Genomic DNA, 257500 nt, shown 5'->3' with positions numbered 1-257500 from the left:
TGTGGCAGAGGTGGGCTGCTAAGGTGGAACGGTGACGTGTGCTCGCCCCTGTGGCCCTGAGTGCTAGTGAAGTCCAGCACAATTACACTACTGTACCTGGGCAGGTAGTGAAATCACACACAGGTGCGCCACAGGCTCACCCCCATGGCTTTAAGTGCTAACAGATTCCAGCACAATTAACGCTACTGCACCTGGGCAGGTAGTGAAATCACATGCAGGTGCATCACAGACTCGCCCCCATGGCTTTGAGTGCTAACAGAGTCCAGCACAATTAACACTACTGCACCTGGGCAGGTAGTGAAATAACACACAGGTGTGTCACAAGCTCACCCCCATGGCTTTGAGTGCTAACAGAGTCCAGCACAATTAACACTACTGCACCTGGGCAGGTAGTGAAATAACACACAGGTGTGTCACAAGCTCACCCCCATGGCTTTGAGTGCTAACAGAGTCCAGCACAATTAACACTACTGCACCTGGGCAGGTAGTGAAATCACACACAGGTGTGTCACAAGCTCACCCCCATGGCTTTGAGTGCTAACAGAGTCCAGCACAATTAACACTACTGCACCTGGGCAGGTAGTGAAATCACACAGGTGTGTCACAGGCTCGTCCCCCATGGCTTTGAGTGCTAACAGAGTCCAGCACAATTAACACTACTGCACCTGGGCATATAGTGAAATCACACGCAGGTGCGTCACCGATTCGCCCCCAGGGCTTTGAGTGGTAACAGAGTCCAGCACAATTATGCTACTGCACCTGGGCAGGTAGTGAAATTGCACATGGACACACAAGTGTGCCATGGGTTCGCCCCTGTAGCTCTGAGTGCTAGCGGAGTCCCATGACACATCTGTGTGTCTGCATGCAATTTTGCTACCTGCCCAGGTGCAGTGGTGTAATTGTGCTGGACTCCACTAGCACTCAGAGCCACGTCACCATTCCACCTTAAATTAAGTCCCACAGAGTTGGCCTTGTCTGGGTCCCAGCGACGAAACAATGCCGTCCGGCGGGACTCAGGGGAAGAGCCTTCTCTGTGGCTTCTCATGGCTTCTGCCCAGCATAGTCTCCCACATTAACTCACAGAAAACATTCAAAGAGTTCCAATGGCAGAGGTTTAGGATCAAAGAGAAAATCCTATCTCCCTCCCTCCCACCACTCCGGTGGGGGCCCCGGCCCTCTGGAATCAGCTCCCCCCTGAGATTAGGACTGCCCCCCACCCTCCTTGCCTTTCGCAAACTTTTGAAAACTCATCTATGTCACCAGGCATGGAGGAATTTATATATCCTTAGCTGTCTTTGACTTTATGGATGGTGTGTTTGGGTTGTATGACTGTTTTAATAGGGGTTTTTAAAAGACTGTTTTAACATTGGATTTGTATATGATGTTTTATTTGTTGTGAGCCGCTCCGAGTCCTCAGAGAGGGGCAGCATACAAATCTAATAAATTATTATTATTATTATAATTAACCCCTCTTAGCAGTAGCGACTGCGAAAGAGACCTCGGAGTCTTGGTGGACAACCAACTAAACATGAGCCAACAATGTGCAGCAGCAGCTAAAAAAGCCAACACAACTCTAAGCTGCATCAACAGGGGAATACACTCCAAGACCAGGGAAGTCTTAATACCACTCTACTACGCCCTGGTCCGACCACACCTGGAGTACTGTATTCCGTTCTGGTCACCGCACTTCAAAAGAGACATCAAAATTCTGGAGAAGGTGCAAAAAAGAGCAACCAAGATGATTAAGGGATTGGAAACCAAGACTTACAAAGAGAGACTGAGGGAACTGGGCATGGATAGCCTAGAGAAAAGGAGGGCCAGAGCGGACATGATAGTAGTCTACCAGTATACGAGGGGATGTCACAGAGAGGGGGGGATCACTTTATTCTTTAGGGCACCAGACCGCCGGACGAGGAACAATGGCTGGAAGCTGACCAAGGAGAGATTCAACATGGAGATAAGGAGGAACTTCCTGACGGTCAGAGCGATCAACCAATGGAACAACCTACCAGCGGACGTTGTGAACTCCAACACTCTGGACATTTTTAAGAGAAGATTGAACTGACACTTGACTGGTGTGCTATAGGGTTCCTGCTTGGGCAGGGGGTTGAACTCGATGGCCTTCATGGTCCCTTTCAACTCTAACAATAAGTAAGTAAGTAAGTAAGTAAGTAAGTAAGTAAGTAAGTAAGTAAGTAAGTAAGTAAGTACCGGTAAGTAAGTAAGTAAGTAAGTAAGTAAGTAAGTAAGTAAGTAAGTAAATATAATAATAATAATAATAATAATAATAATAATTATTATTATTATTATTATTATATTATTATTATTATTATTATTATTATATTATTATTATTATTATTATTATTATTATTATTATTATTATTATTATTATTATTATTATTATTATTATTAGCAGCCCACCTCTGGGGATGTGTGTGTGTGCGGGGGGGGGCAGAGTTAGTGTTAGAGAGATCACCCTGGAGAGACGATGCCAGCAACCGTCCGTCGGGACCTTCTTTTGGAGGCTGAGTCCAGCCGACTCAGCAGAAACCCAGGGAGACTTGGGGAAGAGAGGGAGCATGCCAGCCAACCCAGCTGGGAAGAAGGGAAGAGGAACAGCTTGGGAAGCGTTCAACCTGGATCTAATGTTCCAAGTCAGGAACGTTCGTCATCTCTCCTGGGCAGCCAAAGGGCAGCCAAAGGCTGGAATGCAACCCGCCTCCCACCCACCCCAATACAGCAGAGGTGGCAGTTGTAGGACAACAGATGTGGGTCCCTATACTTGGCCTCAGTGCCAACAATCACATCCTTCCAATGTGAGGCTGCTTTGGCTTAGGCACAGGAGTTCATTTGGAGAGGAGTGGGGAGGGGGCGGCCGGAAGGAACATGGAATGAATGTAGCACAGCAGCTAAATGGTGTCGGAAGTGCCAAAATGGTTCCTCTCCAATAGGGGAAGAAAGAAAGAAAGAAAGAAAGAAAGAAAGAAAGAAAGAAAGAAAGAAAGAAAGAAAGAAAGAAAGAAAGAAAGAAAAGAAAGAAAGAAAGACAAAAGAAAGAAAGAAAGATAAAGGAAAGAAGGAGGGTGGGAGGGAGACAGGAGGGAAGGAAGAAAGATAGAAAGAAATAAAAGAAAGAAAGATAAAGGAAAGAAGGAAGGAAGGAGGGAGGGAGAGAGGAAGGAAGGAAGATAGCTTGAAAGAAAGAAAGAAAGAAGGGAGGAAGGAGGGAAGGAAGGAAGGAAAGAAAGAGAAGGAAGGAAAGAAAGAAAGAAAGAAAGAAAGATCGATGGATAGATAGATAGATAGATAGATAGATAGATAGATAGAAAGATAGATAGATAGATAGATAGATAGATAGATAGATAGATAGATAGATAGATAGATAGATAAAGGAAAGAAGGGGGAGGGAGACAGGAAAGAAGGAAGGAAGATAGAAAAATAAATGAAAGTAAGAAAGAAAGAAAGATAAAGGAAAGAAGGAAGGAAGGAGGGAGAGAGGAAGGAAGGAAGATAGCTAGAAAGAAAGAAAGAAAAAAAGAAGAGAGGAAGGAGGGAAGGAAGGAATGGGGGTAGGAGGGAGGAAGGAGCAGGGGAGGGAGGGAGGAATGGAGGGGGGAAGAAGGAAAGAGGAAGGAAAGAAAGAAGGAAGGAAGGAAAGAACGAAGGAAAGAAAGAAAAGGAAGGAAAGAAAGAAAGAAAGAGAAGAAGGAAGGAAGGAAGGAAGGAAGGAAGGAAGGAAGGAGTAGTGGGAGGGAGGGAGAGTGGATTTTCTCTTTGATCCTAAACCTCTGCCATTGGAACTCCTTGAATGTTTTCTTTGAGCTAACACGGGAGACTATGCTGGGCAGAAGCCATGAGCAGGAGCTTGCACTAGAAGACCTCCAAGCTCCCTTTCCACTCTGTTATTCTGTTACCTGGACCCCTGATTCCATGTTCTTGTGCATAAAAGGCGAATGTCCTATCTTAGCCTCTCCATGTGCCTCTCGCAGCTTTTAGGCAGCACTGCCGTCCGTGCCCACCCACGGGGAAGGCGCCCAAGCCCAGGAGCTCTATACAGCCAGACAGAAATCCATCCCTATAGTTGGAACGAACCAGTTGTTGTTGGCCAGGATGGCCCTCCGTGTTTATTATGGGAAGGTAGCTGCAGTGGATTAGGAAATGATGCGAAGTGGTTGGGGCAGAGAGAGAAGAGGAGGTTCGGTGGGAAGGAAGGAAGGTGGGATGTTTTTCTTGTACTTTTTAACCATAACCAGCCGCTTAAAAAAAAAACAAACCCAAAACCCTGCTACTGTTTTGCGTGGCAGAAAACCAACATCTGGTGTTGCAGTCTTAGGGGGCTCTTGGGACCGTTTAAAAAAAGAGGTTTGACTGCCACAACTGGCTCTTAGCCACACGCTGTTTCCCTCCTGCTTAAAAGGCTGAGTCTTTCTTGGGCAGTGGGGAAAAGCGAGACCTAATGGGGGGGGGGAAGGCTTCTATCCATTTTAGAGATGTGCAAACTCCCGTTCGCAGTCCTCAAAGACAAAACGGATCTGGGTTTAGGGACACCAAGGAAAGGAAACGATGCCTCTCTCGTCAACTTGTATTTTCTTGCTCCTAGCCAGAGATAATCCATTGCATTATCTGCAGAGGTACGGCTTGTGATTGTTCCAGGCTTCCTGCAGGGGTGAAATCTGGCAGGTTCTGACAGGTTCTGGAGAACCAGTAGCAGAAATTTTGAGTTCTACAGAGGAATCACTGAATCTGTCATCTGCACCTCTATATTGCCTAAGGTTTTGCCTATTTGCGGATGACTCTAAAGTGTGCAATGGGGTTGATATTCCTGGAGGCGTCTGTAATATGGTAAATGATTTAGCTTTACTAGATCCATAGTAACTGAATTTAAACATGCCTGGGATAAACATATATCCATCCTAAGATAAAAATACAGAAAATAGTATAAGGGCAGACTAGATGGACCAGGAGGTCTTTTTCTGCCGTCAGTGTTCTATGTTTCTATGTTTCTATAACTGTCTGGTTTGGTTCTGCAACCCAACAAGACCGACGCAGACTTCAGAGAAGAATCAGAACTGCAGAAAAATCAATTGCTGTCCACCTGCCTTCCATTCAGGACCGTATACTGCATGAGCAGTGATGGGCTCCTACGGGAACGGTCAGGAATGCAGTTCCTGTAGCAAAATTTGGAGCTCCACCCCAGAGCACCCAATTTGCACTGAAAGATGTTGAAACAAAATGCATAAGCCATGCCCACAGTGTGGTAGTAAAAATTTTGGTAGCCCATCACTGTGCACGAGTCAAAAAGAGGGCTGTGAAAATATTTACTGACCCCTCGCATCCTAGACTGTTTCAACTCCTACCCTCAAAACGTCGCTACAGAGCACTGCACACCAGGACAATTAGACACAAGAACAGTTTTTTCCTGAACGCCAAACAAATAATTCCCTCAACAGTGTCAAATTATTTATCAAGCCTGCACTACTATTACTACTAGTTTTTTCGCTACTGCACTGGAAGTTTTTAAGCAGATGTTGGATAACCATCTGTCTGAAGTAGTGTAGGTTTTTCTGCCCAAGCAGGGGTTGGACTAGAAGACCTCTAAGGTCCCTTCCAACTCTGTTTATTATTATTATTATTATTATTATTATTATTATTATTATTATTATTATTATTATTATTATGTCAGTACAACACAGCAAACGAGATCACTATGCTGGATTTCGTATTTCATCACCAGTCGGGCGCTTCCCAAGCTCCTAGGACTGCGTGATGTAGCGGTGAATTATGTTTGCCGATCCCAGTAAAGCGGCCTTTTGCAATTGACAGATGGAGATTTTGTCAATTCCGATGGTTTTCAAATGTCCGCTGAGATCCTTTGGCACTGCGCCCAGCGTGCCAAGTACCACTGGGAACACTTTCAATGACTTATGCCAGAGTCGTTGCAGCTCGATTTTTAGATCTTCGTATTTCACTAATTTCTCTAGATGCTTCTCCTCAATTCTGCTGTTCCCTGGGATTGCGATGTCGATGATCCATACTTTCTTTTTCTCCACAATCAGGATGTCTGGTGTGTTATGCTTCAGAATTCGGTCAGTCTGAAGTCGGAAGTCCCACAGTAGTTTTGCTTGCTCATTTTCAACCACTTTTTCTGGCTTATGATCCCACCAGTTCTTTGCCACTGGTAAATGGTATTCCGGCACAAGTTCCAGTGGATCATCTGTGCCACAGCATCATGTCTATGCTTGTAGTCAGTCTGTGTGATCTTTTTGCAGCAGTTGAGTATGTGATCGATTGTTTCATCTGTTTCTTTACAGAGTCTACACTTTTACAGAGTCTGCACTTTTACAGAGTCTGCACTGCATTATTATTATTATTATTATCATCATCATCATCATCATCATCATCATCATCATTATTATGTTTCTTAGCTGCTTTGGGCCTCCTGGTTTGATCACTTCTGCTATGAAAATTAATAAAAGAGGGTCTTGTGTCCAGAAGGGGGCTGCTTTTTCCTCTTGCTCACCAGCTGATTTCTTCAAGCAGAGGCAGAAATGAAATCAAAAGCAAAACTTACATTTCTCTTTGCAGTCCTAACATCAGCTTTGGGCGTAGCAAAATTGTTTGCTCTGGACCCCTCGCATTTTCCTCTCCTTCCTCCCTTTTCATAGCTGGGAAGAGCTCTCGGTTGCCCAGACAATGGACGACGAGGAGGCTGCATTCAGACATGATTTACAGCCTTTTCTCCTGCAGTCTTACGCAGGGCCCATCTGTTAACCGAGATAGTGCTGCTGCTTTCTTCGCCACGGCTACATTTATCTTTCCAGAGCCCTACCTGTGAGAAATGCCGCTTTGGCGAGCAGCCCGATCAAAGTTAAACCGGGGCATTTATTTGTATCTGCTTTCACAGTTGCCAAAGGAATTTGTATCCCCTCCGGAGCCATAAAACTGAAATATCGTCCTTTGAGAGACTTTCTTGTGTACTCTGCTTTTGTCTGTGGATTTCGGCTACAGAACTTGTAAAACACAGTGGAGGGATGGAGGCTAGCTCCAGGTGTCGTTAGAAACAATGAACGGCGCCACCAATCATTCTCCAGAATTGCACTCACAAAAAGGCTGTGACTCTACGCCACATGATTTGCAAATGTGTCCTCTGAATAACAGCGTAGCAGAGATGGAAGGGACCTTGGAGGTCTTCTAGTCCCACCCCATACTGAAGCAGGAAATCCTATACCTTTTCAGATAAATGGCTCTCTAGTTTCTTCTTAAAAACCTCCATTGATTGATCGATTGATTGATTTTGTGATATTTATATGCCACCCAATTCCAGGAGATCGATCTATTTGTTTGTTTGTTTCTTGGTCAAACATGTACAAGATAGCAAGTATAAGTATAAACATAAACATAAGCAATATACAGGGGGTGGACAAAAAAATGGAATCCAGATTTGTGAAGCTCCCTTCTGTTCTGTCGAGCTCTCTGGTAGAATCCTCCCAAAAATGCACAGATACAATTTCAGACACACACACGTTTGAAAATTCAAAACAATGTTCTTTATACCGAAAATGCAAATAAACAGAGCACTCTTTTTGTATAGCAAAGAGCACTTGTCTCCAAACAAACTGGTAATTTGTACAAGTCCCTTATCAGTTCTGTGATACTTAGCTTGCAGCTGTGAGGCAATTCACAGTCCTTCTTTCACAAAGTGAAACACACTTTGCTCTGGGTTAGTTTCAAAGCGGGGAAAAATCAGCACACAAAAGGTCAAAGTCAGCAAAGCAGTCATGAAACACAACGATCAGATAATCCTCCACAATGGCCAAACCCACAGGCTCTCTCACACATCTTCCACTTTCGACCAGACCTGTGCTTGGCTGAGGACGTTTTCCCTTCTCTTTCAAAAGCAGTCATGACTTTTGAGACATGACCTCTTGAAATGCCAAACATTCGGGCACTTTCTGTAACACTAGCGCCTGACTTTCGAGCACCAACAATTTGGCCTCTTTGAAAGTCTGAGAGGTCTGCCCTTTCTAAAAGGTTATAACCAATTTCCTTAAATTTCTATTTTAAAAAAGATAGTTTAACAAAACATATCAAATAACAGAATTTTTTTTTAAAGAAAACATTAAAATATGTCAAGTTTCGATTGATTTGAACATGTTCAAACATGAGGCCAAAAAGTCAGGTGTTTCCAGTTTTATGTCCACCCCCTTTAAGTACAAATAAATGAGGACAATAGAACAGTAGGACAGGGATGGTAGGCACGAGGGTGCGCTTATGCACGCTTCTTACAGACCTCTTAGGAATGGGGTGAGGATGACCCATAATTATGGGTGATGAAGCACCCATAATGTCTGGAGGCAAGCTGTTCCACTGATTAATTGTTCTCAACTTTCAGGAAATTTCTCCTTAGTTCTAGGTTGGATCTCTCCTTGATTAATTTGCATCCATTGCTTCCTATTTATTTGTTTGTTTGTTTGTTTGTTTGTTTGTTTGTATGCCGCCCCTCTCCGCAGACTCGGGGCGGCTCTTGTCCTGCCCCTAGGAGCTTTGGAAAATAGTTTGACCTCCCCCTCCCCCTCTTCTTGTAGAAGCCTCCTGAGTATTAGAAACCTGTTATCATGTCATCCCTAGTCCTTCTTTTCATTAAACTAAACATACCCAGTTTCTGCAATTGTTCTTCATACGTTTTAGCCTCCAGGCTCCTAAACATATTTGTTGCTCTTTTCTGCACTCTGTCTAGAGCAGTGTTTCCCAACCTTGGCAACGTGAAGATATCTGGACTTCAACTCCCAGAATTCCCCAGCCAGCAAATGCTGGCTGGGGAATTCTGGGAGTTGAAGTCCAGATATCTTCACGTTGCCAAGGTTGGGAAACATTGCTCTAGAGTCTCAACATTATTTTTATATATATTGTGGCAACCAAAACTGGTTGCATTATGAGTTCATATTCTGGATTGCAATGGACAATATATAGGGCCAGTTTTGGTTACACAAAAGATGTTAAGACTCTAGAAAGAGTGCAGAGAAGAGCAACAAAGATGATTAGGAGACTGGAGACTAAAACACAGTGATGGGCTTCTAGGGGTACGGTCAGGTACGCAGAACCGATAGAAAAAAAATTATTTTCTTTTTCTTTTTTTCCCTTCTGGGCTCTGGGTCTGTTTTTCCTATCGCAGTAAATGAGGTTGACTGTGTATAATTTTAGAAGAGTTGTGTATGTGTGTCCATACACATACAGTTTATATAGTAGATAATGTATATTTTTGTGTGCCTGTGTGTAATACGTATGTAGACATATGGCATATATACATAGAATTAAATAGTATATTTTGGAGGTTCAATAATAGTAAATAGAGAGGGAAATTGCATCTCTTTGAGGCAAGGAGAGGCCAGGCACCCTAACCCAAACCCTGGATGTGAGTGACATCAAGTTGGCCACCTTTAAGCCAATCACATGACCTTTAAGGTACCCCGTCACATGATCATCAAGCCACTCCCACCTAGTCACATGGGTGGCAAGCCACACCCACAAAATAAGCCATACCCACAGTATGGTATTAAAAAAAATGGCAGCCCTTTACTGGAGCGAGATATCCATCCTGCAAGGAAGTACAGTTTCCCCTCGATTTTCACGGGTTCGAACTTCGCGAATAGCCTATACCACGGTTTTTCAAAAAATATTAATTAAAAAATACTTCGCGGTTTTTTTTTCTATACCACGTTTTTCCCCGCCCGATGACGTCATACATCATCACCAAACAAATAATTTTTGCAAATAAATAACAAAAAAAATAATTCTTGTTAATAAATAATTATGTTTATAAATATCAGGATCACTAAGTGTCTTATTCAATGGTGAGTACCAGTAATAATGGTGAATAAATGGTTGTGGGAAATGGCAATTTAGGGGTTTAAAGTGTTAAGGGAAGGTTTGTGATACTGTCCATAGCCAAAAATGGTTTATTTACTTCCGCATCTCTACTTTGCGGAAATTCGACTTTCGCGGGCGGTCTTGGAACGCATCCCCCGCAAAAATCGAGGAAACACTGTATGCATAAAAAGTTATCATTTATCATTTTTTGGGGGGATGGAGCAGGATTTTGCAGCCCTTCACTTGTGCACATATGAGCAATGGAGCAGAGCTGGGACGACAGCTTACATCATGGCTATAGAGATCTTGGGTCTATTTTTCTTTTATACATTCAATGATTTCTGCAGTGTATGTAAATGTGGATCTTATTCATATGCAAGTCACCCTGCCTAACTTCCTTTTCCTACGCAAACTTCACAAATGTGTGTTCTTTTTTTAATGCGGTTCCATTTTAAGCCATTGAGTCCAGCAAAGCCTGGCAGATGGCAGTGGATTCTGCTGATTTCATATAGAAGGAAGACAGGAAGGAAGCAATTCATGACAAAGTTGTTTGTTTTGGGGCTGTGACGGTCATTTCCTATTAACTCTTCTATTTACACAATCAAACCACAAGAATTTTCCAGGATGGTCAATTTGGGAATTGCAGCTTATCAGAGGGAGGAAACCAAGATTTCTAAGCAATTTCTAAGCAACTAAAGCTTCTATTCTGGAGCTTTGGAACATACAAATCTAATAAATTATTATTATTATTATTATTATTATTATTATTATTATTATATTTTTACAATCCGACCAATCAGGCATTTAAAGTGGGCGTGTCCCTCTGACCTTCCTGCCAATCAGCTTAAAGCAGTGATTTTCAACCTTTTTTGAGCCGCGGCACATTTTTTACATTTACAAAATCCTGGGGCACACCACCAACCAAAATGACACAAATCTAATAAATAAATAAATAATAAATAAATACATACATACATACATACATACATACATACATACATACATACATAAATAACCCCCTCATATATACAATCCCATGTAACATCCCCTTATAAATACAGTCAATCATCAATCATCCCTCCTGAAATTTATACCACTGTCTCATTTCTGGGTACTTCTCCTGTCTTTCCCCCTTTTCTCTCTCGTGTTTCTCATTTCTCTCTCTTCCTCCCTTTTTCCCTCATTCCTTCTCCCTCTCACTTCTCCTCTTTTTCCATCCCTGTCTCTCTCCCCCCCTTATGTGTGTGTATGTATACACACTCCAACCATTTCCAAAACCAGTTGAGGGCTGGGGTTTTTTTCTCTTTTATCCTTTTCAAAAACAGGTGTGGGCTGGGGGGGGTTTCTTATTATTTGGGTGCTTTTTACCATATGCTTCAAGAATCACCTCTCTCTCTCTTTTGTTTCACTCTCCTCTCATTCTCTGCCTCAATCATTTTCTCATTTCTCCTTTTTTCTCCCCTTTTTGTTCTCATTTCTCTCACTCTCCTTTCCTCTCCCTATCTGTCTTGCTTTCTCTCTCTCTTGCTATCTTTTTCTCTCTCTTGTTCTCTTATTTTCTCTCTCTCTCTTGTTCTTTCTCTCTCTCATGCTTTCTCTCTCTTGTTCTTTCTCTCTCTGTTGCTCTCTCTCTCTTATTTTCTCTCTCTCTCTCTCTTTCCTTTCTCTCATTCCCTCTTTCTCTCTATCCTTTCTATCTCTCACTCTTTCCTTCTCTCCCTCCCTTTCTCTCTCTTTCCATTCCCTCTTTCTCTCTATCCTTTCTATCTCTCACTCTTTCCTTCTCCCCCTCTCTTTCTCTCTCTTTCCTTTCTCTCATTCCCTTTCTCTCTATCCTTTCTATCTCTCACTTTTTCTTTCTCTCCCTTCCTTTCTCTCTCTTTCCTTTCTCTCATTCCATCTTTGTCTCCTGGGGCTGACTGCGCCTGCCCTGCACCCCCCACCGCGGAGGGAAAGCATTTGGCATCGGCACCGCCAACCCCCCCCCCTCCACAAGCAGCAAAAGCCTCTGCGACTGAGCCGGAAGGCAAACGGCGCACCCCACCGCTTAGGCTTTTGCTGCTCCTGGGGGGGGGGAGGATTTTCTCCTCCCCGCCCCCCCGGCAGCCAAACGTCGCTGGTGCAGGAAAGCAGCGTGTTAAAAGGCGCGCTGCTTTCACGGAAAACAAACCCGGCTTTCCTGGCAACGGAGGATGACAAGCAGGATGAAGCGGGGTGGAGCAACGCGAGGCTCAAGCAGGCAGCTTCCGCGCGTTTCTTTCAGCGGAAGAGGAGGAGAGGGAGCGGATCGGGCGGGCGGGGGCTGCGCCTTCTACTGCCGGCGCCTCCCCGCCCCCGCCCCCCCCCCAGGCAGGCAGGGGAATGGGGACTGCGCGCCCATGGAAAAGGGCACGCAGGGGGGGTATTTTGGGGTGCGCGGGTAGCGGCGGCGGCGGGCAATAGCCGGGGGGCGGCTTCTGCAAGTGGGAGCTCCAGGGCTGAAGCCTCAGCCCTGGAGCTCCCACTTGCAGGAGCCACCTCGCGGCACACCTGGCCATGTCTCGCGGCACACTGGTGTGCCGCGGCACACCGGTTGAAAAACACTGGCTTAAAGCTCTGTTGGGAGAATTGGCGCTAGACTTATGGTTGGGAGTCACCACATCATGATGAACTTTATTAAGAGGTGGCACCATTAGAAAGGTTGAGAAGCAGCTTCAGAGAGGCATTGAGACCACCTGGAGGTTTGTCTGTGCAAACAGGTTGTCTTGTGCAGGAGATTACAGCTCCCACTCGCCCTCTACCCTTCCATATAAACCAGGGGTGGGCTACTGCCCGAAGGGAGGGGGACACAGTGGGATGGCGAAAATGGAGCTCCACCCCAGAGCACCCAATTTGCACTGAAAGATGTTGAAACAAAATGCATAAGCCCCGATGCCCACAGCGTAGTAGTAAAATGTTTGGTAGCCCTTCACTGATATAAATGCATCAGTCAACTAAATTATAAAACGGTGCATTAAGCCGAACATTTTTAAAACACCATAAAGATTTCTGAGAATAAGGGAGAAAAAATGGGGGAAGAGCATATTTTTTTAAAAAATGTCTTTCGAAGGATGTGTTTCAATACACTCTTCTTTGTTTTAGCTACTAACATTTTAGGGATAAACAAAACATTTTTTCTACATGCACCCCACTCATCCCCTGGTAGAAATTAGAAACCCGAGCAATACAAGCAGAAAAAAAATAGGATTGTAGAAGAGGAGGGTTGCCTTTCTTTCTTTTTTTTACACTAAGATCCATGCCGACCCTCTGAAACTGGGGGCTATTCTGTTGTTGACGATGGAAAAGATGGAAACATAGAAACATAGAAACATAGAAGACTGACGGCAGAAAAAGACCTCATGGTCCATCTAGTCTGCCCTTATACTATTTCCTGTATTTTATCTTACAATGGATATATGTTTATCCCAGGCATGTTTAAATTCAGTTACTGTGGATTTACCAACCACGTCTGCTGGAAGTTTGTTCCAAGGATCTACTACTCTTTCAGTAAAATAATATTTTCTCATGTTGCCTTTGATCTTTCCCCAACTAACTTCAGATTGTGTCCCCTTGTTCTTGTGTTCAGTTTTCTATTAAAAACACTTCCCTCCTGGACCTTCTTTAACCCTTTAACATATTTAAATGTTTCGATCATGTCCCCCTTTTCCTTCTGTCCTCCAGACTATACAGATTGAGTTCATTCAGTCTTTCCTGATACGATTTATGCTTAAGACCTTCCACCATTCTTGTAGCCCGTCTTTGGACCCGTTCAATTTTGTCAATATCTTTTTGTAGGTGAGGTCTCCAGAACTGAACACAGTATTCCAAATGGGGTCTCACCAGCATTCTATATAAGGGGATCAAAATCTCCCTCTTCCTGCTTGTGATAGCTCTAGCTATGCAGCCAAGCATCCTACTTGCTTTTCCTACCGCCCGACCACACTGCTCACCCATTTTGAGACTGTCAGAAATCACTACCCGTAAATCCTTCTCTTCTGAAGTTTTTGCTAACACAAAACTGCCAATGCAATACAGATGGAAAATATTGTTTCAAATCCCTTTCCACCACCAGCCCGCTTCGATTTCAGCTGCCGGGCAAGTGGTGATGGTGTAAACTCTCTGTGTTGTAGTATTGCTGTTTTTCCACTGGTTTAAGAGGTAGGAAAGAAGTCAGACAGCGGAGGGGAGAGAAGGCGGTTACTTTCCTGTGGTTTCTAATTATTTCTCAGACTCCTGTCAATTTTTAGTACCGCAAGGGCTTTGACATGAGCTGGGGAAGCAGACCGCAGTGAGCCAAAAGAGAGAGAGAGAGAGAAAGAAAGAAAGGGAGAAAGGGTTACTTCACTTCCTCTCCATTTGCCAAGCTTCAATAGTTGGGTAAATAATTTATTGATGACAAGGATTTACATGATTCTTTAGTTCTTCCTTTTAGAAAAAAACCAATTGCTACCAACCTGCATTTCATTGAGGACCTGTATACTGCACGAGTTAAAAAGAGGGCTATGAAAATATTTACTGACCCCTCACATCCTGGACACAAACTGTTTCAACTCCTTCCCTTAAAACGCCGCTACAGAGCCCTGCACACCAAGACAATTAGAGACAAGAACAGTTTTTCCCCGAATGCCATTACTCTGCTAAACAAATAATTCCTTCAACACTGTCAAACTTTTTACTGAGTCTGCATTTCTATGTCTACTAGTTTTTTTCTCATCATTCCTATCATCCTTTTCCTCCTACTTAGGACTGTATAAGTGTCACTTGTTGCTTGTATCCTAAGATTTTTATTAACATTGATTGTTTCTTCATTGCTTATTTGACCCCTATGACAATCATTAAGTGTTGTACCACGTGATTCTTGACAAATTTATATTTTCTTTTATGTACACTGAGAGCATCTGCCCCAAAGACAAATTCCTTGTGTGTCCAATCACACTTGACCAATAAAGAATTCTATTCTATTCTATTCTATTCTACGATCGATAGATAGATAGATAGATAGATAGATAGATAGACAGATGATATAGATAGATAGATAGATAGATAGATAGATAGATGATAGATAGATAGATAGATAGATAGATGATATAGATAGATAGATAGATAGATGATAGATAGATAGATAGATAGATGATATAGATAGATAGATAGATAGATAGATGTTAGATAGATAGATAGATAGATAGATAGATAGATAGATATGCCTATTCACTTATGAAAGAGAGAGAAAAGACAGATAGATAGATAGATAGATAGATAGATAGATAGATAGATAGATAGATAGATAGATAGGTAAGTAGGTAGATAGATAGATAGAGAGAGAGAGAGATGATAGATAGATAGATAGATAGATGATATAGATAGATAGATAGATAGATAGATAGATATGCTTTTATTCACTTATGAAAGAGAGAGAAAAGATAGATAGATAGATAGATAGATAGATAGATAGATAGATAGATAGATAGATAGATAGATAGGTAAGTAGGTAGGTAGATAGATAGAGAGAGAGAGAGAGAGATGATAGATAGATAGATAGATAGATAGATAGATAGATGATAGATAGATAGATAGATAGATAGATAGATACATATGCCTTTATTCACTTATGAAAGAGAGAGAAAAGACAGACAGATAGATAGATAGATAGATAGATAGATAGATAGATAGATAGATAGATAGGTAGGTAGGTAAGTAGGTAGGTAGGTAGGTAGAGAGAGAGAGAGAGAGATGATAGATAGATAGATGATAGATAGATAGATAGATAGATAGAGATAGATAGATAGATGATAGATAGATAGATAGATAGATAGATAGATAGATAGATAGATAGATAGATAGATAGATAGATAGATAGATAGATCACTGCAGCAGGGATTGGCAATGTTTGCTCCTCCAGGCCACCAATAACATCAAGTCTCCTGTTTGAAACTGCTAGATCCCCTTTGTCCAAGATGTTTGGAACTCAGCCATAAAGTCTTATTAAGATAAGGAAAGCATGAGAACTGTAGTGGAGGGGGTTGGGAACCTTAAATGGCAGGTGTTATATTTCTCTTCCACCAACTGTGATTTCTCCTCTCTCCCCCGCACACCCACCCCACTCTCATATCCTTGACTTCCACTTCTTTTGAGCATTCCTCGTCTTGAGCAAACAGTTTGCCTGGTGATGCTCGGCGCAGGTTGTTTCATTAAAAAAGCTTATTCGGAGTTAGAGGATGTTTTAATTCTAGTTGAATGGACGCCCTTTTCCATCTGTCATGGAGATTAGACTGAGAACATTCCAGCACCATTAGTCACCCGATTGTTGACATTCTGTGGTCAACACACACATTGGCTCAGCCCATCACGGTTGGAGGGATCAGGGCCATGACCACATTACCAGGCAGAAGAATGAATGCCATCTCAACTCGAAGGCTTTTATTGGCTTTTTTCCCTTTTTCCAGCTTGGTTTTTCCTATCCAGTGGTACCTCTACTTAAGAACTGACCAGGTTCTTAAGTAGAAAAGTTTGTAAGTAGAAGCAATTTTTCCCATAGGAATCAATGTAAAAGCAAAAAATGCGTGCAAACCCATTAGGAAAGAAATAAAATCTCGGAATTCGGGTGGGAGGAGGAGGAGGAAGAAGAAAGTGTTGGTTATGACCTATAAAGCCCTTCATGGCATCGGACCAGAATACCTCCGGGACCGCCTTCTGCCACACGAATCCCAGCGGCCAGTTAGGTCCCACAGAGTTGGCCTTCTCTGGGTCCCGTCAACTAAACAATGTCATCTGGCGGGACCCAGGGGAAGAGCCTTCTCTGTGGCGGCCCCGACCCTCTGGAACCAGCTCCCCCCAGAGATCAGAATTGCCCCCACCCTCCTAGCCTTTTGTAAGCTCCTTAAAACCCACCTCTGTCGTCAGGCATGGGGGAATTGAGATATTCCTACCCCCCAGGTCTATACAATTTATGCATGGTATGTTTGTGGGTATATTTGGTTTTTAATAAGGGTTTTTTAGTTATTTTAAAATATTAGATTTGTTATATGCTGTTTTATTATTGTTGTTAGCCACTCCGAGTCTGCGGAGAGGGGCAGCATACAAATCTAATAAATAAATAAATAAATAAATAAATAAAATAAATAAGAGGAGGAGGACAGTCAGTACCCAAGGAAGAAGGTGAGGTGAGAGGAATCAAAAAAATCCAAAAATTTATGGCTTAAAAAAAATAGGGATTTTGAGGCAGCAAGGAGGCTGCCTCCCATACACTGCACCAGAGAGAGAAAAACCCAGGGGGAACGACATTCTACTAGTTTTTCTCATCATTCCTATCACCCACTTCCTCCCATGTTGACTGTATGACTGTAACTTGTTGCTTATATCCTAAGATTTTTATTAATATTGCTTCTTCGTTGCTTATTTGACCCCTATGACAATCGTTAAGTGTCATACCACATGATTCTTGACAAATGTATATTTTATTTAATGTATGCTGAGAGCATATTTATTTTATTATTTATTACTTAGATTTGTATGCCGCCCCTCTCCGAAGACAAATGCACCAAGACAAATTCCTTGTGTGTCCTATCACACTTGGCCAATAAAATACTATTCTATTCTATTCTATTCTTTGTGCCGCTCTCAAATTTCCTGGGAATTTTTTCCGGGCTCGGGTTCTTAAGTAGAAAATGCTTCTTAAGAAGAGGCAAAAAAATCTTGAACACCCAGTTCTTATCTAGAAAAGTTCTTAAGTAGAGGCGTTCTTAAGTAGAGGTAGCACTATACTTTCTTACTCCTCCCCTTCCCAAAGATCCACTTGACTGTTTCTTGATGTGCTGGGTTCGTCTTTCCGATATCTCTCAATACACGACTGTGCTTCAATTAATGCACCCCATCATTGGCACATTGGGAGCGAGGTAGTGATGGGCTCCTACCTGTACAGTCAGGTACGCAGAACCAGTAGTGAATTTTGAATTTTTTATTTTTTTTTCCCCTTCTGGGCTCAGGGTATGTTTTTCCTATCCGAGTAAATGAGGTTGAATATGTATAATTTTAAAAGAGCTGTGCGTGCGTATGTGTGTATATGTACATGCATACAGTTTATATAGTAGTTAATGTATATTTTTGTGTGCCTGTGTGTTTTATATATGTACACATATGGCATATATACATAGAATTAAAGAGTATATTTTGGATGTTCAGTAATAGTAAGTAGATAGGGAAATTGTATCTCTTGGAGGCGAAGAGAGGCCAGGCACTCTAACCCAAACCCTTGATGTGAGTGACATCAAATTGGCCACCTTTAAACTAGTCACATGACTTTTAAGCCACCCCTCAGTCACATGGTTGTCAAGCCACTCCCACTTGGTCACATGGCTGGCAAGCCACACCCACAAAATAAAAGAAAACCCACAGTGTGGTATTCAATTTTTTTGCAGCCCTTCACTGGAGCGAGGTATCCATCCTGCAAGGGAGTATGCATAAAAAGTGATCATTTATCATTTTTTGGGTGATGTAGCAGCATTTTCTTAATATAATATATTGACCAATGGTTATAAAGTAGTACACCCAGGGGTGTGACGTAGATATTTTCAGCCAGGTTAAATTAGTCCAGACCACAAATTAAATACGTCTGGTGAAACCATCTACAATTATAGTGCAAAAGGACCTAGATAATTAATGCCTTGCTCAAAATTGTATCCTCAAGGGAAAACACACTCTCACAGTGTTCCAAAAAGTACATATCCCACTGTACCCTGTGTCAAAATGATAAAGTAAAAAGAGGCTAACTTTCTCAGCAGCTACTTGGTCTGCTTCTTGTATTATCTCTATTCTATTGTTCTTGGGGCACTAAAGGCTTCCCAGATCCTGGTTTGACTGATGTGGTGGGTTGGAATGTTTATAAATATGCCAACTACTCCATAAAGATATTTATTACCTTTGAAATATCAGCGTCCTTGTGTTTGCTTTCCCAAACTTTCCTTGGTGGGTTGTTTTCACTCTATCGGATGTGGACCTTGATACGAGAAAAGAAATAAGGTACAGGATTGCAGGATTACAGGATTAAGGGGAGTACCTAAGTGCACTGGTGTGCCTTTTGTCCCCTGTCCAATTGTCTTTCCTTTCTTTCACCTATCATATATATTTTCTTTCTTTCATATATCTTCTCCTCTAAGTTCACTTTACCCTTATATAGAAACATAGAAGTCTGACGGCAGAAAAAGACCCCATGGTCCATCTAGTCTGCCCTTATACTATTTTCTGTATTTTATCTTAGGATGGATATATGTTTATCCCAGGCATGTTTAAATTCAGTTACTGTGGATTTATCTACCACGTCTGCTGGAAGTTTGTTCCAAGGATCTACTACTCTTTCAGTAAAATAATATTTTCTCATGTTGCTTTTGATCTTTCCCCCAACTATTGTTGTATATATGTAGTATATTACTACATGTCTATTTTTCTTCCTATGCATTTGTGTATTGGATAAATAAATAAATAAATAAATAAATAAATAAATAAATAAATAAATAAATAAATAAATAAATAAATAAATAAATAAATAAATAAATAAATAAATAAATAAATAAATAAATAAATAAATAATAAATAAATTGCATAAGCAACAGAAAAAGGAGAAAGAGTGCAGGGAAATGGAAGAATGGAGCAAACCAGTTCACACTACAGATGGAAGGGACTTGTCAGTATATAAGGGTTCATGAATTGGGCTAGACATAGTAACAGGTCAGCCAATGGGGACTGTTTGATGACCAAGATGGCTTGGAGCCTGGGCGTGGCTTAAGTTCACTGATTTGAGTGTGTGTGTGTGTGTGTGCGTGTGTGTGTGTGTGTATTCCTTATATATATATAATATTTACATATAAATATTTATATATAAATATTCCATATTTACAGCAGCACGAAGCTTAAAACTTCAGCCTGATGATGGTGAATGTGATTTCACTGAAACGTCGCATAGACACTCAAAATATTACACGAGGCAAAACCCGAACTCAGAACAATCTACATATATAAGTTAGTCTGCCTCTGTATTATATGGCTTGGACTTGTATACTGCACGAGTCAAACAGAGGGTTGTGAAAATATTTACAGATCCCTCGCAACCTGGACATAAACTGTTTCAACTCCTACCCTCAAAACATCACTACAGAGCACTGCACACCAAGACAACTAGACCCAAGGAGAGTTGAGATGAGACTGGTAATCCAGGAAGTGACTGCTGCCAATCAGCTGGAGCTGTGCAGGCATCTTCATTTCCGCCGGTGGAACTGTGTCCCACCCCGTCCTGCCTGCCGTCCACCCCTGATTGCATCCCCAAACAGCTCCTCTATGGTGAGCTGTCTACAGGAAAGCAATCGCATGGGGGACAAAGGAAGCCATACAAAGGCACACCGAAAGCCTCCTTCAAGTCCCTCGGTATCGACACCACCTCCTGGGAAACCCTGGCACAAGATCGACCAAGATGGCGCATGCGGATCCACCAAGGCTGCCAGACCTCTGAGGCCAGAAGAACATTCATAGCAGGAGAGAAGCGAGCAAAGCTAGAGCGACAATGGTGCCCAACATGTGGCAGCACATTTCATGCCTGTATAGGTCCTGCCAGCCATCTATCGGCACATCACGTACAGCCCACAACCCATTGGATGTCATGGTCCTCTTCAAACACGAGGGATGAACATCATAAATAATTGAAAGTCATTTACTTGTTGCAACAGATATGTTGCAAGCTCTGACTGGACCGTCCTTCCTACAAGTATCAGCCATATTTATGTGACATTTGAAGAGTGCTATCATCTTCATGTCTTCTTCTGAAGGCTAAATATTTCCAGTAACTTTCTTTTTTCTTTCATAGGGTTGAGTTTCCTAATTCCCTAATTATCCTGGAGAACTTTCCATGAATCTGTTTTGATTCCCAGAAGCAAACATACATTTCAAGACAGATGAAAACAAAATAGAATCATGCAGAAAGGTGATGCCCCAGGATTGGAAAACCATGGTTTTTGACAGATAAGATGCACAGCCACATTGTTGGATGCCTCATATTCAGTTTGCAATCAGCTACTGTTTCAAGATCATCTCCCCAAAACTGTAAATGCTCCAACACTGGAAGTTTTAAAGAAGATACTGGATAACCATTTGTCTGAAGTAGTGTAGGGTTTCCTGCCTAAGCAGGGGGTTGGACTAGAAGACCTCCAAGGTCCCTTCCAACTCTGTTATGCTGTTTTGTTCTGTTCTGTTATGCATTATGGCACATCCACAAGTGCCCATACCTATAATTCAATGCCTGGAGAGGGCAAAAACAGCTTCCACTGCCCCCTGGAGGCTGGAAATGGCCTGTTTCCCAACTTCTTGTGGGCCCAGTAGGCTCGTGTTTTGCCCTCCCCAGGCTCCAAGGGCTTCCCTGGAAACAGGGGAAGGTAAAAACGCCCTCCCCCTTCCCCCAGAGACTCTCTGGAAGCCAACCCCCCCCCCCCCCCCAAGCCTCTGTGCAATCCAAAAAGCAGCTGGCTGGCACACACATGCACGTTGGAGCTGAGCTAGGGCAACGGCTCATGTGCCAGCAGATATGGCTATGAATGCTAGCTGTGGCAGCCGTGCCATAGGTTTGCCATCACTGTCTCCTACATGTCTCCTATACACAATCAAAGTCTCAATGGCATACATCAGGGTAGTTAACACTACTGCTCAGTAGACTTTGAGCTTTGTAGGGAGGCTTATTTCATGGTGGTCCCACACATTGGTCAGTAGTCTGTCATATTTGGCAATCTCATAGTTCACAACTGAATCATTGAGTGTAGGTCTGTCTCAAACAAATGGTCCACTTCTGGTTATGCCTAGCCATAGTCTCCTCTGATGACAAAATTGAACGGGTCCAAAGACGGGCTACAAGAATGGTGGAAGGTCTTAAGCATAAAACGTATCAGGAAAGACTTCATGAACTCAATCTGTATAGTCTGGAGGACAGAAGGAAAAGGGGGGACATGATCGAAACATTTAAATATGTTAAAGGGTTAAATAAGGTCCAGGAGGGAAGTGTTTTTCATAGGAAAGTGAACCCAAGAACAAGGGGGCAAAATCTGAAGTTAGTTGGGGGAAAGATCAGAAGCAACATGAGAAAATATTATTTTACTGAAAGAGTAGTAGATCCTTGGAACAAACTTCCAACAGATGTAGTTGGTAAATCCACAGTAACTGAATTTAAACATGCCTGGGATAAACATAGATCCATTGTAAGATGAAATACAGGAAATAGTATAAGGGCAGACTAGATGGACCATGAGGTCTTTTTCTGATGTCAGTCTTCTATGTTTCTATGTTTCTATGACCTGGTAACCACTTCCTACAACCATTTCCTTCAACCATCCCCTTTAACTATTTCTTACAATGACCTCTGTCAAGCATTTCCTACTGCTACTTCCTACAACTTCCCGTGTAGGAAGTTAATTTAATTTATTTATTTATTCGATTTTTATGCCGTCCTTCTCCTTAGACTCAGGGCGGCTTAAAACATGTTAGCAAATAGCACTTTTTTAACAGAGCAAGGCTATTGCCCCCACAATCCGGGTCCTCATTTCACCCACCTCGGAAGGATGGAAGGCTGAGTCAACCTTGAGCCGGTGATGAGATTTGAACCGCTGACCTGCAGATCTTCAGTCAGCTTCAGTGGCCTGCAGTACAGCACTCTACCTGCTGCGCCACCCCGGCTCAGCTCCTTAGACTCCTTAGCCAACATTTACGGGAAGAGTTCTAATAAATTAAATGAGTTTCCTAAGAATTTTATCCATCACAATGAACGGCTACTTATTCTGGATTCCAGGATTGTAACTCCGGGGCTGTTTTGGAATTCTTCAGCTTGGAGGATATCTTTAGCCATCACAAAAATACTTCCTGCATTTTCCTGCGGCCTGGGTGCAGATTGTAATTTAGGTGTGTTAGTATTTATGCAGCCCAGGAGCAAAGCTATTTAAAGCTCTTCCAAATATGAACTGCTCTTTAGCAGAGACAAACATAACCCAGGGAAAGGTGCAGCCTTTGGAATGGCTCTCTACCTCTGGTCTGTTTTTGAGGGTGAAGGTGGTCCAGGATGGGTGAAAATAGAAGAAAGGTCAAATACCGGGCAGAGGTCAAAAGGGCTCCTGTTTCATTAGGAAGCATCAGTGCAGGATTTATTTATTTATTTTATTTATTCATTCATTTGTCCAATACACAAATACATAGGAAGAAATAGACCATATATATAAGGGTAAAAGTGAACTTAGAGGAGAGGATATATGAAAGGAAGAGAATATATATGATAGGTGAAAGAAAGGAAAGACAATTGGACAGGGAATGAAAGGCACACCAGTGCACTTATGTACGCCCCTTACTGGCCTCTTAGGAACCTGGAGAGGTCAATCGTGGAGAGTCTAAGGGAGAAATGTTGGGGGTTAGGGGTTGACACAATTGAGTCCGGCAATGAGTTCCATGCTTCGATAACTCGATTGTTGAAATCATATTTTTTACAGTCAAGTTTGGAGTGGTTCGTATTAAGTTTGAATCTGTTGCGTGCTCTTGTGTTGTTGCGGTTGAAGCTGAAGTAGTCATTGACCGGTAGGACATTGCAGCATATGATCTTGTGGGCAATACTCAAATCGTGTTTTAGGCGTCGTAGTTCTAGGCTTTCTAGGCCCAGGATTGTTAGTCTGTTTTCGTAGGATATTCTGTCTCGAGTGGAGGAGTGAAGGGCTCTTCTGGGGAAATATCTTTGGACATTATTTATTTCCTTACAACAAGGCGCCCATAATTCTGGTTCAGCCTTTTACTCATGTAGCAATAAATATAGTGGTACCTCTACTTATGAACTTAATTCATTCCGTGACCAGGTTCTTAATTAGAAAATTTTGTAAGAAGAAGCCATTTTTCCTATAGGAATCAATGCAAAAGCAAATACTGTGTGCAATTGCGGAAACCACAGGGAGGGTGGAGGCCCTGTTTCCTCCCAGGAGATTCCTAGAGAGGCCCCACGGAGGCTTCTTCATGCCTTTTCTGGCCCTGTTTCCTCCCAGGAGATTCCTAGAGAGGCCCCACGGAGGCTTCTTCATGCCTTTTCTGGCCCTGTTTCCTCCCAGAAGATTCCTAGAGAGGCCCCACGGAGGCTTTTCCATGCCTTTTCTGGCCCTGTTTCCTCCCAGAAGATTCCTAGAGAGGCCCCACGGAGGCTTCTTCATGCCTTTTCTGGCCCTGTTTTCTCCCAGAAGATTCCTAGAGAGGCCCCACGGAGGCTTTTCCATGCCTTTTCTGGCCCTGTTTCCTCCCAGAAGATTCCTAGAGAGGCCCCACGGAGGCTTTTCCATGCCTTTTCTGGCCCTGTTTCCTCCCAGAAGATTCCTAGAGAGGCCCCACGGAGGCTTTTCCATGCCTTTTCTGGCCCTGTTTCCTCCCAGAAGATTCCTAGAGAGGCCCCACGGAGGCTTCTTCATGCCTTTTCTGGCCCTGTTTTCTCCCAGAAGATTCCTAGAGAGGCCCCACGGAGGCTTTTCCATGCCTTTTCTGGCCCTGTTTCCTCCCAGAAGATTCCTAGAGAGGCCCCACGGAGGCTTCTCCATGCCTTTTCTGGCCCTGTTTCCTCCCAGGAGATTCCTAGAAAGGCCCCACAGAGGCTTCTCCATGCCTTTTCCGGCCCTGTTTCCTCCCAGACGATTCCTAGAGAGGCCCCACAGAGGCTTCTCCATGCCTTTTCTGGCCCTGTTTCCTCCCAGGAGATTCCTAGAGAGGCCACACGGAGGCTTGTCCATGCCTTTTCTGGCCCTGTTTTCTCCCAGAAGATTCCTAGAGAGGTCCCACAGAGGCTTCTCCATGCCTTTTCTGGCCCTGTTTCCTCCCAGGAGATTCCTAGACAGGCCACACGGAGGCTTGTCCATGCCTTTTCTGGCCCTGTTTTCTCCCAGAAGATTCCTAGAGAGGTCCCACAGAGGCTTCTCCATGCCTTTTCTGGCCCTGTTTCCTCCCAGGAGATTCCTAGAGAGGCCCCACGGAGGCTTCTCCATGCCTTTTCTGGCCCTGTTTCCTCCCAGGAGATTCCTAGACAGGCCACACGGAGGCTTGTCCATGCCTTTTCTGGCCCTGTTTTCTCCCAGAAGATTCCTAGAGAGGTCCCACAGAGGCTTCTCCATGCCTTTTCTGGCCCTGTTTCCTCCCAGGAGATTCCTAGAGAGGCCCCACGGAGGCTTCTTCCCGCCTTTTCCAGTTACAGTTTCAGAGGCTCTGGTTTGTAAGTGGAAAATGGTTCTTGAGAAGGGGCCAAAAACTCTTGGACACCCGGTTCTTATCTAGAAAAGTTCATAAGTAGAGGTTTCTTAGGAAGAGGTACAGAACAAATGGTGATTAGGAAAATACTAGAATGCACAAAAATGAATAAAATCACACTAGAATTGCAGAATAAACAGGAGAATGAATACTATACAGTATGGGGGAAATTCTACAAATGGATAGAGGAGAAAATGGAAAAAAACAACAACCCTAAGTGAAGTAAAAAGGGAAAATGTAGAAACAGAAATGTAAAAACAACCTTATTTTAAATATGTACAGTGTTCCCTCAATTTTCGCGGGTTCGAACTTTGCGAATAGCCTACACCACGGTTTTTCAAAAAATATTAATTAAAAAATACTTTGCGGTCTTTTTCCTATACCACAGTTTTTCCCATCTCATGATGTCATACGTCATCACCAAACTAATAATTTTTGCAAATAAATAACAAAAATAATAATTATTGTTAATAAATAATTATGTTTATAAATATCAGGATCACTAAGTGTCTTATTCAATGGTGAGTACCAGTAATAATGATGAGTAAATGGTTGTTAAGGGAATGGGAAATGGTAATTTAGGGGTTTAAAGTGTTAAGGGAAGGCTTGTGATACTGTCCATTGCGAAAAATAGTGTATTTACTTCCGCATCTCTACTTCGCGGAAATTCGACTTTCGCGGGCGGTCTCGGAATGCATCCCCCGCGGAAATCGAGGGAACACTGTAAATGCTTTTGTAATTCTGTGTATTGTCTATTTTCTGTCTTCATTTTCTGTCTATGTTTTCTTTCAAAAAATCCAATAAAATGTTTAATTTTTTTAAAATTCTAAAATGTTATAAGCTGCCCTTAGTCCACGGAGAGGGGCGGCATATAAGTCCAATTAATAAATAAATAATAAACAAATAAATCACGGAGCTCTCCAGATTATAGGTCAAATCCATAAAATTCCTGATTATTTTTGGGCTGACTTCCTTAGGCACTCTAAAATGGGCGCAGGAGGAAGAGGGTCTCAGGGGCACCTACCAGAGTTTCCAGCTGGCATTGAAGAAGCACACAGGCTAACCTTTTTCTAGCCGAAGAGACAGGATGCTTGGTTAAGCTCAAACTGCTGGATCCAAGCCAAGGAAACATCTGGCCAAATTAGAATCAATCATAAAGAACAACCCAGTCTGGATGGATCCCAAAGCTGAACGGGGGAGGAAGGAGGAGGAGGAGGAGGAGGGAAGGAATAGAGAGAGAGAGGGAGGTGGAGAGAAAGAACTGTCTCATCCCAAGGCTCTACGGGGTCAGAAAGGCCCAAAATATAATTCTTGCTGTCATGGGGAATGTGTGTTTTGCAGGCACAGATGGAGTTTACCTGCAGCCAACAAAACTCCTTGGATTGAGAGAGGCAAAGGGGGCTTCCATAGATGGTCATCAAGCGAGCGCACTCATAGTCATCGCCGGCTTTGTTAATGCAGGAGAAAGAACTTTTCTTCGAAAGAATTGAGCTGTGTGCGCAGCTCTGCTTTCCCGGTGCTCGTGCATGCACACCTGAGTGAGATTTTGCTTCTGCGCATGGGCGGAAGCAAAAATAAATAAAACCCCTGAAATCTGCATGCACAGATGCAAAATCTCGCTTGGACACGAACGGACGCACGCGGGGAATCTCGGAGCTCTGTGGAAAGCGCACCACTAGTGGCCATAAGTGGAATTTACCCCTGCTTAAGATATGAACAATTTCCCTGAAATACGGATTATTTGTGTCGGGCTTGTTGGGTTGAACAGAATAGAATGGAATGGAATGGAATGGAATGGAATGGAATAGAATAGAATAGAACAGAATAGAATAGAATAGAATAGAATTCTTTATTGGCCAAGTGTGATTGGACACACAAGGAATTTGTCTTGGTGCAAATGCTCTCAGTGTACATAAAAGAAAATCATGTGATGCAACACTTAATGATTGTCATAGGGGTCAAATAAGCAATGAAGGAACAATCAATATGAATAAAAATCTTAGCATACAAGCAACAAGTTACAGTTCATACAGTCCTAAGTGGGAGGAAAAGGACGATAGGAATGATGAGAAAAATACTAGTAGAAACAGAAGTGCAGATTTAGTACAAAGTCTGACAGTGCTGAGGGAATGATTTATTTAATTTATTTAATTGTGATCCATTTACAAGTGTGTTCAGGTACCGCTAGCTGATTTAGTTTGGTTAAGAGAATGTCCGGTATGATGGTGTTGAATGCTGAACTGAAGTCTACAAAGAGGACCCTAGCGTAGGTCATTGGAGATTCAAGATGTTGTAGAATGTAGTGTAGAGCCATATTAACAGCATCATCTGTCAATCTAAGGTATGCAAATTGCAGGGGGTCTAACAGTGGATCTATGATGGTTTTCAAATGGGACATCACTAGTCTTTCAAAGGTTTTCATAACTACAGATGTTAGAGCAACTGGTCTGTAGTCATTCAGTTCCTTGATGGAGGGCTTCTTTGGCACTGGGTTGATAGTAGAGCGTTTGAAGCAGAAGGAACATAGCACAACTATGTTGTGGAACATATGTGCCAGATTTCAAGAACATATGTGCCAAATTTCAGAGGGTCATATGTGCCAAATTTCAGGTTTATAGCCTTTACAGTTCAAGAGATTTCGTGATTGCGGCTTGAGTGGTTTTTGCTTGGATGGATGGATGGATGGATGGATGGGTGGGTGGATGGATGGAGGGATGGAGGGATGGATAGGTAGATAGGTAGGTAAAATATAGATAGATAGATAGATAGATAGATAGATAGATAGATAGATAGATAGATAGATAGATAGGAAGGATAGGATAGGTAGGTAGGTAGGTAGGTAGGTAGGTAGGTAGATAGATAGATAGATAGATAGATAGATAGATAGATAGATAGATAGATAGATAGATAGATAGATAGATAGATAAAAACATTATTTCTTGTCTCCTAGGTTTTGTTCATCATTAAAAAAATCAACCCCCTCCAATTTAGTCCTTTAAATCTCCAATGTTGTAAAGGTGGTGAATGCAAATGCCATGGTCCACATCCTACAGGATTACTAGTCCTAGTGTAGCCAGGTTTTGAACTATTGACCTAGATTAGCTGAGAGTTATTTTAATCTCTGGGAGTAAATAAATATCTCCGGAAGATCCAGGGCTGACAAGGAAGGTTTTGAATGACTCAAAAGCTGGCTCTACTAAATGGGGAAACATCATAGGCTTTGTCAATAAATTAATGTAAGTGTCCTAGCGGTACACAATGTGCCTGGGTGGATTAATGAGCGTTTGTCTTCATCCACACTCTGGCAATGATATGTGATTCAACTCTTCCTCTGCCAAATTGAATTCCTATAATTTGTGCGTTCATGTGTGAACCCATTTAATTCCATTTATCACAGAAGTGGAAATAGCGCTTTATATTGCACTAGTAGTGAGGCCAGACTTGGAATGCTATGTACTGTTTCGGTCACCAAGCTACATGCAAGATGCTGAGATCCCAGACAGGGTGCAACAAAGAAGTCTGGAAGCTACATGGTATGATGAATGGTTGAAGGAACTGGGTATGTCTAGCCCAGGAGTGTCTTTTTTTAAAAAAATATTTTTTTAAATTAATTTTTAACAATTTTTATATCACACAACATAAAACAGTGCATAGTGAAATTGTGCCCACCACCCCAACACACATACATTCCCCACCACCAAATTGGGGGTGTTTCTTGTATAGTCCACTTAACCCAAGAGCAATATATCTGTTTACATATTATAGAGTGATTCCAATTTATTTCTTGTAGCTTGGTCTCGGATTCTGCTCGTCATATATTGTCTTACCTTGTCCCACCGTCCCATCAGTTGTCCCAACTCAGTTTCATTATCCGAATTTATCCTTTTATCCATCATTTCAAATTGAATATGGTCCACCATGTACCTATACCAATTTTGCATTGTCCATTTTGTCGCATCCTTCCAACCCAAAACTATTACTGCCTGAGCGCTTTCTATTGCTGCTTTTTTTATTTCTCTAAATTCTCCCATCGCATTGCTTTTTACTAATAATATATTGTTAAAACGTGATATCCCGCAGACATGGAAGCTTTCAGAAATTGTTACCATTCAGAAGATTGGTCGAGATTTAAGAGAGCCTGGGTCTTACCGTCCGATCAGTTTGGCAAATCAGGATTATAAAATATTTATGAAAATATTGGCAAATAGATTAGAAAATATTTTACCAAAAATAATTGAAGAGGATCAATATGGATTCGTGAAGGGAAGGAAAATAAGCGAACCAATTAGAAATGTAATGAATGCGATGCACCATGCTACTGCTACTAAAAGGAAATTGGGAATTTTGAAATTAGATGTTTATAAAGCGTTCGATAAAGTTAACCATAGTTATTTATATAAATTATGTAATGAACTAAATATGGGGGGGGGGATTTTGTGAAACTATAAAAGAGATTTATAAAGGAAATGAAGCATATATAAGAGTGAATGGACAAAGAACGCAGAGTATTAAAATAGCCCAGGGATGTCAAACTCAAGATGTGAGGGCTAGATCCAGCCCATGGGGTGCTTAGATCTGCCCTGCAGGGCCACTGTGGCAACAGCAAAGGACATGCCTCCCATGGCGAGGTCTGTTTTTGCTGGTAGAGGGTTGCAGGAGTCTTTCACAGCCAAAAAACAGAGCTCAATAGGGCTGCACACAGAGGTGGCTCTGAGTGGTAGCGGAGTCTGGCGCAATTATGCTGCTGCACCTGTGCAGGTAGCAAAAGCGCACACAGATGCAAAAAAAATGTGCCGAAATACGGGCACAACTGCGTCTCCATGCGCGATTTTGCTACCTGCACAGGTGCAGTAGCATAACTGTGCCAGACTCTGCAACCACTCAGGACCACGGGGGGTGAGCACAGGTCACTGTTCCACCTAAGCAGCCCACCCCTGGCTGCACATGGTCTTTCTGAGCTGCATTTTCAGTGGCAGAGAGTTACATAGAGCTTTAAAAAGTACAGTGATACCTCGTCTTACAAATGCCTCGTCATACAAACTTTTCGAAATACAAACCCGGGGTTTAAGATTTTTTTGCCTGTTCTTACAAACTATTTTCACCTTGCAAACCCACCGCCGCCACTGGGATGGCCCGCCTCCGGACTTCTGTTGCCAGCGAAGCACCCATTTTCATTTTATTTCATTTCATTTATTGGATTTATATGCCGCCCCTCTCCGAAAACTCGGGGCGGCTAACAACAGTCATAAACAATATACAGTAAAAATCCAATACTAAAAACTAACTTAAAACCCCCTAATGTATAAAACCAACATACGTACAAACATACCATACATACAGTTGTATCAGCCTAGGGGGAGAAGAGGTCTTAATTCCCCCATGCCTGGCGGCAGAGGTGGGTTTTGAGTAGCTTACGAAAGGCAAGGAGGGTAGGGGCAATTCTAATCTCTGGGGGGAGTTGGTTCCAGAGGGCCGGGGCCGCCACAGAGAAGGCTCTTCTCCTGGGTCCCGCCAAGTGGCATTGTTTCGTTGACGGGACCCGGAGAAGACCCACTCTGTGGGACCTAACTGGCCGCTGGGATTCGTGCGGCAGAAGGCGGTTCCTGAGATAATCTGGTCCGGTGCCATGAAGGGCTTTATAGGTCATAACCAACACTTTGAATTCTGACCGGAAACTGATCGGCAACCAATGCAGACTGCGGAGTGTTGGTGTAACATGGGCATATTTGGGAAAGCCCATGATTGCTCTCGCAGCTGCATTCTGCACGATCTGAAGTTTCCGAACACTTTTCAAAGGTAGCCCCATGTAGAGAGCGTTACAGTAGTCGAGCCTCGAGGTGATAAGGGCATGAGTGACTGTGAGCAGTGACTCCCGGTCCAAATAGGGTCGCAACTGATGCACCAGGCGAACCTGGGCAAACGCCCCCCTCGCCACAGCTGAAAGATGTTTCTCTAATGTGAGCTGTGGATCGAGGAGGACGCCCAAGTTGCGAACCCTCTCTGAGGGGGTCAATGTTTCTCCCCCCAGGGTGATGGACGGACAGATGGAATTGTCCTTGGGAGGCAAGACCCACAGCCACTCCGTCTTGTCTGGATTGAGTTTGAGTTTGTTGACACCCATCCAGGCCCCAACAGCCTCCAGGCACCGGCACATCACTTCCGCTGCTTCGTTGACTGGACATGGGGTGGAGATGTATAACTGGGTATCATCGGCATATTGATGATACCTCACCCCATGCCCTTGGATGATCTCACCCAGCGGTTTCATGTAGATGTTAAATAGCAGGGGGGAGAGGACCGACCCCTGAGGCACCCCACAAGGGAGAAACCTAGAGGTCGACCTCTGACCCCCCACTAACACCGACTGCGACCGACCGGAGAGGTAGGAGGAGAACCACTGGAGAACAGTGCCTCCCACTCCCAACCCCTCCAGCCGGCGCAGAAGGATACCATGGTCGATGGTATCGAAAGCCGCTGAGAGGTCAAGAAGCACCAGGACAGAGGACAAGCCCCTGTCCCGGGCCCGCCAGAGATCATCCATCAACGCGACCAAAGCAGTTTCCGTGCTGTATCCGGGCCTGAAACCCGACTGCTGGGGACCTAGATAATCGGCTTCTTCCAAGGACCGCTGGAGCTGGAGTGCCACCACCTTCTCGACAACCTTCCCCATGAAGGGAAGGTTGGAGACTGGACGGTAGTTATTGAGTACGGCTGGGTCCAGGGAGGGCTTCTTGAGGAGGGGGCGCACGAGCGCTTCTTTATAGAGTGTTGGAAAGACTCCCCTCCCCAAGGAAGCGTTGGTAATCTCCTGGGCCCAGCTCCGTGTCACCTCTCGGCTGGCCGAAACCAACCAAGAGGGACACGGATCCAGTGAACAGGTGGCAGAACTCACAGCTCCAATGGCCTTGTCCACTTCATCAGGTGTCACCAAGTCAAACTCCTCCCAGACAGATGGACAAAGACGTTTAGCCCCAGTCACCTCGACTGACTCGTTGTCAGTCGACTCTGTTTTACAATTGGAGTCGAGATCGGCCCGGATCCGAGCGATTTTATCAGCGAAAAACGTGTTAAAGTCCTCGGCACTACTCTGTAAGGGCTCCCCAACTCCCCCCTGATTAAGAAGGGAGCGGGTCACCCTAAACAGAGCGGCCGGGCGGGATTCCGCTGATGCAATCAAGGCGGAATGATACGCGCATCTTGCCGCCTTGAGCGCCACTTTGTAAGTCTTAATAAAGGCTCTTACAAGTGTTCGATCGGATTCGGACTTACTCTTCCTCCATCGCTTCTCTAGACGTCTCTTCTGGCGCTTCAACTCCCGGAGCTCCTCGTTGAACCATGGAGCTCTACGGGGTCTAGCGCCACGGAGAGGTCGCAACGGCGCAATACGGTCAAGGGCCTCTGCTGCCGCCTTGTTCCAGGCCTCAGCCAGAGACTCTGCCGGACTGCGGACGAGTGTATCTGGAAGAACCCCAAGCGCCTTCTGAAAGCCTTCTGGATCCATCAGGCGTCTGGGGCGGAACATCTTAATTGGTTCCGCGTCCCTGCGGGGGAGGATTGGAGCCAGGAAGTCAAGCCGCAGTAGAAAATGGTCTGACCATGACAAAGGCAACACTTCTAAGCCCCTTAGTCTCAGACCATTACTCAGTTGCTCAGAGAGGAATACCATGTCGGGTGAGTGCCCCCCCTCATGAGTCGGACCCTGAACTACTTGGGTCAGGTCCATGGCTGTCATGGTGGCCATGAACTCCTGTGCCAATCCAGAGGATTCGCCGAGCGACGGCAGGTTGAGGTCTCCCAAGACAATAAGTCTAGGGAACCCCACCGCCAGCCCGGCTACCTCCTCGAGCAGCACAGGCAGGGCTTGTGCCACGCAGCTGGGAGGCAGGTACGTGAGAAACAAGCCCACCTGAACCCCTAAGTCCAACTTCACCAGGAGGGACTCACAACCCGCAATCTCCGGAGCAACGAGTCTACGCAGGCAGAGGCTCTCCCTGGCTATAATAGCCACTCCTCCCCCCCTTCCCCGGGGTCGAGGTTGATGCCATATCTGAAACCCGGCTGGGCAAATTTCAGAGAGAGGAACTCCTCCCTCTGGGCCCAGCCAGGTTTCAGTTACACATGCCAGGTCGGCCTCCTCATCCAGGATCAAATCCCGGATGAGGAGAGCTTTATTTACCACCGACCTGGCATTGAGTAGCAGCAACCTGAGCCCAGGGCCAGATTTTGCACTGCTGTGATTCTCCTGAGGCTCCCCTCCATGGGAAATCCCACCTCTGGACTTCTGTGTTTTTGTGATGCTGCAGGGGAATCCCAGCAGCGCAAAAATGGGCGCTTCGCTGGCAACGGAAGTCCGGAGGTGGGGTTTCCCAGCAAGGGGAGCCTCAGTGAAATCGCAGCATTGCAAAAACACAGAGGTCCAGAGGTGGGAAACCCCACCTCAGGACTTCCATTGCCAGTGAAGCGCTCATTTTTGCGATGCTGGGATTCCCCTGCTGGGATTCCCCTGCAGCATCGCAAAAACACAGAAGTCCAGAAGTGGTGCTTCCCATGGAGGGGAGCCTCAAGGGAATCCCAGCAGTGCAAAAACGGACACTTCGGCTGGCAAAAGGGGTGAATTTTGGGCTTGCACGCATTAATCGTTTTTCCATTGATTCCTATGGGAAACATTGTTTCGTCTTACAAACTTTTCACCTTAAGAACCTTGTCCTGGAACCAATTAAGTTTGTAAGACAAGGTATCACTGTATAGGAGATGAATGATTTCTCCAAAACCTTTCCCACTCCTGGGAACATTCAAGAACATTTAAGGAGTGTCTATAAGGAGGTGTTCCACTAATTCTCCCTTCATTTCTTCTCAGTCAATTTGGGCTGCTCCAGGTTCATCTCTTTTTTAAAAAAAATCTTTTTTCCTGCATTATAGTTAAAATCCAAAAAAGTCTTTGAGTGACAAATAATATCCCGTCTTAAAACATTCTACTATGCTCAGAGAGATGACAGGTGTGTAACATACAGTATTATTATGTTGTCTCATATACCACTCCTTATTGCATATATATAGAGACACACCTCTGGCCTCCTCCACGTTTAGTCTAAAGGCCAATTTAGACATGATCTTTCATAGCTTTGCCGAGCAGTAAAGGGAGCTCAGAGGCCAGCTGGGAGTGTAGAAAGTTTTCAGTTGGATGGGAATCCTGTAGGTGAGACGTTGCTTCATTTGAAACTCCGATGCACCTGTTAAAGAAATGATGAGAATGATGATAAACAAGATCTGTGTTAATTTGCTTGCGGGTTTCTGGATCTTTCCCATGATCTCTGGAACAATGAACCCTTTGTTCTTGGATTCTTATGGATCCAAAATAAAGGTTTGCCATCACTGCTCCTAGGTTGGCATAGCTGGGTCTCTCCTTGACACCGTTTTAGGAGAACGAGGCAGGACATAAAGTAGGTGGTGAGAGCGCCAATACTTGACACTTTCAAAAGGAGATGGACTTCCGTTTGTCCAAAATGGTGTAGGCAGTGATGGGCTACCAAAATCTTTACTACCACACTGTGGGCGTGGCTTAGGCATTTTGTTTCAACATCTTTCAGTGCAAATTGGGTGCTCCAAATTTTGCTATCGGAACTGCGTTCCTGGCCATTCCCATAGGAGCCCACCACTGGGTGTAGGGACTCCTGCTTGGATGGCGGGTTGGCCTACAACAGTGATGGTGAACCATTTTTTTCCCTCGGGTGCCGAAAGGGCATGGACAAGCAATACCGTGCAGGCATGAGTGCCCACACCCAGGAGTGCCCACTCCCCAAACCCCCAACACTTTACCCTTGGATTATCCACGGTTGACCTATCCAGATTCCTAAGAGGTCAGTAAGGGGCGAGTACAAGTGCACTAGAGCAGTGTTTCCCAACCTTGGCAACTTGAAGATATCTGGACTTCAACTCCCAGAATGGCTGGGGAATTCTGGGAGTTGAAGTCCAAATATCTTCAAGTTGCCAAGGTTGGGAAACACTGCACTAGAGTGCCTTCCGTCCCCTGTCCTATTGCTCTCCTGTATCTCCTATACCTTTCTTCTATTCCTATATCTCTACTTCTATTCTTTCATTGATGTGTTCTATTCCTATAACTTCTATTCTTTCTTTCTTAGATATATTTTACTTTGAGTATCTCCTCTATAACAGAGGTCTTCAAACTTGGCAATTTAAAGACTTGTGGACTTCAACTCCCAGAATTCTCCAGCCAGTATGGCTGGCTAGAGAATTCTGGGAGTTGAAGTCCACAAGTCTTAAAATTGCCAAGTTTGGGGACCCCTGCTCTATAACCTTCATTATGTATTTTACTATGTGTATACCCACTAGAACCCTCATTGTGCATTGGACAAAATCAAGCAATCAATAAAAATAAAAATAAATAAATGTGCGGTATTGCCTGTCCATGCTCTTTCGGCACCAGAGGAAAAAAAGGTTCACAATCACTGCTCAGCTCCACAATGCATGTGTGTATTGGCCAGCTGATTTTTGGGTTGCACAGAAGTCTGGGAGGGCATTTCTCGCCTCCAGAGAGCCTCTGGGGGGTGGGGGAGGGCGTTTTTTACACTCCCTCCGCTCCAGGGAAGATTAGACTAGATTAGATTAGATTTATTCGATTTGTATGCCGCCCCTCTCCGGAGACTCAGAGCGGCTCACAACACAAAACATGGTACAAATCCAACAATAAAAAAGCAATTTAAAACCCTACGTATAAAAAACAATCATACATCTCAGACAAACTTTGCGTAAAATGGGAAACGGCCCGGGGGAGTCAATTTCTCCATGCCTGACGGCAGAGGTGGGTTTTGAAGAGTTTGCGAAAGGCAAGGAGGGTGGGGGCAATCCTAATCTCTGGGGGGAGTTGATTCCAGAGGGTCGGGGCCGCCACAGAGAAGGCTCTTCCCCTGGGTCCCACCAGATGGCATTGTTTCGTCGACGGGACCCGGAGAAGGCCAGCTCTGTGGGACCTAACCGGTCACTGAGATTCGTGCAGCAGAAGGCGGTCCCGGAGATATTCTGGCCTGGAAGCCTTTGGAGCCTGAGGAGGGCAAAATATGAGACTACTGGGCCCACCAGAAGTTGGGAAACAGACTGTTTCCTGCTTCCAAAGGGCCTCTAGGGGGTGTGAGAAGCTGTTTTCACCCTCCCCAGGCACTGAGTTTGTTGTGGTTCAGCATGAGGCTGCTCAGGGACCAGCTGCGTCTCTGCTGGCTCCATGCCCGGAGGAGGCTGACAGCGAAGAGGAGGGGGCTGAGCAGTCGGACGGGGGAGAGTACAGTCAGGAATGTGACGAGGAAGAACAGCATAAGAGCCCCAGGGGGGGGCTCTCCCCAGCCAGTAGCTTGGAGTCATTAGGTGACGAAGCACAAGCTGTCATTGACATGCGACAGAGACATTTAGATCAAAGGAAGGAGCAATTGAAGAAATATTATCAGCAGTGAATTAGGAACAGCAGGGCTTGGGTGTGGTCCTCATTAGCAGGGAAGGGTTTATAAGGCAGGCAAGCTCTTGAAGCCATGTGGAGTGTTATCAGTTTGGAGTTGCGGTAACCTGCATTGTTTCTCTGCGTCTTTGTTCCTGGCTTGTGGCCCAGCAGTCTGGAAGACCCGTGGGAGGTGTAGGTCTGCTATCTACAGCCTTGTCTTGGCAGCAAGAATCCTATATTGCTGCATGGACAATTACCTTCGTGTATATATTTGGAGTTCCAGTGTTTTCCTGCTTTGTAAGGACATTTTCTGGTAGCTTTGTTTCTCTTGAACTTTATAAACTGCATTTAGATTTTACCGGTGTGTCTGGCTTATCTTTTTGGGTTGGTCATAGCTTCCGGAGTGACCCAGACAGAACAGAGTTATGGGTGTGGGCACTCGCACATGCGTGCTCTTTTTTGGCACCAGAGGGAAAAAAAGGTTCACCATCACTGCCTAGGAGTATAGAAGGAGTTCCTGTGAATTTTACTCCACTAATTGTTGCTGACTATAGGGGGCAGTGCTCATCTTTTTCAAGAGAGACAAAGTGCTATCTAAAGACATTCTAGGGTGATGTCACGGACCACGGAAGTGGTACCTATTTATCTGCTCACATTTGCCTGCTTCCGAACTGCTTCATTGGCAGGAACTGGGGCGAGGGTGGGAGCTCACCCAATTGTGTGGCGCTTGGGTCTCGAACCTGGGCTGCCGGCTTTCCAGCTGACCAAGCCACACTAAAACGCAGCTCATTCCAATATTGCAGAAAAGCGACGTTTCCAAGGCGCTTGCAATATGCGGCTCAAGCCAGGGAAAATTAATTGATCACGGCAAAGGAAGTCGCAAAGGTTATAAGCAGAACACAATTACTCCATTACCGCCGTGGCCCATTCAGAATACCTTAATTCCTCAGTAGCCTTCTCGGAGGAGGCTCAAATTAGTTTAAGGCTACTGCACGGATATTATTTTCCTTGAAGGAGTGCCCAATTTTGAACGCCAGACAGGAAGCAAAGAGTCCTCCAAGGCCCAAACCTATTTAGCACATTTGGGGAAGAGGAGAAAGAAGGGGAAATAAATCAGTTTAATGCTAGCAAAATGTTGATTGCAAGAGGTCCTCCAGTGATTGTAGAATTGACACACTCAGACACTTTGGAGACTTTCTGGCTGATATGGACATGTGGCAAGCAGAACAGCAGTTCTGAAAGGGATTAATAAGTAACTTGTGAGTAGCTGCACTCCATGTTTGCAGGCGAGGACTTCAAAGGACACATAGGAGTCGAGATGAAGAAGGGAATAAATTTCTGGCTTCGCGTCAAACTTTCCAGAGCCGCTTTTGAAACCCACTCTCCAAATAGCAATGGCAGTCATTCCTAGAGCCTGATGGGGCTCTCCCCAGCCAATTCCCACCCACAACTTGTGTTGTCTATGAAAGGTTGTTTTTTGCTCATTTGTAATCCTGAATTGTAAGGGACTCGATGGCTCAGTGGCTAAGATGCTGAGTTGGTCGATCAAAACGGCAGTTTGAATCCCTAGTAGTGATGGGCAAACCCAACGGTGTTCGGGTTCAGCAGGTTCGGAGGAACTTTACGCAAAATTTGGCCGAACCCGAACCGAACCCGAACCTGAACAGGGAATCCCACCAAGAGATTCTGGGAGCAGAGCTTTAACGTCACGTATACTGGCAGGTTGCTAAGGACGCCAAGGTGATCACTTCCTGGATTCCATGGAATCCAGGAAGTGATCACCTTGGCATCCTTAGCAACCTGCCAGTGACGTCAAAGCTCCAAACGCCGAACGCGACCCCGAACTTTGCCCGAAGTTTCAAAAAATTTCGGGTTCGTGTTCGGCATACCGAACAGTGCAAAATTCGGTACGGACCCGAATTGTGTGGGTTCGGTTCGCCCATCACTAATCCCTAGCACTCAGTGAAGGGCTACCAAAATTTTTACTGCCAGACTGTGGGCGTGGCTTATTTGGCGGGTGTGGCTTGATGGCCATTTGACCAGGTGGGAGTGGTTTGACAATTATGCGACTTGACCAATGATTTTCCAAGAACCTCAAAACAATACCTATATCAATGGGCTCAAAACAAGCAGGTCATTAAAGTCACCCACATCTTAGAAGCGAGCAGCTATAGAACAGTAGAATGACAGAACCATCTCACTTAGAATTTTGAAAGCACATTTGGAGCATTGTCATAAAGATGCCTTCATGATTACAATGGCCACTCACAAAATAATCACCTACACAAAGGCAACAATCTAAAGGGTTCCTTGCTACTTTCACAGCCTAAGTGAACATCCCAAAATGCTCCATTCCAATCAAAGTTTGTGGCAAAACATTAGGTTTCAAGCATTCTTTTTTTTCATTTTCTAGAGCAGGGGTCCCCATACTTGACAGCTTTAAGACTTGTGAATTTCAACTCCCAGAATTATAATACTCTGGACATTTTTAAGAGAAGATTGAACTGCCCCTTGGCTGGTGTGCTATAGGGTTCTTGCTTGGGCAGGGGGTTGAACATGATGGCCTTCATGGTCCCTTTGAACTCTTACAATATTTATTTATCTATTTATCTATTTATCTATTTATCTATTTATCTATTTATCTATTTATCTATTTATCTATTTATCTATTTATCTATCTATCTATCTATCTATCTATCAATTTATCTATTTATTTATCTATTTATCTATTTATCTATCTATCTATCTATCTATCATCTATCTATCTATCTATCTATCTATCTATTTATTTATTTATTTATTTATTTATTGGATTTGTATGCCGCCCCTCTCCAGAGACTCGGGGCGGCTAACAGCGACAATAAAACAGTGTACAATAGTAATTTGGTATTGATGATTAAAAATCAATTAATATAAAAACCAAACATACATACATACATACCATGCATAGAATTGTAAAGGCCTAGGGGGAAAGAGGATCTCAATTCCCCCATGCCTGACAACAAAGGTGGGTCTTAAGGAGTTTACGAAAGGCAAGGAGGGTGGGGGCAGTTCTAATCTCTGGGGGGAGTTGGTTCCAGAGGGCTTGGGCCGCCACAGAGAAGGCTCTTCCCCTGGGTCCCGCCAGGCGACATTGCTTAGTTGACGGGACCCGGAGAAGATCCACTCTGTGGGACCTTATAAAAATAAATAAATAAATAAATCCTCCAGCCAGCTATGAAGACCTCTGTTGTAGAGAATACTATAGCCATTCGGAAAGGAGGGGGAGGCAGAAACCCAGATCACATAGAATTAATTCCACACCTTATTTCCTTATGTACTTTTTCTATTCCTCTATCTCTTCTTCTCTTCTTTCATTGATATGTTCTATTCCTATATCTTCTCTTCTCTTCTTTCTTAGATATATTTTACTATGAGTATCTCCTCTATAACCTTCATCGTGTGTCTTACTATGTGTATACCCACTAAAACCCTCATTGTGTATTGGACAAAATAAATAAATAAAATAAATAAAAAATAAACTGTTAAAAAGAAAAAAAGCAGCAGAGGTCCAATCACATGGTGGTAGCTGCCACCACGATTTATTTACTGCTTCCATCCTGCTGTGGAAATCCCTGACCTTGCAGTAGAAAACCAGAATATAACTAGCCAAACTAATTTTAAAACGATGGTAGCAGGCAATATTTTACGGAAGGATTTGATGCCTGGATGAAAAGGGAGCCAGCTTTCCACGTAGAGGAACAGATGAAAAATTACATGAGTGCTGAAAGATTTTATTAGCTTTATCTAACTGCTCTATCTTAGTACCACTTAACTATTTGTTTAAGCGGCTATAAACAGCAGCCAATCAGTCTGTCCTTGGGCTGCTTCTATGACTGAAACAGCCTGCTATTCGGATCTGCTATGTACCGTTTAATTAACAGGAGAAATTTTTACATTTTTTGCATTACAACCTACGAGGGTCGCCCAGAAAGTAATGCACCACATTTTTTCCCCTCAACAATTATTTATTGAACACAATGAAACTTACACACAAGAAAAAAGATGCTTCTTCTATACTCTCTATTTTTCCACATTATCTCCATCCCGTATTATGACTTTCCTCCAGCAAGACACAAGGGCGTGTATGCCTTGTCGGTGCCACTCCTTGTTCTGGTCACGAAGCCATTTCTGCACTGTGTGAATCACCTCTAATGGCCTCACCCTCTGTGCCCAGCGACTAACCGTACTTCTGTCGACTGCAGATTCTCCATAAACATACACAATCATTTGTGAATGTTCCCAATAGTTTCTTTCTCTGCAGTGAGAAATTCAATGATGAGACGCTGCTTGTAACATACGCATCATCTACAGACCCCATTTGAAAACACTGCTGCAGCTACGTTATCTGTCTGAAGAAACACAAAATTTACACACTCACTCCTGACAATTCAAATAATGTATGGCTAAAATTTCACATTTGTACCATTACTGTAGGCTGAGAGAAAAAATGTGGTGCATTACCTTCTGGGCGACCCTCGTATATGTTCTGTCTGGGTGCCCCCAGACTTCAACACCAACTGAAAAAAGCAGCCAGACATGCTGGTAAAAAGCAAAGTCACTTTATATTTTTGAAAACAAACACAGAGAACAAAAACTGTTCTTACAAACTGGAATGCTATGAGGCTTCACAGAAGAATCACGACGGCCAGACAATACAACAGGCTTCTTGCTGGCACACACACCACTGTAGATAATAAAACCCACGCCTCCCCCACGTTTTCAGCCTTCGAGGCCACAAACCAGAATCAGAGACGCCAAGGATCGAAGCAAGGTCACAGGACTCCCAAAAGATAACTCTCCACAATACAGGAAGGGCGGGCCTGCCTTTTCAACCTTTCTGAGGAGAACCACACCCAAACCCAGCTGTTGCCTATTAGGGATGGAAATACCTGGCTAATTGTCCCCTTCGTTGGGAGGCCCTTCTCTGCCTCATATCAATGATGGCTTGTGCGTTCTCATCTAAGGATTCCAGGCTACTCGCTGGGGAGAGCTCCCCCCTGGGGGTCTCAGGCTGTTCTCCCTCCTCTTCATCCTGGCATTCCTCTTCCCCATCTGCCTGGTCCTCCTCCTCCTCCTGTTCCTCGTCCTCCCCCTCTGAGCATGGAGCCGGCAGAGTTCCAGCCATTCCCTGAGGAGCCTCAGACTGAATCACAACAGTATATTTGTTTGTTCTTGATCTCATCATCAACTGCTTTAAATGATGAAGGTGGAAGATCGTTACAGAGAAATCTAATCTAGAACCAAGGAGAAATTTTTAGACAGTGAGATGTGGAATAGCTCACCTGGAGAAGATGTGGGGATCAGTGGAAATTTTGAAGAAGAGGTTAGACAGCCTCTGTACCTCTGTCTGGAATGGCATAGGGCAAGGGTACCAAACTCAATTAACAATGACAATAACAATCATTAAGTGTTGTACCATGTGATGCTTGGAAAATGTGTCTTTTTCTTTTATGTACACTGAGAGCATCTGCACCAAAGACAAATTCCTTGTGTGTCCAATCACACTTGGCCAATAAAGAATTCTATTCTATTCTATTCTATTCTATTCTATTCTATTATTTATTTATTTATTTATTTATTTATTTATTTATTTATTTATTTATTTATTTATTTATTTTGTGCAATACACAATGAGGGTTTTAGTGGGTATATATCTATATACACATAGTAAAATACATGATGAAGGTTATAGAGGAGATACTCATAGTAAAATATATCTAAGAAATAATAGAAAAGAAAGTACTATAGTAATAGAACATATCAATGAAAGAATAGAAGAAGAGATATAGGAATAGAAGAAATGTATAGGAGATATAGGAGAGCAATAGGACAGGGGACGGAAGGCACTCTAGTGCACTTGTACTCGCCCCTTACTGACCTCTTAGGAATCTGGATAGGTCAACCGTAGATAATCTAAGGGTAAAGTGTTGGGGGTTTGGGGATGACACTATGGAGTCCGGTAATGAGTCGCACGCTTCGACAACTCGATTACTGAAGTCATATTTTTTTACAGTCAAGTTTGGAGCGGTTAATATTAAGTTTAAATCTGTTGTGTGCTCTTGTGTTGTTGTGGTTGAAGCTGAAGTAGTCGCCGACAGGCAGGACGTTGCAGCATATGATCTTGTGGGCTATTCTATTCTATTCTATTCTATTCTACTCTACTCTATTCTATTTCATTAAGGGCTACATCTGGGCTATAGTTGACTGGGGGGGCCAGGTGGCCTTGGCTGACTGGGTGGGTGTGGCTGACTGGGTGGGTGTGGCTGACTGGGTGGGTGTGGCTGACTGGGTGGGTGTGGCCAGCTTGGGGCTCTTAAGTGTTATGGAATCTGCTGCATAGCCCTTGAGTTACCAAGGATGCACAGAGGAAACGTGGAGGTGGCAGATATCCAGCTGATAGCCCAGAGATACAATTAGTAATTCAGATAACCTGATACATTACGTAGTATTATTACAAAGTACAGTAAATATTATTTACTTGGGCAAATAGCTTAGTCAAGAACAATCCTAGCCACACACAATTACATCAGCCAATACTCTCAATACATCTATGATATTATAAGCCTCTCTCGATGCATATACAGTGATACCTTGTCTTACAAACTTAATTGGTTCCGTGACGAGGTTCTTAAGGTGAAAAGTTTGTAAGACAAAACAATGTTTCCCATAGGAATCAATGGAAAAGCGATTCATGCGTGCAATCCCAAAATTCACCCCTTTTGCCAGCCGAAGCACCCGTTTTTGCGCTGCTGGGATTCCCCTGAGGCTCCCCTCCATGGGAAACCCCACCACTGGACTTCTGTGTTTTTGCAATGCTGCAGGGGAGTCCCAGCATCGCAAAAACGAGCGCTTCGCTGGCAACGGAGGTCCAGAGGTGGGGTTTCCCAGCGAAGGGAGCATCAGTGAAATCGCAGCATCGCAAAAACACCAAAGTCCTCGAAACCCCACCTCTGGACCTCTGTGTTTTTGTGATGCTGCGATTTCAGTAAGGCTCCCCTCACTGGGAAACCCCACCTCCGGACTTCTGTTGCCAGCGAAGCACCCGTTTCTGTGCTGCTGGGATTCCCCTGAGGCTCCCCTCCATGGGAAACCCCACCTCCAGACTTCCGTTGCCAGCGAAGTGCCCGTTTTGCGCTGCTGGGATTCACCTGCTGGGATTCCCCTGCAGCATTACAAAAACACGGAAGTCCAGAGGTGGGGTTTCCCATGGAGGGGAGCCTCAGGGGAATCCCAGCAGTGCAAAAACAGGTGCTTCGCTGGCAACGGAGGTCTGGAGGCGGGGCATCCCAGCGGTGGCGGTGGGTTTGTAAGGTGAAAATAGTTTGTAAGAAGAGGCAAAAAAATCTTAAACCCCGGGTTTGTATCTTGAAAAGTTTGTATGATGAGGCGTTTGTAAGACGAGGTATCACTGTACAATACTATAAGCCTTACTTTACAAAATGCATTAAGAACATCATTTGATCACGCAGTTCTATGGCATAGTCACACAGACAAACCAGAAACAGCAGAAAATAATTGTGAGATGTTTTAACCCCTGAATTCTGGAGAACGTATCAAGTGCCTCAAGCAGACAAGGAAATGAAAAACAGCAAAGTTCTCCATCTCTGCCAGCTTCTTAATTCTCGGAGGCCGAGTCAGGACAGAAGCTGAGCAACAGATGCTTCTCTTTTGAGCCAATTGCATAATTGAAGCAGGCACAAAATTCATTTCACGGCCGAAATGTAAATTGGTTGCAACCCAGGGGGGAAATGCTACCGGTACCGGTATTGTATTTTGCAAGCTGCCCCCAGTCTTAGGAGAAGGGCAGCATACAAATCTAATTAACAACAACAACAACAACAACAACAACCGCCTTCTGCTGCACGAATCCCAGCGACCAGTTAGGTCCCACAGAGTGGATCTTCTCCAGGTCCCGTCAACGAAGCAATGTCGCCTGGCGGGACCCAGGGGAAGAGCCTTCTCTGTGGCGGCCCTCTGGAACCAACTCCCCCCAGAGATTAGAATTGCCCCCACCCTCCTCGCCTTTCGTAAACAACTTAGAACCCACCTCTGCTGCCAGGCATGGGGGAATTGAGATCCTCTTTCCCTCTAGGCCTTTACAATTCTATGCATGGTATGTATATATGTATGTTTGGTTTTTATATTAATAGATTTTTAATCATTTCTAATACCAAATTACTATTGTACACTGTTTTATTGTCGCTGTTTGCCGCCCCGAGTCTCCGGAGAGGGGCGGCATACAAATCCAATAAGTAAGTAAGTAAGTAAGTAAGTAAGTAAGTAAGTAAGTAAGTAAGTAAGTAAGTAAGTAAGTAAATAATAATAATAATAATAATAATAATAATAATAATAATAATAATCTTCCCAGCTCTTACCTTGCAGGCTCTTTTATTGTTACTCTCCGCAAAGAATGATGTTCAAGCCCTAAGTCTTTGCAGAGTTTTTTTCATTGCTCTAACTTGCTCTGAATAAGTTTCTTTCCAGCCCTAATTAGGTGCTAACAATGTCCCCAGCTCTTACCAGCTTGCAAGCTCTTTCATTGTTACTCTCTGCAAATAATGTTTTCCAAAACCTGTCTTTGTAGGGTTTTTTCCCATTGCTTTACTTGTTCCGAATGTTTCTTTCCAACCCTAACCAGATACTAACAATGTTCCCAGCTCTTACTGGCTTGCAAGCTCTTTCATTGTTACTCTCTGCGAAGAATGTTTTCCAAGCCCTAAGTCTTTGCAGGGTTTTTTCCATTGTTCTACTTGCTCCAAATGTTTCTTTCCAGGTGCTAATGATGTTCCCAGCTCTTACTGGCTTGCAAGCTCTTTCATTGCTACTCTCTCCAAATAAAGTTTTTTTTAAAGCTCTAACCAGTGGATAAATAAATGTGTTGGTTAAGGAAGCTAGTCAGATGAATACCTGGTAAGCAGATTCTTTTCCCCATTTGGCTCCCCAAAAACTGTTGTGGTTAGCTCTGGCCCAGCTCCTGCCCCAAGGAATGTGCAGGTGGATGTGGGGGAAACATCCACATGCCGCAGGCCTGTTTTGCTCCCGATGGAATCTGCCAACGAAGCCTCCTCTGACCAAGGAAGTGTGAGTGACAGGGAAGAGGGGAGTTTGGCAGACAGCCCAGGAGGTAATCAATCATCTGTATTATCCCTGGATTCTGAACAAGAATCACTTTACACATCCATGCATGTGTAAAGTGTTGCATAGGAGACAACAACTGGAGGATTATTACAAGAGAAAATGAGGCCACCTGTGGTTGGGTGGGGCTGCTGTAATTAGTGCTACAGATAAAAGTGCAACCTGGTGTTTTAGCCTCATGGCAGTTTATCTGATTCATTGTTTCATCAAGATCGTGGTTTTTGTGCTGTTCAAGATTGTGTGTAGACTCTCTGGACTTTAGAATTGGACTCAATTTCCCAGTTATTGGGTGAGCAATTGGATTGCATTTAACCTGTGCCTTGTGTGTACCAGAAAATCCCTTTGACATTTAAAAAGGGAGCTGTTTCTGTTTTTCTCTTTATAAAAACTTTTGGGTTTTCCTTTTATTGTGTGCTGTGTCTTCCTGGACTAATTACCCTGTAATTACGGGTGGTTGAAACACACCGGCAGAACAAAAACTAAGGCACATATTATACTCTGGTGCATCTTATACTCTGAAAAATACGGTAGGTAAAATACGGTAGGTAATGCTAAAACGTTTGGGCCTTGGTCCCAGTAATAACAAAGAGTAGCTACTAAATTAGAAATTTACCTGAATTCAAAAGAAGATTACCGATGTTAATAATAACTACCTTTGAAAAGTGTTCGGAAACTTCAGATCGTGGAGAATGCAGCTGCGAGAGCAGTCATGGGCTTCCCCAGGTATGCCCATGTTACACCAACACTCCGCAGTCTGCATTGGTTGCCGATCAATTTCCGGTCACAATTCAAAGTGTTGGTTATGACCTTTAAAGCCCTTCATGGCACTGGACCAGAATATCTCCGAGACCGCCTTCTGCCGCACGAATCCCAGCGACCGATTAGGTCCCACAGAGTGGGCCTTCTCCGGGTCCCGTCAACTAAACAATGTCGGTTGGCGGGCCCCAGGGGAAGAGCCTTCTCTGTGGCGGCCCCGACTCTCTGGAACCAGCTCCCCCCAGAGATTAGAACTGCCCCACCCTCCTTGCCTTTCGTAAACTCCTTAAAACCCACCTTTGTCATCAGGCATGGGGGAACTGAGACATCTCCCCCAGACCTATTCAATTCAATTTATGTATGGTATGCTTGTATGTATGTTTGCTTAAATAATGGGGTTTTTTAATATTTTAAATTGTAAATTATTAGATTTGTCATGAACTGTTTTATCGTGTTGTGAGCCGCCCCGAGTCTACGGAAAGGGACGGCATACAAATCTAATAAATAATAATAATAATAATAATAATAATAATAATAATAATAATAATAATAAATGTAGATGCAGTATTAAAGATTAGTGGTTTATGTGAGAAGCTGGGAGCTAGGGAAGACTGACTTCTTGCCAGCCTGAGCTTACATCACACTTCAAACTATTCCAGAAACTGGGAACTATAAATCAACAATGGCAGGAAATAAATGGGAGCAGGGTCAATCAGAGGTGGTTTTCACCCAAGGAAAAAAAGGTTCGCCATCACAAGGTAATAAGGCAAAAGTCATCACACAACTGTCTTGCTAAGCAGTGGAAATTTAGGGCTCAATTGTGAGTCAAGAACTGCCTGTTTTTTAATGTTTTCTCCAAAAATCCTGCAGTGTCAAAAGTTTATTTATTTATTTATTCATTCATTCATTCATTCATTCATTCATTCATTCATTCATTCATTTATTTATTGCATTTGTATGCCACCCCTCTCCGGAGACTCGGGGCGGCTAACAGCAACAACAAAACAGTGTACAATAGTAATTTGGTATTAGAAATGATTAAATATCCATTAATATAAAAACCAAACATACATACATACATACATACATACCATGCATAGAATTGTAAAGGCCTAGGGGGAAAGAGGATCTCAATTCCCCCACGCCTGGTGGCAGAGGTGGGTTTTAAGTTGTTTACGAAAGGCAAGGAGGGTAGAGGCAATTCTAATCTCTGGGGGGAGTTGGTTCCAGAGGGCCGGGGCCGCCACAGAGAAGGCTCTTCCCCTGGGTCCCGCCAGGCGACATTGCTTAGTTGACGGGACCCAGAGAAGATCCACTCTGTGGGACCTAATTGGTTGCTGGGATTCGTGCAGCAGAAGGCGGTCCCTGAGGTAATCTGGTCTGGTGCCATGAAGGGCTTTATAGGTCATAACCAACACTTTGAATTGTGACCGGAAACTGATCGGCAACCAATGCAGACTGCAGAGTGTTGGTGTTACCTGGGCATATTTGTGAAAGCCCATGATTGCTCTCGCAGCTGCATTCTGCACGATCTGAAGTTTCCGAACACTTTTCAAAGGTAGCCCCATGTAGAGAGCATTACAGTAGTCGAACCTCAAGGTGATGAGGACATGAGCGACTGTGAGCAGTGACTCCCAGTCCAAGTAGGGTCGCAACTGGTGCACAAGGCGAACCTGGGCGAACGTCCCCCTCGCCACAACTGAAAGATGTTTCTCTAATGTGAGCTGTGGATCGAGGAGGACGCCCAAGTTTTAGTTGCTGAGAAAATTCCTGTTTTCTCAACCCGAACAATTTGTTGCTGTTTTCTTTAAAAGATATAGCAAACCAGCAGCCTGAATAAAGAGTTAAGAAAATAGGACAAGAGAGACCGATGGATAAAAGCCATGGACCAGCCTTGCGTGTCTTGCTCAACTTTACCGGTTGGTCAACACCGGCCCACTCACATCCTCTGGCTCTTCCTCCAAAAGTTCCAGAAGAGCGCATGATGCTTATGCAAGATGCTTCCAAACCAGAAGAAGCCAGAGAATCATAAATCATAAACGTAAACATAAGCTAAGGCCAGCTTTGATAGATACTCAAGTGGGCTCTTGGCAGCCTTCGGTGCTGGGCATCACACTGACAACAAACCACAGAGACATGGAGCAAAGCCAATGGTCAGTTTATAGCTTAGCCTGTGTTTGCATGGCTTGGTTCACTTGATGTGCTCAGTGTTCTGGTGCCTGGAGCATGCTGACCCATTGAATAGCCTCACTGGTTCTGTTCATGGAGCATGTGAAGCTAAAATGTGGTGGGATTGTTGGTAAGCATAGTGAGTGCCTGGTTGAAAGGGTCCTCGGTCTTCTTCAGATTGGGACATTCTATCCCTGTTGTGGAAAACATCACCCTTCCGTTCTGTGCCTTTGTTTATTCCCTGAATATTTCTCCTCTGCTTCTTTTCCCATAACTGCTCTCCATTACATCATTCTCCTCCCTTTTCAAAGCCCTGGCATTTGTCTGGGTTTTTTATTGTCATGTTCAATTGCTGATGCCTCCAGACTGGACAGCCTCCTCGGGGGCAGATGGGTCTTGACAATTCACTCTAGCCAAATCACCATGGACAACTCACCACAGCCAATTCACCACAATTTACTATCTAAATCTACTATGGCCAATTCACTATGGCCAACTCACCATGGTCAACTCACCATGGCCAACTCATTGCAGGGCAACTCACCATGGTCAACCCACCATGGCCAACTCACCATGGCCAACTCACCACAGTCAATTCACCACAGCCAACTCACCATGGCCAACTCATTGCAGGACAACTTACCACAGTCAACCCATCCTGGCCAACTCACCATGGCCAACTCACCACAGCCAACTCACCATGGCCAACTCATTTCAGGACAACTCACCATGGCCAACTCACTATGGCCAATTCATCATGGTCAACTCACTACAGTCAACTCACCATGGCCAACTCATTGCAGGACAACTCACCATGGCCAACGCACTATGGCCAACTCATCATGGTCAACTCACTACAGTCAACCTACCATGGCCGATACACTATGGCCAACTCACCACAGCCAACTCACCACAGTCAATTCACCACAGCCAACTCACCATGGCCAACTCACCATGGGACAACTCACTGCGAGCAAGAGTTACATTGAGATCAAACAAACTGTGCAATAAAGCCACAAAACAAAAGATGCAAAAGGAGGGACGGAATCAAAGGTGAATGACAAAAATAAAAATATTTCAAAATTTATTTTAAATAACTAAATTGAATTGTTAAAATTGTCTCGCGGGTCAGTTATCGCCGTGGAGGGTTGGCAGAGATGATTTGTCCCATTCTATGGGCAGCCTCTAAGGATCCCACTGTTGTGTTTGGGCTTGGGCCAGCCGTTGCTCCCACAGATGGAAGAGATGCGGCACAAAGTGAGTGCGAAAGCCTGGCTGACAGCCAGGAAGACGTGGCAGACAGCCAGGAGGATGAGGCCACTGGTTCACAGGACTCAGCAGACAGCCCAGGGGATTTGGCATGCAGTCCCTCAGACAGTCTTTCGTCCTTGGATGCCTCTGCTGAACAATTCATAGACATGCGTAGCAGAAGAGCGATGCAAAGGAGGGATCAATTGAAGGATTATTACAAGTCATTAGAGGAGCACCTGGGCTGGGTGTGGTTCTTATACTGAGGGCTGGGTGTGATTCCCTTAATGAGGGCTAAAGGTATAAAAGGGAACAGAGGCACAAAGCAACCTGTGGCTGTTTATCTGTGTTATTTTGTGGTTCCTGCTCTGAAGTTTCTGTTCTGTGCCTTTGGAGTTTTCAACCCAGCTTTTTCAGACACGTGGGAGGTGAAACCTCTGGGACTTGCTGTTTGCTCCAAAGATTCAAAGGACTCCTGAAACGTCTTTGCTCATTCCAGGTTGTCTTTGTTTGTTTTTTCCTGTGTTTTGTATGCGGCTGAAGTAAGCCTTGCACTATCATTGTTTTTGGACACTAAGAACTGTTTTGAGTAAGCCTTTTTTGTTTATTTAATACAAGTTTGCTGATTAGAAGAGCAGGTGTGTGTTTGATCTCTTTTCCTTGGACTATTACGCATTGCCTGAGCCAGTCAGGCAGAACACCCACTAGAAGCCGAAGCCTCAAATAAGTATGGGAGACTCCACAGCAAAAGAAATACATCCACCTGTTCTAAGTGAGCTGCTAAAGCCCAAGAACAACAGTATGTTCCAATGCCACCCAATTCCAAGCATCCATTTCTGATGTACAATACTGTGTTCAGTTCTGGAGACCTCACCTACAAAAAGATATTGACAAAATTGAACGGGTCCAAAGACGGGCTACAAGAATGGTGGAAGGTCTTAAGCATAAAACGTATCAGGAAAGACTTCATGAACTCAATCTGTATAGTCTGGAGGACAGAAGGAAAAGGGGGGACATGATCGAAACATTTAAATATATTAAAGGGTTAAATAAGGTTCAGGAGGGAAGTGTTTTTAATAGGAAAGTGAACACAAGAACAAGGGGACACAATCTGAAGTTAGTTGGGGGAAAGATCAAAAGCAACGTGAGAAAATATTATTTTACTGAAAGAGTAGTAGATCCTTGGAACAAACTTCCAGCAGACGTGGTAGATAAATCCACAGTAACTGAATTTAAACATGCCTGGGATAAACATATATCCATCCTAAGATAAAATACAGAAAATAGTATAAGGGCAGACTAGATGGACCATGAGGTCTTTTTCTGCCGTCAGACTTCTATGTTTCTATGTTTCTATGTCCCTTGCCGTCCCCATCTGCAGCCGGCATTCCACTTTTTTCATTTCCTTCCCAAGGGATGGACCCAGTAAATCTGGGAGTTTTCCCCAAGGGACACAGCTGAGTACATGTGAAGATCGCTTTCAAAGTGAACTCCAGTATGAAGGGCATTTGCCCTATAAATCTGTCGACAAAAGCTTCCTGAAAATCCTGCCTGGCCTTCTCTTCCCTCTGTTCTTTTGCAAAGACTCCGTCTGCTCCCGCAACAGTGGCAGTCTTCAATCCCAGCTCAGGAAATCGCCCAGCCCATGTTCCTCAACTCTTACTCAACGCACTTGAACTACAAGTTGAAGGGGGCGGAGGTGTCATTTTTCTCCTGAAATCTCACTCACTGTGTGTATTTTTTTTAAAAAAAACTGATGCACCTTTCCTCCTGGCACGATTGGCAAGGGTTTCATTTTTTCCCAGTCCCTCCCAGTCTAAATTAGAGGATTGCTCCAGTTGCGATGCTTGGAAAGGGATTGGCTTGATTATCATGAAACGGGTGAATCTACATCCTCTTAGAAGGCAACGCCTCGCCTACGCCCGAGTCACAATTTCCAGAAGAAATTGCAGCAATGGGAACTCTGTTGCTTCACTGGGTTGGAGAGGAGGAGTAAATTGCTGGTCATCTGGAACCAGGTCAACTGGAAAAGTGAAATTTAACCACACGCAGCTGCAACAGGCATACTCAGTTGTAAATAATAGCTAAGGTAGCCCATAAATTAAACTTTCAATTGGGAACAACAATTAACTTGTTCTATAATATTAAAAGCAAGATAGCTGCCTTTTGCAATTGACCGATGGTGATTTTATTTTATTTTATTTTATTTTATTTTATTTTATTTATTTTATTTATTTTATTTATTTTATTTATTTTATTTATTTTATTTATTTTATTTATTTTATTTATTTTATTTATTTTATTTATTTTATTTATTTTATTTATTTTATTTATTTTATTTATTTTATTTATTTTATTTATTTTATTTATTTTATTTATTTTATTTATTTTATTTATTTTATTTATTTTATTTATTTTATTTATTTTATTTATTTTATTTATTTTATTTATTTTATTTACTTTATTTATTTTATTTACTTTATTTACTTTATTTATTTTTTTATTGAGAGAGCAGTAGATGCTTGGAACAAACTTCCAGCAGACATGGTTGGTAAATCCACAGGAACTGAATTCAAACATGCCGTAAGGGGCGTAAATAAGTGCACTGGTGTGCCTTTCGTCCCCTGTCCAATTATCTTTCCTTTCTTTCACCTATCTTATATATTCTCTTCCTTTCATATATCCTCTCCTCTAAGTTCACTTTCACCCTCTTTTATATTACCACATGTCTATTTTTCTTCCAATGTATTTGTGTATTGGATGAATGAATGAATGAATAAATAAATAAATATTCATCCTAAGATAAAATACAGGAAATAGTATAAGGGCAGACTAGATGGACCAGGAGGTCTTTTTCTGCCGTCAATCTTCTATGTTTCTATTTATTTTATTCATTTTATTTATTCTATTTATTTGTTTTGTCAAGAACGTATTGCTGGTATACAAAGATATAATAATATTTCTATACATGGTACTAGTAAAAGAGAAACCACAGGACAGGGGACGGAAGGCATGCTGGTGCACTTATGCACACCCCTTACTGACTTCTTAGGAATTTGGAGAGGTCAACAGTGGAGAGTCTAAGGGTAAACTTTTTGGGGTAGGTGATGATATCACAGAGTCCGGTAGTGAGTTCCATGCATCAACTAGTCGTATTTCCTGCAGTCGAGTTTGGAGCGGTTTACTTTAAGTTTGTATCTATTGTGTGCTCATGTGTTGTTGTGGTTGAAGCTGAAGTAGTCATTGACAGGAAGGACGTTGTAGCTGAGGATTTTATGGGCTATGCTTAGGTCAACGTAGTTCTAAGCTTTCTAAACCTAGGATTGTAAGTCTAGTTGCTTAGTGTATTCAGTTGTGAGTGGAGGAGTGGAGGGCTGTTCTAGTAAAGTATCTCTGGACATTTTCTAGAGTGTTTATGTCCGAAATGCGGTGTGGGTTCCAGACAGATGAGCTGTATTCAAGGATTTCTCCAGGGAAAATCCCCAGGCATTGCTGATTTTATTATTATTATTAATTATTATTATTTATTAGATTTGTATGCAGCCCCTTTCCGTAGACTCGGGGCGGCTCACAACATAATAAAACAATTCATAACAAATCTAATAATTTACATTTTAAAATTTAAAGTAGTTAAGAAAACCCCATTTTTAAGCAGACATACATACAAACATACCATACATAAATTATATAGGCCCGGGGGAGATATCTCAGTTCCCCCATGCCTGACGACAAAGGTGGGTTTTGAGGAGTTTACGAAAGGCAAGGAGGGTAGGGGCAGTTCTAATCTCTGGGGGGAGCTGGTTCCAGAGAGTTGGGGCCGCCACAGAAAAGGCTCTTCCCCTGGGGCCCGCCAACTGACATTGTTTAGTTGACGGGACCCGGAGAAGGCCAACTCTGTGGGACCTAATCTGTCACTGGGATTCATGCAGCAGAAGGCGGTCTCGGAGATATTCTGGTCCGATGCCATGATTTAAATGTCTGTTGATTGGGCAGATTTGCAACTAACTAACTTTTGACAGTCTCAGAATGGGTGAACAGTGCAGTCAGGCGGTAGGGAAAGCAAATAGGATGCTTGGCTGCATAGCTAGAGGTATAACAAGCAGGAAGAGGGAGATTATGATCCCGCTATATAGAATGCTGGTGAGACCACATTTGGAGTACTGTGTTCAGTTCTGGAGACCTCACCTACAAAAAGATATTGACAAAATTGAACGGGTCCAAAAACGGGCTACAAGAATGGTGGAAGGTCTTAAGCATAAAACGTATCAGGGAAGATTTAATGAACTCAATCTGTATAGTCTGGAGGACAGAAGGAAAAGGGGGGACATGATCGAAACATTTAAATATATTAAAGGGTTAAATAAGGTCCAGGAGGGAAGTGTTTTTAATAGGAAAGTGAACACAAGAACAAGGGGACACAATCTGAAGTTAGTTGGGGGAAAGATCAAAAGCAACATGAGAAAATATTATTTTACTGAAAGAGTAGTAGATCCTTGGAACAAACTTCCAGCAGATGTGGTAGATAAATCCACAGTAACTGAATTTAAACATGCCTGGGATAAACATATATCCATCCTAAGATAAAATACAGAAAATAGTATAAGGGCAGACAAGATGGACCATGAGGTCTTTTTCTGCCATCAGACTTCTATGTTTCTATGTTTCTATTGGTAGTTGAAAAATCATGCATCTGGTGGCATCTTGCCTGGCTAGCACATTTTATTCACAGGCAGAAGCTGTTGAGTGATGTGGGAGCTCACTTCTTCGGATGCAGGGCTGTCGAACAGCTCCCACATTTTAAAACAACCTGGGCTACCGGACTCCTTCCCTGTTATTGGGTTTTTTTGTGTGCTAGCCCAGTTTAACATACGTCTCCTACAAGCTCTTGATAGTGGAAGAGGTTTAATGTAGGAGAACCTGTTGAGCAGCTTCTCCTTTGCAAAACTTCTCTGTTGACATCAGAGCTGGGGGCCGGGTGAGCGAGGAGAGGGATTTGTGGCAGGCAAGAAATCCACCATAGGTTCCCCCCCCCCTCCTGCCCCTTCAGTGCCTCTTTTCAACACACATCTAAATAACTTGTATTTTTATTATTATTTTGTAAACCGCCCTGAGTCCTTCGGGATTGGGCGGCATAGAAGTCGAGTAGATAGATAGATAGATAGATAGATAGATAGATAGATAGATAGATAGATAGATAGATAGATAGATAGATAGATAGATAGGCAGGCAGGCAGGCAGGCAGGCAGGCAGGCAGGCAGGCAGGCAGGCAGGCAGGCAGGCAGGCAGGCAGGCAGGCAGGCAGGCAGGCAGGCAGGCAGGCAGGCAGGCAGGCAGGCAGACAGATAGATACGGTAGATAGATAGATAGATAGATAGATAGATAGATAGATAGATAGATAGATAGATAGATAGATAGATAGATAGATAGGTAGGTAGGTAGGTAGGTAGGTAGGTAGGTAGGTAGGTAGGTAGGTAGGCAGGCGGGCAGGCAGGTAGGTAGGTGGAGAGAGAGAGATGATAGATGATAGATAGATTGATAGGTAGGTAGGTAGGTAGGTAGGTAGGGGGAGGGAGGAAGGGAGGGGGTAGAGAGAGAGATGATAGATAGGTAGGTAGGTAGGTAGGTAGGTAGGTGGGGGGAGGGAGGAAGGGAGGGGGAGAGAGAGAGATGATAGATGATAGATAGATACCGATAGATAGATAGATAGATAGATAGATAGATAGATAGATAGATAGATAGATAGATAGATAGATAGATAGATAGATAGATAGATTGGTAGGTAGGTAGGTAGGTAGGTAGGTAGGTGGAGATAGATAGAGAGAGTAGGTAGGTAGGTAGGTAGGTAAGTAAGTAAGTAAGTAAGTAAGTAAGTAAGTAAGTAAGTAAGTAAGTAAATGAATAAATAAACTGTGATTAATCACACATTTAGTATGCATTTAGGGGTGTATGGCGTGTTCAGGGAGGGGCAGCACCTCTGGTGTAGGAGCATGGATTATTTCAAGAGAGGTGGAGAGGGGCGATCTGCTGCTTGGGTAACAGTCTATCCTCCACACTAACCTACCCAGGCTCCATGCTCTGAGGAATCCAGAGCATGATACAGTGGCACCTCTACTTATGAACTTAATTCTTTCCATGGCCAGTTTCTTAAATAGAAAAGTTTGTAAGAAGAAGCAATTTTCCCCTTAGGTATCAATGTAAAAGCAAATAATGTGTGCGACTGGGGAAACCACAGGGAGGGTGGAGGCCCTGTTTCCTCCCAGGAGATTCCTAGAGAGGCCCCACAGAGGCTTCTCCCTGCCTTTTACAGCCCTGTTTCCTCCCAGGAGATTCCTAGAAAGGCCCCACGGCGGCTTCTCCCTGCCTTTTCCGGTTACAGTTTCGGAGGCTCGGGTTTGTAAGTGGAAAATGGTTCTTGAGAAGAGGCAAAAAAATCTTGAACACCCGGTTCTTATCTAGAAAAGTTCGTAAGTAGAGGCGTTCATAGGTAGAGCTACCACTGTACTATGGTCTTTTGAGACTGAAGGATGCTAATGCAATGAAAAAAAAGTATGCATTTAGTTTCCAGATCTATTTTTTTAGAAGTATAAATGGAAATAGAGTGTCCTTGCCAACCTGTATTGATTACAACTCCGTGACTTTCTGCAATCCTGCATGAGCTTTGTTCGCAACCACAGTGTGACCCTGAAATGCTCAATCCAACCTTTTAAAAAAAAATAGGTGTTTGGCAAACCCCATTGGCTGGCTGTGTCATTGCAAGCAGCCCGATTGTTGTGCGTCTGTTGCACACACCTGCTTCATTCCCATTGCCAGCAGTCCCCGCAATTGTGTGATCTCCCCAAGGACGCATGGAGTGGGCCAAGGAAAGTCCTCAGAAAGGGCTGAGCCCCTGCCTTCTAGAGGACACAGCTGTATTCCAAGGATCACAGCTGCTTTCTTCACATCGCTTGCTCGGGAAAGAGGCCCCTCTAAGTGCACAAAACCTATGTTGCTAAATAAGACCGCCTTCTGCTGCACGAATCCCAGTGACCGGTTAGGTCCCACAGAGTTGGCCTTCTCTGGGTCCCGTCAACTAAACAATGTCGTTTGGCAGGACCCAGGAAAAGAGCCTTCTCTGTGGCGGCCCCGACCCTCTGTAACCAGCTCCCCCCCCCCGGAGATCAGAACTGCCCCCACCCTCCTTGCCTTTCGTAAAGTTCTTAAGACCCATCTCTGCCGTCAGGCATGGGAAAACTGAGACATCTCCCCTGGGCCTATACAGTTTATACATGGTATGTTTGTGTGTATGCTTGCTTTTAATAATGAGGGTTTTAGTGTTTTTTAAATTATTAGATTTGTTCTTACATTGTCTTTGTTATTGTTGTGAGCCGCCCCGAGTCTACGGAGAGGGGCGGCATACAAATCTAATAGATAGATAGATAGATAGATAGATAGATAGATAGATAGATAGATAGGTAGGTAGGTAGGTAGGTAGGTAGGTAGATTAGATAGATAGATTAGATAGATAGATAGATAGATAGATAGATAGATAGATAGATAGGTAGGTAGGTAGGTAGGTAGGTAGGTAGGTAGGTAGGTAGGTAGATTAGATAGATAGATAGATTAGGTAGGTAGGTAGGTAGGTAGGTAGGTAGGTAGGTAGATAGATAGATAGATAGATAGATAGATAGATAGATAGATAGATAGATAGATAGATAGATAGATAGATAGATAGGTAGATTAGATAGATAGATAGATAGATAGATAGATAGATAGATAGATAGATAGATTGATTTGATAGATAGATTGATAGATAGATAGATAGATAGATAGATAGATAGATAGATAGATAGATAGATAGATAGATAGATAGATAGGTAGATTAGATAGATAGATAGATAGATAGATAGATAGATAGATAGATAGATAGATAGATAGATAGATAGATAGATAGATAGATATGATAGATAGATAGATAGATAGATAGATAGATAGATAGATAGATAGATAGATAGATAGATAGATAGATAGATAGATAGAGATAGACAGAGATAGACATAGATAGACAGAGATAGATAGATAGATAGATAGATAGATAGATAGATAGATAGATAGATAGACAGAGATAGACATAGATAGACAGAGATAGATAGATAGATAGATAGATAGATAGATAGATAGATAGATAGATAGATAGATAGATAGATAGATAGATAGATATAAAATAAGACACCCTGCAGGGGTGGCCAGTAGGCAGGACAGAGTGGAACACAGTTCTACCAGTGGAAATGAAGCTGCATACACAGCTCCAGCTGATCGGTGGCAGTCACTTCCTGGATTACTGGTCTTGGATTGGCTCTCCTTTTCCCCCCCCTGCTGCTGCTGCTCCTTGCTTTTTTCCTCTTTCCTCCTTCCTGGCCTCGGACGAGCTTCCCTCTCTCCTGCCCGGCTCCCCTCCAGCCTCACGCGGCTACCTCCCACCTGAGATGCAAGCAGAAGGCGTGGGTGGAAGCACCGCTGGCAGCATCACCCCAGCGAGTGACACTGGTAAGGTTGTAAGTCGAGGACTTAACAGTTCACTTTTTAAAAAAATAAAATTTTTATTGGTTTATTTACTAAATTAACAACAAACAAAAAATACATTAAAAAAAGACATGCCCATCACCAATAAAAACCCCACCACCATTTAGGGGGTTATGTTATTTACAATAAGTTTCAATTCCTTCCTTAGCTCCTGTTTACATTTCTTTACATACAAAAAGTGATTGGAATTTATTTTTCACATTGTCGTCATGAATTCTACTTAAGATATAATTGTTCACCTTATTCCATCGTGCCATCAGCTTCTCCAATTTATTTTCGTCAAAGTTATTTAATCTTATTTCCATAATTTCGAATTGAATGTGGTCCACCATGTACCAGTACCAATTCTGGATTGTCCATTTATTGCTATCCTTCCACCCTAATACCACTACTGCTTGAGCGCTTTCCAAAGCTGCTGTTTTGATTTCTTTAAATTCTCGTAATTCCCCATATTTAACTAGTATTGCTAGTTCTTTTGTAATTATCCAATTAATGTTTAGCATATTATTTATTTCATTCTGAACTTCCTTCCAAGATTTTTGAACTTCGACTTAACAGTTCACTTGAACTATGATGATCGTTCAAGCCACTTCCATCTGATCACATGGCCGGCAAGCCACTCCTACCCAGTCACATGACCATTAGCCACACCCACAAAATAAGCCACACCCACAGTGTGGCAGTAAAAATTTTGGCTGCCCAAATTACTGCTGGGTATCTCCATTTCCAGTATGGAGCCGGGGTGGCGCAGCCGGTAGAGTGCTGTACTGCAGGCCACTGAAGCTGACTGTAGATCTACAGGTCAGCGGTTCAAATCTCATCACCGGCTCAAGGTTGACTCAGCCTTCCATCCTTCCGAGGTGGGTAAAATGAGGACCTCAGATCGTGGGGGCAATAGGCTGGCTCTGTTAAAAAGTGCTGTTGCTAACGTGTTGTAAGCCGCCCTGAGTCTAAGGAGAAGGGCGGCATAAAAATAGAATAAATAAATAAAAATAAATAAATTTCCGCTACCCCACTATAGTGTGGCCTGTGTTGGGTGCAACCCACTACTGGTTCTACCTGATGAACTAAAATAGCCAGGATGTTAATAGTTCCGTAGAAATGCAGAGGTATGATTCACTTTGGCTAGGAAGGAAACAGGTTTGTCACCTGTTGCACCTCCTCCAGCCGGTCCAACCAGGAAGCCTGCCGAAATTCCATAGAACCGAGAAGCCTCCATCTGCTCATCCCAACTCTCCGGAGTAAAAGGCCATCGTCCAGTTGTTTGCATTGTTGACTTGTGGTTTTTCCACTATAAATACCCATGTGTGTTTAGCAAAGAGAAGAAAAGAAAAGAATTTAAGAAAACAAACAGGCCAAAATAGCTCACTCTCCTACTAGCGGGAGAGAAATCATAGCCCCTGGGCGAAAAACCTGTAATTAAAGTCTTTCTCCTATGAAAGGAATAACCAGTTGAACTCCAAAATGGCAGCATACCGAAAAGGCTATTATCAGCTTCTCTCACGTAATGGAATATTTTTTTGCGGCAGCAGAAAAGAAGAAATGATTCAAATTACGTGAATTCTAGAGAACAGGACTTTTTCCTCAATTAGGATTACGTTGCCTCTGGAGGCCCTTTAAACCACCTTAGGCAAGACCACAAGATCATATGCTGCAACGTCCTACCAGTCAATGACTACTTCAGCTTCAACAACAACAACACAAGAGCACGCAACAGATTCAAACTTAATACGAACCGCGCCAAACTTGACTGTAAAAAATATGATTTCAACAATTGAGTTGTCGAAGCGTGGAACTCATTACCGGACTCAATTGTGTCAACCCCTAACGCCCAACATTTCTCCCTTAGACTCTCCACGATTGACCTCTCCAGGTTTCTAAGAGGCCAGTAAGGGGCGTACATAAGTGCACTGGTGTGCCTTTCGTCCCCTGTCCTTTCTTTCACCTATCTTATATATTCTCTTCCTTTCATATATCCTCTCCTCTAAGTTCACTTTTACCCTCTTTTATATTATCACATGTCTATTTTTCTTCCTATGTATTTGTGTATTGGACACATGAATAAATGAAATGGAAAATACATCCGGATTCAACATTTCTAGTTCTCCATCCTCAAGGTATCTCCCCTGCCAGATAAGTATGTTACCTACAGATGTCACTTCTCACCAGTGAAGGGCTGCAAAAAATTTTACTCACACACTGTAGGCGTGGCTTATATAGTGGGTTTGGGGGGGGGGGATTCCCAAAACTGCAAACGAAACGAGTGCAAAAAAGGAAAATGGATGAATATACGCTTGAAAAAGTAGATAAAAGGGTTTAAAATTTAAAAAACCCTTCCTCTTCATCTCTTTGGATTAAGGTAGACAAGCTATCTTTCCATTTAGAGAGAATGGAAGTTTGCTGCCTCCTCTTTGAAATTGCTGATGTGTCACTGGATCGTTGCCTGATATATATATAGATATAAATTGTAATGGTATTTATTATTTGTATCCCTTTTCCATTAATGTTTCTGGCAGCATGCCTGGAAGAAGGAATGAATGAGCGATACCAGCCAAATCATTTCTGAGTTCATTGATTTCAGCCGAGCTAAATGGAGTTCAGTCCAAGCACTTTGGCTTCTGTAGATCACAGATGAGGTTACCAAGGATTTTCCTTGGCAGGCTGCAGCCCCCAGTGCAGGTTAAAAATCAAATATTTTACACAACATGCGTAAGAGACTCACTCCGAAACCTTGCACCTGGTATTTGCACAGCACGTTAACCTTGGTCACCTCGTAGGCTAGTTTACACTAGTGTGCTGTGTGAAATGAGAAAATGGGTTAATTCGATCACCAAACATCCCACAGAGTGGGCCTTCTCCGGGTCCCGTCAACAAAACAATGTCAGTTGGCGGGGCCCAGAGGAAAAGCCTTCTCTGTGGCGGCCCCGGCCTTCTGGAACCAACTCCCCCCGGAGATTAGAATTGCCCCACCCTCCTTGCCTTTCGTAAGCTCCTTAAAATCCACCTCTGCCGTCAGGCATGGGGGAACTGAGATATTCTTTCCCCCTAGGCCTTTACAATTTATGCATGTTATGTTTGTTTGTAGGGATGTTTGGTTTTTACAATAAGGGTTTTTAGTTGTTTTAGTATTGGATTTATATGATGTTTTTTATTACTGTTGTTAGCCGCCCCGAGTCTACGGAGAGGGGCGGCATACAAATCCAATAAACAAACAAACAAACAAACAAATAAATAAATAAGTCAATAATTAAACAAACAAACAAACAAACAGACTGAACCCAAAAGTGTTTTAGAACATATTTATTCCAAACCTCAGTGCTATTTAATGCTGGCTAACTTATTCAAGATTGGAAAGCTACAAATGGGATGAAACTCTAAATGGATCTTCTTCTTCTTTTAATTTATTTTTTAACACAAAAACATAACACAACATACAAACAAACATATATAGTTAGGAAACTTAATTCCTGTCATTGTACATCGGTTCATCTATCTAATATCTAATATCAATATTTATATATTAATGTGATTGTATTTAATTATGTGCTCTTCTATAAATGCATTTGTTTTCTGTTTCTTTTTATTTTGTTTATTGACATCTATATACAGCTATTATTTATTTTTATTTATTTTATTTATTTATTGGATTTGTATGCCACCCCTCTCTGTAGACTCGAGTCTACGGAGAGGGGCGGCATACAAATCTAATAAATAACAATAACAATAACAATAACAACAATAAATACAGGAAATAGTATAAGGGCAGACTAGATGGACCATGAGGTCTTTTTCTGCCATCAATCTTCTATGTTTCTATGTTTCGAAAATGGCCACAAGTCTATGTTTCTAAACAGACTGTGAATTTCAATTTGGAATGATTATTTATTTGTTTGTTTGATTGATTAATTAATTAGAAAAAGAATAATTTTATATACAAATATGAATTACATACAAAGATGTACACACAGCTTTAAAAACAAGTGAGATGACCTTGCTCTCTCTTTACTTAAGTGTTTTCACTTATACATTTCTTAATTTGGTTATGACCTTTAAAGCCCTGCATGGCACTGGACCAGAATATCTCCGAGACCGCCTTCTGCCGCACGAATCCCAGCGACCGATTAGGTCCCACAGAGTTGGTCTTCTCCGGGTCCCGTCAACTAAACAATGTCGGTTGGCGGGCCCCAGGGGAAGAGCCTTCTCTGTGGCCGCCCCGACTCTCTGGAACCAACTCCCCCCAGAGATTAGGACTGCCCCTACTCTCCCTGCCTTCCGTAAACTCCTTAAAACCCACCTTTGCCGTCAGGCATGGGGGAACTGAAACACCTCCCCCGGGCATGTACAATTTATGCGTGGTATGTTTGTGTGTGTGGTTGTTAGTAAAATGGGGTTCTTTTAAATTTTTTAAATTTATTTGGATTTGTCATGAAGTGTTGTATCTTGCTGTGAGCCGCCCCGAGTCTGCGGAGAGGGGCGGCATACAAATCTAAATAATAAAATAATAAAATAAATAAATTGTTTGCAGATTTTCATATCGATATCATATATGCTTTTACAGTTTAGCTCTATTTCTTGTGGCAGTAATAATAATAATAATGAGTTAAGTTGATAATAAGTGTTCAGTTCTGGAGACCTCATCTACAAAAAGATATTGACAAAATTGAACGGGTCCAAAGATGGGCTACAAGAATGGTGGAAGGTCTTAAGCATAAAACGTATCAGGAAAGACTTAATGAACTCAATCTGTATAGTCTGGAGGACAGAAGGAAAAGGGGGGACATGATCGAAACATTTAAATATATTAAAGGGTTAAATAAGGTCCAGGAGGGAAGTGTTTTTAATAGGAAAGTGAACACAAGAACAAGGGGACACAATCTGAAGTTAGTTGGGGGAAAGATCAAAAGCAACATGAGAAAATATTATTTTACTGAAAGAGTAGTAGATCCTTGGAACAAACTTCCAGCAGATGTGGTAGATAAATCCACAGTAACTGAATTTAAACATGCCTGGGATAAGCATATATCCATCCTAAGATAAAATACAGAAAATAGTATAAGGGCAGACTAGATGGACCAGGAGGTCTTTTTCTGCCGTCAGACTTCTATGTTTCTATGTTTCTATAAAAACTTAATTATTAATAACAAATAAAAACCATTCTAGATCGAAATAACGTAGCTTACTGATCCTTGAAGCAACTATCATTTAGCTCCACCTTACCTATCTATATTCTAGCATATTTTTTTTTTTAAATTCTTCTTTGTTCCCATAAGGTCTCCTCAATGTCATATATTTAAATTATTTATTTTCCTTCTTGATCGTTTCTGCAACCAATTGTACCCTTTGTCCCAAATTTTGTAGAAAATCGAGTCTTCTTTCTCTTTTATCTGCATCTAATCTATCTAATCTATTCATTTCATAATAGAATGATTATTTTTTAAATTCAGTTTGTTCAGACTCACGTAGCCATCTCATTTCTCTACCAATATATTTCCTTCTGGGGAAAAAAATACTTAAGATTTTGCAATACAATAAGAGTACAGTGTTCCCTTGATTTTCGCAGGTTCGAACTTCGCAAAAAGTCTATACCACTGTTTTTCAAAAATATTAATTAAAAAATACTTTGGGTTTTTTCCCCCTATACCACGGTTTTTCCTGCCCGATGACGTCATATGTCATCGCCAAACTTTCGTCCGCCTTTAATAATTTTTTTAAAAAGAAACTTTAATAAATAAACATGGTGAGTAATAACCTTAATGGTTGTTAAGGGAATGGGAAATTGTAATTTAGGGGTTTAAAGTGTTAAGGGAAGGCTTGTGACACTGTTCATAGCCAAAAATAGTGTATTTACTTCCGCATCTCTACTTCGCGGAAATTCAATTTTCGCGGGCGGTCTCGGAACCCATCCCCCGCAAAAATCGAGGGAACAATGTACTGTAGAAATGCCAAAATGGAAAACAAAAATAAGAAAAATGGGGAAAAGATGGGAAATAAGAAAAAAAAAGAGAAAAACAAAGAAAGGGGGGAAAGGGGGGCTGTTGATTTATCTGTTGACAGAGCAATTGCCATTTTAATACTTTCCTCTCCCTTTTTAATCCTCCTTAATTTCCGCTGCCTATACATTTTCGGATTAAGGAAGGAAGGTTGCAAAACTTGGCTTCCTTAAAAAAAAAAAAAAAAAGTCGGACCGATGTATAAGAAGTTAAGAGAGCTTGCAACGTGCTTGCATCAAAGCTGGTTCTTGCCACAATTAATTACCCCAGTGAATCAATGAGAGGCCAGAAGTCAGATTCATCTCAAGCAGAAAGTACACTGCAGTGAATAATTATCCCCAAGGATGTCACAGAGCTTGTATCTCCGTGATCACAGCTAACCTCAGAGCAAATTAAATGGATTCCTAGGGTGCTCAGCACAGCTGTGGGCTGGAGGGAGATTAGCTCAGCCCCCTGAATTCCTGCTTACAGGAATGAGGCTATACCACCATCCTATATATGTGTGTTGTATGTATGTGTACTTCTCTCTCTGTGTGTGTGTATATATATATATAGTATAGAAAACCAGGCAGTTTAACAAATACCGTGTAAAATCTGCCCAGCCACATATATTGGACAAACTAACAGGAGAGTAAATGCACGTGTTGCAGAACATAAGAATGCATTAAGGAAAAAAGAAAAAACCTCCTCCTTTTTCCAACACTTCAAAACTACAGGACATGAAATTGATTTTGACAGTACTAAATTAATTTCCAAAACAGAACACTACAGCAAAAGAATAATCATGGAAGCCATCGAGATAGAAAAACATCCCCAAAATATGAACAAGCGGGATGATACCTCCCGCCTACCAGACATCTGGAAGCCAGCCCTCAAACATAACTCAGCCATAAAAACTGAAACTAGACTCAGAACACATATTGCAAAACAATCAAGTAGCCTGCAAGCTCCAACTACTCAGGATATCACGCCTAATCTACAACCATTAACTAATCAGCATAATTCAGCTACATCAACGACCCCAGGTGTTACCCCACTGACTCACCAGGAAGTTTCTACACAGCAGGCAATTGCTGAGCGATCAAACTACACCCAGCCACCAGTATTTATAGAAGGAAGGCAGCTCAGGTCTCGCAGTGTTCGCCTTAGAACAAGGACAGAAACACCAGCCTGAAGATGACGAGTGGGACCTCGAAATATTTTCATTGAATATTTCATTTGCACAACTATTCCATTTGCACAACAGCATGTGAAATTGACTGTCAATCAGTGTTGCTTCCTAAGTGGACAGTTTGATTTCACAGAAGTTTGAGTTACTTAAGAGTTATATTCTGTGGTTTAAGTGTTCCCGTTTCTTCCCGTGTAGGTTTCAGAGATTTCTGGCGACGTTTCAACGAGGTCCCACTCACCATCTTCAGGCTGGTGCTTTTGTCCTTACGCTAGGATGAACACGAATATATATTAAGGTCTTGGGTATACCAGATGATTCAACAGAATCATAGATAGATAGATAGATAGATAGATAGATAGATAGATAGATAGATAGATAGATAGATAGATAGATAGATAGATACTCCATATTGTCATCCACAAACCCACAACACTTTACCCTTAGATTATCTACGGTTGACCTATCCAGATTCCTAAGAGGTCAGTAAGGGGCGAGTACAAGTGCACTAGAGTGCCTTCCGTCCCCTGTCCTATTGCTCTCCTATATCTCCTATACCTTTCTTCTATTCCTATATCTCTTCTTCTGTTCTTTCATTGATATGTTCTATTACTTTTCTATTCTTTCTTAGATACATTTTACTATGAGTATCTCCTCTATAACCTTCATCATGTATTTTGCTATGTATATATACATATATATACCCACTAAAACCCTCATTATGTATTGGACAAAATAAATGAATGAATGAATGAATGAATAGATAAATAAATAAATAAATAAATAAATAGATAGATAGATAAATAGATAGATAGATAAATAAATAGATAAATAAATAGATAAATAAATAAATAAAAAATATAGATAGAGATAGATTAGAGATAGAGATAGAGATAGATAGATATAGATATAGATTAGATATAGATATAGATATAGATATAGATATAGATATAGATATAGATATAGATATAGATATAGATATAGATATAGATATAGATATAGATATAGATATAGATATAGATATAGATATAGATATAGATATAGATATAGATAGATATAGATAGATATAGATAGATATAGAGACAGAGACAGACACAGAGACATATACAGGGGGTGGACAAAAAAATGGAAACACCTTGAAAAATAATCAAAATATCTTTTAATATGGTGTTGGTCCAACTTTTGCGGCAAATACAGCCTCAATTCTCCATAAGCAATAGTCTCCATAAGCTATGCATATGGAGACACACACAGAGAGATGGGTTGCTGCCGGTTCGGACCAGTTCTTTAGACCAGTAGTGGAAATTAACCACCACTCGCCAAACCGGCAGTGATGACCAGTGGTCCATGCTCTAAAAACCAAATTAGAAATAGAATAGAATAGAATAACAAAGTTGGAAAGGACCTTGGAGGTCTTCTAGTTCAACCCCTTGCTCAGGCAAGAAACCTTCAGACAAAGGGTTATCCAATCTCTTCTTTAAAAGTTCCACTGTTGGAGCATTTACAATATCTGGAGGCAAGTTATTCCTCTGATTAGTTGTTCTAACTGCAGTGATTCATTTAATTGTTGCAAGAAAGGGGATTATAAAATGGAGCAGAACTCACTCAAGACGTGCCTTACTTAGCAACAGAAATTTTGAGCTTCATTGTGGTTGTAAATCAAGACTACCTGCATTTTGTTTTCTCCTTGCAATGATTTGGGACAATGGGTGCCCAGGAACATCAGGAGCAAAAAAACTCAACATACGCTTATTCTTTAAGCCTGCAAAATGTATTTTAAGTAGGCATCACTAGCAAGAGCCAAGACCAACCACTTATATTGATCAACTCTTGCTTGCTTTTTCTCTCCTTTCTCTGCCCAAATGTGAATAAAGTCATTGCTGGAAATCTTTTAATAGAAGCAATCAATTGTATTGACCAAGGGAGAAAAATAATGTATGACGAATTGCCAGACTGGACACACCCAAGGACGATGAAAATATTTATGGACCCCACACATCCTGGATATAAACTGTTTCAACTCCTACCCTCAAAATGTCACTATAGAGCACCGCACACCAAGACAACTAGACACAATAATAATAATTTATAATAATCATTTAATAGATTTGTATGCCGCCCTTCTCCGAAGACTCGGGGCAGCTCAAGAACAGAATGCCATCACTCTGCTAAACAAATAATTCCCTCACCACTGTCAAACTATTCACTAAGGTTGCATTACTATTACTACAGGTTTTTTCTCAGTGTTCCTATCACTCATCTCTCCCACTTATGACTGTATGACTGTAACTTGTTGCTTGTGTCCTTATGATTTATATTAATATTGATTGTTTCCTAATTGCTTATTAGTACTTTACAACGATCATTAAGTGTTGTACCTCATGATTCTTGACACATGTATATTTTCTTTTATGTACACTTAGAGCATATGAACCAATGACAAATTCCTTGTGTGGCCAATGACACTTGGCCGATAAAGAGTTCTGTTCTGTTCTGTTCTACTCTACTCCATTCCATTCTTGGCAAATATATCTTTTCTTTTAAGTACACCAAGAACATATGCACCAATGACAAATTCCTTGTATTTCAATTGACATTTGGCCAATAAAGAATTCAATTCAGTTCTATTCTGTTCTGTTCTGTTCTATTCAATAAAGAATTCAATTCAGTTCTATTCTGTTCTATTCTATTCTTTTCTATTCTATTTTATTCCATTCTATTCCATTCTATTCAATTCAATATTCTATTCCATAAAGAATTCAATTCAGTTCTATTCTGTTCTGTTCTATTCTATTCTATTCCATTCTATTCAATAAAGAATTCAATTCAGTTCTATTCTGTTCCATTCTATTCTTTTCTATTCTGTTCTGTTCTATTCTATTTTATTCCATTCTATTCAATTCAATATTCTATTCAAAAAAGAATTCAATTCAGTTCTATTCTGTTCTGTTCTATTCTATTCTATTCCATTCTATTCAATAAAGAATTCAATTCAGTTCTATTCTGTTCTATTCTATTTTATTCCATTCTATTCTATTCAATATTCTATTCAACAAAGAATTCAATTCAGTTCTATTCTGTTCTATTCTATTCTATTCAATAAAGAATTCAATTCAGTTCTATTCTGTTCTATCCTATTCTATTCTATCCTATTCTATTCTATTCTTGGCAAATGTCTCTGTTCTTTTAGGTACACTGAGAGCATATGCACCGAAGACAAATTCCTTGTGTCCAATCACCCTTTTAAAATTTATTTATTTATTTATTCATTCGTTCATTTATTCATTTATTTATTCATTTATTCATTTATTTATTTTGTCCAATACACAATGTGTGTTTTAGTGGGTATATATCTATATACACATAGTAAAATACATGATGAAGGTTATAGAGGAAACACTCATAGTAAAATATATCTAAGAAATAATAGAAAAGAAGATATAGGAATAGAACGTATCAAAGAAAGAATAGAAGAAGAGATATAGAGATATATTGGCCAATAAAGAATTCCACTCTATTCAAGAACTTTGGACGAGTCGTGATGCCTATTTAAGAATCATGGTTCGTGTCTTCTCCCTCTGTCATCCTCCCCCCAAATCTGAAGGAGCTGATGTTTTTCCAAAAGTATGAAGACACCTAAGGATCTCAGACGTGGAAGCCTGGAAAACGAAGACATGAATCAAGTTCACCGCACTCTGGGTCGGCGTGCTAAATCAACCCCCTGTCCTGAGCCGAGATGCCTTCTTGATGAACGCAGGGATGGATAATGAACATTTGAGGCTGCCTTTGGAAGAAGAAAAACAACAGTATAATAAGTGGCTCCCTTCCCGGGCACTTCAGACTAGAGAAAAACATTAAGTGTTGCTCCAGTTGCAAACACCACTGTGCAACTGTCTGGCCTGATTGTTGTCTGCAGACAATAAACCGTCACGTGACCTTCCTTAATGAGCTCCTTGGTATGTGACAATTGCAGGCTTGTCATTCTCCTTCAAGCAGGCAGCTCATCCCCTGCGCAGCCCAGCTGATATCTGCTCTCTTGGAAAACAGTTTGCTTTATTTGCTCAGAAACCAACTCTTTATTCTTTCCCTTTCAAGCCTGTAAAATTCACCTAGAATTTTATTTATTTATTACATTTGCATGCTACCCATTTCCCTATAAGGCGTCTCTGGACAATTAGAAACATAGAAACATAGAAGATTGATGGCAGAAAAAGACCTCCTGGTCCATCTAGTCTGCCCTTATACTATTTCCTATACTATTTTATCTTAGGATGGATCTATGTCTATCCCAAGCATGTTTAAATTCAGTTACTGTGGATTTATTATTTATTTATTTATTTATTTATTTATTTATTTATTTATTTATTTATTTATTTATTTATTTAGTTAGTTAGTTAGTTAGTTAGTTAGTTAGTTAGTTAGTTAGTTAGTTAGTTAGTCCAATACACAATGAGAGTTTTAGTGGGTGTATATCTATATACACATAGAAAAATACATGATGAAGGTTATAGAGGAGATACTCATAGTAAAATATATCTAAGAAATAATAGAAAAGAAGGTATAGGAATAGAACATATCAATGAAAGAATAGAAGAAGAGATACAGGAATAGAAGAAAGGTATAGGAGATATAGGAGAGCAATAGGACAGGGGACGGAAGGCACTCTAGTGCACTTGTACTCGCCCCTTACTGACCTCTTAGGAATCTGGATAGGTCAACTGTAGATAATCTAAGGGTAAAGTGTTGGGGGTTTGGGGATGACACTATGGAGTCCGGTAATGAGTTCCACGCTTCGACAACTCGGTTACTGAAGTCACATTTTTTACAGTCAAGTTTGGAGCGGTTAATATTAAGTTTAAATCTGTTGTGTGCTCTTGTGTTGTTGTGGTTGAAGCTGAAGCTGAAGTAGTCACTGACAGGCAGGACATTGCAGCATATACTTAGATCATGTTTAAGGCGTCTTAGTTCTAGGCTTTCTAGGCTCAGGATTGAAAGTCTAGTCTCGTATTCTGTTTCCACGTCTGCTGGAAGTTTGTTCCAAGAATCTATTACTCTTTCAGTAAAATAATATTTTCTCAGGTTGCTTCTGATCTTTCCTGCAACTAACCTCAGATTGTATCCCTTTATCTTGTGTTCACTTTCCTATTAAATACACTTCCCTCCTGAACTTTATTTAACCCTTTAACATATTTAAATGTTTCAATCATGTCGCCCTTTCCCTTCTGTCCTCCAGACTATACAGATTGAGTTCATTAAGTCTTTCCTGATAAAGTTTTATGCTTAAGACTTTCCACCATTTTTGTAGCCCGCCTTTGGACCTGTTCAATTTTATCCATATCTTTTTGTAGGTGAGGTCTCCAGAACTGGACACTATTATTCCAAATGGGGTCTCACCAACGCTCTATACAACCAAGTCATAATCTCCCTCTTCCTGCTTGTTATACCTCTAGCTATGCAGCCAAGCATTCTACTCGCTTTCCCTACCGCCTGACCGCAATGTTCGCCCATTTTGAGACTGCCAGACATCACTACCCCTAAATCCTTCTCTTCTGGAGTTTTTGCTAACACAGAAGTGCCAATACAATACTCAGATTGAGGATTCCTTTTCCCCAAGTGCATTATTTTACATTTGGAAACATTAAACTGCAGTTTCCATTGCTTTGACCACTTATCTAGTAAAGCTAAATCATTTGCCATATTAGAGATATCTCCAGGAATGTCAACCCTATTGCACACTTTAGGGTCATCGGCAAATAGGCAAACCTTCCCCACCAAACCTTTCCCTATGTCACTCACAAACATATTAAAAAGAATAGGACCCAGGACAGACCCTTGTGGCACACCACTTGTAACCAGTCTCTGCTTAGAATACTCACCATTAACAACAACCCTCTGATGTCTATGCTTCAGCCAGCTGCAAATCCACTGAACTAGGGATTAAGTCCAATCTTCACTAATTTATCTATCAGCTCTTTATGTGGAACCGTATCAAAGGCTTTGCTGAAGTATAGTATATACAGAACCTTTCAACTTGGTAAAGAAAACAGTTCATTGGAAATAAACAATAAAACAATGGGTTCCAAAATAATATTTTAATGAGATTCATTTGTCTTAGCTTTGCATAATCCATAATATTTGGGTGTGCCTCTGGGCCAATCTATTTTTTAAGTCCATACTTATTTTGAATTAATATTTCCTCCGGATAGCAGCAACTGTAGGAAATCCCGATACTGTGTTTTGTCTAAGCAGGCAATCTGCTGTTGTGTGTGCAAAATTTGTGACGCAGAGGCATCTGTGAGGGATCAAACAAGTGACAGCTGAGACTCTGTGATCAAAGACCTGAAACTTTGACATATGTTGCAGGCAATGCACATTGAAAGGGGTGCGTTGCTTTGATTATGTTGTCACAGTTGTCATCTTCACTTTTTTTACACAAACACACAAAAAACAACAACTGTGGGTGTCCCTAATACTAGAAACATAGAAGACTGACGGCAGAAAAAGACCTCATGATCCATCTAGTCTGCCCTTATACTATTTTCTGTATTTTATCTTAGGATGGATATATGTTTATCCCAGGCATGTTTAAATTCAGTGACTGTGGATTTATCAACCACGTCTGCTGGAAGTTTGTTCTAAGGATCTACTACTTTTTCAGTAAAATAATATTTTCTCATGTTGCTTTTGATCTTTCTCCCCAACTAACTTCAGATTGTGTCCCCTTGTCCTTGTGTTCACTTTCCTATTAAAAACACTTCCCTCCTGAGCCTTATTTAACCCTTTAACATATTTAAATGTTTCCATCATGTCCCCCCTTTTCCTTCTGTCCTCCAGACTATACAGATTGAGTTCATGAAGTCTTTCCTGATACGTTTTATGCTTAAGACCTTCCACCATTCTTGTAGCCCGTCTTGTAAGTCGAGGATTTAACAGTTCACTTGAATGTTGATGATTGTTCAAGCCACTCCCACTTGGTCACATGCCCAGCAAGCCACTCCTACCAATCACATGGCCATTAAGCCACACCCATGAAATAAGCCACACCCACAGTGTGGCAGTAAAATTTTTGGCTGCCCATTACTGAGCATGTGCAATAGTTTGAGTGTGTGCACTTTCAGCACCGGAGGGAAAAAAGCTTTGCACTCACTGCTATAGTATATGATAAGAAATAGACCTGTAATAATACTGATGATTGCTCTGTTCTATAGGAAAAATGCTCATGGAACTTAGTTGCACATTCCTTATGCAACCTGAGACAAAAGTAACAGCATTGGTCTCTTAAACTGGGGTTTCTTTTTAAACTTAACTTAAATATCAGATTTTTTTATATTGTTTTATTACTGTTGTTAGCCTCCCCGAGTCTGCGGAGAGGGGCGGCATACAAATTTGATTAATAAATAAATAAATAAATAAATAAATAAATAAATAAATAAATATCAAGCCTTCTGCCACACGAATCCCAGCGACCAGTTAGGTCCCACAGAGTTGGCCTTCTCCGGGTTCTGCCGACTAAACAATGTTGTCTGGCGGGACTCAGGGGAAGAGCCTTCTCTGTGGTGGCGCCGACCCTCTGGAACCAGCTCCCCCCGGAGATTAGAATTGCCCCCACCCTCCTTGCCTTTCGTAAACTTCTTAAAACCCACCTTGGTCGTCAGGCATGGGGGAATTGAGACATCTCCCCCCGGGCCTATACAATTTATGCATGGTATGTTGTGTGTATGTTTTTGTTTTTAATAAGGGTTTTTTTTAGTGATTTTTAAATTATTAGATTTGTTGCATATTGTTTTATTGTTGTTGTGAGCCGCTCTGAGTCTACGGAGATGGGCGGCATACAAATCTAATAAATAGATAGATGAGAGAGAGAGAGAGAGAGAGAGAGAGAGTTGTGGTTAGCTCTGGCTGATGAAGGCTCCCCTGACCAAGAAGACATGAGTGACAGGGAGGAGGAGAGTGGGGCAGACAGCTCAGAAGGAGATCAATTATCTAACTCCTCCTTGGATTCAGAACAAGAGTTAATGATACAGCCACGCATGAGGAGAGCGATGCATAGGCAACAACAACTGAGAGATTATTATCAAAGAAAATGAGGCCACCTGTGGTTGGGTGGGGCTGTGGTCATTAGTGAGGCTGCTATAAATAGCAGCCTGTGGGTTTGGCCATTGTGGAGGATTATCTGATCGTTGTATTTCGTGACTGCTTTAATGACTTTGACTTTTTGTGTGCTGATTTTTCCCCGCTTTGAAACTAAACCAGAGCAAAGTGTGTTTCACTTTGTGAAAGGAGAAGGACTGTGACTTGCCTCACAGCTGCAAGCTAAGTATCACAGAACTGATAAGGGACTTGTACAAATTACCAGTTTGTTTGGAGACCAGTGCTCTTTGCTATACCAAAAGAGGGCTTAGGTTAAGTGACTTTTCATTATAAAGAACGTATGTGTGTCTGAAATTTGTACCTGTGAATTTTTGGGAGGAGTCTACCAGAGAGCCTAACAGAACAGACAGACAGACAGACAGACAGACAGACAGATAAATAAATAAGGGGCAGAGCTGTTGCGTGTAAGTTTTTCCCTTCCGACATGTGCTTTCCCTGCACAACGGTGGTTTTTCAACCCCTTCGCAACTGAGCACAACTTGACAAATGATAATAGCACTCAGAAGAAAATGAGAACTTGGAGGCCACAGGCAGGCGTTAAAACGACTGACTCCTGCAGTGCTTTGAGAGCTGCCTGTTCTCCATACAAGTCTTCGGAAAACACATTTCCCAATTCTCGGCTGCTGAAGCGCACATAGACAATTAGTCCCCACTGGAAACTACATAATCACATGAAAAGTCAATTTCCCCCTTCTATTTTCCTAGGTATGAATGCCTGCTCTTCTGTGAACTGGCAGGAGAGCAGATAAAGCACATTTCATTGGCGGAAGGACAGAAGCAGAACCGGTGAATGAGAGAAAGCAGAAATAAATCTTGTTGTTTTCTTGCAAACTTTTCATTACCCCAAAATAGATAACATCATCATCATCACGATATGTGCTTATTATTATTCCAGCCAGTTAGAAGTGAACAACTACTGTATTTTTCAGAGTATAAGATGTCCCTTTTTCATCCCTAAAAGAGGCTGATAATTTGGGTGGGTCTTATACTCTGAATGTAGCTTTTTTTCAGCCCTAACTAGCTGCTACCGATCTTCCCAGCTCTTACTTTGCAGGCTCTCTCATTGTTTCTCTCTGCGAAGAATGTTTTCCAAGCCCTAAGTGTTTGCAGGGTTTTTTTCATTGCTCTAACTTGCTCCGAATAAGTTTCTTTCCAGGTGCTAACGATATTACCAGCTCTTACCGGCTTGCAAGCTCTTTCATTGTTACTCTCTGCGAAAAATGTTTTTCAAGCCCTGTTTTTGTAGAGGGTTTTTTTCATTCTCTACTTGCTCTGAGTGGTTTTTTCCCCAGCCCTAACCAGGTGCTAATGATGTTCCCAGCCCTTACTTGCTTGCAAGCTCTTTCATTGTTACTCTCTGCGAAAAATGTTTTCCAAGCCCTGTTTTTCTAGGTTTGTTTTTAATTCTCTACTTGTTCTGAGTGGTTTTTTTTTCAGCCCTAACCAGGTGCTAAAAATGTTCCCAGCTCTTACCGGCTTGCAAGCTCTTTCACTGTTACTCTCTGCAAAGAATATTTTCCAAACCCTGTCTTTGTAGGTTTTTTTCCCCATTGCTTTACTTGTTCCGAATGTTTCTTTCCAACCCTAACCAGGTACTAACAATGTTCCCAGCTCTTACCGGCTTGCAAGCTCTTTCATTGTTACACTCTGCGAAGAATGTTTTCCAAGCCCTAAGTCTTTGCAGGGTTTTTTCCATTGTTTTACTTGCTCCAAATGTTTCTTTCCAGGTGCTAATGATGTTCCCAGCTCTTACTGGTTTGCAAGCTCTTTCATTGCTACTCTCTCCAAATAAAGTTGTTTTTAAGCCCTAACCAGTGGATAAATAAATGTGTTGGTTAAGGAAGCTAGTCAGATGAATACCTGGTAAGCAGATTCTTTTCCCTATTTGGCTCCCCAAAAACTGTTGTGGTTAGCTCTGGCCCAGCTCCAGCCCCAAGGAATGTGCAGGTGGATATGGGGGAAACATCCACATGCCGCAGGCCTGTTTTGCTCCCAATGGAATCTGCCGACGAAGCCTCCTCTGACCAAGGAAGCATGAGTGACAGGGAAGAGGGGAGTTTGGCAGACAGCCCAGGAGGAGATCAATCATCTGTATCATCCTTGGATTCTGAACAAAAACTAATGACACATCCACGCATGCGTAGAGTGATGCATAGGAGACAACAACTGAAGGATTATTACAAGAGAAAATGAGGCCACCTGTGGTTGGGTGGGGCTGCTGTAATTAGTGCTACAGATAAAAGTGCAGCCTGGTGTTTTAACCTCATGGCAGTTTATCTGATTCATTGTTTCATCAAGATCGTGGTTTTTGTGCTGTTCAAGATTTTGGGTGGACTCTCTGGACTTTAGAATTGGACTCAAGCCCTAAGACTTTGTAAGGCAGTGATGGTAAAACTTTTTTGGTTTGCGTGTGCTTGCTAGCCTGTGTACACATGGCCGCACCCCTTTCCTCCCCACCATGTATGTGCACCCCCCCTGCTGCCCCTGCACATGTGCACAACCCCTTCTCCTATCCCTGCGCCTACTCATGGGCCTCACCGAAGCTTTGGACGGTGAAAAAAAATCAATTCTGCCCAAACAGTGTTTGATCCAACTATAAAAATGGCCTAGTTGAAACCAACATAGGACCTGTGGTCTAAATGCAAGCAGTGTGTCTTTTTTCAGCAAACCCAGAATGTTTTTTCTACACCAGCCCTGCTAAACAAATAGGAATTGAGCATGACTCTGTTGGGCCCCTATGATTTCCACTTCCTCCTTCCCTCTCAGCCAAGGGTCTATCTTCAAAATGCACAAAAAGGGATGAGAAATATGTCAGTTTTTCCCTCCCCACCTTCATTTTGGGGACCACCAATCACGGTTATTTTCCTAGCATTTCTGGGCCAAAGAAAAGACAAGCCAGTCAAAATTATTCTCCCTACCTGAAGACTCTAGAAGCCTCTTGGCTTTTGTCCCTGCCAAAACTACAGATGAGCTAAACCACAGGTCTAGTTTAAGCAAGAATCCTGAACTCTTAGGGGTGGAAGACTCTTATATTATTGGTTTTACTCTTGCAACCTTCTCTTAAAGTGTTATTTGCTTTCATCTACTTGCTCCTCCATCCTGAACAAGTGGGTTGAGCAGTATTTCTTTGACTTGTTAAGCAATTGCCCTTCTGCAGCATGGAAAAATTTGTTTGTTTGTTTGATTGATTGATTGATTGATTGATTGATCTCTATGCCCCCCTTTCCCTCAAACTCAGGGCGGCTCACCACAGTAAAATACAAAACATCATTATTATTATTATTATTATTATTATTATTATTATTATTATTATTATTATTATTATTATTACGCCAGTACAACACAGCAAACAAGATCACTATGTTGGATTTCGTATTTCATCACCAGTCGGGCGCTTTCCAAGCACCTAGGACTGTGTGATGTAGCGGCGAATTATGTTTGCCGATCCCAGTAAAGCGGCCTTTTGCAATTGACAGATGGAGATTTTGTCAATTCCAATGGATTTCAAATGTCCGCTGAGATCCTTTGGTACTGCGCCCAGCGTGCCAAATACCATTGGGACCACTTTCACTGGCTTATGCCAGAGTCGTTGCAGCTCGGTTTTTAGATCTTCATATTTCACTAATTTCCCTAGCTGCTTCTCCTCAATTCTGCTGTCTCCTGGGATTGCGATGTCGATGATCCATACTTTCTTTTTCTCCACGATCACAATGTCTGGTGTGTTATGCTTCAGAATTTGGTCAGTCGGAAGTCGGAAGTCCCACAGTAGTTTTATTTGCTCATTTTCGACCACTTTTTCAGGCTTACCAGTTCTTTGCCACTGGGAAATGGTAGTTCCGGCACAAGTTCCAGTGGATCATCTGTGCCACAGCATCGTGTCTATGCTTGTAGTCAGTCTGTGCGATCTTTTTGCAGCAGCTGAGTATGTGATCGATTGTTTCATCTGTTTCTTTACAGAGTCTGCACTTTGGATCCTCTGTTGATTTTTCAATTCTGGCTTTGACAGCATTTGTTCTAATGGCCTGTTATTGTGCCGCCAATATTAGTCCTTCTGTCTCCTTTTTGAGTGTTGTAAGCCATGACCAGTCTTTTCTTTATCCACTTTGCCTTCAATCTTCTCCAAGAACTGTCCATGCAATGCTTTGTTCCGCCAACTGTCCATACGACATTGAGTTACATTTTTTCTGTACTGGTCCTTAGTTTGCTTCACCTTGAGAAGCTTCCTATTGTTGACCTCCATCAACGCTGACTCTTTGCTCCCCTTCACGTAGTCAGCTAATGCATGCTTCTCTTCTTCTACTGTCTGCTTCACCTGCAAAAGTCCTCTGCCGCCTATTTTCCTTGGTAAATACAGCCTGTCAATGTCACTGCGGGGATGTAGTTCATGATGGATCATCATCATCATCATCATCATCATCATCATCATCATTATTATTATTATTATTATTATTATTATTATTATTATTATTTAGATTTGTATGCTGCCCCTCTCTGTAAACTCGGGGCGGCTCACAGCAATAGTAAAAAAACAATATACAATAGAAAATCTAATAATTAAAATATATAAAAAACCCTTATTTAAAACAATACATCCACACAAACATACCATGCATAAACTATATGTGATGTAGAAATCTAAGTCTAAAATACCCCAATTTCTTTAAAAACCCAATCACATTCATCAGCTGGGGCTAGATGTTAATTTAGTGGCCCCAAAAGATTGGTCTTTAAGATCTTGCGAAAGGAGGCGAAGGCGGGGGCAGTACGAATCTCTGGAGGGAGTTGATTCCAGAGGGCTGGGGCCACCACAAAGAAGGCTCTTTCCCTAGGTCACACCAGGCGAAGAGGGTTTATTTTGGGGGCACTGCGCATGTGCATGCATGTGAACTGTGCATGTGCCACATGGCTTGCCCACACGGCATAAGCAGAAGCGAACTGGCAGCGAAATTAGAACTCAATCCCTGATTACATTCTTTGACAGGACAACCAATTCTCCCCTGAAAGGAACATCTCATATTTGAACGACCTCCAAGCAAATGATTAGCAAAACAATTAAATCTTGCATTTGCCCCCGTAGGGCTGCAGGATTCATTGAACAGTAGACAGGCAGAGGAAACCAAACTACACATGGATCCTTACTGTTTAAAGAGAAGGGTTTTAAGAATCAGCTTTCCATAGCCAGCACATCTGATTTACAACTATTGATTTTACATTCTAAATGGAAGAAAGGAACCACGGTGCAGCATGCCAGCAAAAAGCTGCAGTCTTGGCTCAGCAACCCCTTTTAACCATCTACCTCCTCTACCCAATTACTGGCCAAGTGTGATAGATATCAGCTAAGGAATTCCTAAGGGGAAACTATTTTTGGATAAGAGGACAGGACATTTCTGCTGCTTTTTCTCTCTGTTGTGTTTTAATAGCGGTGCAGCCAAACAGAAGATTCAAGTCATTCCATCCGAAGGACAGGAAAAGTTAGGGTTTTCAATAGGCCTTGAAATGAAAACCAAGTTTGACATTGATTATCTCAGCGACCGGTTAGGTCCCACAGAGTGGATCTTCTCTGGGTCCCGTCAACTAAACAATGTCGCTTGGCGGGATCCAGGGGAAGAGCCTTCTCTGTGGCGGCCCCGGCCCTCTGGAACCAACTCCCCCCGAAGATTAGAATTGCCCCTACCCTCATTGCCTTTTGTAAGCTACTTAAAACCTACCTCTGCTGTCAGGCATGGGGGAATTGAGATCCTCTTTCCCCCTAGGCCTTTACAATTCTATGTATGGTATGTATGTATGTATGTTTGGGTTTTTTAATATATTAATGAGTTTTTTAATCGTTTTTAGTATTAGATTACTATTGTACACTGTTTTATTGCTGCTGTTAGCTGCCCCGAGTCTCCGGAGAGGGGCGGCATACAAATCAAATAAATAGATAGATAGATAGATAGATAGATAGATAGATAGATAGATAGATAGATAGATACATTAATAAATTAATTGACTGGACTTACAAAGCGTAAGCCATCGTGTGGGTTTGACAGTAGGAAACTAAGCATAGTTTATTTTATTTTTATTTTATTTATTTATTTGTTTGTTTTGTCAAGTACGTATTGGTGGCATACAAAGATATCCTATTTATATACATGATACAGTGGAACCCCGACATAAGAGCTGCTCTACTTAAGAGCAACTCGAGATAAGAGCTGGGAGGGGAGAGATATTTTTGTTCTACTTACAAGCCCAAATTCGAGATACAAGCGCCAAGGAGCTGTCTCCTGAAGCCAAACGCTAACTTCCGCGTTCGGCTTCAGGAGACAGCTGCGAAGCGGCGCGCGTGTTTTAAAAGGTTGCAGCCGGCCTGGGGGGCTCGGGGGGGTGCTTGCAGCTTTCTTTCTTGCTCTTTTTCTTTCTCTCTTTTACCTTCCCTTCTATTTCTTCTTTTCTTTCTCCTTCCCACCTTCTTCCCTCCCTCCCTCCCTTCACTCATTCCTCTCTTACTCTCCCCTTTCATAAGTTTCCTTGCTTCCTTCCTCTGTTCCTGTCCCTTCCCCCTTTCTTTCTTTCTTTCTTTCTTTCTTTCTTTCTTTCTTGCTCTTTTTCTTTCTCTTTTACCTTCCCTTCCTCTATTTCTTCTTTTCTTTCTCCTTCCCACCTTCTTCCCTCCCTCCCTCCCTTCACTCATTCCTCTCTTACTCTCCCCTTTCATAAGTTTCCTTGCTTCCTTCCTCTGTTCCTGTCCCTTCCCTCTTTCCTTCCTTCCCACCCTCCGTCCATTCATTCACCCATTCCTCTCTTGATCGCTTAAAGCCGGTCCCTGGTGCAAAAAGGGTTGGGGACCTCTGTCCTACAGGATTGGGTGGCAGAGAAGTTGAACATATGTAAATTTAAAAGTTTAAGAAAGTTTACAAGTTAAGTGAAAGAAACTTCATTATTCATTTATATGTACATGTACATTTCTTCATTAAAAACATGTCTTTCTGCATAATTTAGACTAACTTTGTGAGTTTTTTGAGGGCTGGAACCAATTAAAATTATTTACATTAATTCCTATGGGGAAAAGTCGTTCGAGATAAGAGCTGCTCGACTTAAGAGCCCAGGTCCGGAACGAATTAAACTCGTATCTCGAGGTACCACTGTACTAGTAAAAGAGAAATGTTAGAATAGAAGGTTGCGTATAGGCTGAATTTACAAAAGATGATTGGAAAGAGCCTCGGTGGTACAATGGTTAGAGTGCAGTACTGCAAACTACTTCTGCTGATCACTGTCTGCCAGCAGTTTGGCAGTTCGATTCTCACCAGGCTCAAGGTTGACTCAGCCTTCCAGCCTTCCAAGGTTGATAAAATGAGGACCCAGATTGTTGAGGGCAATATGCCGACTCTCTGTAAACCGCCCAGAGTGGGCTGTAAAACAGTATGAAGCGGTATATTAAGTCTAAATGCTATTGCTAATGGCTTTGTCTATCCATCCTCAATAGCAGTGATTCTCAAGAGATCCAAGATCTGCCTTATTTGTCTGTCTTCTATGCCGCCCAAGCCCGAAGGATTCGGGGCAGCTTACAACAAAATATAAAAATACAGTTAACAATAAAAAGAAGCCCAATATAAATTAAAACAATAACCCTAGTAAAAACTCACAACTCAGCAATCCAACCGACATAACATACCATTCAATACAATTTGGCCATGAAAGATGTACAATACAAATACAAATACAAATAATACAAATACAAATACAAATACAAATACAAATAAAATACAAATACAAATAATACAAATACTAATACAAATACAAATACAATACAAATAATACAGATACAAATGAAATACAAATACAAATACAAATAATACAAATATTAATACAAATACAAATACAAATAATACAAATACAAATAAAATACAAATACAAATAATACAAATACTAATACAAATACAAATACAAATACAAATAATACAAATACAAATACAAATAAAATACAAATACAAATACTACAAATATTAATACAAATACAAATACAATACAAATAATACAGATACAAATAAAATACAAATACAAATACGCAATGCAGGTTGGTGGGACCATGGGGGAGGGCCTTCTCTGTGGCTGCCACGGCTCTACGGAACCAACTTCCCCCTGATATCTTTACTGCTCCCACCTTGCTGGCCTTTCACAAGGCCACGAAGACCTGGCTTTGCTGGCAGGCCTGGGGGCCATAAATTTATATTTTCGATGGCCAATTGTATGAATGGTGTGTATGTATATGAGTGTGACCGTCATTTCTTATAATAACTTTTTTAAAGGGGTTTTAGTTTGTTAATGTTTCATCCTTAGATAATGTTTGACTTCTTTTACTGTTTTGTATCTATTTATTGTATTCATACTGTTGTTGCAAGCCGCCCTGAGTCCTTCGGGATTGGGTGGCATAGAAGTTGAATGAATGAATGAATGAATGAATGAATGAATGAATGAGTGAGTGAATAAAAATAAACAAACATAAATAAATACAAATACAAATCAATCAATCAATGGCCCCCGGGCCTGCCAGCAAAGCCAGGTCTTCATAGGCTTTCGGAAGGCCAACAGGGTGGGAGAAGTATGGACATCGGAAGAGAGTTGGCTCCATAGAGCCGGGGCAGCTACAGAGAAGGCCCTCCCTCACAGCTCTGCCAACCTGAATTGCTTACTTGGCGGGGCGCAGAAAAGGCCAACCCTGTGCGACCTTATTGGTTTCTGGGAGGTATATGGCAGGAGACGGTACCTTAAGCAGTCTGGCCCTAAGCCATGTAAGGCTTTGTAGGTAATAACCAACACCTTGAATTGTGGCAGGAGACTAATCGGTCGCTAGTGTTTGTTTGTTCCCATGCAGTCATTTTCTTTGGTGAAAACTTCACCCTAAATTTCGGGCAGGTGTTTAGCTTAGCAGGCAAAAGGCCATGATCTCTTGCCTGAGGTGCCCCTAGATTTCAGTGCAACCGAACAAAAACAACAATTAAAGGAGGGTTTTCCTGTTTCTTCCTTCCTTCCTTCCTTCCTTCCTGGTTTTTTTTTCTTTTCCTTTCATTCCCTGGAGGGCATTTTGAAGAACAGAAGATGTCAGGAGCACCTGCAACTTTGCAAGCTTCTTAAACTCTTTCGGGTGGAATTTTTTTTAAAAAAAGAAAATGAGACCCAGTTTTGTGTGCTTATAACACAATTTAATCAGCTTGGTTGAGGTGCGTGTACTTAGGAATTCTGATTAAACTATGTCTATGTGCATATAAAGAACACCACTGAAACTGAATATGTTTTATATGTTGTTTAAGTTTATATGTTCACCTGTCTGTTTTTTGTTTGTTTATTTGTTCTTTTTTTCTCCTTTTCTTCTATTTTTATATATATAAATATATATATACCGGTATATCTCCAGGACCGTCTTCTGCTGCACGAATCCCAGCAACCAGTTAGGTCCCACAGAGTTGGCCTTCTCCGGGTCCCGTCGACTAAACAATGTCGTTTGGCGGGACCCAGGGGAAGAGCCTTCTCTGTGGCGGCCCCGGCCCTCTGGAACCAACTCCCCCCAGATATCAGAGTTGCCCCCACCCTCCTAGCCTTTCGTAATCTCCTTAAAACCCACCTCTGTTGTCAGGCATTGAGATTTTTCCTTCCCACTACGCTTATAAAATTTATGCATGGTATGTCTGTATGTATGATTGGTTTCTTAAATTGGGGTTTTTAACATTATTTTTAATATTAGATTTGTACATATTGTCTTTTTACTGTTGTTAGCCGCCCCGAGTCTACAGAGAGGGGCGGCATACAAATCTGATAAATAAATAAATAAACAAATAAACAAACAAACAAACAAACAAACAAACAAATAAATAAATAAAAATGACACAGGCTAAGGCCTGCCGAGTGCTCCTAGGGGCTGGGGGGCAAGCAAGATTGCCATTTTTGCAAAAATTGGGGTGCTTGTGCCTTTCCCCAGCCCCTAGGAGCACTCTGCAGGCTGGGCCATTTTTCACAAAAATGTGATGCGGGGGTGGGGCTTCGGGAGGCCAAAAATGGCTGCATTCAGTGTATAAGACATGCTGACATTTCAGTCCTCTTTTTTGGGAGGGGTGTGCGTCTTATACTCCGAAAAATATGGTAGATGTAATTGATAGATGGGAGATTGCTGACTCCTGCATGATGCAATCTACATTTTGATTGGTTGCTGTAGGTTAGATGGGTGATTGCTGACTCCTGCGTGAGGTAATCTATGCTTTGATTGGTTGCTGTAGGTGTAAAGGGGGAGGTTCTCTTTTTCCTGCCATTTTCTTCCATGCGCTCTGATTTACCTCATGATGTTCCCATCTTGTCTGCTGTAAACATAGAAGTTAAACATATTTATATAAAAATTACAAGTTCGTGTCAGCCTCTCCGACTTCATTTGGACACCTGTGAAATTCCCTGACATTCCAAGCTTATTAGTCTATGTTCTATGTTGTTCTAGAACATGTTGTCTAGGCCAGTGTTTCCCAACCTTGGCAACTTGGAGATATTTGGACTTCAACTCCCAGAATCCCCCAGCCAGCGAATGCTGGCTGGGGAATTCTGGGAGTTGAAGTCCAGATATCTCCAAGATGCCAAGGTTGGGAAACACTGGCCTAGACAACAAGTTTGAGTCTGTCATTGGCTCCTCTAGAAATATCTGGTTCGGTTCTGGAACCCAACAAAATAGACTTCAGAGGAGAATCAGAACTGCAGGAAAAAACAACCACTGCCAACCTGCCTTCCATCAATGACCTAAATACTGCAAAAAGTCAAAAAGAGGGCCGTGAAAATATTTACAGACACCTTGCATCCTGGACACAAACTTCTTCAATTCCTACCCTCCAAACGACACTGCACACCAACACAACTGGACACAAGAACAGGTTTTTTTCCTGAATGCCATCACTCTGCTAAACAAATATTTCCCAAGTAAGTCTGCACTAACTATTAATCTTCTCATTGTTCCCATGACTATCTCCTCTCACAAATGACCGTATAACTATAATTTCGTTGCTGGTATCCTTACAATTTATATTGACTACTTCCTAAAATGATTTGATTGCTAATTTGTACCCTATGGCAATCATTATGTGTTCTACCTTACGATTCTTGACAAATGTTATCTTTTCTTTTATGTACACTGAGAGCATATGCACCAAAGACAAATTCCTTGTGTATCCAATCACACTTGGCCAATAAAGAATTCTATTCTATTCTATTCTATTCGCATTAGGGTAAATGTAGCTAGTTGTGGCTGTTTCAAGTTAACCCTGTTAAACCAGTTCATCCCCATTACTATGCCAGTTTGCTAAACCATGCATTGCCGAATAGGCCATAATTATTTCAGGTGCCACAACATTACCCCAAACCAAAGAAAGCAAAGATTTTGTGGGTTGAGTAAACCAAGCTGTCTCTTGGTGAATCTTTATCTTCCTTCCTTCCTTATCGTCCTTCCTTCCTATCTTCCTTTCTTCTGCGGGCAAGCATGGGATAACCAGTGTATCCCCCCCCCTCTGACCACTGAGAGTTATGTATGGTTATGACTGTGCAGTATCAATTGCTTTTAAGGTAATGTGTTTTAGTTTTTAATTATTAGATTTATTTCTGTATTGTTCCATTGTTGTTGTGAGCCACCTCGAGTCTAATTAATAATAATAATAATAATAATAATAATAATAATAATAATAATAATAATAATAATAATGTAATAATAATAATAATATCATCATCATTATCTTCCTTGCTTGTGTTCCTTCCTTCCTTCCTTCCTTCCTTCCTTCCTTCCTTCCTTCCTTCCTTCCTGCCTGCCTGCCTGCCTGCCTGCCTGCCTGCCTGCCTGCCTGCCTGCCTTCCTATCTCCCTTCCTTCCTATCTTCGTTCCTTATCTTCCTTCTTTCTTTCCTTCTTTCCTTCCTTCCCTCCCTTCCTTCCTGTTGACTCCATCCTTCCGAGGTGGGTCAAATGAGGACCCAAATTGTTGGGGGCAAGAGGCTGACCCTGCAAACCACTTGTGCAGTAAAAGCACTCGGAAGCGGTATACAAGTCTAAATGCTGTTGCTATTCAAGGCACAAGAGACTCTCCCTCTCCCCATCACCCGCCCTCCCCCTACTCCTTCCTATCTTCCTTCTTTCCTTCACATTCCTTCCTTCCTTGGGGGCTGAAAGGAACCGCGGTTGACATAACACAATCCATCCCGGGTCCATCCCATCCACCTCGAGGGGCCAAGGCAGAAGCGTCGCAAAGCTGGAAGCCCTCGCGGGTGTGTGTCTGGTTTCTCCCGCCTCCCTCCGCCACGACCCCCAGCAGCCTCTCCATCCCCCGGGCCGGCCTCGTTAGCGCAGCCCGGCTCCGGCTCGGTTCGGCCGGACTCCCCCCTTCGGCCCGAAGCAGCAGCAGCGCCGGAGCTGGCCGAGACCCCGAGCGGGGAGGAGCTGGAGGGCGGACGGGGCGGGGCGGGCTGGGAGGGACTCCCTCCCTCCTTCCCTCCCCCGGCTCTCTCGCTCTCTCTCTCCGCCCGCCGGACTGGGGCGCCGCGGCCGAGCGAACGAGTCGCCTCCTCCGAGCACCGGCCGGGAAACAGCAGCAGCCGTCGCCGCGCGGGCTCTCTCTCGCTCTCTCTGTCCGCCGGGCCGAGCAGAGCCCTTCCGGAGCGCCCCGCCGCCGCCTCGCTTCTCCCGCCGCCACCTGCCCGCCTTTCTCCGGTCCCGGCCGCCCACCGGGGAAGGCGGAGTTGCAACTCCGACTCCCGCCGCCTTCCCGGCGATGGAGCCCGGACTCTGAACCCAGGAGGACGCCGAGGAGGAGGAGGACGAGGAGCGCGCGTGGCTCGCCTATTGTTTCCCAGCGGAGTTGGGTTTTTTTTCCTCGCGGGGAGGGGGAAACACCTTGGAGTAGGAGACCGGCGGGGGGGCGACGACTTTCTTCCATACCCCCCTCTTGAAAGGTTCGCCTGCGCCCGCGAGGGGCCACCGCTTTCCACCCGTCCGAACGGTAAGTCGGCCGTGAGAAAAAAAAAAGTTTTACCAAACTTTTTGCATTTTCCCACGGGGGGGTTCTCGTTTTCTGCAGGCGCCGCCGTTGCTTCTCGGCCTTCGGAAGCGACCCGGGAGTCCCGATCCGCGTTTCGCGGGCGGGTGGGGAGTTATTTTCTTCCCGGGGGGGGGGATGCAATCGAGGAGGTGGGGGGAGAGTGCGAATTTGGCAAAGTTCCCGCTGGTTCTTCTTCTTCTTCCAGCCGGAACCCTGGAGGGGGGGGCAGGTTTCTCCATCGCCCCCGGCGTCGGGCGCCCGGCAGTGCAACGGGCTTAAAACCACGGAGCCTCCTTGCTCGGAACCTCGGCCCGCTTCCTCCGGCCGCTCTTCCCGGAGGTGCGAGAGGGGGAAGGGGGTTGGAGGTGGAAGCGGGGGGGGCTGGAAAGAGACCCCCGGTGGGCCGCCGAGGGGCGCTTTTTACCGGCTGCGGATGTGTGGCGTGGGTAGGGGCCGCAGAAGGAAAAAAGGCGGCGGTGGCTTTTTTGCAGAGGTTTTTCTGGAGTCGGGTGCGTGTGTGTGTGGACGACGGCGTGGGGTGTTTGGGGACCGCGATCCCGTTTTGGTGCAGCCGCTCGTGTCCCCGCGCACGTACGGGAACAAGCGGGCGTCCGGGGGCTCCGCGCGCTCACCGACGCGCGTGGGTTTCTTGTATATTTTTTGCAAGCCAGGATCGGTGGCTTTCCTAAGCTGGAGAGAGGCTGGGTTTTCCTTTCTTCCAAAACTAGCGGTGGAAATCTCTGAAAGGAAGGGGGGCTGTTGGTGTGTGTGTGTGTGTTCCTCTCAGGTAGATACTCTTTCAAGGGGCCCTTAACTCATATCTGTCTTCAAATCTATCTCAGACGCCGCTTCGGGTTTAAAGGCAATCGTTTTGGAGCTACCTACCATGCCTTAGCGATTGGGCTTTAAGCTTTCTTCATTCCTATCTCCCATCTCCTCCCACTTAGGACTGTATGACTGTAACTTGTTGCTTGTATCCTTAAGATTTTTATTAACGTTGATTGTTTCCCCATTGCTTATTTGTACCCTATGACAATCATTAAGTGTTGTACCTCATGATTCTTGTATCTTTTCTTTTCTATACACTGAGAGCATCTGCACCAGGAAAAATTCCTTGTGTGTCCAATCACACTTGGCCAATAAAGAATTCTATTCTATTCTATTCAATTCTATCCTATTCTATTATTGGCAAATGTCTCTTTTCTTTTAAGTACACTGAGAGCATATGCACCAAAGATAAATTCCTTGTGTGTCCAATCATACTTGGCCAATAAAGAATTCTATCCTATCCTATCCTATCCTATCCTATCCTATTCTATTCTATTCTATTCTTGGCAAATGTCTCTTTTTTTTTAAGTACACTGAGAGCATATGCACCAAACACAAATTCCTTGTGTGTCCAATCATACCTGGCCAATAAAGAATTCTATCCTATCCTATCCTATTCTATTCTTGGCAAATGTCTCTTTTCTTTTAAGTACACTGAGAGCATATGCACCAAAGATAAATTCTTTGTGTGTGCAATCACACTTGGCCAATAAAGAATTCTATTCTATTCTATTCTATTCCTCCCTTTTCCTTGACTGGTAGGTATCCCTTTGCTCCCCCCCCCAACTCCTCTTCCAAAATTTGCATTGTTGGGGGCTCCTTGGGGTTAACTCAGAAAATGGTCTTGTTTTGTTTTGGATGGATTTTCGTGGTGTGCCAAGCGCATGGAGGGAACTATCCTTGCTCCACAGTCCACTGCAGAAAATACTTCAGCAACAGAGTGATCAGTGCCTGGAATGCTCTACCTGACTCTGTGGTTTCTTCCCCAAACTCCAAAATCTTTAATTTTAGACTGTCTACAGTCGACCTCTCCCATTTCTAAGAGATCTGTTAGGGGCGTACATAAGAGCACTATTGTGCCTACTGTCCCAGTCCGACTATCCTATTGTCCCCTGTTATGTTTACTTTTTACTTATGTTATGTTTATACATAACATACTACTATACTATACATCATAGTTCCCTCTAAGCTGAGCAGTGAGCAATCGCTCACTTAAAAATCATCAACTCAGAGTTTTCCAAACCTGCCCAGAAGCCGAGAGGGAAAGAGTGAGAGGGAAGGAGAGAGAGAGGAAGAGAGGAAGAAAGAGAAACAGATAGAAAAAAGAGAGGAAGGAAAAGAGAAAGAAAAAGAATGGGAGTAAGGAAGAGAGAAAGAAAATCAAAATCTAGTTTGAAACTAGCTCAACTATTTAAGTGGCATTTTGATATTGATAGAGTTGCCCTATTATGAGCTCACTGTTATAGACACACAGTACAGTATTTTATTTTGGGGTTTTTGTTTGTTTGTTTGTTTGTTTGTTTGTTTGTTCGTTCGTTCGTTCGTTCGTTCGTTCGTTCGTTCATTCATTCATTCATTCATTCATTCATTTATTTATTTATTTATTTATTTATTTATTTATTTATTTATTTATTTATTTATTTATTTCTGTGCCGCCCAGTCCTGAAGGGACTGCCGCTCAGACACTATACTTTTCCGCCCACCCCCCAAAAAAATTAGAGGGAACACTGCGATACATGTTTGACAAATCAATCCGATCCAGGTCCCATTGGGATTGGGCGGCATAGACATTGAATTAATAAAATAATAACCAATCAATCAATCAATCAATCAATCCTTTGATTTGGTACCCTCCCTGGATTGCACCACCCTCGAATTTTTAACTACTGGCATGGATTATGTAGCCCAGCAGAGCTAGAGAGTTTAAGTGAGCAAAGGCTGTGCTGTCTATGGAGATTCTCAAGAATCCAAGTCATGGTTGTCTAGATAGAAGTTGCTTTTTTATTTTATTTTATTTTTTAACCAAAAGGTAATAGACTTCCTTGTTTCTTTTCCTTTGAAAATGGTTTGCTTCTCCTCAATTCTCAATTTGTAAGAAGCTTTGTGAAGAAAGTTCAGTTGTCTTTGTTTCGGGGGGTAAAAAAACATCTTTGGAAAATGGCTGGTACTGTATAAGTAGGGATGTATTTTGGTGCGTTGATAAAAGCTAGGTAGTTTGAGATCTCTTGCAGGTAGTCCTCAACTTACAACCACTCATTTAGTGGTTGTTCAAAGTTACAACAGTACTGAAAACCAATGATGACTGTTTTTCACCTTTAGAAACAGAAACGTAGAAGATTGACGGCAGAAAAAGACCTCACGGTCCATCTAGTCTGCCCTTATACTCTTTCCTATATTTTATCTTAGGATGGATATATGTTTATCCCAGGCATGTTTACATTCAGTTACTGTGGATTTACCAACCACGTCTGCTGGAAGTTTGTTCCAAGGATCTACTACTCTTTCAGTAAAATAATATTTTCTCACATTGCTTCAGATCTTTCCCTCAACTAACCTCAGATTGCCCCCCCCTTGTTCTTGTGTTCACTTTCCTATTAAAAACACTTCTATCCTAAACCTTATTTAACCCTTTAAAATATTTAAATTTTTCGATCATGTCCCCCGTTTCCCCTTCTGTCCTCCAGACTATACAGATTGAGTTCATGAAGTCTTTCCTGATATGTTGGATGCTTAAGACCTTTCACCATTTTTGTAGCCCATCTTTGGACCCGTTCAGTTTTATCCATATCTTTTTGTAGGTGAGGTCTCCAGAACTGAGCGCAGTATTATTCCAAATGTGGCCTCACTAGCGCTCTATACAGCAGGATCACAATCTCCCTCTTCCTGCTTGTTATACCTCTAGCTATGCAGCCAAGCATTCTACTCGCTTTCCCTACCAACTGATTGCACCGTTCACCCATTTTGAGATTGTCTTTGTTAGTATTGACCCAAACAAACGGATTTCAGGCCATATTGGCCACCTGTTAAAAGTTTAAAAAATCTTTTTGATGAGGTGGCAAGAATTTGGAGGATGGACTGTTTACAAGGATTGTTTACAAGGAAGCGGTGTAGTTTATGTGTAAATTGGCTCAAAAGGGGCCTCCCTATGTTGGTTTTCCTCCGGGGTGGTTGAATATCAAGTCTGTTTTTCCTTCACTTTTGGATGGTTTTTAGAAAGGACTAGTGAGCTGCATTGGCTGGTTGGCACTGGTCTTGGAGCAGAGTCCTGTGACATCATTAAGAGTGGACCATGATAGACATAGACATAGAAGATTGACGGCAGAAAAAGACCTCTTGGTCCATCTAGTTTGCCCTTATACTATTTCCTGTATTTTATCTTAGGATGGATATATGTTTAACCTAGGCATGTTTAAATTCAGTTACTGTGGATTTATCAACCACGTCTGCTGGAAGTTTGTTAGCACCTGGTTAGGGCTGGAAAGAAACATTTGGAGCAAGTTAGACCAATGGGGGGGAAACCTGCAAAGGATTAGGGCTTGGAAAACATTCTTCACAGAGAATAACAATGAAAGATCTTGGGTACATCCTGGTTAGGGCTGGAAAGAAATATCTGGAGCAAGTAAAGCAATGGAAAAAAAACCCTACAAAGACAGGGTTTGGAATACATTCTTGGCAGAGAGTAACAATGAAAGAGCTTGCAAGCCCCTAAAAGCTGGAAACATCATTAGCACCTGGTTAGGGCTGATAAGAAACTTACTCAGAGCAAGTTAGAGTAATGAAACAAACCCTGCAAAGACTTAGGGCTTGGGAAACATTCTTGATAGAGAGAAACAATGAAAGACCCTGCAAGGTAAGAGCTGGGAAGATCATTAGCAACTAGTTTATTTATTTATTTATTTATTTATTTATTTATTTATTTATTTATTTATTTATTTATTTATTTATTTAATTTATTGGATTTGTATGCCGCCCTCTCCGGAGACTCGGGGCGGCTAACAGCAATAATAAGACAGTGTACAATAATAATCCAATACTAAAAACGATTAAAAACCCATTAATATAAAAACCAAACATACATACAGACATACCATGCATAAAATTGTAAAGGCCTAGTGGGGAAGAGGGTCTCAATTCCCCCATGCCTGGCAGCAGAGGTGGGTTTTAAGTAGCTTATGAAAGGCAAGGAGGGTGGGGTAATTCTAATCTCTGGGGGGAGTTGGTTCCAGAGGGCCGGGGCCGCCACAGAGAAGGCTCTTCTCCTGGGTCCCACCAAGCGGCATTATTTAGTCGACGGGACCCGGAGAAGACCCACTCTGTGGGACCTAACTGGTCGCTGGGATTCGTGCAGCAGAAGGCGGTCCCTGAGATAATCTGGTCTGGTGCCATGAAGGGCTTTATAGGTCATAACCAACACTTTGAATTGTGACCGGAAACTGATCGGCAACCAATGCAGACTGCAGAGTGTTGGAGTAACATGGGCATATTTGGGAAAGCCCCTGATTGCTCTCGCAGCTGCATTCTGCACGATCTGAAGTTTCCGAACACTTTTCAAAGGTAGCCCCATGTAGAGAGCATTACAGTAGTCGAGCCTCGAGGTGATGAGGGCATGAGTAACTGTGAGCAGAGACTCCCGGTCCAAATAGGGCCGCAACTGGTGCACGAGACGAACCTGGGCGAACACCCCCCTCGCCACAGTTAGGGCTGGGGGGGAGGAGAAAGCTATACTCAGAGTATAAGACACAGTTTAATTATCAGCCTCTTTAAAAACCAGTAATTATTATTATTTTTTTAAAAAGGAGAGGAGATAAGCCATGGGCCTCCAGAGCAAGGACCTTTTAGCCCAGGAGTCTCCAAACTTGGCAACTTTAACAATCATGGACTTCAACTTCCAGAATTCCAGCTGGAGAATTCTGGGAGTTTAAAGTCCACAGGTCTTAAAATTGCCAGAGTTTGAAGACCTCTGTTTTAGACAGATGGTTAGACCTGCTGGCATGTTGCCTCCTTGCTCCAAGGTTTGCAAGATAAGGGAAAGGTTACTGGGTGTTCTCATGGGTGTGTGCCTTCACTCTGAGATTAGGCACATCTCTGTGTTGTGCAAAATGCAGGTGCACATGAGTGGTTTTTTAGTTCACCAAGGTCGTTGCAGTATAGCCATAAACCTACGTAGAGGTTACGCTTTGGAACAGAGTCCTGCAGGTGTTTTTATCTTGTCTTACGTTCCATCGCTGCCTCTTCGTGATTAATTGCCAGCTCTGAAATGGGAATCTTAATATTCCCATTTATAAGCATGCAAATATTTATAAAACACACGCCTAAAGGCAGTGTTTCCCACCCTTGGCAGCTTGAAGATATTTGGACTTCAACTCCCAGAATTCCCCAGCCAGCGTTCGCTGGCTGGGGTATTCTGGGAATTGAAGTCCAAATATCTTCAAGTTGCCAAGGGTGGGAAACACTGCCTTAAGGGATAGACAGGGCTATTTAGAATCAACTTTGAAGCAAATTGTTTCTCCCTTTGATACTTTGGGGGGAAGTTAATCTCTCGCATTCCTCCAGCTTCCATTTCACTTTGGTGTGTGCAGTAGCTAGTAGGCAACAGTAACAGAGCCCACAAAAGATATTTTTAAGGACTGGAATCTCTTTTAAGTACTTGATTCCAAATAAAAGCCCCTCTCCCCATCATTAATTGAAAGGACACCTTCAAAAAGTACTGTAACTGTTTTTTCAATAAATAAATAAATAGAAACCGTGGTAGTGTACCTTAAGATAAGAGGATTTTCCATCTAGGATATTTTGAAAGACTTAATTATGCGCAACTTCAATAATGTTCTGATTTTGGATTATGGCTGTATGGTGGTTAATATGTTAGCTGCAGGACAGAATGCACATTTCTCAGGCTGGGTTAGAACTGTATATGATGTTAAATTATAATAGTAGAAACATAGCAGGAAAAGACTTCATGGTCCACAGTTTTTCCCCTATCAGTTTTGTGGATGTGGCTTGGTGGGTGTGGCTTATGGGGGAGTCATGTGACTGAGTGGGCATGGCCTAATTGACATCACTCACCGCAAAGTGCGGTTGCACCAAGCCACGCCCACAGAACCCACAGAAAAGTTTGGCCAAGTCTTCTAATGTTCGACCTGATGGATTCTCGCCTCCTTCTCATGCGGGTATGAGCCGAAGAAGGAGTGAGTGGGAGGGGTGGAGCGAGTCAGTAGTGCCATTTACCAGTTCTCCGAACTGTGCGTAATCACCACCACCGGTTCTATAGAACCTATCCAAAACGGCTGAATTTCATCCCTGGTTCCCCGAAACCATGGGTCCTCTAACTTGGCAACTTTAAGACTTGTGGGCTTCACAATTTGTGCACAAATCTTAAAGCTGCCAAGTTTGAAGACACTTTAGGAAGGAAGGAAGGAAGGAAGGAAGGAAGGAAGGAAGAAAAAAGGAAGGAAGGAAAGAGAAGGAAAGAAAGAAAGAAAAAAGAAAGGGAAGGGGAAAAAAGGAAGGAAGGAAGGAAGGAAGAAAAAAGGAAGGGAAGAAAGGAAGGAAGGAAGGAGAAGGAAAGAAAGAAAGAAAAAAGAAAGGGAAGAAAGAAAAAAGGAAGGAAGGAAGAAAAAAGGAAGGGAAGAAAGAAAAAAAGGAAGGAAGGAAGGAGAAGGAAAGAAAGAAAGAAAAAAGAAAGGGAAGAAAGAAAAAAGGAAGGAAGGAAGGAGAAGGAAAGAAAGAAAGAAAAAAGGAAGGGAGGAAAGAAGGAAGGAAGAAAAAAGGAAGGGAAGAAAGAAAAAAGGAAGGAAGGAAGGAGAAGGAAAGAAAGAAAGAAAAAAGAAAGGGAAGAAAGAAAAAAGGAAGGAAGGAAGAAAAAAGGAAGGGAAGAAAGAAAAAAGGAAGGAAGAAAAAAGGAAGGGAAGAAAGAAAAAAGGAAGGAAGGAAGGAGGGAGAAGGAAAGAAAGAAGGAAGGAAGGAAGGGAAAAGGGATGGGAAGAAAGAAAAAGGAAGGAAGGAAGGAAGGAAAGAAAGAGAAATCTGGAAGAATTAAGACTGATTGAGTGTTGTTGGTTTGCTAAACAGTGAGATGTAGATCCCATTTTCCGTTCTGATCTTGTGTGGAACAATAAAAGGCCCATAAGAAGCTTTTCTGCTACATGGCATCTTCTAACTGATTCCTTTCTCTCCGAGGCTGTTTTATGTCCTTGGAGAAGGGATTTCAGTTGATGAATTCAACAGGCCTTTTCTTGTTTAAAAATTCAAGTGCCTACTTTTGAAGTTAGAACGAATGGGGACCTTCCACATAAACACCCAGGAAAGGTTGAGCTGTCATCTTTTAAGGTGCTTAAGTGATAATTTGGTGTTCTTAGCAAGGAAAGTAAGTATGGATATACCTGTATTGCATTTTCTTATGACATTTCAGGCCTGTTTCCGTGTCTTGTGCGCACTGGTAATCTGCTATACAGTGCTTTTTTGTGTAGCCAGATGAAATTCTGAGAGAACTCAAAGGTTTCCTTGTTTTATTAGCATGCAGCAGTCCAATAAAAAGTATACATTTTTTAAATTTTATTTTCTGGAAGTCAGAGCTAGCCTGCCTGCCTGCCTTCTTTCCTTCCTTCCTTCCTTCCTTCTTTCCTTCCTTCCTTCCTCTTTCCCTCCTTCCCTCCCTCCTTTTCTTTCTTTCTTTCCTCCCTCCCTTCTTTCTTCTTCTTCTTCTTTCCTTCCCTCCCCTTTCCTTCCTTCCATCCATTTTTCTTTCTTCCTTCCTTCCTTCTTTCCTTCCTTCCTTCCTTCCTTCTTTTCTTCCCCACTTCCTTCCTTCTTTCCTTCCTTCCTTCCTTCTTTCCTTCCTTCCTTCTTTCCTTCCTTCCATCCATCCTTCCTTCTTTCTTTCCTTCCTTCCTCTTTCCATCCTTCCCTCCCTCCTTTTCTTTCTTTCTTTCTTTCCTCCCTCCCTTCTTCTTCTTCTTTCCTTCCCTCCCCTTTCCTTCCTTCCATCCATTTTTCTTCCTTCCTTCCTTCCTTCCGTCCTTCCTTCCTTCTTTCCTTCCTTCCTTCCTTCTTTTCTTCCCCACTTCCTTCCTTCCTTCCTTCTATCTTTCCTCCCATCCTTTCTTACTTGTTTACTTATTTACTTAGATTATTTTTGCTTTCCTAACTGGAATACATTGCTGGTTCTATATTTTTTTCTCACAGCTGGAATCCAAGAACTGTTCCTTGTTTGGGGATGCCAGTTGCATACGGTAGTTACTGTGTTGTGTGTTATTGATTAAAGCTTTTCCCCTCTTAAAAAACAAACGTTTCGTGTAAGAATAGACTTTCTAGCATCAGTCCTTCTGTCTGACAACAATGAAAGAACGTTTTGCCAGATCAAGACACACATCTCTTTCTTCTCAGAGAATGTCAGGATTCCTGGCTGAGCAAGTAGACTAATTCCATCATTAAAGCTGCTGCTCTCTGTGTATGTGAGAGAGAGAGAGAGAGAAAGAAAGAAAGAAAGAAAGAAAGAGAGAGAGAGAGAGAGACAGCAAGAGAGAGAGAGAGAGAGAGAGAGAGAAGTGTTTTAATGGGTCTGCTTTTATATTTTGATTTACTTTAATTAAAACATTTGCATTCTGTCTTTCACTTTTGGACGGCCTTTTATAATAATGGAACAGGAGGGGATAGATTCTACAAGTACATTTTAGAAGAAGGCAGAACTGCTTCCAACTGCTTCCCAACAATTAGGAAAATTCTCAGAGAACTTTCTATGATTAAACTCCAAGTTCTTGTATTGCCATCTTCCATTTGCATGAAGCCCTTCAGTCTTTTCTTGAGGATGCTTCCATACGTGGTATTTGCACTGCTCCAAACTCACATTGGCCACCCGTGTGATAACTTGACCTTGTTTTTTTGATCAGGAGCTGAGTTATTAACTTCTTTCCAGTTCAGCTGGAAAATTTCTGGGTGTCTAGTTTGGCAGCTGAAAATGTCTTCTCTTTGGTGGGAATAACCCCCAAGATTTCACCTTGTGTTTTCCCCAGTGGAACAGCTCGCCTTCAAAGGTTGGTAGGGTTGGTAGGGTTTCCCAACCTTGGCAACTTGAAGATATCTGGACTTCAACTCCCAGAATTCCCCAGCCAGCGAATGCTGGCTGGGGAATTCTGGGAGTTGAAGTCCAGATATCTTCAAGTTGCCAAGGTTGGGAAACACTGGTTTAGGATAGGGCAGTGAAGGGCAAAATAGGGCAAAAGTTTTTACTACCACACTGTGGGTGTGGCTTATTTTGTGGGGGTGGCTTGCCGGCCATGTGACCAGGTGGGAATGGCTTGATGATCATGTGACCGGGGGTGGCTTAAAGGTCATGTGACTGGCTTAAAGGTGGTCAACGTGACGTCACTCATGCCAAGGGTTTGGGTTAGGGTGCCTGGCCTCTCCTCGCCTCATCTATTTGCTATTACTGAACATCCAAAATATACTACTTCATTCTATGTACTGTATATATGTGTACAAGTGACTTGAGGTGGCGCAGTGGGTAGAGGGCAGTACTGCGGGCCACTAAAGCTGACTATAGATCTGTAGGTCAGCGGTTCAAATCTCATCACCGGCTCAAGGTTGACTCAGTCTTCCATCCTTCCGACATGGGTCAAATGAGGACCCAGATTGTGTTGGCTCTGTTTTAAAAAAAAGTGCTATTGTTAACCTGTTGTAAGCTGTCTTGAGTCTAAGGAGAAGTGTGGCATAAAAAATTGAATGAATGAATGGATGAATGGTTGAATGAATGAATGAATGAATGAATGAATGAATGAATGAATAAATAAACCCTTTGGAACCAACTCCCCCCAGATATCAGAGTTGCCCCCACCCTCCTAGCCTTTTGTAAGCTCCTTAAAACCCACCTCTGTCCTCAGGCATGGGGGAATTGACACTTTCCCTCCCCCTAGGCTTATAAAATTTATGCATGGTATGCTAGTATGTATGATTGGTTTCTAAATTGGTTTTTTTTTTTAAATTAACTTAAATATTAGATTTGTTTACATTGTATTATTATTGCTGTGAGCCGCCCCGAGTCTGCGGAGAGGGGCGGCATACAAATCTGATTAATAAATAATAATAAATAAATAAATAAATAAATATTACACACAGGCACACAAAAATATACATTATCTACCATTTGAACTGTATGTGTATGTACACGGAGAGAGAGAGAGAGACAGACATGCACAGCTCTTCTAAAATTATACACATTCAACCTCATTTACTGTGATAGGAAAAACATGCCCAGAGCCCAGAAGGGGGGAAAAAGAAAAAAACTCAAATTGTTTCTACTGGTTCTGCGTACCTGACCATACCCATAGCAGCCCATCACTGGGATAGGGTCTCCTACTTGAGCAGAGGGTTGGACTAGAAGACCTCCAAGGTCTCCACCAGTTCCATTCTGATTGAAGTCTAAAAATCCATGCTGGATACTCCGAAATCAGCAGGCAATGTTCTTTGAAATTGTAAGTGGGGTGATGTTGCCATGATGGATGGCTCTTCTTTTAGAACAGCACCAAACCAGCAACTGTGATGGGGAGGGGTCCGTTTTGACACATTCCCATTTGTTTGGGAAGGAGAGAACATTGGTTAGCCCCTGGGGAGGGGGTCTTCTTCTTCTTTGTCTTTTGATAGCAGTTGGAGTGAAAGCGACACATCTCCAAGTGTTTCCAAGGGTCAGGGAGTGAAAAATGGTGAAGACAAGATTAATCCAAAGCTATTAGCATGTGTGAAGAGGATCCAAGGAATCCTCTTAAGGGAAAGGAATGGTATCTAAACATCATGAAATTGGTGTGTGTGTGAGAGAGAGAGAGAGAGTGAAAGAGACACAGAGAGAGAGAGACACAGAGAAAGACAACAACACAGAGAGACAGAGAGAGAGAGAGAGAGAGAGAGAGAGACAAAGATGCACAGAGAGAAAGACAGAGAGGGGGGGGAGAGAAAGAGACAGATAGGCAGACAGACAGAAAGAGAAACAGAGAGAGACAGACAGACAGAAACAAAGATAGACAGACAGAAACACGAAGAGAGAGAGAAAGACAGACAAATAGACTTTCTCTCTCTGTATGTCTCTCTCTCTCTCTCTCTCTCTCTCTCTCTCTCTCTCTGAGAGAGAGAGAGACATACAGAGAGAGAGAGAGAAAGACAGATAGACAAAGAGAGAGATTGACAGAGGGACAGAGAGAGAGAAAGAAAGAAAGACAGACAGACAGACAGATATACAGACAGACAAAGAGAGAGAGATACAGAGACACAGAGAGAGAGAGAGATAGACAAAGAGAGAGAGATTGACAGAGGGACAGAGAGAGAGAAAGAAAGAAAGACAGATAGACAGACAGACAGACAAAGAGAGAGAGAGACAGAGAGAGAGAGAGACAGACAGACAGACAGACACAGAGAGAGACAGACAGACACAGAGAGAGAGAGACAGACAGACAAAGAGAGAGAGACACACACAGAGAGAGAGAGAGACAGACAGACACACAGAGAGAGAGACAGACAGACACACAGAGAGAGAGACAGACAGACAAAGAGAGAGACAGACAGACACACACAGAGAGAGACAGACAGACACAGAGAGAGAGAGACAGACAGACACAGAGAGAGAGAGACAGAGAGACAGACAGAGACAAAGAGACACAGAGAGAGACACACGGAGAGAAAGCTCAGATAGATTGTTTTGTTCCCTGGCTGGTTCAGAGTGTGTCCATCCACAGAAGATACAATCCATGTTTTAAGTCCATTTACCTTCTCTTGCAAGTCGTTGATTTACACTCCCATCTTCACTGCTTGATGACTTATATCAAGATAGTAACTCGTGTGCTAATTGAGTCATCCCAGTGGGAATGTTAGTGCTTTTACTCATCTTGAGCTTCTGGTGGAAATGTAGGAATTTGCCATGCATGGACTCAAGTTAATGCTCTGTTTGTTCCAGAATTCTGTTTTCTAACTGGTACTGGGAATTTTTTCTCAGCCCAAACTTCTTACTGCCAGCCTGCTTCCTCATACTTTCAATACTATCCTCCAATGAATTCTCTCCCATTGGAAGAATTGTAAGGTTACGGTGTTGAATGCATTTGCTTGGAAGAAGGATCTATGGATCTCGGTGAACATTTTCTCGGAGTTCCTATGATCAGGCTGCAACACACTGTTTTGCTTTTTGTAGTTCCTTGTCCAGTTATGAAAATACCACTGGACCCTAATGATTAAAATATAGACTGAAAGTAGGTGCTGTGGAATTCAAAAGACAAAGTGTATTTTGATCTATGGAATGTTGGCAGCCAATCAAATGTTAATCAGTGACTAGGTTTTCTTAACATTTCTGCTCCAAAGTGGCAAGTTCCTTAGACGCATTGACAAGCATCTGAGAGCTGTGCAAATTGATATCCTGCTTCTTCAAAACTCTTTTTTTAAAAAAAAAAAATCAGCTTTTAAAACCGGGAAATCCTTTCCATTTTGTTCGATTCAACCAACCATTCCCTTGAAGGTTTTCTTTGCTTTTCCCTTAACGCAGGGGGTCCCCAAACTTGGTAACTTTTAAGACTTGTGGATTTCGACGTTCAAAATTCCCCAGCCAGTTATGCTGGCTGGAGAATTCTGGGAGTTGAAGTCCACAACAAGTCTTAAAGTTGCCAAGTTTAAAGACTTCTGCCTTAAATGTATCCCAACAGGTAGGAGTTAGACATTGAAGACAATGTGAGGATTGTGAGTTTTGACATCCAGCGTGATAGAATGAAGAAAAAAAGGAAAGTTATGGTGCTTCTTCTAACTGCTTATGCCTCCTAGATTGGCCAGCCCTTCTCATCCTAATTTGCATGATTGAGGAAGGTTTCTCTAAGGCCTCAGATTTAGATAACATAGATAAAGATAAACATAGATAACATAGAACTGCCCCCACCCTCCTTGCCTTTCGTAAAGTTCTTAAGACCCATCTCTGCCATCAGGCTTGGGGGAACTGACACATCTTCCCCGGACCTATACAGTTTATACATGGAATGTTTGTGGGTGTGTTTGCTTTTAATAATGGGGGTTTTAGTGTTTTTTAAATTATTAGATTTGTTTTTTACATTGTTCTTGTTATTGTTGTGAGCCGCCCCGAGTCTACGGAGAGGGGCGGCATACAAATCTAATAAATAAATAAATAAAATAAATAAATAGATAAAGGTTAGAATTAAAACCAGAGGTGTTTTTATTAGACAGTTGACCAAATAACTTTTAACAAAGAAGATATATATTTAATCGTACACGTGATAACAACAGCAAAAATTACATTTGCACAAAAATGGAAAGGATCTAAGATCCCAATGGAAGAAAATGTACTTAAAAATTTTTTGGACTGTGCCAAGATGAACAGAATGACAATGAAACTTAAAGATAGAGAAGATTAGATTAGATTAGATTTATTGGATTTATATGCCGCCCCTCTCCGCAAACTCCGCAAATCTGAATATTATAATGTTTGGATGAAGTCCTACAATTGGGTAGAAAATGAATATATTTAGAAATTGAAGTAAAATGAGCACAAAATTAAAAGGGAAATCTTTTAACCCAGGGGACAAAACTAGAATGCAAGGGAATGGTAATAGTAGTGTTAAAGTGTATACTAAAAATTAAAGGATAATGGTGATAAATATTGTAGAAACATTAGAAGGGACGGGAAACTAAAAGAATATAATTAGTTAGTAATATACTATCAGTAATACACTATCATATACTATTATAAAATTTGTTGGAACTCAAACAACTCAAGGGAAGTTCAGAGGGAGGGAGGGAGAAGAAGTAGGTGGATAGAGGTCCCAAAATTTGGCAACTTTAAGACTGGTGGACTTCAACTCCCAGAAGTCCACAAGTCTTGAAGTTTGAAGAAGTCTACAAGTTTCAAAGTTTGAAATCCTGGCTTCTTTAAACCAGAATCTGCTTAGCCAGAGTTGTACTTGTGTAAACCTCTTACGCTACAATGGCGTGTGCTTGATTGACAGTCTTATTGCAAAGCCAGGGCGATGTGGCTTATTCAACCAGGAACCGTAGCTATGAATCACGATTGAGCAAACTGTAGTTTGAAAGAGTGCGTTAATCAGGCAGAGTAGCTTAGTTCATACCCAACACTAAGCCACAAACTATGCTTTACAAACAGCTATGAGTCAGTTTACATTCTGGAAGTAGAAGTCCACCAGTAAAATTATTCATTTGTTTGTTTGTTTGTTTGTTTGTTTGTTTGTTTGTTTATTGAATTTGTATGCCACCCTTCTCCGTGGACTCGGAGCGGCTCACAACAAACATAGAATACACAGTAAAACAATTTGATCCAATTAATTACAATTAAAAGATCCTGAAAACTTAAAAACATTCAATTTATCATTCACTCAATGGTCACTAAACATCATCATTATTATTATTACTACTACTACTACTACTATTATTATTATTATTATTATTATTATTATTATTATTATTACTACTACTACTACTACTACGGAGAGGGGCGGCATACAAATCTAATAAATAAATAAATAATTATTATTTATTAGATTATTATTATTTATTAGATTTGTATGCTGCCCCTCTCCGAAGACTCGGGGCGGCTCACAGAATAGATACAGATATAAATATGTGGCACAAATCTAATAATTTAAAAAACAACTAAAAAACCTAATGTAATACACATACAGTCCAATCACACCATACGTTTCATTTATTGGTTAGAGGGGCCAATAATATATTTTGTTTTTGGGTTTTTTTTGGGTTTTTATAAAAGTTTTTATTTACAAGTATACAAAGAACACATAAAAGACAATAATAACAGTTGACAATTGAAACCTAATAGATAGATAGATAGATAGATAGATAGATAGATAGATAGATAGATAGATAGATAGATAGATAGATAGATAGATTGATTTTTATTGGCCAAGTGTGATTGGACACACAAGGAATTTGTCTTGGTGCAGATGCTCTCAGTGTACATAAAATAAAATATACATTTGTCAAGAATCATGTGGTACGACACTTAATGATTGTCATAGGGGTCAAATAAGCAATGAAGAAGCAATATTAATAAAAATCTTAGGATATAAGCAACAAGTTACAGTCATACAGTCAACATGGGAGGAAATGGGTGATAGGAAGGATGAGAAAAACTATTAGAATAGAAGTGCAGATTTAGTAGAAAGTCTGACAGTGTTGAGGGAATTATTTGTTTAGTAGAGTGATGGCGTTCGGAAAAAAACGGTTCTTGTGTCTAGTTGTCTTGGTGTGCAGTGCTCTGTAGCGACGTTTTGAGGGTAGGAGTTGAAACAATTTGTGTCCAGGATGTGAGGGGTCAGTAAATATTTTCCCCGCCCTCTTTTTGACTCGTGCAGTCTACAGGTCCTCAATGGAAGGCAGGTTGGCAGCAATTGTTTTTTCTGCAGTTCTGATTCTCCTCTGAAGTCTGTACATTACATTGTGAATTTGAACTAAAAATAATATATTTTGGATGTTCAGTCTTCGCAGGCCAGGATCCGGGAAAGGGGGGAGAAGGAGGAAGGAAGAGGAGGGCTAAAGATGAATATTCCAAGTTGAGCAGATGGATTCCTGCAGACTTTGTTGTGTTCCTCCCCGGTGTAAATAATCACGCACACAGAGAGGAACCCGCCGTAGCTCAGCTCTGCTGGGGCTTGTCGCTGTATTGCTTTGGCAGAAAGCCATTCCTCCCCAACACACACACACAAACTCCTTCCTTCCGTAATCTCAGGGGTGGCTGGTGGACCCCTTCCATTGTCGTCTTCGGAGAGGATTAAAAAGCATCCAAGACAGTCTCTGACTGGAATAGAAAAGAAGCTACAGCTTGGGAACTGAGACATCGGCTAGAGGGGGGGTGGGGGTGGGGAGAAAGAAAAGGCCCTTACAAGCAAGTTGTCTTTGTCTGAACATAATAAGAAGTGCAGGCACGTAGGACCGGCGACGAAGAGGGCTTTCCAGTTCCTGGGAGATTTCAGGGAGATTTCGACGCTTAGTTTTAACCCTCGGGTAGGCCTTCCTTTGGAAATAAACAAGTGGGACCCAAAGATAAATTTCCACCTTCCCCTTTCAATCATGGCCTTATGGAAGGCCAGTAGGGTGGGAGCATACAGTCATCGGGGGGGGGGGATTGATTCCGTAGAGCCGGGGCAGCCACAAAGAAGGCCCTGGCCCACAATCCCACCAACCTGCATTGCTTAGTCGACGGGACCTGGAGGAGGTCAACCCTGTGTGCTCTTATAGGTCTCTGGGAGGTATGCGGCAGGAGACGGTCCCGTAAATAGTCTGGCCCTGAGCCATATAGGACTTTATAGGTGATAACCAACACCTTGAATTGTGCCCGGAGACTAATAGGAAGCCAGTGTAGCTCATGGAGTGTAGGTGTTATATGGTGACAGCTCCCGCAGCTGCATTCTGGAAGATTTGGAGTCTCCGAACACTCAAGGTGGAAATACAATTTGTAGATACTTGGCTTAGCAAGTTACCTTTGGCCCTAGTCATTTGTCAGCCACAACTGATGACTTCTCACCCTCTTATCTCCTCCTACCTACCTACCTACTTCCCCTACTTCTTTCTTTATCCTTCCCTGAGTGAAATATCTCTTAATCCATCAATCGTTTATTAAGACAGGCTGGCAGTTTCTTTCTGGAATCTTATCATCTTGTCAAAGCTTAATTGCTATTTTCAATCTAACACCAAAGTTTATCTTGGGTGTAAAACCTTTATCAACGCTGTGTCGAGGCAACATTTATGCCGCAATTCCACTTTTCTATGGCAGCTTCGCATCAATTACAAACTAGACTCAAGTTCAACCCAGTTAGCTTCTGAGCTGTAAAAAGACCAGCTGAGTATTGCTACAGTATGTGCTGAAATACACACAGAGAGAGAGAGAGAGAGAGCTTGCTAATTGGGGCAACATTATAACTGAGGATCTGGTAGAATTTGGACTAAGAAATTGGCCCTAAAAATTTGCAGACTGCTTACCTTCAGCAGTTCAATTGCTTCTCATGTTGTATTTTTTGGTAGGTATTATAGAAACATAGAAACATAGAAGACTGACGGCAGAAAAAGACCTCATGATCCATCTAGTCCAGTGTTTTTCAACCAGTGTGCCGCGAGACATGGTCAGGTGTGCCGCGAAGCTCAGAGAGAAAGAAAGCAAGAGAGAAAGAAAGCAAGAGAGAAAGAGCGAGAGAGAGAAAGAACAAGAGAAAGAAAAAGAGAGGGAGAAAAAGAGAGAGAAAGAAAGCAAGAGAGAGAGAGAAAGAAAGGGAGAGAAGGAGAGAGAGAGAAAGACATAGAGGGACATAGGGAGGGAGAAAGAGAGCAAAAAAGAGAGGAAGGAAGGAAGAGAAAGAAAGAGGAAGGGAGAGAAAGAGGGAGGGAGAAAGAAATAGAGCGAAGGGGAGGAAGAGAGAGAATTTTTTTCTTCAAACTTTTTTTAACCACCACCCCTCCCGCTCAATGTGCCCCAGGATTTCGTAAATGTAAAAAATGTGCCGCGGCTCAAAAAAGGTTGAAAATCACTGTCTGCCCTTATACTATTTTCTGTATTTTATCTTAGGATGGATATATGTTTATCCCAGGCATGTTTAAATTCAGTTACTGTGGATTTACCAACCACGTCTGCTGGAAGTTTGTTCCAAGGATCTACTACTCTTTCAGTGAAATAATATTTTCTCATGTTGCTTTTGATCTTTCATTATAACTTTTCAATGACAGGCTACAAAAATGGTTTCCGCCTGACAAGGCTTTTTTCTCCCTCTCTGCCTTTGTACTTTTCAGGCTGATAATTAAACATAAAATGGGCAGGTGTTTTGCACTCTAAATGCCATAATTCCCAGCAAGCTTGCTAGTTGATTGGTTGGTTGGTGGGTTGGTTGGCTAGCTGGCTAGAAACTCTGGTATGAGTGATATTACAGGGCCTCATAAAGCAAGGCAAGGCTGGCATAGTAAGATAGAGTGGGCTGCCCTACTTGGTTTAAATCTCACATCCATTTCAAACTTACCGTATTTTTCAGAGTATAAGACTCAGCTTAGTTTTTGGGGAGGAAAATAGGGAAAAGAATCTGCTTACCAGATATTCATCTGGCTAGCGTCCTTAGTCTGGTCAGCTTCATCACATTATTTTATTCCTGGTTAGGGCTTTAAAAAAGCCTTATTCAGAGAGAGTAACAATGAAAGAGCTTGCAAGCCAGTAAGAGCTGGGAACATCCTTAGCACCTGGTTAGGGCTGGAAAGAAACATTTGGAGCAATGGAAAAAATTGGAACATTGCTCCAAATGAAAACATTTGGAGCAATGAAAAAATCTGCAAAGACTTAGGGCTTGGAAAATATTATTGGCAAAGAGTAACAATGAAAGAACCTGCAAGGTAAGAGCTGGGAAGATTGTTATTACCTAGTTCAGTGTTTTTCAACCAGTGTGCTGTGGCACACTAGTGTGCCGCGAGACATGGTCAGGTGTGCCGCGAAGCTCAGCAAGAGAGAGAAAGAAAGCAAGAGAGAGAGAAAGAGAGAGAGAAAGAAAGAAAGAGAAAGAAAGAAAGGCAGGGAAGGAGGGAGAGATAGAAATAGAACAAAAAAGAGAGGAAGGAAGGAAGAGACAAAGAAAGAGGGATGGAGAGAGAGAGGAAGGAAGGGAGAGAGAGAAAGAGGGAGAGAAATAGAGCGAAAGGGAGGAAGAGAGAGAGAGAGAGAGAGAATTTTTTTGTCCAAACTTTTTTAGCCCACCCCCACTCCACCTGCCCAATGTACCCCATGATTTTGTATATGTTAAAAATGTGCCGCAGCTCAAAAAAGGTTGAAAATCACTGACCTAGTTAAGGCTTCGAAAAAAGCTATGTATTCAGAATATAAGAAGCACCTGAATTTGCAACCTCTTTTAGGGAGGAAACAGGTGTATCTTATACTCTGAAAAATATGGTAATTCTTGATGTAATCAACTGAGCTAGAAGGTAGCTTGTTTGGCTTGATGGGAGAATCTTTTGGCCCTTGTGGTTTGTAAACCATGATGTATGGTTTTGGCATGTTCTCTCAATCCCAGCAATTGTGGCAGAGTTAAATCATGATAAATCAAACCATGGCTTGGTAGGATGATGAACATAGTAATTAGGAGGCCTTCAGCCCTTACGTTCTTTGCTAGACTAAACCTTTCCCTGTCCACAGCTTTCTGTCTGGACATGAGAATACGGACCTGCTTATTAGAGGTGAGATAATGATTACAATGAAATGCATGCTATGAACCCTGGAAATGCATTGAATGGTTTGTTGACAGAACTTGGTAATTGCCCGCACTAAAGTAGGAATAAGGGATTACTCAGAGTTATTAAAATGAACTTGTGGCATTCCAGCTGGCTTCTTCTCTTGAAAGATATATAGATGACGTTTCCCATGTTGGATCTGCCCTGATGGGTTTTTTAAAATGATTTTTAATTAATTTTTGTCTTTAAAAAACAAACATACATACAACACTGCATTGGCTGCCAATTCAAAGTGTTGGTAATGACCTATAAAGCCCTATATGGCATTGGGTCAGATTACGTATGGGACCACCTTCTGCCGTATGAATCCCAGTGACCGGTTAGGTCCCACAGAGTCGTCCTTTTCCAGGTCCCGTCAACTAGACCAGTGTTTCCCAACCTTGGCAACTTGAAGATATCTGGACTTCAACTCCCAGAATTCCCCAGCCAGTATTCACTAGCTGGTGAATTCTGGGAGTTGAAGTCCAAATATCTTCAAGTTGCCAAGGTTGGGAAACACTGAACTAGACAATGCCGCTTGGAGGGGCCTAGGGGAAGAGCCTTCTCTGTGGGGGCCCCAGCCCTCTGTAATCAGCTCCCCCTGGATATTCACACTGCCCCCACCCTCTTCACCTTCCTCAAGAGATTAAAGAGACTAAAGACTCGTTTATGTCACCAGGCTTGGGGCAATTATACCTTAGCTCCCTGGCCGACGAATGGTACATATGTTGTCTGAATGGGTATGATTGATTTTTAATATAATTGGGGATTTTAGACTAGTTTACTTAGTTTTAATTAATTGGATTTAGCCGACTGTATCCTATTGTTTCTTTTTATATGTTGTGAGTCGCCCTGAGTCCTCAGAGAGGGACAGCATATAAATCCAACAAGCAAACAAACAAGTAAACAAACGTTAAAACATACAAATGCATAAACAATTTTTTTTAAAAAAGCATTCCCCAAAATATAAGTTGGTTAACAATCCTGCAACATTTCCATATCAGTGTTATATATTTTTTAATCTACCGTGATGTTTAATGGAGTAATTGAGGGTGAAATCCTTGTCCAGGGCCTTCTCCGGGTCCCGTCGATGAAACAATGTCGTCTGGTGGGACCCCGGGGAAAAGCCTTCTCTGTGGTGGCCCCGACCCTCTGGAATCAACCCCCCCCCCGGAGATTAGGACTGCCCCTACCCTCCTTGCCTTTCGCAAACTCCTTAAAACTCACTTCTGTCATCAGGCATGGGGAAATTGATTCCCCTGGGCTGTTTCTGCTTTATGTATGGTTTGTACCAGATGTATGAAGCAATCTGGAATTAAGGAAAAACTTCCTAAAGGTGACGACAATTAACCAATGAAACAGCTTGCCTTCCAACATTGTGGGGACTTCATCGTTGGAGATTTTTCAGAAGGGACTGGACAGGCACCTGTTTGAAATGGTATCTCTTACTTGAGCAAGAGGGCTGAACTAGATGACCTCCAAAATCCCTTCCAGCTATAGTCTAACTCTAAGCTTTGGAAGTTATAGCTATCCTAAAATCACCCACTTAACCTCCCTTGTCAAACTGGGATTTAAATTCGGATTTTCCTAATCCTATTCTGATCCCCTGAGGACTATACCTGCAAATCTAACCTACAGCAGTGAACAACTTTCTTATCTCAAAAGGGGTCTTATCAGTTCTTTGTCTCTCCTCTAATCTAAATTGTAAGATGCTTCCCCTGTTTCATGAGACTTAATTAAGGAGAGATTAGTGCGTTATCAACATGCGAGACTGATAGGCTGTGAACTACCGTGTTTCCCCAAAAAGAAGACCCTGACTTACATTTTTTTGAATCCTGAAATAAAATAAACACTTGGCCTTATTGCCCTGCACTCAAAAACCTGATTGGGGTTTTTTTTTATCAGGGGATGCCTTATTTGGGGAGAAACAGGGTAGCGGTGAGGGCTATGAACATAGAAACAGAAGATTGATGGCAGAAAAAGACCTCCTGGTCCATCTAGTCTGCCCTTATACTATTTCCTGTATTTTATCTTAGGGATGGATCTATGTTTATCCCAGGCATGTTTAAATTCAGTTACTGTGGATTTACCAACCACATCTGCTGGAAGTTTATTCCAAGCATCTACGACTCTTTCAGTAAAATAATATTTTCTCATGTTGCTTCTGATCTTTCCCATCTGTGCCCCCTTGTTCTTGGGTTCACTTTCCTATTAAAAACACTTCCCTCCTGAACCTTATATTTAAATGTTTCGATCATGTCCCCCCTTTCCTTTGTCTCCTCCAGACTATACAGATCGAGTTCATGAAGTCTTTCCTGATACGTTTTATGCTTAAGATCTTCCACCGTTTTTGTAGCCCGTCTTTGGACCCGTTCAATTTGATCCATCTCTTTTTGTAGGTGAGGTTTCCAGAACTGGACACAGTATTATTCCAAATGAAGAGATAGCTTGCTAATTTATTTATTAATAAAATGTATTTATAAAACGTATCTTTCCACGGGGTAACTCTTGAGAGGCTTACAATCACACACACAGAGATATAGGAATATGCCAACAGTTAAATCCAATTACAGATGGGGAGGGTCGGAGCAGAATGGGGGAAGATGTGAATCTGTTGTTATTCAATCAACCATGTACACTGTGATGCTCCCCCATTGGGACCTATAATAAAGAACATCCAGATTCCGAGGAAATATATCGGAAGAGAAATAGGAGCTCTTACAATTTTCCTCTGGGCTTGATGCTTCCCAGGAGTATTTTTTGTGGCAAATAGATGACTTAATCTCAGCAGCTGGAACAGTCACTACATATGGCCTTTTTTTGGGGGGGGGGGGAGGCTCAAAAAATTCATGAAAATTGCTCAGACTTAGCCTGGAGGGTGGGGGAATGGCTGAACTCTTTAGGAGAATTCCTTCTTATGTGTCGTTTTCAAGTAAAATATATTCAAGTTTGCTGCCTTAAGTAAAATACGGGTTGTAGGATCCAATCTGGGTTGGTCATCGGGTTTGGAGGTTTTGCCTTCCAAGCTTTTGGACCCATGCTGGGGAGCCGGCTGTTCTTCGGTAGGATTTGGCTTCTGCGCATGTACTGGAGGTGAACTCTCAAGTGGGGACATGTGCTTGCACGTATGTAAGCATCCTCGCGTGAGATTTCGCTTCTGGCGCATGGACAGAAACCAAATCTCCCATGGGACTCATTTTTGGCTTTGGGAGGCCGCAAATGGCTGTATTCGGCGTATAAGGCGCACCAACTTTTCCACCTTCTTTTATGGGGGGAAAATGTGTATCTTAGACTGGTGAACTGTATTCCAGAATTGGTCTAACAAATGTTTTGTGTGCTCTGTCAATGTTGCCAGAGAAGAGGCTGCGTAAGATTAGATTAACAACTCTTAATGCTTTTTTGGCAGTGTTGTTACAGTGGGCTCTAGCACTTAGGTCATTGGATATGAATACTCCAAGGTCTTTGACAGAGTGAGAGTCATCTACAAGTTCATTTCCCCCAAGTTTGTATTTCGTATCCTGATTCTTTTTGCCAATGTGTAATACAGAGCATGTGTTGGTTGAGATTTGAAGTTGCCAGTAGTTTTGCTATTGTCTACCTTTTGCTATTGTCTATCTTCCTTTGTTTATTTATTGTTTGTTTGTTTATTGGATTTGTATGCCGCCCCTCTCCGTGAACTCGGGGCGGCTAACAACAGTGACAAAAAACAGAATGTAAAAATCCAATACTACAACAGCTAAAAACCCTTGTTATAAAACCAATCATACATACAAACATACCATGCATAAATTGTAAAGGCTTAGGGGGAAAGAATATTTTAGTTCCCCCATGCCTGACAGCAGAGGTGGGTTTTGAGGAGCTTACGAAAGGCAAGGAGGGTGGGGGCAATTCTAATCTCTGGGGGCAGTTGGTTCCAGAGGGCCGGGGCCGCCACAGAGAAGGCTCTTCCCCTGGGCCCCGCCAAACAACATTGTTTAGTCGACGGGACCCGGAGAAGGCCCACTCTGTGGGACCTAACTGGTCGCTGGGATTCGTGCGGCAGAAGGCGGTCCCTGAGATAATCTGGCGTTCATGCCTTCCATCCTATTTTACCATAGACAAAGTTTCCTTGGCTAGCCATGTTAGTTTGGCTCCTGGGAACGGAAAACTGTCAGTATCTCTTCTGCCAAGCAGTAACTAGGCAGCAATGTTACATTCAAGCAATTAACAGTCTGCCCTTTAATAGCACCGAAAATGAACAGCCTGCAACCTAGATAATTTTCGGTCAGCCTGACATAACAAGGCGAAGATGGAATAAGGAAAAATTGTCTGGGTATTACAAAAAGGCTTAAAATACTGGACGGAGGGCAGGGCGCATATTTGCTAGGTCTGAATAAGATATCTGAACCCATGGAAGGGCAGAGGAAAATATATATAAAATACAGCGAGATAGAATTTTTTTTATATTTGCTATATAGCATTTTCTTCCTCTGGTTTTTTTCATTGTTTCTGTCTTTTCAAATAGACGCTAGTAGAAACTCCAAGACAGTGTTTTTCAACCAGTGTGCCGCGAGACATGATCAGGTGTGCCGTGAAGCGCAGAGAGAGAAAGAAAGAAAGAGAGAGAGAAAGAAAGAGAGAGAGAGAGAAAGAGAACAAGAGAGAGAAAGAAAGCAAGAGAGAGATAAAGAGAGGGAGGGAAGGAGAGAAAGAAAGACATAGAGGGAGTTAGGGAGGGAGGGAGAAAGAGCAAAAAAGAGAGGAAGGAAGAGAAAGAAAGAGGGATGGAGAGAGAAAGAAAGAGGGATGGAGAGAGAAATAAAGCAAAAGGGAGGAAGAGAGAGAATTTTTTTGTCCAAACTTTTTTTAGCGCCCCCCCCCCCCCGCTCAATGTGCCGCAGGGTTTCATAAATGTAAAAAATGTGCCGCGGCTCAAAAAAGGTTGAAAATCACTGCTCCAAGAGATAATGACATACATTATAAGTGATGTGATCAAGGGATCCCTCCCTATATACCCTTAGACCAGGGATCACCAAACTTGGCAACTTTTAAGACTTGTGGACTTCAATTCCCAGAATTCTCTAGCCAGTTATGCTGGCTGGAGAATTCTGGGAGTGGAAGTCCACAAGTCTTTTTTTTTTAATTATTATTTTAAATTTTTATTTACAAATAGACAATAAATACTTAAAAACCAAATAATTACGATTAACAATAAAAACATGGCAAATTACAGAAGCTATAATCGTATGCTTTGACAATAAACCAAGACATGTAGACAAAACAGTCAATGAACATACCGACCTCAAAAGGAAAGAAAAGAAAAAAGAAAGAAGAAGAAGAAAGGGAAGAAAGGTAGAACTGTGCTAAGATTATGAACTAGTTGTATTTTCAGCAGCTCATTTCCTTACATCTAATTTTTAGAATTATAGGTAAGTAAAAGCAAGCGTTGAATAAATCAAGGTAAAGAGGCTTTAAAAAAGTCATTCCACTTTTAGGGTATATATCGATGTCTCTTGCATCTCTGGCAGTTCTGTGTTAGCAAAAACTTCAGAAGAGAAGGATTTAGGGGTCGTGATTTCTGACAGTCTCAAAATGGGTGAGCAGTGTGGTCGGGCGGTAGGAAAAGCAAGTAGGATGCTTGGCTGCATAGCTAGAGGTATAACAAGCAGGAAAAGGGAGATTGTGATCCCCTTATATAGAGCGCTGGTGAGACCACATTTGGAGTACTGTGTTCAGTTCTGGAGACCTCACCTACAAAAAGATATTGACAAAATTGAACGGGTCCAAAGACGGGCTACAAGAATGGTGGAAGGTCTTAAGCATAAATCGTATCAGGAAAGACTGAATGAACTCAATCTGTAGAGTCTGGAGGACAGAAGGAAAAGGGGGGACATGATCGAAACATTTACATATGTTAAAGCAGAGGTCCCCAACCGCCGGTCCGCGGACCGGGACCGGGCCGTTGGAGCTTTTCAGCCGGTCCGCGGCGCCAGGGCCCCCTCGGCCTTTCCGCATCACCAGCGGCGCTCCCCCCGCCAGCCAGCCAAGCCCCGCGCCCGCCAGAACCGGCTCCTCGCTCTCCCCCCGCCGCCCGCCGCGTTTGCAGGAGGTGGGGAGGGTTGGGCGGCCCGCCAAGGCCAGGAGGGACGCCGCTGCCCCCCCCCTCCTTCCCTCTCTCCGCCCGCCGCTGCGCCTCCTTGACAACGAGAGGAAATGCCGGCAAAGGCTTTCCTCAGCGGAGGCCGGCGAAGGTGATATTGAATGTCGGGGGAGAACGGGTATTTGCACGCGCTCCCTATCTCCCTGCTAGCCCACTCGGAATATTCAAAATAAGAAAAACCTTTGCCGGCGAAGGCTTTTCTTATTTTGAATATTCCGAGTGGGCTAGCAGGGGGATAGGGAGCGCTTGCAGCCGCCCGTTCTCCCCCGACATTCAATATCACCTTCGCCGGCCCCGCCTCTCCTCCAAACCCCCTTGCTGAGAGCCCGGGGCGAAAGTGCTCTCGCAAAGGTGAGGCGGGCAGGGCGTGCGCGCGTCATCGCTGAGAAGAATGGAGAGAGAACGAGAGTGAGTGAGAGCAACAGACAGCAAGATAGAGAGAAAGTGAGAAAGAGAGAGTGAGAAAGGGGGGGGAGAGAAAGAGATAGCAAGAGAGAGAACAAGAGAGAGAAAGAGCGTGAGAAAGAAAACAAGAAAGAGTGAGAGAGAGAGAAAGCAAAAGAGACAGAAAGAAAACAAGAGAGAGAAAGTGAGAAGAAGAGAGAGAAAGAGGGGGAGAGAGAGAGAAAGAGAGAGGGGGGAGAGAGAGAAAGAGAGGGAGAGGGAGAAAGAGAGAGGGAGAGGGGGGAGAGATAGCAAGAGAGGGAGAGAGGGAAAGGGGGAGAGAGGGGGAGAGAAAGAGAGAGGGAGAGAGAGAGGAGATAAAGGAAGAGGAGAGAGAGAAAGGAAGAGAAAGAAAGAAAGAGGGATAGAAAGAGAGAGAGAGTGAGAGATGCTCAGTGAGCCTTTCTTTGAAGTTGCCTTTCTTTCTTTCTCTTTCTTGCTTTCTTTCTTGCTCTTTTTCTTTCTCTCTTTTACCTTCCCTTCCTCTATTTCTTCTTTTCTTTCTCCTTCCTACCTTCTTCCCTTACTCTCCCCTTTCATAAGTTTCCTTGCTTCCTTCCTCTGTTCCTGTCCCTTCCCCCTTTCTTTCTTTCTTTCTTTCTTTCTTTCTTTCTTTCTTTCTTTCTTTCTTTCCTTCCTTTCCTCCCTCCATTTCTTGCTTTCCTTTTCCTTCCTCCCTTCCTTCCTCCCTCATTCCCTTCTTTCACTCCTTCCTCTCTTACTCTCCCCTTTCACACCTTTCCTTGCTTCCTTTGCACCCTTCTTTTGTTCCTGTCCCTTCCCTCTTTCCTTCCTTCCTTCCCACCCTCCGTCCATTCATTCACCCATTCCTCTCTTGATCGCCCCTTTTACGGCGCCGCTGACAGCTAGCTCCCCCCCCCCCCTCACCGGGCCATGGAAAACTGGTCTAGCTTAAAGCCGGTCCCTGGTGCAAAAAAGGTTGGGGACCTCTGTGTTAAAGGGTTAAATAAGGTCCAGGAGGGAAGTGTTTTTAATAGGAAAGTGAACACAAGAACAAGGGGGCACAATCTGAGGTTAGTTGGGGGAAAGATCAAAAGCAACATGAGAAAATATTATTTTACTGAAAGAGTAGTAGATCCTTGGAACAAACTTCCAGCAGACATGGTTGGTAAATCCACAGTAACTGAATTTAAACATGCCTGGGATAAACATATATCCATTGTAAGATAAAATACAGGGCAGACTAGATGGACCATGAGGTCTTTTTCTGCCGTCAGTCTTCTATGTTTCTATTGAAAAAGAAGGAAAAGTTTTATACCAGATACAAATCTGGTATAAGTCCACAAGTCTTAAAGTTGCCAAGTTTGAAGACCTCTGTGCCTTTAAATTTTGGCCACTTTAAATTTTTTAGACTTCAACTCCCAGAATTCCCAAGCCAATATGTGAGATTCTGGGAGTTGAAGTCTACACAGCGTGAAAGTCGCCAAGATGGAGAAACACTGCCTTAGACCAGGGGTAGGCAAAGTTGCCTCTTCTATGACTTATGGGCTTCAACTCCCAAAATTTAGTTTAATCAAGAGTTAGCATGATTGGCTCAAGAATTCTGGGAGTTGAAGTCCACATGTCACAGAACAGCCAACTTTGTCTACCCTTGCCTTAGACCAGGGGTAGGAAAAGTTGGCTCTTCTACGATATGTGGACTTCAACTCCCAGAATTCCTGAGCCAATCATACTAATTCAGGAATTCTGGGAGTTGAAGTCCACAAGTCATAGAAAAGCCAACTTGGCCTACCCCTGCCTTAGACCAATGCTTCTTCAGCTATGACTCTTGATCAGGATTAGGTACAAATTTAACTCAGTTGCAGATTAAGGGAGAGTGAATTGCGCTTTTCTTCCAGATGTTATCAATGGGGCCATTGACACATTGACATCTAATGGGAGTTAGAGTTCCATAACATCTGGAGACCATTTCTTGCCCACCCCATCACAGATTTGAACCCAACTGGGCGACAAAACTACCCAAATCCACAATGGGAGCAGCCAGTTTTGATTTTGTGTTTTTTTTTGTTTAGTTATACTGTGATACCTTGTCTTACAAACTTAATTGGTTCCGGGACGAGGTCCTTAAGGTGAAAAGTTTGTAAGACGAAACAATGTTTCCCATAGGAATCAATGGAAATGCGATTAATGCGTGCAGGCCCAAAACTCACCCCTTTTGCCAGCCAAAGCGCCCGTTTTTGCTCTGCTGGGATTCCCCTGAGGCTCCCCTCCATGGGAAACCCCACCTCTGGACTTCTGTGTTTTTGCAATACTGCAGGGGAATCCCAGCATTGCAAAAATGAGCACTTCACTGGGAACGGAAGTCCGGAGGTGGGGTTTCCCAGCGAGGGGAGCCTCAGCGAAATTGCAGCATCGCAAAAACATGAAAGTCCTCGAAACTCCACCTCCGGACCTCTGTGTTTCTGCAATGCTGCAATTTCACTGAGGCTCCCCTCGCTGGGAAACCCCACCTCCGGACTTCCGTTGCCAGTGAAGCGCCTATTATTGCGATGCTGGGATTCCCCTGAAGCATCACAAAAACACAGAAGTCCGGAGGTGGGGTTTCCCATGGAGGGGATCCTCAGGGGAAACCCAGCAGTGCAAAAACGGGTGCTTAGCTGGCAATAGAAGTCCGTAGATGGGGCATCCCAGCAGCAGCGGTGGGTTTGTAAGGTGAAAATAGTTTGTAAGAAGAGGCAATAAAAATTAAACCCCGGGTTTGTATCTCAAAAAGTTTGTATGATGAGGCGTTTGTAAGACGAGGTATCACTGTATTGTGATTTTCATGTACTATTCTAGGAAAATTCTACCATGAATGTCAATTAAGAAGCTATTACTGCTATTCACTCCATTTTATGTGTGAAAGCACCAAGGTTAGGAGAAACTATGTAATAGCCAGCCATTAGCAGGGATTTCTTTAAAACCCCTTTTAACAAAGTGCTAATGATCTTTACTTAACTGTTGTTAACTACTGGATCAACCAAGATCTGTTGGTTAATATGATCTGTGTCAGTCAATACATGACAAACACATATCTGTGAGTAATGGTTTAAATCATGTTTCTTAAATCTTGGCAAGTCACAACTTCCAGAATTCTCAACAATTGCCCAGTTGACTGGTGATTCTGAAAATTGACACCCATCCATCAGGAAGCTGCCAAGTTGAGGAACACTTTCCTAGCCTGGAATGCTGGCTACCATACAAATATGTTCCCTGCCCCAGGAAAAGACATTCTTGTTGCAGTTACTTCTATAATGTTATAATCACGCCCAAGGAGTCCTGGTATAGTAGATTGTGTATTTGCTGTGTATTGGTTTAAGAAATTATTTTTATTGAATTTAAAACAAATCAACAAACAAAACTTTGAAAAGTGTTTGGAAACTTCAGATTGTGCAGAATGCAGCTGCGAGAGCAATCATGGGCTTCCCTAAATATGCCCATGTCACACCAACACTCCGCAGTCTGCATTGGTTGCCGATCAGTTTCCGGTCACAATTCGAAGTGTTGGTTATGACCTATAAAGCCCTTCATGGCACCGGACCAGATTATCTCAGGGACCACCTTCTGCCGCACGAATCCCAGCGACCAGTTAGGTCCCACAGAGTCGGCCTTCTCCGGGTCCCGTCAACTAAACAATGTCGCTTGGCGGGACCCAGGGGAAGAGCCTTCTCTGTGCTGGCCCCCGCCCTCTGGAACCAACTCCCCCCAGAGATTAGAATAGCCCCCACCCTCCTTGCCTTTCGTAAGCTCCTTAAAACCCACCTCTGCCGTCAGGCATGGGGGAAATGAGATATTCTTTCCCCCTAGGCTTCTACAATTTGTGCATGGTATGTTTGTATGTATGATTGGTTTTATAACAAGGGTTTTTAGCTGTTTTTAGTATTGGATTGTCACATGCTGTTTTTACCACTGTTGTTAGCCGCCCCGAGTTCACGGAGACGGGCGGCATACAAATCCAATAAATAAATAAAAATAAATAAATAAAAACATACAACATACAAACTATACATATATATAAGAGCAACATACAAAGAAAAAAGGAAAAACGTTTATATATGTATATTACTGCATTACGTATTGCTATCGTAAGTCTATTATATTCTTAACTTTAATTTTATTCATATCCTTATTATCCTACATCACCCATAGTATCCTATATAATATTATTTATTGTATCATTTTTAGTGTGTGTGTTCCAACCATTTATAGAATTTTATAATATTTTATAGAATTCTGTGTCCTCTTTATTTTGTAATTGCATTGTTATTTTGCACATCTCTGCACATTCTAATATTTTAGATATTTCCATAGCGTTTGTAGGGATTATGTCTGTTTTCCAAAATTGTGCATAGAGAATTCTAGCCACTATTATAATGTGTAATATGAGATATTGGAGATGTTTGTCTACTTTTGTTCTAAATATTCCTAACAGAAAAGTTTCTGATTTAAGTTCTACTGTCTGTTTGGTTACTTCCTCAATCCATTTTTGTATTGTTTTCCAATATTTCCTTATTTTTGAGCAAGTCCACCACATGTGATAGTAAGTACCGATTTCCTGTTTACATTTCCAGCATGTAGGCGATGTATTGGAAACATTTTTTTGCCAGTCTTGCAGGAGGTAAATGCCCCCTGTGTAAAACATTGTATAAATATTCTATGGAGTCTACGGAGAGGGGCGGCATACAAATCTAATAAATATATAAATAAAATTAACTGCCTTGGAAATGGCCCTGGGTTGGGCCGAGAGGCAAATAAGGAGCTGTGATGTTCCTTCAATACACCAGGGTGATTCGACACAAAAATATGTAACCCTTCCCTGGTGCAGAGCTGAAGGGATTGGATACTGTAGCCTAGAGCAGTGTTTTTCAACCAGTGTGCCGCGGCACACTAGTGTGCCGTTAGACATGGTCAGGTATGCCGCGAAGCTCAAAGAGAGAAAGAAAGCAAGAGAGAGAGAGAAAGAAAGCAAGAGAGAGAAAGAGCGAGAGAGAGAAAGAGAACAAGAGAGAAAGAGAAAGAGAACAAGAGAAAGAAAGCAAGAGAGAGAAAGAGCGAGAGAGAGAAAGAGAACAAGAGAGAGAGAGAAAGAGAACAAGAGAGAAAGAGAACAAGAGAAAGAAAGCAAGAGAGAGAGAGAAAGAGAACAAGAGAGAGAAAGCAAGAGAGAGAGAGAGAAAGAAAGCAATAGAGAGAGAAAGACATAGAGGGAGGTATGGAGGGAGAGAGAAAGAGAGCAAAAAAGATGAAGGAAGAGAAAGAAAGAGGGATGGAGAGAGAAAGAAGGGAGAGAAAGAGGGGAGAGAGAAATTGAGCGAAAGGAAGAGAGAGAGAATTTTTTTGTCCAAACTTTTTTTAGCCCCCACCCTCCCCCCGCTCAATGTGCCCCAGGGTTTCGTAAATGTAAAAAATGTGCCGCGGCTCAAAAAAGGTTGAAAATCACTGGCCTAGAGGATAATTCTCTGCCTTACAAGGCAAAGGTTGCAGGTTCAAGTTCCAGTGGGTATGGCTAGCTGATGAGGCCAAAATAAGGCCGAAATAGATGTATCCTAGTCTCCCTTAATTTTCAAATTCAGCAAACAAAAAAATGTGTGACATATATATCCAAATCCTACACGGGAAGAAACCCGAATATACCAAGACCATCATACTTGTACCCATGAAAATTTACGAAAACACACACACACACACACACACATTCTCTCTGTATGATGAGGCCATTGTCATTTTGTAATTTTGATTGCATAATTTGTCTCAGAGCTCCAGTTCCATAGTGTGGCCAAAATTTTGTGCCTGTGTATTGATTTAAAATAGCTTTGTGTTGTTTATTTTAAGGATCTACTATTTAGAACGTCATAACAGAGATCATCAGTTGAATAATAATTCCTTGAGGCTTAATAGCCTTGAGGAATGAAATAGCACCACTAGAATTTGCTCTTAGTCACTTCTGGTATGTAAGAATCACTGTATTTCTGCCGGTGAGAACTGGTTTGACACATAATGGTAAAGAACATGAGCTATGAACTAGATTCACCTCTACCATTAACCTACTAGCCTAGAAAATTAAGAGAGATGATTAAGAGGCTGGAGACTAAAACATATGAAGAACGGTTGCAGGGATTGGGTATGTCTAGTGAAAAGACGGACGAGGGGAGACATGATAGCAGTGTTCTAATATTTGAGGGCTTGCCACAAAGAAAAGGGAGTCTCAATCTATTTTCCAAAACACCAGAAAGTGAGACAAAAAAAAACAATGGATGGAAACTAAAGAAAGAGAGAAGCAGCCTAAAACTAGGAGAAATTTCCTAACAGTCAGAACAATTGATCAGAGGGATGGTTTGCCTTCAGAGGTTGTGGGCGCACAACTTTTAAGAAGTGACTGGACATTTGTCTGAAATGGCATTGATGTGGGACAGTGCTGGCGAAACGTTTTTGGTTCGTGTGCCAAAAGGGTGTGTGTTGGTGTGCTAGCATGCGTGCATGTGCCCACACCCCTTTCCCCATATACACATGTGCGCCCTTGCGTTGCCCCAATGCCCAAACCGGCAAATGCTGGCTGGGGAATACTGGGAGTTGAAGTCCAAATATCTTCAAGTTGCCAAAGGTGGGAAACACTGATCTATACTATAGCCAGTAATACAATGTTGCCTTGTTGATGTTCCAACATCCCCTATTTCATGTAGATGCCTTGCTAGGAAGGGAGAAAGCAAAATCCATTTGTACTGCATGTTCTTCAAAAAAAAATGTTTGAAGATTAGTCCCAGGATAGGCTCAGAATAACAGAGTTGGAAGGAACCTTGAAGGTCCTCTAGTCCAGTGTTTCCCAACCTTTTTTGAGCCGCGGCACATTATTCACATTTAAAAAATCCTGGGGAACATTGAGCGGGGGGGGGGAGGGGGGGTGTAAAAAAAAGTTTGGACAAAAAATATCTCTCTTCCTCCCTTTCGCTCTATTTTTCTCTCTCCCTCTCTCTCTCTCTCCCTTCCCTCCTCTTTCCCCTCTCTCTCCATCTCTCTTTGTTTCTCCCTTCCTCCCTCTCTTTTTTGCCCTCCTTCTCTCTCCCTCCTTCCTTCCCTCTCTCTGTCTTTCACTCACCCTCCTTCCCCCCTCTTTCTCTCTCTCTCTTGCTTTCTCTCTCTTGCTGTCTTTCTCTCTTTCACTCTTTCCCCTCTTTCTCCCTCTCTCTTTCTCTCTCTTGCTATCTCTCTTTCTCTCTCTCTCTTTTGCTTTCTCTCTTTCTCTCTCTCTTTTGCTTTCTCTCTTTCTCTACCCCCTCTCTCTCCTTCTTTCTCTCCCCCCTCTCTCCCTCTCTCTTTCTCTCTCTCCCTCTCTTGCTATCTCTTTCTCTCTCCCCCCTCTCTCTCCCTCTCTTGCTATCTCTTTCTCTCCCCCCTCTCTCCCTCTCTCCTTCTCTCTCTCCCTCTCTCCTTCTCTCTCTCCCTCTCTTGCTATCTCTTTCTCTCTCTTTCTATCCCCCCTCTCTTCCTCTCTCTTTCTCTCTCCCTCTCTTGCTATCTCTTTCTCTCTCTTTCTCTCCCCCCTCTCTCTCTCTCCCTCTCTTGCTATCTCTTTCTCTCTCTTTCTATCCCCCCTCTCTTCCTCTCTCTTTCTCTCTCTACCTCTCTTGCTATCTCTTTCTCTTTCTCTCCCCCCTCTCTCCCTCTCTCTCTCTCTCTCCCTCTCTTGCTATATCTTTCTCTCTTTCTCTCCCCCCTCTCTTCCTCTCTCTCCCCCTCTTTTGCTATCTCTTTCTATCCCCCCTCTCTTCCTCTCTCTTTCTCTCTCCCTCTCTTGCTATCTCTTTCTCTCTCTTTCTCTCCCCCCCTCTCTCTCTCCCTCTCTTGCTATCTCTTTCTCTCTCTTTCTATCCCCCCTCTCTTCCTCTCTCTTTCTCTCTCTACCTCTCTTGCTATCTCTCTCTCCTTTCTCTCCCCCCTCTCTCCTTCTCTCTCTCCCTCTCTTGCTATCTCTTTCTCTCCCCCTCTCTCCCTCTCTCTCTCCCTCTCTTGCTATCTCTTTCTCTCTCTTTCTATCCCCCCTCTCTTTCTCTCCCCCCTCTCTTTCTCTCTCTCCCTCTCTTGCTATATCTTTCTCTCTCTTTCTCTCCCCCCCTCTCTTCCTCTCTCTATTTCTGTCTCTCCCTCTCTTGCTTTCTCTTTCTCTCCCCCCTCTCCCCCTCTCTCTTTCTCCCAGTATCCGTGGGGCGACGGCAGGATGATCAGCTTGAGGCGGAGCTCCAGAACGGAGGCACAGACGGCGGTGGCTAGAAGCCGTACATTTCTGGTGTTGCGCTGGGCATGGACATGGGGCTTGAGCCTCCGTCCTGGTCCAGCCAGCAGGCAAGTGCCAGCCACGCAATTCCAGCATTTCCAGCCGCCGCCGTCGGTGCCTCTGTTCCTCTGTTCCGGAGCTCCGCCTCCGGAACAGAGGAACAGAGGCACCGACGATCACCCTGACGTCGCCCCACGGCTACTGGGAGAAAGAGAGAGGGAGAGAGGGGGAGAGAAAGAGAAAGCAAGAGAGGGGGAGAGAGAGAGGGACCACCCTGCCACCGCCCCACTGCATGGCTCCTGCCCGCTGCCGCCGCCATCACCCTCCCCCTGCGCACCGCCCTCCCGCTGCCGCTGCCCTCCCACCAAGCCCCAAAGCTCACCTGCTGACAGGGAAGCTCCAGCCGGGCGGGGCGCCGCAACTGCTGGAAAACTTGGAAGGCGCAAAGAAGCAAGCTCAGCTTCCGGTCTCAGAACTTTTTTCTCTTCGAAAAAAGTTGCGAGGCCAGAAGCTGAGCTTATTTCTTCGCGGCACACCTGACCATGTCTCGCGGCACACCAGTGTGCCGCGGCACACCGGTTGGGAAACACTGCTCTAGTCCAACCTTCTGCCCATGCAGGAGACCTTATATCAGTGAGGGTGAACCTATGGCACATGTGCCACAAATGGCATGCGGAGCCATCTAGGTTGGCACGCAAGCTCAGGTCAGGTGGGCACGCCAGCCAATTCATTTTTGAGCCTTCTGGGCCCGCTGGGAGTTCGGAAAAAGGCTGTTTCCAGCTTCTGGAAGGGGTGCGGAAGAGCCATATTTTGCTCTCCCTGGGCTCCAGAGCCTTTTTCGGAGCCTGCGGAGGGTGAAAACGGCCTTCCCTTTCCCCTCTCCGGAGGCCGGAAACGTTGTTTGCTGACGTCCAGTTGGACCGGAATCCCCCCCCCCCACTTTTTTTTTTTGGTTCTTTCCAGCCTTGATTGATTTGATTTGATTTGATTGGATTTGTATGCCGCCCCTTTCCGGCTAACAACAGTACTAAAACAGCATATGACAATTCAATATTAAAACATTTAAAAACCCTTATTGTAAAACCAAACATACATTCAGACATACCATGCATAAAATTGTAAAGGCCTAGGGGGAAAGAGTATCTCAGTTCCCCCATGCCTGGCGGCAGAGGTGGGTTTTAAGAAGCTTACGAAAGGCAAGGAGGGTGGAAGCAATTCTAATCTCTGGGGGGAGTTGGTTCCAGAGGGTCAGGGCCGCCCCAGAGAAGGCTCTTCCCCTGGGTCCCGCCCAGCGACATTGTTTAATTTATTTATTTATTTATTTATTGATTGATTGATTGATTGATTGATTGATTGGATTTGTATGCCACCCCTCTCCAGAGAAGACCCACTCTGTGGGACCTAACTGGTCGCTGGGATTTGTGCAGCAGAAGGCGGTCCCTGAGATAATCTGGTCCGGTGCCATGAAGGGCTTTATAGGTCATAACCAACACTTTGAATTGTGACCGGAAACTGATCGGCAACCAATGCAGACTGCGGAGTGTTGGTGTAATATGGACATATTTGGGAAAACCCATGATTGCTCTCGCAGCTGCATTCTGCACGATCTGAAGTTTCCGAACACTTTTCAATGGTAGCCTTATGTAGAGAGCATTACAGTAGTCGAGCCTCGAGGTGATGAGGGCATGAGTGACTGTGAGCAGTGACTCCCGGTCCAAATAGGGCCGCAATTGGTGCACCAGGCGAACCTGGGCAACCCCCCCCCTCGCCACAGCTGAAAGATGTTTCTCTAATGTGAGCTGTGAATCGAGGAGGACGCCCAAGTTGCGGACTCTCTCTGGAGCCTGGGAAGGGCAAAAACGGCCTTCCCTCTCAGAGACCCCCCCCCCAGAAGTATGGAAAGTTGGACCTCTGGAGGATGGAGAAGGCCGTTTTTGCCCTCCACAGGCTTCTAGGGAGACTCTGACACATGGGGAGAGCAAAAAACAGGTGGGGACTCTCCTGAGTCCATAAACAATGTCTTGCCATGGGGTAGGGGGTAGTAGCCATGGCAAGTAAATTTTTACTTAACTATTTGGAGAGGTGCTAAAACCTTAAGCATAAACACCCCAGAGGATGTTATTGAAAGGTGGGTGGGGAACCAAACTCGAGGTGAATAAGTTCCCGCAGTTGGGAAGGAAGGAAGGAACTCAAGGGCGACTCTGTTTGCTTTCCAACCTTGTGCAATGGGCAGGGAGGTTGTTCAAATTTATATAGCGTCTGTGTAAATACCAAGAAGAGCGGAGTCTTTATATTCCTTGAGTTCAGCTGCTTCTTCACAGTTTTAAAAAAAACTGGAAATGCAATACTTTCCTTCCCTTGTAGCACGTATCGGAGGAAGAAGTAAATACCACATAAGGGGGTTCTGTTCCCATTTGGAAAACTCTTTGGCCAAGTGTGTAACGTTAATATAATACTGATGATGGTGGTGGTCGTGGTGATTGTCAACATCATCATCATCATCATCATCGTTGTTGTTGTTGTTGTTTGTTGTTATGTCAATACAATGAGATCATTATGCTGGATTTCGTATTTCATCAACAGTCGGGCGCTTCCCAAGCACCTAGGACTGCGAGAGGACTGCAAGGGGACACAATCTGAAGTTGGGGGAAAGATCAAAAGCAACATGAGAAAATATTATTTTACTGAAAGAGTAGTAGATCCTTGGAACAAACTTCCAGCAGACGTGGTAGATAAATCCACAGTAACTGAATTTAAACATGTCTGGGATAAACATATATCCATCCTAAGATAAAATACAGAAAATAGTATAAGGGCAGACTAGATGGACCATGAGGTCTTTTTCTGCCATCAGAGTTCTATGTTTCTATGTAGCGGCGAATTATGTGTGCCGCAGTCCTAGGTACTTATTATTATTGTTGTTGTTGTTGTTGTGAGCCAATAGAAGCATAAGGTCCCTGATTACTGTCACGAGCAGCAGACGTTTGATGGAACTTAAATTAAGCATCAATATTGCAATATCCCCATCAGTAACTAGCCACGTGTCAGCCAAGTGTCCAAATAGCATCCGAAATTAAATCAGAGTCCGAGGCACAGCATTCCTCAAAGTTCCTGTTGGCACATCTGTGAGAAACCCGAATCTAAGGCTACCGTGGTTTATCCACCCAAGTTTAAAATTCACTCCTTTTTTATTTATTTATTTATTTACTGGATTTGTATGCCGCCCCTCTCTGCAGACTCGGGGCGGCCAACAACAGTAACAAAAAACATCATGCAAATCCAATACTAAAAACAACTAAAAACCCCTTATTCTAAAACTAAACATCCATACAAACAAACATACCATGCATAAATTATAAAGGCTTAGGGGGAAAGAATGTCTCAATTCCCCCATGCCTGACAACAGAGGTGGGTTTTTAGGAGTTTACGAAAGGCAAGGAGGGTGGGGGAAATTCTAATCTCTGGGGAGAGTTGATTCTAGAGGGTCGGGGCCGCCACATAGAAGGCTTTTCCCCTGGGCCCCGCCAAGCGACATTGTTTTGTTGACGGGACCCGGAGAAGGCCCACTCTGTGGGACCTAACCGGTCACTGGGATTCGTACGGCAGAAGGCGGTCTCGGAGATACCCTGGTCCTTTGTTCCCACACCCCCAAATTCATCACGTTGATCAGTCTCCTTCATGCCAATGTGTCCATTACTCCCATCCACTTCCAGGCAGGTGTCAAACAAAGAATGACCTTGAGAACCTAGAAGGAATTTGTTACGGCTGCATTTCTGCTTCCCTCATGCAGCAAACCCCCTCCCAAATCCCCACAGCACAAATACAACCTAATGCATAATATGTGGCAGTGCAAAATCTCCAAATCGAACGATGGCTTCAGCTTGGCACCAACGTTAGTCGACTGAAAAAAAGCTAAGCAGGATCAGACCTGCTCTTTCATTGGAGAAGACCAGGAAATCCCAGAGCTGAAGAGAAGACTGAAATGTTGAAAAACATCTCCCATCGAAAACAAGGTCAAATTCCTTCCATATGTCGCTAGACAAACTTTGTGGATGTTTTCCCTGACGTCACGTAGGAGTTTTACTGCAGGGTGTTTTAGTGTCTTCTTAGGTTTAGTTATAGAAGCTCTGTGGAGAGATCCATCTTAAATAAACACTCCTTTGTAAGGTGACGTGTATTGTCACGTTCATCCATCATTTCCATGTCCAAATGTGTCCCGAAAAAACCTGCCACGTTTATACCATGCCAGCTGTTGGAGGACATCGTATCTTTAAAGGCTGCCCAGCTTCCTTCTCATAAATACCTCTTTTATAAGAAAGAGAAGTTGTATCCTTCTCTTGATAGAAAATTTCCAAAGAATATCTCTTTTTTTAAAAAAAATTATTTGTTTACAAGTATACAATAAATACATAAAAGGCAATGATAACAATTGACAATTGAGACCTAATACATTACATCGTGAATTTAAACGATATGTCAAAGTATAAAAATACAACAATCAGTAAACATGTAAACTTACAAAGAAAGGAAAGAGAGAAGGTAGGAAAGAAACAAAGGAGAAGAGAGAAGAGAGAAAGGGAGAAAAGGGTGGGCGAGTGTGCGGTGGAGCTGTGTTAAGAATATGAACTCATTACCTTACATCAAAAATGGTAGTATGGATAGGTAAAAGCAAGCGTTGAATAAATCACGGTATAGAGATTTTAAAACTAAAAGGTATATTTCATATTTAAATATCTAATATCTCTTACAACTATTGGGGGGGGAAAAGAAAGGTTTTATACCAAAGAATATCTCAATGGTTTTATTTTTGTGTTGCTTTATTGCAGGGGTTTCAAACTTGATTTCATTGAGGGCTGCATTAGGGTTGTGTTTAACCTCGGAAGGGGTATGTGTGTGTGTGGCCAACTCAACCTCACCAGTGCTGGGGCCACCTATTTGGCCCGAGTGTGCTACAAGCCAAAACAGACTCCAGCTGCAATGGCCTCTTGCAACCCTTGACAAGACAACTAGACACAAGAACATTTTGTTCCCCGAACGCCATCACTCTGCTAAACAAATAATTCCTTCACCACTGTCAAACTATTCACTAAGGCTGCATTATTATTACTATTAGTCATGGTATGACTGTAACTTGTTACTTGTGTCCTTACAATTTATATTAATATTGTTTCCTGATTGATTATTTGTACCCCATGATGATCATTAAGTGTTGTATCTCCTGATTCTTATAAATGTATCTTTTCTTTTATGTACATTGAGAGCCTATGCACCAAGACAAATTCCTTGTGTGTCCATCAAACTTGACCAATAAAAAATTCAATCCAATTCAATTCTATTCTATTCTATTCTCTATTCTGTTTTCTGTTTCCTATTCTATTCTCTATTCTCTTTTCTCTTTTCTATTCTATTCTTTTTCTATTTCCTATCTTCTATTCTATTCTCTTTTCTCTATTCTCTTCTCTTCTCTTCTACTCTTTTCTCTTGTCTTCTCTTCTATTTTACTCTTTTCTCTTCTATTCTACTCTTTTCTCTTCTCTTTTCTTCTCTTCTCTTCTACTATTTTCTCTTTTCTTCTATTCTATTCTATTCTACTCTTTTCTCTTCTACTCTTTTCTCTTCTCTTTTCTTCTCTTCTCTTCTACTCTTTTCTCTTCTCTTTTCTTCTATTCTATTCTACTTTTTTCTCTTCTCTTCTCTTCACTTGTATTCTCTTCTCTTCTACTCTTTTCTCTTCTCTTCTACTCTTTTCTCTTCTCTTTTCTTCTCTTCTCTTCTCTTCTACTCTTTTCTCTTCTCTTCTCTTCTCTTCTACTCTTTTCTCTTCTCTTCTCTTCTACTCTTTTCTCTTCTCTATTCTATTTTCTATTTGATTTCTTTGATTTCCATGCCGCCCAATCCCAGTGGGACTCAGGGCGGCTTACAACAATATAAAAATATATTATAATAATAAAAGAAGTCAAATATTAAATATTAAAACAATAAAAAACCCAATAGCTGGAGAGAACAGCGGGGAAACCACCATACAATAGACTGTGGTTTATAGTCTCCGGTGTCCTGGTTCACAAAACATTGGCAAGCAAGAATTAAAACAAATTGCATCGCAGCTTAGCTAATTGTGGACCCCAGGATCGGGGGCTGATGCTTCTCAAAAAACGTGCTTGGGTTAGTTTTTGTGTGTTTTGCTACTGTGCAAAACTTGGCAATTTGTGAGGCGGTGGTGGTGGGACAGCTAGCCTCTTTGCGTCACATTTAAAAGTTGGGGACTGTTGGTCCTTTTTGCCTGACAATTTTCTAAGGAGACGGTGGTTTTCCTTCCTTCTGCTCCAAATCTTCCAGTTGAATTTGGCTGCGGACTGCATGCTTTCCTTCTGAGCCCACTTCCGTGTTCCTAGGCCCCCTTTTTCCACCCCCTTCGTGCCTGAAGGACAGCACATCAACCCATGTGACTCAACCTTAGGAATCATGCTGGAACCATGAAGCTGGCACTCAGTGGAGCCAGGATGGGTTTCCCCCATGACTTTTTTTCAGAGCCAACTTTGAGGCGTCTCAGGCAAGAAAAATCCAGGGCCTACAGCCAGTTTTCCCTTCGACTTTCTCGACCACGTGAAGGGACTTCACTGAAGAGAACACACTCATAGAAACATAGAAGATTGACGGCAGAAAAAGACCTCATGGTCCATCTAGTCTGCCCTTATACTATTTCCTGTATTTTATCTTAGGATGGATCTATGTTTATCCTAGGCATGTTTAAATTCAGTCACTGTGGATTTACCAACCATGTCTGCTGGAAGTTTGTTCCAAGCATCTACTCGTCCTTCAGTCAAATAATATTTTCTCATAGAAACATAGAGACCTCATGGTCTATCTAGTCTGCCCTTATACTATTTCCTGTATTTTATCTTAGGATTGATCTACGTTTATCCCAGGCATGTTTAAATTCAGTTACTGTGGATTTACCAACCGCATCTGCTGGAAGTTTGTTCCAAGCATCTACTCGTCCTTCAGTCAAATAATATTTTCTCATAGAAACATGAGACCTCATGGTCTATCTAGTCTGCCCTTATACTATTTCCTGTATTTTATCTTAGGATTGATCTATGTTTATCCCAGGCATGTTTAAATTCAGTTACTGTGGATTTACCAACCGCATCTGCTGGAGGTTTGTTCCAAGCATCTACTCGTCCTTCAGTCAAATAATATTTTCTCATAGAAACATAGAGACCTCATGGTCTATCTAGTCTGCCCTTATACTATTTCCTGTATTTTATTTTAGGATTGATCTATGTTTATCCCAGGCATGTTTAAATTCAGTTACTGTGGATTTAGCAACCACGTCTGCTGGAAGTTTGTTCCAAGCATCTACTCGTCTTTCAGTCAAATAATATTTTCTCATAGAAACATAGAGACCTAATGGTCTATCTAGTCTGCCCTTATACTATTTTCTGTATTTTATCTTAGGATGGATCTATGTTTATCCCAGACATGTTTAAATTCATTTACTGTGGATTTATCTACCACGTCTGCTGGAAGTTTGTTCCAAGGATCTACTACTCTTTCAGTAAAATAATATTTTCTCATGTTGCTTTTGATCTTTCCCCCAACTAACTTCAGATTGTGTCCCCTTGTTCTTGTGTTCACTTTCCTATTCAAAACACTTCCCTCCTGGACCTTATTTAACCCCTTAACATATTTAAATGTCTCGATCATGTCCCCCCTTTTCCTTCTGTCCTCCAGACTATACAGATTGAGTTCATTAAATCTTTCCTGATACGTTTTATGCTTAAGACCTTCCACCATTCTTGTAGCCCGTCTTTGGACCTGTTCAACTTTGTCAATATCTTTTTGTAGGTGAGGTCTCCAGAACTGAACACAGTATTCCAAATGGGGTCTCACCAGCACTCTATATAGCGGGATCATAATCTCCCTCTTCCTGCTTGTTATACCTCTAGCTATGCAGCCAAGCATCCTACTTGCTTTCCCTACCGCCTGACTGCACTGTTCACCCATTTTGAGACAGTCAGAAATCACTACCCATAAATCCTTCTCTTCTGAAGTTTTTGCTAACACAGAACTGCCAATGCAATACTCAGATTGAGGATTCCTTTTCCCCAAGTGCATTATTTTACATTCATGTTGCTTCTGATCTTTCCCCCAACTCACCTCAGATTGTGTCCCCTTGTTCTTGGGTTCACTTTCCTATTCAAAACACTTCCCTCCTGAACCTTATTTAACCCTTTAACATATTTAAATGTTTCGATCCTGTCCCCTCTTTCCCTTCGGTCCTCCAGACTATACAGATTGAGTTCGTGAAGTCTTTCCTGATACGTTTTATGCTTAAGACCTTCCACCGTTTTTGTAGCCCGTCTTTGGACCCGTTCAATTTTATCAATATCTTTTTGTAGGTCAGGTCTCCAGAACTGAACACAGTATTCCACTCAAAATGCTGCTTCCAGTTCTGGTCATCCCAGTATTAAAAAAAGGTGTTGGAACAGTGGTTCTGAACATGGGGCCACGTCCCCACAGGGGAACAATTTGATTTTTAATAGGGTGGGGGCAATTGGAACCATGTTTAAATCAAGTTAATGGCCTTTTAAGCTTTGTCCGTGTGAATAGGTGTTCACTTTTTGAATAGTAAATATTACATGTCGTGGGGGGGGGGGGGGAATCAGGATTTCATTTATATATTTATTTATTTTTAAAGTAGTTTTTATTGGTTTTCACATTTTCATATCCTAACATTTCCAAGCAGATCTACATTTGTGTATATACATTGGTATTTATGCTTGTATAATTTATATATCTTACATTTTTTTCCTTGTTTGTCTTTTCTTCCACATCCATCTATTAACTCTTAGTCTTTCTTTTTTATCCATCCATTCATGTGTTCTGTCTGGGTCCCCCCAGACGCCAACACCAACCAAAAAGAGTAGCCAGACACACTGGTAAAAAGCAAAGGCAGTTTATATAATTCAAAGCAAACACAGGTAACAAAAACTGTTCTTACAGACAGGAACACGATGAAGCTTCACAGAGGTTTCACGAAGGCCAGGCAATAAAACAGGATTCTTGCTGGCAAAAACAACGCTGGAGATAAGAAAACCCACGCCTCCCCCAAGTCTTCCAGACTTCTAGGCCACAAGCCAAGATCAGAGACGCCCAGAATCGAAGCAAGGTCACAGGACTCCCAATTGATAACTCTCCATAAGACTGTAAGGGCTGGCCTGCCTTTTCAACCCTGCTGAGGAGAACCACACTCAAACCCAGCTGTTGCCAATTCAGGGATGGAAATACCTTTCTAATTGGCCCCGTCTTTGAGCTGCTCGTCACTGCCTAATGTCTATTATAGCCTGTGCGTCTTCATCCAATGAATCCAGGCTTCTAGCTGGGGAGAGGCCCCCCCCTGGGGGTCTCAGGCTGCTCTCCCTCCTCCTCTTCCTGATGTTCCTCTCCCCCGTCTTCCTGGTCCTCCCCCTCCTGGTCACTGTCCTCCTCCTCTGGGCATGGATCCGGAAGAGATCCAGCCGGTCCCTGAGGAGCCTCAGGCTGAATCACAACACCTACCATTAATTAGTTAATTAGTTAATTAATTAATTAATTAATTGGATTTCTATGCCGCCCCTCCCTGAAGACTCAAGGTGGCTTACAACATATAAAAACAGTAAATTACAATAAATTAAATTAAATTAATCCAATTACTTACCACACTTATCCTATTCCTTTGAATAATATATACTGCTCAAAAAATAAATAAATAAAGGGAACACTCAAATAACACATCCTAGATCTGAATGAATGAAATATTCTCATTGAATATTTCATTTGCACAACTATTCCATTTGCACAACGGCATGTGAAATTGATTGTCAGTCAGTGTTGCTTCCTAAATGGACAGTTTGATTTCACAGAAGTTTGATTTACTTGAAGTTATATTCTGTTTTTAAGTGTTCCCTTTATTTTTTTTTGAGCAGTGTATATTGTATATAGATGTGTTAACAAGGAATGTAATAGAATGGCTTTATGATCTGTAACAGACAAATGTGAACAATATTTGTTTTAGTCTTCTGTATTTGTGTAAGAACCAATAAATACACTTTAAAAATTAATCCCATTAAATTAGAATTACATGGCTATCTAAAATCCTTAATTATATTAAAAATCAACCACACCCATTCGTACAGCAGTCATACAACCATTCGCTGGCCAGGGGCTAAGATCTAATCGGCCCTAGCCTGACAACATAAACGAGTCTTACAAAACTAATATTTAGTCCAAATATTATGATACTCAGGGTCTTTTTGACCTTACAGTTCCATTGTTAATCTGTCCATCTCAGCATGTAGATTTAAAAAAAATATTTATTGTTATCTATCTATCTATCTATCTATCTATCTATCTATCTATCTATCTATCTATCTATCTATCTATCTATCTATCGGATTTATATGCCGCCCCTCTCCGAAGACTCGGGGCAGCTAACAGCAATCATAAAACAGCATATAATAATAATAATCCAATATTAAAAATGATTAAAAACCCATTAATATAAAAAACCAAACATACATACAGACATACCATGCATAAAATTGTAAAGGCCTAGGGGGAAAGAGTATCTCAATTCCCCCCATGCCTGATGGCAGAGGTGGGTTTTAAGTAGCTTACAAAAGGCAAGGAGGGTGGGGGCAATTCTAATCTCTGGGGGGAGTTGGTTCCAGGGGGCCGGGGCCGCCACAGAGAAGGCTCTTCCCCTGGGTCCCGCCAAGCGACATTGTTTAGTTGACAGGACCCGGAGGAGACCCACTCTGTGGGACCTAACTGGTCGCTGGGATTCGTGCAGCAGAAGGCGGTCCCTGAGATAATCTGGTCCGGTGCCATGAAGGGCTGGATGACCATTTGTGGTGTATGGTTTCCTGTCTAAGCAGGGGGTTGGACTAGAAGACCTCCAAAGTCCTTTCCATTATTTTATGTTCTCACTCTTTCTCTTTTGTCCCACTCCCCAGCTTTTTTAAAGAAAAAGCTCATGGGCACAAAACAACCCCCTTCTCCTAATTTGGCTCCCCTCGAGTGGTATGTGGATAAACAAAACCCTTTGGAGACAGAGTGATCACTTTTGAAAAATACTGACAGCTTTTCAGTCGTTCTTGGCTCACTGGATCAAATTCCACTTGCTTATCAAAAGCCCTGGTGCCATGGAACAAAGCCGGGCACTTAAAGAATACTGGCACCAGATATGAAGGCCAGAAAACCAACAGAAATGGCCTGGACAACACATTTTTGAAATAGTTGACCTAACTATGAAGATCAGGCTCTAAATGGGTTACTCGAGATCTCATTATTGCTTTCCATTTTCCATAGAACATAGAATTTAAGAGATGGATATAGGGTCCTTTCCTCCCTTCCTCCCTCCCTTCCTTCTTTCCTTCCTTCCTTCCTTCTTTCCTTCCTTCCTTCCTTCCTTTCCTTCCTTCCTTCCTTCCCTCTTTCCTTCCTTCTTTCCTTCCTTCTTTCCTTCCTTCTTTCCTTCCTTCTTTCCTTCCTTCCTTCTTTCTTTCCTTCCTTCCTTCCTTCTTTCCTTCCTTCCTTCTTTCTTTCTTTCCTTCCTTCCTTTTTTCCTTCTTTCTTTCCTTCCTTCCTACTTTCCTTCCTTTTTTCCTTCCTTCCTTCCTTCCTTCTTTCCTTCCTTCCTTCCTTCCTTCCTTCTTTCCTTCCCTCTTTCCTTCCTTCCCTCTTTCCTTCCTTCCTTCCTTCTTTCCTTCCTTCCCTCTTTCCTCTTTCCTTCCTTCCTTCTTTCCACCCTCCCTCCCTCTCTCCCTCCCTTCCATCCATCCAATTATTTCCTGAAGGATTGTGATTATTTTTAAGATACAGCCATGATTCTAACTGTCGGTTGATCTTAACTCTTGCCCTTTTTTGGACCGGTGGTTTAATATATTATTGAAATATTTTCTCCTAGCCAAGTTGTGTGAGTTTTGGAAGCCACTCAAATGTGCAAAGTGACATTGTGAAGTGGATTAAATTAACGTCCCCTGGGAGCAACCAAGATGGCACAAGCAGTAGTATATCTCTTTACACTGAGTGGAAATCCTTCCCTTTTTAAAAAAAATATCTTTAGTGCTATTTTTGAAGTTGGTAGTTTATGATGTTGCATTTAGTTGGCTGGTTTGGAATTTTTTGTTGTTCTTTATTTTATATTCTACTGATCAGGCATTTTAATTCCTCGGTGAATTATTAACAGATTCTTTGTAGGTTAAGAGTTGTGAAAATAAAGGGCAAATTTGACCTTGCAAGTCACTGTTTTGGCAGGTTTGCTCCTCCATTTTTGCAACTTGTGCTCGGACGTAATAGTTTGACCATCAGATGACATTAATACTCCGAAGAATCATTAAATCAAGCCGTGGTTGAACATTCCACATGCAAGCAATAACCCTGTGAGGTCCCACCATGAACGCAGAGGTGATTAAAAATGCTCCCATTTCAAGGGTCTTTGGAGATAGAAACATAGAAGTCTGATGGCAGAAGAAGACCTCATGGTCCATCTAGTCTGCCCTTATAGTATTTTCTGTATTTTATCTTAGGATGGATCTATGTTTATCCCAGGCATGTTTCAATTCAGTTCCTGTGGATTTATCTACCACGTCTGCTGGGAGTTTGTTCCAAGGATCTACTACTCTTTCAGTCAAATAATATTTTCTCATGTTGCTTTTGATCTTTCCCCCAACTAACTTCAGATTGTGTCCCCTTGTTCTTGTGTTCAATTTCCTATTAAAAACACTTCCCTCCTGGACCTTATTTAACCCTTTAATATATTTAAATGGTTCGATCATGTCCCCCCTTTTCCTTCTGTCCTCCAGACTATACAGATTGAGTTCATTAAGTCTTTCCTGATACGTTTTATGCTTAAGACCTTCCACCATTCTTGTAGCCCGTCTTTGGACCCGTTCAATTTTGTCAATATCTTTTTGTAGGTGAGGTCTCCAGAACTGAACACAGTATTCCAAATGTGGTCTCACCAGCACTCTATATAGCGGGATCATAATCTCCCTCTTCCTGCTTGTTATACCTCTAGCTATGCAGCCAAGTATCGTACTTGCTTTCCCTACCACCTGACTGCACTGTTCACCCATTTTGAGACTGTCAGAAATCTCTACCCCTAAATCCTTTTCTTCTGAAGTTTTTGCTAACACAGAACTGCCAATACAATACTCAGATTGAGGATTCCTTTCCCCCAAGTGCATTATTTTACATTTGGAAACATTAAACTGCAGTTTCCATTGCTTTGACCATTTATCTAGTAAAGCTAAATCATTTACCATATTACAGATTTTCAATAATCGGTTGTCTCAAAGCTGTTTACAGTGGTACCTCTACTTACAAACTGAATTCGTTCTGTAATCAGCTTCTTAAGTAGAAAGGTTTGTAAGTAGAAGCAATTTTTCTCATAGGAATCAATGTAAAAGCAAATAATGTGTGCAAACCCATTAGGAAAGAAATAAAAGCTTGGAATTTGGGTGGGAGGAAGAGGAGGAGGACAGTCGCTGCTGAAGGAAGGTGAGGTGAGGGGAATCAACAAAATCCAAAACTTTAAGGCTTAAAAACTTTAAACTCATTTCTCCCTCTCTCCTCTCTTCCTCTCTAGAGTGGCTGAAGACCAGCATTTCAAGGAAGAAGGAAACAACTCTGTGTTGGCCAGCAAACGTACAAGCCCTCATGGATTCTGAGAACTCTGTTGCTGACCAGTAGCTGGAGAAGTGGGATGTTTACGTGGAAGTGTTTTATTTTGGGGGCTGTGCTGGTCATAGCCACACTGTCCACTGCAAGACCAGCGCAAACCCTGCCAGAGCAAGGTAGGAGCAAAATCTGCCCTTTTTTTTTGTGCTCATTGGTTTCTTTCCATTCTTATGTGCTCTACAGCCATGATGCTGGTTAACGCCCGCAGTGATTCTCAACCTTGGAAACTTTAAGACATGTGGACTTCAATTCCCAGAATCCCTCAGGCAGTGTGGGTGGACTTCAGCTCCCAAAATCCCTCAGCCAGTGTGGGTGGACTTCAAATCCCAGAATCCATCAAACAGTGTGGGTGGATTTCAGCCCCCAGAGTTCCCAAGCAGGGATTGGTGGACTTCAAATCCCAGAATATCCCAGCCAACTTACATCTCCACCCCATGTCCAGTCAATGAAGCAGTGGAAGCGATGTGCCGGTGCCTGGAGGCTGTTAGGGTCTGGATGGGTGTCAACAGACTCAAACGCAACCCTGATAAGACGGAGTGGCTGTGGGTTTTGCCTCCCAAAGACAATTCCATCTGTCCGTCCATCACCCTGGGGGGGGAAATATTGACCTCCTCAGAGAGGGTTTGCAACTTGTGCATCCTCCTTGATCTACATCTCACATTAGAGAAATATATTTCAGCTGTGGCAAGGGGGGCTTTTGCCCAGGTTCACCTGGTGCACCAGTTGCGGCCCTATTTGGACCGGGGGTCACTCCTCACAGTCACTCATGCCCTCATCACCTCGAGGTTCGACTACTGTAATGCTCTCTACATGGGGCTACCTTTGAAAAGTGTTCGGAAACTTCAGATCGTGCAGAATGCAGCTGCGAGAGCTATCATGGGCTTTCCCAAAAATGCCCATGTAACACCAACACTCCGCAGTCTGCACTGGTTGCCGATCAGTTTCCGGTCACAATTCAAAGTGTTGGTCATTACCTATAAAGCCCTTCATGGCACCGGACCAGGGTATCTACGAGACCGCCTTCTGCTGCATGAATCCCAGCGGCCGGTTAGGTCCCACAGAGTGGGCCTTCTCCGGGTCCCGTCAACAAAACAATGTCACTTGGCGTGGCCCAGGGGGAGAGCCTTCTCTGTGGCAGCCCCGACCCTCTGGAATCAACTCCCCCCAGAGATTAGAATTGCCCCCACCCTCCTTGCCTTTCATAAGCTCCTTAAAACCCACTTCTGTCGTCAGGCATGGGGGAATTGAGACATTCTTTCCCCCTAAGCCTTTATCATTTATGCATGGTATGTTTGTTTGTATGGATGTTTAGTTTTTATAATAAGGGTTTTTTAGCTGTTTTTAGTATTGGAATTGCATGATGTTTTTTACTACTGCTGTTAGCCGCCCCGAGTCTACGGAGAGGGGCGGCATACAAATCCAATAAATAAATAAATAAATAAATAAATAAATAAATAAACTTCTATCTCCTATGCTGGCTTGGGAATTCTGGGAGTTGAAGTCCACTTGTCTTAAAGCGACCAAGGTTGAGAAACACTGGTTAATGGGAAGAATCTTACCAGAGTAGTTCTCTTCCCAGAAGAACTGAATAGAACTGTCGTAATTTCTCACCAGGCAATATATTTTATTGGGTGTGCATTATCGTATATCAGTCCAAGGTATTTTTTCAGAAGGGGGAGAAAGAAAAATGCAGTCTCTTCCTCCACTCTCATTCACGAAACCTGGCAGAAAGCTGGTTTCCACTTGGGTGTGTTCTCTACTGCAGTGTTTTTCAACCAGTGTGCCGTGGCACCCTAGTGTGCCGCGAGACATGGTCAGGTGTGCCGCGAAGCTCAGAGAGAAAGAAAGCAAGAGAGAGAGAAAGAAAGACAGAAAGAAAGCAAGAGAGAGAGAAAGCAAGAGAGAAAGAAAGAGAGAGAGAAAGAAAGCAAGAGAGAAAGAGAAGAAGAGAAAGAAAGAGAGAGAGAAAGAGAGAGAAAGAAAGCAAGAGAGAGAGAGAGGGAAGGAGAGAGAGAGAAAGACATAGAGGGACGTAGGGAGGGAGAGAGAAAGAGAGCAAAAAAGAGAGGAAGGAAGAGAAAGAAAGAGGGAGAGAGGGAGAGAGAAAGAAAGAGGAAGGAAGGGAGAAAAAGAGGGAGGGAGAAAGGAATAGAGCGAAAGGGAGGAAGAGAGAGAGAATTTTTTTGTCCAAACTTTTTTTAGCCCCCCCCCCCCGGTTCAATGTGCCCCAGGGTTTTGTAAATGTAAAAAATGTGCCGCGGCTCAAAAAAGGTTGAAAATCACGGCTCTACTGGCTGTGTGACCTGTGCAGGATTGTCCATCTCAGATGTACAAAGCAACCTGGTCCTCCAGGATTTGCAAATCGCCAAACCGAAGCAAGAGGGTAAGGGGCAAAAAAGAACATAATCAAGAGGGCAGTCCATAGTGTGTGAACAAAAACATGATCTTCAGTGAAGGACTCACCGTCGTTGGCGCCACCAGTGCACTCTCATACAGTGTGCACGCATGTGCCGGCACAAGATTCGGTGTCTGCACATGCGCAGGAAGCAAAATCTTCTGCACATGCACATGCAGCAAAGTCTTCTGCACATGCGCAGGAAGCAAAGTCTTCTGCACATGCGCAGGAAGCAAAGTCTTCTGCACATGCGCAGGAAGCAAAGTCTTCTGCACATGCGCAGGAAGCAAAGTCTTCTGCACATGTGCAGGAAGCAAAATCTTCTGCACATGCGCAGGAAGAAAAGTCTTCTGCACATGCGCAGGAAGCAAAGTCTTCTGCACATGCGCAGGAAGCAAAGTCTTCTGCACATGCACAGGAAGCAAAATCTTCTGCACATGCGCAGGAAGCAAAGTCTTCTGCACATGCGCAGGAAGCAAAATCTTCTGCACATGCGCAGGAAGAAAAATCTTGCACGACAATGCTCGTGCGCATGAGATTTTGCTGATCTTTGGCGAATGTCTTTGCTTCTGCACATGCGCAGAAGCAAAAGAAGTTGAAAATTGGTGAAATCTCCCGCGAGACAGCATCTTCATGCGAGATTTCACTTCCTGTGCATGCGCAGAAGCCATATCCCACGATGGCACATGTGTGCATGAGTCAGAGATGCATGCGCAGCTCTAATTTTCCTACCGGGACTACATACCAGACTTTTCATGCAGCAGTCCACTACTGGTTATCTTAACTTTATTTTATTTTTTTTTGGCACTCCTCATTAAATCAAGCCCAAAATTTGAAAGGAGGCGCTATTGCAGAGCTTTCTTGATACCCAGCTACTCATAACACGCCGTCTGTCTGCACAGTCAGGTGCCAACACAAACTCTAGCTCACCAAATTGTAATGATTTGGCTTCCCAAACTTGTCATGTCATAAACGTGATCTTATAATTTAAGATGAACTGACCCTCGCTATAGGCCAGGGGGTCCCCAATCCCTGATTCGTGGCATGCCAGAAACCGGTAAATTTATTTTATTTTTTTATTTATTTTATTTATCAGATTTGTATGCCGTCCCTATCCGTAGACTCGGGGCGGCTAACAACAATAATAAGACAATATAAACACATCTAATATTTAAGTTAATTTAAAAACCCCAATTTAAGAAACCGATCATACATACAGACATACCATGCATAAATTTTATAAGCCTAGGGGGAAGGGAAAGTCTCAGTTCCCCCATGCCTGACGACAGAGGTGGGTTTTAAACTATACCCCCTCCGTTCTACAGAAAAACCTCTCTCCACGGAACCGGTCTCTGTTGTCCAAAAGGTTAGAGACCATACTATAGTTAAGTGATGGCGAACCTATGGCACGGGTGCCACAGACGGCACAGGGAGCCATATCTGCTGGCACACAAGCCGTTGCCCTAGCTCAGCTCCAACGTGCATGTGTGTGCCGACCAGCTGATTTCTGACTCACACAGAGGCTCTGGGACAATGTTTTTGGCTTCCAGAGAACCTCTGGGGGATGGCAGAGGACATTTTTGTCCACCCCCTGCTCCAAGGTGTTCGGTCGGGCTCTCTGGCAGACTCCTCCCAAAAATTCACAGGTACAAATTTCAGACACACACACGTTTGAAAATTCAAAACAATGTTCTTTATAATGAAAAGTCACTTAAACCAAGCCCTCTTTTGGTATAGCAAAGAGCACTCGTCTCCAACCAAACTGGTAATTTGTACAAGTCCCTTATCAGTTCTGAGATACTTAGCTTGCAGCTGTGAGGCAATTCACAGTCCTTCTTCTTTCACAAAGTTAAACATACTTTGCTCTGGTTTAGTTTCAAAGTGGGGAAAAATCAGCACACAAAAGGTCAAAGTCAGCAAAGCAGGCACGAAACACAACAATCAGATAATCCACAATGGCCAAACCCACAGGCTGCTATTTATAGCAGCCTCACTAATGACCACAGCCCCACCCAACCACAGGTGTCCTCACTTTCTTTGATAATAATCTTTCAGTTGTTGTTGCCTATGCATCGCTCTCCGCATGCGTGGCTGTATCATTAACTCTTGTTCTGAATCCAAGGAGGAGCTAGATAATTGATCTCCTTCTGAGCTGTCTGCCACACTCTCCTCCTCCCTGTCACTCATGTCTTCTTGGTCAGAGGAGCCTTCATCATCAGATTCCATCGGGGGGGGGGGCAAAACAGGCCTGCAGCATGTGGATGTCTCCCCCACATCCCAGTCCTTGGGGCAGGAGCAGGGCCAGAGCTAACCACAACACAGGGAAGCCTTCGTAGCCTGGATAGGGTGAAACACAAGCCTACTTAGCCCACCAGAAGTTGGGAAAGTGGCCATTTCCAGCCTCCAGAGAGCCTCTGGCGGGTGGGGGAAGCTGTTTTCGCCCTCCCCAGGCATTGAATTATAGCTGTGGGTGTCAGAAATAAGTTCATTTCTGATGGTAATATCACAATGCAAGTAAATGGTTTGTAACCATGGGAGAGGCTAATGTTAGCCATAATCAGCATGTAATCATGGGTTTGCTAATTGTGCTGCAACCTGATTGGCTGCAACCTATATAAGGAGAAAAACCCTTGCACGCTCTTTCATCACCTAAGGAAAAACTGGTTCGCCATCACTACTATAGTTTATAGCATATAGTTTATGTAGAAGGACTGGCAGGTTTGAAAAAAAGGGCATTAGCCTAGAATCCTTATATGTCCACAAACAAACTAAGTGCAACCCTCCCTTGGAATGCTCTTGGTCCTTATCTAACTCTAACCAGATGCTCACTGTTTTTTAAAAAAGAGTCCTTTGTGTAGGTCTTAGCAATAAATCAATTTAATTGAACCTTCATGTTGGATCCGGTCTTTCACACTTGATGGTTTGTTTAATCTTGTCTTGTTTAATCGACCACAACGTCTGAATTCAGCCAGTGGGCTAAGCTGCTGTGGCTTGCAAGCCATGTTTGTTGCATCCATGCATCATGTAACGTACTGTATTTTTGGGAGTATGAGACACACTCCCCCCCCCCTTAAAAGAGGATGAAAATTTGGGTGCATTATTTTATTTATTTTATTTATTAATCAGATTTGTATGCTGCCCCTCTCCACAGACTCGGGGCGGCTCACAGCAATAATAACACAATGTAAACAAATCCAATATTTAAGTTTAAGTTAATTTAAAACCGCAATTTAAAAACCAATCATACATACAAACATACCATGCATAAAGTTTATAAGCCTAGGGGGAGGGAAAGTCTCAATTCCCCCATGCCTGACGACAGAGGTGGGTTTTAAGGAGCTTATGAAAGGCAAGGAGGGTGGGGGCAACTCTGATATCTGGGGGGAGTTGGTTCCAAAGGGTTGGGGCCGCCACAGAGAAGGCTCTTCCCCTGGGTCCCGCCAAATGACATTGTTTAGTTGACGGGACCCGGAGAAGGCCAACTCTGCGGGACCTAACTGGTCGCTGGGATTCATGCGGCAGAAGGTGGTCCCGGAGATATTCTGGTCGGGTGCCATGAAGGGCTTTATAGGTCATAACCAACACTTTGAATTGTGACCGGAAACTGATCGGCAACCAATGCATCTTATACTCTGAATGTAGCTTTTTCGAAGCTTTGTTTTTCCAGCCCCAATGAGATGCTAACTATCGACCTGGCTCTTACTATCTTGTAAGGTTTTTTTCATTGCTACTCCCACCCAAGAATGTTTTATTTTCCAGCTCTGTTTTGCAGGCTTTTTTTTTTCATTGCTACTCACTCCGAATAAGGTTTTTTAAAGCCCTAACCAGGGGATAAAATGACCAGCTGAAGCTGATCAGACTAAGGACGCTAGCCAGATTGAATACCTGGTAGACAGGTTTCCCCCACTATTTTCCTCCCAAAAAAACTAAGGTGGATCTTATACTCCGGTGTGTCTTATACTCCAAAAAATACAGTAAATCCGGTTTACATTGTATGAATCGCCAAAACAATACATCCCAATATACTGGCACACTTAATAAAGAAATTGTCATTAATGATAATGATGATGATGATGATGATGATGATAATAATAATAATAATATAATAATAATAATAATAATAAAATAATAATAATAATAATAGTAATAATAGTAATAATAAAATAATAATAGTAATAATAATAATAATAGTAATAATAATAATAAGAAGAACAACAACAACAACAATAATACAGCCTTTTTGGTGATAGCCTGATTCATGTAGCGTGCTAAGACAATGTTACATTCTCACAACCTGCTCCCAATTCATGACTCTCATCCCTTAAGTAATTTGGGGTGACTGGATGGAGCTGAGCGCTTACTGTCTGGACGCCCTTCCTGATGCCACGTGGAGCTCATAAGAACATAAGAAGAGCCCTGCTGAATCAGGCCAAAGCCCATCGAGTCCAGCATTCTGTGTCACACAGTGGCCCACCAATTGTCCATCTTGAGCAGAAGGAGAAGGCAAAACTCTCCCTTTCCCCTGACCCCCAACAAGTGGTACCCAAGGGAATCCTGCCTGCCTCAAGCAACATAGAGGCGGCACATGGACATCCATTTCAATAACCACCAATACACTTGACTCGCAGAAGATACAGTGGTACCTCTACTTACGAACTTAATTCGTTCCATGACCAGGTTCTTAAGTAGAAAAGTTTATAAGAAGAAGCAATTTTTCCCATAGGAATCAATCTAAAAGCAAATAATGTGTGCTATTGGGGAAACCACGGGAAGGGTGGAGGCCCTGTTTCCTCCCAGGGGATTCCTAGAGAAGGCCCCACAGAGGCTTGCCCCCACCTTTTCCAGCCCTGTTCCCTCCCAGGAGATTCCTAGAGATGCCCCATGGAGGCTTCTTCCTGCCCTTTCCGGACCTGTTTCCTCTCAGGTGATTCCTAGAGAGGCCCCACAGAGGCTTCCCCCCACCTTTTCCAGCCCTGTTCCCTCCCAGGAGATTCCTAGAGAGGCCCCACGAAGGCTTCTCCCTGCCTTTTCTGGTTACAATTTCGGGGGCTCGGGTTTGTAAGTGGAAAATGGTTCTTGAGAAGAGGCAAAAAAATCTTGAACACCTGGTTCTTATCTAGAAAAGTTGGTAAGCAGAGGCGTTCGTAGGTAGAGGTACCACTGTATTTTTTTCCCTTGCACCTGGGGAGAGAGAAATACCTGCTGCTATCTAGAATTGAACTCTCAGCCTTCCAAACGGAAGGTGATTAGCTTCAATGCTAGACCACCACGCCACTCATTCTCACAACCTACTGATCCGCAAAACACCCAGCTCAATTTGCACTTGGGTCCTTGCCCCCGTATGTCCCATTTATGATTTGAAACAATTGCTTTTCTTCCCGGGGCAAAATTCCGTTAAGATTTTAAGTCGGAAGCTGGCAACAGATGGATGTTGTTATGGTACAAAAGTGAATTATTCCAAGGTGCCAGAAAAAGGTTCAAGCTAAAAATTATGAACTAGAATAAATATCCTTTCATGTTGAAGCCGGTGGCTAGATCAGAAGTAAGTCAAAAGTTGCTGTTCTTTTGATCAGACAAGGACAGGGGACTAGTTCCTTTCATTTGTACTTCAAAGATATCACCCTGATGTGGAACCATCTTCACATCTGTAATGTATTCTTTTCTATTATTTGAAGCATATGAAGGGATGTCTGGGTTATTTATCCACTGTCCTTTCGGCTGTGGCGTTCTTCCGCCAACCTACAAAAGGACTTTTTTCTCTCTCTCTCTCATGGCAACTGTAAAAAATAAAAACAAACCTCAGGATCTTGAAAGCTGTGCTTGAGCCTCAGGGCAGCATTCCACTTTAGCTTATCAAAACAAAAAGAACTTTGAATGATTAATTGCCAAGCTCCTTATCATCCAAAGCAATCTGTTAATGCTTTGGAAAGAGTAATCTACACTGGATTGGTAAGCAGTGTTCAGAAAACTAGAGAGAAGAAATAGGAATGTAGCAGCACATGAGCAATTACTGAAAGATAGAATAGAACAGAACAGAAGAGAACAGAAGAGAACAGAAGAGAATAGAACAGAACAGAACAGAACAGAATAGTTGGCCTTCTCCGGGTCCCGTCAACTAAACAATGTTGTTTGGCGGGACCCAGGGGAAGAGCCTTCTCTGTGGCGGCCCCGACCCTTTGGAACCAACTCCCCCCAGATATCAGAGTTGCCCCCACCCTCCTTGCCTTTCGTAAGCTCCTTAAAACCCACCTCTGTCGTCAGGCATGGGGGAATTGAGACTTTCCCTCCCCCTAGGTTTATAAAATTTATGCATGGTATGTTACTATGTATGATTGGTTTCTAAATTGGGGTTTTAAATTAACTTAAATATTAGATTTGTTTACATTGTATTATTATTGCTGTGAGCCGCCCCGAGTCTGCGGAGAGGGGCGGCATACAAATCTGATTGATTAATAAATAAAATAAATAAATAAATAAATAGAACAGAACAGAATTCTTTATTGGCCAGGTGGACACACAAGGAATTTGTCTTAGGTGTATACGCTCTCAGTGTACATAAAGAAAATATAGAATAGAATAGAATAGAATTCTTTATTGATCAAGTGTGATTGGACTCACAAGGAATTTGTCTTAGCTGTTACATAAGGAGAATAAAATAAATAAAAATAAAATACATTCATCAAGAATAAAAAATACCAACCTTAGTGATGGTCAAGATTACTAATAAGCTATCAAATCATACTAGGAAACAAATTAGGAGAATGAAGTTTAAGACAAAAGTTTGTCCCATTTCTTATATCAACCACTCCCTTATGAAAAGGGTCATTTTGCTAAGTACTGTATGCAACAGTTTGTTTCCAGGATCACAATACAATTTGTGGACTAATGTTTTATGGGAGTGAAGGCAAACACACATGTCCAGGATAAGGTTGCAGGATCCAGCCATTGACACCCTTATCCAGGGGTCGGCAACCTTAAACATTCAAAGAGCCACCGGAAACCTCTTCAATTCTGGAGCTGACCGGACTTCCGGTTTCCCCCCCCCCACCATAGAGTCTCCTCCTAGGTGGCATCCTTTTTCCTCTATCTCTCAGTGACAGAGGGATGAAAGAGCCGAATGCGGCTCCAGAGCTACAGGTTGCTGAATCCTGCCCTAATCAACACCCAAAAGCTACACACCGGTCAGAAATCCATATAAATAAAACACTCAGAAACAGAACAGCCCACACATTCTGGAGTGAGAGAGACAGGCAGGCAGGCAGGCAGGCTGGCTGGCTGGCTGACAGGCAGGCTGACAGACAGACAGACAGACAGACAGACAGACAGACAGACAGACAGACAGACAGACAGACCACTTCCTTGAGGATAGGCTTAACCCAAGTCCCAAAGTCTATGGAGAGGGGCGGCATACAAATTTAATAAATAAAATAAAATATAAAATATAAAATATAAAATATAAAATATAAAATATAAAATATAAAATATAAAATATAAAATATAAAATATAAAATATAAAATATAAAATATAAAATATAAAATATAAAATATAAAATATAAAATATAAAATATAAAATATAAAATATAAAATATAAAATATAAAATATAAAATATAAATTATAAAATAAAAATAAAATACAATAAAATAAAATAAAATAAAATAATAAAATAATAAAATAAAATAAAATAAAATAAAATAAATAATAAAATAAAATAAAGCTTGGAAGAATAAACCCTTGGTCCTGTTGACTGATTCAGATTGGATCCTGCTAATATTTTAATGACAAACATTGTTTTGTGCCAACCCTCAAGGGAACATCTGCATGGGCGCCTTTCTTTCCTTCGGTTAGAGAAGGAAAGTGAAGGCCACTAATCTTAATTGGATCGTGGGTACAAAAGTTCTCTACATTTAAATTCTGTGATGGAGCTATTTAGGTAGGTTTCACCATGCGAACGCTTACAATACAGAGAGGCAGGGGAGGGGGAAGCGCCATGCTTCATCCCTTAAGGCTGAACTTTGGCACCTCCTGTGGTTAACCTTCAGCTTTATGGAAATGGCGAATTAGCTGGTTTGCAATTTTGCCTCCAGCAGAGCTAAGGGAATGTTTGCTAGTGCTTTATTCATTAGATGCTGACTCAGCTTGATAAAAGTGCCCAACCACTAATTTATTATGTTTTATGGTGGTCTTTGACGATCATAGAATTTACTATTATTATTATGTCAGTACAACACAGCAAACGAGATCACTGCTGGATTTCGTATTTCATCACCAGTCGGGCACTTCCCAAGCACCTAGGACTGCGTGATGTAGCGGCGAATTATGTTTGCCGATCCCAGTAAAGCGGCCTTTTGCAATTGACAGGTGGAGATTTTGTCAATTCCAGTGGTTTTCAAATGTCCGCTGAGATCCTTTGGCACTGCGCCCAGCGTGCCAAGTACCACTGGGACCACTTTCACTGGCTTATGCCAGAGTCATTGCAGCTCGATTTTTAGATCTTCGTATTTCACTAATTTCTCTAGCTGCTTCTCCTCAATTCTGCTGTCTCCCGGGATTGCGATGTCGATGATCCATACTTTCTTTTTCTCCATGATCACAATGTCTGGTGTGTTATGCTTCAGAATTCGGTCAGTCTGAAGTCGGAAGTCCCACAGTAGTTTTCCTTGCTCATTTTCGACCACTTTTTCGGGCTTATGATCCCACCAGTTCTTTGCCACTGGTAAATGGTAGTTACGATTATTATTATAATAATAATAATTATTATTATTATTATTATTATTATTATTATTATTATTATTATTATTATTTAGATTTGTATAGCAATACAACACAAATCGAATGTTAAAAGACAAAGTTGAGAAACCCACTATCCTTAAAAAACAGACAAACTACACAATCGCACCACACTCAAGTCCTACTAGTCAGAAGGGGGGGATCAATCTCCCCATGCCTGGTGACAAAATGGATCTTCAACATCTTGCGGAAGGCAAGGAGGGTGGGGGCAGTTCGAATCTCCAGGGGGAGTTGATTCCAGAGGGCTGGGGCCGCCACAGAGAAGGCTCTTCCCCTAGGTCCCGCCAGACGACATTGTTTAGTCGACGGGACCTGGAGAAGGCCAACTCTGTGGGACCTTATCAGTCCCTGGGATTCGTGCGGCAGAAGGTGGTCCTGTAGGTATTCTGGTCCAATGCCATGTAGGGCTTTATAGGTCATTACCAACACTTTGAATTGTGTCCGGAAACTAATCGGCAGCCAGTGCAGGCCGCGGAGTGTTGACGAGATATGGGCGTATCCGGAAAGGCCAATGATTGCTCGCGCGGCCACATTCTGCAGTTTCTGAACACTCTTCAGAGGTAGCCCCATGTACAGAGCATTGCAATAGTCGAACCTCGAGGTGATGAGGTCATGAGTGTCCAATCTATGTTTGAAAACCCCCAGTGAAGGTTTTTTGGGAAGCAAGTTATCCCATTGATTAATTGACAAAAAAACTCTGATCTCTTTAACAAGTTTCCACCCATTAAAATAGCTTGATAAAGAAATTAGCCCAAAGGTTGGAAACTGAACAGAACTGCAATTATTTTCCCATATCTCAAATCACAGCTTTGATTGAAGGTCAGGCTCAGCTCTTTCTGCCCTGTGCCAGTATTAGCTGGATTCTTGAACCTGAATAATTCTCTTTTAATAGGGTTATTTTTTAACTGCATTGATTTATTGTTATACTGTATTCTTAACACCCCGAAAGTTTTTACAGGTGACTTGACTGTGCCTAGAATAGTGCTTTGATTTCTGAGACAGGTTAGGAAAAATAATGTTTTTAAAGTGTTTAAACATCAGGCTATTATTATTATTTTTGCCGTATCAGTACATTGTATATGTAAATCAGAGTGGGCTTTTTTTGCTTCTTGGCATTTTTAAAACTCTGAACTCAGCCCAACTAAGCTCAGAGAACATCAAGGACTGAATAGACCAGGGATGGCGAACCTGTTTTGGTTCGTGTGCCAAAAGGGTGTGCGTATCCACATCCATGCCCCTGCCCCCATGCATGTACACTGGTGAGATTGAAGCTTGGGATAGTGAAAAAAATTGCCTAGTAGCAAACTGGAAATTTAGAAAAACGGACTTCCGGTTTGTCCATTGTGCTATTTTTCACACTTTGGGGCTTCGGAGAAGCTTCCCTAAAGCCTCAGAGTGCAAAAAACGGCTGACCAGGCAAACTGGAAATTCAGAAAAATGGACTTCCGGTTTGTCTGTTGTGTTGTTTTTCACACTCTGGGGCTTCAGCTAACCTTTTCTGAAGCTCCCGAGTGCAAAAAACGGCCCACCGGGCAAACTGGAAGTTCTAAAAGACAGACTTCCGGTTTGTCCATTGTGTTGTTTTTCACACTCTGGGGCTTCAGCAAAGCTTTTCTGAAGCTCCCGAGTGCAAAAAACGGCCCACCAGGCAAACTGGAAGTTCTAAAAGACGGACTTCCAGTTTGTTCGTTGTGCTGTTTGTCGCACTGGGGCTTCAGTAAAGCTTCCCTGAAGCCCCAGAGTGCAAAAAACAGCTCACCGGGCAAACTGGAAGTTCTAAAAGACGGACTTCCGGTTTGTCGGTTGTGCTGTTTTTCACACTCCGGGGCTTCAGAGAAGCCTTCCTGAAGCCTCCGGAGTAAGAAAAACAGCACAACGGGCAAACTGGAAGTCCATTTTTCTGAACTTGGGCCATTTTTTGTACTCTAGGGCTTCAAGGAAGCTTCCCTAAAGCCTTCGGAGGGCAAAATAGCCTTCCCCAAGGCCAAAAATAAGCTGGCCAGCACATGTATGTGTAGCAGAGCTGACATAGGGCAATGCCCCACGGGCCCTCTGATATGGCTCCATGTGCCACCTATGGGACGCATGCCATAGATTCATCCACCACTGGAATAGACCCATGTTTCTCAACCTTGGGAGCTTTCAGAAACTTCATCTCCCAGAATTCTCTTTGTGGCTGGCTGGAGAATTCTGGGTATTGAAGCCCACAAGGCTGAGAAACACCGACACAGCCCAATCTCTGTATTTTCCCCAAATCAGTCTCACCAAGACTCCAAGATCTCTTTCACAGTCACTACTGCTAAGTAGGGTTCCTCCCAGTCTGTATGCGTAGCTAGGTTTGTTTGTTTTTTACCTAGGTGAAGGACTTTACTTTTCTCGAGGTTGAACATCATTTTGCTAGTTAAATAAATTAAATGCAAATCAACGTTGGCAGAAAGTCACTTCCCGGTCTGTCCCAGGCAGATTTTTGTGTCAAGTATGTATGTGGTGGAAGAGGGGAGGTGTTGTTTGGTTTGGGTATTTTGCAAACTGAGCTGCGGCACATGAAATCTAAGGAGGGGAGGAATTTGGCTCAGTGTAAGGGCGAGTATAAACATTTGGAATACTGTGTTCAGTTCTGGAGACCTCACCTACAAAAAGATGCTGATAAAATTTAACGGGTCTAAAGACGGGCTACAAGAATGGTGGAAGGTCTTAAGCATAAAACTTATCAGGAAAGACTTCATGAACTCAATCTGTATAGTCTTGGGCAGTGTTTCCCAACCTTGGCAACTTGAAGATATTTGGACTTCAACTCCCAGAATTCCCCAGCCAGCGAAGAGAAAGGGGGGACATGATCGAAACATTTAAATATGTTAAAGGGTTAAATAATTTCTACTGATTTTTTCTCATCATTCCTACAGTATGACTGTAACTTGTTGCTTGTATCCTAAGATTTTTATTAATATTGATTCTTTCTTGATTGCTTATTTGACCCCATGACAATAATTAGGTGTTGTACCACATGAATCTTGACAAATCTATATTTTCTTTTATGTATACTAAGAGCAGATGCACCAAGACAAATTCCTTGGGTGTCCAATCACACTTGACCAATAAATAATTCTATTCTATTCTATACTACACTATTCTATTCTTCTTTATAAGGTTCAGGAGGGAAGTGTTTTTAATAGGAAAGTGAACCCAAGAACAAGGGGGCACAATCTGAGCTTAGTTGTGGGAAAGATCAGAAGCAACTTGAGAAAATATTACTTTACTGAAAAAGTAGTAGTTGCTTGGAACAAACTTCCAGCGGACGTGGTTGGTAAATCCACAGTAACTGAATTTACACATGCCTGGGATAAACATATATCCATCCTACTACATGTTTTTATTCTCTTTAACTTTCAATTTGTATTGGACAAAATAAATAAATAAATCCTAAGATAAAACACAGGAAATAGTCTAAGGGCAGACTAGATGGACCGTGAGGTCTTTTTCTGCTGTCAATCTTCTATGTTTCTATTTTTCTAAACCGGGCTAAGGGACCAGAGAGCATCAGTGATAGGCCGATTTGTTTGATGCTGTGATTAATTACTAGTCCTTGGTCTAGGGGTGAAGGGAGATGCAAAGAGAAGAAAGCAGTTACTGAACTACCCGGAGGTCAGAGGTCACACGTAGCAGCTGGGGCATGTTTTTACAACTCCCTTTCCTGCAGGGAAGCCAAAGTACTGCTCGGGTTTTCCTCCCTGGCTCCAACCCTGCAAACAAAGGAGATTCCCCCCTCCTACACTCCGGCGTAGTCTCTCTCCCCCCACCCACCTTTAAAAATAACTCTATAGCGACAACAGGACCGATTTAAGCTTGAAAAATCCAGTCTGCGGAAAGATTGATGGCTAACTTTTGCCCAAACTACGGAAGGCGGGGAGGGGGTATGAGAGTGAGAAGGTAAGAAGAAATGTAGGTACTTAAAGAAAAAAAAATGCATCCAATTAAGGTGAAAATGAATGAGCCAATTAGCTGGATAAGGTTTAGAAACATAGGAACATAGAAGACTGACGGCAGAAAAAGACCTCATGGTCCATTTTAAAGTAATTTAAAGATTGGATTTGTCGTCCATTGTATTGCTATTGCTGTGAGCCGCCCCGAGTCTGCGGAGAGGGGCGGCATACAAATCTGATTAAACTTGAAACTACTCTGCCCTTATGCTATTTCCTGTATTTTATCTTAGGATGGATATATGTTTATCCCAGGCATGTTTCAATTCAGTTCCTGTGGATTGACCAACCACTTCTGCTGGAAGTTTGTTCCAAGCATCTACTACTCTTTCAGTCAAATAATATTTTCTCACGTTACTGCTGATCTTTCCCCCAACTAAGTTTCCTGCATCTCTGATGAGAATTCTGTTTAAGGCATTTATTAAGAATCTCTGCAGGTTGTCTGGGGACCTTGATGAAGAGGATGGTGCTATCTGTTCGATCATGTCTGATTGTCCCTGATTCTATGGACATATTTCTTTCCACATTTTTCCAATCTTTACAGCATAACAACAACATGTCTGGCTACAAGCGAAGCATCTCTTACCTAGTTTTGATTGGATTTGTATGCCGCCCCTCTCCGCAGACTCGGGGCGGCTAACAACAGTAGTAAACAGCATATGACAATCCAATATAAACAGTTAAAAACCCCTATTGTAAAACCAAACATACATACAGACATACCACGCATAAAATTGTAAAGGCCTAGGGGGAAAGAGTATCTCAGTTCCCCCATGCCTGGTGGCAGAGGTGGCTTTTAAGAAGCTTACAAAAGACAAGGAGGGTGGGAGCAATTCTAATATCTGGGGGGAGTTGGTTCCAGAGGGCCGGGGCCGCCACAGAGAAGGCTCTTCCCCTGGGTCCCGCCAAGCGACATTGTTTAGTTGACGGGACCCGGAGAAGATCCACTCTGTGGGACCTAACTGGTCGCTGGGATTCGTGCAGCAGAAGGCGGTCCCTGAGATAGTCTGGTCCGGTGCCATGAAGGGCTTTATAGGTCATAACCAACACTTAGTTCTTAGCAAGGCAAAGCTGGCCACAGTTTAATACAAGTTGTGAGTTTGCAAGTCACAATAAAAACTTTAACCTTAGACTGTCTACAGTCGACCGTACCCCGTTCCTAAGAGGTCTGTAAGGAATGTGCATAAGTATACTATTGTATTGTCCTCCTTTATCTTTACTTACATTACTTATGTTTATATTTATACCTATACCTTTATCCCTGGAGGTTTTCAATACAAGATTGAACAAAGTCATTTCTCTGGGATTTTATAAAGACACCTGCTATGGACAGGAGGCTTTATTAGAAGACTTTCAAGGTCCCTTCCAGGCCTAAGATTTTATGATTATAGTGGCAACTTGGTACTCCACTGCTTTGATATGCATCAAATTTGGTACTGGGCATATTTTGATGCAAAAATGTTGTCCCGGTACTCATTGTTTGTTTAATAATGCACAAGCTACGAGTCAATGTTGTGACTCAGTTCATTATTCCTTAGGGGAAAGGTTTGTTTGGGTACTCATTGTTTTTTTGAATCATAATTTTTTTCTCCAGCATAAAATAAAAAACAATACATAGTTTCCAACACAAAATCAAGCTTATTTTCAAACATATACATTTCTTTTCTTTTTACTTTGTAACCATTCAGTGGAGGCTCTTATATCTCTTTCTTTCACAAAAGGGCTGTAGAAACATATAATATCATTGTTTTTGATACTCATCACTCCTTTCTTTCTTTCTTTCTTTCTTTCTTTCTTTCTTTCTTTCTTTCTTTCTTGATTTGATTTCTATGCTGCCCTATTTCTCGGACTCAGGGCTGCTCACAACAAAAGTGAATACATAGCATATAGAAATCTAAAATTAAAACATACTAAAAACCCCATTTCTTAAAAAAAGTCAATCACTCACATTCAATCAATCAAACCTATACATTTATTCACCATCTGAGACAACATGATAGACTTAATGGACCCAAGCCTGCGGCAGAGATAAGTCTTCAAACAGTTGCGGAAGGCAGGGAGGGTGGGGTCAGTACGAATCTCTGGAGGGAGTTGATTCCAGAGGGCTGGGGCCACCACAGAGAAGGCTTTTCCCCTAGATCCCGCCAGATGATATTGTCTAGCTGAGGAGACCAGAAGGCCAACTCTGTGGGACCTGGCCGGACTGTAAATACTACTAAGGAGTTACCCTTTCTACATAAACTTTCAAGCTTTAAGTGTCAATTTATCAAACCCGATCCCATAGTTTCCTAGTGAAGCATGGGTATCCAGCCACTAATATTATGACAATCTATATGAGGGTCCTTGATGCAGGAGACAATGTCGCTTGGCGGGACCCAGAGGAAGAGCCTTCTCTGTGGTGGCCCCGGCCCTCTGGAACCAACTCCCCCCAGGGATTAGAATTGCCCCCACCCTCCTTGCCTTTCGAAAGGTGCTTAAAACCCACCTCTGACACCAGGCATGGGGGAACCGAGATACTCTTTCCCCCTAGGCCTTTACAATTTTATGCATGGTATGTCTGTAGGTATGATTGGTTTTTATATAATGGGTTTTTAACTGTTTTTAGTATTGGATTTTGTTATATACTGTTTTATTGCTGTTGTTAGCCGCCCCAAGTCTGCGGAGAGGGGCGGCATATAAATCCAATAGATAGATAGATAGATAGATAGATAGATAGATAGATAGATAGATAGATAGATAGATAGATAGATAGATAGATAGAAAGAAAGAAAGAAAGAAAGAAAGAAAGAAATAGCATTGATGTTTAAAAGCAAACTTCATCCTGAATGCCAACTTAGAAGGCAAAAACAATAGGTTCTCTAACTAAGCTAGGGCCTGTCCACTTTCAGTTTTAGCATAGCAGCAGGATGCTATTTTAATAAGTAATCCTCAGGTTTTGGAAACAGCAACGTCTCTAATGATTTGTGGGCGAGAATTAGAGAGATTTGGGAACATTGAGTTATCCAGGGACAAGACCCAGCAAAATTAGCTCCCTGGCACTAAAAACCCTGCCAGGCTCCATCCAGTCTCAGATTTCCAGTCAAAGAGGATGTTGCCTTTCAGTTCAAATAACCATCTTTTAGCCAGCATTCCTTTTCGTAGGGGGGAAAAAATATAGCGAATACTTCTCAATTATCTTTGACCAGGTCTTTGTGCAGCAATATTTGTACAGTGTTCCCTTGATTTTCGCCGGTTCGAACTTCGCGAATAGCCTATACCACGGTTTTTCAAAAAATATTAATTAAAAAATACTTCGCGGTTTTTTTCCTATACCACGGTTTTTCCCACCCAATGATGTCATATGTCATCACCAAACTAATATTTTTTGCAAATAAATAACAAAAAAAATAATTATTGTTAATAAATAATTATGTTTATAAATATCAGGATCACTAAGTGTCTTATTCAATGGTAAGTACCAGTAATAATGGTAAAGGGTTGCTAAGGGAATAGGAAATGGTAATTTAGGGGTTTAAAGTGTTAAGGGATGGCTTGTGATGCTGTCCATAGCCAAAAATGGTGTATTTACTTCTGCATCTCTACTTCGCGGAAATTCGACTTTCGCGGGCAGTCTCGGAACGCATCCCCCGCGGAAATCGAGGGAACACTGTACTTCGGAAACGTTTTGCAATAAAACCTCCAATTTGAAGTGTACGGGTTGTCTTTGCATCCAAGGCTAATTTAACCAGTTATCTCTATTTTAATTAATCGATCCAATTTTCTGTAAGTGCATTGCATACCAAGTCATCATAATGCATAAGAGGCATTCCACTAAAAAATGGTTGACTGTTCAGAATTCAGTGGAGAGAGAGAGAGAGAACAGAAGTTGAATGTAAAACCCATCCCTCCCAGATTAAAGCTCCAGGGACTTCCTTAATTTTTCAGTAATTGAAGGTTTTGGAAAGAATTTGTTGCCCTCAGAGGGAGGGAAAGGAGCCATCTGCTCTCCGGAGATAAGGCATACAGGTGTGTATCCCCAAAACCACAGTAGAGCTGCAATTCTGGGTTCAGTATCATTTGAGGGCACAACATCCTGGGGTGGGTTGAACAAACTATAAGAATGAACTACAGTGGTACTTCTACTTAAGAACTTAATTCGTTACGTGACCAGGTCCTTAAGTAGAAAAGTTGGTAAGTAGAAGCAATTTTTCCCATAGGAATCAATGTAAAAGCAAATAATGCGTGCAAACTCATTAAGAAAGAAATAAAAGCTCGGAATTTGGGTGGGAGGAGGAGGAAGAGGAGGAGGACAGTCGCTCCCGAAGGAAGAAGGGGAGGGGAATTTAAAAAATCCCAAACTTTAAGGCTTAAAAAAAAGGGGGGACTCCCATACACTGCTCCAGAAAGAGAAACCCAGGGAAAATGGCAGGAAACTGGCCGGGCCTTTGTGCCGCTCTCAAATTTCCTGGGAAATTTTTCCGGGCTCAGGTTCTTAAGTAGAAAATGGTTCTTAAGAGGAGGCAAAAAAAAATCTTGAACACCCGGTTCTTATGTAGAGAAAGTTCTTAAGTAGAGGCATTCTTAGGTAGAGGTACCACTGTATAGGTAATTATATATAGTAATACTGTCATACTCATTGTTAATTGGTTCTGGGACAATGCCCTACATGGCATCGGACCAGATTACTTACAGGACCATCTTCTCCAGGTCCTGTTAGCTGGACAATATCATCTGGCAGGACCTAGGGGAAGAGCCTTTTCTGTGGCGGCCCCGGACCTCTGGGATCAACTCCCTGCAGAGATTCATACTGCCCCCCATCCTCCCCGCCTTCCACAATAGTTTGAAGACTTATCTCTGCCGGCAGGTTTGAGACCATTAAGTCTATCATCGTGCCCTGGCTGGTGAATGAATGTATAGGTTTGATTGATTGAAAGTGAGTGATTGGCTCTTTTAAGAAATGGGGTTTTTAGTATGTCTTAATTTTAGATTTCTATATGTTATATATTCACTTTTGTTGTGAGCCGCCCAAGGAATAGGGTGGCATAGAAATCAAATAAATTTCTAAATGGCTCAGGAAATCTGGGCACTGGAGCCCACAAGTCATAGAAGAGCCAACTTTGCCTACCCATGCTCTAACCATTAGGAATTCTCTCCTTAGTTCCAGAAATCAGGGTGATGGTGGTAATGATGATTGATTGATTGATTGATGTTTTATCTAAGACCTATGATAGTATCTTCCATTCCTTTTTGTCTCCTTTTTCTCTCAATCAATTTTCCCAAAGAGTTAGGCTTTTTAGATTATAAACATTTACTGGTTTTTCGGCACTGGTTTGCTAAAGGTGAAGGCAATGCTTTAATTAAAATGCTGTAATTAAACTACATGGAAACCCGCTGCTTATGTATGAGATGATATTGTATACAGTAAACCAGAAGGCAAGTACGTGCATGTAACAGTAAACTATAATTTAGGATTACATGCATGAGTGGCAACAGACAAAAATGCCAGATTCAACCCTCGTCATCATTCATTCCTTCTCTCCTGTAGCCAGGGACAGGAATGTACCCTATTTTAGATTTATTTTTAACAGAATTGAAACTCGTACTTAAAATGGAAAACTTGAGTAAGGACTTCAAAGCCAGTTTTAAAGCACATTTTAGCCAGTTGAAATCATACAAGCCACTTCAAATTCTCGATCCTTTTTACCAAGTTAGTAAACTAATGTTTACTAAATGTGTATCTCGGTGTCATAACCACCCCAGAGCTGGGGTGGCGCAGTGGTAAGAGTGCAGCACTACAGGCTAATTCATCTAACTTCTAGCTGTAGTTCAGCAGTTCAAATCTCACCACCAGCTCAAGGTTAACTCATCCTTCCATCCTTCCAAGGTGGCTAAAATGAGGACCCAGATTGTTGGGGACAAGAGACTGATTCTGTAAACCACTTAGAGAGGGCTGTAAAAGCATTATGAAGCAGTATATAAGTCTAAATATGATTGGTTTGTTTGTTTGTTGATTGATAGAGAGAGAGAGAGAGAGAGAGAGAGAGAGAGAGAGAAGACTGACGGCAGAAAAAGACCTCATGGTCCATCTAGTCTGCCCTTATACTATTTCCTGTATTTTATCTTACAATGGATATATGTTTATCCCAGGCATGTTTAAATTCAGTTACTGTGGATTTACCAACCATGTCTGCTGGAAGTTTGTTCCAAGGATCTACTACTCTTTCAGTAAAATAATATTTTCTCATGTTGCCTTTGATCATTCCCCCAACTAACTTCAGATTGTGTTCACTTTCCTATTAAAAACACTTCCCTCCTGAACCTTATTTAACCCTTTAACATATTTAAATGTTTCGATCATGTCCCCCCTTTTCCTTCTGTCCTCCAGACTATACAGATTGAGTTCATTAAGTCTTTCCTGATACGTTTTATGCTTAAGACCTCCACCATTCTTCCACCATTCTTGTAGCCCATTTTTGGACCCGTTCAATTTTGTCAATATCTATCTATCTATCTATCTATCTATCTATCTATCTATCTATCTATCTATCTATCTATCTATCTATCTATTTGTTACATTTGTATGCCGCCCCTCTCCGTAGACTCTATAAATTGCTATAAATCGTTATATAAATTATACTGTAAAGGGGGAAAAATCCTATATCCTAAAAAAATTCCAATATCTACCTTGTTCTTATCCGCTGATAAGACCAATCGGATGTTTGAGTGCATGGCAATAAGGCCAAGTGCTTATTTCAGGGTGCAAAAAAATACAAGACAGGGTCTTATTTTGGGGAAAACATGGTACTCATACAAATGATCCATTGCGGTGTTTGGTTTAATGTAATTCAAATGAGAAATTTAAGGATGCCAAAGCTCTGGAAATGTCTTTATTACAGGTACATATTGTTGTCTATCAAATAGTACTCAGAAGAGTAAATTATTCTCAACTTTTCCATTCCTGCCAAACCAAATTCTCTTTTTCCAGTGTTGCTGTGAACCCAGTTTTTTGTTCAGCATTTTTTCAGCTCAACAGAACAGTCTGTACTATGCTAACATAACAGTAAATAAAGAATTCCATACGATAAATCAACCAAAAGAACAGGATGAAATGGTCATCCTTCAGAGGCAGGTCACCATAACTAAAGTCTTCCCAAAGTGAAGGGATTAAGAGTCTCCCGTATCAAGTTTTGTTTTGATTATTTTTTTGTAGTCATGAGGCAATAGAGAAGAAAAAGAAGCGAAAACCTTATACTTTTTCCTCGGTTTGACTGCCGAGCATTTGTTCTGCTGGAAGGGTTGAAATACGGAATGTGTTATATGAGGATTTTTTTTGTAAATCTTCCCTGTCTGTTTGTAAAAGATGATGATTTAAACCAATGTTTCCCAACCTTGGCCACTTGTAGCTATCTGGACTTCAACTCCCAGAATTCCCCAGCCAGCATTCTCTGGCTGGGGAATTCTGGGAGTTGAAGTCCAAATAGCTTCAAGTGGCCAAGGTTGGGAAACACTGATTTGGACTATAGGTAGTTCTCAACTTACAACGATTCATTTAGTGACTGTTCAAATTTGGAGTGGCAACTGAAAAAAAAAATGACATGATCCTATATGGAGATTCTCAGTTATCTTTTTAAAGTTATCCGTGCATTTTTGAGGGCATGGAACGTCTTTGTTAACTTTTTTTTTCTCATTTTTTTATTTTTTAAAATATTTTTTTATTAAATTTTTATCACAACAAACAAACAAAAAAATCTTAAAGAAAAAGTGCCCAACACCAATAACCCCTCCACCATTTAGGGGGTTAAATTATTTACAGTAAATTTCAATTTCTTCCTTGCCTCTGGTTTACATTTCTTTACATGCAAAGAGTGATTGGAGTTTATTTTTCACATTGTCGTCATATATTCTACTTAAGATATAATCTTTCACCTTATTCCATCGTGCCATCAGCTTCTCCAATTTATTTTCATCAAAGTTATTTCATTTTTTAATTTATTTTATTTTATTTATTGTTAGAGTTGGAAGGGACCATGCGGGTCATCAAGTCCAACCCCCTGCCTAAGCAGGAACCCTATAGCATCCTAGCCAAATGGCAGTCCAATTTCCTCTTAAAAATGTCCAGAGGATTGGAGTTCACAACGTCCGCTGTTTGCTTGTTCCACTGGTTGATTGTTCTGACCGTCAGGAAGTTCTTCCTTATTTCCAGGTTGAATCTCTCCTTGGTCAGCTTCCAGCCGTTGTTCCTCGTCCGGCCCTCCGGTGCCCTAGAGAATAAAGCGATCCCCTCCTCTCTGTGGCAACCCCTCGTATACCTGTAGACTGCTATCATGTCCGCTCTGGCCCTCCTTTTCTCTAGGCTATCCATGCCCAGTTCCCGCAGTCTCTCTTCGTAAGTCTTGGTTTCTAGACCCCTGGTCATTTTGGTTGCTCTTTTCTGCACCTTCTCCAGAGTTTCAATGTCTTTTTTGAAGTGTGGTGACCAGAACTGAACACAGTACTCCAGGTGTGGTCTGACCAGGGCGTAGTAGAGTGGTATTAAGACTTCCCTGGTCTTGGAGTGTATTCCCCTGTTGATGCAGCTTAGGATTGTGTTGGCTTTTTTAGCTGCTGCTGCACATTGTTGGCTCATGTTTAGTTGGTTGTCCACCAAGACTCCGAGGTCTCTTTCGCAGTCACTACTGCGAAGGAGATACAACCTTACAGGTAGTTTGGGATACAATGAAAGCCTATATACGTGGAATATATATATCCTATTCTGCCTTCACCAACAAACAAAAAAAAGAGAAACTTAACAACCTTAACATAAAATTACAGGAAGCAGAAATAACATTACAGCAATATCCGGATGACCCAGCAACACTAATTAAAATCAAAACCATAAAACATGAAATAAACCTAGAAACTCAACAACAACTCACTGACAAATATAAAACTCTAAAGCAACTAAATTTTGAATCCGCTAATAAATGTGGTCGATGGTTGGCCTTTAAACTGGCGCAACAAAAGGCCGACAAAACTATAGAATCTCTCTATGATAATTCAGGCATACTGAAAACAAACACAGAGGAAAACAAAAACATAATACAACAATATTATCGGGACCTATACAACTCAGATAAACCAGATAATCCTGCAATTAAGAAATACTTAGCTCTAAACGAAACATTTCAGATAACAGAGGAAGAAAGAAAAAAACTAAATAGAAATATCACTTCTGCAGAAATTAAATTGGCCATTGCAAAACAACACAATAACAAAACACCAGGACCTGACGGTATTCCTTCGGAATTCTATAAGCATCACCAGGACATACTAGAACCAATAATGTTAAATTTATACAATCAGGCATTACAACAAGGCAAGCTTCCGAAAACATGGTCCGAAGCCTACATTACCATCATACCAAAGGAAAACAAAGACAAAAAATATCTAGAAAATTACCGGCCAATTTCACTACTAAACACAGACTAAGACTTCCCTGGTCTTGGAGTGTATCCCCCTGTTGATGCAGCTTAGGCTTATACAGTGATACCTCGTCTTACAAACGCCTCGTCATACAAACTTTTCGAGATACAAACCCGGGGTTTAAGATTTTTTTGCCTCTTCTTACAAACTATTTTCACCTTACAAATTTATTTATTTATTTATTTATTTATTAGTTGGACTTGTATGCCGCCCCTCTCCGAAGACTCGGGGCGGCTCCACTGCCGCTGCTGGGATGCCCCACCTCCGGACTTCCGTTGCCAGCGAAGCATTCGTTTTTGCGCTGCTGGGATTCCCCTGAGGCTCCCCTCCATAGGAAAACCCACCTCCGGACTTCCGTGTTTTTGCAATGCTGCAGGGGAATCCCAGCATCGCAAAAATGAGCCCTTCGCTGGCAACGGAAGTCCGGAGGTACGATTTCCCAGCGAAGGGAGCATCAGTGAAATTGCAGCATCACAAAAACCCTGAAGTCCTCGAAACCCCACCTCCAGACCTCTGTGTTTTTGCTTCGGGTGCTTCGGCTGGCAAAGGGGGTGAATTTTGGCCTTGCGCGCATTAATCGCTTTTCCATTGATTCCTATGGGAAACATTGTTTCGTCTTACAAACTTTTCACCTTAAGAACCTCGTCCTGGAACCAATTAAGTTTGTAAGACAAGGTATCACTGTATTGGCTTTTTGGCTTTTAATAAGCTGGGAAAAAACCTGGACTGGGTTGGTGTCCTAGTTTGGGAGGGCAAAGTTATCGTCACCGTTTAGAGAAAGAATAAGGGGCAACATTAGCTGCCACTGAGACTCTTTGCCAAAATAAGAACCAGACCTGGCACATGCTTCTGTGCAACAGGATGGAGAGAAAGCGACGGCTAATACCTTGGGCACACCGCCCCGGCAGAACCTGATCCTGGCCAGCCTCCAAGAGGGGCCAATTAGAAAGGGGGTTTTCCCTCCCTCCCTCCTCTTCCTCTTCCCCCACCCTAGATGAAAAGAGGCTGATCCCCAGAGGCCCCGCTAAGCACTTCCTGTTGGGATTAAGGGATCTGGGGTGTGCGGTGTGTACATGCGCACGAATGCCTCTCGCTCGTTTTTCAGGAAATACCTTTAGTAAGCCCTGGCGGGGTTTCTATGGCAACCGCAGAGAGGACCTGCTGATCTCAGCCATCCAGAGGGGTTTTTATTGTTCTGGGCTCCCTTTTGTGGCTCCGCATCCACAGGGTAGTACCATTTGCCCTTTGGGGGGGGAGGAAAGGCCCTGAATGCAAATGCTGTTTTAAAAAAAACAACCACCACCACCAAACTTTCAGAGGAATTTCTCCTGCACAGGAACTGTTTGCACGTAGCACCTCACCTCCCTCCATGTATAGGGACCCCTCTGAGCACCCAACCAGTGAAGGTTAATCCAGCTGCTCTTCCTCTCCTCCACCTTCCAGGTTTCCTGCTCCAAAGACCCAGTTCCTTCTGTCCACCTGGATCTGGGCTTTGGCATTGCAGGAAGAAGAACTGCTTCTCCTTCTTTTTCTTCCTCTTCCTCCTCTTTTTCCTCCTTCTCCTTCTTTTTCTCTTCCTCCTCTTCTCCCTCTCCTTCTCTGTCTCCTCCTTCTCTTTCTTCTCCTTCTTCTTCTCCTTCTTCTTCTTCCTCCTCTTTTTCATCTTCTTCCTCCTTCTCCTTCTCCTTCTTTTTTCTTTTTCTCTTCCTCCTCTTCTCCCTCTCCTTCTCCTTCTGCCTCTTCTTTCTCTTTCCCCTTCTTCTCCTTCCTCTTTCTCCTCTTCTTCCTCATTCTCCTTATTTTTCTTCCTCTTTCTCTTCTTCTTCTCCCTCTCCTTCTCCTTTTCTTTCTCCCTCCCCTTCTCCATCTCCATCTCCTTCTTCTCTTTCTCCTTTTCCTTCTCTTTTCCTTCCTCTTCCTTCTCTTTATTTTTCTTCCTCTTCCTCCTTCTCTTTCTCCTTCTCTTCCTTTTTCAATTTCTTCCTCTTCTTCCTCTCCCCTTCTCCTCTTTCTCCTTCTTCCTGTTCTCCTTCTCCGTCTCCATCTCCTCCTTCTCTGGCTTCTCCTTTTTCTTCCTCCTCCTCCTCTTCTTTCTCTTTTCCTCTCCTTCTCCTTCCTCTTCCACTTCTTCCTCTATTAGACTTGTATGCTGCCCTGAGTCATTTTGAAGTCTAATAAATAGAAGTCTAATAAATCAACCAACCAACCAACCAATCAATCATCTCCCTGTCCTTCTCCTCCTCACCCTTATCCCTACCCCCTGCCCAACTAATAATAATAATAATTAATAATAATTTATTAGATTTGTATGCCGCCCCTCTCCGAAGACTCAGGGTGGCTCACAACAACAATAAAACAATGTTACAATGGAAACAAATCTAATATTAAAAAAACAATTAAAAACCCATCATTAAAAAAAAAAAGTTAAAAACCCATCATTAAAAAAAGTCTAATAAATAATAATAATAGTAATAATAATAATAATAATAATAATAAAGAATTCTTTCTGTCTGTCCGTCCGTCCGTCCGTCCATCCACCCTTCTGTCTGTCTACCTGTTTATCTATCTCTCTGTCTGTCCGTCCGTCCGTCCGTCCATCCATATCTATCTATCTATCTATCTATCTATCTATCTATCTATCTATCTATCTATCTATCTATCTACATCTATTAATCTCTCTCTCTCTCTCTCTCTCTCTATCTATCTATCTATCATCTATCTATCTACCTATCATCTATCTATCTATCTATCTATCATCTATCTATCTACATCTATTAATCTATCTATCTATCTCTCTCTCTCTCTCTCTCTCTCTCTATATATATATATATATATCTATCTATCTATCTATCTATCTATCTATCTATCTATCTGTAAGAACCTGTAGGTTTGCACTTTGTCCCTGCCTTCCCTAGCTAAATTTGGGGTTTCATTTTCATTTCAAAGATGCAATTTTTTTTAAAAAAAATAATAATTTCCCAAACTCTGACGAACAACTTTTGGGTGTTATATATCACCCTCATGATTTCCAACCTCGTTTCATAAACCGTTATGTAATGTTCCTGGCAGGGGCAGCTCCTTCTCCCGCACACTGAAACCTCTGGGAGGCCTCCGCCCTCCTTGGCTCACTCCAGACTCAGATGCTCACATGACAGCCTCGAATGCAAGCTACTAGAGACACTCTTTTCCAAATCTCTGGAGGGACACCGTGCAGAGGTTTCTGCGGTTGGCCATCCATCTGTTTTCCCCAGAGCAGGCATAGTCAGGCTTCTTGTTTGCCCAGGACAAATGGTCTTGTTTATAAACTTGCCGATTCCAGGATCTTTTGTGGTGAAGGATGTTAAAAGATTGCCCTTTCTCCGTCTTGTGACGTTTTAATCTGAAAACAGCCAAAGCCATGATGCATTTAAGCCATCTAAAGCAGTGGTTCTCAACGGGTTGTAAGGCAAGAACTGCCTGTAGTAAAGAATAACTTGCCATAGTTCTCTTGTGGGATTCTTTTTTTAATGTCTCCATCTAGCCTACAAGATTCTTTGGAGATCTGGAATTCTTTAGCTATTTCCTGTCTAAACATCATTCAAACCTGATGCCCCTTGGCTTTTTCGAAGAGCAGCCAAATGTGAGAAGAAGAGCCATTGGGGAGAAGTTCGAAAGGAGCACTTGAGCATCTCCGATACCTGACAATAGCATCTTTCCAGGGGTCCCCAAACTTGGCAACATTAAGACTGGTGGACTTCAACCGGCTGGAGAATTCTGGGAGTTGAAGTCCACAAGTCTTAAAGTTGCCAAGTTTGAAGACCTGTGTTCTAGGCCAGTGTTTCCCAGCCTTGGCAACTTGAAGATATTTGGACTTCAACTCCCAGAATTCCCCAGCCAGCATTCGCTGGGTGTTGAAGTCCAGATATCTTCAAGTTGCCAAGGCTGGGAAATGCTGTTCTAGGCATCTGTGTGGATGGGGGAGCACAAGAAGAGAGCAAAATAAAAGGACAAAGCCATTTATTATCATTTCCAGCAGGGTAAGAAGTTTGGTCTTCTTATTAGCCCTGCGTGGGAGCACTGATGTCATGGAGATGGCTAAAAGGAGAGAGAGAGAGAGGGAGGGAGAAGGAGAGGGAGAGAGAGAGAGAATATAATAAAAGAATTTTAGCCCTGAATAGTAGGAGTGATGTCATGCAGATGGCTAAAAGAAAAAAGAAAGAAAACAGAAAGAGAGAGAGAAGAAAGAAAGAAAGAAAGAAAGAAAGAAAGAAAGAAAGAAAAGATTATTAGCCCTGAATGATAGCAGTGATGTCATACAGATTGGCTAAAAGAAAAAAGAAAGGAAAAAGAAAGAGAGAGAGAGAAGAGAGAACGAAAGAAAGAAAGAAAGAAAAATAAAGAAAGAGAATATTAGACTGAATGGCAGCGGTGATGTCATGCAGATGACTAAAAGAAGAAAGAAAGAAAGAAAGAAAGAAAGAAAGAAAGAAAGAAAGAAAGAAAGAAAGAAAGAAAGAGAATATTAGCCTGAATGGCAGCTGTGATGTCATGCAGATGACTAAAAGAAGAAAGAAAGAAGGAAGGAAGGAAGGAAGGAAGGAAGGAAGGAAAGAAAGAAAGAAAGAAAGAAAGAAAGAAAGAAAGAAAGAAAGAAAGAGAATATTAGCCTGAATGGCAGTGGTGATGTCATGCAGATGACTAAAAGAAAGAAAGAAAGAAGGAAGGAAAGAAAGAAAGAAAGAAAGAAAATATTATTAGCCCTGAATGATAGCGGTGATGTCATGCAGATGGCTAAAAAAAAAAAGAACGAAGGAACGAAAAGAAAATAAACCACTGAGAACCTTCCTCCTCTCACTTCCTTGGACCAAAAAAAGAAAAGAAGAAATAAAAATCTGGGAATGAGAGAGGGGTCGTGCATTTCAGCCACTGTTATGGAAATGTCCTGGACGCAGGCCCTGTGGATGGGAGGCTCCATTAAGGAATTACTCTTTTTCTTTCCAAAGCTGGAACGGCCCCAGGCAACTATCACATCCTCTGCACAATGAGAGCAAGCAACAAAGGGTCACAAAAGATAATCTGGTTTATTAAACATTTGTTCAAAAGGGGGGGGGAGAGGCAGGGGGGTGATGGGGGGGGGCAGGTCAGGCTCCTTCAAGGGCTGCCCTGGCTTGAACTCCTTCTGGAATCTCAGCCCATCTGTTGGCTGAGCTGTGCTCCCTCCCAACCCCAGTTGCCTCTTGTCTTTTTTCCAAAAGGAAGGATGTTGGTTTGCAAGGGTCTTTTGAGCCTGATAAGAGCCCAGCCCTCAAATAGAGCTTTTGGCTTTAATAAGCGAGTTATCCTGCACCGTTGCCCGTGATGAGTTGGCTGTGGCGAATTGGCCGCAGTGAATTTTCCGCAGCGAGTTGGTTGTGGCAAATTGTCCCCCCACAAAGACAGAATTTATTTTTTTTACTGGAACAATGCAGTAGGAATCCGGGGAAGTCAAATTGGAACACAGTCTAGTACAGTGTTTCCCAACCTTGGCGACTTGAAGATATTTGGACTTCAACTCCCAGAATTCCCCAGCCAGCGAATGCTGGCTGGGGAATTCTGGGAGTTGAAGTCCAGATATCTTCAAGTTGCCAAGGTTGGGAAACACTGGTCTAGTACAATCTAGGTCAGTGATGGGGAACCTTTTTTTCCTCGGGTACCAAAAGAGCATGCACGCATAATATTGTGCATGCGCAAGTGCCCACACACCATAATTCAATGCCTGGGGAGGACAAAAACAGCTCCCCCTGTCCTCTGCAGGCCCTCTGGAGGCAGGAAAAATCCTGTTTCCCAACTTCTGGTGGGCCCAGTAGGCTCGTGTTTTGCCCTACCCAGGCTCCAAACTCTTCCATGGAGCCGAGGGAGGATAAAAAACCCTCCTCCATCCCCCCCGGAGGCTCTCTGGAAGCCAAAAATGCCCCCTCCCAGAGCCTCTATGCGAGCCAAAAATCAGCTGGCTGGCATACACATGCAACGCGATCTGTTGCCCTACCTCAGCTCCAACATGCATGTGTGTGCCGGCCAGCTGATTTTTGACTCGTACAGAGGCTCTGGAAGGGCGTTTCTGGCTTCCAGAGAGCCTCCGGGGGGATGGGGGAAGGCATTTTTACCCTCTGCCTTTGAAGCCTGGGGAGGATGAAACATGAGCTTACTGGGCCCACCAGAAGTTGGGAAACATGCCATTTCCAGCCTCCAGAGAGCCCCCCATGGGGCAGGGGAAGCTGTTTTCGCCCTCCCCAGGCATTGAAGTATGGGTGTAGGCACTTGTGCATGTGCAATAGGGGCACGCATGCTCTTTTAGAATAGAATAGAATAGAATTTTTTATTGGCCAAGTGTGATTGGACACACAAGGAATTTGTCTTGGTGAGTATGCTCTCAGCGTACATAAAATAAAATATACATTTGTCAAGAATCATGTGGTACAACACTTAATGATTGTCATAGGGGTCAAATAAGCAATGAAGAAGCAATATTAATAAAAATCTTAGGATATAAGCAACAAGTTACAGTCATACAGTCAACATGGGAGGAAATGGGTGATAGGAATGATGAGAAAAACTAGTAGAATAGAAGTGCAGATTTAGTAGAAAGTCTGACAGTGTTGTGGGAATTATTTGTTTAGTAGAGTGATGGCGTTCGGGAAAAAACTGTCCTTGTGTCTAGTTGTCTTGGTGTGCAGTGCTCTGTAGCGACATTTTGAGGGTAGGAGTTGAAACAATTTGTGCCCAGGATGTGAGGGGTCAGTAAATATTTTCCCCGCCCTCTTTTTGACTCGTGCAGTCTACAGGTCCTCAATGGAAGGCAGGTTGGCAGCAATTGTTTTTTCTGCAGTTCTGATTCTCCTCTGAAGTCTGTGTCAGTCCTGTTGGGTTGCAGCACCAAACCAGACAGTTACAGAGCTGCAGATGACAGACTCAGTGATTCCTCTGTAGAACTGGATCAGCAGCTCCTTGGGCAGTTTGAGCTTCCTGAGCTGGCGCAGAAAGAACATTCTTTGTTGTGCTTTTTTGATGATGTTTTTGATGTTAGGTGATCATTTTTTGCACCCGAGTTAAAAAAGGTTCGCCATCACTGTCTTAGGAGATTGGGGATCACCAGGTGCCCAGAAAAGGGCGATACCCCCAGCTGGTGATGGGAAGATTCTCCCACTCAAACTTTGGAAAGGAGATCCAAAATAGCTTCTCCTTCAAAACGTCGGGAGAAATGAGTTAGGGTAACTGACATCTAGCAGCTTCCTGTGAGGGTATAAAAACACAAGCAATGCACCTGAAAGAGCTTCTTAGCCCCGTGCCTTGCTTTTTAATCAGTGGATGGGCTTTAACTCCCAGTGACGTAATGCAGCAGCCGCCAACCTTTCTGGCACCGGGGACCAGTTTCTGAAGAAAAATGGTCTTTTCCTGGACTGAAAAGGGAGGGGGATGGAGTCACCGCTCGGTTTAAATCCTGCATATGTGCAGATGAAGCATCGTATGAGTTCAAAGATTTCAAAAATTTTGGAAGGAAGTACAGAATGAAATTAACAATATGCTAAACATTAATTGGATAATCACGAAAGAATTAGCAACACTAGTTAAATATGGGGAATTACGAGAATTTAAAGAAATCAGGTTAAAGAGTCAGGTTACAAGCGGTGTGCCACAAGGGTCTGTTCTGGGTCCTATTCTTTTTAATATGTTTGTGAGTGACACAGGGGAAGGTCTGTTAGGGAAGGTTTGCCTATTTGCCGATGACTCTAAAGTGTGCAATAGGGTTGATATTCCTGGAGGCGTCTGTAATATGGTAAATGATTTAGCTTTACTAGATAAATGGTCAAAGCAATGGAAACTGCAGTTTAATGTTTCCAAATGTAAAATAATGCACTTGGGGAAAAGGAATCCTCAATCTGAGTATTGTATCGGCAGTTCCGTGTTAGCAAATACTTCAGAAGAAAAGGATTTAGGGGTAGTGATTTCTGACAGTCTCAAAATGGGTGAACAGTGCAGTCAGGCGGTAGAGAAAGCAAGTAGGATGCTTGGCTGCATAGCTAGAGGTATAACAAGCAGGAAGAGGGAGATTATGATCCCACTATATAGAATGCTGGTGAGACCACATTTGGAATACTGTGTTCAGTTCTGGAGACCTCACCTACAAAAAGATATTGACAAAATTGAACGGGTCCAAAGACAGGCTACAAGAATGGTGGAAGGTGTTAAGCATAAAACGTATCAGGAAAGACTTAATGAACTCAATCTGTATAGTCTGGAGGACAGAAGGAAAAGGGGGGACATGATTGAAAAATTTAAATATATTAAAGGGTTAAATAAGGTCCAGGAGGGAAGTGTTTTTAATAGGAAAGTGAACACAAGGATAAGGAGACACAATCTGAAGTTAGTTGGGGGAAAGATCAAAAGCAACTTGAGAAAATATTATTTCACTGAAAGAGTAGTACAGTGGTACCTCGAGATACGAGTTTAATTCGTTCCGGACCTGGGCTCTTAAGTCGAGCAGCTCTTATCTCGAACGACTTTTCCCCATAGGAATTAATGTAAATAATTTTAATTGGTTCCAGCCCTCAAAAAACTCACAAAGTTAGTCTAAATTATGCAGAAAGACATGTTTTAATGAAGAAATGTACATGTACATATAAATGAATAATGAAGTTTCTTTCACTTAACTTGTAAACTTTCTTAAACTTTTAAATTTACATATGTTCAACTTCTCTGCCACCCAATCCTGTAGGACAGAGGTCCCCAACCCTTTTTGCACCAGGGACCGGCTTTAAGCGATCAAGAGAGGAATGGGTGAATGAATGGACGGAGGGTGGGAAGGAAGGAAGGAAAGAGGGAAGGGACAGGAACAGAGGAAGGAAGCAAGGAAACTTATGAAAGGGGAGAGTAAGAGAGGAATGAGTGAAGGGAGGGAGGGAAGAAGGTGGGAAGGAGAAAGAAAAGAAGAAATAGAGGAAGGGAAGGTAAAAGAGAGAAAGAAAAAGAGAAAGAAAGAAAGAAAGAAAGAAAGGGGGAAGGGACAGGAACAGAGGAAGGAAGCAAGGAAACTTATGAAAGGGGAGAGTAAGAGAGGAATGAGTGAAGGGAGGGAGGGAAGAAGGTGGGAAGGAGAAAGAAAAGAAGAAATAGAGGAAGGGAAGGTAAAAGAGAGAAAGAAAAAGAGAAAGAAAGAAAGCTGCAAGCACCCCCCCGAGCCCCCCAGGCCGGCTGCAACCTTTTAAAACACGCGCGCCGCTTCGCAGCTGTCTCCTGAAGCCGAACGTGGAAGTTAGCGTTTGGCTTCAGGAGACAGCTCCTTGGCGCTTGTATCTCGAATTTGGGCTTGTAAGTAGAACAAAAATATCTCTCCCCTCCCAGCTCTTATCTCGAGTTGCTCTTAAGTAGAGCAGCTCTTATGTCGGGGTTCCACTGTAGATCCTTGGAACAAACTTCCAGCAGACGTGGTAAATAAATCCACAAGAACTGAATTTAAACATGCCTGGGATAAACATACAGTATATCCATCCTAAGATAAAATACAGAAAATAGTATAAGGGCAGACTAGATGGACGGACCAGGAGGTCTTTTTCTGCCGTCAGACTTCTATGTTTCTATGTTTCTATCAAAACAGCAGCTTTGGAAAGCGCTCAAGCAGTAGTGGTATTAGGGTGGAAGGATGGCAATAAATGAACAATCCAGAATTGGTACTGGTACATGGTGGACCACATCCACTTCGAAATTATGGAAATAAGATTAAATAACTTTGATGAAAATAAATTGGAGAAGCTGATGGCACGATGGAATAAGGTGAAAGATTATATCTTAAGTAGAATTTATGACGACAATGTGAAAAATAAATTCCAATCACTTTTTGTATGTAAATAAATGTAAACCGGAGCTAAGGAAGAAATTGAAACTTATTGCAAATAATTTAACCCCCTAAATGGTGGTGGGGTTTTATTGGTATTGGGCACTTTTTCTTTAAGTTTTTTTTTGTTTGTTGTAATAAAATTTAATAAAAATATATTTTTTTTAAAAAAGAAGAAGAAGCATCGTATGAGCAGCCTGGTTCCTCATTGATTTCTTTGACTATGTCACAAAGGTGTTGGATGAAGGTGGTGCCGTGGATATTGCCTACCTGGACTTCAGCAAAGCCTTTGATACGGTTCCACATAAAGAGCTGATAGATAAATTAGTGAAGATTGGACTTAATCCCTGGATAGTTCAATGGATTTGCAGCTGGCTGAAGCGTAGACATCAGAGAGTTATTGTTAATGGCGAGTATTCTGAGCAGAGTCAGGTTACAAGCGGTGTGCCACAAGGATCTGTTCTGGGTCCTATTCTTTTTAATATATTTGTGAGTGACATAGGGGAAGGTTTGGTAGGGAAGGTTTGCCTATTTGCCGATGACTCTAAAGTGTGCAATAGGGTTGATATTCCTGGAGGCGTCTGTAATATGGTAAATGATTTAGCTTTACTAGATAAATGGTCTAAGCAATGGAAACTGCAGTTTAATGTTTCCAAATGTAAAATAATGCACTTGGGGAAAAGGAATCCTCAATCTGAGTATTGTATTGGCAGTTCAGTGTTGGCAAATACTTCAAAAGAAAAGGATTTAGGGGTAGTGATTTCTGACAGTCTCAAAATGGGTGAACAGTGCAGTCAGGCGGTAGGGAAAGCAAGTAGGATGCTTGGCTGCATAGCTAGAGGTATAACAAGCAGGAAGAGGGAGATTATGATCCCACTATATAGAATGCTGGTGAGACCACATTTGGAATACTGTGTTCAGTTCTGGAGACCTCACCTACAAAAAGATATTGACAAAATTGAACGGGTCCAAAGACGGGCTACAAGAATGGTGGAAGGTCTTAAGCATAAAACGTATCAGGAAAGACTTAATGAACTCAATCTGTATAGTCTGGAGGACAGAAGGAAAAGGGGGGACATGATCGAAACATTTAAATATATTAAAGGGTTAAATAAGGTCCAGGAGGGAAGTGTTTTTAATAGGAAAGTGAACACAAGAACAAGGGGACACAATCTGAAGTTAGTTGGGGGAAAGATCAAAAGCAACATGAGAAAATATTATTTTACTGAAAGAGTAGTAGATCCTTGGAACAAACTTCCAGCAGATGTGGTAGATAAATCCACAGTAACTGAATTTAAACATGCCTGGGATAAACATATATCCATCCTAAGATAAAATACAGAAAATAGTATAAGGGCAGACTAGATGGACCATGAGGTCTTTTTCTGCCGTCCGACTTCTATGTTTCTATGTTTCCTAACAGGGCAGGGACCGTCCCCGGGGGTTTGGGACCCCTGCTGTAATTAAAGGAGGCACAATTCAAGCTGTTGGTTATTACCTTTATAGCCGTGCATGGCTCAGGGCCAGACTATTTACAGGACCTTATTTGACCAATAAGAGCACACAGGGTTGGCCTCCTCCAGATCCCGTCAACTAAGCAATGCAGGTTGGTGTGGCCGAGAGGGAGGGCCTTCTCTGTTGCCGCCCCGGCTCTATGGAATCAACTCCCTCCCCCCAATGTCTGTACTGCTCATGAATTAACATAGAAACATAGAAGACTGACGGCAGAAAAAGACCTCACGGTCCATCTAGTCTGCCCTCATATAATTTCCTGTATTTTATCTTAGGATGGATATACAGTGGTACCTCTACCTAAGAACGTCTCTACTTACGAACTTTTCTACATAAGAACTGAGCGTTCAAGATTTTTTTTGCCTCTTCTCAAGAAACATTTTCTACTTACAAACCCGAGGCTCCGAAACTGTAACCGGAAAAGGCAGGGAGAAGCCTCCATGAGGTCTCTCTAGGAATCTTCTATGAGGAAACAGGGCCGGAAAAGGCGGGGAGAAGCCTCCATGAGGTCTCTCTAGGAATCTTCTATGAGGAAACAGGGCCGGAAAAGGCGGGGAGAAGCCTCCATGAGGTCTCTCTAGGAATCTTCTGTGAGGAAACAGGGCCTCCACTCTCCCTGTGGTTTCCCCAATCGCACGCATTATTTGGTTTTACATTGATTCCTATGGGGGGAAATTGGTTCTTCTTACAAACATTTCTATTTAAGAACTTGGTCTCGGAACAAATTAAGTAAGTAGAGGTACCACTGCATGTTTATCCCTTCTCCCCTAGACAAAAGCCTAGTAATTAATCACAGCATCAAACAAATCGGCCTATCACTGATGCTCTCTGGTCCCTTAGCCCGGTTTAGAAACATAGAAACATAGAAGATTGACAGCAGAAAAAGACCTCACGGTCCATCTAGTCTGCCCTTATACTATTTCCTGTATTTTATCTTAGGATTTATTTATTTATTTATTTATTTATTTATTTATTTGTTTATTTATTTTGTCCAATAAAAATTGAAAGTTAAAGAGAATAAAAACATGTAGTAGGATGGATATATGTTTATCCCAGGCATGTGTAAATTCAGTTACTGTGGATTTACCAACCACGTCTGCTGGAAGTTTGTTCCAAGCATCTACTACTCTTTCACTGAAATAATATTTTCTCCCATTGCTTCTGTTCTTTCCCCCAACTAACCTCAGATTGTGTCCCCTTGTTCTTGGGTTCACTTTCCTATTAAAAGCACTTCCCTCCTGAACCTTATTTAACCCTTTAACATATTTAAATGTTTCAATCATGCCCCCCCCTTTCCCTTCTGTCCTCCAGACTACAGATTGAGTTCAACTCAATTTACCAACTAGCATGGCCAAATTGTATGAATGGAATGCAGGTATCTACGTTGACTGGTTAGTGTAACTATGTTTTTTAATTAGGTTTTATAGTTTAGATTGTACATTTGATTTCTTTTTATTGTTTTGTATTTTATATTGTAAGCCTCTCTGAGTCCTTCGGGATTGGGGGGGCGGGCATAGAAGTGGTTCATTCTTTGTCAAATGGACCAGGTGGTCCACTTGAGTGATTTTTGCAGCCTTATTTGAAAAGAAACCATCACAAAAACAACATACATGATAGGAAAAAAATGTCCTCTTTCTAATGAAATAAAAATAGAGATGATTGAAGGTGAGAAAAAAAACTTTTATCTTCTTCAATCAGAAAGAGCACTTTTTTTTCTATCACTCTGTTTTCTCACCTTCAATCATCTCTATTTTTATTTCATTAGAAAGAGCATGGGTTTTTTCTGTCATGTATGTTGTTTTTGTGATGGTTTCTTTTCAAATGAGGCTTCGATTTCATCTGGTCCACTTGACAAAGAATGACCCAAGTCTGAATGAATGAATGAATGAATGAATGAATGAATGAATGAATGAATGAATGTACAATCATTTCCTTTGCATCTACGGAGCCAAGGTTTTGCGACTCCTTGCAGCTAGGACAATGATGTTATGGGTTTTTTGGGAGGAGGAGGTGAGGACCACTAATCATTGGAAGACTCCTTGAGGCCGTGCTCCATCCTTCAGCTCGCATGGGGCTGTCTCCGCTTTCCTGGAAAAGCTAATGAACCTGGATATGGTCATTAGCCTGTGAATGGCATCTCCCAGGGTTCCCACCAGACCTATTTACCCACTTGTGCTCCCGGTGACCAATGGCCAGCAGCCCGTCTTTGCCCTCTGACTCCCTTCTCTCATCAGCTGGAGCTGGGAGGGAAAGCTTGTCTTTCACGGGGAGAATAGCAACTCTGCCCTTGGAGATCCCATTGGTCATGGCAATTTAAGGCAGAACAGTGCCAGGAATGGGGAGCTTTTATTGACTTTGAAATGAGATGACCTGGGCGATGAGCTGACGTCTAAAAAAAAAATGCTTCCTCCCTCTCTCCCTCCCAGGGACCCAAAGCAAATACAAGGTTTCCAAGGGTGGGGGAAGGCGAAAGAACCTACCCAATTAAACTGGCAGTAGAGAGCCCCAGAGCATTAGCTTAGAAGGGGGCACGTAGAAACATAGAAACACAGAAGTCTGACGGCAGAAAAAGACCTCGTGGTCCATCTAGTCTGCCCTTATACTATTTTCTGTATTTTTATCTTAGGATGGATCTATGTTTATCCCAGGCATGTTTAAATATTTTTTATTTATTTTCCACTTTTAAAAAAGAGAACGCGATTGTTAAGAACAGGAGAAAATCAAAGAAAATTAAATTAAATTTCATTTCTTAATATTTTATTTTTATTTTATTTTAATTTGTCAACATGTATAGGATTCTTGAAAATTTATCTTTTTCTTTTATGTATACTGAGAACATATGCACCAAAGACAAATTCCTTCTGTTTCCAACCACACTTGGCCAATAGTGCAGAGAGGGGCGGCATACAAATCTAATTAATAATAATAATAATAATAATAATAATAATAACAACAACAACAACAACAACAACAATAATAAAGAATTCTGTCTGTCTGTCTGTCTGTCTTTCTATCTATCTGTCCGTCCGTCCGTCCGTCCGTCCGTCCGTCCGTCCATCCATCCATCCATCTATCTATCTATCTATCTATCTATCTATCTATCTATCTATCTATCATAGAAACATAGAAGTTTGACGGCAGAAAAAGACCTCATGGTCCATCTAGTCTGCCCTTATACTATTTTCTGTATTTTATCTTAGGATGGTTTTTTATCTTAGGATATATGTTTATCCCAGGCATGTTTACATTCAGTGACTGTGGATTTATCTACCACATCTGCTGGACGTTTGTTCCAAGCATCTACTACTCTTTCAGTCAAATAATATTTTCTCACCTTGCTTTTGATCTTTCCCCCAACTAACCTCAGATTGTGCCCCCTTGTTCTTGTGTTCACTTTCCTATTAAAAACACTTCCCTCCTGGACCTTATTTAACCCTTTAACATATTTAAATGTTTCGATCATGTCCCCCCTTTTCCTTCTGTCCTCCAGACTAGACAGATTGAGTTCATGAAGTCTTTCCTGATACGTTTTATGCTTAAGTAACCAACATTACAACATTACCAGTAACCAACATTACAAGATAAGGCAGCAGAAGAGACACAATGCAACACCAGCCCAACAGAATGTCACCACAGAATGTAATAGAGAACAGCACACCTGTCTTCTTCCTAAATTGCAGCCTAGCTCATAATTACTACCTAGCTCTTAAAGTAATACTATTATTTCCTTCCAACATACAATGCTGGTTTATCTTCATATATTGGGAACCCAACCAAAACAGTACGTAGTACTGGCAGAATCAATCTGCCTTTTTATTTATTGGATTTGTATGCTGCCCCTCTCCGCGGGAGGCCAACAACAATGATAAAAACTGTTTGAGTGGTGCGCTGGGCGCTACATTCCAGAAGATAACAGTGGAATGAGAAATGGATCATGAATGAAAATTGATAGCGTTGCCTTCCCAGTGGGCTGGAGTGTACAATATTTTATTTTTTTAAAAAAATATTTTTTATTTATTTTCCACTTTTAAAAAAGAGAACGCAATAGTCAAGTACAGAAAAAAATCAAAGACAATTAAATTAAATTTCCTTTCTTAATATTTTATTTTTATTTTATTTTAATTTGTCAAACATGTATTGGATTCTTGACAAATGTATCTTTTTCTTTTATGTATACTGAGAGCACATGCACCAAAGACAAATTCCTTCTGTGTCCAATCACACTTGGCCAATAGTGTGGAGAGGGGCGGCATACAAATCTAATTAATAATAATAATAATAATAATAGTAGTAGTAGTAGTAATAGTAATAATAGTAATAAGAATAAGAATAAGAATAATAATAATAAAGAATTCTTTCTATCTGTCTGTCTCTGTCTATCTATCTATCTCTCTGTCTGTCTGTTTGTCCATCCGTCCGTCCGTCCGTCCGTCCATCCTTCTGTCTGTCTGTCTGCCTGTCTATCTATCTGTCTGTCCGTCCATCCGTCCATCCACTCACTCACCCACCCACCCACCCACCCATCCATCTATCATCTATCTATCTATCCATCCATCCATCCATCCATCCATCCATCCACCTACCCACCCACCCACCCACCTATCTATCTATCTATCTATCTATCTATCTATCTATCTATCTATCTATCTATCTATCTATCCATCCATCTATCATCTATTAATCTACCTACCTACCTATCTACCTACGGGATGGTAGTAGTTGTACCGGATGGTAGTATAGTAAAAAGTAACAATAAAAGAGGACAAGGGGACAGTAGGCATAATGGTGCGCTTATGCACACCCCTTACAGACCTCTTATAAATGGGGAGAGGTCAACAGTAGACAATCTAAGGTTAAAGGGTTGTGGTTTGGGGAAGAAACCACAGAGTCAGGTAGTGCATTCCAGGCATCGATCAACCGATTGCTGAAGTCGTATTTTCTGCAGTTGAGTTTGGAGTAGTTTGAATCTATTAGGTGCTCGTGTATTGCTGCGGTTGAAGGTGAAGTAGTCATTAACAGGAAGGATATTTTGCTATATGATTTTATGAATACGTTTAGATCAGATCGGAGGCAATGTACTGTAATTGTAAATTGTCTAATCCCAGTGTTTCAAGTGTGGTGGGATAAGGTATTTTGTTGTCTCACATATTTTGGCCATGTTGTGTGGGGGAATTCATTGGAAAAAGCAATTATGTCTTCCTAAATTGCAGCCTAGCTCATAATTACTACCTAGTTCTTAAAGTAATACATTGCACTATTTATATCCTTCCAACATACAATGCTTCATATATTGGGAACCCAACCAAAACAGTACGTACTACCGACAGAATCAATCTTGATTGATAGAGGTTACCTAGAGCAGTGTTTCCCAACCTTGGCCACTTGAAGATATCTGGACTTCAACTCCCAGAATTCCCCAGACAGCATTCGCTGTCTGGGGAATTCTGGGAGTTGAAGTCCAAATATCTTCAAGTGGCCAAGGTTGGGAAACACTGACCTAGAGCAGGGGTCTCCAACCTTGGCAACTTTAATAGAATAGAACAGAATAGAATTTTATTGGCCAAGTGTGATTGGACACACAAGGAATTTGTCTTGGTGCATATGCTCTCAGCGTACATAAAATAAAATATACATTTGTCAAGAATCATGTGGTACGACACTTAATGATTGTCATAGGGGTCAAATAAGCAATGAAGAAGCAATATTAATAAAAATCTTAGGATATAAGCAACAAGTTACAGTCATACAGTCAACATGGGAGGAAATGGGTGATAGGAATGATGAGAAAAACTAGTAGAATAGAAGTGCAGATTTAGTAGAAAGTCTGACAGTGTTGAGGGAATTATTTGTTTAGTAGAGCGATGGCGTTCGGGGGAAAAACCTGTTCTTGTGTCTAGTTGTCTTGGTGTGCGGTGCTCTGTAGCGACGTTTTGAGGGTAGGAGTTGAAACAGTTTGTGTCCAGGATGTGAGGGGTCAGTACAGTAGCCCCTCGCTATACCACGCTTCACCTACTGCGGCTTCACTTCATCGCGGGTTTTCAAGAAATATTAATGAGAAAAATCATTCGCGGATCTTCGCTGGTTTGCGGGTTTCTGTGGAAGTCGATCGGCAGATTTAAACAGCCTGCGGAACTCGATCGGCAGGTTTTTCAAAAAATATATATCTAAAATTGTAAATACTGTATTTAAATACTGTATCTAAAATAAATACTGTGTGGGAAGGGTTTATAAACACTTAAAACAATGAAAGCTTACCAAACAATTACAATATAAATACTTAAATAAGTACTATCAGTCGATAAATTCCCCATCGCGGATTTCACCTATCGCGGCCGGGTCTGGAACGTAACACCAGCGATAGGTGAGGTCTTACTGTAAATATTTTCCCCGCCCTCTTTTTGACTCGTGCAGTATACAGGTCCTCAATGGAAGGCAGGTTGGCAGCCATTGTTTTTTCTGAGTTGAAGTCCACAAGTCTTAAAGTTGCCAAGGTTGGAGACCCCTGACCTAAAGAAGCCCTTGCAGTCTTCTTCCCAGAGCAGAACTGGCTCACTTTCCACTAGCTTTGCACCCAAAACAGAGCTAGAATTAGCTTCCCAGCCTGACGGGCCTTTCGGTGTTAAATCCGCAACTCTGGTTTCTTTATAGAATGATGCAGGACGGAGAGGTGGTCACCGCTCGCGCGTCACACTCTGAGTAACAGCAGGAAATAATGCCATTTGTTAAGCCACATAACGAAACATCTATTCAGCTAAATCCATATAATATGAACTCTGCATCATAGATGATTACGTGTAGCTGACTGTTTTTTTGAGTCACTGCCTGTTGCTTTCATGTCTTCCAGGCTATATTTTTTTTCCTCCTTCCTTCTTTTATTTCTCCAGAGCTGAGTTTTGACATTTTTAATTGCCCAGGGATTATTTTAATCTGTCCTTTTCTTTGGTCGTCACCTCTCCTGGTCCTTTCTTTTAGCTTTTTTCCTTCTCTGCTGCCTGCGTCTTTCCTTCTCCTCCTTTCTTTCTTTCTTCTTAGCTTAGCTCCCCTGTTTGAATTACTGACTACACAATAGAAGAGTCGAATTGAGCTAAAGCGATCTGTCCTTCCCTTGCCCCGGTCATATAACAAACAGAGCACGTATTTTTTTTCTCTTTTTCCTCGGGGGTCATCCTCCCACCCTCAACAGATTGCCCTGGTTTGCAAAAAGGCCTTTTGGGATCCGTCCTCGTCTGAAATACTAACTAGCTTCATCATTTCACCCTCCTATAAATGCCTGTTTATTTATTCATTTATTCCTCTACATTCATCTGCTATTATATGTGAGGGCGGGGGAAACTCGCCTAAGTGGAAACATTTATTTAAATGCAGAAGTAGGCTAAGAGCATATTGTCGAAATTAAACACACAGCAAGAAAGAATAATCCACCACGATCTCAAGAGTAAATCTACGGAGATTGTAGAAAGAAAGGCTTTTGCATCGTTTTCCAACATCAGTTTGGCTGGTCATCTGCTTTTGCATCGTCCAGTAGAGAGGAAGAAATCAACAAAGAAATACATTTTAGAAGAAAAGTTTGGTCTTGGGCTGGACCAGTGGTAGGCTTCTAGAGTTGTTAACCTGATCCTACGCAGTTTCAGCTCTGGCAATCTCACACTACTCACCAGAGCCTACAAAACATTTGCCAGACCCATCCTTGAATACAGTTCATCTGTCTGGAACCCATACCACATCTCGGACATCAACACCCTAGAAAATGTCCAAAGGTATTTCACCAGAAGAGCCCTTCACTCCTCCACTCGAAACAGAATGCCCTACGAAAGCAGACTATCAATCCTAGGTCTATAAAGCTTAGAACTACAACACCTAAAACACGATCTAAGTATTGCCCACAAAATCATATGCTGCAACATCCTGCCTGTCAATGACTACTTCAGCTTCAACCGCAACAACACAAGAGCACGCAACAAATTCAAACTTAATATTAATCGCTCCAAGCTTGACTGTAAAAAATATGACTTTAGCAATCGAGTTGTCGAAGCGTGAAACTCATTACCTGATTCAGCAGTGACAACCCTTAACCCCCAACAATTCTCCCTTAGACTATCCATGATTGACCTCTCCAGGTTCCTAAGAGGTCAGTAAGGGGCGTACATAAGTGCACTAGTGTGCCTTTCGTCCCCTGTCCAATTCTCTCTCCTTATCTCATATATCATATATCTTTTTTCCCTTTCATATATCTTCTCCTCTATTTTTATATCTTTTCTTTATATATAATACTTCATGTCTATTCTCCTCAATATGTATTGTGTATTGGACAAAATAAATAAATAAAATAAAATGTTGGCTCTTCTATGACTTGTGGACTTCCAACTCCCAAAATTCCTGAGCCAATCATGTTAACTCAGGAGTTCTGGGAGTTGAAGTCCTCATGTCATAGAAGAGCCAACTTTGCTTACTCTTGGGCTGGACCAATTTACTCCATGTTTACAACATGTGGTTTAGATCAGAGGTCCCTGGCCTTTTTGACATCAAGAACCAGGTTTCTTAGGAGACTATTTTCCCATGAACCAGAGGGTGGGGTGGGTGGTGGAAGGACCGTTCAAGTTAGATCCTGGGCGTGCACAATTTTGCTCGCACGCTGCTCACCTCCACCTTTGTGGCCCTGTTCCTAAGACATCCTGGATTAATACCAGCCCACAGCCCATGGATGGAGGAACCCTGGTTGAAGTAATGCCAACTTCTCTAACAATTTGGCAGCTTGAATCTCACCAGGCTCAAGGTTGACTCAGCCTTCCATCCTTCCGAGGTGGATACAATGAGGACCTAGTGTTGAGGACAATATGTTGACTCTGTAAAATACTTAGAGAGGGCTGCATTCGCTGGCTGGGGAATTCCGAGAGTTGAAGTCCAAATATCTTCAAGTTGCCACGGTTGGGAAACACTGTTCTATGTTTCTATGTTTCTATAATCTACTGAATCTCCAAGCAAGCGTACCAACCTCACCAGGTGGCAACTACAATAGCCAAAAGGTATTTAGAGAACTAAACTAAGTTTAGGAATGTAATCCTAAAGTTTATAGTGGGGAACACTTGCCAATTTCAGGATTATGATGGCTCGGAGACCACCCATTCTTTTTCCTTTTCCTTTTTTCATACAGGCAAAGATATCCATTAAGCTCAATTATGAGAACATTAAAATTGCTATCCTAGGTGCACGCATTTGGAAGTAATTATTATTGGATTAAGAAGAAGTTTACAACCTGATCTTGATCTACATAAATCAGGGCCCAAAACCTCAAGGAATGTGCCAATTGGATAAATATAAAGCATACGGATCTATCAATGTTTATTTATTTATTTTTATTTATTTATTTATTTTGTCCAATACACAATGAGGGTTTTAGTGGGTATATATCTATATACACATAATAAAATACATGATGAAGGTTATAGAGGAGATACTCACAGTAAAATATATCTAAGAAATAATAGAAAAGAAGATAAAGTAATAGAACATATCAATGAAAGAATAGAAGAAGAGATATAGGAATAGAAGAAAGGAATAGGAGATATAGGAGAGCAATAGGACAGGGGACGGAAGGCACTCTAGTGCACTTGTACTCGCCCCTTACTGACCTCTTAGGAATCTGGATAGGTCAACCGTAGATAATCTAAGGGTAAAGTGTTGGGGGTTTGGGGATGACACTACGGAGTCCGGTAATGAGTTCCACGCTTCGACAACTCGGTTATTGAAGTCATATTTTTTACAGTCAAGTTTAGTGCAGTTAATATTAAGTTTAAATCTGTTGTGTGCTCTTGTGTTGTTGTGGTTGAAGCTGAAGTAGTCGCCGACAGGCAAGACATTGCAGCATTTGATCTTGTGGGCAATACTTAGATCATGTTTAAGGCGTCTTAGTTCTAAACTTTCTAGGCCGAGAAATATAATGCACCATATTTTTTTCTCCAACAATTATTTATGGAACACAATGAAACTTACACACAAGAAAGAATGATGTTTATTTTACACTCCCTATTTTTCCACGTAATCTCCGTCCTGATCTGTGGCCTTCCTCCAGCGAGACACAAGGGCGTATATGCCCTGTCGGTGCCACTCCTTGTTCTAATGGGCTCACCCTCTCTTGTTCAGTTCTGTTCTTCTAATGGCCTCACCCTCTGTGCCCAGCGACTAACCGTACTTCTATCGACTGCAGATTCTCCATAAACTGTACACAAACGTTTGTGAATGTTCCCAACAGTTTCTTTCTCCGCAGTGAGAAATTCAATGACGACACGCTGTTTGTAGCGTGCATTACTTACAGACGCCATTTCGAAACACTGCTGCAGCTACGGTATCTGTCTGAAGAAATGCAAAATTTACACACACACTCCTGACGATTCAAATAATATGTATCTAAAATTCTGCATTCGTACCATTACTGTAGGCTAAGGAAAGAAAATGTGGTGCATTGCTTTCTTGGTGGTATTGGCTACCTTGTGACTCATTATAATCATTATTAATATTGATTGTTTCTTCATTGCTTATTTGACCCCTAGGACAGTCATTAAGTGTTGTACCTCATGATTGTCGACAAATCTATATTTTCTTTGATGTACACTGAGAGCATATGCATCATTCCTTGTGTGTCCAATCACATTTGGCCAATAAAAAATTCTATTCTATTCTATTCTATTCTATTCTATTCTAGTTCTGTTCTATTATATTATATTATATTATATTATATTATATTATATTATATTATATTATATTATATTATATTATATTATATTATATTATATTATATTATATTATATTATATTATATTATATTATTATTCCTTACAGGAAAAAAATTGTTTAGTACTCATTGTTTTTGGTATTTATTGCACACCCCAGTACCAATTATTGATGAATTCTGAAGTATGATAGTGTTTTGATTTGTATGATTTTGCTCTTTATTAAATTATTTTAACCTTGGCTGTCTTTCGAATTTTAGATTTTTAGTTACTTTTATGATTTTTCTAGTTTTGTATGTCAGTCCAAGAATCCACTTGAATTGGGCAGTTAATAAATTTGACATAATGATGATAATAACCATTTATTAATAACAATATATTTTAGCTTTACATCTGGAAATTCTGAATGTAGAATTATTTCCAGTCTACTGGAGATTATTAGAATGAAATAAGTCGGAATATTTTTGTCTCGTAAGCCATATCAGCACAATACGCAAACTTGAGATCTATCCAACTAATTTATTATATGAATGGCCGCTATAAAACATTTTTGATGGTTGTCCATGTTGATTAGGGAAGTGACATTTGCACAAATAAACATTCGTCAATTTTTGCATGAATCAAATAGAGTCTGGAGAGAGTATTTTTAAACTTTGATTTATTATGGTCTAGATTGATAGGTTCAGCTCTGCAAGGCTTCCGTGGTGCAACTGCTTCTTTCATTTTGGTCCCAGCAGTTTTATAATCTTTATCAGTGTTTCTTTTAAATCAGGGGTGTCGAACCTTGTTGGCTAGGGAATTCTGGGAGTTGAAGTCTAGAAGTCTTAAAGCTTGCCAAGGTTAGACACCCTGGATTTAAATGTATATATCAAGAGCTAATGTTTATTGAAACATTGTCTGAAGTTGTAATTCAGAAGTACAGTGTTCCCTCGATTTCCGCGGGTTCGAACTTCGCGAAAAGTCTATACCACGGTTTTTCAAAAATATTAATTAAAAAATACTTCGCGGCAGTGTTCCCTCTAATTTTTTGGGGGGGTGGGCGGAAAAGTATAGTGCCTGAGCGGCAGTCCCTTCGAGACTGGGCGGCACAGAAATAATAAATAAATAAACAAACAAACAAACAAACAAATAAAAAACCCACCCTGTTTTGCCTCAGAGAATTTCAAAATAAAATACTGTACTGTGTGTCTCTAACAGTGAGCTCATAATAGGGCAACTCTATCAATATCAAAATGCCACTTAAATAGTTGAGCTAGTTTCAAACTAGATTTTGATTTTCTTTCTCTCTTCCTTACTCCCATTCTTTTTCTTTCTCTTTTCCTTCCTCTCTTTTTTCTATCTGTTTCTCTCTCTTCCTCTCTCTCTCCTTCCCTCTCACTCTTTCCCTCTCGGCTTCTGGGCAGGTTTGGAAAACTCTGAGTTGATGATGATTTTTAAGTGAGCGATTGCTCACTGCTCAGCTTAGAGGGAACTATGCTTCGCGGGTTTTTTCCCTATACCACGGTGTCATCGCCAAACTTTCGTCTGCCTTTAATAAATATTTTTTTTAATAAACTTTAATAAATAAACATGGTGAGTAATAATCCAAATGGTTGCTAAGGGAATGGGAAATTGCAATTTAGGGGTTTAAAGTGTTAAGGGAAGGCTTGTGACACTGTTCATAGCCAAAAATAGTGTATTTACCTCCGCATCTCTACTTCGCGGAAATTCGACTTTCACGAGCGGTCTCGGAATGCATCCCCTGCGAAAATCGAGGGAACGGATTATTTAGTTCAGTTGCAGACCTTCTAGGACTGAGGTATTCAAACTTGGCAACTTTAAGACTTGTGGACTTCAACTCCCAAAATCTGGGAGTTGAAGTCCACAACTATCAAAGTTGCCAAGTTTGGGGACCCCTGATGTAGAAGAACCATGTCAAATGTTTTCAAACATTTTATGTGATCAAGGGACAAAACCCTCATGATAGATAACCTACTGTGTTTGAGGGAATTCTTTTTATACCATTAATCTCTCACAGGACCCATCAAGTTCTCATGAACAACGTGGGTTTTAAAAGAAGATCTGAACAGAGAATTTAGCAGCCATTCAGAAACTCATCTTTTTGAACTTTCTGGACCCTCAGTAGCAACTTAATCTGTGGGCGGCTAATAAATTTTAAAAAATAAAATAAAAATAAACTTCCTGCGCGGAATAAGCGTTAACATCTGATACTCAATCTGAGTATTGCATTGGCAGTTCTGTGTTAGCAAAAACTTCAGAAGAGAAGGATTTAGGGGTAGTGATTTCTGACAGTCTCAAAATGGGTGAACAGTGCAGTCAGGCGGTAGGGAAAGCAAGTAGGATGCTTGGCTGCATAGCTAGAGGTATAACAAGCAGGAAGAGGGAGATTATGATCGCGCTATATAGAGTGCTAGTGAGACCACATTTGGAATGCTGTGTTCAGTTCTGGAGACCTCACCTACAAAAAGATATTGACAAAATTGAACGGGTCCAAAGACGGGCTACAAGAATGGTGGAAGGTCTTAAGCATAAAACGTATCAGGAAAGACTTCATGAACTCAATCTGTATAGTCTGGAGGACAGAAGGAAAAGGGGGGACATGATCGAAACATTTAAATATGTTAAAGGGTTAAATACGGTCCAGTAGGGAAGTATTTTTAATAGGAAAGTGAACACAAGAACAAGGGGACACAATCTGAAGTTAGTTGGGGGAAAGATCAAAAGCAACATGAGAAAATATTATTTGACTGAAAGAGTAGTAGATCCTTGGAACAAACTTCCAGCAGACGTGGTAGATAAATCCACAGTAACTGAATTTAAACATGCCTGGGATAAACATATCCATTGTAAGATAAAATACAGGAAATAGTATAAGGGCAGACTAGATGGACCAGGAGGTCTTTTTCTGCCGTCAGACTTCTATGTTTCTATGTTTCTATGAACAAGTTGGGTTTTAAAACAAGATCCGAACAGGGAATTTAGCAGCCATTCAGAAACTCATGTTTTTGAACTTTCTGGCAACTTACCCTGTGGGCGGTTAATAAATTTTAATAAATAAAATAAAAATAAACTTCCTGCACGGAATAAAGGTTAACATTAAAAGTTGTGAGCAAAGTAGAAACTAGTTTTGGAAAGGTAGGTTGAACTCACTGATGGGCTCCTAGGGGTATGGTCAGGTACGCAGAATCGGTAATAAAATTTTGGTCAGGTATGTAGAACTGGTAGGAAAAAAATTGAATTTTTTTTCTTTTTTTCCCTTCTGGGCTCTGGGTATTTTTTTCCCTATCGCAGTAAATGAGGTTGAATGTGTATAATTTTAGAAGAGCTGTGTGTGTGTGTGTTTGTGCACATACACATACAGTTTATATAGTAGATAATGTCTATTTTTTGTGTCTATGTATATGGCATATATACATAGAATTAAATAGATTATTTTGGATGTTGAGTAATAGTAAACAGATAGGGATATTGTATCTGTTTGAGGCGAGGAGAGACCAGGCACCCTAACCCAAACCTTTGACATGAGTGACGTCAAGTTGGCCACCTTTAAGCCAGTCACATGACCTTTAAGCTATCCCCTGGTCACAGGGCTGGCAAGCCACACCCACAAAATAAGCCACGGCCACAGTGTGGTAGTAAAAAAAATTGCCCTTCACTGGTTGAACTACAATCCCCATAATCCATACCCAACAGTGTATGGATTATCACCAAGCCGAACTCTTTGTCCGTTGCTTGTTTTTCCTTCTGATTTAGAGAAACAACTATTTATTTATTTATTTATTTTTATATTTATTTATCTATCTATCTATCTATTTATTTTTATATTTATTTGTTTATTTATTTATTTGTCTGTCTATCTATCTATCTATCTATCTATCTATCTATCTATCTATCTATCTATCTATTTATTTATTGGATTTGTATGCCGCCCCTCTCTGCAGACTCGGGGCGGCTAACAACAGTAACAAAACAGTATAATCCAATACTAAAAACAGTTAAAACCCATTATAATAAAAACCAAACAGACATACAGACATACCATGCATAAAATTGTAAAGGCCTAGGGGGAAAGTGTATCTCAATTCCCCCATGCCTGGCAGCAGAGGTGGGTTTTAAGCAGCTTATGAAAGGCAAGGAGGGTGGGGGCAATTCTAATCTCTGGGGGGAGTTGGTTCCAGAGGGTCGGGGCCACCACAGAGAAGGCTCTTCCCCTGGGTCCTGCCAAGCGACATTGTTTGGTTGACGGAACCCGGAGAAGACCCACTCTGTGGGACCTAACTGGTCGCTGGGATTCGTGCAGCAGAAGGCAGTCCCTGAGATAATCTGGTCCGGTGCCATGAAGGGCTTTATAGGTCATAACCAACACTTTGAATTGTGACCGGAAACTGATCGGCAACCAATGCGGACTGCGGAGTGTTGGTGTAACATGGGGATAACTTGGCCAATTAAGGGCAACATGGACCCCACCTAATTGAAGAACCAGAAAATCCTAAGATAAAAAAGGAAGGAAAAGGGTCTTTGTGCCCCCCAAACAAATGTTTGGTTTTGTGGCGGCTGTTTTTTCTTTCTCTGGGTGTATTTTTGAGGCTGAGATTCTCCGGACAGCATTTTAATAGCTTGGAGGCTTTCTTGAAGCTGACCGTCTCTGGCAATCAAGCCTTTTCTTTGTTGAAGAGTTGGCTACTCCCGGTTTCAGTTCTGCTGTGGGTGGGTTTGAATGGCCATCATTGTCCAGACTTCTCGTCAGCTGAGATAATAAAAAACTCCCTCCCAATGATTCCAAGGGTGAGAAGGTCTCACAAATTTAATCACAGTAATTCTGGTTTTCATTTCGCCAGGAGAAAGGGAGGAGTAAGAGTTGACCATTCAGTCAACTATTCAGTCTAATACTGTTCCTGGGAAAAGAAATGGAACAGATAGACAAGTGTGTGTGTGTGTGTGTGTGTGTGTGTGTGTGTGTGTAACATGTTTTGCTGAATTTGAAAATTAAGGGAGAATAGGATAGATCTATTTCGGCCTTGTTCTGGCCTTATCAGCTAGCCATACCCTCACTGGGATTTGAACTTGCATCCTTTGCCTTGTACATATATACAGCGTTCCCTCAATTTTCGCGGGTTCGAACTTCGCGGAACGTGTATACCACGGTTTTTCAAAATATTAATTAAAAAATACTTCACAGTTTCCCCCCCTATACCACGGTTTTTCCCGCCCGATGACATCATATGTCATTGCCAAACTTTTGTCTGCCTTTAAAAGACATTTTTTTAAAATAAACTTTAATAAATAAACATGGTGAGTAATAATCTAAATGGTTGCTAAGAAAATGGGAAATTGTAATTTAGGGGTGCAAAGTGTTAAGGGAAGGCTTGGGATACTGTTCATAGCCAAAAATAGTGTATTTACTTCCGCATCTCTACTTCGCGGAAATTCAACTTTCGCGGGCCGTCTCGGAACGCATCCCCCGCGAAAATCGAGGGAACACTGTATAGGAAATATATTTTTGCTGATAATGAAAAGGAAGGGAGACTAACTATAGATCTATTTTGGGCTTATTTGCCTTCATCGGGTAGCCACACCCTTTTCCTGGGATTTGATTTGAACCTGGGGCCTCTGCAGAGGTCTTAGCCATTAGGCTTCAGGCTCATCTCCTGTATCAGCTTGTACCAGGGAAGGGTTATGTGTGAAGCCGCATTCACTTAACAATAGTGTAGCTCAATTTATTTATTTATTTATTAACCCGGCCGGTCTGGCTCTCCAACACTGTGAGTTCTGCCCCACCCCCATTTAAAAAGTTTGAGGACTCCCGGTTTGGAACAAGGATGACAAGTTGGTAGGAATTGCTGAGCTCAAGATCTGAATCCCAGCCAACTATGGTAGTTTCTCTCTATTCTTTCTCAAAGCGGTCTCTAGAGTCAATGATTTCAGCCAAGAATGAGATAACAGCGGCCTCCCAGTGTGATGCTTTCCCCTCCGCCCTTGTGACTTCTAATTTCCAAACAATTGTAGAATTTAGTATGCTGCAAAAATCGGGAAACGTATGTCTCAAAGGTGCTTTTTCCAAGAAGCAACTGGACTTGCTTGCTGGTCTTCGAAGACGTTTCATTTGTCATCCAGGAAGCATCTTCACCTCTGAGACTGAAGAAGCATCTTGGGGAAAAAATACCCCAGAAAGTCCAGTAGACATTCTGAAAACGAATACAGTGTTCCCTCGATTTTTGCGGGTTCGAACTTCGCGAATAGCCTATACCACGGTTTTTCAAAAAATATTAATTAAAAAATACTTCGCGGGTTTTTTCCTATACTACGGTTTTTCCCACCCAATGATGTCATATGTCATCACCAAACTAATAATTTTTGCAAATAAATAACAAAAAAAATAATTATTGTTAATAAATAGTTATGTTTATAAATATCAGGATCACTAAGTGTCTTATTCAATGGTGAGTACCAGTAATAATGGTGAGTAAAGGGTTGTTAAAGGAATTGGAAATGGTAATTTAGGGGTTTAAAGTGTTAAGGGAAGGCTTGTGATACTGTCCATAGCCAAAAATGATGTATTTACTTCCGCATCTCTACTTCGCGGAAATTCGACTTTCGCGGGCGGTCTCGGAATGCATCCCCCGCGGAAATCGAGGAAACACTGTATTCCTCAAAACTCAATCTTCTGAGCCCACGTGCCTGCCAAAATTTGATAAGCCCATCATAAAGGGCATCGGGAAGAAACAGAGGTTGCCTCTCTTGGGTACTTTATTGATTATGGTAAGTGGGAAGCATCTGCCAATATTTATTTATTTATTTATTTATCTATTTATTTATTTAATTTTGTCCAATACACAATGCATATTGAAGAGAATAGACATGTAGTATTATATATAAAGAAAAGGATAGAAGAAAAGATATAAAAATAGAGGAGAAGATATATGAAAGGAAGAAAAGATTATGAGATAAAGGAGAGACAATTGGACAGGGGACGAAAGGCACACTGGTGCACTTATGTACGCCCCTTTCTGACCTCTTAGGAACCTGGAGATGTCAATTGTGGAGAGTCTAAGGGAGAAATGTTGGGTGTTAGGGGTTGACACTACTGATTCCGGTAATGAGTTCCACGCTTCGACAACTCGATTGTTAAAGTCATATTTTTTACAGTCAAGTTTCGAGCGGTTAATATTAAGTTTGAATCCGTTGCGTGCTCTTGTGTTGTTGCGGTTGAAGCTGAAGTAGTCATTGACAGGCAGGATGTTGCAGCATATGATCTGGTGGGCAATACTTAAACCGTGTTTTAGGCGTCGCAGTTCTAAGCTTTCTAGACCCAGGATTGTTAGTCTATTTTCGTAGGGTGTTCTGTATAGGAATGGAACACTGTGCTTTTTGCTGATCTCAGACTAGGCAGGAATGTTGGTGGATTCCTCAATTACTTTGTCCCCAAGAGAAAGTTGAGATGTTAATACTGTTCTTGGACCAGACAAGTGTATAGGGCCAGGTCTGCAGGATCTACTTTTCCATCCTATGGAAGCAATTTTTAAAAAAATAAAACTTACATCAGCTCATTCTGTCCCTCCACTGGTATGCTGACATGACATGGTCAAGGATTCACGCAACGGATGGTTAGCTTGGTAGAAGCAATTCCAAGCATGATTCACAATAAAGGAGAATATTTCTAGGGTTGACCCGTTGGGTCCTTGGTATGCTGATTCTGTAAACCACTTAGAGATATATTTAAACAAACAAACAAATAAATAAATAAATAAATAAATGCACTATGAAGCACAGTCATTTCGTGTCAAGTGGATCAATTTTAAAGATCATCTCCACCTTACCATCTCAGATTTTGATGAAATTTGGCACATAGTTTCTTTATGATATAAATCTATGTTGTGCAAAACTTTAGTTCAAAAGACTAAAAATTGAGAGTTCTAGGGGACCTCAAGTAAAGGGTTGCAAAATGCTGAGTCCGCAAAAATGATAATTTGGTCCAACTTCCAAAAGCTGTAAACATGGCAGTTTCAGCAGTATGTTGGAAATATTTGGAGAACCTGCGCAGCTTGTAAGGCTTTATAAACTGGCAAAACCTCATGTACATAGTCCTCTTACTTTTTACATGGTTCAGGCTCAAACTTTGCACAACCCCCCCCCCCCCCCCAAAATGAATTTACATCAATTTTCAGGCTGCTGTAGTTTCAAAACTACTTGGCCTTTCAGGCTGATTTTTGGCAGGTGTGCTAAGTACACAGTTTCAATGAGGACTTCCAATTTGCAGCACGTTCCTTCAAGTTGTTGAAAAAATATAAGAGTTCAAAGTTGGTATTTAATGGGTTTTTGCCAAATTTTGGCTACCTTTGATGCCCTGTTTGATCCTGTGCTTCAATCCTCTTCAATTTAGCACCATTAGAAAGAGCAGACTCTCTAAATGTCTATGGAGATATTCAATCCTCCAGTCATGGTTGTCCCAAAGGTCCTTTTTCGAGAAGAAGCAACTGGACTTTCTGGTTTTTCTTTGAAGACTGCTTCACTTCTCATCCATGAAGCTTCTTCAGCTCTGATACACTGATGATGAGGTTAGCCGAGTTTGGGATACCCAAACTAGATAATATCACCATCATGCTAACACCGATAATGTTACCTAGTTTGGTTGATGAAACGTCTTCAAGAAAACCAGCCAGCTCAGAGAGAGAGAGAGCACCAAGGACCTCTCACAGCATGGTCATTATGTCAACAAGCAATGTTCCAGTTGGTGAAGGGCTGCCAAAACTTTTACTGCCACGCTGTGGGCGTGGCTTATTTTGTGGGTGTGGCTTGATGGTCATGTGACCAGGGTGGCTTGATGGTCATGTGGTGGGGTGGGAGTGCCTTACCGACCAAGACAAGTTTTCAAATAGGTGCTTGGACTCTTTTTCAGTGCATTAAATCACATTATTTGAATGGCCACCAAAAGGACAAATGATAGACAGCATTATTGGTTGAGGAGCAAAGGGACATTTTAAGATTTTGTACTGAACCCACAAGGTTTAATATGATAACAGATAGAATAGAATAGAATAGAATTTTTATTGGCCAAGTGTGATTGGACACACAAGGAATTTGTCTTGGTGCATATGCTCTCAGCGTACATAAAATAAAATATACATTTGTCAAGAATCATGTGGTACAACACTTAATGATTGTCATAGGGGTCAAATAAGCAATGAGGAAGCAATATTAATAAAAATCTTAGGACATAAGCAACAAGTTACAGTCATACAGTCAACATGGGAGGAAATGGGTGATAGGAATGATGAGAAAAACTAGTAGAATAGAAGTGCAGATTTAGTAGAAAGTCTGACAGTGTTGAGGGAATTATTTGTTTAGTAGAGTGATGGCGTTCGGAAAAAAACTGTTCTTGTGTCTAGTTGTCTTGATGTGCAGTGCTCTGTAGTGACGTTTTGAGGGTAGGAGTTGAAACAATTTGTGTCCAGGATGTGAGGGGTCAGTAAATATTTTCCCCGCCCTCTTTTTGACCCATGCAGTATACAGGTCCTCAATGGAAGGCAGGTTGGCAGCCATTGCTTTTTCTGCAGTTCTGAGTGTCCTCTGAAGTCTGTGTCGGTCCTGTTGGGTTGCAGCACCAAACCAGACAGTGATAGAGGTGCAGATGACAGACTCAATGATTCCTCTGTAGAACTGTATCAGCAGCTCCTTGGGCAGTTTGAGCTTCCTGAGCTGGCGCAGAAAGAACATTCTTTGTTGTGCTTTTTTGATGATGTTTTTGATGTTAGGTGACCATTTTAAGTCTTGAGATATGATAGAACCTAGAAATTTGAAGGTCTCTACTGTTGATACTGTGTTGTCTAGTATTGTGAGAGGTGGAAGGGTTTCTCTTAAAGTCTACCCCCATTTCTACGGTTTTGAGTGTGTTCAGTTCTAGATTGTCTAGATGTAAAGGTTATCGTGATGCTGTAATATTAGATAGAGAAAAGCTATATTTTAATAGGTTTTTGAATATGTAAGATATGATATGTTTTTACAGTTACTTTGTGAATGAGTAAGAGCCTCCAATGAATGATTACAATGTAAAAAGAAAAAATATGTATATGTTTGACAATAAGCTGGATTTTGTGTTGGAAATGATGTATTGTTTTTAACTTTTGTGTTGGAGAAAAAATAAAAAAAAATATTATCGAATATGATAACAGATTAGGGAAGCAGCTCGATTTTCTTTAATTGCTATAAAAGTTCAGTTCTAGATAATAATTAAAATGATTAAAGAGTTTATGGGTAAAAACAATTACTATTTAATTATTTCCTATTTTAAAAGTAATTAAGGATCATAGCAAGGTAATAAAGAAGATAGGACAATTAAAAAAAACTATTAAGTATTCAATAAATAGTACATAAACTTACTACCCCCACTGTGTCATCCCCACACAATGGCGGCAACAGCCCATTATTGCCTCTAGTAATGACCTAACAAAGAAGCCTGATTGAACAACATATTGTGCAGTGAAAGAGGAAAAAGAGGTGTCGTTCTCCACGAATAGTTTTAAACCAGGCAGGGGTTGCCACAACTGCTGCTACCAGTGTGCTGCGCTCACAGCTTCATGTCCCTAACATATGCATATGTCCGGGTGAGATTTTGCTTCTGCCTATGCGCAAGAGAGATTTCAGCATATATTTTTTTGCTTCTGCGCATGTGCAGAAGCAAAAAAAAAATGCCGAAATTGTGTGTGCGCACACATCCCCTTGCAAAATAGGGTAAAATTGTGAAAGCAAAATTTCGCTCAGACGCGCCCGTGCACACACCAGGGACACAAAGCTGTGCGTCAGCTCAGTTTTCGCTAACAGTGCGGCATCCTCATCCGTACAGGTAGCCACCCGCTACTGCTCTTAACCCTTGCTGCCTCTTTGTCCTTCCCTGCGCTGAAGGCCGGACGGCTTACCTGTGCCTGAAGTTCACCCAAGGCCGTCTTCTGCTGGATTGCCCATCCCGACTTGTCATTTTTTATTTCTTTGGCTCGGCTCCTTGCTCATTTCAGCCCTCTTTGTTCTTGGTTCCTAATAACACATTTTAAATATATACATATGTATGTGTACAAAAAGATAATAGCTCTGTATTCATCGATAGTGCTGGATTGTTAATTGAAATGGACAGCTTTGTTGCAGATTCTTGCTTGCCTTGCTCTTCCAAAGACCCGCATGGCAGCTGAAGCATCCTCTGTCCGACGTTTGCATGCTGCCAGAGGAATGCGTCTGCAATAAAGCATTCACCACCTTGCTTCCCCCCTCTCTCTGTCTCTCTTTTGTTTTTCTCTCTCCCCTAACGTTTCCAGTTCTCCCCCAAACGAGCCTTGAAGTGGAGTCTTACTCGGCTCACCCCGGGGACCTCCTCCAGTTGCGTTGCCGCCTACGGGACGATGTCCAGAGCATCAACTGGGTACGAGATGGGGTGCAGCTATCCGAGAACAACCGGACGCGCATCACAGGGGAGGAGGTAGAGGTCAGGGATGCTGTGCCCGAGGACTCGGGTCTTTACGCCTGCATGACCAACAGCCCCTCGGGAAGCGAGACCACCTATTTCGCCGTGAACATCTCAGGTTTGTAGCAGGCCGCCGCCCAGATGAAAGAGGACTTCTGGGAAAGACTGTTTTGAGTTGTCGTTGCCCGCCTTATGTTGTTGTCTTTTTTCCAACCTCTAGTGCCAGTTGCAGAAAATATGAGACCGGGATTCTGTCTATACCAGGGGTGTCAAATTCATGGCCCGCAAGCCAGATTTGACCACAGGGCGCTTAGATCTGGCCCGCCAGGCCACCATAGAAACAGCAAAGAAACTGGCCTGTGGTGCTCCTGCCAGCAAAAATGGAGCTCCGGTGGGCCTCTCCCAGGCTCCATTTTCAGCTGCAATGGCCTTCTGCTGCCCCCCGCTGGTGAAAATGGAGTGGGTGCCCCACCGAGTTCCATTTTCACTGGCAGGAGGTCGCTGCGGCTGAAAACGGAATTCAGCAACCTGTTTTCACTGGCAGATGTCCCCGACACGAGTGATGGCAATCTGGCCACGCCCACCCCAGCCCACGAGGTCGAACACAACCTTGATACAGCCCTCAATTGAAATCAAGTTTGACATCCCAGGTCTACGCACAAGGGGACAACATTAGAAATTTCTCCCCAGCTGTTTGGCTTTTTTAAAAAAGCATTGTCCACATCATGTTTAAAAACATTCATGCCTTCAGCCGTTCCTCATATGCTCAGTCCTAGGGTGAAAATGGATCAGGGTTCAAGTGATAAGGTGATGCTCTCTCTCATTTTTTTAAAATTGTTGGAGAAAATAAATTCTCTTCTGCTTTATTTGGAGCAAGCTCTCACGTCACTTTTTGTTTCTGAACTGTTCTTTTTAATTTCAATTGGCCAGGCGGTTAAATTTATCTTGGGAATTGTATGCCAATTTGACGAAGGTAAGAGGCCATTCCATGGACAATTTTGGTGGACTTCCTTCATTTCATGGGGCCCGCTGAACTTCATTTGGCTACCCGTAGATAGAGCAAAACAATAATAATAATAATAATAAATTTTTGAGGATGCATTTGGTTTAATTTTCCCAGTTTTAAAGTCCTATAAAAACTGACCCATTCATTTTTGGTTAGAAACGATGTGGATGGATGGGGACAGAACGACAGAAAATACAATGGCCATTTTCAGCTTAGCAGAACTTCATCTGTTCAATGGCATTCTCTTGTAATATGGAAAAGGATGGATGGGTGGATGGATGGATGGATGGATGGATGGATGGATGGATGGATGGGTGGATGGAAAAAAAACTGGACTTTCACTCAAAAGACAAGATTCTTAAAAAAAATTAAAATCTAAATGGCTGAAATTTCCAGTAGCTGAAAATGTCAGCTTTAGCCCCTTGTAAGCTCTTCTGAGGTCTCCCATCGATAGTTCTTAATCTGCTAAATTGGCCTGAATGCCAAAACTTCATGATCCACCTCTATCTTAATGGACAACTAGGAAGACCTACTTCTGGACCCACTCTGGTTGTGATTCCGAGATTCTATCAAGTCGACCATTTTATGAACGGACAAAAGGCTTTTCCAGGGAGTCTGCTGCCTCTGATCATCCAGATAAGAAGAAGGATGTAGGAGGCCTCCTGAGGTTTTAGCTATTCTTTTCCAAAGCTTTTCATTGTGTGTTTGTAGTTCCCTCTGCACTCTGAAATGCTTTGGTCCTTGTACAGTCCTATCTGGTGATGAGTTGTTGATAGAAGAACTGATCCATACTTAGTGACAGGCACGATATTCCTTACAGGCTTTCCAAATAGCCGACTTAACGACAAAACATCCACACATTTTGTCCAGCCAACCTGATACCTAATCACCAGCTCTGCCTCTTTCAGGAGAAAATCTAGGGAGAGCAATAGTGACATCTGAAACACATGATATCTCCAGGGTCCAACATTTGAGGACAAGAATTCTTCCTCGCCTCGCTGAATATGAAGAAAGTTTGCATAACAATAATAACATCCCAGAAGTTCAGCACGGACTGAGCAAGTTTGCTATATTAAAATTCTTCAAAGTACTGTCCTTGGGCCTCTACACATTTTTTCCAGCAACTCTGCCATGACCAGTACGTGCCCTGGAAGGCGTCTTCGGGAACCTCTCACAAGGTCTTTGTCACAGCTGATTGGATCTCTTCTATAGACAAAAACGGGTTCCTTTCAGGGCTGGGAACAAAAAGAAGTCTGCTGGGGCGACGTCAGGACTATACAGGGGGTAGGGCAGCGTTGGCACCTGGTGTTTGGCCAGGAACTCGCGCAATTGTAGTGCGTTGTGACAAGGCACATTTTTCATCCATAGAAGAGATCCAATCAGCCGTGACAAACACTTTGCGAGAGGTCCCCAAAGATGCCTTCCAGGGCACGTACCGGTCATGGCAGAGTCACTGGAAAAAATGTGGAGAGGCCCAAGGACAGTACTTTGAAGAATTTTAAGTGTTTGTGCAAATCTGTTCAATAAATTACTTTTAAAAAAATAATTGCATTACTTTTGGAACGCACCCTGTATTTATTCAATTTTTACACCGCCCTTCTCCTTAGACTCAGGGCGGCTTACAACATGTTAGCAATAGCACTTTTTTAACAGAGCCAGCCTATTGCCCCCGCAATTTGGGTCCTCATTTGACCCACCTCGGAAGGATAGAAGGCTGAGTCAACCTGGAGCCAGTGATGAGATTTGAACCGCTGACCTACAGATCTACAGTCAGCTTCAGTGGCCTGCGGTGCAGCACTCTACCTACTGCGCCACCCCGGCTCTTGGGGCAGCTTGCAACATATAATAAAAACAATAAAATGCAATGGCAAATTCCAATTAATTAAACTAAACAACTAACCTGAAATCCCCAATATTAAAAAAAAATCAATCGTACACATTCAGAACTCAGACTGTACATAACATACATTTTGCCATTTCTCTCCTCCTTAGATGCTCTCCCCTCCGCAGAAGATGACGATGACGATGAGGATTCTTCCTCCGAAGAAAAGGAAGCAGACAACTCCAAACCGAACCGTACGTATGATGGGCATCTCCACCCCGAGTCTTCGGAGAGGGGCGGCATACAAATCTAATAAACCTTAATCTTAACCTCTTTTGCCTTTACCTTGTTGAAAAAAACTAACCATGACATCTTGCCAAACAGTTGGGGATCTTTTCCCAAACAAACCAAACCTTGCATAAAACATTTCCCCCCCCCCTCCTTTTTGCAGGGACTTAAACTAGAGGCATCTAACTCATGGACAGGGTGGATTTGATTTTAATCACAATCACAAAACTGATTGGTTTCAATCAGGTTTTAAATCGTGATTTTTAAAGAGAAACCGTCACCTCCTCTGACCCATTGTTGACTCACCGACAGTCTCATTCACTTTAATGGGGTGGCTGGGGATGCGACACTGGCAGTTCTGTGTTAGCAAAAACTTCAGAAGAGAAGGATTTAGGGGTCGTGATTTCTGACAGTCGGTCAGGCGGTAGGGAAAGCGAGTAGGATGCTTGGCTGCATAGCTAGAGGTATAACAAGCAGGAAGAGGGAGATTGTGATCCCGTTGTATAGAGCGCTGGTGAGACCACATTTGGAGTACTGTGCTCAGTTCTGGAGACCTCACCTACAAAAAGATATTGATCAAATTGAACGGGTCCAAAGAATGGTGGAAGGTCTTAAGCATAAAACTTATCAGGAAAGACTTCATGAACTCAATCTGTATAGTCTGGAGGACAGAAGGGAAAAGGGGGACATGATCGAAACATTTAAATATGTTAAAGGGTATTTAAATGAGGGAAGTGTTTTTAATAGGAAAGTGAACCCAAGAACAAGGGGGCACAATCTGAGGTTAGTTGGGGGAAAGATCAGAAGAAAATGTGAGAAAATATTATTTCACTGAAAGAGTAGTAGATCCTTGGAACAAACTTCCAGCAGACGTGGTTGGTAAATCCACAGTAACTGAATTTAAACATGCCTGGGATAAACATATATCCAACCTAAGATAAAATACAGGAAAATAGTATAAGGGCAGACTAGATGCACCATGAGGTCTTTTTCTGCTGTCAATCTTCTATGTTTTCAGAGTGGGGCGGCATACAAATCTAATAAGTAAGTAAGTAAGTAAGTAAGTAAGTAAGTAAGTAAGTAAGTAAGTAAGTAAATAAATAAATAAATAAATAAATAAATAAATAAATAAATAAATAAATAAATAAATGTTTCTATGACATGACAAAGTGAGGGACGTGGCAGGCAGCAAGGGAGTGGATGCCTGCTAACAGGCGCTGCCAGGATAGCTCTAAAATAGTGTTGATTGATAATCACTTGGACTTGAACACCAACAATTCTTGACCCTTCAATTTTCTTGCATGGAATGCTAGCCAGCCTGCAACCTATTTGTTGCTTCTTCTACAGAAGCCATCCCACCTTACTGGACCTACCCGGATAAAATGGAGAAGAAACTCCACGCAGTTCCTGCTGCCAAAACCGTGAAGTTTAAATGTCCCTCTAGTGGAACACCGACCCCTTCGTTGCGTTGGCTGAAGAATGGCAGGGAGTTCAGACCCGATCACCGCATTGGTGGATACAAGGTACAATAATAAAGGCCTGTTGTGTTTGGCTTGCTTTTTTGTTTTTTTGAATTTAAAATAATATTTTTTAATTGAGTTTACAGAATAGAATGGAATGGAATAGAATAGAATAGAATTCTTTATTGGCCTAGTGTGATTGGACACACAAGGAATTTGTCTTGGTGCATATGCTCTCAGTGTACATAAAGAAAATATACATTTGCATGGAATAGAATAGAATAGAATTCTTTATTGGCCAAGTGTGATTGGACACACAAGGAATTTGTCTTGGTGCATATGCTCTCAGTGTACATAAAAGAAAAAGATACATTTGTCAAGAATCACGTGGTACAACACTTAATGATTGTCATAGGGGTCAAATAAGCAATGAAGAAACAATATTAATAAAAAATCTTAGGATACAAGCAACAAGTTACAGCCATACAGTCCTAAGTGGGAGGAAATGGGTGATAGGAATGATGAGAAAAACTAGTAGAAATAGAAGTGCAGATTTAGTAAAAAGTCTGACAGTGTTGAGGGAATTACATTTGTTTAGTAGAGAGATGGCGTTCAGGGAAAAACTGTTCTTGTGTCTAGTTGTCTTGGTGTGCAGTGCTTTGTAGCGACGTTTTGAAGGTAGGAGTTGAAACCATTTGTGTCCAGGATGCGAGAGGTCAGTAAATATTTCCATAGCCCTCTTTTTGACTCATGCAGTATATAAGTCCTCAATGGAAGGCAGGTTGGCAGCAATTGTTTTTTCTGCAGTTCTGATTCTCCGCTGAAGTCCATGTCAGTCTTGTTGGGTTGGGGAACCTTCTTTTCATTGAACTAGCCATGCTCAGTTCCTGCAACCGTTCTTTGTATGTTTTAGCCTCCAGTCCAATCTATGTCGCTCTTCTCTGCACTTATAGTTAAATATTATAGTTAAAGCAATCTTTAACATTGGATGAGGAGAGCCCCAAATAAAAACAGGCCCGTGGCCATTTCAGAGTCCTCAACAACGTGTATTTGATGGTTGCCTTTGATTCTATTCGTGATCATAGACATGAACCATGGCCCATGAGCTTCAGCCCAACAGAACTCCTCCAGAACCTGCTTCCCTTTCATAGATATTTGCTAGAATTGCCAAGTTCCAAACTTAGATGAGTTGGCATAGCATGACCCATATTACTTCTCCAATCCAACATAGCTACGTGGCCACGTTCCTGAGATGCATCATAAAACATCCCCTCCTAAAATGTAAGAAATAAGCTCCAGATATAAACCAAACTGTCATATCACCCAAGTTGAAAGACCTTTCCTTCAAGAGGTATTGGAAGACATTGGAAGACTGTTGTCATATCTCCCCTGGTCCTTCTTTTCAACAAACTAGCCATGCCCAGTTCCTGCAACCATTCTTATTTATTTATTTATTAATCAGATTTGTATGCCGCCCCTCTCCGCAGACTCGGGGCGGCTCACAGCAATAATAATACAATGTAAACAAATCTAATATTTAAGTTAATTTAAAACCCCAATTTAGAAACCAATCATACATACTGTACTGACATACCATACATAAATTTTATAAGCCTAGGGGGAGGGAAAGTCTCAATTCCCCCCAAGCCTGACGACAGAGGTGGGTTTTAAGAAGCTTACGAAAGGCAAGGAGGGTGGGGGCAACTCTGATATCTGGGGGGAGTTGGTTCCAAAGGGCCGGGGCCGCCACAGAGAAGGCTCTTCCCCTGGGTCCTGCCAAACGACATTGCTTAGTCGACAGGACCCGAAGAAGGCCAACTCTGTGGGACCTAACTGGTCGCTGGGATTCGTGCGGCAGAAGGCAGTCCTGGAGATATTCTGGTCCGGTGCCATGAAGGGCTTTATAGGTCATAACCAACACTTTGAATTGTGACCGGAAACTGATCGGCAACCAATGCAGACTGCGGAGTGTTGGTGTAACATGGGCATATTTGGGGAAGCCCATGATTGCTCTCGCAGCTGCATTCTGCACGACCTGAAGTTTCTGAACACTTTTCAGAGGTAGCCCCATGAAGAGAGCGTTACAGTAGTCGAGCCTCGAGGTGATGAGGGCATGAGTGACTGTGAGCAGTGACTCACGGTCCAAATAGGGCTGCAACTGGTGCACCAGGCGACCCTGGGCAAACGCCCCTCTCGCCACAGCTGAAAGATGGTTCTCTAATGTGAGCTGTAGATCGAGGAGGACGCCCAAGTTGCGGACCCTCTCTGAGGGGGTCAATGACTCCCCCCCGCAGGGTAATGGATGGACAGATGGAATTGTCCTTGGGAGGCAAAACCCACAGCCACTCCATCTTATCTCTTCTCTGCACTCTTTCTAGAGTCTCAACATCCTTAATCGAGGACTGTACCAATCACTGCTGTCCTGGATATGTCTATCCAGGAGCTGGCTGGGCAGAACCTCCTGACTGACCCCTAAGATCTCTTTTCAAGCCAAGCGAAGGCATTTGGCTGAACACAGAAGAGACATCGAGGAGTTTATTCTGGCCTTTGGCAACAGGTTTCCGACTTCCTTCGGGTGTCTCATCCTTTTTTTTTTTTTGTGCCTCTCTGTTGCACAATTTTATTTCCATCCGGAGTGACTCAGAACACCCTCTCTGTGCCTCCCTCTGCAAATGCAGACCTGGGTTAATAATAAAGCTCCTTTGAGTAGCAACCACGGTGACAGACAAGACAAGAGGCATCCTGTTTTGTGTTTGGCTTTAAAAAAGAAACCTTCATGGCTGATTGAAGACGTTTCACCCATAGAATCAATACCAGCTTTAATGAATCGACAGTGGCTGGTGGTTAGGTGGTTGTTGTTGTTTTCCTTTCATCGTTCTGTGTTGGATTAGCTGAGCTCTTGGTCACTTCCGCAAACACCACAAAACCTCTTTTTCCGGAAAAAAAGGTTGTTGTCTCTTTGGGGCTCCTGGATGGTCTTTGCAGACTTATTAGTCTTGACGGACGTTACCTGCAGCTTGGTAAAGAGAAAAAAAGGATTGGCTGGAAACTGTGTCCTGCTTTGGGTTGAAAGTAAAAAAATAATAGGTGCAGAGCTCAGGGTTCTAAAGGTTTATTTATTGTGATTGAACCAATAGAAATAATTGTTTAAAAGATCATAGCTATTCCTCCCTCATTCCCTCCCTCCCTCCTTTCTTCCTTCCTTCCCTCTCTTTTTTTCCTTCCTTCTTTCATTCCTCCCTCCCTTCCTCCTTCCCTCTCTCCCTCTTCCTTCCTTCCTTCCTTCCTTCCCTCCCTCCCTCTCATTCTTTGTTCCTTCCTCTCTCCCTCTTTTTCCTTCCTTTCTTCCTCCCTCCTTCTCTTCCTTCCTTCTTTGCTTCCTTCCCTCCCCCTCTCCTTCTTCCTTTCTCTCTCCCTATTTTTCCTTCCTTCCTTCCTTCCTTCCTCCCTCTCTTCCTTCCTCCTTCCCTCTCTCCCTCTTTTCTGGCCCTGTTTCCTCCCAGGAGATTACTAGAGAGGCCCCACAGAGGTTTCTCCCTGCCTTTTCTGGCCCTGTTTCCTCCCATGAGGTTCCTAGAGAAGCCCCTGGAGGCTTCTTCCCCCTTTTTCCGGCCCTGTTACCTTTCAGGAAATTCCTAAAGAGGCCCCACGGAGGCTTCTTCCTGCCTTTTCCAGTTACAATTTCAGAGCCTCGGGTTTGTAAGTGGAAAATGGTTCTTGAGAAGAGGCAAAAAAAATCTTGAACACCCGGTTCTTATCTAGAAAATTTTGTAAGTAGAGGCGTTCTTAGGTAGAGGTACCACTGTATTGCCTTTGCTAAGTTTTCTAAGTTGCTTGGTGAGGTTGCGCAACTTGCAAGGTGGAATAGGATGGATGGATAAACAGTCACAGGGAAAGGAGAGGGGGTCCACACATTCAGATTCCAGATTTGGAGATTCTGCAAATAAACGTACATCTATGCACTTGGTGGTTGCTAACTTACCTCCCTTCGTAGGAGGGAAAATAGCTAGAGGTATTTTCAGGTCTGGTTCCTGTGCTGGCAAAGCAACTCCATCCCACTCTTCGAGAACAATTTGTTTCCAGATGTAGATGACTCTGTGGTCCACCCTGCAGCTGACAGCAATTATGAGTCAAAGGGGAAAACATAACCACAAATTGATGATGTTACGTGTATACCAAGCAGTGGAGGATCTGGAAGAGACCTTGCGTCATGCTCTAAGATGAAATGTCAAAAATGCGGTCACATCTACTACTGTATCTTCTTTTGTTCTTGAGTCCCAACCTTTAGTCCACAGGTAGCTTCTCTGAGCCCTTTCATCCTCTTTCAACAGGTCCGTCATGCAACGTGGAGTATCATCATGGACTCTGTGGTGCCATCAGATAAAGGCAACTACACTTGTATCGTGGAGAATAAGTACGGAGCCATCAACCACACCTACAACCTTGATGTTGTTGGTAAGAAATTATTATTATTATTATTATTATTATTATTATTATTATTATTATTATTATTTATTACATTTGTATGCCGCCCCTCTCTGTAGACTCGGGGCAGCTCACAACAGTGATAAAAACAATACATAGTGACAAATCTAATAATTAGAATCTAAAATAACAATAGTACATTTAAAAAGTCTAAAAAGCAAGGAACCCCAATATAAAAAACATAGATACAGTCATATCATGCACAAAAACTACATAGGCAGGGAGAGATGTCTCAGTTCCCCCACGCTTGACAACAGAGGTGGGTTTTAAGAAGTTTACGAAAGGCAAGGAGGGTGGGGGCAGTTCTGATCTCTGGAGGGAGCTGATTCCAGAGGGTCGGAGCCACCACAGAGAAGGCGTTTCCCCTGGGTCCTTTCAGAAGAGGGTGGGGAGTATCACTAGGGCAATTTGCAATCTATGCCAAAAAATGTCAAAATGCATAAAACACATATTATTATCATGCGAAAAAGCAAAAAAAAAAGGGGGGGTGTTAAAATTAGAAAAATAATAGAAGAAATAATAAAAGATTGCATTGATTGGAAGCCAGAATTTTTTAAAATCAGGAATTATAATGGGTAATTATGTGAAAGAAATATACTATTTAATAATGCACATAGTAACAGCTGCTAGAATAGTTTATGCAACAAAATGGAAACATACCAAATGATGACGAAATCATAAGAAAATTTTTTGACTGTGCCATGATGGACAAAATGACTTAGGAACTACAAAATAAGGAGGAATCTGACTATTGCACAACATGGAATAGATTTTATGAATGGTTAAAGAACAAGAATAATAGATTAGATAGTATGTACACATACCAATTATTATCTGTATATAGATGTAAATAAAAACCTGAAAAGAACAGAAAATAAATGTGAATAGATAGAAGAGTATATGGTAACCATGGAGATTTTAAAAAGATAAAATATTTATAATATATGTGTATGGATTTACATCTTCAATGGTAACTTTGAAAGGAATCAAGATTCCTAACACTATGTGTTTGTATGTTATGTTATGTTTTTGTGTATTGAAAAAAAAGATGATGGGTAGCATCACTAAGCAATTTGCACAAAGCAGTGTATGGTAGTTTGTGACATCTGGCTTATCTTTTAAGTGGACTTGGTTGACCAGTGACAGATGCCTTGGTTTGTGGTTCATTCAGCACATCACGCTAAGCAAGCTAAAGAGCAAACCAGGATTTTATCTCTGGCTGACAGGACACAGCTAACATTGCTGGTCAATTTGATTTCCTAACTAAACCATGGACAGCTCCATCCAGGATTGGATTGCACATAGCTAACAGTTTTAATTTTCCTGCAAAATGGCTGTGAAATAATGTGACAATCTATCAATTCTGCAACTGATATCTTTTTGGCACCATTAATGTTCTGGTATCAAAAGCCTACATTTGTTTGTATTTGTATATGTAGAGGAAAATGCTTATTTATGTAAGAGACATCGGAAGCTTCAGAGCTCTCTGGACAATGAGATCTTTGCCTTGATGATGCAGCCAGGATAGTTCCTGCTTTGGATTAAAAGGAATTGAAATGCAGGATGGAGCCTGTTCTGTCGGGCTCTCTGGTAGAATCCTCCCAAAAATGCACAGATACAATTTCAGACACACACACGTTTGAAAATTCAAAACAATGTTTATTATGCAAATAAACAGAGCACTCTTTTTGTATAGCAAAGAGCTCTCATCTCCAAACAAATTGGTAATTTGTACAAGTCCCTTATCAGTTCTGTGATACTTAGCTTGCAGCTGTGATTCACAGTCCTTCTTCTTTCACAAAGTGACACACTTTGCTCTGGGTTAGTTTCAAAGCGGGGGGGAATCAGCACACAAAGATCAAAGTCAGCAAGGCAGGCACGAAACACAACGATCAGATAATCCTCCACAATGGCCAAACCCACAGGCTGCTATTTATAGCAGCCTCACTAATGACCACAGCCCCACCCAACCACAGGTGGCCTCATTTTCTTTGATAATAATCTCTCAGTTGTTGCTGCCTATGCATCGCTCTCCGCATGCGTGGCTGTATCATTAACTCTTGTTCCGAATCCAAGGAGGAGCTAGAGAATTGATCTCCTTCTGAGCTGTCTGCCACACTCTCCTCCTCCCTGTCACTCATGTCTTCTTGGTCAGAGGAGCCTTCATCAGCAGATTCCACCGGGGGCAAAACAGGCCTGCAACATGTGGATGTCTCCCCCACATCCACAGTCCTTGGGGCAGGAGCTGGGCCAGAGCTAACCACAACAGCTGGGAAATTCTGAGAGTTGGAAGTCCACAAGTCTTAAAAATTGCCAAAGCTCGCCACCCCTTGCCTTACAATGTACAGGCAGAAGTTCTCCATAAACATGTAAGCATTTCTGGAGGAGGCAGGAAAAACAACTGCATTTTGGCTCTGGGTTGCTTCTGTATCCAAAGAGAGGCTGTTCCAAAGAGCTTATTTTTTTTTAAATCGTCACCCTTACTAGCTCTCCACTGGGTTCAACAACCCCAACACAAGGCTTTGTCTCATCTTGCACGTCAGATTTATGGTAATTTCGGAGGCCATACAAGAACTCCTCTTTTTTTCTCATCAGCCTCCCCAATTAATTTCCTTATTAGCCTTGATTCCCAACCTAGGCTTGCTGATCTTAGTCATTTGTGGAGTTGCTCTAAATGCCACCAAATGAGCCATTAAGAATGCAATTTAATTTGATTACACTGAGCAAACTAAAGGAAATAGTTTGCAAAGGGAGAACAAAGGAGCTGGTTAATGCTCACTCACTATGGTGTCTGGTTCTTTGTTAACCATCTAGGGCCTTGTCAGATTTGTTTGACCTTTGACTTCCAGTGAAGAGGTAGCCATGTTTGCTACCTTCTCTGCCCCCTCGGAGCCCAACTCCAGTTCCACAAAATGAATGTCCCAGGTCCGGTTGTGTCCACCGACATCCATCGTAGGGGAAAAAGGAGTGAGAAAGGAATAATAGAATAGATTGCTTCAGAAAAGAAAACGAAAAAAAATAAATCTTCCTTTCACCACTTGAACCCAGTCACAACCTTGTTTTTTTATTACTATATATCCACAGATAGAAATTAAATATTTGTTGGAACTTCTGCTCTAATCTGTTTGGTTTTCCTGATAGTGTGTGTGTGCATGTTATTCTTTTTAATTGCTTCCTATTATGGGACATATTTTATAGACAATGGACTCTGAGATGTTAGGGTTAATTCATTATTGCTTTCGGGAAATAGGCTATTTATTTATTTGTTTGTTTGTTTGTTAGCTAATTAGTTAGTTATTTAGTTAGTTAGTTAGTTAGTTAGTCCAATACACAATAAAATATATCAAAGAAAGAATAGAAGAGAAGATATGGGGGATATAGGAGAGACAATAGGACAGGGGATGGAATTACCAAGTACAGTGTTCCCTCGATTTTCGCGGGTTCGAACTTCGCGAAAAGTCTATACCACGGTTTTTCAAAAATATTAATTAAAAAATACTTTGCGGGCTTTTTCCCTATACCACGTTTTTTCCCCACCCGATGACGTCATATGTCATCGCCAAACTTTCGTCTGCTCTTAATAAATATTTTTTTAATAAACTTTAATAAATAAACACGGTGAGTAATAATCTAAATGGTTGCTAAGGTAATGGAAAATTGCAATTTAGGGGTTTAAAGTGTTAAGGGAAGGTTTTTGATACTGTTCATAGCCAAAAATAGTGTATTTACTTCCGCATCTCTACTTCGCGGAAATTCGACTTTCGCGGGCGATATCAGAACGCATCCCCCGCGAAAAGCGAGGGAACACTGTAGTTATTCAGAGGAGGGGGTGCCTTATGAAGCAACTACTAACACGAAGTCTTCACACCGGCTTTCATGCAAGAGCTAAGAGACCCCAGCTTGGGTCCCTCAATGAAACTGACAGCAACCCAGATTGGGGTAGAGATTGAAATCATGGCCCATTTATTCCTTATAGATGAGGAAAGTTTTGCAAAAGTTTGCCTTTTAATCCAAGGTCGTCACAGCTGTTGGCAGAGAAAAGAGTGGTCCTGGGATATTTTATTTGTTTACTTTTACTTTATTTATTTGTCAACAAGTGCAAGGAAACAGGACACATGAAAAAATGGCAGAGATAAATGGATATAAAGAAGCGGAACATAGCCATAAACACATTAAAAAAGTACAATAGGACAGGGACGGTAGGCACACTGGTGCGCTTATGCACTCCCCCCTTAGGGACCTCTTAAGAAATGTGTATGGTCATAGAAACATAGAAACATAGAAGGTTGATGGCAGAAAAAGACCCCATGGTCCATCTAGTCTGCCCTCATACTATTTCTTGTATTTTATCTTAGGATGGATCTATGTTTATCCCAGGCATGTTTAAATTCAGTTACTGTGGATTTACCAACCATGTCTGCTGGGAGTTTGTTCCAAGCATCTACTACTCTTTCAGTAAAATAATATTTTCTCACGTTGCTGGGAAACCCCACCTCTGGATTTCCGTTGCCAGCAAAGCGCCTGTTTTTGCGATGCTGGGATTCCCCTGCAGCATTGCAAAAACGCGGAAGTCCGGAGGTGGGGTTTCCCATGGAGGGGAGCCTCAGGGGAATCCCAGCAGCATAAAAACGGGCGCTTCGGCTGGCAAAAGGGGGGAGTTTTGGGCTTGCACATATTAATCGCTTTTCCATTGATTCCTATGGGAAACACTGTTTCGTCTTACAAACTTTTCACCTTACGAACCTCGTCCTGGAACCAATTAAGTTTGTAAGACAAGGTATCATTGTATACACATATTATAATATTATATAATATTATATACATATAATATTGTTCTGGCCTCATCATATGTGTGTGTGTGTGTGTGTGTGTGTGTGTGTGACATGTGTTTTTTTGCTGAATTTGAAAATTAAGGGAGACTAGGATAGATCTATTTCAGCCTTATTTTGGCCTCATCAGCTAGCCATACCCATTGGGACTTGAACCTGCAACCTTTGCCTTGTAAGGCAGAGAATTATCCTCTAGGCTACTGTATCCAGTCCCTTCAGCTCTTCACCAGGGAAGGGTTACATACTTTTGTGTCGAATCACCCTGGTGTATTGAAGGAACATTACAGCTCCTTATTTGCCTCTCGGCCCATATCACATGTTTTTGCTGAATTTTTTTTTAAATTAAGGGAGACTAGGATAGCACTATTTCGGCCTTGTTCTGGCCTCATCAGCTAGCCATACCCTTGCTGGGATTTGATCCGGCAGCTTCTGCCTTGTAAGGCAGAGAATTAACCTCTAGGCCACCAGATCTGATCCCTTCAGCTTGGTCTCACTCATCATCTTCAGGCTGGTGTTTCTGTCCTTTTTCTCAGGCGAAGACTGAGATAGATATATATATATATATATATATATATATATAGATAGATAGATAGATAGATAGATAGATAGATAGATAGATAGATAGATAGATATAGATATAGATATATAGATATATATAGATAGATAGATAGATAGATAGATAGATAGATAGATAGATAGATAGATAGATAGATAGATAGATATATATATAATATTGTTCTGGTCTCATCAACCAGCCATACCCTCATATATATATATATATTCTATTATTTTATTATGATTGTATGCCGCCCAGAGTCCGCAAGGAGTTGGGCGGCTTAAAAGTTTAATAAATGAAATTAAATAAAATATTTCCTTCTTGAAATGGAATTTGACTTGTAGAGTACAGTGATGGGGACATTCACTAAGAACTCTTAACAAGTGGCAACAAGGACATATTCCCTTCATATTTTTAATAAGTGACAATCTACATTCCAAAAAAAAAAACCAAGCCAGAATCTTGGCTTCATCTTCTTGTAATTAAGGTGAAAACATTTTTCCTAATCCCTGCTTTGTGGTGTCAGAAGTGAAGACGTGAAGAAGGGCAGGCTTTCGTTTCAGAGCCAGCTGCCGTAATTCTCTTTTGTTTCTAAGACGTTGCACCGTCCACTTATGATCGGCATCTGAGTGGCTGCAGGGGTTCACACAACCTCTCTAAAGCTTTCGGGCCAGCCGATTCAAAAGCTTGCACTTCTCCTAACTATAGGAGTGACCCACATGTGACCTTCTCTGCAGCCTCATGGATCTCCCTCTTCTTCTCCCAACATGGCACAATCAAAATTTGCCCCCCTGCACAATGGGAAGTATAAAGCTTATTTAAGGCGGAGGTATTGTAGAGTCCCAGCAGGTAGCCCTTACCTAGTTGACCTTTCCCGAGCTAAGATGGTAGGATTCATGCTAGTTAACATTTGAATGGGAGACAATGAAAGAATGCTGGAGCTGTAAAATAGACTGAAAAGGGGGTTTTTTTTAAAGAAAAAAAATGGAAAAGGGCAAAGGTACCCACTGCTCTGTGTCGCCAAGAAAATATTGATGCTTCCATAGACTCACCAAGAGCCGAGCCTATTCAAGAGCATCTTTACCTTTAATGGTCAGAAAAGCTACAGCATGGTTCTCTCATCTGTTTGGAGGCATAAACTTTAAAATGATTGCCTGGAGAAGTAAGGATCCAGGAGAAGGTTATGTAAAGAACCACCTGCCAGGTCCTTTGTCTATGGAAAAAATAGCAACTCACAAGTTCTCAGAAATGTTATTTAAGTTAGTTAACTATTTAATTGGTTATCTTTATTTTATTTTTTGTTTCTCCTGACTATCTAACCAAGAGTAAAATGAACTTCCACCAGATGTGGTTGATAAATCCACAGTAACTGAATTTAAATAGGCCTGGGATAAACATATATCCATCCTAAGATAAAATACAGGAAATAGTATAAGGGCAGACTAGATGGACCAGGAGGTCTTTTTCTGCCATCAATCTTCTATGTTTCTATGTTTTTCTATGTTTGGTAGTATTCCGACTCATCTTTATCTTTCATTTCCATTGTTAATGTATCCATTTCTGCACAAATCATATTCTTTTCTATATAATTATTATTAAAATTATAAAATTATGGAAAAAAATAAGAAAAGTAATCTACCTCAATCTGAGTATTGCATTGGCAGTTCTGTGTTAGCAAAAACTTCAGAAGAGAAGGATTTAGGGGTAGTGATTTCTGACAGTCTCAAAATGGGTGAGCAGTGTGGACGGTCAGTAGGAAAAGCAAGTAGGATGCTTGGCTGCATAGCTAGAGGTATAACAAGCAGGAAGGGGGAGATTGTGATCCCCTTATATAGAGCGCTGGTGAGACCACATTTGGAATACTGTGTTCAGTTCTGGAGACCTCACCTACAAAAAGATATTGACCGAATTGAACATGTCCAAATACGGGCTACAAGAATGGTGGAAGGTCTTAAGCATAAAAGGTATCAGGAAAGACTTAATGAACTCAATTTGTAGAGTCTGGAGGACAGAAGGAAAAGGGGGGACATGGTCTAAACATTTAAATATGTTAAAGGGTTAAATAAGGTCCAGGAGGGAAGTGTTTTTAATAGGAAAGTGAACACAAGAACAAGGGGACACAATCTGAAGTTAGTTGGGGGAAAGATCAAAAGCAACATGAGAAAATATTATTTTACTGAAAGAGTAGTAGATCCTTGGAACAAACTTCCAGCAGACGTGATAGATAAATCCACAGTAACTGAATGTAAACATGCCTGGGATAAACATATATCCATCCTAAGATAAAATACAGAAAATAATATAAGGGCAGACTAGATGGACCAGGAGGTCTTTTTCTGCCGTCAGACTTCTATGTTTCTATGTTTCTATATTGATGCTTCCATAGAATCACCAAGAGCCGAGCCTATTCAAGAGCATCTTTACCTTTAATGGTCATAAAAGCTACAGCATGGTTCTCTCATCTGTTTGGAGGCATAAACTTTAAAATGATTGCCTGGAGAAGTAAGAATCCAGGAGAAGGTTATGTAAAGAACCACCTGCAAAGTCCTTTATCTATGGAAAAAATAGCAACTCACAAGTTCTCAGAAATGTTATTTAAGTTAGTTAACTATTTAATTGGTTATCTTTATTTTATTTTTTGTTTCTCCTGACTATCTAACCAAGAGTAAAATGAACTTCCACCAGATGTGGTTGATAAATCCACAGTAACTGAATTTAAATAGGCCTGGGATAAACATAGATCCATCCTAAGATAAAATACAGGAAATAGTATAAGGGCAGACTAGATGGACCAGGAGGTCTTTTTCTGCCATCAATCTTCTATGTTTCTATGTTTTTCTATGTTTGGTAGTATTCCGACTCATCTTTATCTTTCATTTCCATTGTTAATTTATCCATTTCTGCACAAATCATATTCTTTTCTATATAATTATTATTAAAATTATAAAATTATGGAAAAAAATAAGAAAAGTAATCTACCTCAATCTGAGTATTGCATTGGCAGTTCTGTGTTAGCAAAAACTTCAGAAGAGAAGGATTTAGGGGTAGTGATTTCTGACAGTCTCAAAATGGGTGAGCAGTGTGGACGGGCAGTAGGAAAAGCAAGTAGGATGCTTGGCTGCATAGCTAGAGGTATAACAAGCAGGAAGAGGGAGATTGTGATCCCCTTATATAGAGCGCTGGTGAGACCACATTTGGAATACTGTGTTCAGTTCTGGAGACCTCACCTACAAAAAGATATTGACAAAATTGAACGGGTCCAAAGACGGGCTACAAGAATGGTGGAAGGTCTTAAGCATAAAACGTATCAGGAAAGACTTCATGAACTCAATCTGTATAGTCTGGAGGACAGAAGGGAAAGGGGGGACGTGATCGAAACATTTAAATATGTTAAAGGGTTAAATAAGGTTCAGGAGGGAAGTGTTTTTAATAGGAAAGTGAACACAAGAACAAGGGGACACAATCTGAAGTTAGTTGGGGGAAAGATCAAAAGCAACGTGAGGAAATATTATTTCACTGAAAGAGTAGTAGATCCTTGGAACAAACTTCCAGCAGACGTGGTTGGTAAATCCACAGTAACTGAATTTAAACATGCCTGGGATAAACATATATCCATCCTAAGATAAAATACAGGAAATAGTATAAGGGCAGACTAGATGGACCATGAGGTCTTTTTCTGCCGTCAGACTTCTATGTTTCTATGTTTCTATGTTTCTACCTTTTTGTTTGCTAAACTTCTAGTTTTGTATATATTTGTTTTTTCATTTCTTCTGGAGTGAACTTTCCTGATTGGCAGAATAAATTGGCAGAGTGAATTTCTCACCACTTAGGGTAGGGTAGGGTAGGGTAGGGTAGAGTAGAGTTGAATAGAATAGAATAGAAAAGAAAGAAAATAGAATGGAATGGAATAGAGTAGAGTAGAGTAGAGTAGAGTAGAGTAGAATAGAATTCTTTATTGGCCAAGTGCGATTGGACACACAAGGAATTTGTCTTGGTGGAGATGCTCTCATTTCTTCTTCTCTTCCATCTGTCCGCCTGCTTGTAACTCTTCTCTCTCATGTCTTTTGTAGAGAGATCTCCCCACCGGCCGATCTTACAAGCTGGGCTCCCAGCTAACAAGACAGTCTCACTAGGTAGCAATGTAGAATTTGTCTGCAAGGTCTACAGTGACCCTCAGCCCCACATCCAGTGGCTGAAGCACATTGAAGTCAACGGAAGCAAGATTGGACCAAATAACTTGCCTTTTGTTCAAGTCCTGAAGGTAAGGTCTTTCAACTTGGGTGGTATGACCGTTTGGTTTATCCGGAGCTTATTTCTTACATCTTAGGGTTAGCCATGTTGGGTTGGAGAAGTAATATGGGTCAGACTATGCCAACTCATCTAAGCTTGGAACTTGGCAGTTCTAGCAAATATCTATGAAAGGGAAGCAGGTTCTGGAGGAGATCTGTTGGGATGAAACTCAAAGGCCATGGTTCATGTCTATGATCATGAATAGAATCAAAGGCAACCATCAAGTACACCTTGTTGAGGACTCTGAAATGACCACGCACCTCTTTTACTTGGGGCTGTCCTCATCCAATGTTAAAGATTGCTTTAACTATATAATTATTGGAAAAAGTGCAGAGAAGAGCGACAAATATGATTAGGGGAGGCTAAAATATACAAAGAACGGTTGCAGGACATAGCTAGTTCAATGAAAAGAAGGACTGGGGAGACATGATAGCAGTGTTCCAAGATCTCAGGAGTTGCCACAAAGAAGGAGTCAACCTATTCTCCAAAGCACCTGAGAGTAGAAAAAGAAGCAATGGGTGGAAACTAAACATGGAGAGAAGTAACTTAGAACTAAGGAGAAATTTCCTGACAGTTAGAATAATTAATCAGTGGAACAGCTTGCCTCCAGAAGGTGTGAATTCCCCAACACTGGAAGTTTTTAAGCAGATGTTGGATAACCATCTGTCTGAAGTAGTTTAGGGTTACCTGCCTAAGCAGAGGTTGGACTAGAAGACCTCCAAGGTCCCTTCCAACTCTGTTGTTGTTGTTATTATTATTATCATCCTTGTTTGCCAAGAAAAATACCATGTAGTTTTCCAGTATCTTCTGGTAAAGCTGCCTCTTTGGAACCGAAGTGGGCTAGATTGCTGTAAAATTAATGCAGTTGCTCCTTTAGGATATTGTTAAGGTGAGGTCATGGGTGGACTTTTAGAAGCAAGTGGCCTATTTTGCATTCACAAAACGGCTGCCACTGAGAGCTCCACCATCGACAAAGTAGCATATAAAATTAATAAGTAAATAAAACGGCTATGAGGTCGAGTATCACAGGCAAACACTACTTGTTTATCAAGAGGCAAACTAGTTGCCTGAAATGTTCTCAACATCTCCAAGACTTTTGTTAAATGCTCTGGGACCATTGCGAACTGTCAGACTTTCTACTGAAGTCTTTTGAACAGTGGAATTTTAAAGGACATCTCTTTGAAAGTGTTATTCTTTAGACAAACCAAGGCTATGTTTAGGAAATAAAACAGCTGTCCATGAGCTTCTTATTATTACTTATTATTATTATTACTACTTATTATTACTGATGCCTGCTATAAGGTATATCTTAAACAAGACATGGGTATGATATAATTTGTTTCCCTAAAGAGGCCTTTCCCAACTGTGGCCATTTTAAGATGCGTGGACCTCACACTCAAGTCCCCAGCTGGAACTGGGGAATTCCGGGAGTTGAAGTCCGTGCATCTTAAAATTGCCGAGGCTGCCCTAGAGCAGTGATGGCGAACCTTTTTTTCCTCTGGTGCTGAAAAAACATGCATGTGCACTATCATGCATGCACGAGGGCCCACACCCATGATTCAATGCCTGGGGAGGACAAAAATGGATTCCCCTACTGCCTGGAGGCCAGAAACGTTCTGTTTCCCAACTTCTGGTGGGCCCAGTAGGCTCATGTTTCGCCCTCCCCAGGCTCCAAAGTTGGGGGAAAGTAAAAACGCCATCCCCCATCCTCCTGGAGGCTCTCTGGAAGCCAAAAACGCCCTCCCAGAGCCTTTGTGTGAGCCAAAAATCAGCTGGTTGGCACCTACATGCCTGTTGGAGCTGAGCTAGGGCAACGGCTCCCGTGCTAGCAGATAAGGCTCACCAATGCCATGGGTTCGCCATCACTGCCCTAGAGATGAGAGATGCCATCCAAGGGACAGGGGAGGCGAACAAGCGAGGGGAGGCGGTAATGTGATTGTCACCTGTTGTCTCAGAGCTGCAAAGCCCTTTCCTGGGCTGCCCAGTGACTCCTGTGTTGTTGGTCTTGTTCTAGCACTCGGGAATAAATAGCTCTGACGCGGAAGTGCTGACCCTCTATAATGTGACAGAGGCTGAAAGCGGGGAGTATATTTGTAAGGTTTCCAATTATATTGGTGAGGCTAACCAGTCTGCGTGGCTGACCGTCACCAGACCCGTGGCTGAAGGTAAACGGGAAGAATGCCACTTTCGGGCGATTCTTAGCGGTGGGGAGGGAAACACAAACTTTTGTGGCTCTCCTGTTTCTCCTCTGTTTCTGGTGGCAGAAAGCCATGGAAAAATCCTCGGAGTGGCTGATCAGTTACGTTTCATGCCCTTCTCCTCTTCCTCTTCCTCACAGTGTCGATTCATTCATCCTGAGCACGGGGTTGGACTAGAAGACCTCTATGGTCCCTTCCAACTCTGTTATTCCATTCCATTCTATTCCATTCCATTCCATTCTACATTATTCTGTATTCTATTCTGTTTATTCTATTCCATATTCTGTATTATGTTATATTCTGTTCTATATTCTATATTATTCTATATTCCATTCTATTCTAGTCTAGTCTATTCCCTAATCCTCTTCCTTTGTGAATTAAAATAGAAGTGAGAAATTATTCCTCTAAAATCTTCTGCTTGAACACCAAATTGGGGGGTTATTCCCCCCCTCTCTTTCGTGGCCTTGTTATAATCTGGTCAGAAGAATATTGACAATGATCTCATTTCTTCCCGAATTATTTATTTATTTATTTGATTCTTTTTTTATTATTATTCCGCCCTTCGTCTTAGACTCGGGGCGGCTTACAACATGTTAGCAATAGCACTTTTTAAACAGAGCCAGCCTATTGCCCCCACAATCCGGGTCCTCATTTGACCCACCTCGGAAGGATGGAAGGCTGAGTCAACCTTGAGCCGGTGATGAGATTTGAACCGCTGACCTGCAGATCTAGCAGTCAGCTTTAGCAGCCTGCAGTACTGCAATCTATACACTGCACCACCTGGGCTCATCCGAATGCTGATAATGACCTAATTTCTTCCCAAATTATTACATATTTCAGTATCACTGTTTCTTCAACCTCGTAGAGCTTTTGAGGCAGCAAAACCAAAACTTCCTTTAATAATAATAATAATAATAATAATAATAATAATAATAATAATAATTTATGCCTTAATGAAAAGAAGGACTAGGGGAGACATGATAGCAGTGTTCCAAGATCTCAGGAGTTATTATTATTATTATTATTATTATTATTATTATTATTATTTATTAGATTTGTATGCCGCCCCTCTCTGAAGACTTTGCAGTGCACCTTTGTCTGGGGGTTAACGCTATTTGCCTCATTGCTTTTAATCTGGCGCTTGACAATGATGCAAAATCCTTCCTTTTCTACCTACTCTTTTCCCTTTTCTCGCCAAAACAAAATGGCGGCTCCTCTTCGGCCTCTTCCTGTTGGAAGCCGCCTGCTCCCTCTTTTGCTTTTGAATAATCTTCCATCTTCCATCTTCCATCTTCCAAACTTTATCTGCCCCTTCCATGTCCATCTCTCCCACGCTGTGAAACTAAGCTGGTCTTCGCCTTCCCAAGGTCCATTTTTCCATGTGGCCCATCCCTCGGCATGTCGATGGGCAGGGAAATTCAATATGGTGAAGGGTTGTTTCATTGTTTGTTTTTAACACTGCCCGCTTGAAGCCAGTCTGGACTGGTGGTTGCCCTTGTCACTAGGCTACCCTGGTGTCCCTGTGTCCTTCAGGAGATCTCGAGAGGCATGTTTATCTCCTCCCTCTTCCTTCAGTTCGTCTTACATTTCGCTCGTCCTATTTTTCCCTTTTTTTGTTGTTTTGTTTTGCTTCCATTCCCCCCCCCCTTTCTAGACAGCTGGTGTTAACACAACTGACAAAGAAATGGAAGTCCTCCACTTAAGGAATGTCTCCTTTGAGGATGCTGGGCAATATACTTGTTTGGCGGGTAACTCTATTGGGATCTCCCATCACTCTGCATGGTTGACGGTTCTGGAAGGTATATAACGGTTCTGTTCCTTTCCTCTGTCTCCTGGCTGTCTCTTTGGGAAGTAGCTGGCCATGGTTTGCAAGAGCCGGGCTCCTTGGAGAGGTAGGGGAGGAGGGGGAGTGGTTGGGGACCCCCCGCCAATTGGCTTCCTCTTACAGATGGGATGGTGCAGGAGGAGGCAAAGTTGGCTCTTCTATGACTTGTGGATTTCTGCCGCACGAATCCCTGCGACCGGTTAGGTCCCACAGAGTGGGCCTTCTCCAGGTCCCGTCAACTAAACAATGTCGTTTGGCGGGACCCAGGGGAAGAGCCTTCTCTGTGGCGGCCCCGACCCTTTGGAACCAACTCCCCCCAGATATCAGAGTTGCCCCCACCCTCCTAGCCTTTCGTAAGCTCCTTAAAACCCACCTCTGTCATCAGGCATGGGGGAATTGACACTTTCCCTCCCCCTAGGCTTATAAAATTTATGCATGGTATGCTAGTATGTATGGTTGGTTTTTAAATTGGGGTTTTAAATTAACTTAAATATTAGATTTGTTTACATTGTATTATTATTGCTGTGAGCCGCCCCGAGTCTGCGGAGAGGGGCGGTATACAAATCTGATTAATAAGTAGATAGATAGATAGATAGATAGATAGATAGATAGATAGATAGATAGATAGATAGATAAATTTCAACTCCCAGAATTCCTTTAAAAAAAAAAAGTATTGTTAGTTTAGTTTAGTTTAGTTTTATTAGATTAGTATGCCGCCCCTCTCCGAAGACTCGGGGCGGCTAACAACAATAAAGAAAACAATGTAACAAATCCAATATTAAAAAGCAATCTAAAAAAACCACCCCAATTTAAGAGACCAATCATACAAACAAGCATACCATATATAAATTCTATAAGCCTAGGGGGAAGGGGGAAAAAAATTTCAATTCCCCCATGCCTGACAACAGGGGTGGGTTTTAAGGAGCTTGCGAAAGGCAAGGAGGGTGGGGGCAACTCTGATATCTGGGGGGAGCTGGTTCCAGCGGGTCGGGGCCGCCACAGAGAAGGCTCTTCTCCTGGGTCCCGCCAAATGACATTGTTTAGTCGACGGGACCCGGAGAAGGCCAACTCTGTGGGACCTAACCGGTCGCTGGGATTCGTGCGGCAGATTTTTGATTTTTATAACAAGAAAACATTCACACAACAATGGGCTCAGTGTTTGATGTGGCCACCTCCAGACAGCATTCCTACCCCTCCACCAAAATGGGGGCATATTTTCTATAGCCCACTTTAACTCAAGAGCGATATATCTTTTTACATATTGTAAAGTACAGTGGTGCCTCTACCTAAGAACGCCTCTACTTAAGAACTTTTCTAGATAAGGACTGGGTGTTCAAGATTTTTTTGCCTCTTCTTAAGAATAATTTTCTACTTAAGAACCTGAGCCTGGAAAACTTTCTCAGGAAATTTGAGAGCGGCACGGAGGCCCGGTCAGTTTCCTGCCATTCCCCCTTTAATCCTGGCCATCTCGGGCTTTTCTGGGCTGCCAGAGGAGCCCTTCAGTGACGCTTAAGGAGGCTTTGACAGTCTAGAGCGAACAAAGTATTTTCCTTTCTCTGGGCACTTGGAGAGGGAATAAACCTCTGCCAGCACCCAGAGAAAAGAAATGCTCCCTTCGCTCTGGGCAGCAACTGTCCTCCTCCTCTTCTTCTTCCTCCTTTTCCTCCCACCCAAACTCCGAGTTTTTATTTCTTTCCTAATGGGTTTGCATGCATTATTTGCTTTTACATTGATTCCCATGGGAAAAACTGCTTCTACTTACAAACTTTTCTACTGAAGAACCTGGTCACGGAGCGAATTAAGTTCTTAAGTAGAGGCACCACTGTAATTCTAATTTATTCTTTATAGCTTGGTCTCGAATTCTACTGACCACACATCCTCTTACCTTGTCCCATCGTCAACTCCCAGAATTCCTGAGCCAATCATGGTAGCTCAGGAATTCTGGGAGTTGACGTCCACATGTCATGGAAGCACCAACTTTGCCTATCCCTGGGATGGTTAATCAAAATGTTTTCTGCCAGCCCCTATCCAAGATAGGAAGTTCCTAACATCCTGCAGGTAAGCCATCACCTCCCACATGGTCCTAATTCTTTGCTAAATTGGGATACTCCACAGCCCCATCATGGCTCTTGCAGGGCACGGTCTTGTGCATTTCTGTATTGTGCTAGAACTCGAGGCTAGATCCAAGATTTCAAAGGCAGTTCCATTCTTTCAAGCAAGGCTGTCATTCCTTCTGTGCTTTGCTTTGTCAGAGAAAAGACAGAGTTGGCACACAGGGATCAAAAGTTTGATTCCAGGAGATATGTGAGATGGACATGGGGTTGATAGGAAGCCATCCAAATAGCAATAGCACTTAGACTTACCTATCGCTTCATAGTGCTTTATAGCTCTCTTTATGCAGTTTGCAGAGCCAGCACGTTGCCCCCAACAATCTGGGTCCTCATTTTACCCACCTGCAATTTGGCAGTTCAAATCTCACCAGCCTTCTAGGTTGAGTCAACCTTGAATCTGGTGAGATTTGAACTGTCAAATTGGAGACAGATAGCCATCAGCAGAAGTAGTCTACAGTAGTGAATTTTAACCACTGCGCCACCAAGGCTTATGCAATACAGGGTATAAATAAAGGCGACACTTGAGATGCTTTGAATTCTCAACTTTTTTCCAAATTGGAAACACATCTGTAAATGCTCAAATGCCTCTTTGAAAATTCACCTTTACCCAAATTGTATTGCTTTCTAAAAAGACTACCAAGCAAAAAGACGGCCAAGAAGTCATTTTATAATGCTCTTTATCAGGGTTGCAGTGGTGAGTCTATGTTCTATATGCACAAATAAGAACATATACCACCCTGTCTTTCTCATTCTTGGGAGTATCAAGTTCTGCCTGCTCCACTACAATAAAATGCCAGTTGTAAAGTTAAGGGGGCATTAGGATGCCTTTTTATCCAGGTATATCCACATATACAAACACATCAATTTAGAAATCAACACCACAACACAATAATTGTCCATCATTGCATACATACAGTATATCTACACCAAACAAACTCACTCCAAAGGATACAACAATATACGTATGAAACTTGGAGGGGATCTATGACAATTCATTGTGGCCATTTTGACATACTCACCGAAAGTTTCATGCATGATAACTCAATGTGATCAACGTTTTCCACCACTTTATTTTCATTGACAAAAAAATGGAAAGAATATCAGAGAAATAAGGATGGATAACGTCTATGGCATTGAGTTATCTCACATAGAATTGTCCATGGTGAGGTGGCCGCAGTGGGTTGGCCATGGCAAATTGTTCCATTCTTCTTGGAGAAGCTGGAGATCCATTTTTCCCTTCTCCAGTTTATCTCCATGCAAGAGACAAGGGAGAAGATGGAACTTGTTCTGCCGGTGTGTTTCAACCGCCCGTAATTACAGGGTAATTAGTCCAGGAAGACACACACCACACGATAAAAGGAAAACCCAAAAGTTTTTATAAACAGAAAAACAGAAACAGCTCCCTTTTTAAATGTCAAAGGGATTTTCTGGTACACACAAGGCACAGGTTAAATGCAATACAATTGTTCACCTAATAACTGGGAAATTGAGCCCAATTCTAAAGTCCAGAGAGTCCACACACAATCTTGAACAGCACAAAAACCATGATCTTGACTAAACAATGAATCAGATAAACTGCCATGAGGCTAAAACACCAGGCTGCACTTTTATCTGTAGCACTAATTACAGCAGCCCCACCCAACCACAGGTGGCCTCATTTTCTCTTGTAATACTCCTTCAGTTGTTGTCTCCTGTGCATCACTCTACGCATGCGTGGATATGTCATTAATTCTTGTTCAGAATCCAAGGATGATACAGATGATTGATCTCCTCCTGGGTTGTCTGCCAAACTCCCCTCTTCCCTGTCACTCACGCTTCCTTGGTCAGAGGAGGCTTCGTCAGCAGATTCCATCGGGAGCAAAACAGGCTTGCGGCATGTGGATGTTTCCCCCACATCCACCTGCACATTCCTTGAGGCAGGAGCTGGGCCTGAGCTGACCACAACAGAACTTAATCCCCTTCCAAAAGAGCCAATTACCAAAATGAAGATTCCCCAAAGACCCAAAATAAGACTGATCCCTACATGTCCTTGAACGAGAATGGAATCTTGCCTTGGCAGATTGGAATCTTGCAGTCTCTACGGGGTTAGAAGGTTCTGCATGAGTTTCTCTTGGTAGACAGGTCTGATGACTTGATGATGGCTTCTTTTTCCAGCCATCAGTGGGGGGCCAGTAAGAACCTGACTGGAGAAAGAGACGTGAAATATTGCTGCAGATTGCATTCATGACCCCTTCCAAGTGATGAGGATTCACTATTCCCCTCCTTGTCTCCTTTCCACCCATTCAGTGCCTGGCCATCTTTGATGGGAAAGATTATATTGGGGCTTTTAATTTTCTTTGATCACCTCCTCTACCCTCCTCCCATCCCCAATGCCATTCTCTGTTTATTGCTATTATTTTGGGAAAGGAAATTTGGAGGAGGGAGGGGGAAAACTTTGATTTCTTGCTTCATCCCCTTTTAAAGCATCGCATGTCCCCCAGTGTTATTCATGGGCATTTGGAAGGGAAAAATATAAAAAGAGAGAGACTTCATCCCCATCCAGCCTCCTGCTCCATAGGCCGAACTCAAAGGAAGCCTCCTTTGAAACAGGCCCTGTCATAACACCACACGTAAATGGACTTCCTTTAGTCTCAGTAGCCACATGCGAAGTTACTGGTCTAAAGCAGAGGTCTCCAACCTTGGCAACTTTATGAGGTGTGGACCTCAATTCCCAGAATTCCTCAGCCAGCCATGATGGCTGAGGAATTCTGGGAATTGAAGTCCACACCTCATAAAGTTGCCAAGGTTGGAGACCTCTGGTCTAAAGGATGCCAGCATAGAATGCAAGATTACATTCTGGAAACGGAATTTTATTTATTTATTTATTTATTTATTAGATTTGTATGCCGCCCCTTTCCGTAGACTCGGGGCGGCTCACAACACAATAAAACAGTTCATGACAAATCTAATAATTTACAATTTAAAATTTAAAATAGTTAAGAAACCCCATTTTAAGCAGACATACCTACAAACATACCATACATAAATTATATAGGCCCGGGGGAGATATCTCAGTTCCCCCATGCCTGACAACAAAGGTGGGTTTTGAGGAGTTTACGAAAGGCAAGGAGGGTAGGGGCAGTTCTAATCTCTGGGGGGAGCTGGTTCCAGAGAGTTAGGGCCACCACAGAGAAGGCTCTTCCCATGGGACCCACCAACCGACATTGTTTAGTTGACGGGACCCGGAGAAGGCCAACTCTGTGGGACCTAATCGGTCGCTGGGATTCGTGCAGCAGAAGGCGGTCTCGGAGATATTCTGGTCCGATGCCATGGAGGGCTTTATAGGTCATAACCAACACTTTGAATTGTGACCGGAAACTGATCGGCAATCAATGCAGACTGCGGAGTGTTGGTGTAACATGGGCATTTTTGGGAAGCCCATGATTGCTCTCGCAGCTGCATTCTGCACGATCTGAAGTTTCCGAACACTTCTAAGGCTAAGGCTGGATAGCTTGAGAGGTTAAAAGTCTTTAATATCCCCCCTCCCTCTCTTTATTTGAAAGTCATGCAGAGGCCTACAAAAACACCCCAGCTTTGCGTTCAACACTGCACTGAGCCAGCTTTTTAAAATTATAATTTCTTAACCAGTCGCTCATGCCCTGATTGAAGTATTATACTGAACCAGTGAGGGCGAACCATTTTTGGTTCGCGTGCCAAAAGGGGACACACCCATTACCTCCCCACCACGCTTGTGTAAAAAGAAACCCACGCTTCCCTTGCACGTATGCACAACTCCCTGCCCCTTGCTTGCGCATAGGCCTCACTGAGGCCTGGGATGGTGAAAAAAACGGAACGGGTACACTGGAACTTCGGAAAAACAGACTTCTGGTTTGCCCATTGTGCTGTTTTTCGCACTGCAGAGGCAAACCGTAAGTCTGGTTTTCTGAACGTCTGGTGTGTCCGTTGGGCCGGGGTTTTTTTCACCATCCCAGGCTTCAGGGAATTCTCTGTAGTGCGAAAAACAGCACAATGAACAAACAGGAAGTCTGTTTTTCCAAACTTCCGGTGTGTCCGTTGAACCGTTTTTTTCACAATCCCAGACTTCAGGGAAGCCGCTGGAGTGTGAAAAACAGCACAACGGGCAAACCGGAAGTCTCTTTTTCCGAACTTCTGGTGTGTCCACTGGACCAGTTTTTTTCACCATCCCAGGCTTCAGCGAAGCCTCTGGAGTGCGAAAAACAGAACAAAGGGCAAAACGGAAGTCTGTTTTTCTGAACTTCTGGTGTGTCCGTTGGGCCGTTTTTCGCACTCCAGGGCTTCAGGTAGCTTTGCTGAAGCCTCCAGAGGGCGAAACAGTCTTCCCAAGGCCGAAAATCAGCTCGCCAGTGCGCATGTGGAGCTGACATAGGGCAATGCCTCACATGTCCTCCAATATGGCTCCGCATGCCACCTGTGCCATAGGTTTGCCATCCCTGTACCATAACAGTGGTTGCCCAAGACTTACAAACATATCATGCCAGGACCCAACCTTTTGGGCTTGGCGTGAGCTGTCCCTTTGAGCCTACTGATTTTTCTAGCTCTCCTGGTGGGAGATCGTGCGCGCTAATGCTTTCTTTATACCGATTCAGCTATAGAAGACAAACCAGCTATGATGACCTCCCCTCTGTACTTGGAGATCATCATTTACTGCACGGGGGGCTTCCTCATCTCCTGCATGATCGTGACCGTCCTGATTTACAAGATGAAGAGCACCACCAAGAAGACAGATTTCAACAGCCAGCTGGCCGTCCATAAACTGGCCAAGAGTATCCCCTTGCGCAGACAGGTAACAGAAAGTAGATAGGGGGTTTGATTGCAACCTATGATTTCCCCTACACACACACGCACACTCATCTTTGAGACTGTAGCAAAGTAGGCCGCGTCTCCATCAGAGGCAGCAGGGAAAGCAAGTGGAATGCTTGGCTGCATAGCTAGAGGTATAACAAGCAGGAAGAGGGAGATTGTGATCCCGCTGTATAGAGCACTGGTGAGACCTCATTTGGAACACTGTGTTCAGTTCTGGAGACCTCACCTACAAAAAGATATGGATAGAATTGAACGGGTCCAAAGACGGGCTACAAGAATGGTGGAAGGTCTTAAGCATAAAACGTATCAGGAAAGACTTCATGAACTCCATCTGTATAGTCTGGAGGACAGAAGAGAAAGGGGGGACATGATTGAAACATTTAAATATGTGAAAGGGTTAAATAAGGTTCAGGACAGAAGTGTTTTTAATAGGAAAGAACACAAGAACAAGGGGGCACAATCTGAGGTTAGTTGGGGGAAAAGATCAGAAGCAACGTGAGAAAATATTTTACCGAAATAGTAGTAGATGCTTGGAAGAAACTTCCAGCAGACATGGTTGGTAAATCCACAGTCACTGAATTTAAACTGGAATACTGTGTCCAGTTCTGGAGACCTCACCTGCAAAAAGGGATGGATAAAATTGAACGGGTCCAAAGACGGGCTACAAAAATGGTGGAAGGTCTTAAGCATAAAACTTTATCAGGAAAGACTTCATGAACTCCATCTGTATAGTCTGGAGGACAGAAGGGAAAGGGGGGACATGATCGAAACATTTAAATATGTGAATGGGTTAAGTAAGGTTCAGGAGGGAAGTGTTTTTAATAGGAAAGTGAACACAAGAACAAGGGGGCACAATCTGAAGTTAGTTGGGGGAAAGATCAGAAGCAAGATCAGAAGCAACTGATCTTTTATTCTGATCAATGGAAGAAAATAGTATTTTACTGAAAGAGTAGTAGATGCTTGGAACAAACTTCCAGCAGACGTGGTTGGTAAATCCACAGTAACCGAATTTAAACATGCCTGGGGTAAACATATATCCATCCTAAGATAAAATACAGGATGTAGTACAAGGTCAGACTAGATGGACCATGAGGTCTTTTTTCTGCCGTCAATCTTCTATGTTTCTATGATACAAACACAACCGTCAGTAAAAACGATCAGCCCCGAAATAAATTCTTCGAAAGGCAGCAACAAGCGTCCATTCAATCAAAAAAAATTTGAGGGTGGGGGGGAAACATAGAAACATAGAAGACTGATGGCAGAAAAAGACCTCATGGTCCATCTAATCTGCCCTTATACTATTTCCTGTATTTTATCTTACAATGGATCTATGTTTATCCCAGGCATGTTTAAATTCGGTTACTGTGGATTTACCGAATTTAAATTGTGAAACAATTCTCACCTCGCAATGCTTCTGTGCAAATATCTCGTCTTGGGCTGCAACAATTGTTGGGTGTTGGTTGCTTGCCAGCTTTCCAAGCACTCCTTGGGAATTCCGCGTCAGGATCCCTTCTTGAGTTGGCAACAAAAGCTATTCAGGTCCTCTCCAATGGCACGGCTAATTAAAGATCTTTATTGTACCCTGCACCGAGCCACTTAAATTAATTGCTGGCTCCCTGCCAAAATGAGGATGCAAAAAACCTACTTGCGCGCTCTGGAATGGAAGCCCGGGGCCTCTGAGAGCCGCCCCCCTTTGCAGCCCCTCGGCTTTGTATTATTCTCATTTAGTTGGCCGTTTTATATTAATGTATTCAAGGTTCTGGCGCTGAAAGTCCCCCTGGCTTCCGATGGATCTCTTATAAAACCGGAGGCCTCCTCGTTGATTGTGAAGTTGATAGAAGAGCCGGTTCCCAGACTGATAAAAATTCTAAAGAATCTTGCACAAACAGCCAGTTGCGAGGTTCATGAGAAGCAGTTAGAAAAACAACTTGGAGGGGGGAAAAAACCCTCTGATATGTTGGTTGGAGATGGGAAAGATTTCAGTGGCAGGGAGTTTTATAGCCTCTGCTCTAAAATTCTTTCTTGAAGAGCCTTTGTGATCATTGTGCTTGGAAGGAGAGGAGCCCGACATCAGAATACTGTGTTCAGTTCTGGAGTAGTGATGGACGAACTGAACCCGCACAATTCGGGTCCATACCGAATTTGCGGTGTTCGGTATGCCGAACACAAACCCAAAATTTTTGCAAAGTTCAGGGTCGTGTTCGGTGTTCGGAGCTTTGACGCCACCGGCAGGTTGCTAAGGATGCCAAGGTGATCACTTCCTGGATTCCATGGAATCCAGGAAGTGGTCACCTTGGCGTCCTTAGCAACCTGCCGGTGACGTCAAAGCTCCGCCCCTGGAATCTCTTCATGGGAGGGATGCCCCGTTCGGTTTCGGTTCGGGTTCGGCCGAATTTTGCGTAAAATTCGGCCGAACTTGCCGAACCCGAACGCCGTTGGGTTCGCCCATCACTATTCTGGAGACCTCACCTACAAAAAGATATTGATTAAATTGAACGGGTCCAAAGACGGGCTACAAAAATGGTGGAAGGTCTTAAGCATCAAAACGTATCAGGAAAGACTTCATGAACTCAATCTGTGTAGTCTGGAGGACAGAAGGAAAAGGGGGGACATGATCGAAACATTGAAATATGTGAAAGGGTTAAATAAGGTTCAGGAGGGAAGTGTTTTTAATAGGAAAGTGAACACTTATTATTGCTATTAGCCGCCCCGAGTCTCTAGAGAGGGGCGGCATACAAATCCAATCAATCAATAAATCAATAAATAAATAAATAAATAAATAAACAAAGAGAGAGAGAGAGAAAGAAAGAAAGAAAGAAAGAAAGAAAGAAAGAAAGAAAGAAAGAAAGAACAAGGGGGCACAATTTGAGGTTAGTTGGGGGGAAGATCAGAAGCAACGTGAGAAAATATTATTGCACTGAAAGAGTAGTAGATGCTTGGAACAAACTTCCAGCAGACGCGGTTGGTAAATCCACAGGAACTGAATTTAAACATGCGTGGGTTAAACATAGATCCACCCTAAGATAAAACACAGGGAATAGTATAAGGGCAGATTAGATGGACCAGGAGGTCTTTTTCTGCCGTCAATCTTCTATGTTTCTATTATGAACAAGTTTAGATAGGCACGCAGATGGGAGCCACGTTATGGATGCTCTTGTCTCTTGCTAGCTCTCTTCTTCCAGCCGTAATGCAATCAAGGCAGCTCGCAGGAAGAGCAAAACAGCCCATCCTTGCAAAGGAATAGGAAGGAGGAGGTGGCTTGTTTTGATCTTGTCGTGTTGCAGTTTTCAATCTCGGGAGGCCACCCTGCGGCTCTGCTTGTGGACAACGGGAATCTAATTTGCAAAGACCGGTCCACACATTCTTTTCATCTTCTGATTCAGAGCTGGCTTGCTCCTCTTAACAATAAAGCAGGAATTAATGTACAAAATGGTTTAAAAGCTCTCTTGGGTTACCTACATGGGGGGTGCTTTTGGTAGGATCGTTGGTGAAGTGATATTCGCACACACACCCAGAGATAAGAGAGAGAGACGGAGATGGTCTCAAAAGGCCTTCGGACAACCATGCTGGGCCTTCCCAGGAGTTCCCAGAACGGTTGCAAACAGGGACACTTTGCTGATAGCCTATGGCACTGATGGCGAACTTATGGCACGGGTGCCACAGGTGGCATGTGGAGCCATAGGTGTTTCCCTAGTTCAGCTCCAATGTGCATGTGTGTGCCGGCCAGCTGATTTTTGGCTTGCACAGAGGCTCTGGGAGGGCGTTTTTTTGGCTTCCAGAGAGCCTCCAGGGGGATAGGGGAGGGTGTTTTTACCCTCCTCCGCCTTCAGGAAAGTTTTGGAGCCTGGGGAGGGTGAAACACGAGCCTACGGGGCCCACCAGAAGTTGGGAAACATTTCCAGCCTCCAGAGGGTCTTGGGGGGAAGGCTGTATTTGCCCTCCCCAGGCATTGAATGGATGTCCAAGTGCCACCTCTATGTTGGTTGAGGCAGGCAGGGTTCCTTTGAGTACCATTTGTTGGGGGTCAAGGGAAAGGGAGGGTTTTGCCTTCTCTTTCTGCTCAAGATCCCCATGGACAATTGGTGGGAGGGGTAGGGGGGCATTTTTACCCTTTGGAGCCTGGGGAAGGTGAAACATGAGCCTACTGAGCCCACCAGAAGTTGGAAAACAGGCCATTTCTGGCCTCCGAGGGGCCTTCTGGGGGCATGAAAAACTGTTTTTGCCCTCCACAGGGATTGAATTATGGGTGTGGGCACTCGCGCATGTCCAATGGCGTGCGCCCATGCTCTTTTGGCACCCAAGGAAAAAAAGTTTCACCATCACTGTCCTAAGGATGACCTTGAATCATCTGGAAGGAATTTGTTGTGGCTAGTAACTTTCTCCTCTCATGCAACCACCCCTCTGCAATTCCCACAGAAGTACTCTAATTGTGGCAGGCCAAAGTCTCTACTCTAAGATTGGTTGGGCCTGACACCACAAATCTTTCCAGGCTTGGAGACCCCTGGTCTAAGGATAAGTACTGTATAAACTTGCTGGTGGTAGCTTTCCAAAATTACCAAGCAGGTTTTTATTTTTTCATTCATGGAGTTGAATGGAGATCCTTCTGCTTAAAAAGCAATGGTCAACCATTGATATTGGAGTCTTCTCCAATGCCCCAAGATTTCAAATATATATTTCTAGTAAAAAGGTGATACAATTAACAGAGGGATAGAATCAAGGTCACATGAAGTGTTAATACCACTTGGTAAGGCCTTGGTAAGGCCACACTTAGAATAGTGCACTCAGTTTTGGTCACCACGATGCAAACAGGATGTTGAGACTCTAGAAAGAGTGCAGAGAAGAGCGACAAAGATTATGAGGGGACTGGAGGCCAAAACATATGAAGAACGGTTGCAGGAACTGGGTATGGCTAATTTAATGAAAAGAAGGACCAGGGGAGACATGATAACAGTGTTCCAATATTTCAGGGGTTACCACAAAGAAGGTGGAGTCAACCTATTCTCCAAAGCACCTGAAGGTAAAACAAGAAGCAATTGGTGGAAACTAAACAAGGAGAGAAGCAACTTAGAACTAAGGAGAAATTTCCTGACAGTCAAAACGGTTGATCAGTGGAGCAGCTTGCTTCCAGAAGTTGTGAATGTTCCAACACTGGAAGTTTTTTAAGATGTTAGATACCCATCTGTCTGAAGTAGGGTAGGGTTTCCTGCCTAAGCAGGGGGTTGGACTAGAAGACCTCCAAGGTCCCTTCCAACTCCGATGTTATTATTATAATTTGTTTGAGAGCAGGTGATCCCTCCCCTACCAAACTCCAACTTAAACCCATTCTCAAGAAGACTTTGACAACGGTAACCTCCATTGTCTCCCCTTCTTCTTATGCAGGTTTCGGCGGATTCCAATTCCTCCATGAACTCTGGCGTGATGCTTGTGCGTCCCTCAAGGCTGTCATCCAGTGGGACCCCAATGCTGACTGGGGTCTCCGAATACGAGCTGCCAGAAGACCCTCGCTGGGAGTTGCCTAGGGACAGGTACCAAATTCCCCCCGTAATTTTGGAAGGGGAGGTGTGTCTAACGTTTTTAAACAGTTCTGTCATTGGGGAAAGTACTCGAGCGGAATGGTAGGTTGCTATCGGTTTGCCCTGGTTTGGACAAACAGGTAGTAGCGGGGGAGGCTCCTCCCACCCACCCAAACAAACATCATCAACATACTATCTGTGCATGTGCAGAAGCATCCCACATCTGTGGGTGAAAATTTGGGGGCGCATCTGATAGATCAAATATGGGTGGTTTGTGCCTTCCTAACTCTCCGTATGTAGCACTTTTGCCCTCACAGGCCCCCAGAAGCACTCTGCAATACTCCACATGGCCCATTTTTACCAAAAACAAACCCGTTTTTGGCCTCCGAAGCCCTTTGTGTTAGATATTTGCCTGGGTGACCTACCCAGACAGGGTAAAAGTCAAAAGTTCTGATTTGTTTATGGCTTGTTGATTGGTTGCCTTCTTTTGGCACTTAAAATGTATCTTTGTAAAACTGCCCTGTTGCTGGGCTAGATTGTATAAATAGGAGAACTGTCATTGTATAGAGCTCTCAATACTCCATTGCTTCTTGACCGAATTGACTTCCTTGTCCTGTTAGCAAAATAAACCTTGCTTGATTCAACTTTGCTTTGAGAGTTATTACATTGGCGACGAGGAGACCGACCCTCCGTGTGCTATCATGGCTACTCCGTCGGTAGTCCAGCCACCTGAATTCTTTGACCCAGAAAGAATGACCTGGACAGCCTACATTGCGAAGTTTGAAATATTTTTGGAAGCGGCCAGCATGAAAGACACCGACAGCGGCCAAAAGCATGCCCTTTTCCTCAATTACTGTGGCACATAGATTTTTGAGCTGGTAGAAACCCTCACTGACCCTGAACCTGCAAACTCAGTTTCCTGGGACGCTCTCTCATCCAAGCTAGCCGCTCACTTCAAACCTACAAAGCCAGCTAGAGTTTTTCGCCATCAATTCTCCCGGATGTCACAAGCAGAGGGGGAAACGATCAATCAGTTCGCGACTCGTCTCAGAACTGTTCTCTCTAAATGCCAATTCGATAATCCAGAGGCTCGTCTCACTGATGCCTTAATCTTTGGCATGCGTAACATTACGATCCGGAACAAGCTCCTCTCTGAGGAGTAATCCTCGCTACAGGACGTCATTAAAGCCGCACAAACTTTTGAAGTTGCCCAAGCTATTTTCTCCCTCCTGGCTACGAGAAGCAATCTGCGGGCCAAAATTGGGTGCATTTTTGGCTAAAACGGGTCTGCATTTGGCAAAAATAGATCCTGAGGAGCACTGTAGAGTGCTTTTGAAGGCCTGGGAGGACAAAAACACATGTGCAGAGGGCTTGGGAGCCCAAAAAGAGGTCCATAATGGCAAAAATGGGCCGTGCAGAGCAGCGCAAAGTGTTTCTGGGTGCCATGGAAGGAGAAAACATGACACATGGAGGCCAAAAACTATTTTTTCTTGTTTTCCTCCTGTAAAATTAGGTGCGTCTTACAGTCTGCAGAGTTTAGTAGTGCCCTGCTAAATAACCGTGTCTCTTTGCTTTTATTCTAGGTTGATTCTAGGGAAGCCCCTGGGCGAAGGTTGCTTTGGGCAAGTGGTACTGGCTGAAGCGATAGGCTTAGATAAAGACAAGCCAAACCGAGTTACTAAAGTGGCAGTCAAAATGCTTAAATGTAAGTAAGGTTACAATTTTATTTCTAAGCTACCCTCCAAAAACCCCTTCCTTGTCTTGCTTCTTTCAAGAAGCTTTTGTTCTGTTTGGGCCTTTTGAGTCTTTTAATATTTGGACTTGCTTTAACCTTTACATGGGCATACCTATTCTTTCACGTCAATCGATTATTGAAGTTTTATTTTTATTTTATTTTATTTATTCATTTGTCCAATACACAAATACATAGGAAGAAAAATAGACATGTAGTAATATATATAAGGGTAAAAGTGAACTTATAGGAGAGGATATATGAAAGAAAGAAAATATATATGATAAGTGAGAGAAAGGAAAGACAATTGGACAGGGGATGAAAGGCACACTAGTGCACTTATGCACGCCCCTTACTGGCCTCTTAGGAACCTGGAGAGGTCAATCGTGGAGAGTCTAAGGGAGAAATGTTGGGGGTTAGGGGTTGGCACAATTGAGTCCGGTAATGAGTTCCATGCTTCAATAACTCGATTGTTGAAATCATATTTTTTACAGTCAAGTTTGGAGCAGTTCGTATTAAGTTTGAATCTGTTGCGTGCTCTTGTGTTGTTGCGGTTGAAGCTGAAGTAGTCATTGACCGGTAGGACGTTGCAGCATATGATCTTGTGGGCAATACTCAAATCGTGTTTTAGGTGCCGTAGTTCTAGACTTTCTAGGCCCAGGATTGAAAGTCTAGTCTCGTAGGATATTCTGTTTCGAGTGGAGGAATGAAGGGCTCTTCTGGTGAAATATCTTTGGACATTTTCAAGGGTGTTGATGTCCGAGATGTGGTATGGGTTCCAGACAGATGAGCAGTAGTCTAGGATGGGTCTGGCAAAAGTTTTGTAGGCTCTGGTGAGCCACCTTTAATATGTGTATGCATGCGTGTTTGTGTAGCTGTGTCAGGAATACACAAATACATACTGCGGATGATTTGAAGTTCACTGAAAGTGCAGGTTTCATATACTTATTTATTTATTTATTTTATTCAATTTTTATGTCACCCTTCTCCTTAGACTCAGGGCGGCTTACAGCATGTTAGCACTTTTTTTATCAGAGCCAGCCTATTGCCCCCACAATCCGGGTCCTCATTTTACCCACCTTGGAAGGATGGAAGGCTGAGTCAACTTTGAGCCGGTGGTGAGATTTGAACCGCTGACCTACAGATCTACAGTCAGCTTCAGTGGCCTGCAGTACAGCACTCTACCATATAAAAAGCTGTGGTGGCTGTGTGGTTAGAATGGCCTATTGCAGGCTAATTCTGCTGATTGACGACTGCCCCCAGTTCGATCCTGACCAGATCAAGGTTGATTTAGCCTTCTGTCCTTTCGAGGTCAATAAAATGAGAATCCAGATTGTTGGGGGCAATAGGCTGACCGTAAACTGCTTAGAGAGGGTTGCAAAGCACTATAAATCAGTATTATAAGTCTAAATGTTAGTGCTATTAATGAGAGACTTGTTTCAATTGGACACTTCCAGTATCTTAACCTTCCTTGAATGCATTGTTGATTCAATCGGAACTCAGTATCTGTTTCCTCCCTAGCTGATGCCACTGAAAAAGATCTCTCTGACTTGATCTCGGAGATGGAGATGATGAAGATGATCGGAAAACACAAGAACATCATCAATCTCCTTGGAGCGTGTACTCAAGATGGTAAGTGCTTCCAAGGTGGAAGGCAGTAGCTCCATGACAGAATTAGAATAGAGTAGAGTTGAGTTGAATTTTATTGGCCAAATGTGATTGGACACACAAGGAATTTGTCTTTGGTGCATACGCTCTCAGTGTGCATAAAAGAAAAGATACATTTGTCAAGAATCATGAGGTACAACACTTATGAAATTTGAGGTGAACTTCAAACTGCAGCTACGCTATCTGTCTGAAGAAGCACAAAATTTACACACACACTCCTGACAATTCAAATAATGCATATCCAAAGTTTCGCATTAGTACCATTACTGTAGGCTGAGAAAAAAAATGTGGTGCATTACTTTCTGGGCCACTCTTGTAAATAAATAAATTTTTAAGTCCAACTTTGCAGGAGAAAGTTCTCGCGTTCATTCTTTGGCGCCTCCCACTGGCCACCAATCTTAGATGGGCTGCCAGGTATCAAACATGCCACATGAATTATTATTATTATTATTATTATTATTATTATTATTATTATTATTATTATTATTTATTAGATTTGTATGCCGCCCCTCTCTGCAGACTCGGGGTGGCTCACAGCAACAATAGAAATAATATACTGTATTACAAATCTAATAATTAAAAAAATCATTTTAAAAAGCCCTTATTAAAAAACAAAACATACACAAAAACACCATGCATAACTTGTATAGGCCTGGGGGGAAAGGAATATCTCAATTCCTCCATGCCTGACAACAGAGGTGGGTTCTAAGGAGCTTGAGAAAGGCAAGGAGGGTGGGGGCAATTCTAATCTCTGGGGGGAGCTGGTTCCAGAGGGTCGGGGCCGCCGCAGAGAAGGCTCTTCCCCTGGGTCCCGCCAGATGACATTGTTTAGTCACTGGGACCCAGAGAAGGCCGACTCTGGGACCTAACCGGTCGCTGGGATTCGTGCGGCAGAAGACGGTCCCAGAGGTATTCTGGCCCGGTGCCATGAAGGGCTTTATAGGTCATAACCAACACTTAGTTCTTAGCAAGGCAAAGCTGGCCACAGTTTAATACAAGCTTGTGAGTTTGGAAGTCACAATAAAAACGTTAACCTTAGACTATCTATAGTCGACCTTACCCCATTCCTAAGAGGTCTGTAAGGAATGTGCATAAGCATACTGTTCTATTGTCCTCATCGGCAACCAATGCAGACTGCGGAGTGTTGGTGTAACATGGGCATATTTAGGGAAGCCCATGATTGCTCTCGCAGCTGCATTCTGCACGATCTGAAGTTTCCGAACACTTTTTAGAGGTAGCCCCATGTAGAGAGCATTACAGTAGTCGAACCTTGAGGTGATGAGGGCATGAGTGACTGTGAGTAGTGAGTCCCGGTCCAGGTAGGGCCGCAACTGGTGCACCAGGCGAACCTGGGCAAACGCTCCCCTCGCCACAGCTGAAAGATGGTTGAACTGGGATGGTGACTGTATCGCTGTCTCTGCTTAAAGCTTCTTGTCTTTCTCTATGCTAGGCCCACTCTATGTGATAGTGGAGTACGCGTCCAAGGGCAACCTAAGAGAATACTTGCAAGCCCGCCGCCCCCCTGGCATGGAATATTGCTATAATCCCACCCACGTCCCAGAAGAACAGCTCTCTTTCAAAGACCTGGTATCCTGTGCATACCAAGTGGCCAGGGGGATGGAATACCTGGCATCCAAAAAGGTGAGCAATTGCAACCAAGAGGAATGAGAGGCGGTGGGCAGAGGACTAGCAACTTGTGAGGTTTGAGAGCCCCAGAGAAATAAGTTAGGATGCAAAACAGAAGAAATGCAGAAGTGGGATTTTAATAAAGAGGAATATTCATAGCTCAGGGTTGAAATGAAAAGAATCTGTTTACCAGGTATTCATCTGACTAGCGTCCTTAGTCTGGTCAGCTTCAGCACGTTATTTTATCCCCTGGTTAGGGCATTAAAAAAAACCTTATTCAGAGAGAGTAACAATGAAAGAGCTTGCAAGCCAGTAAGAGCTGGGAACATCATTAGCACCTGGAAAGAAACATTTGGAGCAAATAGAGCCATGGAAAAAACCCTGCAAAGACTTAGGGCTTGGAAAAAATTATTCGCAGAGGGTAACAATGAAAGAGCTTGCAAACCAGTAAGAGCTGGGAACATCATTATTACCTGGAAAGAAACATTTGGAGCAAATAGAGCAATGGAAAAAATCCTGCAAACACCTAGGGCTTGGAAAACATTATTCGCAGAGAGTAACAATGAAAGAGCTTGCAAGCCGGTAAGAGCTGGGAACATTGTTAGCACCTGGTTAGGGTTGGAAAGAAACATTTGGAGCAAGTAAACCAATAAGGGGGGAAACCCTGTAAAGACAAGATTTGGAAAACATTCTTATCAGAGAGTAACAATGAAAGAGCTTGCTGACATCTGACTGTAGTTCAGCAGTTCGAATCTCACCAGGGTCAAGGTTGATTCATCCTTCCGAGGTGGGTAAAATGAGGGCCCAGATTGTTGGGGGTGAGAGGCTGTAAACCACTTAGAGGTCTGTGAAGCAGTATATAAGTGATATTGCTATTGCACATTTTGATCTTGTGACCATGTGGGATGCTGCAATAGTTGTACGTGTGAGAATATTAAAGTTTGTTGCTAAAATCAAAACCAGTAAGACCGATTCAGCCGGATTCGTAAACATTTTTATAAACATAGTAACAGATGAATTTACAATACCATTAGCAGATTATTTCTTCAAGTAAACACAAGCAGAATTAGTTTCATTTCAGCAGAATTTAGAGTGAGAGAGTGCAGAGCCCTAAATTCCAGTTTTGATTCTCTGCACAGACTCAAAAGTGGTTGGCTCCCTTTGGCTGACTCAGATGGGCTAACCTTGTTAACGTGGCTCTCACAATCATGAATATTCTAACAGAGAAACGGTCACAAGTCACTTTTTTCAGCCCCATTGTAACTTTGAACAGTCACTAAATGATGTTGAGGACTACCTCCAATTGTAGAGATTTATATCTTTTTTTTAAACAGCAATAGCCTTATTTTATTAAATAACATAATTAAATATAACTATCTCTAGGTCAAAAAGAAAAGGGATTTCTATGACTGGGTTAATGCTACGTCTAAATTTAATTGTAACTTATTTGATGTTAATCTATAAAATGATTTATTTGGTTTTGTCTTTTTGTCTTTCTATCTTGTGTGAAAAAGTTTATTTTTGCTTATAGTTCAAGACATTTGCTTGTTTGAAATTATATACATTTAAAAAGACATAGTTAGCATTTATTTCATACTTATTTATATTAATCTTGTACTGTACAATGTCTTAAATCGGACATTTACCTGGTTTATATCACTTTTTGGTCTTGACACATCCTTTAGCATTTTAACGAGGCAGGATACAGTGATACCTTGTCTTACAAACTTAATTGGTTCCAGGATGAGGTTCTTAATGTGAAAAGTTTGTAAGACGAAACAGTGTTTCCCATAGGAATCAATGGAAAAGCGATTAATGCGTGCAAGCCCAAAATTCACCCCTTTTGCCAGCCGAAGCACCCGTTTTTGCACTGCTGGGAAACCCTCCATCGCAAAAACACCAAAGTCCTTGAAACCCCACCTCCGGACCTCTGTGGTTTTGTAATGCTGCGATTTCACTGAGGCTCCCTTTGCTGGGAAACCCCACCTCCGGACTTCCGTTGCCAGCGAAGCACTCGGTTTTGCGATGCTGGGATTCCCCTGCAACATCACAAAAACATGGAAGTCCGGAGGTGGTGTTTCCCATGGAGGGGAGCCTCAGGGGAATCCCAGCAGCGCAAAAACGGGCACTTCGCTGGCAACGGAAGCTTGGAGGCGGGGCATCCCAGTGGTGGTGGTGGGTTTATAAGGTGAAAATAGTTTGGAAGAAGAGGCAAAAAAATCTTAAACCCCAGGTTTGTATCTTGAAAAGTTTGTATGACGAGGCGTTTGTAAGACGAGGTATCACTGTATAAATAAAATGTGCTTTCACAGAATCCAGTGGGTTTACTGATCTTCAGTCCGAAAGCTTTTCCCCGGCCTTCTAGAGCTGCTCCATTGTAGGAAGTCTGTTATGGTCTTGTGTTTTTCTCTTTAGTGTATTCACCGTGATTTGGCTGCCAGGAATGTCCTGGTGACAGAAGACATTGTGATGAAGATTGCTGATTTTGGCCTCGCTCGAGACATTCACCACATAGATTATTACAAAAAGACAACCAACGTGAGTGACACCTCTCGAAGGGGGCTCTAATTATTCCATTTTCAAGCATTGACCTAGACCAGGGATAGGCAACGTTGGCTCTTCTATGACATTTATTTATTACTTATTTATTTTATTTATTGGATTTGTATGCCGCCCCTCTCCGTAGACTCGGGGCGGCTAACAACAATAATAAAAACAGCATGTAAATCCAATACTACAACAACTAAAAAACCCTTATTTTAAAACCAATCATACCTACAAAGCAAACATACCATGCATAAATTGTAGAGGCCTAGGGGGAAAGAGTATCTCAGTTGCCCCATGCCTGACGGCAGAGGTGGGTTTTAAGGAGCTTACAAAAGGTGAGGAGGTTGGGGGGAATTCTAATCTCCAGGGAGAGTTGGTTTCAGAGGGTTGGGGCCGCCACAGAGAAGGCTCTTCCCCTGGGCCCCGCCAAACGACATTGTTTAGTTGACGGGACCCGGAGAAGGCCCACTCTGTGGGACCTAACTGGTCGCTGGGATTCGTGCAGCAGAAGGCGGCCCCTGAGATAATCTGGACATGTGGACTTCAACTCCCAGAATTCCCGAGCTAGCATGATTGGCTCAGGAATTCTGGGAGTTGAAGTTCACAAGTCATAGAGGAGCCATGTTTGCCTACCCCTGACCTAGACCAGTGATGGCAAACCTGTGGCATGCGCCCCATAGGTGGCACACGGAGTCATATCGGAGGGCACATGAGGCATTTGCCCTATGGCAGCTCCAGTGCGCATGGCGCACTCTGAGCAGCTGGTTTTCAGCCTTGCAGAAGACCATTTCACCCTCTGGAGGCTTCAGAGAAGCTTCCTGAAGCGCCAGAGTGTGAAAGACTTCCAGTTTCCCCATTATGCTGTTTTTTGCACTCCAGGGCTTCAGGGAGCTTCCCTGAGACCTCCAGAGTGCGAAAAACAACACAATGGGCAAACCGGAAGTCCATTTTTCCAAACTTCCTGTTAAGTATGCTAAATATGGGTTTATTTATTTTATTTATTTATTAATTAGATTTGTGTGCCGCCCCTCTCCGTAGACTCGGGGCGGCTCACAACAATAACAAGAACAATGTAAGAACAAATCTAATAATTTTAAAAACGCTAAAAACCCCATTATTAAAAGCAAACATACACACAAACATACCATGTATAAACTGTATAGGTCCGGGGGAGATGTGTCAGTTCCCCCATGCCTGACGGCAGAGGTGGGTCTTAAGAACTTTAAGAAAGGCAAGGAGGGTGGGGACAGTTCTAATCTCCGGAGGAAGCTGGTTCCAGAGGGTCGGGGCCGCCACAGAGAAGGCTCTTCTCCTGGGTCCCGCCAAACGACATTGTTTAGTCGACGGGACCCGGAGAAAGCCAACTCTGTGGGACTACTGGGGAGAAGCCTTGTTCGAGTATTATTTCACTTCCGGTTTGCCCGCTGGGCTTTTTTTTTCACCATCCCAGGCTTCAGTGAGGCCTGTACGCATGGGCAGAGGTGTGTGTGTCAAATTTGATTTCATTGAGGACCACATCAAGGTTGTGTTTGACCTCAGTGACCAGGGTGGGCGTGGTCAGCTCAACATCACTCGTGAGGGGCACATGTGGTGGCCCAAGCGCTCTGCCAGCAAAAACAGTTTCCCGACATCCCTTTTTTGGCTTCCAGAGGCCTCCTGCAACCTTCTGCCAGTTGAAAACTGAGCTAAGGAGGATGGCAAGACTCAGCTCTACCATCCTTCCAAGGTTGATAAAGTCAGGAGCCAGATTGTTGGAGGCAATATGCTGGCTCTAAATTGCCCAGAGAGGGCTGTAAAGCACTAGAAAGTGCTATATAAGTCTAAGTGCTATTGCTATTAGTGATATTTATTATTATTATTATTATTATTATTATTATTATTATTATTATTTATTAGATTTGTATGCTGCCCCTCTCCATAGACTCGGGGCGGCTTACAGCAATGATAAAAACAATATATAATGACAAATCTAATAGTTAGAATCTAAAATAACAATACAGTGTTCCCTCGATTTTCGCGGGGGATGCGTTCCGAGACCGCCCGCGAAAGTCGAATTTCCGCGAAGTAGAGATGTGGAAGTAAATACACTATTTTTGGCTATGAACAGTATCCCAAGCCTTCCCTTAACACTTTAAACCCCTAAATTACAATTTCCCTTTCCCTTAGCAATCATTTAGATTATTACTTACCATGTTTATTTATTAAAGTTTATTAAAAAAAATATTTATTAAAGGCGGACGAAAGTTTGGCGATGTCATATGATGTCATCGGGCGGGGAAAACCGTGGTATAGGGGGGGGAAATGCAACATATTTTTTAATTAATATTTTTGAAAAACCGTGCTATAGACTTTTCGCGAAGTTCGAACCCGCGAAAATCGAGGGAACACTGTAATACATTTAAAAAGTCTAAACTACAAGAAACCCCAATATATATTTTTTTTAAAAACATACATACAGTCATATCATACACAAAGAACTACATAGGCAGGGGGAGATGTTTCAGTTCCCCCACGCCTGACGACAGAGGTGGGTTTTAAGGAGTTTACGAAAGGCAAGGAGGGTGGGGGCAGGTCTAATCTCTGGAGGGAGCTGATTCCAGAGGGTCGGAGCCGCCACAGAGAAGGCTCTTCCCCTGGGTCCCGCCAAACGACATTGTTTAGTTGACGGGACCCGGAGGAGACCAACTCTGTGGGACCTAACCGGTCGCTGGGATTCGTTCCACTTGTATTCCCTCTTCCCCATGGTTCTGGATTAATATGGCTTCTTTTCTGCCTTCTAGGGTCGTCTTCCAGTCAAATGGATGGCCCCCGAAGCCTTGTTTGATAGAATATACACCCACCAGAGTGATGTGTGAGTATTTCTCTGACTCCTTAAAGTATAGTTACTTAATGAACTCAATCTGTATAGTCTGGAGGACAGAAGGAAAAGGGGGGACATGATCGAAACATTTAAATATATTAAAGGGTTAAATAAGGTCCAGGAGGGAAGTGTTTTTAATAGGAAAGTGAACACAAGAACAAGGGGACACAATCTGAAGTTAGTTGGGGGAAAGATCAAAAGCAATGTGAGAAAATATTATTTTGCTGAAAGAGTAGTAGATCCTTGGAACAAACTTCCAGCAGACGTGGTAGATAAATCCACAGTAACTGAATTTAAACATGCCTGGGATAAACATAGATCCATCCTAAGATAAAATACAGAAAATAGTATAAGGGCAGACTAGATGGACCATGAGGTCTTTTTCTGCCGTCAGACTTCTATGTTTCTATGTTTCTATAGTCTTAGAAAAGATTTTCAACTCAGCCTCATATGTTGATTTTCCTGCACCTCAAACTCTCTCGTGAGCTGGATTTTTAAAAAAAAACAACCCAGAAAATCTAGTTGCCTTTTGGGGAAAAAAAAAAGCATCTTTGGGACAAGAAATTAAGACTTATCTTTTCTCACTACCCATCTACTGCACCTTCAGAGGCTCTGGTTCTAGAAAGGAAGCTTGGGTAGAATGGAAGGGATGGATAAAAGTTACAGCTCCAGTCTTCACTTTCCTGCCTTAATTAATTCATAGAAACCTAGAAGATTGACAGCAGGACAATACCTCCTGGTCCATCTGTTCTGCCTTTATCCTATTTCCTGTATTTTATCTGAGGATGGATCTATGTTTATCCCAGGCATGTTTAAATTCAGTTACTGTGACATATGCTTTAAGCTCATTTGTCTGTCCATTTTTCATACTTTTTTTCCCTTCTTTTCTCTCTTTGTATATTTTGTTTGGTTTGACTGTTTTTATATGTAGAAATTTAATAAAGATTTTTTAAATATAAATTTAGTTACTGTGAATTTACCAACCACGTCTGCTGGAAGTTTGTTCCAAGCACCTACTACTCTTTCAGTAAAATAATATTTTCTCAAAGTTTTCTTCTGATTCAGCCATTGGGCTCTCACTGTGTTGCACTTAAAGTCTCATTACGCTTACGGCTTGTCCTTGAAGGCTCTAGTCCTGTCTGTTTAATTAGAATCACATTCTCCCTTCTTTCCTAACATCCCTCCCAAAATTAATTTGGTTGCAGATCACAGCTCCCTTAAAATTTCCTACCATTTTCAATTAAGGCTGGCATGCTGGGAATTATTCCCAAAGGTGGACTACAGCAGATGTGATCCATCTCAGTTTAATGAAATACTAATTCCTATAGGCAAGGAAGAGTATTTTCAGTCTGTTTTACTTTGGCTGGTCTGAAAAAGTCTGCTCTTGGCTTCCATCGGGTCACCAGTTTGAGGTCCTCCTCCTTTTGGTTTGTTCCTTTACACACTACTGCAAGTTTACACACACACACACACAAACCCTACCAAAGCCTCATACAGACCACACTGTGTACCAGTAGCAAAAATGGAATAGAATGCCACCCTGAATGACTATAGATAGATAGATGATAGATAGACAGATACATAGATAGATAGATAGATAGATAGATAGATAGATAGATAGATAGATAGATATAGATAGATTAGAGAGAGAGAGAGAGATGATTAGATAGATAGATAGATAGATAGATAGATAGATAGATAGATAGATAGATAGATAGATACATACATAGATACATAGATACATAGATACATAGATACATAGATACATAGATACATAGATACATAGATACATAGATACATAGATACATAGATACATAGATACATAGATACATAGATAGATAGATAGATAGATAGATAGATAGATAGATAGATAGATAGATAGAGATAGATAGATTAGAGAGAGAGAGAGAGAGAGATGATTAGATAGATAGATAGATAGATAGATAGATAGATAGATAGATAGATAGAGATAGATTAGAGAGAGAGAGAGAGAGATGATTAGATAGATAGATAGATAGATAGATAGATAGATATAGATTAGAGAGAGAGAGATAGATATAGATAGATTAGATAGATAGATAGATAGATAGATAGATAGATAGATAGATAGATAGATTAGATAGATAGATAGATAGATAGATAGATAGATAGATAGATAGATAGATAGATAGATAGATAGATAGATAGATAGATAGATAGATAGATAGATAGATAGATAGGGATGGATAGATAGATAGATAGATAGATAGATAGATAGAGACATAGAGACATAGATAGATGATAGATAGATGGATAGATAGATAGATAGAGACATAGATACATAGATAGATGATAGATAGATGGATGGATAGATGGATAGATAGATGGATAGATAGATGGATGGACGGACGGACGGACGGACGGACGGACGGACAGACAGACAGACAGACAGATAGATAACACCCTCCTCCCCCTTGCCTGCTGTATACTGTCTACCATTAAGTAATAGCCTGCTTGTAACTGCTGCAGTGTAAGACATGATGTATCTTATATGCTACCCAGGTGGTCCTTCGGGGTCCTCTTATGGGAGATCTTCACCCTGGGGGGCTCTCCGTACCCAGGAGTGCCGGTGGAGGAACTGTTCAAACTGCTGAAAGAGGGGCATCGGATGGACAAACCCAGCAACTGCACCAATGAACTGTGAGTGCCCAGTTGGGTGGGTGGTTTATCTATTGAGGGAGAGGGTGAGGATGTCCATTCAGTCATATATCCAACTCTGGGCGGATTCTATGGGCCACGTCTCTAGACAACTTTCGATCTTGCATTAATTCTTTTCAGTGAAGGCCTGCAAAAAATGTTACTACCACACTGTGGGCGTGGCTAATTGTCCCACGGCGACTTGGCCACAGTGAGCTGCCATGGCAAAATAGCCACAGCAAGTTGGCTGCCGTGAGATGGCCATGGTGGGACATCCCATTATCTCTGGTTTCAACAGCTTAGAACCAGGCACATTAATTGTTTTCTCTTTCCAGGTACATGATGATGCGGGATTGCTGGCACGCCGTTCCATCCCAACGGCCGACATTTAAGCAGCTGGTCGAAGACTTAGATAGGATTGTGGCCATGACCTCAAACCAGGTAAAAGACCCCTGAAGTCCATTGTGCCCTAAGTAGACTGTTGGGGAGTCTCTGCTGTTTTCTTATGGGAGCTTAAAAATTAAAATTAAAAAATTACTTTTGTCTCTTGTCGAAGGAAATTATCTACTGGGTCTTGACAATAAAGACAGAGGGGCCCGTGGCTAAAACAGTTGCCTGATATTTGCAGTTAGCCTAATTCTGGATTTAATAGCTCATCAGAAACTGGCATCAGTTCCACCTTGGCCACTATTGAGGGTACTTTATACCAGTGTTTTTCAACCAGTGTGCCGTGGCACCCTAGTGTGCCGCGAGACATGGTCAGGTGTGCCGCGAAGCTCAGAGAGAAAGAAAGCAAGAGAAAGAGAAAGCAAGAGAGAAAGAAATCAAGAGAGAGAGAAAGCAAGAGAGAGAGAAAGAAAGCAAGAGAGAGAAAGAGAGAGAGAAAGAGAACAAGAGAGAAAGAAAGCAAGAGAGAGAGAGAGAAAGAGAGGGAGAAAGAAAGCAAGAGAGAGAGAAAGAAAGCAAGAGAGAGAAAGAGAGAGAGAAAGAGAACAAGAGAGAAAGAAATCAAGAGAGAGAGAAAGCAAGAGAGAGAGAAAGAAAGCAAGAGAGAGAAAGAGAGAGAGAAAGAGAACAAGAGAGAAAGAAAGCAAGAGAGAGAGAGAGAAAGAGAGGGAGAAAGAAAGCAAGAGAGAGAGAAAGAAAGCAAGAGAGAGAAAGAGAGAGAGAAAGAGAACAAGAGAGAAAGAAAGCAAGAGAGAAAGAGAGGGAGAAAGAAAGCAAGAGAGAGAGAGAAAGAGGGAGGGAAGGAGAGAGAGAGAAAGACATAGAGGGATGTATGGAGGGAGAGAGAAAGAGAACAAAAAAGAGAGGAATGAAGGAAGAGAAAGAAAGAGGGATGGAGAGAGAAAGAAAGAGGAAGGGAGAGAAAGGGGGAGAAAGAAATAGAGCGAAGGGGAGGAAGAGAGAGAGCATTTTTTTGTCCAAACATTTTTAGCCCCCCCCCCCCCCCGCTCCATGTGCCCCAGGGTTTTGTAAATGTAAAAAATGTGCCGCGGCTCAAAAAAGGTTGAAAATCACTGCTTTATACTCAGTTTTTGAATGGAGAAGTAGAGATTCCAGTTCATATATATCATTGCACTATTGGCCCAAGTATTTGGATCAGTGAATTCCCCAAATAAGCAGAAAATGACACGAAACAAAGAAAGAAAGAAAGAAAGAAAGAAAGAAAGAAAGAAAGAAAGAAAGAAAGAAGGAAGGAAGGAAGGAAGGAAGGAAGGAAGGAAGGAAGGAAAGAAAGAAGGAAGGAAGGCAGGAAAGAAGGAGGAAGGAAGGAAGGAAGAAAAAAAGAAAGAAAAAGAAAGAAAGAAAGAAAGAAAGAAAGAAAGAAAGAAAAAGACGCACCCAAATTTCCATCCTCATTTGGGGGGAGAGAAGTGAGTCTCCTGATTCATACAATTGTAGATGGGAGATCCACCAGAGGAAACACAACTTTAGTGACCAAGTCCCCATTTTCTATTTTCATCTGAGTTTGTTTGTTTGTTTATTCATTCACTCGCTCGCTCACTCACTCAGGATATAAAATACATTTAAAAACATCATAAGATAAAAACAGTTAAAGAATCACATACATACATATCATTCAGGCCAGACCTCGCAAATTGCGAGATCAACGGCCCCAAGCCAGGTTTTCAATGCTTTCTGCAAGGTCAGTAGAGTAGGGGCAGTCCACATCTCAGGGGATAGTTGGTTCCAGAGAGCCGGGGTATCACCGTGGATCCATCACCATGGAGAGATCGCAAAGGCAAAATCCAAATTGGGAAAAGCATTGAAAATATCAATTATAAAGTGATAAATAGAAACACATCTAAAATATTTAGCAACACATGTAAAAAAAATTAAAATTCTCACTTAAATTGAGCTAAAAGAAAGGAAAAAAAGAAAGGAAAAAGACAAAACAATAAGAATAGAAGAAAAAAGGAGTTCACATTTGTATTGTGAATAATCATCATCTACTACAATATAACTACTAAGTACTGACATGTTTAAAATAATATAACAATAAAATTATCTCTTTTTCTTTGTATCCCACCCAATATATATACCTTTTGCCAAACATCATAGAATTCTGATTCTTCTTGGTTATTTAACCTTCTCGTCATCATATCAAGCTCAGCACATTCTAAAACTTCCATAAGAATATCTGTTTCTTTTGGAGTCTCGGTTTCTTTCCATTTTTGAGCAAAAGCTATCCTACCTGCTGCTAATATATGGGTTATTAAGTAATATATATCTTTTTTGTACTTCTTATTTGAAATACCTAATATAGTTCTGGTGTTTTCTTGATTTCTTGCTGTGTTATTTCTTTTAACCATTTTTCTATTCCAATATTCTTTTGCTTTTGGGCATGTCCACCAAGTATGATAATAAGTACCTATTTCGCTTTTACATTTCCAACAATTGGGTGAGCTAGTTTGAAACATTTTTGAAATTCTACTTGGCGGCAGATGCCATCTATAAAACATTTTAATTTGATTTTCTTTGAAGGAAGTCGACTTTGTTATTTTTCAATTATATGTCCATACCTTTTCCCAAGTATTTAAGTCTATCTCTTTGTTTAAAATTCTACACCAACTAATCATATTATCCTTTAATGTCCATTCCATATTTTTACAATTAATTAAAAATTTATATGTTTTTCCAATCAACTTTCTTTGGTTTGTTGTTAATAGTTTGCCTACGATGTTATTGTACTTTCTGAGTATATATATATGTTATTTTGTCTTTATGGAACCTAGACTTTATTTGCGCATATTGCCACCAATCTATTATGATACCTGACTCCAACAAGTCCTGGCTCGTTTTTAAATTCCACTGATTATCTATTAAGTCCTTATATTTCCAGATCTTACCCTCTTGTAATAAATTTGGGGGGCTTATAGCCTCTATAGGAGATATCCAATCTGGCAAAACTAAAAAATAATCTTTCTTTATATCGGTCCACACATCTATAAGTGCCTTTCTAGTTATATGTCTCTTAAAGTAGGAATGTGTTCTATACTTTTCATACCGTATGAAAGCGTGCCATCCCAACATTAAATCATGGCCTTCTAGATTTAACAGCCTTCTATTTTGTAAAGTAAGCCATTCTTTAATCCAAGTTAAGGAAGCGGCTTGATAATATAACTTCCAATTTGGAAAGGCGAGACCCCCTCTTTCTTTTATATCTTCTATTGCACACTGTTTTATTCTAGGTTTTTTATCTTGCCATATGAATTTTTTTCACTGCCCTCTTTTTGACTCGTGCAGTTTACGGAAGGCAGGTTGGCAGTCATTGTTTTTTCTGCAGTTCTGATTCTCCTCTGAAGTCTGTGTCGGTCTTGTTGGGTTGCAGAACCAAACCAGACAGTTATAGAGGTGGAGATGATAGACTCCTTTATTCCTCCATGATTCTTACCATTCTCTCATTCTCTCTAGGAATACCTGGACCTCTCTCTACCCTTGGACCAGTATTCTCCTAGTTTCCCAGACACGCGCAGCTCCACCTGCTCTTCGGGAGAGGACTCTGTTTTTTCCCACGATCCCCTCCCCGACGAACCTTGTCTTCCCAAGCATCCTCCTCACCTTGCCAACGGCGGACTCAAAAGGCGCTGATGCCGCGACATCTGTGGGACCCTTCTGTGCCTACGAGTGTGCAGCGTGTGTGTGTGTGTGTCAGTGAACGAATGGGCGTGTGCGTTTGTGTGCACAGTCTCCCTCCAGCTGGGCTGGAGGGAGGAACCCCCGGAAGGTAGCCGTTAATAGGAACTGCGGAAAAAGTCCATTCCAAGCAACCAAGCCTACTCATCATTAACTTCTTCGGTACACTGCCCCTGTGGGCAGCCTTAAGCCTTCTTGTGATCCTGGGGTGGGAACCAGTGTCTAAACAGCAGCAACTAAAAAGGAAGATCCGGATGTCTTTCTGTCTGTTCTTGTTGTTACTTCTCAGAAGGAGATTCTGGAGTAGGGGGGGTTGAAGAACATTCCCGTGAAGATGAAAGTCCTTTCTTTTTAACCGTTCATCAATCCGAGCTCTGCAACCTTGAAGAGCTCAGAAAACAAGAATCAAAGCTGCCGGGCATGAGGCTACCTTACCTGCATTCTCTACGCCAGGGGTGTCAAACTCAACTTCATTGAGGGCTACGTCTGAGTTGTGTTTGACCTTGGGGGCCAACTCAATGTCACTCTGTTGCCAGGGGTGCCTGGGATGGCCCATGCACCCTGCCAGCAAAAATTGAGCTCAGGAGGGCTGTGCATGGCCCACCCAAGCTTTGTTTTTACTGGCAGAAGCACCACAGGGTGGTCCTTCGCTCTTTCCAGGCCAGATCGAAGCACCCCACAGGCCAGATTTGGTCCAAGGGCCTTGAGTTGGACACCCCTGCAACTGAAAAATCCTTAGCGTCTCCCGTTTGGGGGTCTGTTGCCCTTTCGTCCAAAAGTGAAGTCCACACCCACGAAAACCGCCTCCTTCTGGGATCTATGCCGCGCTACGTTCTGCAGGTTGATCCGAGAAAGCTACTTCCGTTGTTTCCGATGTGTCTTAGGAGCACACTGTACATCGGTACTTTGTTGACCAAACCTGAACGTGATCGACCACATCATATATCATACAACAGCTGTGGCCTAAAATTCAAAGGAAGTAGCCCCAAGGAACCCAGGGCTTGGACATTTTTAGACAATACAAAGGAAATGAAAGAAAACGTTTGTACATAGCTGCCACAAAATGTATAAATATTAATTATATATTTACATGGTCTTTTTTTTTTTAAATGGTGGTTACCAGAGAGTATATCACCTTGATAGTAAGTTTACTAGTAACTGGTAGGTATCAGTTGCTATAAAAGAAAAACCCCAAACAGATCATATATTTTGCTACTTCTGCTGGTTTTTGCTTTGTTTTATTAATTTTTTTTAAGTTATGTTCTAAAAACGTTTATTTTCAGTTTAGGTACTTCAATAAAAAAATTGCTGCTTCGGTTTGAAATCTTACACATCTCCTGTTACGCAACAGCTCACCTGTGCTCCAGACCAGGAGTGGGTTCCACTTACCTTTGCCACCGGTTCACATTGCGACATTTCACGCACATCCCCTCGTGTAATTTCGTTTCCGCGCATGCTCAGTAGTAGGATTCAGCCCAAAGCACAGCTGAGTGGCGCTGATCAGCTGTGCTTCGGGCGCAGAAATAAAGGTCAGTGTTAACCTCAGGGCAGACCGGAGGACCCTTTCCCAAGTAGCGGAAGAAGAGAAGACATCCAAACATAAAGTGACCAGATTATGAGTTAGATAAGGTGGGACACCATCAGCGGAAGGGGTGGGGAGAGAGACGGACGACTGACAAAACTCAAAATAGAAACATAGAAGACTGACGGCAGAAAAAGACCTCATGATCCATCTAGTCTGCCCTTATACTATTTCCTGTATTTTATCTTAGGATGGAATAGCTGGCGGAGGGTGGCGGCTTTGATGGCGTCCACAGGGCCCCTGTCTTGTAGGTGTTGCTGGAGGGCTGGAGGGAGACTGCAGTGGGTGTTGGTCCCACAGCATCAGGACAGGTTTGGCTTATCGGTTTGGGGTGCGGAAGCGGCTAGGGTCGGCTTGCCGGCTTGTAGCAATCCCAGCAGCAGGAGGGCTGGACGGGCGAGTGGCAGCATGGCGGCGGTGGGGCGCTGCGGAACCAGAGCGAGCGAGCGCACTTCTGCAAACTGGCCGTCCAAAAAAAGCAGGACGTTTTAAAAACAACACAGGACGCAGGGAAAATCCCTAAAAATTGGTCACCTGATCCAAACAGGGAAAAATTCACTAAAAATTCCAGAAAACAAAGATGGCGGCGCCCACAGACCAGCACCGACTGTGACATCACCAGTGGGTCACTACCAGTTTGGCCAATCCAATCCGAACCAGGAGGACCCCACCCCTGCTTCGGACTCCTCTAGACCCTCTACAAAACCCTTGCTCATTCCAATGTTGTTAAGATGGAGTAGGGGCAATCATCATGTTATAGGCCTGAAAACTCCTAATTTAGTGACTTTGAAATGACTGGGTGTTGTTCTTTACCGGTAGAAATGACCCATCTCCAGTATTGGGCAGCCACTTACCCCATTACCTGGACAGTCCTCAGCAGCCAGCATGGGTGTGAACATTCCCAACACATGCATGCGCAGAGCAAAAAGTGGTGAAAATTGCTGAAATCTCACGAGCGCAAGACAGCAAGCATAGCTGGCTGGAGAATTCTGGGAGTTGAAGTCCACAAGCCTTAAAGTTGCCGTGTTTGTGGACCCCTGACCTAGCCAAATGCTTGATAATTTATTATCCGGGGGGGGGGGTTTCCAAGGAGTAATTTTGGCTTCTTCTGGGGATAGAAACATAGAAGATTGACAGCAGAAAAAGACCTGGTCCATCTAGTCTGCCCTTATGCTATTTCCTGTATTTTATCTTAGGATGGATCTATGTTTATCCCAGGCATGTTTAAATTCAGTTACTGTGGATTGACCAACCACGTCTGTTGGAAGTTTGTCCCAAGCATCTACTACTCTTTCAGTAAAATAATACTTTCTCATGTTGCTTCTGATCTTCCCCCAACTAACCTCAGATTGTGTCCCCTTGTTCTTGTGTTCACTTTCCTATTAAAAACACTTCTCTCCTAAACCTTATCTAACCCTTTCACATACTGAAATGTTCTGATCATGCCCCCTCTTTCCCTTCTGTCCTCCAGACTATACAGATTGAGTTTATTAAGTCTTTCCTGATAAATTTTATGCTTATGACCTTCCACCATCCATATCTTTTTGTAGGTGAGAATTGAACACAGTATTCCAAATGGGGTCTCACCAGCACTCTATACAGCGGGATCACAAATCTCCCTCTTCCTGCTTGTTATACCTCTAGCTATGCAGCCAATCATCCTACTTGCTTTCCCTACCGCCCAACCACACTGCTCACCCATTTTGAGACTGTCAGAAATCACTACCCCTAAATCCTTCTCTTCTGAAGTTTTTGCTAACACAGAACTGCCAATACAATACTCAGTTTGAGGATTCCTTTTCCCCAAGTGCATTATTTTACATTTGGAAACATTAAACTGCAGTTTCCATCATAGTTCCCTCTAAGCTGAGCAGTGAGCAATCGCTCACTTAGAAAATCATCATCAACTCAGAGTTTTCCAAACCTGCCCAGAAGCCAAGAGGGAAAGAGTGAGAGGGAAGGAGAGAGAGAGGAAGAGAGAGAAACAGATAGAAAAAAGAGAGGAAGGAAAAGAGAAAGAAAAAGAATGGGAGTAAGGAAGAGAGAAAGAAAATCAAAATCTAGTTTGAAACTAGCTCAACTATTTAAGTGGCATTTTGATATTGATAGAGTTGCCCTATTATGAGCTCACTGTTGTAGACACACAGTACAGTATTTTATTTTGAAATTCTCTGAGGCAAAACAGGGTGGGTTTTTTATTTGTTTGTTTGTTTGTTGTTTATTTATTTATTTATTTATTTATTCTGTGCCGCCCAGTCCCGAAGGGACTGCCACTCAGACACTATACTTTTCCGCCCACCCCCCATAAAAATTAGAGCGAACACTGGTTTCCATTGCTTTGACCACTTATCTAGTAAAGCTAAATCATTTGCCATATTACAGACATGAATCAGGTCAGGGTGAGTCTAATCACAATAAGGATGTTCCAGAGGTGGACAATGGGACAAGATACTGGAAGTCTCTCTTCCTAGGTCCTCTCAAATGGTACTTACCAGATGGGGGTTGCCGCTACCACCACTACCAGTGCACTGCATGTGCAGCTTTGGGTCTCTGGCATGTGTTGCAGTGAGATTTTGCTTCTGGGCATGTGCAGGAGCAAAAGATTGCCAAAAGCTTGTGCGCATGGACATCCCCTCCTGCGATTTTATTTCCTGAGCATGCACGGAAACAAAATATATCTGGGACATATGCACGCACATGCTAGAGACCCAAAGCTGTCCGCGCAGCTCCAGCTTTACTACCGGTACGTTGTCCCCTACAATTCTGGTAGGAACCCAGTACTGGAACTTACAGATGGGACCCAGAGCATGCCTCCCATGCCTCCCAGATCTAACAGACATCCCTTATATATTACAGTGGTACCTCTACTTAAGAACATAATTCATTCTGTGACCAGGTTCTTAAGTAGACAAGTTTGTAAGTAGAAGCAATTTTTCCCATAGGAATCAATGTAAAAAAATAATGCATGCAAACCCATTAGGAAAGAAATAAAAGTTCAGAATTTGGGTGGGAAGAGGAGGAGGAGGAAGAGGAGGAGGACAGTCACTGCTGAAGGAAGAAGATGAGGTGAGAGGAATAAAAAAAATCCAAAACTTTAAGGCTTAATAAAAAAAAAAAAAGAGGACTGAGGCAGCGAGGAGGAGCACACGCCTCCCATACACCCGGCACGAGGCTGCCTCCCATACACTGCCTCCCATACACTGGCTGCTGCTGCTGCTACCTGCTTCCTCTTCCTTCCCATGCTGAAGGGCTTCCCTCTCCTCTCACTCATTCGCTTTGTAGCCGGCGTTGTGGTGACTCCTTGGCTGCTCAGAGTGAAGGGAGCGTTTCTTTTCTCTGAGCGCTGGCAGAGGTTTATTCCCTCTCCAAGCACCCACAGAAAGGAAAATGCTTCGTTCGCTCTGGACTGCCAAAGCCTCCTTAAGCGCCACCGAAAGGCTCCTCTGGCAACCCAGAAAAGCTTGAGATGGCTGGGGTTAAAGAGGAAATGGCAGGAAACTGGCCGGGCCTTCGTGCCGCTCTCAAATTTCGTGGGAAATTTTTCTGGGTTTGGGTTCTTCAGTAGAAAATGGTTCTTAAGAAGAGGCAAAAAAAATCTTGAACACCCGGTTCTTATCTAGAAAAGTTCTTAAGTAGAGGCATTCTTAGGTAGAGGCACCACTATATATATTTATATACATTTATTAAATTTGGGAAATAACCTGCCCCCAAGCCATTAGATTAGATTTTAAAAGTTGGAAGCGGCTTTGAAGGTCATCTAGTCCAACCCCCTGCCCAAGCAGGAGACCCTATACCATTTTTAATAGATGGCCGTCCAGTCTCTTTTTGAAAGCCTCCAGGAACGAAGCTCCCGCAACCTCTGAAAGCAACTTCTGTTCCATGAGTTGATTGCTCTCGGTGTCCAGAAATTTCTCCTTATTTCTAGGTTGAATCCCTCCTTGCTCGGTTTCCATCTGTTATTCCTTGTCTGACTTTTGGGTGCTTTGGAAAATAGCTTGTTAAGGAGTGTGCAGAACTCTTGAGCTATCAAGGACACACACAGAGGAAAACATGGGATTCCGACAGATATTCAGGAGATATGAGTAATTATTCAGCCATACAAGACTTATACATTAAAGCAGTGTTTCCCAACCTTTTTTGAGCCGCGGCACATTATTCATATTTTCAAAATCCTGGGGAACACTGAACGGGGGGGTGTGGGGTGGCGGCTAAAGAAAAGTTTTGACAAAAAAAAATCTTCCTCCATTTCGCTCTACTTCTCCCTCACTCTTTCTCTCTCTTCCTTCCTTCCCTTCTTTCTCTCTCTCCATCCCTCTTTCTTTCTTCCTCTCTTTTTTGCTCTTTCTCTCTCCCTCCTTCCCTCCCTATATGTCTTCCTCTCTCCCTTGCTCTCTGCCTCTCTTGCTATCTCTTTCATTCTCTCTCTTTCTTTCTCTCTCTTTCTCTCTCTCTTGCTATCTCTTTCTCTCTCCCTCTGTCTCTCTTTCTCTGTCTCTCTTTCTCTCTCTCTTGCTAGCTCTCTTTCTTTCTTTCTCTTTCTCTTTCTCTGTCTCTCTCTCTCTGCCTCTCTTGCTATGTCTCTCTTGCTCTCTCTCTCTCTCTCTGCCTCTCTTGCTATGTCTCTCTTGCTCTCTATCTCTTTCTCTCTCTTCCTTTCTTCTCTGCGGAGGCCGGCAAAGGTTTTTCTTATTTTAAATGTTCCGGGTGGCAGGGGCACGCACACACACCCGACATTCCAAATCCTGCCTCAGCTGTGAGAAGAACGCCTGCCCCGCCTGTCCTGCAGCCCTTTCGCTGACAGCCTGGGACAAAAGCGCTCGGTGAAGGGACTGCAAGAGGGACCGGGCGGGCGTTAGCAGCCGGATGAGGAGGACGAGAAGCCGCTGCAGCCACCCCCAATCCCCCCCTTCCCTGGGTGCCTTCCAAAGGCCCCTGGAAAAAGGCATGAGGTAGCAACGAGGCGCGAGGACAAGCAGGCAGCTTGGCGGAGGGGAAGCGCTGACGGGCTCTCCTTCCCCACCCCCGCGCTTCTCTCCCGCCCTGGCTTTTGCTTCGCCCGCAGATTTCCCCGCAGTTCAAAAGGAGGCAAGAGGTGGCTGGATGAAATTGCGGGGAAATCATGGGGCGAAGCGAAAGCCAGGGCGGGAGAGAAGCGCGGGGGTGGGGAAGGAGAAGAGCCCCTCAGCGCTTCCCCTCCGCCAAGCTGCCTGCTTGTCCTCGCGCCTCGTTGCTACCTCATGCTGCTCCCACCATGGCTGCGTGCGGTTCCGGTGCCCCTGGCTGAAGGTCGTCCTGTGGCTGGTCTTTGGCTTTACGGTTGCTTTCTGGTTCCCTCTCCTCCCTCCGCCTGTGTCTACCGGCAGCGCCTCATTCCTCGGAGCTGCCGCTTCCTTCCAGGCAGCCCAGCCACGCTGCCGTAGAAAGTGCAGAGGTTATTGCCGCCACCTCTGCCTCCACTCAGGGAGCCACCGTGGTTGAGCTGAGCGAGAGGAAAAGGCGCGATGACCACGGTGGCTCCCTGAGTGGAGGCAGAAGCGGTGGCAATAACCTCTGTGCTTTCTACGGCAGCGTGGCTGAGCTGGACGGAGGGAAGCGGCAGCTCCCACTCGAGGAACCCACGGCAACGGGAGACGTCTTGGTGGGAGGCGACGGTGGGAGACACAGGCGGTGGGAGGAGAGGGAACCAGGAAGCGACTGTGAAGCCCAAGACCATCCACAGGACGACACTCAGGCAGGGGCGCCAGCAGCGCCCCGCCCAGCTGGAACTTCTCGCGGCACACCTGGCCATGTCTCGCGGCAAACTACTGTGCCGTGGCACACCGGTTGGGAAACGCTGCATTAAAGTGTATAAATAGGGTTTACTTTTAGAAATAGCAAAGTCAAGTTAAATAGTCCGGTCATACACATTCAAATCAGTCAATAGCTCTGAATATAATAATAATATTGCAAGCCTGTCTTTGTTTTACATACATTACAGTTTACAAATACATGAAACTACAGTATCATTGTTCTGCCAGTGTGTTTCAACCGCCCGTAATTACAGGGTAATTAGTCCAGGAAGACACACACCACACGATAAAAGGAAAAGCCAAAAGTTTTTATCAACAGAAAAACAGAAACAGCTCCCTTTTTAAATGTCAAAGGGATTTTCTGGCACACACAAGGCACAGGTGAAATGCAATCCAATTGCTCACCCAATAACTGGGAAATTGAGTCCAATTCTAAAGTCCAGAGAGTCCACACACAATCTTGAACAGCACAAAAACCACGATCTTGACGAAACAATGAATCAGATAAACTGCCATGAGACTAAAACACCAGGCTGCACTTTTATCTGTAGCATTAATTACAGCAGCCCCACCCAACCATAGGTGGCCTCATTTTCTCTTGTAATAATCCTTCAGTTGTTGTCTCCTATGTATCACTCTATGCATGCGTGGATGTGTCATTAATTCTTGTTCAGAATCCAGGGATGATACAGATGATTGATCTCCTCCTGGGCTGTCTGCCAAACTCCCCTCTTCCCTGTCACTCACGCTTCCTTGGTCAGAGGAGGCTTCATCGGCAGATTCCATCGGGAGCAAAACAGGCCTGCGGCATGTGGATGTTTCCCCCATATCCACCTGCACATTCCTTGGGGCAGGAGCTGGGCCAGAGCTAACCACAACAATCATCAAATACACAGAGCTTACTACATCAGCCCCAGTGAATCATCAGGAAAAAAACAGAGCAGAGAGAGAATCATGCTTTCTGGCTCCCTCTTATGGCAAGTTGCAACACTACCTCTTAAAGCTATATTACTTCAATACATACAAACATTCATTGTTGGGTGGTTTATATATTGCCAACCCAAGTATTTTATACATAGTACTAACACCCTTCCTCTCTGTGGCAGCCCTTCAGATATTGGAAGACTCTTATCATGTCTTCCCTAGTCCTTTTTTTCACTAGATTAGCCATGCCCAGTTCCTACAACCGTTCATTGTATATTTTAGCCTCCAGCTGTGGCAAAACAAGGTCGTATAATGGGGCAATATCCACTTAATAAACATTTTACTTAGCAACAGAAATACTGGTCATAAATCGAGTACCACCTGTATTCCCTCCAATTAAACAATGCCGCTTGGCGGTACCCAGGGGAAGAGCCTTCTCTGTGGCGGCCCCGGCCCTCTGGAACCAACTCCCCCCAGAAATTAGAATTGCCTCCACCCTCCTTGCCTTTCGTAAGCTACTTAAAACCCACCTCTGCCGTCAGGCATGGGGGAATTGAGATTCCCTTTCCCCCTAGGCCTTTACAATTTTATGCATGGTATGTCTGTATGCATGTTTGGTTTTTATATTAATGGGTTTTTAATTGTTTTTAGTATTGAATTATTATTATTATTATACGCTGTCTTATTATTGCTGTTAGCTGCCCCGAGTCTCTGGAGAGGGGCAGCATACAAATCCAATAAATAAATAAATCAATGAATGAATGAATGAATGAATGAATACATACATACATACATACATACATACATACATACATACATACATTAAAATGAAATGAAATGAAATGAAATGAAATAAAATAAAATAAAATAAAATAAATAAAATAAAATAAAATAAAATAAATAATAAAATAAATAAAATAAAATAAAATAAAATAAATAAAATAAAATAAAATAATAAAATAAAATAAAATAAAATAATAAAATAAAATAAACATCTAGGAAAGCCAATATTCCCATCTGAGATCTGGCCAATCAAATCTGTGCAACCTTATTTATTCGTGCTCTGCAAAAGAATTTGAGGCTGCCTGATTACATTTAACTCTCTGGTTGTTTCAGCAAACAAAACAAAACACAAAACAAAACAAACCACACAGCTATGGGCTGCAAGACAAGAGACAGATGTTTTGGCATTGTTCCATGCTGTTGCCTTTCTCTTATGAAATAGCTTCATTTCATGGACAGCTGGCCTCTAGTAACATCCTGAAATGTGACCAATTGAGCATGTAAACTTTAATTGCCTTCCTGCTGGACTGGGAGGCATCAGAGGTCCCTGGGTAGGGAGCTATGCACTCACATCCCGTGAGGATAAAGATAGTTTAAAAACGGACAGGTCTCAGCTGGTTCCTTCACATTTCATTTCTTCTTAGCCATTTTTTTTTATCACGTAGGTTGTTAGGACTCTGTCCATAACAGTTGGGTTGAGCAATATACACCGCTCCAAAAAATAAAGGGAACACTTAAAAAACAGAACATAACTCCAAGTAAATCAAACTTGTGCGAAATGAAACTGTCCACTTAGGAAGCAACGCTGATTGACAGTCAATTTCACCTGCTGTTGTGCAAATGGAATAGTTGTGCAAATGAAATATTTTATGTGCAAATGAAATATTTCAGATCTAGGATGTGTTATTTGAGTGTTCTTTATTTTTTTTTATTTTGGGGGGTGTGGCTTGATGGTCATGTGACCAGGTGGGAGTAGCTTGACAATCATGTGACCGGGACCGCCTTCTGCCGCACGAATCCCAGCGACCGGTTAGGTCCCACAGAGTTGGCCTTCTCCGGGTCCCGTCAACTAAGCAATGTCGTTTGGCGGGACCCAGGAGAAGAGCCTTCTCTGTAGTGGCCCCGACCCTCTGGAACCAGCTCCCCCCAGATATCAGAGTTGCCCCCACCCTCCTTGCCTTTCGCAAGCTCCTTAAAACCCACCTCTGTCGTCAGGCATGGGGGAATTGAAATTTCCCTTCCCCCTAGGCTCATAGAATTTATACATGGTATGCTTGTATGTATGAGTGGTTCTTTAAATTGGGGGTTTTAAGATTATTTTTAATATTAGATATGTTTACATTGTCTTTTTATACTGTTGTTAGCCGCCTCGTGTCTTCGGAGAGGGGCGGCATACAAATCTAATAAATACAAATACAAATAATAAATACAAATACAAATGTGACTGGGGGTGGCTTAAAGGTCATGTGACTGGGTGGGAGTCCTTGGGGCAGGAGCTGGCCCAGAGCCAACCACAACAAGTTGTAAGTTGCTTCTCTCCTTGTTTAGTTTCCACCCATTGCTTCGTGTTCTACCATTGGGTGCTTTGGAGAATAGGTTGACCGCCTCCTCTCTGTGGCAACCCCTCAAATATTGGAAGACTGCTATCATGTCTACCCTGGTCCTTCTCTTTACTAGCCATGTCCAGTTCCTGCAACCGGTCATTGGATGTTTTAGCCTCCACTCCCCTAATGAGCCTGGTTGCTGTTCTCCGCACTCTTTCTACACTCTCAACATCTTTTTTTATAGCGTGGTGACCAAAACTGGCGGCAGTACTGTAGGTGTGGCCTTACCAAAGTCCGTGCTCTGTTGAAATCAGGGCCAATCCTCTCTCTTCTTTGACGCCTGTCATTCAAAGCCTGATTAAATATGCTAGCCCCTTGATGCCGTCCTCTGCCACAATGGACAATTGTGCAGAATGCAGCTGCGTGAGCAGTCATGGGCTTACGTAGACACGTACATATCTCTCCAACACTCCGCGGTCTGCATTGGCTGCCAATTGGTTTCTGGACTCAATTCAAAGTGTTGGTTGTGACCTATAAAGCCCTACATGGCATTGGACCAGATTACCTCTGGAATCACCTTCTGCTGCATGAATCCCAACGACCGGCCAGATCCCACAGAATCGGCCTTCTCCAGGTCCTGTCAACTAATAGACAATGTCATTTGGCGGGACCTAGGGGGAGAACCTTCTCTGTGGGGGCCCCAGCCCTCTGGAATCAGCTCCCCCAGGAAAGTCGCACTGCCACCACCCTCCTCGCCTTCTGTAAGAGTCTTAATTTA

At 42.4% G+C, this 257500-nt stretch overlaps 1 protein-coding gene across 7 annotated transcripts; it reads left to right on the top strand.

The window, feature by feature from the left end:
* Positions 1-86354: 86354 nt before the first annotated feature.
* On the top strand, positions 86355-247424 carry FGFR1 (fibroblast growth factor receptor 1). 7 transcript variants are annotated; one of them, XM_070765367.1, is made up of 18 exons: positions 86355-86825; positions 135417-135624; positions 193499-193762; positions 196643-196726; positions 198108-198283; positions 202552-202675; positions 212161-212351; positions 216233-216377; positions 223122-223318; positions 228718-228863; positions 230435-230556; positions 232105-232215; positions 233702-233892; positions 236293-236415; positions 239205-239275; positions 241826-241963; positions 242296-242401; positions 245879-247424. In XM_070765367.1, the coding sequence occupies exons 2-18, from the start codon at positions 135534-135536 to the stop codon at positions 246053-246055; spliced, it is 2457 nt and encodes an 818-aa protein (XP_070621468.1). In that variant the 5' UTR covers positions 86355-86825; positions 135417-135533; the 3' UTR covers positions 246056-247424. The 7 variants fall into 7 exon arrangements, with proteins under 7 accessions (XP_070621468.1, XP_070621465.1, XP_070621466.1 ...); XM_070765364.1 differs by having other exon boundaries at positions 86360-86825; positions 223122-223325; positions 228719-228863; XM_070765365.1 differs by lacking the exon at positions 216233-216377 and adding an exon at positions 214395-214545 and having other exon boundaries at positions 86360-86825.
* Positions 247425-257500: the final 10076 nt, after the last annotated feature.

This window comes from Erythrolamprus reginae, chromosome 12, assembly GCF_031021105.1.
Source record: "Erythrolamprus reginae isolate rEryReg1 chromosome 12, rEryReg1.hap1, whole genome shotgun sequence".
Classification (NCBI taxonomy): domain Eukaryota; kingdom Metazoa; phylum Chordata; class Lepidosauria; order Squamata; family Dipsadidae; genus Erythrolamprus; species Erythrolamprus reginae.
Note: the sequence above shows the minus strand (reverse complement) of the source record. Positions and strands in the feature narration are given on the sequence as shown.

Bases quoted from the DNA above. Each gene is read 5' to 3' on its own strand.
- FGFR1 (XM_070765363.1), top strand. From the start codon at position 135,534: ATGTTTACGTGGAAGTGTTTTATTTTGGGGGCTGTGCTGGTCATAGCC. The intron at 193,763-196,642 runs GTTTGTAGCAGG...TCTCCTCCTTAG, and splicing joins TTTCGCCGTGAACATCTCAG to ATGCTCTCCCCTCCGCAGAA. The intron at 242,402-245,878 runs GTAAAAGACCCC...CATTCTCTCTAG, and splicing joins TGGCCATGACCTCAAACCAG to GAATACCTGGACCTCTCTCT.